We start from the raw sequence: 251,788 nt of genomic DNA on the forward strand, positions 1-251,788 counted from the left end.
CCAGGCTCACTGTCATCTGTTTCCTTACTCTTTGATAGCTGTGTTGTTGAGTGTGCATTTGTTAGAGTCAGGATAGTCAATCCAAAGCAAAAACTTGTAAATTAAGGGAGGGTACTAAGAGCTTCCTCAACAAAGTCCTCCTGGGATGAGTTGATCGATGTATGCAGTTAACTATTTGTTTTCAGGGAGGTTATTAAGCTCCTTATCTTTGTGCCTCTAGCCTGGGGCAAAGTCTTAGAGCTGAGTGGATGGGATCATCACCTTCCTTAAAATCTTAAAGTCTAGTATACAGACCTCTGCCAGGGTGTCTCTTTTAACAGCTACACAAGCTCCTTCTTCTGTTTCGCTTTCATAGCCACAATCCTCCTTAGGACTCTCTCTGAGCAGCAATATTTATAAAACAGGGCCAAGAGGCAACCAAAGTACTGTTTGCACATGCAACACTGAAGTTCTCCACCCAATCACCTGGACTATTCATTACTTCTTGCCTGCCACCTACTTGCCTGCCTGCCTGCCTGCCTGCCTTCCTTCCTTCCTTCCTCCCTTCCTCCCTTCCTTCCTTCCTTCCTTCCTTCCTTCCTTCCTTCCTTCCTTCCTTCCTTCCTTCCTTTCTTTTTCAGAGTACTGCTTAGCTCTGGCTTATTGTGCACAGGAGAGTAAACCTGGGACTTGGGCCTCAGGCATGAGAATCTCTCTGTATAAATATTATGCTATCTACTCCCATTTCACTCATTATTCACTCATGACTTATGCCTCTGATATCATTTACAATTCAGCAAAGATGTTCTCCTAGGCTCAGTCTGAACATAAGTTATATTGAATATAAGTGCTACTTTCTTTTTCTTTTCTTCTCTCTTCTTTTGCCTCCTTTTTCTTAAATGAAAATTAATCTTTCATTCAATCTTTAAAACTATTCATACTTTCTTAAAGTAGCATAATACATTTTTAATATAGAATGTAAATCCCTTTATTGCAACTTCCTTCTAAGGCTGGAGTAACCAGAACTAAAAGAGTGTCCTCCTCAGATGTAAGGCAAAGGTGGTGATTTTCACTGTGTACAGCAGCTGCTGCTAATATGGGAGAGACAAATGAAGCTTCTGGCTACTGAGTAGCTCAGATAGATGGCATGTATTTCAATTCAAATGTTTAAATTCACTCAAGCCTTTTCACAATGAAGGTTAAGTAACCATTAAAATGGGAAAGTTCCATATGTTACTTTAGTGTACAGACCAAATAAAATGCTTCTACTACAAAACATAATCCATTAGGTTAATGATGGACGCTGAGGTGGCAAAAAATATATCAGGGAAGTGATTCATGGATCTTGTCACTTTCTTCTGCATCAACTGGCATTTTCAGAGAGATGCTGTGTTCATTGCTCTGTGGATCACTCCACAGTAATGACTTAATTTCTCTGTCAAAACAGCATTCTCAAAGGCAAGCCTAGAAAAACTACACCAAAAAAGCATCTCTAAGCAATATTTCCCAATCCTAGTGCATCTCAGCTCTTTCTCCGGTACATTTTTTTTTTTTGGCAATGACAGCTCCCATAAAACAATATTTCTTCATCTGGCATCTAACCCAAACAAGAAAAAGGGCAACTAAACTGTGTTCTTCAACAGTTGCCATGGATGCAATGTTAGGAAATATTTTTTAATCTTAAAATAAAAAATCTTCTTCAAACAAGTCACAGTTGATCTTGGAGATTAATCGTTTGTACAGGAAATATGATCTAAACCAAACACAACCCAGCTCTCTCAGGCACGGTGAATTTCAAAGATGTACACAAACTGGTGTATTTCTAGTTGACTGGATGTGGATGAGAGGTGCAAGGAGAGAGATACTCTATGAACCACTAGAAGAATCTAATGTAAGAATGAACCTTTAAAGTAATACCTCCCTGACTCTGCTGAACATTTTGGAGTTTTAAAAAAATATTTAGTCATTAAAATTTATAAACTAAATGTCTATAGAGTTGAAATAAATTTTACTATAGTTATATATATATATATATATATATATATATATATATATATATATATATGTAGCTAGAAGACAAAGAAAATATGGAGCTGTCAAAACCAGTCAGACTAAAATCTGTAAGCCCCCCTGTGGTCTATTACCATATTTCCAGCAGTTTAAGAATTATTTTTAATTTGCATTTTGCATAGCTGGGTTTCATATCTGCATGATTCTACAACTCTTTAAGACACCCCCCCATTTAAGACAGAGAGAGGAAAGAGAAAGAGATACAGGCAGAAAAGGAAAATACCACAGCACCTGCTATCCATGGGACTCTCCCAGGACAGCAGGGGTTGTGACCAGATCCTCACACATGCTAAACTGTGTATCCCACAGGGTGAGCTATCTCTTGCCCCCAGTCTAAAGACTTTCTTTTTTTAGCAGCACATTTATAAGTTAGTATTGTAGTAGCTAAGTAAATTCTTACAGAAATTTTTTATGCATAAGGAATAATCAAAGATAGAAATCAAATTCTATTTACTTGAGGTACAACAGTAAAGAATGAGGTTGCAGAGGCAGTGAAGGATTCGACTGTGTGAAGCCCTGAGTCTTGTGCCTAGAGTTGTAAATGCCTAAGTTGTGCTCAGATATGTCTGTCCATCTGTCTCTCACTCTTTCATCAAGTATGTAAATACTCAAAACTGAATATATAAATGAAAGTCAGGTATGCCAGTGGAAGTCAGAATATTCATTTTGTGCTCTTTTTAAAGATGTTTAACAATGGCACAAAGTGCAAGGACAGGTGCAAGGATCCTGGTTTGAGCTCCCCGGCTCCCCACCTGCAGGGAAGTTGCTTCACAAGTGGTGAAACAGATCTGCAGGTGTCTTTCTCTGCCCCCTCTCTGTCTTCCCCATCTCTTTCCATTTCTCTGTCCTATCCAACAACAATGACAGCAATAAGAACAACAATAACAATAGCAACAACAATGATAAACAACAAAGGCAACAAAAGGGGAAAACTAGCCTCCAGGAGCAGTGAATTCATAGCAGTGGATTCATACCATAACCCAAATGGCTTATGGTAGTGTGGGGGATTAAACCTGGGACTTCGAAGCCTCAGGCACGAGAGTCTCTTTGCATAACCGTTATGCTATCTCCCCTGCCCATGATGAATTCTTTAGTAACAGACTTTATTTGGGAGCATAGCATCCCTTGTACTTAGCTGAAACAGCATGGCCAGTTTTGCCCCAATGAACACTGAGCAAAAAGTATTGTTGTCAATTCTATACTACTACCTGAAAAAGAAATCACATCCTTGATTATGCTTAGTGAAATAAGTAGAAGACACCTAACTATTATATGGTTTCCCTCACATGTGAAATCTAGAGAACTGAAATATATAAATTTTCATAAAGAAAAAACAGAAATAAATAAACCATCTGTAATACTTTGTGTAAACTACGGTGATTACTTTGGGAGCGTAGGACACAGACATTAGGCAGTGGGTGTGGTAAGAAACTGTGCCCTGTGATTTTATATCCCTGTAAACAACTACTAGTCACAAATTAAAAAAACAGATTGAATATAAAAATACATATATACATACTTTATCTGAGTGTGCATTCCAAAGATGATGAGGAAAAATTGGGGGGTGAGGTGTACTATAAACTAAGTAACTGAATAAAGGGACTTGAGGTTTCAAGGACAAAAGATAAAGAGTCACACGATGAGGATATAGGACTAAGATCAGACACTGAATAGTTAAATGTTCACTCTGGCATGTAGGTAGGTTTCTCCTGTACAAAAGCTCTTTCTAAAAAATTTTTAAATACTTACTTATTTATTTCCTTTTGTTGCCCTTGTTGTTTTATCGTTGTATTTATTATTGATGTCATTGTTGTTGGATAGGGCAGAGAGAAATGGAGAAGGGAGGGAAAGACAGAGAGGGGGAGAGAAAGATAGACACCTGCAGACCTGCTTCACCTGCAGGTGGGGACCCGGGGGCTCGAACCGGGATCCTTCCGCTGGTCCTTGCACTTTGCGCCACATGCGCTTAAACCACTGCGTTACAGCCTGAATCCCCCCCCCCTTTTTTTATCTCAACTTAGGTCATGCCACCTTCGAGACACCAAGTTACAGATGCTACCATGACTCCAACGTCTCTGGGCAGACGACGTCACCAATGTGTCCTGGACCCTCACATCTCCAGAGCTCTGGTCCACTAGGGAAGATAGAAACAGGCTGGGGGTATGGATTGACATGTCAAGGCTCAGTGGAAAAGCAGCTACAGAAGCCAGAACTCCTACCTTCTGCTCCCCATAAACAATCTTGATCCATACTCCCAGCGGGGGAGAAGAGATAGGATGAAGATAAGAGGACTCTGCACTCCAGCTCCATCAGCACCCAGAGAGAGAGAAGGAAAAGGAGAGGGCCATATGGAGGTAGTTATGATGTCATGAGTGGCTTAGAGGGGAAGAGAGGAGTGAATCAGAAAAAGAAGGGGCAGCTACATATAAATGTGGACAGATAGTTGTAGAGAAGATGGTTGGCCCATGTCTACAACTTTAGGGGAACTGTGGTGGATTGCAGTGGAGACAGTGAAGATCCAGAACTTTAGTGGTGGGAATGGTGTGAATTCAAACCCCTGTCAACATGTAACTTTGTAAAATAAAAATATAAAAAAAAAATTTTAAAGTTTAGATTCTGTGCTGAAGACCTGAGGGTGAGTTATTATCTTTACAAAAAAAAAGAAAAAGAAAGGAAAGGAAAGGAAAGGAAAGGAAAGGGAAGGGAAGGGAAGGGAAGGGAAGGGAAGGGAAGGGAAGGGAAGGGAAGGGAAGGGAAGGGAAGGGAAGGGAAGGGAAGGGAAGGGAAGGGAAGGGAAGGGAAGGGAAGGGAAGGGAAGGGAAGGAAGGAAGGAAGGAAGGAAGGAAGGAAGGAAGGAAGGAAAGAAGGGAGAAACGAACGCTATTTTGGATAATGATCCCCATTCTTGGTAAAAGCCTCAATTTTTCACTGTTCTAGACAGCTAGGGGAGTGGCAAAAGTTTCTTGTGTGCCTACAGGATCTCAGGTAAACACAGTTTGAAAACAATCCACATGTTAAAGTAGATTTGGAAGGCCTGTTCTGTACGTCTTGAGACAATCTTAGCTTCAATCTCATGGAATAGGGAGACAGGCAGACTTTTCATCACCAACATTTTATGTGACAGAAATAATCTCTCTTTTAATAAGCAGCTCAGTTTTAGACCAGACTAATCATATTAATATGACATTTTAAGTCAATCAAAATTAAAATCAAGTAAAGAGAAATTCTAATAAAGTTAAAATCTCCCGAGATTGGGTATGTTCAGGGTGGTATGGTATGGACATAAAGTTAAAATCTGAAAGCTTGTCAGTCAAAACGGTCACATTCTACAATCTAACAGCCTCTTGTCTTTTGACCACTGTACTGCTCAATGCAAAATAGATTTTTTATTTTGTTTTTTCTTTGTTTTCTCTTTTGTTGCCCTTGTTTTTTATTGTTGTAGTCATTATTGTTGTTGTTGTTGATATCATCATTGTTGGATAGGACAAAGAGAAATGGAGAGAGGAGGGAAAGACAGAGATGGGGAGAGAAAGATAGACACCTGAAGACCTCCTTCACCGCCTGTGAAGTGACTCCCCTGCAGGTGGGGAGCCGGGGGCTTGAAGCAGAATCCTTACACCAGTCCTTGTGCTTAGCCCACTGCGCTACCGCCTGACTCCCGATTTTTTATTTTTTAACCAAAGTACTGCTCAGCTCTGAGCAGTAAGTTTGTGCTTAGGATTGAACCTGGGACCTCTGGTGCCACAGGCATGAAAGGCTATTATTTAATTTACTATGCTATTTGCTTGGCCCTGCAAAATAGAACAGTAATGCCATGACACTGTAGGTTTATATATGTGATTAAAGTACTCTAAAAACTGTTTTGAGATTATTTTTTATGCCACCCGGGTTATCACTGGAGGAATTGTATAATCGATTCTTCCAGATATTCCAATTCAAATAAATTTTCAAGTTGATTTTAATCCACTTCAAAAATCAGTTAATTATTGATACATCAAAAATGAACTTCATCCTACCATTCAAGTGTTCTTAATGTGAAATTAGTTTGTATTTAGGTGCCATGGAAATTGGAATACCCCCAGTCAAGTTCTGTCATTGATCATTGGTTCTCCTATCTTTCTATCCTGTTTGCATGTTTAAGCCCTACTCCAGTGTTACTTCCTCATGGATACACATATGAGCCATGAAACTTCATTTGACATACAGAATACTATTTCATGCCTGACTTTCAGTGCATACCCTTCTTATAGCTTTCAACAAATATGTGAATGTTTACTATATTGTAGAGCATATCCTCAATGATGGCAACTGGAAAACATGGACACATTTTCAGGCATGAAGATATTCAAAATATAGTTGGCAAAAGTAAGCCAAGTAGACAAATAAATGTAAGTTTAGTATTACTAACCTCTGCTAGTCATAGTAAAAACACTTCTACTTTGTAATATTGGGTATTCCTAAAAAATGTCTCATGTGTTATTAACATGATTCTTCATATGCACACAAGAAAATAAAATTACGCCAGGATAGTAAGGTATAGATATTGTTAAGTGTCAAGGCTGGTATGAAAATCAAGTAAATTTGAATTTATAACTCAAGTATTTAATTAATGTAATGTAATGTATTAGATACATTTCTGTGAACACAGATTCATTAACAATTAAATCTTCATAGAATGAAATGACAGATTAGTTAGGGTTCTCCAGAGAAAGACAACCGTAACTGTATGAAAATTAGGCCATGCAACTATGTAGGTTAAGAAATAGCATAGTATGCCCTCTGTATGTCACAGGAAAGATGGTGGCATAATTTAGTCTCCATCCAAAAATATCTCTCAGTACTGACATTATAACTCAATAGTCAGGCAGAAAATTAAAAAAAAAAAAAAAGATGAAGTGTTCCTTACTTCATATTTTGTTTTATTTAGGCCCTTAAGAGACTAAATGATACTCAATCGTAATGAAGAGAGTCTTCTGTTTTCCCAAGTCCAATTTAAATATTTACCTCACATTTAGAAGTGATGTTTACCTAAACATATGCATACCCCTAGTCCACTCAAGATGATAAATAACATTAAAATTCACAGATGGCTTAATAACAATGGTAAGACTTAAGCAAAGATTTATAGTAAAATAAAAAGCTAGAGGTATTATCCCCAGCAACGGTACTCCCTGAACTGTGAAAGTTTGGGAACTTTTGGTAGTATAGCAATGTGAGGCTGGGAGGAAGACTAAAGCATAAAACAAATGTAAAAGAATAAAAATGAGACACAGGCTGGAATCGGGTTTAGTTTGAAGGTCTACATGCCATGTCTACTAGAATTTATTTCCTTTTGGAGTCTATGAGACATTGACAGGGGATTACAAGGAGAAAGGAGTGTATATCATTCTTGAAATAGTCTGATGATAAAGAAGACAGAAAATTGGTTTATGGTCAACTGAGACCCTATAATCAACAAGGATCAGATAGATACTTCTGATCAGGTCAGCCATGACATCATCTCCCCAGCCAATAACTTGGGTCTACCTGCATTTCAGATTTCAAGCTCAGGGAAAAAAAACAAAGAAAAAAAAACTAGTATAGCCAGAGGCCCTTTGGGATATAACTAAAATATGCCTATTAGCTATCTACAAAACGAAGACACCCCCCCCCCAACTCTTCATCTGCACTATTCCCGCCTTTAGATTCATGATTAGTCAACAATTTGTTTGGCTTTATATGTTAACTCTCTTCAGCCACCAGGTTCCAGATGCTACCATGATGCCAACTAGACTTCCCTGGACAGACAACCCCACCAATGTGTCCTGGAGCTCCGTTTCCCCAGAGGCCCACCCTACTAGGGAAAGAGAGAGACAGGCTGGGAGTATGGATCGACCTGCCAACGCCCAAGTTCAGTGGGGAAGTAGTTACAGAAGTCAGACCTTCCACCTTTTGCACCCCACAATGACCTTGGGTTCATACTCCCAGAGGATTAGAGAATAGGAAAGCTATAGGGGGGGAGAGGTTCGATACAGAATTCTGGTGGTGGGAATTGTGTGGAGTTGTACCGCTCTTATCCTATGATTTTGTCATTGTTACCTTTTTATAGATAAAATTAAAAAAAGAAGAAGAAAAAAAGAAAGAAAAGATACCAAAGAAGAAAAAAAAAGTTTTCATTCGAATTTGGCAGACAAAGAAGGTGAGGGAGCAAAAGAATTCTGGAATAATTCTTGGTTTTTTTTTTTTTTTTTGCGAAAGTCAGAATATATTGAGATATAATTAACCATGGACAAAATTATTGTGAAGAAGAGAGAAATAAAGCATTTTCATACAATATACATGCGATCTTTGAAGAATATAATGAGAAAGCATGTTAATTCTAAGTCACAATCAAGCAGCTTTCCCTCTCTGAATCTCTACAGTGTATATATTTGTCTTTCTTCTCTTCCACTGGCTTAGTCTAATAAAATGGATGCTCTAGCAATATACTATAAATAAGTAAATAGGGTGGTCAGGTGGTAGCTGCACATGGCGCAAAGCACAAAGACCTGTGTAAGGATCCCGGTTGAGCCCCCGGCTCCCCACCTGCAGGGGAGTCACTTAACAAGCAGTGAAGCAAGTCTGCAGATGTCTATCTTTCTTTCTCCCTCTCTGTCTTCCACTCCTCTCTCCATTTCTCTCTGTCCTATCCAACAATTACAACAATAACAATAATAATAACAACAAGAGCAACGAGGGCATCAAAAATGGGGGTGAAAGTAGCCTCCAGAAGCAGTGGATTCGCAGTGCCAGCACCAAGCCCTAGTTATAACCCTGGAGGCAAAAAAAAGATGAGTAAATAGGATATACAAGAAACACTAAGCTAGGAGTTTGGTTTGTGAAAGTTTAATAATCTGCATTTTGAAATATATTGGAAAGTAGTTCCAGCACCTTAGCATTGTGAAAGAACCTTAAACATTCAGCTGAATGGCAAAGGTCAAACCCATATTTCCATGAGCCACAGAATCTCAGAATTATAGTCCTGGAAAAGATCATATGGATCATTTACTTCAACCTCTGAAATAGTCTTTGAATACATTCTTTGAAGTACTTTCTCAAAAAAAAAAAATATATATATATACATAAATCTGTAATCAGGGCTGGGTGATGACAAACCTGGGTGAGTGCACATTGCAGTGCAGAAGGACAGGGGTCCAAGCTTCTGGTCCCTGCCTGCAGGGGGAAGCTTTGTGAGTGATGAGGCAGTGCTGCAGGTATCTTTCTCTCTATCCCCCTCCCCTCTCAATCATTCTTTTCCCAATAAAATTATATTTAATTTAAAAAATAAACCAGTATCTTCCTAAATTCTCTTATATGTACAAATCTACATATATATACATATGGATATATTCTATATAAATAAAACAGACTATGAGGAAGAGAAGGAGGATGCGAAAAAGAGCAAAGGGTAGCATCATTATAACTGATGATACAAAAAAAAAAAAGAAAGAAAGAAACTTAGAAGAAAAAAATAAGGTTGAGATGCTGGAAAACATGCCAATCCTTTTTCTAGTGGTCTGACAGTTTCAGCTTATTATATCCCAAAGAGCTGGTTGACTTGTTCTGATTATATTCACTACTATAATTAATAGGAATTTCTTCCTTCTATAGAAATAAATTTTGCTCTGTTCAATGAACTCTGAGACCAGGGGATATAAAATGTGACTAGTATTGTTATTTTAATCATAGTATTATAAATTAGAAATACAAATGTGGTTTATATAAAATTGTGATCATTTCTAGAAACTAATTGCATCCATCTCACTGCCACAAATAGTCTTAGAAACCAGATAAAAATATTTGTAGTTGTATTTTATTTTACTTACTTTATTTATTTTGTTGTTTTTTGTTGTTGTTGTTGTTGTTATAGAAATGTGCTAAATATTGGGAGTGAAAATCACTTAAGTCTACGGGAAACAACTCTCTGTAAAGGTACTATCCCCTTTTAATTCCAATCTTTATAATCACTGGAGACTGGCAAACCTACATGTGCATGCCTTGTTTTTATTCAGGCCCCTTTTTCCTGATACTCTCCTAGGAGACATTCCCTTTCTTCTCCTCAAGATGCTCTACATTCTGGAATATATTTAAAGAGGATAGTTAAGACTACCTGGAATACTACTCATATTTATGCAGCGAAAAGGGGGCATGCCTAAATTAGTTTAATATGTTCTGTTTTTTATATATATTAAATATTTCCTTTTGCTGCCCTTGTTTTTTATTGTTGTTGTAGTTATTATTGTTGTTGTTATTTATGTCATTGTTAGATAGGACAGAGAGAAATGGAGAGAAGGGGAAGACAGAGGAGGGAGAGAAAGACAGACACCTGCAGACCTGCTTCACCACCTATGAAGCTACTCCCCTGCAGGTGGGGAGCCGGGGCTCAAACCAGGATCCTTACGCCAGTCCTTGCGCTTTGCTTTTACACCACCTCTCTTGCATCACCAGCATGAAGGCCATGGTATACTACCATGCCACGTAATTTATCTTTATTGCTGTGGCTCCAAGATAACCAAGCTTTCATCCATCCATGCCCTGTGTATCCTTCTCCCACACTGACGTAAGGATGGACCATACAACTAAAACTTGGAATGCATATATGGAGACCAGCTTATCCCATATTTTCTCCATTTTAAGACTACATATTTATGTTCCAAAGATTCCCCCAGTCCTGGTTAATGTTCACTGCACATGTTATTTACTTTTAAATGAATAATTGGCATAGCCATAGTCAACTAAAATCTTCTCCCAGGGTAAGACCATGTTTTACTCAGTTTTGTATACCTGGAAATCCTTCTAGTTGCCATTAGGTAAGAACTGTTCTGTGATTTTTTTTTAACGTAAGATTTTTTTTTATACTATTAGTGATTTTCCCCGGAAGTGTGTGGATATGTGAATTCATTAAATCCTCACATTATCTTGTGATGTATACAATGTCAGTCTCATTTTATTGATGAGTAAGATTAGTATTAGTGAATTTAAATAATGAGACACATGGAAGACCAAGATGAGTTGTGGGTGATTATACTTAAAACAAGCAATTGTTGAAGAAATAGGTACAGTGTATGATAAGAATGTGAAAAACAGTTAATTGCATATATATTTTTTTCAAGTCTGCAAGTAACTCTTACCCTCATCCAGCTTCCTAGTTCTATTCCCAACTCTGACACCATCTTCCCACACAATATTTCTAGTCCACCCCATGTTTTTAATTCATTTAATTTTGGTAACTGAAAATAGAAGTTTAAATATTTTGAGAAAATTATCTAGTGCTTCAGATATTAATTGTAATTATTTAAACAGTATATAAATATACACTCAAAAAGCCTATATATTGAAGAATATTAATCTTTAAATACAATTATTTTATATTCCATGATGAAAATTTACTAAAATCTCACATTTCATAGACACAGACTCACTGTAACTTCCAATTTAACTTCTTTTTAATTTATGATATTAGTTTATACTCATTTATGATATTAGTTTATACTCATTCCTCTCCCCCTCCTATGGCTCTCTTATCTCCATGGGAGCATAATCATTGTTCCATTAGCTTTTGACTCCATAGGACATTTGAGTGGATCAGTGGAGTATTAGCAGACCAGAAGTGAGAGGAGATTGTAAACTGTGTGGTTCAGTTTCTCCTCAGATGACAGCTAGTCTAAGGCAAATGAAAAGACAAGTCCAATAGAGCTGAACTCAACCTGAAGTCTGAAGCAAAAGAACCTTACCCAACCCACAGACAGGTAATAACTAACACTTGATAATATTTGCAGTGAAGGTACACATTTAAAAGCACTATTATCACAATCCTAGCTGATTAATATACCCTGCACAATGCTCACTGAAAGTGTTATTTCAACCACAAGTACCAACTTTCATAAAACTAGATATTTTTCAATTTGTCATTTGTTTTTATAGTTACAGATTCCAAAATGTAACAAATAAATAGAAAAAAAAAAAAAAACCTCAAATGACTTTTAAAGAGTTAGATGGCATGACATTTTTATTTTTATTTTTTTTTCCCTCCCTCCTCCTCCTTGAATCTGGACTAGACTCATACTTTACTTTAACCAACAGAATGTAGCAGAAGCAGCACTGTCCCAGTTCCAGATCTAGACTTTAAGACTGGCTGCTTCCATTTCCTCCCTCTTGGATACCAGTTACCATGTAGGAGTCACACTGTGAGGAAGTGAGATGCTAGCTACTGTAACCTTCCTGCTGTGACAAAGTAAAAGCTAACCCTGTGGAGATACCATACTGAGGAAGAGAGATGCCCAAACAGCTCCTAGGTGTTCCATTCACCCCAGCTGATGCACTGTTTATGTAACTGAGAAAGATATTTTGGGCATTTCACCTGTGAACACCACAGGATGCAAATGAACACCCAATCAAACCCAATCCAGATCACAGTTAGGAGGCATAATAAATTGCTGTTGTTTTAAAAATCTTAATTTTTTGAGTTGTTTTACTATTCATCAACAGATCGGTGGACTATATGGTCTTAATAGTTTATAAGGATGGTCCTTGAAAGCAGAGTAAGGGCCTATAATGAATGAGGTCAAGATGCTAGGTCCTTCATGGTAAAGAATTTAAGGAGAGGTCAGAAAGTTCAGGGAGGCAGGAATGTAAGATTCAGGAACTTAGAATCTGACTATGTCCTCCAGGAAGGCCCTGTCTAGGGAGGAGATTCTCTTCACTGAGGTAACAAGACACCCACAGAGGAGACACCAGCTTCTCTGAGTTACTCAGTCCTGTCTTTATTTAGGAGCTGGGATTAAGAGTAAGAAATATATATCTGCAATCCTAAACTCTCATGCCTGGATATAAAAATCTCTGCTAAAACTATTTGCTTCTTTTTCTAGGTTTTCTGTCACATGCTTTTCTCTCTTTCTCCATGCCCAAGTTAGCACTGAGTGACTTAGTTTCTTAAGTTTTATTTCTTCTTAAATAATATGCTACTCTGAAAAAAAAGATCATTCATTTTAGGGATTTAAATATCAGTGATACTTTATTATTTTTTTCAAATGGTACATTTCATTTCATCTTTTGCAAAGCAAGATATTGTTTAACAATAGCCTATTTTAGACATTACACTAGGGGGCTGGAAATGAAAAATATCCTGATCTCAAAGATATTTAAGATTCATTAGGCAAGCAAGTCTTTCTGGGTATTCTGAGATATAAGCTAGTTCACTTGCTCTTTCTCCATTTTCTTTCTCTTATGCTCAATGTAGTAAAAGGGCAAGGTATAGGAACCACAAAAAAAAGATCATCTTGACCAGATAAAGTGCACTTCTTCCTTCCCAAGCACATACAATACACTGCATGCATGAGTCTCTTCTCATCTAGACAGCAAAGAGCAAGTGTGGTGGCTTCAGCAGAAAGATCCTAACATGAGGAGGAAGCATGTATGTGGAGGTGACCCCATAGGCATTATGACTAAAACTCCAGGTCCCCATATGGTAGGATGTCTGCTGCCTAGAAGGACAAGTAGTGCTTAGTCAACAGATAGCAAGGGGTCAATAACCTCAGAGGCTGCAGGCTCCTTACATACTGTCTGAAGGATTCAGGGGAACTAAAGAAAGAAATTATTTGGGAGTCGGGCTGTAGCGCAGCAGGTTAAGCGCACGTGGCGCAAAGCACAAGGACTGGCAGAAGGATCCCAGTTGGAGCCCTGGCTCCCCACCTGCAGGGGAGTCGCTTCACAGGTGGTGAAGCAGGTCTGTAGGTGTCTATCTTTCTCTTCCCCTCCTCTCTCCATTTCTCTCTGTCCTATCTAACAATGGCAACAACAATAATAACTACAACAATAAAACAAGGGCAACAAAAGGGAATAAATAAATATAAAAAAGGTTATAAAATTTTTTAAAAAGAAAGAAATTATTTTTGCAACATCTGTTTTTGGCATTCTTTGGTTTGTGCCTGAACAATACATCTGTTACGCAAATCTTCACAGACCATATCACAGACACTGCACATTGACTGATCCATTGTATGATAGCCACAATAGGTGAAATGGAGACTCAGAGAATATCTTTCCCAAAAAAGAGGAATTTGAGAAGAAACTGCATTAAATTCATATAAGTATCAACTAAACAATCTTGCTTGAAAGTTATGCTCTCCTTGATGAGAAACCCAAAAGAAGTTCATTTGTAAACTCCCAGGACACATATGAAGGTTAATGGATATATGAATTCTCATTATCTATCTACTATCTCTATCTCTCTCCTTCTCTCTGTCTTGGCCTCCAGGGTTATTGCTGAGACTTGGTACCAGCATTTCAAATCCACTACTCCTGGTGGCCACCCCCCCCCTTTTTTTTATTGAATAGGACAGAGAGAAATTACGAGAGGAAGGAGAGAGAGGGGGAAAAAGATAGACACCTGCAGGTGGGGAGAGGGGTATCCAACCTACATCCTTGAGCTGGTCCTTGACTTGGCACTCTGTGCGCTTAACCAGGTGTGCCACTGCCCAGCCCCCTATATGAATTCTCTGTAAGATCATACTATATGAATATGTCTTTACTCAGCTCTATGTAGGTTTATCTTAAGAGATAGTGATACTAATCCTTGTGGGATAACCAATGTTTTCCAGACATGATAATTATCTTTTTTTTTTCCAAATCAGTTTATTGGGGACAAGGTGTTAATGGTTTACAGGGCAGTCCTTGACACATGGCTACACCTATGTTCACAGCAGTAAAATTTGTAATACCCCAACTTGAAAACAACTCAGATGCCCGAGAACATATAAGTAGCTAGGAAAGTTGGGAGATATGTGCATAATGGGATAGATACTACTCAGCTAGTAAAAAAATTTTATCTTGTCCTACCTGTTCCAAAACATTCTGGCTATTTATGTTATTTTTACAAAGCAGGATATCATGCTCTTAATATTTTAATTTTCTTATGCAAGAAGAGGTTCAAAAACATAATTCAATAATGTTTCATGTAAAACAAACTTTATTGCATCGGACCTGCCAAATATATAAAACAAGTTCCTTAGTCTTGGATTTTTTAATTTAGATCATTAATATATTTGTCTGAATTTCTCTGTCAATTTACTTTTCACTTATTTTCCTGTTGATTACACTTATGATTTTAAACAGATTTGAGTTCAAAAATGTATCAGTAAGTGTTTGATAACTAGCAGCTATTGTTATTTCTGACATCAAAGTGAATTTGCAATAAGGAAATTCCTGCAAATGTCACCATATATGCTCTTTATATACATTAGTAATTCACTCACAATTTTAACTTTTATTTTTAGACTTTTTTGTTACAACATGTTCCATCTTTTTAACCTCATATTTATAATTATAAATTCCTAACTACAAATGCCTGAATTCAAATAACATATCATAATTTAATATATCCCTTCATTCTTCAAATTCAAGTATCACTATAGTCTGCCTAGTCGAGTCACTCCTCTTCACACCCATTACCTTAGTTCCTACCCTTTGCAATCACCACTGTAATTGTGTTTAGCCTAGTAGTTCTTATCTATAAATAAACCAGTTTCTACAGTACTGATAAAGGTCTTGTACTTAAAAAAAAAAAAAATCCAGCTTATCTAAAACTGAAAATAGCACCTAGTGGTCTTGAGATAACTCATCCAAAAGAAAGCAAATTTTACCAACAGGGAAGCCCTGACCACCACATAATGGGGGAAGATTTACCACAGGTGAGGTAGTGTTCAGGTGTCTCTACTTTTTATCTCTCTTCTCTCTGTCTCTCCTTTTCTAGTTCTCACCCACTATATCAAAAAATGAATGAAAGGATGAATGAATGAATAGAGTTTCCCCTTGTAGTCATGGAATTAAGAAGGACACAAAGCCCCAGGAAATCCTGAGGGGAGCGGGACACCTCACACATTAAATATGCATAATGGCCCCTTGACTGGCCCGAAGACCCCTCTTTAGATTTACTACTTATCTCATCATCTATTTTTCATCCACCTTCTACATATGGTTATTTTATCTATAAATAACATGCAATCCAATCTGATGCTATAATTGACTGTGGGCCACTTGATTTACACGTCTATAGGGAAATGCAAATGAAAGGTAGACATCTGTTAAAAACTCAAATACAAAATAGCATGCAGAATCCAAGCTAATGAGATATGCCAAAACAGGGAAGGATGAATACTGGCTAGTCTCACTTATTGGTGAAATTTAAAAACCAGGACAGAAAGGAAAAGCACAAAGTGAAACTTGCATTAGGTCTGTGCATCGCACCAAAGCAAAGGACTCTAGGCAGGCAGATAAGCAAGGGGTTGCAGGGCTTTGGGTTTTGATGCTGATGGTGGGAAAAAGACTTAAATTGAGGGTGAGATTATCTTGCAGATAACCTCTCACAGGGAGGTAAGAAATAGTATCCATGTGTCAAAAACAGGATAGTCACATATGAAAACAAATTAGATCTAAAGAGAAAAACTAAAAACAAACAACAAAACAAAACCAAAAAACTAACATTACTTGAGTGACTTGGGCTCTCAGCCATCTTTACTAATTATAAACTATTTCCTCATAAAAGAGGGCAAGGCTCCTAACTGAAGGATGAATAAAATCCCTGACTTTGCTAAGATGTCACATTCTAGATACAGTTTATCTAACACTGCGATTAAAAATATGTATCATTAGGGATGTCCACAGTTACTTATCCTTCCACTGGGGAAAACTGACATTATATTCTATCGTGTCTCTTTACATTTAAAGCCCTTTTTATGTTATCTTCTAAATGCTGCTTCAGGAATACTACACCACCACCACCACCACCACCACCACCACACACTTTCAGTAGCAAGAACAATAGTTACCAGTTATCACATACTGCCTTCAGTATGTGAATTTAATGTAGATTTAAACTATTTTTGGATTTAAATTCAATGTACTTGGATTGTAAAAGCCAATTTTGGCTCCAACGAATAAAATCTGATTCAAGTTGGAACCACATATGGAAAAAAATGAACTTCATTTTAAAAATGAAAAATGAGACCAAATGTATTTACTACGTAAGAAATTTCTACTCTGCAGATAATCTCACCTCATTTAGAAATACCAGCATACATCTCACCTACCAGCTGACTGAATATTACCAATGAAAGAGCTGACACTGACAGTTATAAAGCATAGGGAACATAGTAACAATTAAATTCCCCTACCCACCTCCCCATCAAGACTTCCAAGACTTCCATGCCACAGAGTTGGCAAGACATCTCACCACAATACTGTGCCTGCTTTGCCAGGCTCATGATCCAGTTTCAAGTCCCCTCCTCACTATATGAGAGGAAATTTTAGTGCTATGGTATCTTTTCTCCTCTCCCTCTGTCTTGCTGTCTCTGTCTGTCTGTACCAATTTGAAAAAAAAAAAAAGTCTTGGAACAACACACACAGATAGAAGACTGACATTGTTTTAATGCTCGCATGTACATTGCATGTTCACTCAGTGAACTGACTGGTATGCTTCACAGGAAAAAATTCTGGGGCTGGTGTGCTACGACTCCATATAATTCTTTTTTATTTTTCTTCCTTTTTGGTGATAATCTTGGAATTTGTTTGTTTGCTTCTATTTTTTTCCTATCAGGGTTATTACTTGATAACTCCAGTGCTCCTAATGGTCATTCCTTTCTTTTAAAAATGGTTTATTTTATTTTTATTTATTTTAATGATAGCTAGAGTGCAAGTGAGGCAGAGAAGGAGAGAATGTGTTAAGAGCACTGCTTAACTCTGGTTTATGGTGTTGCTAGAGACTGAACCCTGGGACCTCAGAGCCTCAGGCCTGAAAGGTTTTTTTTTGTATAACAATTATGTTGTCTCCGGAGACCTATTTACTTATTTGTTTCCTTCCTTCTTTCCTTCTTCCTTTGTTCCTTTCTCTTCTTTATCCCTTCTTTTCTTTATCTTTCTTTAAATTGATAACAGGGTGAGGGACAGAGAGAAACAGAGATAGACAGAGAGGAGAGATAGGGAGAAGAAGCAGCTGCAGTGCTGAGCGACCATTCATGAACCTTCCCACCTTCAGGTAACATGTGTGCTCTACCTGTGCGCCACAGATCCCCCTGGAATTTACTTTTGACGGCTCCTAAAACTTAATTTTGGCATCAGTTAAGAGTTTTGTTTGTGGAAGTACCTAAAGACACTTAATCGCCTTCATTTAACCTGAGACAGTGTTTGCTTTAAAGAAGTTTCCTTTCTTGGGACAATTTCTTAAACTAGACTATAAAAGGGAAGAAATAGGAATGTGACTAAATGCCACCTCTATTCATGTCCCTTTGTTTTGACAACTCAGGGTATAACTAATTAAGGAATACAATTATGTTTGCAATTATTTAATTTGATAAGAAAGAATTATGGCGAGAAAACAACATATAAAATTCTAGTTTATTTACCTGGATAGGTGGACCAATCTACTGATGTAAACTAATTTCATTTAAATTCTGAGCATTGCTATTAAGTTTAAAAAAATAAATAAAAGGGCTCCACTTGATTTGGAAACTTTTATAGGGGAAATATCATGGCATTTTTTTTTTCATCTCAAATGGCTAGATCGGCATTAAGAGACATTTAAAACTAACTTATAATTTTCACACTGTGCTTTCTCATAGTTATGGCTGTGTTTTTATGTAGCACCTTTACTCTGAGCAGCAGCACATGCTTCCTAGACTGTAAGTTACTAATCAAAAGGGTAAGTATGCTTTAAATTTGAATACATTTCACTTATCTTAAAGGTAAGTGCTATTTTGAGTACTCTGCACTTTCGGATTTTTTTCACCTTTAAAAAATAAGTCAAGTTCCCTTCTGGATACTTTAAACTGCCAACAACCCAAACATATTTTTTAAGTTAGTAACTGAATGAGAAAGATAAGAAAAGGGAGAGTATTTTAAGAGATCAAATCAGGCCTTTGATCTTTCTATGTCAAATTCTTGCCTCTAGGGGAAAAACTCTTACCTCTGGCAGTGACCACTATATGATGACTTACAAAGTGAATGAGATAGACTGTTCTCTGAAATCTGATGACCTTCTGGTATTCTGTATGGTAATGAGTGCTACAAAAATATTTGTGGAAGTATACTTACAGAAAACTAAGTAAGCATAACAGGCATACATGTATAAAGCGTTCTAATAGAACATGATTTTCAAAAATAACAAAACAGATCTGGGTATTCCCTGAAGAAAGAAGTCAAATAGCCCAGATTTAAGTCTCCATCCAGTTTCCCATTGTGTATGAAGTATGCCAGACCAATGCTCCTTTGAGAAGATAGCGCATGTGGTGAAGAAAAATATTTAACATGTTTAATCAACTCAGAGTTTTCAATTGACTTTTTTTTCCCTCAACATAGGATACTGATTTCTAATTTCTGATGTTGCACTCCCTCATGGAGTATAGCTAAAACATTTACCTGATGGAACATCAGCCCTTTTGATCATCTTCTACTAGGAAGACAGCTTGCCTCAATTATATGTCCTGGATTACCAAGGAGAAACTGCCCTGAAATTTCTTGGATTTTTTTTTTTTTTTGCCTCCAGGCTTTGTGCCTGCACTATGAATTCACTGCTCCTGGAGGCCATTTTTTCCCATTTTGTTGTCCTTGTTGTTGTTATCGTTATTGTTGCCAAGTGAGAGAGGAGGAGAAGACAGAGAGGGAGAGAGAAAGACACCTGCAGACCTGCTTCACCGCCTGTGAAGTGATTCCCCTGCAGGTGGGGAGCCAGGGGCTCGAACCAGCATCCTTACGGCGGTCCTTGCACTTTGCATCATGTGCACTTAACCCGCTGTGCTACCTACCTCCTGGCCCTGGATCTGTTTTATATTTCAGTTGAACAGTATGCTGTACTTAAAGAGATATATCAAAAGCATTCATTACCTACTTTTTCTTTTATAAAAGTATATTTTTTATTTATTTATATTATTTTAGCACTCAGACCTCACACAAGCATAATTTCATTGCTCATCAGCTGATATGAAAAAAAAAAAACCCAAGTCTTTTTAAGTATAACTTTAGGCAAAGAAAGAAAGAGAGAGAGGGGCATGTAAGAAAATGGGGTGACAGCACAACTCTATAAGGGTGAGTTATCTTGCTGCCATTTAAAAACTAACGTCTACTAAAGCAGTGTGTGTGAAACTATTTAACTCAACTGCTGTTTACTGTGCTAGTTTTACCTTCATTCATTCATTTATATATACATTTTAAGCCACACATAAAACAGCAAGATATAAAAACCAAGTTGTAGTGAGTAAAATATGCAACATATATTTTTAAATACAAATTTCTTAAGAGTCCAGCTGCTGCAAACAAAACTTCACAAATTAAGAAGGACCAACGGGTAAGGAATTCTGATGTGTTGTCTGTCTCAGAATATTTGTTACAATGATCGTAGGGGGTGGAGTTTGATATATCTGTGTGAGAGTGCTAATGTCCTAATGCAGAGATTACCTGATGAGGAAGAGAAAATCAATTGCTGAGTCTAAAAGCAGAAGATTAAAAGGAAAAAAAAAAAGTAGCTCAACTAGATCCTCTGAGGATAGAGATCCTCTGAGAGGATGGATACCAAAAGGGACCTGTTTCAGTGACCTGCTATGTACTAGGTTGGTGTCATTGCCTGAGGGCTCTGCCAATTATGTGCCTCCGGATTAGGAGCTAGTCTTCAGTGAAAGAAGATGAGAGAGTGTGAAAACACTTCTCAAACTGAAGTGATAATGAGGTGTCCTCCAAAACGATGGATAGAATACTAAGAAAGTCTAAATGAAAGAAACCTGATATTTAAAGGATGGAAGAACAAAACTAGGGGCTATAGACTGATGAGTTACAGAATATGCTGGAGCAACAGAAGAAAGTGAACTTCACATTACCTGTAATGTATAATTAGAAACATCTTTCTGGAGGTAACTTTTTGGTGGACTCCAAACTTCTCCAAATACTTAATCCTACCAAAAAAAAAAAAAGCATGCTTCCTCGGAACAGAAAAATTACTTATCAAAAATTATGTTCACACGATTGTACTAACATTTTAAACACAGTTAAAGATATACAGAATGCAATTCTTTAAGAATGAGAGAAATGTTTTAATAATGTTTTGGCTAGGACTGGGGAGACAACTAGTGGTTGCTCAGGGAATTGCATGCCTGAGACCCCAGGTTCTTATCCCCACATTGTATAGACCAGAGCTGAGCTATGCTCTGGCCACTCATTCTCCTCTCTCTCATAAAAATAAATAAAAATTTAGCAAAGAGTGATTTTTTTGATGAGTGAAAAAATGTTTTCCTTTTCGTTACAGAGTCCAAATTTCCCAAGTAGAACATATTTGGTATTTGTCTAATGGCAAGCATTATTTTAGCTAAATAAAATACCTTGAAAACAAAAATACTGTTATATAAGAAGAAATTAAAACCTTTTTAGGTTTTTGAGACTGGCTTGATAATCAAATAAGCATGAAGTAGATTAATAAGAGAAAAATTAAAGAGAAATTTATTAAGAACATATGTAATTGCTGTGCACATAATAGAGTTGGGGGGGGCCTTTGTAGCAGTATGGAGATTAAGTTAGAGGGTATAGGACTTGCATGCCTGTGACAACATGTACAGTCCCTGACAATACATACATATGCTATATCCCATACTCTATCAAAGCTCTGGTCTCTCTCATCAGGAGGAAGAGGGAGGAGAGGGGAGAGGAGGAGGAGGAGAAAGGAGTTGTTTTCCCTTCCCCTAAGTTAAGAAGAGGGCTTGTGAAATGTAAGGTGGTATCCCACCGGCCATGGTCTGCTTCTTGGATGTCTCTGAGGTTACTCTGGAGAGTGGAGATGCTCTGTTCTCTCCACACTCCAGCTTCTTCCTAAAAGCTATTATTTCAAAGTGTTCTACATTTGTTTTTTCCTTCAAGGGTGCCTCTTATGAAAGTAATCCTTTTGTCAGTGACATATTTTGGCAGGGGCAGGGGTGTGTGTGCGTGTGTGTGTGTGTGTGTGTGTGTGTGTGTAGGGGGTGGGAAAGATTTCTGCACCCCCTGCAAGACAAATGGGACAAAATGTGTTATTGGCTGAATTAATAATCAAAGTACATTTTCAGATTGATTTTTATCAAATTTTAGTTTGGTGCTGAATTTCTGTATTCATTGAGCTAGCTGTTTTAGCAAACCTGTCGGCAATATTTTCCATATTCTTTTTAAAATGAAGAACAGGGTGCTGGGTGGTAGCACACTAGGTTGAGCCCACATGTTAACATGCAGAAGGATCTGGGTTCGAGCCCCTGTTCCCCACCTGCAGACCTGCAGGGCGGCCATTTCAGTAGTGATGAAGCAGGTCTGCAGGCATGTCACTTTCTCTATCTTCCCCTTCCCTCTCAATGTCTGGATTATCCAATAAACAATGGGGAAAAAATAGGCCACCCGAAATGGTGGAGTCATAGTCCCAGCAATAACCCTGATGGAAGATAAATAAATAAATAAGAAGAACAATGGAAGCTTTTGTGGATTCACAACTGCAACAAAATATTCCCATAAATCCATCCAAGCAGAAGTTTCTTGAGGGGTGTAGGGCTAATGACATTTATTCCATTTTTGAAAATTGTTCATTTAAAACATTAAAAAATATTTTAATATGTATTAGCAGACTGAGATGGTAGGAGGAGGTGACAAAAGAAAGGAGAAAGAACAATAATCTTTTTATGGGTCAGGTTTTTCACTTACAATCATTGGGGTAGCTCTTTCAATGACTAGAGACTTGAACCTCAGAGGTATCAAATGACTTCATGGAGCTGCACAGTTATTAAATCCTTGGGCATCTGCTTTTGGGGGGAGTCATTCTTATTAGTTACTTTCTGTTAAAAGAATGATAAGGGGGTGGAGGGTAGACAGCATAATGGTTATGCAAACAGAATCTCATGCCTGAGGCTCCAGAGTCCCAGGTTCAATCCCCCACACCACCATAAGCCAGAGCTGAGCAGTGCTCTGGTAATATATATATATATATATATATATATATATATATATATATATATATATATATATATATATTAGGGATATATATATTAGGGATTTCTGAATGCACAACTGATATAAATAAAGAAGCATCTTTCTTGAGGTTAAGTGAAAACATTGGATAGTGAGAATTGAAAATTCTTTTTTTAATATTTATTTATTCCCTTTTGTTACCTTTGTTGTTTTATTGTTGTAGTTACTGTTGATGTTACTGACATCATTGTTGTTGGATAGGATAGACAGAAATGGAGAGAGGAGGGGAAGACAGAGAGAGGGAGAGAGAGACAGACACCTGCAGACCTGCTTCACCGCTTATAAAGCGACTCCCCTGCAGGTGGGGAGCCGGGGGCTCCAACCAGGATCCGTACACTGGTCCTTGTGCTTTGTGCTACCTACGCTTAACCTGCTGCACTACCTCCAGACCCCCAATAATTGAAATTTTCTGAACAAAATCCTGATTAGAGTTATTTGAACAGAGAATCTTTAAGTTTAACAAGCCAAATATCTCATTACCAATCCAACAATCACAATGCAACTGAATGTTCCTAGTATAAATTATCTACCAGAAACTATAAGGGTGATTTACTCAATAATTTTTTGCTTGAAATAGTTCTAAGTGTCAGGCACCAAACAAATGATACAGCAAAAATGGACATAATAGCTGATATTCTATGACTGTTTTTAAAAGCAGCCATTGCTTGGGAGATAGTGCAGTGGTTTTACACTAGACTTTTATGTTGAAGGCACTGACGTCGGAGGCTCAGAGGTTCAACTTCTGAAACTATCAGAAGCCAAAACTGACCTGTACTCTGTTTAAAAAAGGATTGTGTAGGGATCAGGTGGTAGCACAGCAGGTTAAGCGCACATGGCGCAAAGCGCAAGGACTGCCACAACAATCTGAGTTCGAGCCCCCGAATCCCTAACTGCAGGGAGGTCACTTCACAGGCAGTGAAGCAGGTCTGCAGATGTCTATCTTGCTCTCCCCCTCTCTGTCTTCTCCTCCTCTCTCGATTTCTCTCCGTCCTATCCAACAACAATGACAATAATAATAATAACAATGACAGACAACAAGGGCAACAAAAGGTAAAAATAGCCTCCAGGAGCTGTGGATTTGAGTACAGGCACCAAGCCCCAGCAATAACCCTGGGGGAAAAAATAAAATAAAATAAAATAAAATAAAATAAAATAAAATAAAATGGACTGTGTAATTGTACCCCTCTTATCCAATGGACTTGCCAATCATAATTAAATAAATAAGAAAGGAAGAAAAAAGCAGGTAAGATGAAACCAAATAACTAATCTACTATAACAAAAACTATGGCAGAAGACTTGTGTGGTAGATTAACAATAAGGAAAACTGGTGGTCAAAAGCAAAGGGGACAAGGAACTTCTCTAAGATCAGTAAAGCATCACTATTCTTTTCTTTCTTTCTTTCTTTTTCCTTCTCTCTTTTAACCGGAGGCTGCTTCGGCTTCAATTTATGGAAATACTTGGGACTGAATCGGAGACACTGGAGCCTCAGGCATGAAAGTCTTTATGAGTAGCCATTATGCCATCTCCCCCAGATGAAGGATGATGTGGTTTTCAATCCAAGAGTGGTAGCCAACCTGCCAGGCTGTGGGGAGCATGTATTCAGGGTTTATTGATGGAGGGAGTATGGCATGGTCCAGGAACTGATAGGGAACTGTGTTGGAGCTCAACGGGTGAACAGAAATGTGGTATTTTGTACGTAAGATGTATCAGAATGGCATGCAATCCAAACCATGCAGGGTTCTTAGAATATTGACTTCATTTTGTTCCTTGTTACAAGAAAGTGAAACTGGTCTAGAGTATGCAGGAACTGACACAATGAAAACTCATTTAAGAAATACCATGATGGCAGAATGAGCAGAGCTGTAGGAGGACAGGTTGGCAGTGTTTAATGAAACCACCAAAGTCTGATGTTGTACTAGAATAACTAATGAAAAGTCAAATGCTATGATTTTATAAGTACATGTTTTGGTCATTCAGATGACCAGAATGTGTATTCCTCATACACAGTAGGTCTTCACTCTCTGTTCTTGACTTACGACTTCCCCAAAGCTTTACAATTTCTCAGATGTTGAAATTTATCAGGGATTCACCCCTCCCCAGACCCTATAAATTTTTATTTCTTTTTTTAAATTTTTACTAGTGATGTAATAATAATTAACAAGACTATAAGATAACAGGGGTATAATTCCATACATTTCCCACCACCAGAGTTCCCTATCCCATCTCCTCCACTGGAAACTTCCCTATTCTTTATCCTTCTGGGAGTGTTGACCAAAATTCTTTTTTGAGGTTCAGAAGGTGGAAGGTCTGGCTTCTGTAACTGTTTCTCCATTGGACATGGATATTGGCAGGTTGATCCATACCCCCAGCCTGTTTCTATCTTTCCCTAGTGGGGCAGGGCTCTGGAGAGGGGAGGTTCAAGGACACATTGGTGAGGTCATCTGCCCAAGGAAGTCAGGATGGAATCATAGTAGCATCTCCAACTTGGTGTTATCAGGGATCTCTTATTATGCTAGTGCAGTGATTTCTAAGAGTTACTTTAGGGTGGGGGACTAGATACCAGGGAAAGCAACAAGAATAGAGGATGGTCCCACAACTTAATTTCTGGGCATTAAAGAAGGACCAAAGATTGAATTTATGTGGCAGTGCTCAATGATTTCATCAGTCGGGCCTATGTAATGAAACCTCTATAAAAACTCAACTAGACCAAGTAGATTAGAAGCTTCCAATAGCACAGCTATATACAAGATACTGGGTACTGTCCAGGAAACCATAACAAAGGGACTTTTCAAAGTTAACCCAATTAACAAATAATGTGATGATAATATTAACTATCGATTGTCTTTTTGAACCCTAAGACAGCAGGAACCTCACATCTTCACTATAGAGCCCCTACTTCCCCCAGTCCTGGAACCCTTGGATAGGGCCCACTTTCCCGTATGCATCTCCCAATCCAAACCAAATAACATTGCATCTGCCGATCACAAACTAACCAAAGCAACGATTGCTACCTCAACATGCTTCACCCCAGAATGTATCCAGAGACTTCACGTGTGGAATGACAACCCTTCAGCTTCATTACTCGGGTGAGACCTTTCCTTTAATAGTACACTCTAATTTCATCTCAGGTAGTTCACTTTCCAACAAAGTCCCATAACCTAGATATACACCAGTTTCTGTGAGAGAGAGCTTATGTGCACACGTATCCATAAACTACTGCAAAATACATACCTGAAAGCAGGACTACACTAGAGTTTGCAGTGAGTACCTCCCTAACACTTCCTCTCCACTATTCCAAGCTTGGGATCCATGATTGCTCAACAAATTGTTTGGCTTCATATGTTAACTCTCTTTTCAATCACCAGGTTCCAGATGCCACCAGAATGCTGGCTAGGCTTCCCTGGATTGAAGACCCCACCAATGTGTCCTGGAGCTCAGCTTCCCCAGAGACACACCTTACTAGGGAAAGAGAGAGGCAGACTGGGGGTATGGACCGACCAGTCAACGCCCATGTTCAGCGGGGAAGCAATTACAGAAGCCAGACCTTCTACCTTCTGCATCCCTCAACGACCCTGAGTCCATGCTCCCAGAGGGATAGAGAATGGGAAAGCTATCAGGGGAGGGGGTGGGTTATGGGGATTGGGTGTTGGGAATTGTGTGGAGTTGTACCCCTCCTACCTTATGCTTTTGTTCACTAATCCTTTCTTAAATAAAAAATTTAAAAAAAAAATAATAAAAAAAAAAAAAAAAAAAAAACTCAACAAGAGTGGTCCGGGGGTGGCACAGTGATAAGGCTTTGGACTCTCAAGCATGGGGTCCCGAGTTCGACCCCTGGCAGCACATGTGCCAGAGTGATGTCTCATTCTTTCTCTCTCCTCCTATCTTTCCCATAAATAAATAAAACCTTAAAAAAAAAAAACTCAACAAGAAAGGCTTATTGCAGTTCATGTCAAACTATACAGCCATATCTAAACAAAACTAAAATAATACAATCAGGTAGTCAGAGGAGCATCAGTGAAAACAGGAAATGAATGGCTTGCATGTTTTTATTAAAAAGGTAGTAAAAATACCAATTGTCTAACTTTACAGAAGCAGGTAACTAGAAGAAAACTGTTCCGGAATTCTAAACACTCTGGGAAATGGTTTGACTCAGGTATGTTTAATTGCTATTGTTATTGTTAATCACATGCCAATTTTAAATAACATTAACTATAGTATGAAATATTTCACTTGTGAATTTTTATCCTACTCTTTGTTTACCCTATCTCATAAATGAAGATTTTCAATTTGAGAAGTGTCCAGCCTATAAGGGAAGAGTTGATACTAGTTAAGTTAATATGAATAGCTACAGCTCAATCAAGAAGTTTGGAAATCAGAGCATTTTTATTGTAATCTTTATTATTTTATTATTTAGTATTTTAAAGTGCTCTTGCCAATTATATTACTTTTCTGTTATCTAAAAGTAAATTCAACAGCATACAAAACTATAGACAGGTCAGTCAATGGCAAAGATGCCATTGGCTAATCATCCACTAGTCAGTACATGTCATGTACTAAAATATTTTCTTCTGATGGGCAACAGAATACCAAAGCAAAAGAAAATGACATTTTAAAGGTTAGTATTATATCACACAAAAGGACACTTTTGGAAGACTGTTTTTTATGTGACAGACATAACCAGAGGTTATGGCAAGCGTAGACTCTCTTTTGCCATTTATTCTATTTTGTTACTTGATATAATTAGAGGGAAAAAAATGGTGAGAGTAAATCATGTCAATTGCCATTTTTCTCTATAGCAAGTCTTAGTGGAAAACTCAAGCACAGCCACCTAGGACAAAATTGTCCTGAAATGTCTTCGTAAACTTGATAAACTCCGTGAGTAGATACATTTGGTATAATTCCACAAAGTTGACTTTATATAAGTTGGCAACTTTTCTTTAAACATCACCTCATATGCCAAAAATAAATGCAGATTTTTGTCCATATATTTTTTGCACAAAAGTTTATTTTGAAATTACTCTGTATCAAGAATTTTACCAGACAAAATTGAAAGTATCTTTAATGTATTCATAATTTAGTTGGTAAAATGGTTACGAAATTCCTCTACTGGGAGTCAGGTGGTAGTGCAGCAGTTTAAGCACATGTGGCACGAAGTGCAAGGACCAGTGTAAGGATCCTGGTTCGAGCCCCCGGCTCCCCACCTGTAGGGGCGTCGCTTCACAGGAGGTGAAGCAGGTCTGTCTTTCTCTCCCCCTCTTTGTTTTCCCTCCTCTCTCCACTTTATTCTGTCCTATCTAACGACGACGATACCAATAACAACAATAACTACAACAACAATAAAAAACAAGGACAACAGAAGGGAAGATAAATAAATTAAAAATAAATAAATAAATAAATAAGAAAAAAGAAATCCCTCTACTGTCCTCTAGTCTAATTATTTGTCTTTAGTAAATAACACTTCTTGTTAATTACACCAGTAATAACACCAAAGAGAGGTTAAACTACTTCCCAGACTGTGCAATTAACAACTTCAAAAGGAGCAAAGGATATTTCTTTTTAACTCATTGAACAACAACAACAACAACAAATCATGATCATAAATCCCTGGAGATAGCAGTTAGGAGGTTTCATAATTTAAACAGCAAAGCACACCAACATAAACTAACTCAAACTATAAAAAATGTTGTAATATCATTTCATGTAATAAAAGGTCAAGAAGTAGGATGGAGGATGTGAGGGAAATCTGGCTGCGACATCTGTCACCCCAGTGATCCCCAGGGTTGATCCTGCTGATCTGGCTGGCTGGGTGGGTGTCCCCTTCCTCCCTCACTGCTCCATGTGTGCCCCATAAATCTGGCTGGCTGGGCGGGTGTCCCCTTCCTCCCTCACTGCTCCATGTGTGCCCCTAAATAGAGAAGGACTGGTCTTTGGTCAAGGATGTAGGAGTAGCTGCACTCCCCTGCTAGAACCTCCAAACAAGCTCTCAAGAAGTAGGATGGGATCCAGATCATAACTGGTTTCTTTCAGTATTCTTTGAAACTGCTATCTCCCCAGGACAGACTGAGGAATAACTGGTAGCAAGACACTACTTCCAAAACAAGCAATTCCAGAAAAAAAATAAATAAAATTATATATACCTTTCTTAGAAATACCTTCTTTGCAGTGTCTCAGATATTCATTCACTTGTAAACCAATCACTGGCAAGGATATTGATATTACTACAACTAATTTAAAGTTTCTTAAGATCTAATTCTAGGGGGGAGGGTGGGATGGGACACATTCTTTTGGTGGTGGGAATGGTGTTTATGTACAATCCTACTTATTTGTTGTCATATAAATCACTATTTAACTAATATTAGAGCAGAAAAATTGATTGAATGCCTCAAGCTTTTTAATGCACAGATCATAGGCTGAGTCTTTGATATGTTGGCTCTCTTAAAAGCTTAGATCAGGGAGAACAGAAGCAACCGGTGGCACAGCTATATACAAATGATGTCAAAGGACATAAATTATGGTGATGCTGTGTATGATACAACAAATACTTACAAAGGTATATTTCAAAGTTAACCCAATTCCCAAATAATATGATTATAGCAATAACTATCTATTGCCTTCTTAAACCCTAAGACAGCAGGAACCCCCTGCTTCCTCTATAGAGCCTATATCTCCCCCAGTCCTGGAACCTCTAGCGTGGGACTCACTTTCCTGCATGCTTCTCTCAATTCATACCAAATAATATTGCATCCGCCTATCCCAGCCTAATCAGTGCAATGAATACCACCTCAGCATGCTTCACTTCAGACTGTGTGTCAGGCATGGATTGTCAACCTTTCAGCCTCATTACTTGAGGGAGACTTTTCCTTTCATAGGAATCTCTAATTTTATTCCAGGTGGTTCACTTCCTAATAAAGTCCCAAAAGCTACATATAGACCAGGTTCCATGAGATAGAGCATATGTTCACATGTATTTATAAATTACGGCAAAATACATACCTGAAAGCAAAAGTACACAGTAGTCTGCAGAGAGTCAGTATAAAGTTCATAATGAAATAGAGTCTACTTAGACTTAGATACCCTCCTCACCTACTTCCTATTACACTTCCCTCACTCAAAACAAAACAAAAAAAGATCTAACTCTAAAACTAAGGAAGGGGTTACTTTTGTTTGTTTTGGAAGGTGTGGAAATTAAAAACAGTACAGGGACAGAGAGATAGCATAGCTGGCAGCACACCAATCTGCCAGACCTGGGGTTCCAGAAGTCCCAGATTTAATCCCCCCACCACCAGAAACCAGGGTTGAGCAGTGTTTTGGTTTCTCTTTGTCCCTCTTCTTGCAATATAAATGTTTTTATTTTTAAGTACAAACCAGGGTTCTTTTGGGAAGAAAAAAGGATTAGTTAGGTTAACTGATTGTATCTACTACAGTAATTCTCTTGATTAATATAAAATCTTATTGCAGTTTAGTATAATAAATTAAATCCCACTAAATACAAGCATTAATTTTATGCTAAGCATGTGAATATATAAGACTATAGTTAGTGTCTGTCCAAAATAACAGAAGCGCTAACCTCTTGATTAAGTTTGTGTCACTTCTTGGGGAGGTTATACTACCACTTTCTTGCTCCCGTTGCTGAAGGAGCAAGTCATGGGACACATGACTTGAGCTGTAATGGCTATTACTACTAGGAAGTAATCTTAACATTGACACTAGTGACTCCAGGACAGTTAGACCAATAGTTTAGCATACAGACTTGCAGAACTGAAATATATTAGCATACAGACTTTCAGACTCTTGTCCAAACCTGATGAATCAGAGCTCTTGGGTTGAGACCAGACAATTTATGTTTTAAGTACCATAGGTGGTTTTGGTCACGTTAATAAGTCAGAACCAATGAAAATAAATTGTCAATTTTTGGTCATCTTCATTTCAATGTATTTGATCATGCTATTATTTTGTTTTCTTTTTCACTTTTCTGCATGTTCTAGTCATCAAAGCCACTATTCTCACCAACTGCAAGGGCTCTTTATATGTAAATTTTCAGAGTTGGTATAGTAAATATGGTAGCTATAAAGTAAATATGACTATTAGAATTAAAATTACCTTAAAAATCGGGCCCAGCAGCAGTGCATGTGGTTGAGTACACTAGCTTCAAGGCACAAGGCCGTAGGTTCAAGCCGTCAGCCCCTACCTGCAGGGATAACACTTCACAGGTAGTGAAGCAGTGCTGTAAGTGTCGCTTTCTTTTCTACTCTTATCTCCCTTTACCCTCTCTCAATTACTCTGTCTCCATCCAATAAATAAGTAAATAAAATATCTGAAAAATTAAGGTACACTGACCACATGAAAAAAAATTTAAAGTCATAGATTGCAAACTGCTAGCATCCTATAAAACACAGATTTTGAAGTCTTTTGTCATTATAGAAAATTCCATTGGGTAGTGTTAAACTATAGCATCACAGTTCATGTGTAGAAGTAAAAACTTTTAAGTAACATGGATTGTAAGTTATTGCTTATATAAAAAGTAGAATACTTCCAGAATATATTCTATTGCAGAAGAACAGTTATTCACCCTAGCCCCTTCATATTAAAAAAAAAAGTAATTTTAAATTTTGTAAACGTAGAAGATGTGATATTCTGAAGAAGTGCAAATGCTAAGACCTTCTTTTCCAAAATATGTTAGGTTCTGGTCAAATATAGTACATATATTTATAATGGGCAACTAGGATTGCAACAAAGATTTGAGAATGGGGACCTCCAAAAAACCAAAATATTCTCCAGTTTTACAAACCTGGAAGCTAGAATTTGCACAGAACAGTTCTGAGCAATACACTAAGATTTAGGTGGGATATAAACCAAGAAGTGGTGTTGTTGGATCATAATGTATTGCCATTTTATTTGTTTAAGGATTTCCATACTGTTTTTCATAGAGATTACCATCAGTTTTTATTCCCACCAACAGTGTAACAAAGTTTATTTTTCTCCAAATTCTCACCAACACTTACCATTTCCTGTTTAGTTAACGTAGGCTGTCTTCACAGGTATGACGTAGAATCTCAATGGACTCGGAGGTGATTATGTTAATGAAGAAAGTGAGGAGGTGAAAGACAACTACAGATGATTTCACTTCTATGTGGGTTATAGAGAACTGAAACAAATGAATTTCCCCACCACCGCCACTAACCCCCCCCCCCAAAGAAAAGAAAGAAAAAAAATCTGTTGCTAAAATTTTGTGGTAGTTATTGTCCAGGGACATAGAACGGCGATAGTGAGTTAATATAGACCATAATCCCCATAGTTTCATAGTCCTGAAAAATCATTATCAAATCACTGATAAAAAAGTTAAGACAATAGTAAAGAATGTACAGAAAGTACTTTCCTCTATGAATATATAAAAGTTATTCCTCTAAACTCTAATTTGGTATGGAATACACGCCTGCCTATTTTATGTTTGTTTATTATCTTTAACTTATAAAATTCAAGAATTAAACCAACCCTAAATTATAAAAAAAAATAAATGACTTGACTGCTGAAAATTTACTCACCAATATTTTAAAGACCAACATCCAAGTGTTTAGACTTGTAAATGTTCACATTACTTTACATTCAAATAGGAGTAGTTTGTTAAATTCTAATTTCTGAAAAGTTCAGGAGGTTATTATTGGGTTTGATTTTACAAATTGTATGCACTGTTGTTAATGATATACTATAAAGAGCAAAAGGCAAATTTATATCTACATAAATTTGGAATAATTGAAGTCAACCTATTTGGTAAACAGATGAACAAAGAGAAGCGAAACAAAACATTGAATCAGGAAAAGGAAACAATTAAATGGTCTGGATAGAAATAGAAGTTTCCTAAAGATTTTAGCCACAAATCTGTAAGGTGTCTTGACCTTATACAACAAAATTTGTTAAGGATATTTCAGGCTATCTGGAAGATGCAAATGCAAATTCAAATCATGTTTCTTAAAATATTCATACAAAGCCATATCAAAACTCAAAAGGAAATGCTTGAAGGTCATGACGACTAGATTCTGAGATGAGAGAAGTACAGTGAGAGAGTAGAGAAGAAAAGGACTGATCTCAGAAGACCAGCCTAAAGGGTTTTGTTCCCCAATCACCCCCAAAATGAAGAAATGTTGAAAAGTAGTCAACTGGTCTGCAATGTGGTCAGGTTTCATTTCAGAAAACTTTATCTGAACATAAGAAATCATTCTGACCTTTGCTGCTACCTTGCAGAGGGACTTAAAATTTTCATGTCCTCCTAGCAGGTGTTCTGACTGAAATTCAAATAAATGAGATGGGTGGCCATGGGGTTGGGGGATGTGTGTAAAGTCCACCTAGAAAACCCCACTGGCAACTTAAAACACTGTTGCATAGCTGATCATTATTCATGCTTCAAAAAAGATTAAAGTGAGTACATTATAGTTTATGGTTTCAACTTCTATAGAACATGTTTGTAATTTTGAGTAGAATCTTAAGACAGAATGCTTTCAAATTAATTGCTATTTCTACTAATTAATCACCAAATGGTCTAGTTTTTCAATAAACTTTATCTGAATCTGCTAACGGGACAATAATATAGCAAGATATTTTAGTATAGTGTTCTATGTAGAAGAAAAATAAATAAACACCCCCCCCCAGACCCTGTGAATTAGCCTTTGATCTCTTTCTGCAAGAAGAAACTTTGACTTTTTCCTTACAATGTATCATGGAATATTTATTTTTTCCTTTCCCTACTCATGGCCAAGCAGAAAAAATAAATAAAAAGTACTGCATCTGCCAATTTGACTTTTGTGAAAACTTTTTTTTTCAAACAATTATTTCCCTTTTACTCAAACATCACATTTAAATTTAATTTCTTTTCTTGTTGGAAAGAATATGTAATCCACAACTTTCTTCCTTGCTTGCCATCACTATCACCATCTGTAGTCATTTCCTTTCTCCACTACTAGTTTTAACTCTTCTGTCCCAAGCATACACTTTTTCTTCAAAATCAATATTCTTTTTTAATTTTTTATTTATTTGTTCATTTATTGGACAGAGACAGAGAGAAACTGATGTAGAAGAGTGAGAGAGTGAGGGTGAGAGAAAGCTATTTATAAAACTGCTTCATCAATCATGAAGTTTTCCCTTGTAGTAGAGACCAGGGACTTGAACCTGGGTCCTTATGCATGGTATTGTGTTTGTTCAACCAAGTGCACACCACCAGTTTCTAAAGTCAACATTCTTTCATGTTCCTCAACACCAGCAGAATGTCTCACTGCTGATCTGCTGTTTTCTTCTGAAGGATCCACAACTTACTAACATTATAAGCACTTGTAATAATAAAACATTCAAACTAAATTATTTCTACTCCATTCTAACCCTTTATTATTAAAATTGTTATAATTTAAATTAAAATAGGTGACCATAGATTATCATGTTGCTTAATTATAGTGTCATCTTGACAAGATAGAGTTACCTCTATGTTTGCTCAGGCTTTATTCTGCGAAAATATTTTCTGGATTTAAATCAGTGGGCCTTGAATAAAGCAGTTTACCCTCCATACTATGAATGTGCCTTCACCAATAAGCTGAGGACTTTAACAGATCAAAGACCAACATCAATGTGTTCTAGAGCCCTGCTTCCCCAAACCCCTCCCCTAGTAGGGAAAGAGAGAGATGGGCTGGGAGTATGAATCGAGCTGTCAATGCCCATGTTCAGCAGGGAAGCAATTAAAGAAGCCAGACCTTCCACCTTTTGCACCCCATAATAACCCTGAGTCCATACTCCCAGAGGGGTAAAGAATAGGAAAGCTATCAGGGGAGGAATGGGATACCCTCTTATCCTATGGTCTTGGAATTGTACCCCTCTTATCCTATGGTCTTGTTAGTGTTTCCATTTTATAAATTAAATAAATAAATAAGAAAGAGGAAATTCTAGCAGTAAACTGTCTGTGGACTTGAACTGTGATTTTTTCCTGAGTCTTCACCTGCTTGCTCAGATTTTATAATCACAGGAACCAATAATTATCTATGTATATATCTATCATCTATGTACTATCTATTTATCTATCTGCTGATAACTATCATCTTTCTATCTATTTATCTATCTATCTATCTATCTAATGTTGGCTCTGTTTCTGTGGAGAGCCATGATCAAGTCACTAGTTACAGTAACAGATTTTGTATTTGGCATTTAGTATTGAAGTTTTACTTTCTCTATTTCTTAATATTTCATGGAATTGTTTAGTCATAAAAATTAAATTTTTATAGTTTGATATACAAGTATACTGTAGCACTAAAAAAAAAAGACAACTATGAGCTCCAGTAACAGCATAATGGTTATGTAAAAGACTTTCATGCCCAAGACTCCAAGTCTCAGGTTCAGTCCCCAGCACCACCATAAGCCAGAGTTGACTAGTGCTCTGATCTTTCACTGTGTGTTTCTCTTAAAGGAAAGAAGAAGGGGATTGAATTGGAGGATTCCCAAGAAGATGGAAAGATGCCCCAAGAACTAGAAGAAATTCCAAAAATAACAAAGGTATGCAGAGGAGAAACATTGTTTCAAATTCACAGTAGGCTGGAGAAGCAGAAGGCTGAGAGATGGAGTTAGCCTCTTGAATACATCTAGAAAGACAATGGGAAAAGCAAGGCTCACAGTCTCAGCAAAGAACCCTGGCATGAGAACTTGGTGGGGTCAGGTCACAGAGACCTGGCAGACTTGACGCTAGGTATCACGATGCAAGCCAGTGACTGCTTAGCTGTAAAAAATGATATCATTGGGGGCTGGGTGGTAGCACAGCTGGTTAAGCACACATGGCACAAAGCGCAAGGACCTGCATAATGATCCCAAGTTTGAGCCCCCGGCTCCCCACCTGCAGGGGCGTCGCTTCACAAGCAGTGAAGCAGGTCTGTAGGAGTCTGTCTTCCTCTCCTCTCTCGATTTATCTCTGTCCTAAAATAAAAAATAAAAAAGAATTTGGGTGCACTTAGTCAATCGAGCCAATCAGTTTACATGGGAATGGTCATGTGACTGTTAACTCAATGGAAGCCTTTATTTAATATTTTTTTTAAAAAATGATGCCATTACTTCCTTTAACTTATCCTGGATGAAATTTGAAAGAGTTATGTGAAGTGAGAAAATCCTGAAGGAAAAAGACACACAAGGGATGATTTCGAATATAGGTAGAACATAAGGGACAAGGAACGAAATGAAAATGAAAACACATGGTGTGACTTGGGCCAGGCATGGTGCATTCCAGCAAAACAAAAGACTCTGGGGAAGGAAGAGAGGGAATTGGAGATCCAGTGCATGATGGCAGAGAAAGAGTTGAGTTGGTAGGAATTGTGTGCAGACACCTATCAAGGGAAGAAAAGAAATTGTACCCACAGGATTAGGTAGGAGCACATATGTTACCATGCACAAGGACCCAGATTCAAGTCTCCATACCCACCAGCAGGGAGAAAGCTGCATGAGCTGTGAGGCAGGTCCCTCTCTCCCTCTCTCCCTCTCTCCCTCTCTCCCTCTCTCCTCCCTCTCCTCTACCTCTATATCAGAAAAATAAAAAATAAAATAAAAGGAAAAAATAGCCACCAGAAGCAGTGGAGTTGTCATGGCAGGCACCAAGTCCCAGGAATAGTCCTGCTAGAAAAGAAAAGAGAAAAGAAAATAAAAGAAAAGAAAAAGAAAAAGAATAGGACGGGAGAGGGGTGAGAAGAGAGAAGAGGGGAGGGGAGGGGAGGAGAAGGAAAAAGAAAGAAATTGGGAGGCTGGGCAGGTTAAGTACACATAATACAAAGCACGAGGACCTGTGCAAGGATCCTGTTTTGAACCCTTGGTTCCCCACCTGGCGGTGGGGGGGGGGGGGAGGGTTGCTTCATAAGTGGCGAAGCAGGTTTGCAGGTGTCTCTCCCTATCTGTCTGTCTGTCTGTCTGTCTGTCTGTCTTCCCCTCCTCTCTCAATTTCTCTCTGTCCTATCAAAAAAAAAAAAAAAAAACGAAAGAAATAGTCACAGGACCAGTGAATTTGTAGTGCAGGCACTGAGGCCCAAAGACAACCCTGGAGGCAAAAAAAGAAAAAGAAAGAAATTGTATCCAGGTGTCAACAACAATCCTGTAATCCATTATTTCCTCACTAAAATTATTTTTTTTAAAAAATCATTAGAGATTTTCCAATTTTAGATTCCCTAACTTCTCTGTGCTAAGTGTGCGGAATGTAGATTGAAAACATAAAAAGTGAATGGGAGTAAAGTGTTCAATAGCTTAGCTGCTGGACATACAACTAAGTACAATTAATTTAAGGAGAATGAGCAATGTAATGGCTATGCCACCACTGGATTGGAATCAGGATCTGTATTCACTAGCCTGGCTGCTATTGTCCATTTTTACAGGTGGACTTTTGTGAAGTTAACAGGGTTTCTACAGATACAGTGAAAGAGCACTTGCTCTTCACACCTTTACCTCTAAGTGTAAATTCAGATTCCTTGTCACCTTGCTCCACTGTTTATAGCAAAACTGTGTTTTTTTTCTTTAAATTACTGTTCCAAGGCTGAAAATAAAGTTGTATCTGAAGCCCCGAGAAAAAGTGTATTAAAAAAAAAAATTCCCCAGTAATTTGGGAAGACAGATTCTTACATTCTTAAAGACAATTCTATGAAACATACAAATGATACATTATTAATATATTGAATAGTTACTTTTCAACCTGACTTAAAGACCTATTGCAGAACCAACATTATTGTCATAGGTAAATCTGCATATTTTGTGTATAATTTTCCATGCTCATGTTCCCTCTTTTTGAACCTTGATTATTTGTAATATTTTTGAAATGAAACTTATTTCTAAAAGCATACCCTGGGCCAGGCTGTGGCACACCTGCCTAAGTGCACACATGGTAGTTCACAAGGACCCAGGTTCAAACCCCCAGGCCCCACTTGAAGGAGAAAACTTCAGGAGTGGTGAGGCAGGGCTGCAGGGTGTCTCTCTGTCTCTCTCCCTCTCTATCTCCCCGCTGTCCCTCTCAATTTCTCTGTCTCTATCCAATAATAAATGAATAATAAACAAATAAATAAATAAAATAGAAGCATACTCTTAAAGGCAAGAGCTATTTTTATTATAAATACATTTGTCTGCATCAAATGCTACATTATTACACTTTATTGCTATTTCCAGTGCTATATAATATGTACTTCAGCTGATTAAAGAGTTCTTATTGACCAATTTTCATTCTCAAAACCCAAGATACCAATCATAAAACTGTAAACATTTATAAAGTTTAAAAATATTTTTTAAATAATGTTAAAAATATGTTGTCAGTTCTGACTATCCATGAATGTTCTATGTATTGATCTCTGGATCTATTGTAGAAGTAATAATAAATTTATAGCTTAAGAGGCCAGGAAATAGCTGTTCGACAATATGCCAGCTCAAGTTAGAGTACAAAGCAAACTAGAAATCAGAAATTAGTTCACCTAATTTTTTGTTTTGTTCATCACTAATTTTTGAATTATGTTTACTTTTAAGATATTGCATTGAAATAGTATCTTGATTAGTGAAGTGTGTGTGTTTGTGTGTGTGTGTTTGTGTGTGTGTGTATGTGTCCTTATATCTACACCTGACACTTCACTCATTTCCATCTAGCATCAATCTTGCTTTACTCCTACACTGCTTAATTTCTAGAATATTAATCACATTGTCTCAAGACACTATGCAAGGAGGTAAATATCTCTTTGGCTATCAAAGTCTATAAGATGTTTCTAGGAGTGTGCAAACTAGTAGTAATACAATCAATTATATATGATTTAGGGCATTTGGTTCACCCTGATTCAGTACCCTTCATCCTGAAAACAGCATCCTTCCTTTACAAACGTACACAAAATATACAAACTTATTAACTTCTTTTAGAGTTAGTATTAAGATAAAATGAATCTTGAAATGTTTTGACAGATTTTTAAGCTTCTCCATTATTCCCCACTTAGGATTTCAAGAGTCTCTCAACAATAGTTTACTGAACTACTGATTGCAAGATCTGAATATTCATTATTTTTATTTTAATAATTCATTAAAAGTCCAATTAGCATCCATATTTGGCTTTTTTTTTTTACTTAGGTAGCAGATGTAAAGTATACCACATGGAATTTTGGCATTTTTAAATTTCTACATTTTGTTTTAATGATAATGCAAATACTCATCAAATAGTAAGTTTGCAAGATAGGATTGGGGAAGTAATACCATATATATATATATATATATATATATATATATATATATATATATATATATATTCCCGTCCTCAGTAATAACCTGGAATAAAAGAGTGAAACTCTACAAAATAAAGCAAACAGAAGTTATATAAGAAAAAGAAGGATGGTAGCACTTTCACTTAACACTGTATTCTGATTGTATTTGACTACAATGCCATTTTGTTTTATACCATTCTAATAACCACACATCACACACAACTCTATAAAAACCACATGACAACTTTAGGATAGAAATGATATAGTTCTTAAGACTTTTATTTATGAAGAAGTGGGTATGGCATTTCCAAAAATCATATCAAAGACATGCTGTATTGTGGCTGCAAAATGTGATCCAATATTTCTGTAACATGCATATAATGTCAAATTGATACATTTAGTGAGTTTAGTATTTATAATATCCTAGCCTAAGAAGAAGTATATACTATTTGGCAAACAAGAGAGAGATAAGTAGTTAAAATGTCAAGGTTGAGGTGTTTCAAAAACTACTACCAAAAATTGCTCCTTTGTATTTCATCATTTCTAAACCACCATAATGGAATTCTTATGATGAAGTAAGAATAATACAGAATTGCACACTAAAAATGCCTCTGTATAGATAAAATTCTTCTGTGGAAGGAAGAAATTCCTCAACCAATCTTCCATTAATATGATGAACACAAGTTGGTTTGTGTGGCTTTATCTTGTTTCTTCTTGAAATACTGAAATAGTGGACCTGAGTCACTGATATGGGAAAACCGGAAACTCAACAGCACGGAGGATAATGAATGAGTGCAAACAGATGCAGACAAGTTCTCCAATATGAAGCTCATACTAGCTAATTTGTTCAAAATGGGGGGGGGGGGCAGTAACTTCACTGTGATATAAAGACAAAGACATCTTCTGCCTATTTTGCAGTTTGTTAAGGACTAATCTCATATTCTGGGAAACTGAATTGTCTAAGATATTTGCTATATTAAAGTAAATTATAAAGGCTGGTAAGTTAGCTCACCTGGTTGTACACCTACCTGTCTTATATACAAGACCCAGATTTGACGCCACATTACACCACATAGGAGAACAGCAGCACTGGGGGTGGGGCTGGAGGTTGATGCTGTGGAATCTCTGTTTCAGCCTTTCTATCTATCTTTTGTCCTTCTATTGTCATCTATCATATGAACATATCAGGCTAGAACAACTGAATTACCAGTCTACTTTCTTTTAGACTCTATGTCTATGAATGTACTAGTGCTATATACCCAAGAAAAATATATTTTATTATTTTTCTTAAAATTCAATTTGTCATAGTCTATATTAGATTTTACTTTATTCCAGTGGATCTTGTTCTTAAAAAAAGAAAATCAGTTTTCTTGCAGTCTAGGAAATGGCATAGTGGCTGAAGCACTGGCCTCTGAAGCACGAAATCCAAGTTAGCTCTCTAAAACTGCACGTACCAGAGGAATGCTCTAGTTCTTTATGTTCTCTCTCCCATTAAGAAGTAAATACATCTCTTTTTAAATATAGCAATATAACAAGGTATCAGACTACAATATCAATGTACAAAAATCAGTGGCATTTCTTTATGCAAACACTAAATCTGAAGAAGAAGACATTCAGAAATCATTCCCATTTACTGATTCACCAAAATCAATCAAATACCTAGGAATAAAGTTGACCAAAGAAGTGAAAGACTTGTATACTGAAAACTATGAGTCGCTATTCAAGGAAATAGAAACTGATACCAAGAAATGGAAAGATATGCTCATGGACTGGAAGAATAAATATCATCAAAATGAATATTCTCCCCAGAGCCATATACAAATTTAATGCAATACCCATCAAAGTTCCACCAAGCTTCTTTAAGAGAATAGAACAAACACTACAATAATTTATCTGGAACCTGAAAACACCTAGAATTGCCAAAACCATCTTGAGGAAAAGAAACAGAAATGGAGGCATCACACTCCCAGACCTTAAACTATATTATAAAGCCATCATCATCAAAACAGCATGGTACTGGAACAAAAATAGGCACACAGACCAGTGGAACAGAATTGAAAGCCCAGAAATAAATCCCAACACCTACGGACATCTAATCTTTGATAAGGGGGCCCAAAGGATTAAGTGGAAAAAGGAGGCTCTCTTCAATAAATGGTGCTGGGAAAACTGGGTTGTAACATGCAGAAGAATGAAACTGAACCACTTTATCTCACCAGAAACAAAAATCAACTCCAAATGGATCAAAGACCTAGATGTCAGACCAGAAACAATCAAATACTTAGAGGAAAACATTGGTAAAACACTTTCCCACATACGCCTCAAGGACATCTTTGATGAATCAAACCCAATTGCAAGGAAGACTAAAGCAGAAACAAACCAATGGGACTACATCAAATTGAAAAGCTTCTGCACATCCAAAGAAACTATTAAACAAACAAAGAGACCCCTCACAGAATGGGAGAAGATCTTCACATGCCATACATCAGACAAGAAACTAATCACCAAAATATATAAAGAGTTCAGCAAACTTAGCACCAAAAAAACAAATGACCCCATCCAAAAATGGGCAGAGGATATGAACAAAACATTCACTACAGAGGAGATCCAAAAGGCTAACAAACACATGAAGAACTGCTCTAGGTCACTGATTGTCAGAGAAATGCAAATTAAGACAACACTAAGATACCACCTCATTCCTGTAAGAATGGCATACATCAAAAAGGACAGCAGCAACAAATGCTGGAGAGGTTGTGGGGACAGAGGAACCCTTTTACATTGCTGGTGGGAATGTAAATTGGTACAGCCTCTGTGGAGAGCAGTCTGGAAAACTCTCAGAAGGCTAGACATGGACCTTCCATATGATCCAGTAATTCCTCTCCTGGGATTATACCCCAAGGACTCCATAACACCCAACCAAAAAGAGGTGTGTACTCCTATGTTCATAGCAGCACAATTCATAATAGCTAAAACCTGGAAGCAACCCAGGTGCCCAACAATAGATGAGTGGCTAAGAAAGCTGTGGTATATATACATAATAGAGTACTATGCAGCTGTCAAGAACCATGAACCCACCTTCTCTGACCCATCTTGGACAGAGCTAGAAGGAATTATGTTAAGTGAGCTAAGTTAGAAAGATAAAGATGAGTATGGGATGATCCCACTCATCAACAGTTGAGTAAGAAGATCTGAAAGGGAAACTAAAAGCAGGACCTGACCAAATTGTAAGTAGGACACCAAAATAAAAACCCTGTGGTGAGGGGTAGACATGCAGCTTCCTGGGCCAGTGGGGGGTGGGAGTGGGTGGGAGGGATGGGTCACAGTCTTTTGGGGTGGGAATGATGTTTATGTAAACTCCTAGTAAAATGTAGTCATATAAATCACTAGTTAATTAATTAGAGGGGAAAATTAATTGTATGTCTCAAAGTTTTTTAAAACACAGACTTAGTCTTCTTAATATAATAGGCTGTGTATTTGATATGCGGACTCTCTCAAAAGCCTAGACCAAGTAGATCAGAAGCAACCAATAGCACAGATATATACAAGATACTGGATACTGTACAGCAAACCCTAACAAAAGCACTTTTCAAGTTAACCCAATTACCAAACAATGTGATGATAACATTAACTATCAGTTGTCTTTTGGAACCCTAAGACAGCAGGAACCTCACATCTCCACTATAGAGCCTATATTTCCCCCAGTCCTGGAACCCTTGGATAGGGCCCACTTTCCCGTATGCCTCTCCCAATACTTATCAAATAATGTTGCATCTGCCGATCGCAACCTAATCAACACAACGATTGCCACCTCAGCATGCTTCACTTCAGACTGTGTCCAGAGACTTCACGTGTGGAATGACAACCCTTCAGCTTCATTACTCGGATGAGACCTTTCCTTTCATAGACTTCTCTAATTCCATCCCAGGTGGTTCACTTTCTAACAAAGTCCCATAACCTAGATATACACCAGTTTCTATGAGAGAGAGCATATGTTCACACGTATCTGCAAACTACTGCAAAATATATACCTGAAAGCAGAAGTACACTAGAGTTTGCAGTGAGTACCCCCTTAACACTTCCTCTCCACTATTCCAAGCGTTGGGTCCATGATTGCTCAACAATTTTTTTGGCTTTGTATGTTAACTCTCTTTTCAGTCACCAGGTTCCAGATGTCATCAGGATGCCGGCCAGGCTTCCCTGGACTGAAGACCCCACCAATGTGTCCTGGAGCTCCGCTTTCCCAGAGACACACCCTACTAGGGAAAGAGAGAGGCAGACTGGGAGTATGGACCGACCAGTCAACGCCCATGTTCAGCGGGGAAGCAATTACAGAAGCCAGACCTTCTACCTTCTGCAACCCACAATGACCCTGGGTTCATGCTCCCAGAGGGATAGAGAATGGGAAAGCTATCAGGGGAGGGGGTGGGATGTGGAGATTGGGTGGTGGGAATTGTGTGGAGTTGTACCCCTCCTACCCTATGGTTTTGTTAATTAATACTTTCTTAAATAAAAATAAAAAAAGAGAGAGAGGCAGACTGGGAGTATGGACCGACCAGTCAACGTCCATGTTCAGCGGGGAAGCAATTACAGAAGCCAGACTTTCTACCTTCTGCAACCCACAATGACCCTGGGTCCATGCTCCCAGAGGGATAGAGAATAGGAAAGCTATCAGGGGAGGGGATGGGATATGGAGATTGGGTGGTGGGAATTGTGTGGAGTTGCACCCCTTCTACCCTATGGTTTTGTTAATTTATCCTTTCTTAAATTAAATAAAAAATTAATGTTCCCATAAAAATTTAATCTTTAATCCATGCCTATGTCATATATGTATATGTATATGTATGTATATGTATGTATATGTATTCACCCAGTTCCCCATCACAAAGCTGCACCTAACTGCAAAGATAACTGGGAGATTTTTATTAAAGGTAAGAACGGAACAATGGTTACTACATATGGCAACATGAATGTTCTGCCACACAAACTGACTTAAAAGAGAGAGAGAGAGAGAGACCTTAGTTAAAGATACCGAAAGGTACTTTAAGTAGTAAAAAAAAAATACAGTAGGAACTTGAAAGAAACAATCTAAATAATAGCTATGATTATAATCACCAAAACTACGATTTTTTTTTTCTTCTTACTGGAAAGAAAGAAGTAGAAGTCATTTTAAAGTACTCTCTGAATGTTATCAGTGGTGTGTACACTCTTCTGGCTACAAAGATTTGTAATACCAGGAGCAATGAGAAATTGAATTTAACTTTAGCCTTAAAAGAAAATATTTTAAACTGAACAAGGACCAGAAGTAGTGATACGCCTAAAAATATAGGAAGTAGAAAAGATAAATACTTTGCATGAAGACAAGAAAGCTGATAGTTTATGATACTTCACAAATGAAAAGGATTTAGAGTATAACCATCTACAAGGTAGTGAATGGTACGCCTGCAGCAGTCCACATTAAAGGAAAATTAAGATATTTGAGAGAATTGCACTTTGAGACTGTCATGAATGACTTCCACAGGAGGAACACTGACTTTCAAAATTATTCCCTTAGTACTAGTGCCAGAGACAAATATGGGGTTTAATGAACCAACAATATAACTATTTTTAAAAGATAGTGCTCAAGACTATGCATCTGTGAATCAATCCCCTTAAGTAACCACCTGTATCTGTAACACCGTGACACTCAGTTTTATAGGTAAAATGGGTGTAAGCTAAAGAATTAATTAGAAATTCAAATTTTTCTTTTTCGGTTTTATAATAGTCTATTAAAGCCTTAGTCTATTAGGAAGATACTATCTCTACCAGTAATATCAGTTAGACAATAATATCAAATCAGCCCAATTAATATTATCTGGAAATTCACTAGCCTTCAAAGGGAAGAAACTGTACATAAAGATTAAATAATACAAGTTTCAATTGAAGTAATAACTGAAATTCAAGGCAAAAGTTTTACCTTGAACTCATATTTTTGCTGGTGATGTTAAAAGGTATGTGGCCTCTTTAAAACACTATGTAGGAACACTACCACTGTGAAATAATGCTAGATCATCCACTTCACTGTCCATCAGTGCTATGTCCACAGAAGATAAGAGGTTTCCTCTGAAAAGTTCTTAGCCATGATTTCTTTTTGAATAATGATATACATTTCCAATTAGCTATGTGGTACTGGGGTAAAAATCCAGAAATGTAGAACCATTTTTTTTTCCAAAAAACTATCTTGCATTGTTGTCATTATCTCCCTCAAATAATCTGTCTTATTATTATATCTGACCTCTTAATTTGCTTTTATAATAAACTAACCAGCATTTGTAAAAATAATAATAATAATAACAAAGTTGAAGAACAATGTTAGGGTTTTTCTTTTTTTTTTTTTTAATGTCAGAGATACTTTAACTTTCACTTAATCTTGCCCATACAAGTGTTCTTCAACTGCCAAGTAAACCAAAGCTCAGCTCGAATAAGTTTACACAAGAATTGAATGATGGAGCTGCAATTCTGACATGCGTTCATGCAGATGAAATAAATGATAAATGCATAAAGCTAAGCTCTGTTTCTGAAATGTGCATAGACTGCCTCTCTAGATGGCGAGTACTTCAGGAGCAGATTACAGTTAGTGTCAGAGACTGTTATTCATATTGCAACTATTAGGACACCCATTTGAATACAGAAAACACCTGTGAATTTAATTTAAAATAGGTGATATTTTAATATATTTAAAAAGATGGTATTTTTAGCAACTGTAAAGTAACATTCAGAATTTTTTTCCCCCAGCTTTACTAATTTGTAAACCAAAGTTCAGAAACAGCTGTCCTCTTTACCTTCAGCCCAAAGTGCATGGCTGAAGATTTACGTATTTTAACTCTAAGTCTAGTGAAATTTCCACTACGTTATCTTTTGCTATCCACAACAGTCTACATAAAGGCAGTGCTTTAAGCTGAATGTTGTTTTTCTAGCTTCTGTCTATACTGGCTTTCTGTCTCTTGCACTTGCGTCTTTGCGCTGTCATAGCCAGGAAGAATCTCTCCAACTGAAAAGGCAGAGTGTTACAAAGCATACTTTCTACGACAGGGTCTTGACCATAAAATTACTTCCACTTTTCTTCTGACAAAACTCAGCTTTATTAAGTTTTAGAATGTTGCCCAAGGCCTATTGCTAAATATAAGAGAAAGATTTATGCTTATAAACAGTTGCGTTTCCTTTATTCTGTAAGAAACCTCAAAAAAAAAAAAACCCACATAAACCTAGAGAACAAGAAAATGAAAATTTGAAATAAAGGATAGGCTTTTCTAGTAACTCTCCTTAGTTCAGTAAATAAGTATGTAAATGTACAGAGATTCATAAATTACACACATATAGTTTATGTACATACATATGTGTCTGTTCCCTTTATGTCCTAAGGATTCTCCTAAGATTTCACTCTTCTTTTTTCTACTTAATAAAAATTTGGAAATCATTTTTGCTTAATTCCACAAATACTTACAGATTATCTCTATTTTTGTATGACAAGTACATATAATAATAATAATGAATAATTGATTCTTATATCTCATTTATTGGCTAGAGACAGAGAGAAATCAAGTTGGAAAGATGAGAAAGGGCGAACACCCCCAATACCGCCTCACTGTTCATGAAGCTTCCCCACTGTTAGTGGGGTCTGGAGGTGTGACCTGCTCAGAAGCTTCCCCACTGTTAGTGGGGTCTGGAGGTGTGACCTGCTCAAAATCCCGTACTGTTACACATTCCTTTCTATTCTGTCCCACCTCAGGGTGATGTCATTCGTCGGCTAATATTCCTAAACTTATCTCATAATTCTGTAAATCAATATTAAATCACTAATAAAATTTAAAAAATAATAAAGAAATTTACCTCCTTACCCCTCATTGGTCAATGGATTCTTTTAATAAAGTCTGAGTTGTTTCCCTTACAAACAATGTGACTGATTTTTGAGAATATAATTTTGGGTTTTTTTTTTTTTTCCAAAGACACTTATTTATACCTCCATAGAGTCCCTTGACTATTGCTATTATTTATATAAACATGATTAGATTGTACATATAATTGTGTGCCTTGTTTCTCTCACTCAATATATTTGTAAGATCCATTTTGGTAAATATACTCACAGTTCATTCCTTTTGTTGTTACAGGTTATTTCTGTACTTATTCTTTCTATTTGAATGAACATCTGGGTGATTTCTAGTGTGGAATTTTATTTTATTTCTAGTGTGGTTATTTATAGTGATGTCATTGTTGTTGGATAGGACAGAGAGAAATCGAGAGAGGAAGAGAAGACAGAGGGGGGAGAATGATAAACACCTGCAGACCTGCCTCACCGCCTGTGAAGCAACCCCCCTGCAGGTGGGAAGCTGAGGGTTCACCCAGGATTCTTACACTAGTCTTTGAACATATATTTATCTTTAAATGATAATTCCAAACAGTTGTCCAAAATGGTTCTAACACCTTTCGCTCCCATCAGAGCTGTGGAGGAATTTGCAATGTTACATTTGATAATGCTATTAAACAATAGATAATAGTGAATGAGTAATAGTTTTATGTTTTCTCTAATGGCTAATTTTTTTTCTTTTCCTCTCTTATTTTTTTGGGGTGATTAATGTTTTATATTCAACAGTAAATACAATAGTTTGTAATAACATTTCTCAGTTTTCCACATAACAATACAACCCCCACTAGGTCCTAGGCCATCCTTCTTGGACCTGTATTCTCCCCCTCACCCACCCCAGAGTCTTTTACTTTGGTGCAATACGCCAACTCCAGTTCAGGTTCTACTTGTGTTTTGTCTTCTGCCTGAGAGTGAGATCATCCCATATTCATCCTTCTGTTTCTGACTTATTTCACTTAACATGATTTCTTCAAGCTCCATCCAAGATGGGCTGAAAACGGTGAAGTAATATTGATGTTCATCTTTTTATAGGCTTTAAGCCATTCAGATGTTCTGTTATGGAGTATGCTTGCTTAACTATTTAACTCATTTAAAAAAATTGGGATAAATACGTTTTTCTTAATTTATAAAAATTCCTTACGCATTCTGTATATACACACACATGATCTGTATGTCAGACTATATGTTGGAAACATTTCTCCTAACCTCTGGCTTGTGTTTATTTAATGTAATGTTAGTAATGTGTTCAAACACATAATTATTTTATACTTAGAAAAAAGAGCAAAGAACTTTTCCACATGACATTATCCAGTCATAGGGAAGAAATCACCTTAACATGTAATATAGTATTATTATGCTACATATTATATAGCATAGGTTATACATTTACATATAATTTATATTACATAAATTATACTGAGAGTAATGTTATGGCATTTCAGTACTGTTTGATGAAATCCTTATCAAAATATTACCTCAATATTTTCTTCAGCATTTCCATGACAGTTTTCTGGGAAAAATGTCACAATTCAGACAAAATTTGAAGTATTTCTGGGGTTTATCCATTTCCCTCTAAGCAAAGAAGTGAAGTACTAGTCACCAGTCTCAATGCTTTGAAGAAATTTTAGTATTTTTTAATTGGGGGATTAATGATTTTTAGTAAATACAGTTTTTGATTAATGTGTAAAAAAATTCTTAATCTTCTGCAGAACATCCTCACCTCAACATAGATCCTCCTCTAACATCATGCAGGAAACCCCAGAAGCCACCACCTCCACCCCCAGGGAAAATATTTTTTAAGCCATTAATAGTGGTCAATATCCCATACCCTATTTCTAGCTCAAGAAGACATGTTTGAGGAAAAATAGGGGGGGGGGGAATAGTAAATAGATAAAGAAATGGAAAGAGTACATCTCACTGGAAGTATTTACTACTTAATTCAAGATTATTTTGTGTCAAATGTATAGGGATACAGGGAAAAATTTCTCCCACCCCTCTGGGTTACTCTCAGACTGGTGGAGCAAACACAACACAACAGACTAATAGCTTATAAAGAACAGATTAATAAATGCATGAAGTATTTGCTAGACTGTATTCTTCAATAAATAGGAAACCACAGTGGGTTTTATTATTATTATTATTATTGTCATTTTCTGAGCTTGTCCAATTTAGACTGACTTTTTTCACATGATGACAGAGAAATAAAAAGGCAGACAGTGAGTGGGGAAGAAACCACAACACCACAACTTTCAACAATGCTGTGGAGGTCAGCCTAGAAGCTATATGGTACAAATAGCAAAAAAGCACACTGTGCAAGTGAACTATCTTGTCTGTCTTCCTCCTTTCATGCAGGGTTTTTATCCTTTCAAACAAAGGGACAGGATAGGGGTCTGGGACTTCAAGTATAAAGGAAGATAGACTCACCTGAACAGATATATATATAGATATAGATATATAATTTTTTTGCCTCCAGGGTTATTGCTGGGGCTCAGTGCCTGCACTATGAATCCACTGCTCCTGGAGGCTATTCTTCCCCTTCTGTTGCCTTTGTTGTTTATTGTTATTATTGTTGTTGCTGTCACTGTTGTCATTGGATAGGACAGAAAGAAATGGAGAGAGAAGGGGGAGATTCAGAGGGGGAGAGAAAGATAGACACCTGCAGATCTGCTTCACTGCCTGTGAAGTGATCACCCTGCAAGTGGGGAGCCATGGGCTCGAACTAGGATCTTTACACCTGCCCCTGTGCTTTGTGCCACTTGTGCTTAACCAGCTGCGCTACCGCCCAGCCCCTGAAAGAGATTATTTTATATGGCCAAACAGGTATTCAGTCATGGTGCCTGCCCTACCTTGGGGGTGGAACTTTGGAGGCAGTTTTGGGGGTGGAACTTTGGAGGCAGTTTCTGGAGATAACCCTAAATCTAGGTAATCTTTATTCCTGAAGATAACATTTTTCTCTAGAGATCCACAGGGAGTCAGCTAACTGTTACTCCATATGCCAAGGCGACCTGTAATGGAAGAAGCCTGCTCTGGATATGTTGGGAAAAATGTTTTTTGAAGGAGGGTAATCTGGCAATTGTGCTGTACACTGTTTAACACACTGATGACTGCCCAGTTACCATGTAGTTGTTTGTAATGGAAAGTAAATTTAATTTACAAACTTCCTCAGACAGTTTTTCTACTTAGCTAAGTCAAAAATATGTTGCTTGAAACTTCTGTAAAATTTTTCAAAGTAGAATGAAAATAAATAAAACATGATACATATGATGTTAAGTTTCTCTAAACAAAACAAGCATTTTAAAAAGTCTTTTTTTATTTTGTGAATACTTCCTATAGCTCCTAAATATTTCAATGATTGCAGTCAATTAGGGAATTCATTAACATCTGCTGTTGTTAACACATGTCATATATATTACTTCTCTAGGTGAAAAACTAAAAAGGATAATGTAAGAATGATACATTCCTTTAAAGACTAGTCTTTTAACAGTGGCACAAAATAAGTATATGTATAATAATTTCACTAATATGGTTCACCACTGACATCTATTGGCAAAAATAAGCAGACAGGTTTGGCTAATTTATAAATGTAGATATGCCCCCCCACACACACAGCATTATTTAGAAACCCGTATTTACCCACAGAAAATTATGTAAGGATGTATATATTTATAATAGATACCCTCTCATACTGAAGTAAAGAGTTAGATGTAAACTAAATAATCATTTTTCTCTCGTAAAATATAAATTAGACAGATAATATGTTTTCTTTAAAAACAAACAAACAAACAAACAAAAAACCTGGAAAAGTAGTTTTCTAAATTTCAAGTTCAAGGAAATTTATTTTCTTACTTTCCAAAAGTTTAGCAGCTTAGCTACACTTAGCAAATGAGTCGCTGGATTTTTTGTTTGTTTGTTTGTTTGCTTGCTTGCTTTTAACTAGAGTTCTGCTCAGCTGCAAAGATTGACCTGGGATCAGAGCCTCAGGCATGAGAGTCTTTCTGCATAACCACTGTGCTATCTAGCCCAGTGAGTGATATCCTTTTTATTTGTTTTTCAGTGTTATGTTCATGGTAGATATTCAAGAAACAAAAGAAAAGCTAAACTATAGAAAGAGGATGAGATAAAGCATACACAACATTCTTAATCCAAAAAAGAAAAGAAGGAAAGGAAGAAAGCCAACGCATAAATATGAATGTCTCTACATATTAAAGAATGTTTATATTTCTGTAACTCAAGAGTAAACAAACCAAAAATCCCAGTTTACTGAGTTTTTTTTTTTCTTCCAGTTCATCACTCTCCTGGAGGTCATCTTTTCCCCAATGTTGTTACTGTTATTATTGTTGTGTTGCTGCTGTTGTTGGATAGGACAGACAGAAATTGAGAAAGGAGGGGAAGATAGAGAGGGGGAGAGATAGACACTGGCAGGCTTGCTTCACCGCTTGTTAAATGACCCCTCCTGTAGGGGGGGAGCTGGGGGCTCCAACCAGGATCACTGTGCCTGTACTTGCACTTCACACTATGTGTGCTTAACCCAGTGTGCCAAGCTCAGGAACCAAACACACCAATCCACAAAAGATCTCTGTGTGCCTATGTTCATAGCAGCACAATTTCTAATAGCCAAATCTTGGAAGCAACCCAGGTGTCCAACAACAAATGAGAGGCTGAGAAAGTTGTGGTCTATATACACAATGGAATGCTACTCAGCTGTTTAGAATGATGAATTCACCTTCTTCACCTCATCTTGGATGAAGCTTGAAGGAATCCTGTTAAGTGAGATGAGCCAGATAGCGAAGGATGAATATGGGATGATCTCACTCAGAAGTTCAGAAATAAGAACACAAGGGGAAAGTCACAGCAGAACTTGGACTGGGTTTGGTGTATTGCACCAAAGTAAAGAACTCAGGGGTGGGGAGGGGAGGAGTCAGGTCCTGGTGCAGGATGGTGGAGGAAGATCTAAGTGGGGGATTAGAGTGTTTTGTAGAAAACAGAAATTTTGGGAGTCGGGCTGTAGCGCAGCGGGTTAAGCGCAGGTGGCGCAAAGCACAAGGACCGGCATAAGGATCCCGGTTCGAACCCCGGCTCCCCACCTGCAGGGGAGTCGCTTCACAGGCGGTGAAGCAGGTCTGCAGGTGTCTTTCTCTCCTCCTCTCTGTCTTCCCCTCCTCTCTCCATTTCTCTCTGTCTTATCCAACAACGACAACAACAATAATAACTACAACAATAAAAACAACAAGGGCAACAAAAGGGAATAAATAAATTAAATAAATATTAAAAAAAAGAAAACAGAAATTTTACACATGTACTACTGACTTTAAAGCATTAATCCCCTCAATTTAAAAAAAATAGAGAAAGGGAGTCGGGCGGTGGCGCAGTGGGTTAAGCGCACGTGGCGCAAAGCGCAGGGACCTGCATAAGGATCCCGGTTCGAGCCCCCGGCTCCCCACCTGCAGGGGAGTCGCTTCACGGGCGGTGAAGCAGGTCTGCAGGTGTCTATCTATCTCTCCCCTCTCTCTCTGTCTTCCCCTCCTCTCTCCATTTCTCTCTGTCCTATCCAACAACAAAGCAACGTCAACAATGGCAATAATAACCGCAACGAGGCTGCAACAACTAGGGCAACAAAAAGGGGGAAAAATGGCCTCCAGGAGCGGTGGATTCATGGTGCAGGCACCAAGCCCAGCAATAACCCTGGAGGAAAAAAAAAATAGAGAAAATGTGCTTGGGAAAAAGAAAAAGAAAAAGAAACAGGTGGGGTAGAATGAGAAAAGATTTTGTAACAGGAGGCAATGCTAATGAGGTGTCACGTGGACAACTTCTGTCAGTATATTTGCTCATTGTAGGGTGTGTCTTTAATTCTGAGTGCAATGGGAAAGTTACAGGAGAGAAGTATAGAGGCAGAAGAAATTTCTCCCACACCTCCAGCTGAGCAATCAAATGAACATCAAATATATGAATAGGAAAAATATTTATACTGGAGATTCCACATGGCGGTAAAGTATAAGTAGAACAAGCTGGAAAATGTTTACCTTAAGTTAAGAAAATGGGTAGAGTGGGCGGGTCTCAGAGAAAGGAGAGGGACTCACATGAAATGGCATACATGACAAAATGCCAGACTTTCTGTAACTCAGCATTTGCCTGAAACATAACAGCTTCTATCTTTCAGGAGATAAATCTTAAATCCAGGTAATCCTACCAGTCTACTAATCTCCCTTCCTTCCTTCCTTCCTTCCTTTCTTCCTTTCTTTCTTTTCCTTCTCAGTATAAGTCCTCACACATGAATAATTACACCATTCCTAGGCTGAGATTTCACTTTTTTGAATTTCAGTCAGAGAGCATGAGAGGTAGAGGCACTACAGCACTGATCGTCACCCCATGGTTGTGGTGCTCTCGTGTGATGCCAGGGCTTGAGCTCAGTCCCCTTGCATGACAAGGCACTGACCCTATGAAGCTAGCTATCTCCTGACCCCTCCAATTTTATTCTTTCAATTAATGAAGAGACCAATTTTTCTTCAAGTTAACTGAATTTCAATAGAACTGGTGACTGACCTTAAAATTATTCTCTACATGCCGAGGTACACCCTTCTCAGAAGGTCTGATGAGGACACCTTGGGGAAGCCTGTCTTTCCTGTAATGTGATCAATCTCATTTACATTTTAAGCAGATAACATCACTGTCCAGATTAAAAATAAAGAGGGCAGCAGAGGGAAGAGACAGTGTAGAGCTAACTGCAATAATTTGGTGAGGGGACAATCACTGCATCTCAAATTACAACAGAGATGAGAGTGAGTGAGTTAAAAAAAAACAAAGGGGGATGGGATGCAGAACTCTGATGGTGGGAATTGTATAGAATGGTACCCCTCTTATCTGTTGTCTTGTTAATATTTTTTATTTTATAAATAAATTAATATAAACAACCACCAAAAACAAAAAAAAAAGGTTGTGGAAGTAACTTGAAGCAATCAACAGGATTTGTTAACTAGAAGGGGTAAAAACATAAACTAAACAGAAACAGAGTTAAAGGAAAAGTATACAAAATCAAAATTTCTCTTTTTGAAAATATCAGAAAATTTGAGAGACTTTCCTTATTTGCACTTAAATATATGATGGGTTGGTATAATAAAAAAAAAAAAGGGAAACATTCTTAAATCAAGGACACTGAATTACTTTTTTCATAAGATTTCCATGGTAGTAGCAAATGATACGTCTGTTATTATCTTTGCAAGTATATATCAAAACACATGATTTCAACTTATGATAATACTATAGCATTAAAGTGCTCCCTGTGAACGTTTACTGAATCTGTTTCCTAAAAGCCCCTTTCTCAAATTAGAAGATATTCAGTAATAGAATTCCAGTTCTGGTTAACTAGTGAATTCCAATTAACAATTCGCAGTAAAAGCCTAAAATGATTGCCTAATTATTTTGAACATCAGCCCTATACTCCGATTTAGATTATGAAGGGAATATAGACAGTCGATGCTCACACATTTCATTTCAATAGTGTTTGTAATTTGGACACTTGATTAGTTTCAAAGGCATTCTGTTGGCCAAGCTACCTGGTAGCCACCTCTGCATCAATTATGTGATCCGGATATGTAATCAGCAGCTCCACATGAGGCACTCTGGGTGGCCCACTCTAATTTCCTCGTCTTTCTTCCAACTCATTCTGTATATCTAAAAGCTATCATAAATCCCCTTGCAAGCTATTATTTCCCCCATCCATTACATGTAGGTCTTTTTTTAGGGTTGTTATATAAAAAGTTCCATCCTTCAAAACATATTCCTGAAGTTTTGGGTACGATAATGTTTATTTGAACACCAACTTCTTTGCTATTTCTAGTATATATTTTCCTTTTACAACATTGTTTTTCCTTAGACATTTATTCCAAGCTCACTGACTGTTCTTTGTGATAACTGTATCCATTTTGATTTTGTGCATGTAAATTATACAATTCTAAATGAATTTATCTTGGAAATAGAAATCATTTTAAAAATCTACTATTTTACAGTGTAACTCAAAATGAGGAAGTTCTATTGAAGACTGTCTTTTGTGTGAGCATGTGCATGTGTGTGTTCTTATCAGAAGTTTAAAATCTTTCTTCTCTTCTTGATTCTGACCTTCCATTTTCAATATCCTCTGCTTCTTATTGGATTGTGAATGTGCCCTGTCCTTACATCTGAAAATCTTTCAACCTTCACCATTCATTCTAAGAGTCAGCAATATGTTATGTTTTTATAGAACCTTTCTTCCAGGGAACAGAGAGTGTTTCATATATATTACCACATTCATCCTTAAAATTTCTCTCACAACACCCATAGCCCTCGCTAAACTAAGTCTCAGTTGAAAACTCAATCCATATCTTTAGTTCTTCCTTCTTTGAATGCCTTCCCTATAAATTCTGTAAATCACATTTTTCAGAATCTTACATCTGTAGGAAATGAGCATAATTCTATCACTCAAATGATTTTTTTTTCTAACCTTGTTCTTAGGATTCACCATCCCTATTTCAAAACTACCTTGGAAGAGGTCTTCCTTTATTCTCTCTTCAAACTTCTTTCTCACAAATATGAAATGACCTGACTTAGTAACTTATCTCTGCTATTTCTTTTTTTTTCTTAATGTCACAATTATATCCAAAATTATAGTTGTGTTTCTTTAAAATTTACTTTCTTTTTTATTCATTGTTGAAAGTAACTTTGCTTTTAAAAAATATTTTCTGGAGTCGGGCGGTAGAGCAGCGGGTTAAGCGCATGTGGCGCAAAGAGCAAGGCCCGCCATAATGATCTCGGTTCGAGCCCCCGGTTCCCCACCTGCAGGGGAGTCGTTTCACAGGCGGTGAAGCAGGTCTGCAGGTGTCTTTCTCTCTCTTTCTCTGTCTTCCCTTCCTCTCTCCATTTCTCTCTGTCCTATCCAACAATGACGACATCAATAACAGCAACAATAATAACCACAAAAGAAAAAACAAGGACAATTAAAAGGAAAATAAATATTTACAATATTTTCTCTATGTATATTTGGATAGAGGCAGAGAAAATCAAAGGGAAAGTGGAGGAAGGGAAAGAAGAAAAGAGGGGAGGTGGAAGAGAGTGAGAGAGGAAAGAGAGAAGCCTATAGTACTGCTTCACCACTCATGAAGCTTCACCCCTGCAGGGAGCCAGGGTCCTTTTACACTGTGTTTTGTGCACTTAACCAGGTGTCATCAACCCAGCCTCTATGACTGAAAATAATTTTGTTAGTTCATTTGAAATTTATCCTAGCAAATGAAGGCTTTAAAATGCCATTCCCCTAGTAGCAGCCAGATTTTATGAATGTTTATCATATAGCAGCCACTTTGATAAAAGTTCAAGTAACTTTCTCACAAATTCTTATTAGAAGTATTAGAACACAATCTTATTTTCTACACATTAAAGATAGAAAAATCAAGATTTTTCAAAGGTTGAGTAATATGCTCAAGGAAACACTTGAACATTGACTGAAGTAGACAATTATTTAACACAATTACCTCAGACTGAAAGTTTAGAAAATGAAACAACAACAACAAAAGCATTACTTTTTCCTTAGAATTTTTCATCTTCAGAAAGCACAGTATTCAGGGTTTAAGTTCAGGCTTGACCAGGTTTATATAATGAATGTAATGTGAGTAAATAATTCAGTTACTAATATTCAAATGTAAGAGGCTGTTCCGACTTACAATTGGTCACTATCAGACTGTGATATCGCTCACCTAGACAGAGCAACTGCTTTGGTATGCATGCAAGTCTGCTTTGGACCTTGTCCCCACTGCACTGGAGGAAACTCAGGTGCTCTGGCCTTTCTCTCTTTTTAAACAATGTTTTACATATTTATTAATGAGAAAGACAGGAGGGGCAAGAGAAAGAACCAGAATCACATGTGGTGCCAGGGATTGAGCTCAGGATTTCAGAGTCCAATGTTCTATTATTATTATTATTATTATTATTATTTACTTATTTATTTTCCCTTTTGTTGCCCTTGTTTTTTACTGTTGTTGTAGTTATTATTGTTATTGTTCATGTCTTTGTTATTGGATAGGACAGAGAGAAATGGAGAGAGGATGGGAAGACAGAGAAGGGAAGAGAAAGATAGACACCCGCAGACCTGCTTCACCACCTGTGAAGTGACTCCCCTGCAGATGGGGAGCCGGGGCTCAAACCGGGATCCTTAGACCAGTCCTTGAGCTTTGTACCACATGTGCTTAACCCGCTGCTCTACCACCAGACTCCTGAGAGTCCAATGTTCTATCTGCTGCACCACCTTCTGGATCACATGGCCTTTCTCTCTATCTATCTATCTCTGTTTCTGCCACTATCTATCTGAAAAAAAATCATTTTCTTTAATCAGATTTAAAACATTTTATCATCTTCAACATACATTGAAAATTAAAATAAATCCTTAAAATTACTTAAGAGGAAAAACATACCTGAACAAGATATGTTTCCTTTTTCTTATTTTATGTTTACTTTAACTTTTCTAATAACATAGCTTAGCCACAGTAGTTAGACTGTTACAAATGGCCCACTTCACCACATGTTGCTTTTCCCTTTGACCTCATAATTCTGAAGTTTTGGTTAGCATTTTCATGTGATCTGACTTCTTCTCACCAAGCTCATTTCTCTTAGGTCACCTTATTATGTAGCATCACAGGGCTATAGCACCAAGTTCCCTATCTAGACACTGAGCCAAAAGTAAAAATTATTAATCTAAAAACTGGGTAACATAGATATATGTATATGTAAACCTACATATTACAGATAAAACAGAATAATGTAAAATGCCTTGTGAATTTCCAGATAAGAATTTCCAATCTATTCCCATACACCATATAATGATATTACTTAATTTGAGGGTATGTGAGAGAGGAAAGGAATAGGTACTTGAATTAAAATTGTAAAAAGGTTGAGGATTACAAAGTTATAAAATAATCTATTTGGCTTTTTGATAACGAGAGCAGTATCGACATGGACAATGAACTATATTATGTAAATTAATAATTGATGGGTCCAACATTATAGATGATCTCACAGCAGCAACTGATATTTTATTGATACAGCAAAAAATCAAATGATTGGAGGCATAAGAAGTGGTTCAGCTTCCTCTTTCACCATTGCAAGTGTTATGTCCCCAATTTTAAACTCATTCCCTTAAAAAATGTAGTTATAGTGTGACAATTTCCCTTCACTTAACTTGACAGAGACAATAGTTTTAATGCTTATGCATTAAAAATCATTTCATCATTAGTCAAAATCCTAAAAATAGTGTGACATTTTTTTAGCATTTTACATATCTTTCAGACAAGCATTGAATCATGGAAACTAAAGGCTGCAACCCATACAGATGTAAAATACAATATAAATGTCTTATGCAAATACTTACACCATATGAAAGCCAGGCAAATACTGCTTTTAGACAGAAGGGAAAAAAGGTGGGGTTTGTTTTTTCTCTCAAATTAAGACCTTTCCTCAGGGTAAAATTGCAAAGTAAAGATTTGCATGTTTTTGACTGAGAAAATAAGCTACATATCACAAGGTATGTGACTTCACAGTGTGAAGATTTTAGGACACTGGCACATCCAGGTATCAGATCATTAAAAAAGAAAAAGAAAAAAAAAAGGAGTCTCAGATAGTCAAAGTGACTATTGAAATTGATTTATTCTACACTTAGTAGAAACACCATGAAAATCCTTCCAATTAAAACTGACTGAACTCTAAATATCTTGAGTATGGAATGGATTCGATGGTGTTTGCATAGGAAGCTAGGTCACAAAAATAACGCAGTTATACGAAGACTGTGTAAAAATAAACTATAAATAATAGAGAATATGTCCACATAGAGAAGCTAATACTTGGAAAATATTCGTCTAAAAGGAAGACAGATTCTCACATCCATCCTGTCAAAAAAGAAGGACTCACAGAAAAGAAGAAAGTCATTTCTGCAGCATTTCACTTGTGTGAGTATAAAAAGATTTAGTTTCTTATATAAATGAACTTGCTACAAAGATTAAAGTGATGACATTTGAAGATAAAAATGCCAAATATTAGCTACAATTCATCAAATTCAGCAAGTTTAGAATTGTAAAAGGAATAACTTTTACCAGCTATTCACTTGGTAACATTTGCACAAAATAATATATTGTCACAGACTGCCACAGAACTGACATTCTGCCAAGTGGTCTTTGATTCAAATTTGTAAAAAGAGTAAGATTAACAAAGAATATCAGAATCCACAGAGAGGAGGAAATAAAGGGACTTGAAATAGGATCATAGAACCCATAGAATTTTAGAGCTAGAAGGAATGTTAAAAAAAAATGTTCTCAACTTTTTGCCTATAGCTTTTTAGAAAAGCAACTAGAACAAATAATGAGACTTTCCTCAAGGGCACACAGTTAGTAGGCGGCTGATTATCATACTCTAAACTAATGAATCACGTACAGAAAATGTAACAAAGGTGTCATATATAGCACACAAAAGCATGCTAAATATAACATGATCTATAAATCGAATGGCTTAGAACTTAAAAGGAGATAATCACCGATTTACAGTGTTTAAAGCTTTAAAGCTTTAAAGGTAAATATGTAAATAAAATTTTTCTATTCAAGTAATTTCGTTCTTAAATGATTCTGAAAAATGCATACTCATACTATACTAAATACAAGTTGAAATATTATAAGACATTATATTACTTAAGAATAATTAATGCATATAAAATTGTGAAATTTAGTGTAATTTTCGTAGTGTGCATATTACAAATTTGAGAAAAAAATGACACCATTCTATTGGCACAATTATAAATACATTCAGCCTTCATCTGAACATTTATATAACATTACACTTATTAGTAGATTGTTCAATGCTCTGAATCAAGAGTAATTCTGGCCCTGCCAAGACAAGAGTTTTTATCATAGCGATGTTATTTTTCAAGTTGATACTTTTGAATGGCCCACAAATAATGATAATTGTGTATATATATATATACACAATATATATATATACATATATACATACATATATATATATATATATATATATATATATGTATGTATGTATCTCCAAATGGCCCTTGGAGGAACAAAGGTCCCCACTCACTCTTACTCCAAAACTTCTCACATTGAATACTGACACCCTTTTCCTGTGTCTAATATTTATGCATTATAAAATATTGACGAGGAGGCCCAGAAGTAGTGCACTGGGTTAAGTGCACATAGTACAAAGCGCAAGGACTCGCACAAGGATCCCAGTTTCAGCCCTGGGGCTCCTCAACTAGAGGCGGGTCACTTCACAAGCAGGTCTACAGGTGTGTGTCTTTCTCTCTTCCCCCTCCTCTCTCTCAATATTTCTCTGTCCTATCCAATAAAATGGGGGGGGGGGTGGCCACCAGGAGCAGTGGATACATAGTGCAGGCACTGAGCCCCGGCAATAACCACGGAGGTAAAAACAAATACATACATACATATGAATGATAATAGGTAATCACATACCCATATTTGTTGTTTTGCAACTGGGTCTTCAACACACTAGCACAATTCTTTATTTTAGGGAGAGAGGTAGGAAGGGAGAGAGGAAGGGAGAAGGAAGGGTGAGGGAAACAGACCATGGTAGCAAAGCTTCCTTCAGCACTGTACTGACAGAGGGCTTGAAACCAAGTCGTATCTTTGGCAAAGCAGGCACCTTCCAAGTGAATTAACTGACTGTCTCATTAACTACTTTTAAAATGAATACCTTGTTATTTATAGACACTTTCAAATACTACATTATGAAAATATATATTTATTACAATTAAAAATAATAACCCTTATGATTTTGCATTTGTTAAGGAGACACTACAACTTTCCATTTGACTTGAAAATAAATCAAGCAGCCAAGCATCCTCCAAGCAATACTATTAGTCCATTGATAACCTCTGGGTCAAAGGAACACTCTGTGGGTTGAGAATATAGTCTCCTCAGATTTCAGAGATAATGCAACTTCCCCCTCCTCTCCATCAGCCTGTCTTTCAACTTTCCTAATCCTTGGCTCTGGAATCTGCCCTTCCCAGAACAGCTAAAACCTGTCATCAGAATCTTAGTGCTGACCTTTGTCTCTGGTCTTTCCACAACACTATTCTCTCTCAAGGCTGATAATCTAGTAGAAATAGTAGAGTAAGATGTTCATAAAGAAAGAGATATTTCTGTACCAACTAACTTCCCAAATTTATTTGTCCTTTTCATCATTAGTGGACTTTATCAATCAGTAGATATATGAGCATCTGAACTGATATTGATCACGATTATACCCATCACTGATCAAAAGAGAAAAAGATCTACTGAACGAGTAAATTTGGGTTCAACATTTGCTTTTTAATTTATTTTTGATTTACCAGAGCACTGGTCTGCTCTGGTTTATGGTTTGCAGGGGATTGAACCTGGGACTATGGAGCCTCAGGCATGAGAGTCTCTTTGTATAACCATTACGCTATCTAACCCCACCCTGGGTTCATCTTTTTTTTAATATTTATTTACTTATTCTCTTGTAGTTGTTATTGATGTCATCGCTGTTAGATAGGACAGAGAGAAATGGGGGGGGGGGGAGACAGACTGCGAGAGAGAAAGATAGACACCTGCAGACCTGCTTCACCACCTGTGAAGCTACTCCCCTGCAGGTGGGGAGCCAGGGGCTTGAACCGCGATCCTTACTCTGCTCCTTGTGCTTTGCGCCACATGCGCTTAACCCGCTGCACTACTCCCTGGTTCAACATTTTTTAAATTCCCTCAAGAACTACACAGATCCTTAGTAATCCCTTTCATAAGTGCCCTAAAAACAAACAAACAAAAAAATCATTTCCACTTAGAAGTTAAGAGAGTCGGGTGGTAGCCAGCGGGTTCAGTTTGTCTCTGTTCAGGAAAGACTGTCCTCTTCAACCCAGCGGGCAGCTTCAGGAGGGACACACATGGAACAGTGGGGGAGGAAGGGGACACCCGCCTAGCCAGCCAGATCAGCGGAATCAACCCTGGAGATCAGTGGGGTGACAGATGTGGCAGCCAGATCGCCCTCACATCCCTGTTAGTGATTTTGAAATACTTCTCTTCAAGAAAAGTATTCTCTAAGATGCAAAACATGTATTTTTCTATTTTGCTACATCTCTTAGATTATTTTAAAATAATTTAAAGCAGGAAAGATTGTAGAATTTAGCATTTGGAAGGAATTTCAAACAAAACTATGTGAAGGTGGCCCACACATGTAATTTGTCAAAATGAGATAAACAACAGGATCATTAAAAAAAATTGTATCCATCCTTTTATCTTTGAAGGATTGACTCAGGGCCTGAAAACAGTGCAGTAGTAATGCATTGAACGTGCAGGTGGGGTCCCAGGTTCAATCCCTGACACTGCTAATAATAGCCAGAGCCTAAACTGTGTTCATCTGGAAAATAAAAAAGAATTCACTCATTCTATGAGACGGTGTCAATTAATAAGAAAGTATGAACATGGGGGCTAACCAAATTAAGTGACCTTCTCATTCTGCCATGATCAATTATGAGAATTAAGGTTACTTTTGTGATTTGGTAGAAGAGAGTTATTTTAGCTACTGTATAGAGTGTCTATTTGGACGAAGTAAACTACTGAACAGAAAATTCTGCTATAATGTCTGACACGCTTTAGATACTTTAATTTTAGCTAGAGCTTTATAAAATTAGCCTTGTTTTCTCATTACACTATGTGCCTCTTATTATTATGCGAACAGAATCTAGTCTCTTGTATCAGTCACTGAACTAGTCTACTTAAATCATGTACTAATGTCAAGACTGAGGCTGGTGTACTACTTATGGAACAACCATTCAGAATATAATAAAGTGCAGTGCACTGCTCCCATGAGTACAGTATCAGAGCACTGATTTGTTCAAACTAACAGTGTCTGCAAATATCACATAGACTTAAAAGTTCTAATACCAGTTCTCAGTTTCCTCATCTGAAAAATGGGAGAAAAGAGAACTGGAGGGATAAAGACTAGGGACCCTTCCAATAGAGGACAAGGTATGGAACTGTATCTCTCAATTCCACGATCTTGTCAAACACTATTAAATCACTAATAAAATAAAATAATAAGAGAAGTATAAGGAAAATGTATAGCAAGCACACAACGTATTTAAAGTAAATGCATACAATAACAGAACACACATTTTGAAAAGACATGCTGACATAGATGTTTCACATTACAATGGTTACATGAAAGGCTGAGAATCAAAAAACATTAATAGTGGAAATTCAGTAAATGCTAATTTTCTAGCTCAGATCATAAAAATATAAAGGAATTTGAGTCTGTGAAAATATATTGTAGGTTTTCTGGCAAAAGAACTGCTTGCAAAATCAGGGCTGCCAACAATGAGCTTAAAATTTCATCAGAAAATTATATTTATAATTCATTGTATTGTTAATTTCCTGATGTCACACTAGTAGTTTCAGGGGGAAAAAGTGAGGATAGGAAAAACATGACAGGAAACAAAGCAAAATTAGAATTAGCTATGTGACTAAAATATTGAAAAAATCTTTTTCAGCTTGACTGATCTTAATCATTAGTATGTTTTTAAATCTGGCTAGCAAAAATAAGTAAATAAATGACGAAAGCTAATTGCAATGCTTAAGAATTTACAAAGATTTTAATCTTCATGTCATTTACAAACCCTATAATTATCATATTTTCAAAGAATACACTGTACAACAGGTAATATCATGACTCTATCCTTAATTCATCTAAATATCTCTTCAAATTAAAGTCTCATGTAGAAAACAAAATTCCTAAATTTAAATTCCAAGCTGACTGCACATCTTTGAAATAAGTAAAGTCTACTAATCAAATCAAGTCAATACTCATAATAAAATTAACTTGTTCTGTTAGATCTACATTTTATTCAACTCCATTTTTTTCAAAGCACTTATTTATAAGATGAAAGAATAATACACCATGATTTTCTAAAAGAAATGCTCTTTCAGACTGTTCATCAACTAATGAAACACCAATTTAATTACTTTTACTGTTCTTAAGAATAGAAAATGATCTAATTTATAATTAATATTGTTATGACAAGTGCCTAATAAACTCAAATTGATTTGACAACAGGACAGAATTTTCTGTGAACCTATTGGACTGCTTCATGACTTGGGCTTTTCTAATCCCCAGGCATATTGATGAAATCTAATTCTAATAAGGAAAAAAAAAAGTCTTGATCCTTGCTGTTTTCTAATTACAACTTTAGCTACAAACACTAAAAGTATGAATAATTAAGAGAAAGCTACTGACATTTTATATTGAAAAGGAACATCCTTACTGGTCTTATTTTTATGTCTCTACTGCTTTCTAACAGTTATTGTATTGTATACACCTACCCAAAGTAAACTTGATAGTAAACTAAAACAGATGCTACAGGACACAGTAATTGGCAAAAATTAAAAAAAAAAAAACTTACTAACTTCACCTATATTCACTGATATAATAACAACAGGAACTGCAATATTAGGATAACTTACTTTTAATGTGTGCTTCCAATTTACTTGGGAAAAAAAAACCTTCACTTTAAAATGGCACATTATACTAGAGTGGGGGATTTGATTCAAAACAAACAAAAAACTCTCGCACCCACAAACATTCGACATATATACAAATTAAAAGAAAAAGGGGTTGGGCATGGCACACCGGGTTAAGCACACATAGGACAAAATGCAAGGGCACGCAGAAGGATCCCTCATGGTTTGAAACCAACCCCCCACCCCACCCCCCAGCTTCACACTTCACACCTTCTGGAGGGGGGTTTGCTTCACTAGCAGTAAAGGTGTTCTATGGGTGTCTGTCTTTCTCTCTCCCTCTCTATGCCCCACTCCTCTCTTAATTTCTCTGTCCTATCCAAGACAAAAAAAAAAAAAAAAAAAAAGAAAGAAAGAAAGAAAGAAAGAAAGAAAGAAAAGAAAAGAAAAGAAAAAGGCCGCCAGGAACAATGGATTCACAGTGTTGGATTCACAGTGCAGGATTCACAGTGCAGGCACTGAGCCCTAGCAAAAATTCTGGAGGCAAAAAGAAAAAGAAAAAAATTATAAGAAAAAAATGTTTCACTATGTTTCATCTGTTTAAGGGAATTTATTTATAGAATCTTCTTCTAATGTCCCTGTAACCACACAATATTTTCCCAGGGAAATAGAAAGTGAAAGCGTTCATTTAACACCCTGGCCCTTGCAAGGGATAATAGTTGACACTTCCAGGGAAGCGGACAAGGACACTGATTCCCTCAGCAGCAGCAGCTTCTCCTCTTCCTCCTTCTCCTCTTCCTCTTCTGAATATTTATTTATTTATTTATTCCTTTTGTTGCCCTTGCTGTTTTATTGTTGTAGTTATTATTGTTCTTGTTATTGATGTCATCGTTGTTGGATAGGACAGAGAGAAATGGAGAGCGGAAGGGAAGACAGAGAGGGGGAGAGAAAGATAAGACACCTGCAGACCTGCTTCACTGTTATAACTTTGCTAGAAAGTTATATTTGCCCCGTTTAGGACTTGAGGACACTTACTTGAAAACTGAAATACGACATTCAACTGTCTGTGGTCCACCATAAATTTCATATTAGTCAAAAAAAATACTATCATTGCAAGGCAGTAGCCAAATACTTTTTTTTTTTTTATAAATCTGAGATGCCTTTTCCCAGCCCCAGACCAATGCCAAATGCCACATGAAGAGTATCTATAAAAATCTGCAGATATGAGCAGTGCTACTCATATCTTTAATGGTACACCATTTTGGATTTACACATTGTAACTCCATCACTATCTATGCAATCAATAGCCATTCTTAAAATAAAATGCATGTTTGTGTCTACCTAAAGTCAACCCCCTCCCAGCCTATAATCTCACACCCCAATATGCTTGCTTCCACTTCCATTGTCAATTGTTTTACTTATTTACCCTTCTAGTATTGCTTTCCCTCTGTTTCCTAAGAGTATATTGCTTGAGTAGTTCAACCAAATAAATTGTCTTAAACTAAGTTTTTAATAACTAACAGCAACTCATTTGCTTAACAATAAGAGTGTTAAGAATAGCACTGTTGTGACAGTATAGGTTGTAGTACATGGCAGAGAAAAGAATCCAGTGTGAAAACAGATGAAATATAAATAAATTCTAGAATTTAACAAACAAAAGAATACCAGTGTTGACTGTTAGATTTTAGAGAAAGCATGGCAGTGCAATAAGTCAAGGAAGAAGGGAATATAGAATAGGGGTCTGTATTAGCTTTGTATTAGTTTTTCAACTTTTCTATAAGTCTAAAACTATTTCAAAATAACTAGCTTATAACAAATGCCCTTAAAAATTGGGAATAAGGGGGAAATTCCTTAGCATAATAAAGGCCATATATAGCAAGCCCATTGACAACAACATATTCAGTGGGGAAAAGCTGAATGCTTTCCCCTAAAATCTGGAACTAGACAGGTTGTTCACTATCATCAATACTATTCAACATAGCCCTCACCAGACCGGCACAGTAAGTCAAGAAAGAAATGTCAAAGAATACAGATTGGAAATGAATAAATAAAACCATTATTATTTGCTGATGACATGAGATTATATCTGGATAAATAAAAAATATATATGTATATATCCTAGGTAAAACACTACCACAAAACAACTGGAAATAATTAATAAATTAAGTAAAGTGGAAAGATACAAAATCAATACACATGAATTTGTGGTATTTCTACATACAAATGATGAGTTAGAAGAAAGAAAATTGAGGGAATCAATCCCATTTACAACCAATCCCCAAATAAGATGCTCTTGGAGTGATTCTAACAAATGAGGTAAAGGGTCTTTACATTAAAAAAAGTATAAAAAATTGCTAAAAAGAAATCGATGATAACACAGAGAAATAGAAGAATATCCTGTGTTCATGGGTTGGAAGAATAAATATTATTAAAATGGTTTTCCTACCAAAAAGTCATCTACAGATATAATGCAATGTCTGTTAAAGTTGTAATTATGTATTTCAAGGAAATTGAGAGTAACTTATTCAAAAAAATTGTATAAAATTACAAGAAACCAGGAAGAGCCAAAGCAATTCTGAGGAAAAAGAAAAAAATAAGGAGGGTATCATACTCCCCAAATTCAGTTTATACCACAAAACAAAAGTAATTAAAGCAGTGTGGTACTGGAATAAAAAATGGACACGTGAACCAAGAGAACAGAATCAAGAGTCTAGAAATAAACTTACACATATGTGACAACCTAATATATGACAAAGAGGCCAAAATTATTCAAGTGGGCAAAGAAGCTCTATTCAAGATATGGTGCTGGGAAAACTGACTACTAGACCACCATTGGAACAAATTTAACTCAAAATAGACCAATGACCTAGATAATCGACCTGAAAAAAACATCAGTAAAAGAATACAGGACCTTAACATTAAATATATATTTGGAGACCCCACTTGATGGGCATGTGAAAGAAAAACATAATTAAATACACAGGGCTACATCAAACTAAAAATCTTCTGCACATTGAAAGTAAAGTATGCAATGATAAACATGCAACCCAGTAAAGGGGAGAGGATATTGCCGATCATACATTTGACAAGTGACTAACATTTATAAAGAACTGGTACAGCACAACAACAACAAAACAAAAAAACAATAAAAAGTGGGCCAAAGAATTAGACAGTTTTCTAAAGAAGAGACAGACATGACCCATTTCTAAAGAAATGCTCCACTTCAGTTATCATAAGAGAAATGCAAGTTAAAACTACAATGAGATTCCACCTTGCATCTGTTAAAATGATCTACATCAACAAAACAGGAATTGTCAGTGTTGGTGAGATTGTGAAGAAAAAAAAGGGGGGAGAACTCTGTTACAATGTAGGTGGGAATGCAAACTGGTGCAACCCCTGTGGAAGACTGGGGAGTCTTTAAACAAGCAAAATGGAAATGCCTTATGATCCAGCACCATCACTCTTAGACATTTATTCAAAGCACATGAAAACACTAAATTGAAGGGACATACACATTCCTATGTTCACAGCTACATTGTTTATAACAGCCAAAGAGTGGAAGCAGCCTAGATGCCCATCAACAGATGACTGGTTCATGAGGCTATGAAATATATATTCCATGGAATACTACTCTGTAATAAAAAGATATTGTGTCCTTTGGGATAGAATAGATGGAATTAGATGTGGTTATGCTTAGTGAAGTAAAGAGATGAAAAACAACTACTAGATAGTTTTTACTCATTTGAAGACTCAATTAAATACACAAACTTGTAAAAATAAACAAAAAAAAACTGCCTTAAAGACTTTGTAAGAACAGCCATGTAGCTATGGTAGTTATGGATCATTGGGAGGGTGTGAACACAGAATTTCAGTGGTGCATGCGGTGTGGAAATATATCCTGGAATCTTGCAATCTTAAACCTTTTTAAAAAAATAATATTAAACTTTTAATAATCACTAGTAAAAATAAGCCTAAAATCTACTTTATTTAAACATAAACAAGTGTGTTATTTAAAAATGAGTCTTTTTCATAGATGAGATAGTGGGAAATTCAGACACAATCATGGTATCTCAAAGTTTCAGTCGAAACTTCATTTCTTCACTTCTTAGAGTTGGTTGCATCTTTTTGCCTTTCTCTGCCAAGTGGTTGGTTATGAAGTCAGTTTCTTCAATTTGCATAACATGTGGTCAGGAAAGGACATAATGTCAGATTTACATCTGAGAAAGGTGACTGTTGTCACATCATGGAATGTGGCCTTTAGAAAGGCAAGAGAGAATTCCAGGTGAATAGTAATGGTTGTTACAGAACTGCCAGACCAAGTTTGAATTGGAGTGGTGAAGACAAGAAAGTAAAATGAATGAGTCAAGAAATATTACGAAAATATTTCAGATGTGGTGAAAGAGAAGGAAAATTCAAAAAATGGCTCTCGGAATTTTTGCACAGGGCACTGAATGGATGGCAGAGAAACACTAAAAAGAAATCAAGAAGGGGCCAGGCACCAAGCCCCAGCCACAACCTTGGTGGCAATAACAGCCCCAAACAAGACCTCAGGTGGCCGGGCTGGTAGCTCAGAGGTATAGCATGGACCCAGGGAGTATGAGGACCTAGGTTCAAGCCCAGTACAGGGTCTATGAGTTTTGGTGCCTGCATGACCCCACCGTTCCTAGTGGCCATCCACCCCCTTCCTTTGAAAGAGGGGGAGAGACAGGGAGAGGAGCAGAGACACCTGAGCCCTACTGCACAACCTGTGAAGCTTCTTGCTGCAGGTGGGGACTGGGAGTCTGAACTCAGATCCTCAAGGACGTGAACATGTGCACTCTACTGTGTGCACCACCAGCCAGTGTCCCCCCAAAAAAATCATCTTTAAAATGAGGGCCAATAGCTTAACACCAGAGTGCAGGACTTGACCGCTCTGACCTGAGAGGGTCCGAATCCCCTATGCATGCCTGGCGCCTGCAGGGGCCAGAGCCAAGTTGAGCTCCATGTCTCTCTTTCCCCTTCCCTGTCTCCCTGTCTCTCTCTCAGTAATAAATAAATCTTCAAAGAAAGAGGGGGGAGCATGTGGTAGTGCAGCTGGTTAAGCGCAAATGACACAAAGTGCAAGGACTGGCATAAGGATCCCGGTTGAGCCCTGGGTCTTCCCACCTGCAGAGGGGCGGGGGCGCCTCAGAAGCAGTAAAGCAGGTGTCTATCTTTCTCTCCCCCTCTCTGTCTTTCCCTCCTCTCTCTATTTCTCTCTGTCCTATCCAACAATGATGACAGCAATAAAAACAATAATAGCAACAATAACAATGATAACAAGGGCAACAAAAGGCAAAAAATGGCCTCCAGGAGCAGTGGATTCGTAGTGTAAGCACTGACCTCCAGCAATAACCCTGGAGGCAAAAAAAAAAAAAAAGACAAAGAAAACAGAGGGCAAAGATGATGAATATTTATATACTTACACAGTTTGGTAAATTTGAAGTACAGAATTTTGGGAAGACTTTAAAGAACAAGGGATTTAGAAGAAAGAGAGGCTGGAGGCCCGTGAAGATCTGAAAGTTGCCAACCGTAAGGTCATATGAATGGTGTATAATATAAATCATCATAGCATGTGCTTATTGGCCACATTTTTCTCCTTTGGTAAGCTCTCTGCTAAAATATTTGGCCCATTTGCTAGTAAGGTTTTTTTCTCATTCTCATTTTTGGAATTTTGACTGTAAATTTTTGACATTGTATAGCATCGTAATAATTGTAAATCAGTAAGATAAGTTTCTGAGATATTTTATATTTTGAATAGCAATTATTTATCATATGTGTCTCTTGCAGGTATTTCCCCCTCAGTTTGTAATTTATCTTCACACACGTCTTTTAGAAAGTAGTTTTCATTGTTTATGGACTCACACACTGTCTACTTACATTAACATCAGTTTCCTATTATTTTAATTCAGCTTCAGAATAATTTGTCCCTGAGACATTTTTTAATGTGGTACAGATTTTTTATTGTTATTAATTTATTTATAAAATAAAAGAATATTGACAAGACCACAGGATAAGAGAGGTACAAGTCCATACAATTTCCACCACCAGAGTTCTGTATCCTATCGCCTCTCTTGAAAGCTTTCCTATACTTTATCCCTGTGGGAGCATGGGCCTCGGGTCGTTATGGGGTGCAGAAGGTCTGGCTTCTCTAATTGCTTCCCCACTGAACATGGATGTTGGCGGGTTGATCCATACTCCCAGCCTGTCCCTAACTTTCCCTACTGGAGTAGGGCTCTGGAGAGGTGGGGGTCAAAGTTACATTGGTGTGGTCCTCTGTCTGGGAAAGTCAGGTTGGCATCATAGTAGCATCTGCAATGTGGTGGCTGAAAAAGCATTGTTTGATAGTCAGGAACCTACAGGCAAGAATATAGCGTATGCTTTTGGGGATCTCCATTTTGCAAAAAGCTAGTAGGTCTATTTTAGGTATATTCCAAGGGGCGTATGACTTTACTAACTTTCGCCTGCCCTTGACAGTGAACATGCAGATGAACCAAAGGTATCGTCTGGGGGGATGATATCAAAGTTGGAAATAAGACTAGAAAGCAGCATTTTATGGTGCTTTTTCTTTTTCTTTCTTTTTTTAAAAAATTTTTTTTTAGGTCTTTCTACTTGCTTGCTGTTTTGGGTCACAGCAAACTACAGTGCATTTTTGCTTTACGGTGTATATTTTCCACTAACTTATGGGTACATGTGCACATATGTTCAGTCTCATGGGCCCGTGGTACACTTTTTGAGGCTAGTTTTCATTACATTAAATATACCTTACAGTTCAGAGTTATATTACAAGTTATGTAGTTTATAAGATGATGTATCATTTTCTGGGGGTTGAGAGTCTTTAAAGATTTATTTATTGTGTATGAAACAGACTTTCACATCAGATCAAAACAGAGAGAGTGGGTGGTAGGGTGCATGGGAAGCAAGAATAGCACATGCGGTACAGATGGCACATGCAGCTCTGGGGTTCAACCCAGGAAACTTAAGCAGCAAAAGTCAGGCGCTCTTCCAGAAGAGCCATTTTCCCAAGTGACTGAATGGGATCAGTAATGCTAAAATGTTACGTATAGTAGACACACACACACATACTGCACACACATCTTTGTGAATACTTCAGATTTTTATGTGTAAGTTTTCAAGTGTGTCATAATCATTGTTCTTATTTTACAGTGTGGAATTCATATTGAGATGAAATACTTTTCTAAAGGGAACAGAAATCATGTTCTTTAACTTTTAGTTTAATATCATAGCCAGTATATGAAATCTCTCTTAAATACAACTATGACCTATGACGGCCATACGCCACTCTGTGAAATAGCTCTTTCACTGAGCAAGAAGGAAATTAGACCAACTGTAGACCAATAATTAGACTGAAATGAAAACTCTTCTAATAAGAAAAATAAGTAGAATTAATTTTTAGAATTTGTCACCATTCTATCATTTTGCTAATTTCATTTTAAAGGAAATATTGTTGGTTACAAGACTCATGAAACTTTAATATTAAAACATAAACTGCTTGGGGCTCGGGTTAAGCGCACGCGATTCAAAGTGCAAGGACCAGAGTAAGGATGCCAGTTCAAGCCTCAGGCTTCCCACCTGCAGGGGGTCGCTTCACAGGCGGTGAAGCAGGTCTACAGGTGTCTTTCTCTCCCCCTCTGTCTCCTCCTCCTCTCTCCATTTCTCTCTGTCCTATATAACAACGACGACATCAATTACAACAACAATGGAAAACAACAGGGGCAACAAAAGGGAAAATAAATAAATATAAAAAAACTTAAAACTGCTTTTTTGATGTAAGTACATAAAAATTTACACATGGCTACTAAAAGGTTAGTTTGCAGATATCATTTTAGTCTGTACATAGCTATTTATCAGGACTGAACCTGGGAATTCCTGCAAAACTACTATTCTATTTCCCAGTTCTGTTTGAGATGTATAAAATATTTTGATGTAGGTCTATCTTTTTAATATTCCTTTTAGAACTTTTATTGTATCCTGCATGTTCTGATAGTTCATGTCCTCATTTTCTGCTTGTTCTAGGAATTTTTTTTATCTTCTCCTTTAATTTCTTGTTGGCCCTATGGTTATTTAGTACCGTTCTGTTTAGTTATCACATATGTGAACTATATTTGATGCTTTTTTTTCCCCTGATGCTATATTGATCTTCAGGGATCAGTTGGGTCTTCTGTAAACAGCAGAAAGTTGAATTTTACTTTCTGACCTGGATTTTGTTTGTTGCTATTTGATTTTTAATTTTTGTCTTTTTAGTTATGCATTGTCTTAATGTGTATATGCATATATTTATTTTGCTTGGAACTTTTTGAGCATAGTGAATTATGATATATTTTCAGTGCTAGCTGGAGAAGTTTTGAGTTACTATTTCTTCACTTAAAATTTCAGCCTATTCTCTCTTCTCCTTACAGAACTCCTGTGATCATTTAGAACATCCTCTAGATATTGTCTCAAATATTTTAAGTTATCTTCATTTTCATAAATACCCCCCCCCCACACACACACACACACACACACACACTGGCCTAGCTGAGTGACTCTCACTACCCTATCTTCATGGACTCCACCATTATCTTCCGTTTTTCTACCAAACAGCTCTATCATCCCATTCTTTAAGCCAAATTACTGTATTCTTTACTCTCTCAGTAACTCAGGTTATTCTCATATTTTCTGTTTTGTATACGTCTCACTTTAGCAAGCATTATCATGACCATTACTTAGTTTGTTGTATTAGGATGCACTGACTTTGCATTTGCAACATAGCTCTGAACTCAGGGGATTTGTTGTTGTTGTTGTTGTTGTTGTTATTGTTTTGGTTTGTTTTTTTAAAAAAGAACTTCCTTTGAGGTCAGGCTCAAGAGAGCGAACAGCACAGTTTAAGTAACTCCCAAAACTTCTGGTTCTTTTTCTTTTTTTTCTTTTTTTTTTTTAATGAGAGCTAAAGAAAGACACATAGCTGCGGTGGTGCAGCGGGTTAAGTGCACACGGCGCAAAGCACATGGACAGGTGTAAGGATCCCAGTTGGAGCCACCCAGTTCCCCACCTACAGGCTAGGGTCGCTTCACAAGCAGTGAAGCAGGTCTGCAGGTGTCTGTCTTTCTCTCCCCCTCTCTGGTTTTCCCTCCTCTCTCCATTTCTCTGCCCTATACAACAACAACAATAAAAACAAGAACGATAAACAACAAGGGCAACAAAAGGGAAAAGATAGCCTCCAAGAGCAGTGGATTCGTAGTGCAGGCACCGAGCCCCAGAGATAACCCTGGAGGAAAAAAAAGAAAGGAAGGAAGGAAGGAAGGAAGGAAGGAAGGAAGGAAGGAAGGAAGGAAGGAAGGAAGGAAGGAGGGGAGGAAGGAAGGAAGGAAGGAAGGAAGGAAGGAAGGAAGGAAGGAAGGAAGGAAGGAGAGAGAAAACACAGAAACCAGAACACTGCACACCTCTGGCTTATGGTGGTACCAGGGTCTGAACCTACAATTTTGGAACCTCAAGCACGAAAGTCATTTTGCAAAACTACTATGCTGTCTCCCTGGTGTCAAAGGACATCCATGGAAAGTCCCATTTTATTCAGCTTACAAATTCTATCCTTTTGATTTCTTTTTCTCTTTGATATTTTAATAGGGCTATTATTGTTTACATTTTGGGTCATTCTTTGAGGCTTAGCTGATTGCACACTGCAACTCAGAGTTTGCCTCAGCCTGCTCTTACCTGTTATCCTGCCCCTAAGATGCACTCTGCCCATGCTGTGAGAAGAGGTAAATGTTGCCAGTAGGAACAGAGCCCTTGGTTAGTAAACTCCCAAAGTCCCACAGACCATTTAGTCATTGTTTCTGTTTTCTCCCTGTGTCTGCAGGAGCCAGTAGGCCCTATTTGGAGAAACTTTGGTGCTATAGTGTCTCCTCTCTCTCTCCAAAAAAGAATTTTTCAATCCCTAGTGACAAAAAAAAATTCAAAACGAAAGCATATATTTGTATATGTATGTATATATATGTACATACATATATGTACTCTTTTCAAATAATAGAAATTTGTACACAGTTGTATATCTGTAATAGATAAATAGTTCAAAACTTCCAAATTGGCGGGTGGAGACATATCTCATCCTGATAAAATACCACCTTGAATTCCTCAATCCCCCAAGACTATAAGTGAATTCCCTAAAAGCACCTAATACCAGAGCTGAACAGTTGGATATCTATCTCTCTCATTTTCTCTGTCCTACCCTCTCGTTCACTTTCATAAAAAGTAAATAAAATCATTTAAAAATAAAAACAAAAGTCCCTCAAAAGGCACATGGTTAAGCAAATACTGAGGCGTGTGTTCAAGCAATGAAATATTACTAGGCGATAAAGGCATAGAGTAATCAGACACACAATTTGATAGGTGCCAAGAACATTAAATCAAGCAGGGACAGTCAGTCTCAAGAAGTAATATACGAATAGTTTCATTCGTGTAACATTATCAAAATGAAACCAATAGAGAGTAACATATTTGTGGTTTCCAGGTGATGTAGAGGAATCTATAAAGGAACGCATGAGGGAAATCACTGATATGATAAGATAGTTCGATATCTTGCTTGAAATGGTGATCACACAAACATGCATTTATGACAAAATGACAGAACTAACCATACATGTGCAAATGTCAGTCTGGTGGTCCTGATATTGTACTATGATTATATAAGAGACAACCCTGGGGAAGAAAGACCAAACTAGAGTTATTTGGGGCCTCTGTTCTGTCCTATCTGTATAATTCTCTGTGAGTCTATAATTACGATAAGACAAAAAGATTAAAAATACAAAATAAAACATACTGTATGACTTAAAATATAATTCAAAATTATATCATTAATCCTTTGGGAGGAAGTGAACTAGTTCACCATATGGTTTCCTATATATAAAGAGCTGGACTTCCTGCATTTACAGAAATACCTTTGGGCCTGCATATCCTTGCTAATCTAGGCTATATTTTAAGACCTGGACAGAGAAAAGTCTGTTTGCATATAAAGAGATCTAAGTTTCAACTCAACATCCAGTTGTTTAAGAAGTTTACCAGTTGTTTAATTGTAATTAAAAATTTAATGCATATTGTCAACTTCAGTTTATCATCTTTAAAGTGGAGACAAGAAATAATTTTGTCTACTAATGTGATGAAGATAAAATAAAATGCATGTGCTTATTTTGCCAACATTATTCTGTTTCAGTTTTAGAATTAAATTTGTGTATGCTTGGAAAAACTGTAATCTTTCCATAGAATGATGATTATAGTCTACCTTTACAATTAGTTATGTCAAGAAAGACCTCTAAATACTTGTTTATTTCTAATTCAGAAATTGTATTAAATGAGTGAACAAATATCACCAAAATTGTGCTGGAACGTAAGTCGGTAACTGTGTATATTCCTTCCCAAAATCAGTTAAAACAGATATTAAAGAAAAAGAGATGCTGTAATAAAGAACGAATTGCAAAATTTTAGGCACTTGTGTGGGATTTATGTATGTGCATATTTAGAGAACTAAGAGATGTCATGCAGTAAAGAATGCACAGTACATGAAATCATATCGTTAAGTTTCCGAATCAGTACTCTACGTCCTCCTTTTATTTGCCTTTTCCTTCTTCCAAGATTGAGCTGAAAAAGAGTGGCTTTTTTTCTCTCTTTCTTTCTTCCTTCCTTTTTCTAAAACCAGGATTTTATGTCCAAAGAGTTTCATTTCTCCCTGCAGAGTCTTTCTTTCTTTTTTTTCTTTTTATTTAATCTAGAAACATAGAGGGAGAGAGAGGTACAGAGAAATAAAGAGAAAAAAGGCACAGTGTGGAAGAGTCCAAAAGAAATAGAGAAGCAGAAAGACACGGAGAAGGAGAGACAAAGAGATATCACAATATCACTCCACCACTCACTTGTTGAATCTACAGGGGAACCATCTCTCACTACTCCTGGGTAGTATTCCTATCAAAATAAATCATAATATATATTGCACGTGTCATTAAAAAAACCTAATAAATTTGCATAAATAAACCATAGCTAATAAATTTGCATAAATTCTGTTTTGGAGCTATTTTCATATACTGTTCTTCAAATTAAACATGTGCAATCTATACCCAAATCTAACAGCATAACGAAGGGACCCTTAACAAATATTTTTGTTATAATATACCAACAGATATGCCACTTATATAAAAAGTCAATTTTACAAAGCACAAGAACTGTTGTAAAGATTCCAGTTCGAGACCCGGGTTCCCCAACTGCATGGGGGCCGCTTCACAAGCAGTGAAGCAGGTCTGCAGGTGTCTTTTCTCTCTCCCTCCCTATCTTCCCCTTCTCTCTCAATTTCTCTCTGTTCTATCCAACAACAACGACAGCAATACAACAAGAAGGGCAACAAGGGCAACAAGAGCAGATCCTTGTGCTTTGCTAGACGTGTGCTTAACCCGCTGTGCTACCACCCAACTCCCCCAAGCAACTTTTAAAGGAGGGTTTGGCGGTATATCAAAACATGGCCATTAGTCTCTTTGCACAGCCATTATGCTATCTGCCCCACCCCAGGCAACTTTGAAGCTATAGTCTGAGAACTCTGGTAGTGGGAATTGCATGGAATTGTACTCCTGTTACCTTTTTTTTTTAATCTTTATTTATTGGATAGAGACAGCCAGAAATCAGGAGGGAGGGGGGTGATGGAGAGGGACAGAGAGACACTTGCAGCCCTGCTTCACCACTCATAAAGCTTTCCCCATGCAGGTGGGGACTGGGGGCTCGAACCTGGGTCCTTATGCATTATAATACATGTGCTCAACCAGGTGCGCCACCACCTGGCCCCCACTCTTGTTATCTTATAATCTTGTTATTCATTATCAAATCACAAACTTAAAAAAAATACAAAAGGAGGTCGGGCAGTAGCGCAGCAAGTTGTACCAGCATAAGGATCCTGGTTTGAGCTCCCAGCTCCCCACCTGCTGGGGAGTTGCTTCACAAGTGAAGCAGGTCTGCAGGTGTCTATCTTTCTTTCCCTCTCTCTGTCTTCCCCTTCTCTCTCATATTCTCTCTGTCCTATCCAACAACAGTGACATCAACAATAACAATAATAATAATAACTATAACAATAAAACAAGGGGAACAAAAGGGAAAATAAATAATAAAAAAATTTTAAAAAGAATACAAAAAGTAGATAGAGAATTCCAAGTAGAAATATTCATGAAACAGCAGAAGCACCTTCAGGGAATACACAGCAGTCAGTCTATTTGTGAAAAAAATCTGTTTTAGAAAAATTATTTACATGCTTCCATGCCAAGGATCATGAGCTTAATTAGTTAAATAATGCAGAAGACATGAAGATTTCTGTTGTTCAGAATGTACTGCAATAGCAAGTAGGTTAATGCCTTGTGTAACATCCTACTGTAGAAGGTAGATTGTCTTAAAAAATCAATTGATTGAAAATTAATGTATGTATGACATTTCTGGATTTCCTGTAGCCAGTCTATAAGTCAAGCCTAAGCACCACTGATCAGAAGATTAAATGGCTCAAGTGATCAAAGAATGATGGATTCAGTGGCAGATGTTCCTACTGTCTACTTCCCGGCAGCACACGTTTGATGACTTTCTGCCTTCTCTATAATGATGAGAAGAGAGTTCTTCCAGCAATAATCTACAAATTAAGAAAAACTCATTCAACTTGTCAAAAAATTAAATGGTTGAACATCCTTAAGTATCTAGCCAGATATTTTATGAATACTCTCCAAAGAGTGAGTGATTTTTCATTGCCTTTTTCCTTTCTCCATTCTAGAAAAAAATAATAATCTCACAAGTTAAATGTGTTTGCATGTGTATATATATATATAATACGCCTTACATACATATATAAAGTCAAAATTATTATGCAAAGGGAGATACCTGATTATGAAGAAGTGAAAACAATCTTATGGATTGAGGAAGAAAGGTTTTTGACTTGGTGAAAACTTTGTCTTTTACTTCTTCCTGGATAACTAATAAGTAGGTAAGTTACACCTTAAATCTGAGCCTGACTGAAATAGGAGTATAAAATAAGCTTTAAGCTTAAACATGGTTAATTGAATCTAGTGTATAAAAAGAAAGGAAATGGAGCCTCTGCTTTATAAAATATTGGTTGTCAGGAAACTCATGATGCATTTTTGCATAGAAAAATACATGACTTGTGAGTCAGGGGGTAGCAGAGCGGGTTAAGCACACGTGGCACAAAGTGCAAGGACCAGTGTAAGGATCCCGGTTGGAGCCTCCGGCTCCCCACCTGCAGGGGAGTCGTTTCACAAGCGGTGAAGCAGGTCTGCAAGTGTCTTTCTCTCCCCATCTCTGTCTTCCCCTCCTCTCTCCATTTCTCTCTGTCCTATACAACAACAATTATAGCAATAACAACAATAAAACAAGGGCAACAAAAGGGAATAAATAATATTAAAAAAGAAAAATACATGACTTTTCTGACAGCCCAATATTAAAGGATATTGCATCCTATGCTTGAAGTACATATGGATATTATAATTTCAGTTTAGATATTTATAGGCTGATTAGTGATACTCCTTTACTTTTAAGAAATAGTGTCCTTCAATACAGGAGAACTTGGACATCTTTTGTCCATTGTATATACTGAAATTTTACAAAGAACAGCAGCAATAACAAAAAATCATCGTTCTGAGTCTATCAAAATTTCAACACACAAACTACAGTATTCCTTATTAAAAGACCTTGGATATTCTATTAGGTGTCAACAAGTGAGCAAAGTATGTTTAGCCCAATTTGTATGTAGATTTCAGTTGAAAGACTCCTTTAATGATCTTATTTAATCTTTATTATATCTCTCTTAACTGCTGCCCTTATTTATATGTTTACACAATGACTTCTGAACACTATCAGGAAGTTTAAAAAGGGAAAGTTAGTTCAGCATAAATGTTAAGTAAATGCTGGGGCTGGGAGATGGCTTATCCAGTAGGTCACACATGTGAGCTCCTGGCCACCACATGAGACATATGCAGAGGGGCAGGCGGCTTCACATGTGGTGAAGTGATATTGTGGTATCTTCTCTCTCTCTCTCTCTCTCCTTCTCTATGTCTCTCACCTTTTGACCTTTTGACTAAAAATAAAAAAGGAAACAAACAATCTGCAAGGGGAGGAGAAACTATGCAGTTGTGCAAATCAAGCAATAACCCTAGTAGCAAAAATAAACAAAATGATATTAGTGAACATTTATAAACAGTCAGATATTGTCAGGAAAACAATAGCAAGACAAAGGCTTTAAATGTGAGAGAAACTGATAATTTAATTATTTAATGTTTATTTATCTCTATGTTGTTAAATACTTGGCTACAGTCTCTGTAAGAAAAAATATCTCACTGCTATAGCTAGTTATGTTGTGGTATATATACACAATGGAATACTATTCAGCTATTAAAATGGTAAATTCACCTTCTTTACCTCATCCTGGATGGAGCTTGAAGGAATCATATTAAGTGAGGTAAGCCAGAAAGGGAAAGATGAATATGGGATGATCTCACTCATTGACAGTAGTTGAAAAATAAGAATGGAAGGGAAAACATAAAGCAGAACTTGGACTGGGTTTGGTGTATTGCACCAAAGTAAAAGAATCTGTGGCAGGAGTGGGGGCGGTGTTCAGGTCCTGGAACATAATGGCAGAGGAGGACCTAGGTGGGGGATTCGAGTGTTATGAGGAAAACTGAGAAATGTTACACATGTACCAACGACTGTATTCTACTGTTGACTATAAACCATTAATACCAAATAAAGAAAATTTAAAAAAAAACTTAGCTTCAGCAAAGAAAATCTGCAAAGCCTCATTTAACTGATGCTAAGAAGGCTATATGTTCTTATACTGTAGTGTTAAATACTCTTTATCACAAAAAAGAAAGAAAATGATCTTTCAATTTAGGTAATACATTTAGCTTATTCATGTTTATTATACTATTCAAAATAATTCTAGCTAATATAAGTACATGAAACAATGAATTTCAAACTGGTATTAACTTTTCAGACAAAAAAAATTATCTTACTTGTAAAGACTTGCTAAACTCTTAATATATAGAAACCATTACTTAGGCAGATGTTCCTTGGACTATTAGTCACTTAGTATTCTAAGGCAACAGAAGAAATTGCATTTATGACATAAGATCATGAGATGTGACTAGCAAGTAATATGACTGATTCGTTAACAAGCCTACTAAAAACTAACTATTCAAATGAGCATTGTATTTCTAAGATGCCACTCTGGGAGATCAGGAACATTTCAGTGGTGTTGCTATTCCTCAAAACATTTCAAAGTTCTCTTCAAGAATGCTCTCAGGAATAATTTATGAACCATACAAAACTCAGGCTCATTGCTTTATAAATTGCACCTCATATAGCAGTAACTGGAGACAAAGCAGAATTGAAAAATACAAAGTTCTCTTTTCTTTATAAAAAGAAACTTAAATTACAAAGTACTTATTTTGAAAATAAACTACTTTTCTAAGTCTATTATAAAAATATAGAAAGTTGTAAAAGTAGTAATAATAGTTACCCTTCCTTTCCTATTGTATGTGAATAGGAGTATAATTGGAGTGATAATCAGAACAGTAAATGAATGAACTGTCTCCCTCAACTAATCACACACTCTTGTTGCTGCTATTCATTTTCCTTAACCTCTGCTAGTCCTTGGACACCCCTGATCAATCTCATTTTTATCCCAAAAAGGCACAGTACTCTTAAAAGATATTCCATATTGCTCTCTTCTGTTGACTTGCTTTATCTTCTTCCCCAGTTAAAATGAGTGTTATTCTACTAAACATGCAAGTTACTAAAATATTTAAATATATACTAAGATAATAAATAGGTAAACCCTTAGTTTTTTGCTGTTTTCCTGGGCAAGTTTCCTTGCTAGGCTAAATCCCACACATTCAACTACCATTGCTACCCAAATACCAAGGCTCCTTCCTCACTATTGATTCATACTCACCACTTCAGAGGCATGTAAGCAAGCTACTAAACCTGAGTCTTAGTTTCCTCTTGGGCAATTTGAGATAACAACACAGCAATCTCATAGAATAGGCAGATTGTTCAAAGAGCTTCTAATACATGCTAAGAGTCATACTGTTTTAACTACTATTGTCTATCCCCTAAATTCTTCAAGCTACCCTTACTGGGAATCATACAGTCAATTCAACATACAGAACAATCATTCAAACAAGCAAACAAACAAAAATCTGTGAACACTGTGTAGCAGTGCAACACAATGAAACAGTATGTTTATTCTTAAAATTACACAACTGTGTCCAAATTAAATTAGTGTTTGTTTTTCTTCTGCCTTTTATAGTAAAGTGTAGACAGTAATAGTTTTCTTAGGTCAACAGAGGCTCCCTATGGATTTAAAAACTCTGCTAGTCTTTGATGAGGAGGTGAAAGGCTGTGAATTTATCTCATTAAAAAGTTAATAAAACTGTGTCTAGCAAACACTCCCCATATTTGTCAATTTTCTTTTGCATATTAACTTCCACAAACTTGCTTTTCTTTTGTTATTACCAAGACCACTAGTGGAAATACCATTCTCTGACTGGTCAGTTTGGATCTATTCCTTTAGTCTTTTCTGTCCTATCTCTTCTGCATAGGCACTTTACAACTGCTATTTGCTTTCCCATCTCTTGTACTTGCATTTGTCCAACCTTATGTCACCTCCTTCTTGAACCACCACAGTTTCTAACCCGCCTATCTGACTTTATGCTCACACAGATTCAATTCATTACACACACACTCTCATCACATTCACTTTTCAAAATTACAAATTTCTTATCATATGATTAAGATAGTACATTCCAATATCACCCATCATATCTTACATAATGTAAGCACTTAAAAAATGTCCACTCAACCTATCTTGCAAACTCTATTGATTATGTGAATGCAACACTCTGTATAAGAGTCGAAAACTTTATCTTTACTGTATCTCTGTTAGATGTCAAATAAAGAGAAATAAAGTAAAATAAACCTAGAGATAGCACTACCTATCTTTTCTTGTATAGCTTCATTTAGTTTTACACAATGAGCTTGTAAGAAAGACACCATCTCCATTCTAGAGCCAAGAAACTTTGAGAAATCAAGGTTAATGTCCTACAGGAAGATACAACTGGAATAGGAATTCACTTCTCTGGCCCTGAAGTATCTGTCTGTTTTATTCCAGCAGAAGTTCCTTGAGTGAATTAGTTTCTTCTTGATACTATAACAAATTGCCACACAGAGAGTGGATTATCTCTTATTATTTTTTAAAGGCTGGTTGACTATATGAGAAGTCAGAGCATTGCTCTTCTCTGGCCTATGTGGTTCAGAGGCTCAAATTCAGGGCCTCACACTTGCAAGTCCTACTTTGTCCACTGAGTCACCTCCACAGTCACTCAAACTTAGTGGTTTAGTGAAAACAGAGACACTGTCCAGAAGTCCGAATCAGTCTCTTTGTCCCAAAGTCAAGAGAGACTTTGTGAGCCTGACTGATTTTTGGAAGCTGTGAAGAGAGCTTGTCCTATTTATTCAGCTACGTTCACTACTTAAGTGTTGGCTCCTTTCTCTCATTACCCCAGCCTCTTGTTTCTATCATTGTCTATCCTACTACTGACTTAACCCTGCTACCTCATTTCACACAAACACCCTTGCAATTACAATGAACCCAACTATAATGATCTAAGATAATTAACACCCTTTTGCCATACAGGGTAATCTAGTCACAGGTTCTATCAACAGAAATTAAAGCAAGAAAATTTTGGGGATAGTTATTTATTACATTAGGTATGAACTCTGATGATAAGATCTGGATTTCCTGAGACTAAAAGCTGGTGATACTTAGATGTCCCAAAAATGCTTATATGGGGTCTGGGTGGTGACGCACCTAGCTGAGTGCACATGTCACAATGCACAAGGACCGAGGTTCGAGACTCCAGTACCATCTGCATGGGAAAAGATTTGCGAGTGGTAAAGTGTCTCTCTATGTTTGTTCTTTTCTATCTTCCCTATTCCTCTTGATTTCTCTCTGTTTCTATCCAATAAATAAACAAAATATAAAAAATAAAAATAAAATAAAAATAGAAAAGAAACATCTCTGAAGAATGCTTATATGTGACAATCATTTTTTTTCAAACTGTATTGTTCACACGACAGAAACATTCAGAGTAAGATGACTATTTACATGCTTATCTTGTCAATTATTCTAAACTTTAATTTGAGAACTAAAATTTAATTCTCAGATTTTCCTTAATAATTAATTTTTGAATTAATGCATGTTGTGAAAAGGTTTATGGGGAAAACATCCTTGCAAATGTACTGAACTCAAAGCAGAAATTTCAATTTTTGCTTAAGTGTTTTAATGTGAAACAAGGCTGCTTCTAGAACATACTTTATAATTTATAGAGTACATGTGTCTTGTTTTGTTTTTACCAAAAGGGTCTTTACATTTTGGCAGTTGATGTTTTCATATTGTATACTATGTTCAAGTGCACAGGATAAAGTTAGTGCTTCATTATCCTCCTCAACAAAACAAAAAGTCTAAATATGTCTAACATGCAGTTTTTCATGTCATGAGAACATTAGTTAATGGTGCTTGAATTAACCAAATGAAATGAGTTAATTGATGATATCCCTTCTTAATGATACACTGACTTTTTAGGCCATCTCTTCTATTTCTGTCAGTCTCATTAGCCCAAGGCCACTTGCATAGTAGGTTCCCTCTGGCTTGTCAATAGATCAACTAAATGGGGAATCATCAACACCAAGTCTGAGTAAAGGAGGCTTTCTGACACCTTTCTTTACTTCCACCCTGAAAATAACCTGTTTGCAGGGATGTTTAATTTACATGGAGGGTCATAAATTATATACTAGTAGAACTTTACTACCATAGAAATTTAGTCTATTGAGAGAAAAGTTTGATGAACTACAGGGTTACATGTACCAGGAACTGATTACTAATACAGAGTACCAATAGGTGACTTCTATTTATCTAAATATATTCAAGCACCATTACCTAAAACCTTGGCAATGCATAAAGAAACACTGGTATCAAATGTCATAAGGTTTGCGGTCAAGATAAAGAGAAATACATATCACTGCTCTTTAGAGAGTGTACATTTTTTTAAAAAGAAGATTCAAACTTTGTAAACATTTTAGTCCATGAATAAAACTGTAAAAAATACATCAACATATATAGTTGTTGAAGGTGAATCTATTAAAGGTATGCTTCCTGAAAAATGAAGAAAACAAAATGATCTTTCAAACAGATTAAAGATCTAAGGTAAAAAATATATATATATATGTGTGTGTGTGTGTGTGTGTGTGTGTGTGTGTGTACATATATATACATATATATATGGATAGCTCTGTTTATTGTACCTCATGTAAACAATGAATCTCTTGAAAACAGGTATATATGAACTTTAGTAATCACATTTTCAAATGGAATTTATTTCAGTTATACCAGACTCTGAAAAATGTCACATTTATTCAGAGCTATTTGTTACTTAGAAGTTTAAGTGTTTTGACCAGTGAAAAGTTAACAGGAAAATGAGAAGAAGAAAAAAAAAAGCTGAGAATAGCATGATTTAAAGAATGCCAATATTTATAACCCGGGGAGCGGTATTTGCATACTAATTGTAATGTTCCTGCTGTCACATTACCTTCAGCTTGAAGATCAGTCAGAAAGAGAAATTCGGCATCATCTGTGACAGTCAGACAGTGGAACGAAAAATGCCAGTGAAGTGAGTTGCTGTTTAAAGCTATTTTTATCTCAGAAGATGTATAAATGAAACACTTGAGTCTTCATTAGTCTGGATGTTTTGTTTCCTTCATTTATGATAAATATGCTAATTGTTGTCTCTCTTCCTGATTTATTTTCTTCTCCTTTCTCTATTCATTTCTTCTGCTTCTATAAAACATGTCGGCAATTTATGACTTGCTTTTGCAGTTAATTCTCTATAGTTGCCATGATGAAGTTTGCAAAGTGGAGAAAAACTACTGAGCTCTATTTTCAAAATGATTGAATGATATATTTAGAGATAAAAATAACATATATAAATCTTGCAAAAAATATTTATTATCTCATTACTTGTTGAGAAATATGAAAATATATATTAAATGTTGGGTAAGGAAGCAGCTGTCGCTTCCCCAGCACATGGACTCCTTGCTTGAATTTCTCATTCTCCAGCACACTGCTAATTGAGTGTGAACAGCTAAGTTGTTGGATTCCACATTTTTAAATGCAATACAACTGGTTCTAGCTGGCACAATTAGCAAGATAACTGGTAGCTTTCATGCAGTTCCCATCTGGCCTGGCTCTTCTCTGGACACATAATATGGGGACTGCTGGCCTTGATGGCACTTGCTTAATGAAGGAAACAGAAAGGAAATTATCCAAAACCCCATGAAATACCAAGAGCAATTTTGGCTTCAGACACGTGGTGAGTTTTCATGACAAATCATACACATAAAAAGTTATTCTGATTGTGCATCCCAATTTTATAGGAAATATACACAAATGCTCTGTTAAGGTTACAACTATAATTCAGACAGAAGAGGAAAATAGAGAAAGAATGAATTGACCATTCAATTAGCTAAAACGCCAAGCACAACTGAACCACATCATTACATTTTAAAGTATATTCCTCTTTCTACTACGACTAGTGTTTCTTTCTCAATAGTTACATTGTTGGTTGTTTTTGTTGGGGTTGCTCTTTTTATTGTTGTTGTTATTGCTCTTATTGTTGTTGGATAGGACAGAGAAAATCTAGAGAGGAGGGGAAGACAGAGAGGAGGAGAGAAAGATAGACACCTGCAAACCTGCTTCACCGCTTGTGAAGCAACTCCCCTGCAGGTGGGGAGTCGGGGGCTTGAACCAGGATCCTTAAGCTGGTCCTTGAGCTTCATGCCATGTGCACTTAACCCAAAGAGCTACTGCCTGGCCCCTTCCCTGATGGATGTTTTATAACACAAAATGTATTTCTTATGCCTAATAAAATATCTAATTTTCACTTAATAATGTACAAATTTGAAGAATCTCTATATTCTTGAAATGGACAATTGCCATGATTTGACTATTATTCAAAGAGAATATCTGTACAAGTTTCAATAAGAGTTTATTGCAGAAAAATCAGCTTTAAAATATTTAATGAAAGTATCCCAAAACATGCAGAAGCATATATGCTTTGACTCATCCATTCTAGGAAGAGCTGTGCCAATAAAGAGAGTTTAAGTTAAAAGCAATTATACCTATACTTATATTCTGGCAACCCACTAACACATAAACTACTGTACCAGTAGTTAGCTTCATGGTCTGTTATTTATTTATTTATTTATTTATTGGTAGCAGGGGATTTAAAACACACTTTATTTATTTATTTATTGGTAGCAGGGGATTTAAAACACACTTTGCCAAATTCAAGGTTAAATGAGGTCAATGGCATGGCATGTTTAGCACATGCAGTAGAGATTAAAAATTCAACACACTGCTGTGGATTTGGTACTTACAAATATTGTCATACAGTTTCTTTCTATATGGCAATGAGTTATTCCTCCAAAGCATTAAAAATATATATTCAGTACTAAATTTAACTTGCAAATTAATGTTATTTCTTCAAGTAGTAGCATTTCATGTTAACTTCTGAAAAGTAGGTACTGCCAACCTATAGATGCTAGCAGAGTCAAAAATCAAATCTTTAAGTCAATAGTTGAGAACATAGTGTGCTGGGAGCTGGGCATGAGGATCCCAATTCCAGCCCCTGGTTCCCCACCTGCAGGGGAGTCGCTTCACAGGTGGTGAAGCAGGTCTGCAGGTGTCTAACTTTCTCTCCCCCTCTCTGTCTTCCCCTCCTCTCTCCATTTCTCTCTGTCCCATCCAACAATGATGGCATCAATAACAACAATAATAACTACAATAAAAAAACAAGGGCAACAAAAAGGGAAAATAAATAAATATTTTTTAAAAATTAAACAAAAAAGAAAATAGTGTGCTGACAGCATTCCAGAGATTATCACATGTCAGTGAGGGATGATTTCTGAGTTGAATCTCCTATACAGCAGCGCTAGTATTTGGTGGTCTTGAAGAATGCTAGAATATTCGAGAGCCTCTAATTGACTGATCTCTTGTACTCCATCTACAGTGTATCTATAATAGTCTAATGAATCCTACACACTGAGAACAACGAGATTTTCCTTCTGTCCTAGGATCTATACCATCTCCCAGACTTTGGTTTGCTCTTTCTGTTTTCATTGTTTTCCTTTATTAGTGATGGTAAGAATAACTACAATGTATTTTAACACTTGCATTTCCAAAAGACTCCATTATATCCAATAAATTCTTTGCTGAATAGTCCCCTTGGTCTAATCCAGTGTTGGCCCTACCTGAAGATCATGCATGCCTGGCACTGAGACTTTCCAGAATAGGTGTTGCCACGTCCCTCTGACAATACTTCCAGACTTGAGAGTGAGATTACTGTATTTTACTCCCCATAGATACGTTTCCATTATCACTCTGAAAACCACTGTCTAGTCTTGGAAGTTTTTTCCTTACTTCCTTTGTTTCACTGTTTTTGTTTGATCCTCCATCACAATGGTAAAACTCCATGGTCACAGTTAAGACTCAAAAGTACTCTCTGTCTTATTTATTGACATTCATTTCACAGGTTAGTAACTTTTAATTACTCAGGTTAGTAGCTTTTAATTTGAATCCTGAACAGCCACCACGTTTCCAGCTATATAGATAGACAAAATGCTCAAACACATACACTAGGCCTGACCATATACCTTAACACTATATGACAGATTTTTATGACTTATGTGAAATATAATGCAAGCTTATCTAAGTGGCAAGCTTGAAAGTCCAGGAAATTTCTTTAATGAAAATTAAAACTAGGATTTCATTCTCCTTGCATGAAAGATGGAAGTTTAACAGCCCAATTCTCTCAAAACACCCCATGGAGTTACAGAAAAGTTGGTATTGCCAAGATTTAGTTAATCAAGAGATGAAGGGAAACCAATTGCCTGCCCCTGAGAAAGAATACTTAAGGCAGGGAATGTAGATAACAGAAGACCTCAAAGGGAATCTTTTGTGAGGGCAACTAATATTTACCAAACAACTGCACCAGCAGAAGATAATGCCATCAACTCTAACGCAGATGAGGAAAAAAAAAGTGTAGCAAATTATAGGGAGTGGTAGAATATAAAGTAAAAATGAAGAGACTACTTCAAATGAACAACTTTAAGGTTAGTCATCTTGATATGTAAATGTAAGATTTTATAAGAATGCCTTGATATAAGTCTCTGTTTTATGATCCATCACTTTAATAGAAAGTTTTTAATTAGACCATCCTTTTCTAGAACCAAAGTCATTTGCTCATCACAGCTATAGAATCATAAGAATTTTTTTTAACTTGGGTAGCAGATGTGTTTTGTGGATGGAGGACTGCTTCATCATGCTCTTTGCTTATTAAAGGCAATAATACAAGACATATTTGCATGTTCTAAAATTTATATCTTAAGCCTGATTTATTATTTCTACATCACATCCCCAAAAGTATACCTTCTTCAGAAGACTTAAGTCCATAAATTTGTTTACTCCTTTGGAAAAGATATTATTCTGTGATGACAGATTCCTAGATTTACATAAATCAGCACAGAGCTGGAAGCATACCAGTCCAAAAAGAAATAGAGGCTGCCTCAGAGTGGAGCAAAGACTTCTTAAAATGCCATAAATAAACATTTTCAAGATCACCACATGTTAGAAATCCTTAATCAAAACTTTCAACAGCATTTTTTAAGATGCATAATTATGAAATGAACATTTCATAGGGACTGTAAAGTTAGAAAATAGTTCATTCATCACTACTGCTATAATGCTAAGTTTTTCAGGAACAGAGTATGCCACATAAATTATCAATTTAAATATTTATAGTTGAGAAGAGATTCACAATTACTCCACAGAACCATGAGTGATAGCTCTCTTGTGCCTTTATTAGAATTCAAGAACCTGTGTATATTATTTAAGCTGTCAGCTAGATTAATAATAATTTGCAAGTCTCAAATTATATCCCACTTTGTGTTTCTATAGCTACCCACTGTGGAAAAAAACATTATGTAATATCTTTCAACTTTTGTAGTTTGATTAATGATGTGAAATTCACCTACCTGGTATAATTCAACAAATACACATAATGAATATGACTATCTCTTATCAGAGAAAAAGATCACAATGCTATTGTCAAGGGTAGATGTTGTTTCTACAGGTCAACAAGCACAGAAACAATGGCATGGTTTGAAAATATGGACACACTTTTAACTAATCAAGGTAAGAGCCAGATAAGAATAGACGTAAAAATGCAATTCCTTAAAGAATATCTTGAAATGGGTGGGGTGACAGTATAACAGTTATGCAAAGAGACTCTCATGCCTGAGACTCCAAAGTCCTAGGTTCAATCCACCGCACCACAATAAGCCAGAGCTGTGCAGTGCTCTGACGTTTCTCTCTGTGTCTCTCGCTCTGCATCTCTCTCAAAAATAAAGTAAATAAAATACTTTTTAAAAAGAGTTAAAAAGGGAGTCGGGCGGTAGCGCAGCGGGTTAAGCGCAGATGGTGCAAAGCACAAGGACCAGCGTAAGGATCCCGGTTCGAAGCCAGCTCCCCACCTGCAGGGGAGTCGCTTCACAGGTGGTGAAGCAGGTCTGCAGGTGTCTATCTTTCTCTCCCCCTCTCTCTCTGTCTTCCCCTCCTCTCTCCATTTCTCTCTGTCCTATCTAACAACGACAACAACAATAATAACTACAACAATAAAACAACAAGGGCAAGAAAAGGGAATAAATAAATAAAATAAATATTTTTTAAAAATTTTTTTAAAAGAATTAAAAAAAGAAAATCTTGAATTATGGACGTTATGGAAATACAAAAAGATGAGTACAATCAATATTTCAAGTACAGATTTCCAACGGTCTCACAAACTTATATAAACCCAAAATCTAAATGACATTAGGTGGGCATAAAGTAAGATAATATTATAGAAGTCCACAGCATGAAACGGGTAGAAAAGTCTAAGGAAACAAAATATCTAACTTTTCCACAGAGTCATTATCATTTGGCACTATATCCTTTGCAATAACTGAATGAAGCACAGAAACTATTACAGAACTAAAACTTTAAATAAGTTATTTATATTCCATACCCACTAGACCAAAATGAAGTTTTCAAAGTATTTATTTCAATTGAGATATTCTTATATGTAGTGAATTCAAAAATGTGTGTATGTAGGTGGATATTAATATATTCAGATGTGTGGGTATGTAACTATGGAGAATATGACAGCTAGGATCAGAAAGATAACTCACCAGGTCGGGTGTGTCTTGTCACGCACACAGCTCCAGCACAGCTCAGGTTCCACGCATGGGAAGAAGCACAGCACCGGAGAAAGCTCTATTGCTGTGGTGTCTCTCCATCTCTCTCTTTCTGAAACAACCCAGAAGTTGTTTATATAACCCAGCTCCAGAATATAAGTATGTTCAAGACATTTAATTTTAGACTGTCATAAATGAAATAACCCAGAATTTAATATAAAATAGTTATTACCAAAGGTAACAAGGGGGTTGGCAAAATAGCTCAGCTGGGAAAGGGCTGCTTTCCCATGAACATAACACAGGTTCAACCCTCGCCGCCTCATCACAGGGGGCAAGATTTAGTGCTGTGTTTCTCTCTCTCTCTCTCTCTCTCTCTCTCTCTCTCTCTCTCTCTTTCTCTCTCTCTCTCCCTTTCTCCCTTTCTCCCTCTCTCTTCCTTCCTCCCTCCCTCGATCCCTTCCTCCCTCTCCTTCTCCTTCTGTCTCTCTATATCTAAAAAAAGTCAATTTGGAGTGACAGCAACACCAACACCAACAAAAAATGGTAACTAGAATTTATGTTTGCACTTTAAAAATAAGTCTGCTTTGCGGGAACTTACCCTATGGGGAGAAGGGTCTATACAAATGAGGAATATGTATAGCTGATTGAATTTTTTATAGTGATAACATATTAATGGTATCCACACTGGCCAAAATGTCTACTGATATTTTTAATTGGTACCTAAAAACTTTTTGCAATGACTTATAATTTCAACTCTATAATGAATATAAAAAATTATTAGGGGCTGGGTGGTGGCGCACCTGTTTGAGCGCACATATTACTATGCGCAAAAAATCGAGCTTCCAGGGGGAAAGCTTTGCAAGTGGTGAAGCAGTGCTGCAGGTGTCTCTCTGTCTCTCTCTATCATCCCCTTCCCTCTTGATTTCTGGCTGTCTCTCTCTTATAAATAAAGATAATAAAAAAGATTTTAAAAAGATTAAAAAATATTTTATATATATATATATATATTGCCACCTAGGTTATCTCTGGAGCTTGAAGCCAGGACTATGACTCCACCACTCCTTGCAACCATTTTATCTTTTTTATTTTATTAGTTTTAAAACATATTTTTGTTTATTATTGGATAATGACAGAATGAAATCAAGAGAGGAGGGGAGTAGGGGATAGAGAGGGAGTGGATAGAGAGACACCTGCAGCCCTGCTTCACCACTTGTGAAGTTTTCCCCTTGCATGTGGGGACCAGGGGCTTGAACCTGGGTCCTTGCACACTGTAATGTGAATGCTTAGCCAGGTGCATCATCACCTGGCCCCTTAAATCCATATTCAACCCATTGTTTTTAGACATTTTAATTTTGCTCAATGAATGTCCCATTCTTTTTTCTCTCAGTATACTTCACTTTTATTCTTGGCTACAGAAAACCACCAACAACTGTCTCATACCTCTGTTTCTTAAATCACTTTCTTTTTCTTGGGTCAATCTTTCCTTTGTCCTGATTTTTCATAGATTTACTGCTCCTAATTCTGGGGCCTGAGGAATCTCCAGGCAGGGAAGAACTGCTTTGGGAAGCACATGTAAAGGGGGAACTTGTGGCAGGTGGAAGAGAAAAACATGGTATTTCTGAAGGCAAACCCCTCCAAGTGGCACAAATAGTGATGTGCATTTTTTTTCTTTTTTTGCCTCCAGAGTTATTACCGGAGCTCAAGCTCGGTGCCTGCACCATGAATCCACTGCTCCTGGAGACCATTTTTTCCCCTTTTGTTGGCCTTGTTGTTTTTATCATTATTGAGATTATTATTGTTGTTGTTGCTGCTGTCGTTGGATAGGGCAGAGAGAAATCAAGAGAGGAAAGGAGACAGAGATGGGGAGAGAAAAATAGACACCTGCAGACATGCCTCACTGCCTGTGAAGCGACTCCCCTGCAGGTGGGGAGCCAGGGGCTCGAACCGGGATCCTACATTTTTTTTTCCCTAAGAACTTCCCTTGCATCTAGATACTGCCAGCAGGAAGATGAAAACTATGAAACTGGATAACACAAATTTTGAAGAAGTGATTTAGCTAGTTCAGTTGTGGGAATCTGATAATGATCTGTCTAACTTGCTATCTATCTAGAAGCACAATCTCAACTATACTCAGCCCTAAAATGTTTAGCAAGGGTTATCTTCTCAAATGAGCTGTAGGCATACCAAAGAAGAATGGTTCAGGGCACATTTTGATACGGTTAGTAGAGAAAGAAAGGCTCTGAACAGGTGGCCATGAATAAAAACATCAATGGAAGCAAGCAATGTGTGTGTGTAAAAGTGGCTAAAAGTAAGAAAAAGTGAAAAGAGAAACCTCAGGAAACTGAAGACATAATTTGAAGCTGTTTCTGCTCCTATTACAGTTTTTAGAAAATGTACAAAACGGTCAAGACAAAGTAAACACACTTGCAAGTAAGAAGACTCATTTTTAATTCCTGGTCTAAGGTTTCTGAAAAAAAAATAATAAATGGCAGACCTGTTTCACTACCTGTGAAGCATCCCTGCTACAGGCAGGGAACAGGGGCTCAAAACTGGCTCTTTGAGCAGGTCCTTCCTCATAATACTATGTGCGCTTAACTGGGTGCACCACCTGCTGGCCCCTGCTTCAACTTATATTTCCTCACCAATTTATAGCAACAATAATGCACTTACTCTGACTTTAATCTAATTTCATTAACTTAGCAATGGAGCAGTGGAGCAGGCTACAGATTTCTCTCTCTCTCTCTCTCTCTCTCTCTCTCTCTCCCACACATTTCTCTCTGTTTCTATCACAATTAAAAATGATACATAAACAAATGATAAACAAAAACCAAAGCTAAAGGAGTTTCTTGTGAAGTAAGTGCCATTGTGAGTTTCTCTTAAATATAACTCCTAGATTTTTCATATAAAGAAAGAAAAAGTACTGGGTATTTTTGTTAGTGGAAATGCTTATAGACCTATAGATGTAAATATTTAGTGTTTGCAATCAATTGTCTAAGATAAATTTTTTTTAGAGTCAAAGGTCCAAATACATAAATATTGCATTTTAGAGGGGGTGATGAACAGTAGTTACTAAATACCTAGAAGATTGAACTATGCAATGACTATTATTCTTCATATTACTATGCAGTTTGATATACAAATGTTTTTATTATACATTTTATAGCTGGCCTAGATGCTTTTCGAACATTTCTAAAATCAGAGTTTAGTGAAGAAAATGTTGAATTCTGGCTGGCCTGTGAAGACTTCAAGAAAACTGAAAGTGCAGAAATCGCTTCTAAAGCCAAAATGATTTATTCTGAATTCATTGAAGCTGATGCCCCTAGAGAGGTGAGTGAAATGTTCCAGTCTTGAATACCCACCCCTTCCAAATTGTTTCTAATAAAATATACTAAACCCACATAAAGGAAAATAAAATAGAAATAGTCTGTATTCAGATAGAGGTTGTCTGTAAATCTCATTAGACGTTATTTACAATGATCATTTTCCCACCAGTCCAGCAAACATCTGAACACCTGTGAAGCATTGTATACATCTGACATCTCTCTTTTCTTCACACAACCAGCACTTGAAAAAAAATGACTTTTCAAGATCAGGAGGTGACATACCCAGTACAGCACCCATGGTAATATTCACAAGGACCTCTGTTCCAGGTCCCAGTCCTCACCTGCAGGGGTGGAAGCTTCACAAGTAGTGGAGCAGTGCTGCTGGGTCTCTTTTCCTCTCTGATTCCCTCTCCCTCTCTGTGTCTATCCAAAAAAAAAAAAAAGGGCTACTCTAAGCAGTAAAGTCATGATAAACCTGACAGCAAGGAAAAAGAAAACTCATGTATATTCAGCTTAAATAATTTGGAGGATTATGTAAGGATATATCTTACTCCCATGAAGCTAGGCTTGAATGTCCTAATTTCTTTTTCTTTGTGAAGCAGAAATCTCGCACATGCATAATTTGGTCACTTTTTCAGAAAGGGAGAGGGAGAGGGAGAGAGAGAGAGAGGAAGAAGGAGAGAGAGAGAGGGTGAGGGAGAAGGTGAGGGAGAGGGAGAGGGTGAGGGAGAAGGAGAGGGAAAGAGAAAGAGAAGACATGCTATAGTACTTACCAGGTAGTACTGAGGTCAAAACTTGGGTCACAAGTATAATCCACCATGTGCCCTAGCTAGTTAGCTATCTTTCTATGTTTGCCTTCTTTATTAATGGATGAAAATGAGTCAAAACTGTGAACAATTATATCAGGACAATAGAAGGTCTTAAAGGGAAGCCTGGAGTGGCACTGCTAGCAGTCTCTTAATGTATTGTATTTTTTAAATATTTTTTGTTGCCCTTGTTGTAGCCTCATTGTGGTAATTGCCATTGTTGATGTTGTTCGTTATTGGACAGGACAGAAATGGAGACAGGAGGGGGAGACATAGAGGAGGAAGAGAAAGATAGACACCTGCAGACCTGCTTCACTGCCTGTGAAGCAACTCCCCTGCAGGGCTCGAACCGGGATCCTTAAGCTGGTCCCTGTGCTTTGCGCCACATGCGCTTATCCCACTGCGCCACCGCCCGACCCCTGTATTGCATTTTTAACATCTCACATATTTGATCTAATTTTCAGAACAACAATCATAGTCATAACCACATATGCCTTTCTGTTTAGCTTAAGAGTTTCAGAAATTTGTATTCTAAGATGATTTTGCAGGCTAACAAAATAGCTTTATCTTGATATTGTGCCTTCTTAGTCATGGGCATGACCCAGGTTCAAGTCCAGCCCCTACTGCGCTAGAAGGAGTGTAGGTTCTGTGTATCTTTCCCTCGGTCCTTTTGTCTCTCTGTTTCTAGCTTTAAAAGTCTGCTGGAGGAGTTAAGTTTTTTTTTTTTTTAATTTCTTCATTGGGGAACTAATGTTTTACATTCGACAGTAAATACTATAGTTTGTACATGCATGAAGGAGTTAAGTTTTGGTGATAACAAATAACATCGTTTTGGGGAGTCAGGTAGCAGCGCAGTGGGTTAAGTGCACGTGGTGCAAAGCACAACGACCAGCATAAGATTGGAGCCTCAGGCTCTCCACCTGCAGGGGAGTCGTTTCACAGGTGGTGAAGGTCTGCTGGTGTCTATCTTTCTCCCCCTCTCTGTCTTCCCCTCCTCACTCCATTTCTCTCTGTCCTATCCAACAATGACAACATCAATAACAACAATAACTACAACAATAACAAAAAACAAGGGCAACAAAAGGGAAAATAAATAAATATTTTAAAAAGTAAAGAAAAAAATAACATCGATTTGATGCATCAAGGAAGGTATCATATAAGGGAAGTGTTTTAATACATAAGTCGGAAATAGTAAACTACATTCATCAACAAGTATTCAATATATGTCACTGGTACTGTATAGTTTTTCTATAGAGATAATATGCTGATATCATTGTAGGTAACAGTCACTGTATTTTCTACTTCCAAACTAGGAATCAAGGTATAAAAAGGGTTATTGTCTTCATAGGGACAAAGAACAGACTAGATGAAATGCACTTTCAGAAAGTCCAGGACATGAAGTTTACCTTTCTATGTCCATTTTAGATGAATATTAATTATTGTATCATATATTTGCCTAGTATAATATCACACACAAATACAAAACAGGGAAGCATAACCAAGAATTCACAGAGGAAAATGAAAATAGCTTTCACTTCTGTAGAGCTATTTCAACATTCATTTCCAGTCCCTTCTAAGAGTCAATAAATAATTCTGGAAAATAATTGAAAAATGGAGTATGTAAGATTTGTCAAGTTGATTAATGTGCTATTCCCTGAAAAGGTTTTGAAATTTGCTCTTAAGTATATCCTATTCAATATAGTATTAGTTTTCTTCCTTATAAATCCATTTAGCTAATAATTACTACCTTAAGATGATATTCTCAAACATAGTATATAAAATTCTAAGAATAAATGTAATATTTTAACTAAAGCTAAATTCAAGTTTATACAATAAATTATCAATTTTGACAAAATGGTTTTCTTTAAATTTCTAAGAAACCTTTACTTGCTAAAATTTCTTGCCAAAATAAATCTATACAGTACTGCTTTAAGTAAAATATATTGTATTGTTTTAGCTTTAGACAATCTGTCCACTTAATTTTGACTAACTGAATTTATGACTCCCCATCAAGTAATAGATTCTATTGTCTCAAATTATTGGAAAATATTATTGGATATGAAAATACTTATTGACAACAAAGAAATATCTAAATATGTATATATTTGAAGTAGCCATTACTTTTCCTGTTATTTGTCACAAATTGTCTCTGCTTCATATTACACTAAGAGATGTTTCTCTCTCACAGTGTAAACCAATCGCAGACTGCTAGATATTTCTCTAAAGTCTAACAGATGTGTGTTGACAATAGTAAAACTATTAGTATTTTGATCATTTTTTAAAATTTGATAGACAAAAAGAGAAATAGGGAGGGAGAAAGAAAAACACCTGAAGCACTGTTCCACCATTCCTGAACACCCACCGCCACCCCCACCTCCCTCAGGTGTGGAACAGGGGCTTGAACCTGGGTCCTTAAGCCAGGTAATGTGTACACTCTACTGGGTGCACCGCTGCCCCATGCTGATTCATTAAAACTAACTTTTCAGTGCCTGTTCCAACAATGAGATCACAAAGTGAATGGAAGAATTACATGTAATAAAATTAATTAAATGCATGATATGCAATATAGTAATAAAGCCACAAAACTTTTCATTAGCATGGAGGAAAAGAATAATTAAATCTAGAACACTCAGGTACAGATTGCAGAAAGGCTGCGAAAACAATCATCCTTATGAAAAGAGCAAGTGAATAAAAAGTATTTCAGACTGATGGCACAGTGTTAGAGGATGAAGGGATGGACGCTCCGTAATGTGTCCAGGATATTATAAACATTTTAATATTTCTAAAGAGATTTGGAGGAATGAAGTCAGAAAGGCAGGGGAGAATAGAGATTAATAAGAACAGGAACATTTGTAGATTTATCCAGTAGGCAAACTTTAAGATAAGGTGATATATTTGATGAGGGCTGCGTTGGGGAATATGTTGTTTTTTTTTTATGAGTATAAAATTAACTCAGGAATGAGATTCACTTGACAACATTTTTCCACTTTTCTATAGTTAATTATAATTGTACAGCTGACTCTTAAAACAAATCAAATTACAGTCAACTTCCTTGGTAGATTCCTAAAATAAAAAATTAAAATTAAAAGGTCACACTATCCAGATGTATATTAAATCCCATTTACTTTATTTTCAACTTCTGTCTTGAACTCTTCATCTATAAACTTCTAACATTACTTATAATATCTAATTAATGCAGTTAGATCTACAGTTAAGCCAAGTTAAACTTTATGAACAAACCCTATCTATAAGAGAGCATTACTAATGGTTATCCATTTTCTGCTCTAATGGGCAACTACTGAATGCAAAAATTAATCTTTCAAGTCATTATGAAAGATGATGTCATTACAGCTTTCTGCCTGTTCTCTTCAGATTTAACTTCTCTGGAGTGTCTACTCTAGACAGAGTACTATCTACAGTTTTAAGATAACTAGGCCTAACCTCAAATCTGACCCCCTTGGCTGTATAATACCCAAGCTAATTCACCTCTATGACAGTCTATTTCCTCTCAAAAATGCACCCACAGTAAAAATGCAACTGCACAGGACAGACAAGAATGACGAATGATATCATCTGTCTAAAGATAATAACATACACAAGTTTTTAAGAAAACTTTCTCCTTTTCTTTTAAATATTGGTTTGATATCACTATTGGAGAATTGTGGGTTTTTATTCAGCAAAGATATTGTCATTTTTTGAACATTTGTTTTTATCTCATAGATACATGTACAACATTGTTCCCTTATGTCAAAAGCATAGTTGGTCAAGATGCAGATGTGAATAAAGAGAAAATTTGTTTATGCTGATTATTGTTCAGTGAGACTAGAAAAGACAACAAAGCATTATACCACAGTAGCCTGCTTAAAAATAAATGCTGTAACAACAATAACAATAACAACCATAACAAGGGCAACAAAATGGGAAAAATGGCCTCCAGGAGCAGTGGATTTCCTAGTGCTGGCACCAAGCCCCAGCGATAACCCTGGAGGAAGTGAAAAAAAAATTATATTTTATTTTTTGTTCTTATCTGTTTTTTAATAAGACAAGAGAGAAATTGAGAGGGGAGGGGAGGTGGGGAGAGACAGAGAGAAGGAGAGGGAGACAGAGAGAGAGAGAGAGAGAGAGAGAGAACCTGCAGCACTGCTCCACCATTTATGAAGTATCTCTCCTGCAAGTGGGGTCCTGGTGCTCAAACCTAGACCCTTCTGCCTGACAACCTGTGTACTTTACTAGCTGCACCATCCCCCAACTCCTGCTTTTATCTTTAATGCAGCCCAGCACCACATATGGATTTAAATCTTATTCCCCATCAATAAATAATTATCCTGGAATCTACTTTCTTACCAGATAAAGTTCCTCAGTCCTAGTAAGAGAAAGAGAATAGCATAACAATGCAGCATAATGTGTTCAGTGAATTAGCCAGCCTTGAATATGTGAGGAAACAAAACTGAATGACACTTGGTTTACTTCAAAAGGAACTTTCAGGGTGCTGGGTGGAGGTGGATGCGGCTGCGTGAGGCTGTTACCGTGAGCAGTGAGCAATGAGCTGGCTTCAAGCCACCAGTCCCCACCTGCAAGGGAGAAGCTTCATGAGTGGCGAAGCTGTGTCCCAGCTGTCTGTCTCCCCTTCCTTCTCAATTTCTCTCTGTCCTATCATATTAAAAATAATAAATAAATATTGAAAAAAGAAACTTTCAATTGGAATTAAAATAAAAACTTTCAGTTGGAAGTAAAATTAAAATTACTGATCCAGCAAAAGATTGCACAGCATTAAATGCAGAAGGATACAATGGATAGTACTGAGAGAGGTGGACACATCTTTTATTTGTGATTACAGTGGGTTACAGGATTTTAGGATTACAGGTATAGTTCCACCATGCCCACTATCTGTGTCCCCACCCCCATATATATATATATATATATATATATATATATATACACAGGGTTATTGCTGGGGCTCAGTGCCTGCACCACGAATCCACTGCTCCTGGAGGCTATTTTTTCCCTTTTGTTGCCCTTGTTGTTTATCATTGTTGTTGTTATTATTATTGTTGTTATTGCTGTCATTGTTGCTGGATAGGACAGAGAGAAATGGAGAGAGGAGGGGAAGACAGAAGGGGAAGAGAAAGATACATACCTGCAGACCTGTTTCACTGTCTGTGAAGTGACCCCCTTGCAGGTGGGGTGCCCGGGGCTCAAACTGGGATCCTTACACCGGTGCATGCACTTTGCATAATGTGTGCTTAACCCACTGCGCTACCACCCAGACCCCTGGTGAATATTTTTAATAAAGTTTCTTTTCAGAAACACACACACACAGTCATATATATGAATTCATTCATATATTCATATATATATATATACATATTAATATATGAATAACCAGTAGAAAGAAACCTGTGTTATAGACATTTAGAGAAATCTCATATTACTGTAATATGAATTTTTATCCTATTTTTTAAAAGATTTAAAAAAATAAAAAACTTAGAGACACCTGCAGCACTATTTTACCACTCATGAAGCTTCCCCCTGCAGGTGGGGACCTGGAGCTTGAACTTGAATCCTTACACAGTGTAATGTGTGTGCTCAACCAGGTGTGCCACCACCAAGCCCCTGGATTTTTTATTATCCAGTTTAGATTTTACTGCATTTTACTTGAATTTTGGTGCCACTTCCCTAATGTTAATGTCTTTTGAATAGTCCTGCCCCACAAGTTGATGTTGCCAACAGTGCCCTCACAGAGTATGGAATTATCTTGAGGTGTGATGACTGCTTATTTATAAAATCCTAAGTTTTTGTTCACTGATCAATATACTTGAGTGACTAGTGTATGTCAAGTACAGTGCTAATGTAACTAAAAACAAACAAAACCCAGGGTCCCTGGCAAAGCTTGCCACATTGGTGGAAAATTCCGTTTAAAAAAGTAACCTTTCGGGGGCCAGGCTACTGTAGTGCAGCGGGTTAAGCGAACATGGTGCAAAGCGCAATGACCGGTTGAAACATCCCTGTTCAAGCCCCCGGCTTCTCACCTGCAAGGAGGTCACTTCGCAAGCGGTGAAGCAGGTCTGTAGATGTCTTTCTTCCCCCCTCTATGTCTTCCCTCTCTCGATTTCTCTGTTCTATCCAACAACAACAATAACAGTAACAACAAGGACAACAAAAAAGGGGGGAATGGCCTCCAGGAACAGTTGATTTGTAGTGCAAGCCCCAGCAATAGTCCTACAGGTAGTAATAATAATACTATAAAAATAAAATAGGGAGTCGGGCAGTAGCACAACAGGTTAAGTGCTGGTGGTGCAAAGCACAAGGACCAGCGTAAAGATCCCGGTTCGAGCCCCTGAGTCCCCACCTGCAGGGGCATAGCTTCACAGGTAGTGAAGGTCTGCAGGTGTCTATCTTTCTCTCCCCCTCTCTTTCTTCCCCTCCTTTCTCCATTTCTCTCTGTCCTATCCAACAACAACAATGACTACCACAATGAAACAACAAGGGCAACTAAAGGGAATAAATAAATATTAAAATAAAATAAAAGTAACCTTTCATGAATGTCATAATATTGGGCTACTTAAAAAGTCATGACACATTTTTGCATAGTAAAACAGAAAAGAAAATCAGTCATGACTTTTCTGACAACCTAATAGATGAATACTGGAGACATGGTAGCATAAGAAAGAAAAATACAAGTTTATGGAATGTGGAAGTGTAGTTCAGAAGAATTAATTAGTACTCTTTGAGCGTAGATTTAAACAAGAGGATGTGGGAGGAGGTTAGGAGAGAAAAAAATCCAGAGTCCAGTCAGTCATTTATGTCTAAGTCTCATTTCATTCCTAGAAGGCTAGTACAGTAGTGAAGACAGACTATCATTACATCTCTTAGACTATAAAATGAGGCAATTATAGTGATTTATACATCATATTTATATCATCTTTAAGGGCTTTCTTTAAAAAGGAAGATAGATGATAGATACATAAGATAGTGGTGGAAAAGGAAGGAAGGGGTGAGAAAAGCAGAGATTCCTAGTTTAAAAAATGAAGTAAAATCATGGTGCTTTTACATGGACTGTCTCATTTGATCATTACATTCATTAGCTTAGGGAGCTATTATAATCATCTACATTGTACAGGTATAAAATGCACATAGGCAGAAAATGATGACCCCTGCAGTCATAAAATACATATTGTTATGAGGGAGGCCTACTGCCCATGCTTTTAGATTTCAAGTGTTCTCTAGGCCTACACCTGATTTTCAAATGCTCCTGACACAGTCTGGAAACCATAGTTGTTTATGCTAAAGGCAAAAGCATAAAATCACCTTGTCACACTAAGCCTATCTTCCTTTCTATCAAAACCTTTATTTCTTTCTTCATTTTTTTCTACCTTGTCTAACTTCTTTAACTATGAAGTCCAGGTTCAAATATGGCATTAGGGGAGTCAGGCAGTAGCACAGTGGGTTAAGCGCACATGGCGCAAAGCGCAAGGACCAGCGTAAGAATCCCAGTTCAAGCTCCCCACCTGCAGGGGAGTCGCTTCACAAGCAGTGAAGCAGGTCTGCAGGTGTCTATCTTTCTCTCCCCCTCTCTGTCTTCCCCTCCTCTCTCCATTTCTCTCTGTCCTATATAACAACAATGGCATCAATAATAACTACTACAACAATGAAAAACAACAAGGGCAACAAAAGGGAAAATAAATAAATAAATGTAAGGAAAAAAGAAAAAAACAAATATGGCATTAGGAGGGTGGAAAATGTGACAGAAACATTTTTTAACTGTACTTTGTAGTATTATATTGGTCATCTAAAAATTAATTTCTATACTCAACTCAAAAACAAAATGTTTGAGTATTTATTTTCTTAATCAACACACATCTCTGCACCACGTAAATTAACCTTTGATTCAATATGGGGGGGGGTTTGATGAGAGAATTCAATCTGACTGCCTTTCTGCTTGCACTTTTGCATGACTGTTGTTAGGTATCTTTATACACTAGCATTTTATATGCTATTGCTCCATGAATTATGGTTGATGTCATTTCTCTTGTCCACTTTAAGCGGTTAGTCCTGCCTCAGAACTCCTTTCATTTCTGTCTCCAAAGCCAACAATACCAACAGAGCTTCATCTCGCACAAAAATGTGTTTCGTCTAGTTGCAAACTTTGCCATTCCCAATTTAAACAGTGAATCTTGGGAATACTTTCTAGGATATTAATTTGCGAATAATGCTGATGCAAAAAAAAAAAAGAAATAATAACAGAGGTGTTAGAGGTGACTAAGCAAAATTATGTAACTGAAGACATGAATATAGTCAGCTCTAATTTCAACAATAATCATTAACCTCTGTTGTGACTGCGGTGTAAAACGCAGTCTTCCCCATTTTAGCAAGGCTTTTTACATATGCGTGCACATACCCCTTTGCATAGTGACAATCTCCAGTTACACTATACAATCCAAATGAAGAAAGGCCATCTAATTTGAGTGTGAGAGCACAATGGAAAACGTTTCATTTAAAGCATGTGAAAATATAGGAAGTACGGTTTAGGATCATAAGAAAGTCGAAAGGTAGATTTAAAATGTATTCTTCCTGCTAAAAATACATTGGAAGTCAAAAGCATTTAAAACTACTACTCATGCAGAAAAGAGGCTTGCTTAAGTTGCAGTTAACAAAATCATAGGAGTATCAAAATATCCTTACAATAGAATTGGTTTTAAACAAGCACCACAAGACATCATTCAGAAGGCAATCACTTTAATGCACTGTGTTGTTGTCACTGTCAGTTGTGTCAAGACCTTTTCAAAATTGACAGGATTTAAAGGTCTCTAAATGGCCATGATGACATCTCTCCTGTCATTCCTTAAGACTTACAATCCTGAAGCTTGTTTTCTGAGCCTGGCACTGCAGTGGTCTCAAATGCTACGATAATTCATAACCTTTTGAAAAATAAATAACTAAAACACAGATTATATTTCTCAGGGCTCTTGAACCAAAAAGGCTGTACAAACTAAATGTGCGATCAGTGAAAAATACTTAAGTAACTGTTCATTTCCTCTATCAATACACTCTTCTGTCCATGTTCTCAAATTCCTATGAATTTGAGATACTTAGCAGGGTTCAAGCTTCCCTGAAGCTCCCACTCTACTCACTGGTACCTCAAAAGCCTGGGCTAAAAATTATGCATCTCTAAAGGCACATTTCAAGAGAGGGCCTCAAATCCAACCTGCTGGAAGATCCGTATCTCCTCTCTTACTTCTTGAGATAGAAATTTACCAAAGGGAGAACTACATCCCAAAACCATTTTGAAATGAGAAGAATGCAGTTTGCAGGCATACCATTAAAACAGAATTTGTGTGTGAAAAATATGTATATTTGACCAAGTATTTTCACTATTTTCTCATTACTGGTATTTCAGTGGAGGCAAGAATAAAAAAACAAAACAGGTGATTCCCAAGCCTAACACAAATTAATGTCTTAGCAGTACTAACAAAATCAATCCTTTCATCTTAATAGAAACACCATCCTTCACTGGTTTCTGCTACTCAACTTCCTCATCTCTTACTGTTAATAAGTTGCACCTGCTGATACTACTCACAACATAATATACACTGAAAGGAATAAAGCCAATCTTCATTTATTTTCTCTTTACACTCACTCTCCAGAGCTCTCTTCCATTTCTGTGGTTTTAAAAAAGCATCTGAAACTCAACAAATTCAAATCAATGTACTGGTTTTCTGCATCACCTTCTTCTACCTGTCTTTCTATCTTTATAAGTAGCAACTCTGTGCTTCTATTTGCTTTGGATAAAAACTTTGAAGCACCTCCCCCTTCTGCCCCCCAATTCTTTTCTTCCAGTTATATCTCAGACTAACTGACCAGCACTCCATTTTCTCATTCTTCAGATTAGTCCTAAATCTAGTTACTCATGAGGTTTTTTATTTCTCATCCAAATATATAATGCCATCATTGCCCACAGGAACTTGAAGCTCTTGAAGCTATCTTCCTTCCATTCACACCTATGTATTATGCCATCTGAGGACTCTTCTTCAAATGAGTTTCTATCAGCCCCTTGAAATTCTCCAGATTGCTTTCAGGTTATGTAAAACAAACAAACAAACAAACAAAAAACCATACTAAGACCTACAAGATCTGGTACTTTCTGTGTTTCTCTTGGCTATTTCTTATCATCTCTTTAAAACTCGCTGCTGGGAATTGGGCGGTAGCGCAACAGGTTAAGTGCACGTGGCACAAAGCACAAGGACCAGTGTAAGGATCCCGTTCAAGCCCTTGGCTAACCACCTGCAGGGGAGTCGCTTCACAAGCAGTGAAGCAGGTCTGCAGATGTCTACCTTTCTCTCCCCCTCTCTGTCTTCCCCTCCTCTTTCCATTTCTCTCTGTCCTACCCAACAATGAAGACAGACAACAATAATAACTACAACAATAAAACATCAAGGGCAACAAAAAGGGAATAAATAAATAAATAAATAAATAAATATTTTTTAAAAACTCACTGGTTTTCTTTAAAATTTCCCTCTTATATGCAAGTTCCTTCCTTAATCAACTATAATTGCAACACTACTTACACGATCAGCTTAAAACCTCATTTCTTTTAAAAAGCTTCTCTCTTAAAAAGATATTCTGGGTGGAGGAGAGAGCATTATGGGTATGCAATAAGACTCTCATACCTGAGGTTTCAAAGTCCCATGTTCAATCCCCCTGCTATCATAAGCCAGAGCTGAGCAGTGCTCTAGTAAAAAATAAGTAAGTGAGGGAAAAAAGATATTCTGTCCTTTGTATTGTTTTGTCAAAGCCTGCTCTAAAAAAAAAGTAAATTTATTTTTATGACAGAAAGAGTGACATAGACAAAAAAAAAAGTGAGAATAGCACTCAGCACTGAGAGGTACATCGCTGGGAATTGAAAGTGGGGGCTTCAGGCTTGCAAGTCCTACATAACTACCACCGACTTCTCTCTCAGCCTCAAAAAATGTTCTTCTTGATTAACTTTTCATTTTAATCACCTTTACACCTTCAGATTCTAGCACAATTCCTGCGAACTCACTTAACAAATTACTTTAAATGAATGGGTCTAGGAATGACTGTAAATCAAAGAATCACTTTTTCCAGATTTATGTTTTTCTGTAAAAATCAGTTAAGTAATATTGTGAGCTTTATAATTATGTATCTGATTTAAACTATGTAAAGATTTAACATACAATACTAATGTTTTTAAAAGTCAGAGACCATTCTCATCACTTCCATTGCACATTTATTATGCATTCAAGAAAGACCAAAAAAATAAAAAGTACCCATGCTGGATCTTAACAAGTGAACTCTAAGGACTTGGAGGTGACACTCTTGTTGACCATACCCTTTACCATGTGCAAGGACCCCAGTTCAAGCCCCTGGTCCCCATCTGTAGGGAGCAAGCTTTAACAGTGGTGAAGCAGTGCTTCAGATGTTTCTCTTTCTCTCTCTATTTATATCCCCCTTACTTACCTCTGTCCTATGAAATATAAGAAAAATAAAATAAAAATAGTTAAAAACATTAACAATATCATATTCAATTAAAAATAATACTTTTAAATATCATTCTGATTATTTAAGAAATAATGTCATGGCTTAAATAGGAAATAGACTTACCTAGAAAAAAAATGGAGAAAAAAAATTAGTGCATAATTTGAAGAATGTATAATAGCAAAGTTCATATTTGGAGGAAATGACAGCCTACAAAAGATAGGTTAATTTCATCTTGTGAACTACTGAATTCCCTTTGCAGTACCAATTTTTGTAGCTGATAGTCAATTAAATACTTAATGTTAACAGAAACTTTCGTGTCTAATCTGTTTAAGCAAGCAATCAAAATTTCTTAAGATTTTTAAATTAAAATAATATGTAATTATAAAGAAAATATAGAGACTTTACTTTTGTAGTCAAGGAAGGCTTCTCAGTGAACACTGAATTTAACTAAATCTGAAAGCATGAAGATTATTTGCACAGGACAAAATTGAGGAATGAAAGGGATTTTGGATGGTGGAAGAACTTAAACAAGAGCTTTTGGTACAAGGTTTACCACAGGAGCAGAGTATAGACCAGCTTGGTGGGTACCACTAATGACAAAGAGAAGACAATTTTGAAACAACATATTGAAGTTTAGGTGTGAGGGAGCTTCTAATACTAGAATAAGATGGCTAAATTTATGGTATAGGAAACAATAGGGTTTCAGCAAAGTAGTCACACATTGAAATCGATTAGTGAAACATACTATAACGCCATTCAGTTGTTCAAAAGACAAAGATAATGTAAGAAGAGGTATTGGGTAAGAGAAAAATTCTCCAGCTTAAGGAAGAAGTTAGGTTATAAAAGAAATTGGAAAATCTAGAAAGACCATGAAAAAGACTATTGTGAAATAATAAAATAAAAGGTAAATAATATGTAAAAATAAATAAATGTATATTTATACATAGTTTTGTAATGCATATATATTATAGTAATATATATAAGAAATACATAAGATCGGAGAAAAAAGAGGTGCCAGAAATGATTTCTATGTTTCAAGCTTGAACAACTTGGAGAAAAATAATGACATTTATACAAACATGTGGGTGTGATATTTTGTCACTGGCATTAAGCTGAATTGCCAAGACATCTTCATAAGAGTACTGATTATCTCCTGGGAACATTCTATCTGCTCATCACTCAGCTATCAAGTTGCTGATGTTGGCAGTTCGTTGGTAAGAAAATAGACAAATCAGAAAAATGAAAGGGATAAGTCATAAAGTAAAAGCTTACTATATTTCAATAAATAATATAAATGATCTGTTTCATGCTGAATTGAAATCATTCTCTTTAAAATTTAAACATGGTCTTTAACAAATATAGAAACAGTTTCTCACTTGATTCAGACAGCAGACATTTATTGAGTCCTTGCACTGTAGGCATAGGGAGGGAGGTGTCAGATCTAGATGCAGTTGAAGCTGCACAAAGTCCTTTGAGAGGTCAAAAAAGGGGGAAAAAAAGTCAGCTTCACAGAGGGGATGTTATTTAAATTTAGCCTGAAAGATATCAAAGTCTGTGAAATGCTGAAGTAAAAGGAGAATCTTTCCATGAGCATGGGATGGTTTGAAAAATATTCAGAGGTGACAACATAAAAGGAATTCAAGGGGAAGGGTCTGTCTTAGTGAGACTACATGACATGCAGTGAAGAGTAACATTTGTAACAGTGGGTACTGTATTGTAAAGTTCATGAATGTCAAAGTTAGGGCTTTAGACTTTGTAAAACAGGAAATGGTGAGTTGTTGATGTTCAGTACTGTTTAAAATAATAATGAGCCAATACTGTGTACTAGGTACACAGAGACGGTTGTCAATGTGAAAGTCCTCCAAGGAATTCTGCCTGTATGAGAGAAATTATCTTTACCATTATGGGAGACTGAAAGTTAAACAAATTACAAATGATGCCATCAAAGAATTAACAGTATACTAAAAGAAGAAAGCACTTAACATAATTTTTATATCCCCACAACATAAGATAAAATTTATGAAACTGACTATTTAAAAACCATAAGATCTTGACAATGGTCAGTATTCAGTGATTCCCACTAGAGGCAGAATTTATACTACTTTTCTCCTCAAAAGTCTTCAACATCTTCCTGTTTCTTCTAGAAAAGTAAGAAGTCTTTACCAGAGAGCATAAATCCTTCAAGACTTCCCATATGTCTCCTCTTAAAATCATTAAGGAGTTTGCTTGACCACACCCTAATTTTCAGTCATCTAGAGATAGTGACTCTTCAAAATATATGAAACTCTTTCATGTCTTGTGGTTTCTGCATTGCTGTTTTTTCTGCATTTCTTTTTGCTTTTCGTAAATATTTTTTGTTTAAAAAATTTGGATCTGATATGAGTTCTAGAACATACAGTGAAATATTTGTAGAACTGGAAAGTATCTCCCCAAGAATGTTACTCGGGGCATTTTGCATATTTTCACGTAAATGGTATGTCCAGTATTCCGTGCTTACCTTGCTGGGAAAAACAGAGTCAAGGAAATACAGCGCATGCACACGTGTGTGCACGTGTGGTGTGTGTGTCAGAGGTGACAGGAACAGATCATTTCAGCAAACAAAAATAAAATAAAATTGGAATAGAAGCCAGTGTTGTGGGGAATAGCAGAGGGAAGCATAGACTATGCGAATTAGTTAGAAGTCAATCTAGTCAAGTAATTGTTTTGCCTATGAAAATATTTTTTAAGTGCTGAAGCCAAAGAGGTAGAAAAAAAAAAAAGGTGGTGAAAGAGATTTAAAATGATGATGTAACTTCTTTACTTTTTTCAACTAGTACTTTTGTGTAGTCTCAAATTAAGATTTTACCTTTATTCCTTGTTGACATAGGAAAAATAAATCAACCATGTGTTCTGCATTCCAAAACAGTGAATGCATGATCTTTCTGCTGTTTTGCATCAGATTAACTTTGTGTTTAGAAAAAAAAAAAAAATCAAATGATAATGTGCATCCACCATCTGTATAAACATGTTTTCTTCAATTAAACTAAATGAATAACATGCAAAATTATTCCTACAGATTAACATTGACTTCAGTACCAGAGACCTCATCTCAAAGAACATTGCAGAACCAACTCTCAAATGTTTTGATGAGGCTCAGAAGCTCATCTATAGTCTCATGGCCAAGGATTCTTTCCCTCGATTTCTAAAGTCAGAGATTTATAAGACACTGGTAAACAGCAAACAGGTTGGAAATCATAAAAAGTGGTTTCCTTTCTTGTAAAGGTAGATGATAAAACAGTACTTGGGAAATAATCTGAAGAAAGCAAACAATCAGTTCTTAATCACTGTATTTCAAGGCTAAATGTCTCAAATAACAAGTACACATTTTTTTAAGAGTGAGAAAACACTTTCTTATTCCAAGAGAATATATTTTTAGATATGCAGTCTGAATTTTTAAATCATTTGCTTAGAATTAATTCTCCTTATCAGGCACTTAAAAATCCCCTGCTGAGAGATCACAAAGGGAATTTATAGTGATACTATAATCCTTATACCATAAGTGGGTATCCTTACAACAATATGGATTCAAGGAATATCTTCATGCTGTTCAAAAGGGAGATTGTTTTAGCATCATATACATGGTTTTAAATACCATTTGAATTACTAAAACTCTCACTTTGATGGAAGTAGAAATTCTAATACAAAACACAAACCTTTATTTAATGTATTCAACTTTTATTTTTTAACCAGGATATTATTTTTTCATCAGCTTAACTAAACAGAAAAATATGCACATATGTGCACACACTCATATATATATATATATATATATATATATATATATATCACAATATGAATCAATTTTTGTAAAAAAAAAGTCATTTGGCTCAATTCAACGGAATCATACAGTTTTGTATATAGAAACCTTGATAATGGGGAAGACTGATTTTCTCAAATTAAACAAATACAAGGAAAAGATAAGGACTCAAGAGAAGGTATCCAGTTAATACTTTTTTTTGCCTCCAGGGTTATTGCTGGGGGTCAGTGCCTGCACTGCGAATCCACTGCTCCTGGAGGCCTTTTTTTTTCTTCCCTCATTTTGTTGTCCTTGTTGATGCCCTTGTTGTTGTCCTTATTGTTATTGTTGTCACGACTGCTGTTGTTAGGACAGAGTGAAATGGAGAGAGGCGGGGAAGACAGAGGGGTAGAGAAAGACACCTGCAGACTTGCTTCACTGCTTGTGAAGCAATAACCTCCCTCCCCCCCCCCCCCCCCCGCAGGTGGGGAGCTGGGGGCTTGAACCGGGATCCTGTATAAGTACCGCGCGCTAACCAATTGCGCCACTGGAGCTCCTTGAACCGGGATCCTAACGCCAGTCCTTGTGCTTCGAGTCATATGCACTTAACCCACCGTGCTACTGCCCGACCTCACCCCCCGCCCAGTTAATTCTTTACATAACAGACTGTACAGCAAGAATTGGTCGATAAAATAAATTTGTTGTGATATTATCTACTCAAATGGTCTAGTTAAGTATTCACTTATTCATCATTGAAATTTGCTTGTAAAACTCAGACATTTTTAAATGCATTTATTTTGTGTTTCTACTACTTTTTATGTCTATATATGTGTTTTGTGATAAATGAATTTCTGTTAATATAAGAAGCTAAAAATTTCAACTGATCTTCATATTTCTATTTATTTGCACAGATTTATCTTCATGACTTCTAAATGTTACATTATCTTAACATTAAAAGATGAAGGAAAAATAGCACAACCTATGTCTCCACAGACTGCTCATTTGATAAACAAAATTTTGACTCCCATTTGAAATGAAAAATAAACATTTAAACTTTCAAATTCTCTAAAGGAAGCTGTAATAGAAACTGACTGTGAAGCATTCAGTGCATCTTAAGGTGCACTTAGTAGAAAATAAAATAGTTAGCAATGTGTATTTTGAAGTTTCCTATCTAAATTTGGTTTCTAATTAAACAGAAGATTGTTTATTAGTTTCAGAGAAGAAAAAGCTCTAGAAGACATAAAGAGGCCAGCAACATAGCTCATCTTTGCCACGCCTGTGATCCAGCTTGTGGCCTAGATCCCACCACACTGGAGGAGGTTTTGGTGCTATGGTATCTTTTCACTATTTATCTCTCCATCTGGGAACGCTGACTATTATCTTTTCCATCTGGGAACTTCTTTTTCAAGAAAAAAAAAAAAACAGCAATGACAAAAGAAAAAATAAAAAACGGTGGAAGGAATCTAGGAAAATAAAATTACATTTCTTCTTTAGACAAGAACAAAGCAAAATCTTAGTTCTGTTGAAGGTCGCAGGTCTAATAAGTAGCACTATTAGTGACCAGAGAATCTAACTTTCTAATGAATCTCAAATACCCAGTCACTACCCAGTCACTGTTCCTCTAAGTTAAGTTCCTCTAAAATATTCATATTGTCCATTTGGAATCAGACTGCAACTTCCTTCTCATAATTGACTTCATATTCCATGATTGCTCCTTTGCGCCTCCTGTATTCTCAAATGTTGGCAAAGGAACCAAGTTCTCCCCCAGCAAAGACTATGGATAAGCAGTGTTCTGGTTTCAGTTTTTGTCTGTCTGTCTGTCTGTATGTCTGCCTCTCTCTCTTCTCTCTCTCTCTCCCCCTCCCTCCCTCTCCTCCTGCACCTCCCCCCTCCCTCTCCCCTCTCCCCCCTTCTCCCCTTCCCCCTCTCCCTCTGTCTTCCACCTTCCTTCCCACCCTCCCTCCCTCTCTTCCTGCTACTTATGAAAAGAATAATTTAAAATAACAAATAATTTAAAACAAATAACAATTATTAACAACAATTAATAATTATTAACAACAATTAATAATCAATAACAATTATTAACAAATAATTTAAAATAAAATAAAAACAGTATGTATCAAAATTATTTGTGAAAAAACTGAACTTTTAATAAACTTTTCTTACTTTTAAGACTTTAATAAACTTTTGGAGAAGGAGGAGGAGGAGGAGGAGGAGGGCAATGCTGAAATTAATAGGAATTGCTTCTTAGTAAGTGAGTGAGTTAAGCAAAAGGATGGCTTTGATCCACCTCAAAGTTACTTAGTTGTGTGCAAGTGTGTTTGGAGGGATACTCCTCAAGTAACGATATTCTCTTTCAGCTTCAACAAGCAGATAAAATTCTTCCCCTGTAACTAAGAAAACTTTCCTTCATGCTTTGTGATGGCCTTGTTTCCACCATTACTTATACTTTTCACAACCAAGGGTCATGAATGCTTTCTCAGCACTTTGCCCTCACCTTCTTACATTAGAATAAACAAGCATTTGTCTGTGACCCTAACTTTCCACTGAAGTGCAGTGACTTTTGGAAGACAGAATGGAGCAACCAATTTTCAGTGTTTCTATTATGACTTCTCCCAGCTATTGAACACTGCTAAGCACTTCCTTCTTAAAACTCAAATCACTTTGTTTCTACAAGGTCTTTAACCCCCAACTGCTTTTTCTTTTTTTTTTTTTTTTATTTAAGAAAGGATTAATTAACAAAACCATAGGGTAGGAGGGGTACAACTCCACACAATTCCCACCACCCAATCTTCATATCCCACCCCTTCCCCCGATAGTTTTCCCATTCTCTATCCCTCTGGGAGCATGGACCCAGGGTCATTGTGGGTTGCAGAAGGTAGAAGGTCTGGCTTCTGTAATTGCTTCCCCGCTGAACATGGGCGTTGACTGGTCGGTCCATACTCCCAGTCTGCCTCTCTCTTTCCCTAGTAGGGTGAGTCTCTGGGGAAGCTGAGCTCCAGGACATATTGGTGGGGTCTTCAATCCAGGGAAGTCTGGCCGGCATCCTGATGACACCTGGAACCTGGTGACTGAAAAGAGAGTTAACATACAAAGCCAAACAAATTGTTGAGCAATCATGGACCCAAAGCTTGGAAAAGTGGAGAGGAAGTATTAGGGAGGTACTCACTGCAAACTCTAGTGTACTTCTACTTTCTTACTTTGGTGCCATACTCCAAACTCAGTCAATTTCTGCTTTGCGTTTCTACTTCTTCTTCCTTTTTTTTTTTTTTACATGCATAACATTCCCCAGATTCCCATTTAACAATACAACCCCCACTATTTCATTCATCATTTTTCATGGACCTGTATTCTCCCCACCCACCCACCCACCCCAGAGTCTTTTACTTTGGTGTAATACTCCAATTCCATTTCAGGTTCGACTTGTGTTTTCTTTTCTAATCTTGTTTTTCAACTTCGGCCTGAGAGTGAGATCATCCCGTATTCATCCTTCTGTTCCTGACTTATTTCACTCAACATGATTTTCTCAAGGTCCATCCAAGATCGGCTGAAAACGGTGAAGTCACCATTTTTTACAGCTGAGTAGTATTCCATTGTGTATATATACCACAACTTGCTCGGCCACTCATCTGTTGTTGGACACCTGGGTTGCTTCCAGGTTTTGGCTATTACAAATTGTGCTGCCAAGAACATATGTGTACACAGATCTTTTTGGATGGATGTGTTGGGTTCCTTAGGATATATCCCCAGGAGGGGAATTGATTATTGCTTTTTCTTTTGTTACTTCAAGGGCTCTTTCTCTGACTGCTTCAGAGTTTTCCAAGTTCAGGCTTTTATTTTTGTACTGCTTCCCCTGGACCTCACTATACTTTCCACAAGGCTCCCCCACACACACTCTGATACTGTTATTCTTGGAGAAACTAGGTTTATAGGAGGAGGATGCTCTGCAGCTTATACTGTATGGAAGTTTACTTTGTTATAGTTGCTTCACTTGAATTTTCTTTGCATACCAGATAAAAACCATACTTTCTAAAAGGCTGACTAAGAACACATCACACAGTATTAAAAAACTGGCAATTCCCTAGTTTACTATATATTCATCAGCTATTCTTTAACATAATAGAAAGAGAATAGAAAGATAAAACCATCTTTAATATACCATGGTTAATTAAATCTTGTGTAGTATGGATATTTGGAATGCCAAAACTATATTGACTTCTCACACAAATGCACTTCCTGTGTTACATTTAATATTGCTATAGATTTGTGTCCTTTAAACAGAGGTATTCATAATCATTAATTCCATTCAATAAAATGCAATTCATATGGTGAATTAATAATTATGTGTTCCATTATCAAATATATTTGTGAAGGAAGCAAACTTATTTTGACCAAGCATTAAAAAGAGCCAGATAACCCCACCTGCAGGGGAGAAGCAACACACTAGCCATGAAACACCTCATCACAGACCCCTGCAAGCGTCAACCCGGCTTTGACCTAGCACGTTAGGATTGGGCCCTCCTCAATCGCTATCGAACAGGCCATGGCCGGTGCGCCGCTATGTTCCATCGCTGGGGAGCCAGAGACGACCCGAACTGCCCCTGCGGCTCCAGACAGACTATGACCCACATAGTCAACGACTGCCACCTCTCCAGATTCAAAGGAGGTCTCGAAACTTTACATCAGGCTCAACCTGATGCTGTTGAGTGGCTACGGAAGAAGGGCAAACGCTAGAAGAAGAAGAAGCCATGAAGCAGGGCTGCAGGCGTCTCTCTTTCCCTCCTTCTCTAGCTCTCCCTCGATTCTTCATTTCTCTCTGTCCTATCAAGTAAAGATGAAAGAGGGGGCCAGTTTATGTGATCAGTGGGTTCACAGTGCAGACACCTAACCCCAGTGATGACACTGGTATCAGAAAAACAAAATAAACAAACAAAAAAAAAATGGGAGGAAGGCAGTGCTAGAGCTCTTCAATTTCACACTTTAGTTAAAGTCCTCTGGGCTTTTGAAACTCCTTTACATCTTTGGCCACTGACATTGTTTTTTGTTTTTATCTTTTTTTTTTTTTTATTGCCACCAGGGTTACTGCTGGGACTCAGTGCTAGCACTAAAAATACACCATTCCTGGTGACCATTTTTTTTCATTTTTTTTCTCGTGTTTTTTTTTTCTTGTTTTATTTGACAGAGAGAACTTGAGAGGGGAGGAGAAAAAGAGAGGAAGAGAGAGAGACCTGTAGCCCTGCTTCACTGCTTGTGAAGCATCCCCCTGCAGGTGGGGAGCAGAGGCTAGAACACTGGTCCTTGCACATGGCAGTATATTCTCCTGGCCCCCAACACTGTTTCTTACCCTCTAATCTGAGTTGAAACCATCCTGTGCCGTTATTAGAGTATGGCTCATGTATTACACCATATCCACATTCATATTAAAATGCATTCATTTGATGGAAAAAGCTCTGATATTTAGACAGAACTGTGGTTGTTTTAGGGGTGCTATATTTGGGCTCATGACAATTTACTGATAACTTGCGAAGTGTTCTAGAGGAGTTAACAATAATAAAATCTTCCACCAAGGGAGAAATTAAGTAGCTGTCATACAAGCTGAGGATTTTAAATCTCAGGGTCATTAGAATAGCTGGCTGACTTTGGTGGTGGGAATGGTGTTTATGTACACTCCTAGCAAAATGTAGACATATAAATCAGTAGTTAATTAATATGAGAGGGGGAAATCAATTGTATGTCTCAAAGTTTCTCAAAAGACAAACTGAATCTTTTTAATATATAGGCTGTGTATTTGATATTCGGACTCTCTCAAAAGCCTAGACCAAGTAGATTAGAAGCATCCAATAGCACAGCTATATACAAGATACTGGGTACTGTACAGCAAACCATAACAAAGGGACTTTTCAAAGTTAACCCAATTAACAAATAAAGTGATGATAATATTAACTATCGATTGTCTTTTAGAACCCTAAGACAGCAGGAACCTCACATCTTTACTATAGAGCCCCTACTTCCCCCAGTCCTGGAACCCTTGGATAGGGCCCACTTTCCTGTATGCATCTCCCAATCCGAACCAAATAATATTGCATCCGCCGATCACAACCTAACCAAAGCAACGATTGCCACCTCAATATGCTTCACCTCAGACTGTATCCAGAGACTTCACGTGTGGAATGACAACCCTTCAACTTCATTACTCGGGTGAGACCTTTCCTTTTATAGTACACTCTAATTTCATCTCAGGTAGTTCACTTTCTAACAAAGTCCCATAATCTAGATATACACCAGTTTCTGTGAGAGAGAGATTATGTGCACACGTATCCATAAACTACTGCAAAATATATACCTGAAAGCAGAAGTACACTAGAGTTTGCAGTGAGTACCTCCCTAACACTTCCTCTCCACTATTCCAAGCTTGGGATCCATGATTGCTCAACAAATTGTTTGGCCTCATATGTTAACTCTCTTTTCAATCACCAGGTTCCAGATGCCACCAGGATGCTGGCTAGGCTTCCCTGGATTGAAGTCCCCACCAATGTGTCCTGGAGCTCAGCTTCCCCAGAGACACACCTTACTAGGGAAAGAGAGAGGCAGACTGGGAGTATGGACCGACCAGTCAACGCCCATGTTCAGCGGGGAAGCAATTACAGAAGCCAGACCTTCTACCTTCTGCAACCCTCAACGACCCTGGGTCAATGCTCCCAGAGGGCCAGAGAATGGGAAAGCTACCATGGGAGGGGGGGGGATTATGGGGATTGGGTGGTGGGAATTGTGTGGAGTTGTACCCCTTCTACCTTATGTTTTTGTTCACTAATCCTTTCTTAAATAAAAAATTTAAAAAAAGAAAAAGAATAGCTGGCTGATAGCTCTGCTGCTTTAAGTAGCTCCTTATCTTAATGCAAGTCATCTTGTTCAACATGGTCAAGTGCAGTAAAATGGAAACTATAAATATAAGACAGTATAGAAGTAAATAGTATTGTCTAAAATAGTGTTTCTCTGCAATATGAGTTCATTATTTGGTTACAACTTTATCACTTTTGTCCTTTGAATTCATTGTTTACTAGGGGGTACGAAAATGTATAACCAGTTTCTTTAAAATGAATAAAAATTTAAATCAAATGCAGGAGTCACTCCAGATTTTTATTTTTCAACTGTGGGAGCCCAGTCTTGTGGGAGAAGTGCTCAGACTACTGACAGTAGTTCCCTGCATTTTCCTAACTTGGGTGAGAAAAGAATTCAGCTATTTGGAACAGAATATCTTCCTGTTTCCCCGCGCCTTGCAAATGTCTAAGAAGATACATGTTGGGTCTGTGGGCTGCTAGGTTATAAGAAGGCTTCCCTGTGACTGGATTTTTGTTTTTATTTTTTAATAAAAATGTCATATATATATATTTCTAGCTTATTTGAGATATCGTTGACAAGTTACATTACGTAAATTGAAGGTGTAGAGAATCATGATTTAACGAGATCGGGCTGGTCTAGTGGCTCTTTCTGTGGAGAATCATGATTTGATGCACAAATGCATTTGTTAAGTGATCACCACAATAAGGCTACTTAGCACAGCAATCATCTCACATAGTTACCTTTTCCGTAGTGAAAATATTAAAGCTCTCCTTATAAATGGTAACCTTTAACTATATACCATAGTATTCTCAACTGTAGTCACCACTCTGTGCACTATAACTTGAGACCTTAATCCAACTTGTAACTGTTAATTTGTACTCTTTGACCAATAGCTACCTAGAACTCCCTACCCTCCAACTCCTAGCAACCTTCAGCCTAGTCTTTTTTTTTTTTAATTAAATCATTGTCCTGGAAGAAATGATTATTTATACCATTTCGTTACATAAGGCTGTTGTCACATGGATATTTCTGATTTTCTTATTTCTCCATGATTCTGGATCTTTAAACACAAGTCCCAGACCTAAGAAGAAATGTAGTTACCCAGTTGTTACCAGATTACACAAAATTTAAAAAGTTTCTTACTGTTATGGAGCCACAAGGCATACGGATGTTCAGGTGTAACAGAGGGGATCCCCAGGCAGCACAGCTGCTCAAAACAACAGGCTTTTCCAAATCATAGTCTGCACAAAACCAAGCCACCTGCACAAAAACACACCAACCTTTAGTCCCTGCTTCACCCACACTTAATTGCATGACACTTATTTAATAATTCACCTGTGTGGAGTCTACTCAAAGTATGCAATTCGTCTTAAAATCAACTCTTCCAACACTGACTTGACTTGTGTATTTAATCAAGTTGTGCAATCGCAGTATTACGTAAAAATTTCAGAGAAAAAAAGAGGGAAAGCCACTTTGTTCATGAACATACAGATCTACTGGTCTAAGGAGAAGATCGACTGATTACAACAATTCTGTGCTGCAGAGATCAAACAGTATGTTTAAAAATTGGACAAAGTAGTGATCCAGAAGGTGGGACAGTGGATAAAGCATTAGACTCTCAAACTTGGGGCCCAAAGTTCAATCCCCAATAGCACATGTACCAGCATAATATTTGGTTCTCTCTCTCTCACTCCTCCTTTCTCATTAATAAATAAATAAAATCTTTAAAAAAATAAAAAGTACCTAGTTGGTGGCACACCTGGTTGAGCACACCATTACAATGCCCAGGACTGGGGTTCGAGTCGAGTTCCACATCCCCAGTTGCAGGGGGAAAGCTTTGCGAGTGGTGAAGCAGGGTGGCAAATCTCTCTCTCTCTCTCTCTCTCTCTCTCTCTCTCTCTCTCTCTTCTTTCTTTCCTTATTTTTTTGGCTCCAGGGTTATTGCTGGGGCTTGGTGCCTATACTACAAAATCCACTGTTCCTGGAGACCACCTTTTTTCCATTTTTGTTGCTGTTCTTTTTTTTTTTAATTTTTTTAATTTTTTTTTTTTTTTCCCTCCTCCAGGGTTATTGCTGGGCTCGGTGCCTGCACCATGAATCCACCGCTCCTGGAGGCCATTTTTCCCCCTTTTTGTTGCCCTAGTTGTTGCAGCCTCGTTGCGGTTATTATTGCCGTTGTTGACGTTGCTTTTGTTGTTGGATAGGACAGAGAGAAATGGAGAGAGGAGGGGAAGACAGAGAGGAGGAGAGAAAGACAGACACCTGCAGACCTGCTTCACCGCCTGTGAAGTGACTCCCCTGCAGGTGGGGAGCCGGGGACTCGAACCGGGATCCTTACGCCGGTCTCTGCGCTTTAAATTTTTTTTATATTTATTTTATTTATTTATTCCCTGTTGTTGCCCTTGTTGTTTTATTGTTGTAGTTATTATTGTTGTTGTCGTTGTTGGATAGGACAGAGAGAAATGGAGAGAGGAGGGGAAGACAGAGAGGAGGAGAGAAAGACAGACGCCTGCAGACCTGCTTTACCGCCTGTGAAGCGACTCCCCTGCAGGTGGGGAGCCGGGGTTCGAACCGGAATCCTTATGCCAGTTCTTGTGCTTTGCGCCACTGCACTACAGCCCGACTCCCGATGCTGTTCCTATTGTCGCTGCTACTGTTGTTGGATAGGACAGAGAGAAATTGAGAGAGGAGGGGGAATCCAAGGGGTAAGGGTGGGGGGAGAAAGACAGACACCTGAAGATCTGCTTCACTGCTTGAAAATTACACCCCCACCCCGCCCTTGGGAATGAGGAGCCAGGGGCTGGAGCAAGGTCCTTGAGCAGGCACTAGCACTTCTCAGTGTGTGTGCTTTAACCAGATGCACTACCACTAGCCCCCTCCCTCTCCCTCTCCATCACCCCCTCCCTCTCAATGTCTGTCTCTATCCAATAAATTAAGAAAGATAATTTTTCTAATTGGAGAAAGTGAAATAGCTCAGAGGCTCTTAATGGAAATTCTCTTAAGACACCATCTAGACTGACTTTTAAGGTGATCAAGGCAGTAAATTCACATTTACTTGCTGACACAACATTGGACTGAGCTTTAAAGAACGGATAGCAAAGTAGTAAAGAAAGAGGTTATCTATGGACTATCAAAATTTTAATTTGTTTGTCTTTTTTGTTTTATTTTTATTGCCATCAGGGTTATTTCTAGGGCTCTGTGCTGACACTACAAATCCACTGGTCCTTGCAGTCATTTTTTCCTTTTCTCTTTCTATTTTTTTAATTGAATGTAACAGACAGACATTGAGAAGGGGAGAGAGAGAGGGAGAAAGAAAGACACATGCAGATTAGCTTCACCTCTTGTGAACTATCCTCCATACAGGTGAGGAGTAGGGGCTTGAACTCAGGTCCTTGAGTATGGTAACATATGCTCTTAATCAGGTGTGCCACTGCCCAATCCCCAAAATTTGAATTTCTAAGAGTTAAAATTAGGATTCAAAATACAAATATAAGGGCTGAGGGGACTGGGCACACCTGGTAGAACAGACACATTATCATGTGCACTGACCCAGTTCAAGCCCCTAGTCCCCATTTCTGGGGGGCAGGTTCATGAGCAATGAAGCAGAACTGCATGTCTCAGTCACTCTGTCTCTGTCTCTCTCTGTCTCTGTCTCAGTCACTCTGTCTCTGTCTCTCTCTGTCTCTGTCTCAGTCACTCTGTCTCTGTCTCTCTCTGTCTCTGTCTCAGTCACTCTGTCTCTGTCTCTCTCTGTCTCTGTCTCAGTTACTGTCTCTCTCTGTCTCTGTCTCAGTCACTCTGTCTCAGTCTCAGTCACTCTGTCTCTCTGTCTCTCTCTGTCTCTGTCTCAGTCACTGTCTCTCTGTCTCTCTGTGTCTCTTTGTCTCTCTGTCTCTCTGTCCCTCTCTCTCTCTATCTCCTCACAATTTCTGTCTGTCTCTACCCAAAATAAACGAAGCGGTAAGGAATTCAGCATGTAGGAACCAAGTCCAAGTCCACAGATAACTAGGTGGCAATTAAAAAATATATAACTAAATAAAAACAAATATAAGGGCTGGAATTGTTCAACCAGTCACAGCATTTATTTGCATATCTCAAGTCTCTGCACCAGTTTATGTCAGAACTGAGCAGTGGTTTGAGCTCTCTCTCTCCCTCTCTCTCTACTCCTCACATTCTCTGTTATAATAAATAAATCAAATCTTTCAAAAATGCAAATATAAGATAAATACATGTAATCAATTATTTTAGTTGGCAATAAGAGAACAGCAACATAGTAAAGCTGTTTCAAAAGATGGTGGGCAAGTAAATCTCTTGCAGTCAATTAAAACTGTTAGCACTGGGCTGGCAAAATGCTGGGACAGTGCACTTCTTTGCCACGTGTGTCATCCAGGTTCAGGCCTGGCCTTCACTGCACTGAGGCAAGTTCCAGTGCTGTAGCCTCTGTCACTCTCCTCCTCTCTGCCTCTACCAAAAAAAAAAAAAAAAAAAAATAGCCAGCATATAGTAGTAAGATTAGACATGAAGCTGTTTAACATTCTGGAGAGTAGTAGAACTTTAAGCTTTAGGATTACATTTCTGCCAGGAAGAAATCTGTGTTTCCAATAGACAAAAACATTTAGAATTAATCCATTTATACGTTAGCATCTCCCTTTGCTGAATCCGGAGTCCTGATCAATACTAAATAGCAATTCAAACAATAAATCATTCCCCTAGGGCAGCTATTGACAAATGGTTTCTGTAAAGTGCCAGATGGTTAAGTATTTTTATATTTGTGAAACATATAAAGTCTCTGTCACATTTCAATCTCGGGATTTTTTTTTCTCTCTTTCACAATTCTTTGAAAATGTAAAACCCATATGTAGCTAAAAGGATGAACAAATCCAGACCCAGGACCAAGTTTTATCAGGTAAAAATTTCCAAGTCTTAGTCATAGACAATGATTTCTGTGTGGATCAGCTTGCTGCAAAGTCATCTATCTTGAGTATTTATTTTACGTATCTATTCCTTTCTGTTGAGATATTTAAGAATTCAATGTAAATTGATGCTATTATCTGTATTGCTATGCTGAGTAGTTGTAATCATAGGCTATTCTATCTGTAAAAAGGAAAAAAAAAGAAATTGGAGAAGCAGAAATGTAAAATAAAATGAGGTTGGAAAATGAAGTAAGGAGAAAAAGGAAATAAATAAATTCTGAGTAATATGGTTTTATCACCTCAGAAGAGTTGCCAGATGCCAACAGGAAACAAATAATTCTTTATGCTAAAGCGAGAGAATTTAATGCACAGGATTATTGCCAAATGTGCTGGATAATCTGGTTAGTATCAGTAGGAAACCACTATTGCTTAGGGATAAAGGTACAGCTTGGGGTTAACAGTGACTGGTAGGACCTTAGCATGAGTGTTAACTGGTAGAGCCTGGACCCACAGAAGGACAGTATGTTTGGAGATGTGGAGCAGAAGACAGTTACTGTTGGAGACATTAACTACCCAGGACATAAATGGGGGAACTCTTTTTTTATTTCCTCTTTATATGTCAATATCTATAGCTTTCATAATCTAACACTCCAGTGTATCAAAAGGGTAAAAAAAAAAAAGGAATAAAGAAAGAAAAAAAGAAAACTAGTTTTATTTATTATTGGATAGAGACAGAGAAAAGAGACAGGAGGGGGGATAAAGAGGGAAAGAGACAGAGAGGCACCTGCAGACCTGCTTCAACACTCATGAAGCTTTCTCCTGCAGATGGGGGCCAGGGACTTAAACCAGGGTCCTTGTACACTGTAATGTTTGCACTTAACCAGGGGCGTCACCGCCTGGCCCCAGAAGGGAGGCAATTTAAAAAGTAAGGTAAGCGGGAGTCCGGCAGTGCTGTGGGTTAAACGCATATGGTGCGGAGCGCAAGAACCTGCGTAAGGATCCTGGTTCGAGCCCCCAGCTCCCACCTGCAGGGGAATCACTTCACAGGCAGTGAAGCAGGTCTGCAGATGTCTTTCTCTCCCCCTCTCTGTCGTCCCCTCCTCTCTCCATTTCTCTCTGACCTATCTAACAATGGTGACATCAATAACAACAACAATAATAACTAAAACAAGGGCAATAAAAGAGAAAATAAATAAATATTCAAAAAGTAAGGTAAACATGAAAATAAAAGCTGGTAGAAAACAAGGACCAGGGAAGACAAGAAAGCAGTGAGTAGAATGCACAAAACAGCACACTGCTTTCTAAAGTAAACTTTCATCTTTGCACACAAAAGTTCTTGGTGCCTGATTAACTAAAGTTAATTTGTGAGAGATACAATATTTTTAAAAAGGAACCAGAAATTAGTAAGTATATGCACTAAACTCTAGTCACTCACTAACCCTCTACTATGAAATCTATTTATTACTAGTAACATTATAGCTATCAGAGAGTAAAAAAGTTTCTAAATTTGCACAATGTAAAAGAACACTAAAGTAATTTTTTTTATTTCTAAAATGGAAATATTGGCAAGACTATAGGATAAGAGGGGTACATTGGCTCACAATGCCCACCCCCAGGGCTCAATATCCAATCCCCTCCCTTAGGATAGCTTCCCTATTCTTTATCCCTCTGGGGGTATGGACCCAGCATCATTGTGGGGTGCAGAAGGTGGACGGTGTGGCTTCTGTAATTGCTTCTCCGCTGAACAATAATTAAAACTTTTTAAATCTATATCACTAAGCTTGCATTCTTCAAGTAATTCCTATTTTTCTTTTTGCATTTGACAAAGGAAGAGAGACAGAGAAAGAGAGGAACAAAGAGGAAGAGATAAAGAGGAAAGACGCCTGCTACCTACTTCACTGCTTCACTGCTCATGAAGCTCCCCCACTGCGAGTGAGGACCAGGGACTTGAACTAGATTTGCTTCGCATGGAATATGGATGCCTTACCAGGTGTGCCACTCCCCAGAACCTTTTAAGTAATTCGAAATCCTAAATATAATAATACAATGTTCATCTTTAATCAATCATTAAATCTACATAATGAGTGAAACATAGTTAAATTCTCACAAAAAGTACTTAAAGAGAAAGTTTTACTTCTACTTCATCAAGTGCATAGGTTGCAAAACTATATTTATGCTATTTGAAAACATTTAAAGTAGGCTTCTTCAAGAGTTTAACAGAATGCTACCAAATTTATAAATAAGTATAAAATTCCATGAATTTAAAATGACATTCAGTGGTAATTAAAATCTACAATTTAAAAAATCTAATCAAATCTCAATGTGAATACAGTTTTTATTAAGCACGAATATTTCAGAAAGATTAGTGTTTATGAAAAGTATTATTTCTTGGGAACATAAAATACAATAAAATAAGTGGGAAAAGTTTTTAACTATAGAACTGTTTTAATTTAAGACTACTTTTTTTTCAAGATTAAAATGTTAAGCTTAGAAAAGCAGCAGTATCTCAACAAAACATTCAGTGTCCCGATTGTCAAGAGCTTAGCAGCACATTTGCAAATGTAATGTTACCCTCACTAAGACACTGAATAAATGCACATAATGCATCGCAATGAAGCATTTCTTCTTACTACTACTCTCAATTTGCCATGCAACTCAGAATCAGAGTGAGCTGATATATGCAAGAAGTATTTGTTAAAAACCAAAATATTAAATAATTATATATCAAGACACCTACTTTCATTAGTATGAATGATAGTTATCTTATTTTCAAGCTAGCAAATCAAACCACAGCAGTTCATTCAAAGACATAAGACTCCAGATCAAAGACAAAAGATATTACTATTCAGTAATAGCAGTTGTCGAAAGATCAGGATCTTAGAGCTCCAATTCCCAAGTAGTAATGTTTGAGAAGTATGTAGATAACACCTTATTTTGTGCTAGCCTCATCCTATTAGTAACCAGGATTGTGTCTGGACTAGTCCTTCTAGTTCTTCTTATGATTTCAAGAAGCCATTTTTTCAATAATCACCATGCTGCTTAAAAAAAAAAAAAGAGCCTTATTATTTACAAGACCTGGAAATGACGCAGCACACTTGGAGCACAATGAAGTCACTGTGTGAAAGAGAGTGTGTTTGCACTCCAGGGCCTGCTTTCACTGGGGTTAAGGATGGGGTTTGTAGTGCTTCAGGAACTCTTTAATAGTTTATTTAAAATGTAAGAGAGAGAAAGGAAGGAGAAAAAAACACCCAGATCAGTAGATTCCAATTGATCATTTAATTAATGTGTAAAGAGGAAGGAGGTATCCTGACCCTTCAGCCATTATGGCTGGCATTCATTCAAGTTAGCTCTCTTTGAAGTGTATGTCTTGGCATTAAAGTTTAAGTGAAGCACTTGCATTGCAAAAAGAAAAGTCAACAGGCAGGGTTTACAATATATTCTTGCGCACTTAGTGGTTTACATCCCAAGGTGTTAAAAAAAACTTTTTTTTTCAGATTTATATATTAACTTGTTATAAGAGAGAGGGAAAGAAAATGAGAGAGGAGGGAGTGATTTGAGCACCGTTCAGCTCTGATAAAAATTGGTATAGTGGATTCAATCTGAGGCCTTAGACATGCGAGTTGGAGGGATGAGCTATCTCCTGACCCAGAAGGCTGGATCATTTTTAATGGCTAGTAAGCATGCCCCATCCATTGCTCTAGAGAGAAGCTCTGATTTCCAAGGTAGCTACATAAAAATGCTTAAAAAATTAGACCAAAAAAAAAAAAAGCATTCAGAGTCCTTATGCTTATACAATAGTCAGAAATGTGAGAGACCTAAGGAGAACTGTTGCCTACAAGCATCCCAAACTAGATAGTAACTAATCTAGTTTCAGCAAACATGGGAGAAATGTTCAAACATCTTTACTCTTTGGGTTATGAACAAAGAACTACATTTGAACTTGCAAGAAAAAATTCCCAAGAGCAAAAGGTGATATAATCAATCAAAAAAAAAAAAAAATCACAGTCACCTTCTGTTACAGAAAATGCTCTTGGGGGCTGGGTGGTGGCGCACTGGGTTAAGTGCACATGGTGCAAAGTGCAAGGACCCACACAAGGATGTCAGTTCGAGCCCGGGTAGTGGAGCAGGTATGCAGGTGTCTTTCTTTCTCGCTCCCTTTCTGGCTTCCCCTCCTCTCTCAATTTCCCTATGTCCTATCCAGCAACAATAACAACAGCAATGACAACAAAATGGAAAAAATGGCCTCCAGTAGCAATGGATTCCTAGTGCAGGCACTGAGCCCCAGTGATAACCCTGGAGGCAAAAAAAAAAAAAAAAGAATGCTCTCAGTCAAAGAATGTTATAAACTGTGGTCCTGGAGATGGTACAGTGGATAAAGCATTGGACTCTCAAGCACGAAGTCCTGAGTTCAATCCCCACAGCACATGTACCAGAGTGATGTCTGGTTCTTTCTCTCTCTTCCTATCTTTCTCATTAATTAATAAATAAAATCTTTTTTTAAAAAAAAAATGTTATAAACTGATGTTGTTTAATTAAAAAATATCAAATTACATTACTTTGGGTAGTACAAATAATAGGATATAGAGATGACTTTTCTCTTTGGAAAATCCTCCTAAGTCTGCCTACAACACAGACAGAAAATTCACTAAGGAAGAGACACATTAGAAAGTGCTCAAAGTCACTGGTTAGGATAGAAAGGCAAATAAAGATAACAAAGAGATACCACTTCACCATACACCCATGGGAATGTCACGCATTACAAAGGACAATAACAACAAACATTGGAGAGGATGTGGGGGAAAGTGGGTACTTCTACACTGCTGATGGGAATATAAATTGGTCTTACTCTTGTGGGAAACAGTCTGAAGATTTCTCAGAACACTAGAAATGGACCTGCCCTATGAAACAGCAATTTCTCTCCTGGGGTCTTGTCCAACAGAAACAAAACACCTATCCGAAAAGATCTCTGTACACCTATGTTCACAGCAGCACGATTCACAATAGCCAAAACTTGGAGGCAACCCAGATGTTCAATAACAGATAAATGATTTTTAAAATGTGGTATATAGACATAATAATGAAATAATACTCTGCTGTTAAAAATGATGAAATCATCTCCTTTGCCTCATCTTGGTTGGCATTTGAAAACATCTGTTAAGTGAGATAAGTCAAAAAGATCCTTATCTTTTATCCAAATGTCAAATGATTTCACTTATATGTGGGAACTTACGAATTAAGCAGGGACACCACAAAGAGAAACTTGGACTGGGCATGGTGTACTGTGTATGACTCTGGGCAAAGAAAGGGAGGCAGGAGGGTTAAGAGAATTTTGGGATCCTGTTGCATAATGATGTAAAAGGATTTAAGTTTTACGTGAGAGTGTTCTGCAGAGAACTTTCACATGGAGATAAAAAAAATTGTGCCTATATATCAACAACTGTTCTGTAAACCATTAACCCTCCAATAAAACAATAAAGAAATGGAAAAAAAATGCCTAAACACAGATAGAAATGCCCCTCCAAAAAGACCTATATTTTCTATAGTTGGTGATAGTTTGAGTTAAACAGATTGCATTTAAAAGTGTCACATGTGAAATGACTCAACTGAAACTTTACTGCTCCTAGACCTTCTGTTGGCTGTTGTCAAAAAAAGTTATCACAAACCCTAAATTTATCAGATAGAGTCTTAGCTGTGTTATAGCACGTGTGAGTCCATATTGTGGTTATGCAATATTTCAGTTGAACAAAGATGCCCATTTGAAAGTCAGCTTCATTTACTGTGCTGTGATAGTCCCGAGAGTCCTACACAGTTAGTTTGGAGCAATTTTGCTATTGCTGTTTATCACTTTATATGCATTGAGAGCAATACTAGATTCTGAAAGCTGACATTTTTTTAAATTTTTTTTCTTTTATTTTTAAATTTTTTATTATGTTTATTTATTGGGTAGGCAGCCAGAAATCAAGAGGAAAGAGGGAGATCAAGAGGGAGAGATAGAGAGACACCTGCAGCTCTGCTTCACCACTTGCAAAGCTTTCCCCCTGCAGGTGGGGACCAGGGGCTCGAACCCGGGTCCTTGTGCACTGTAACATGTGCGCTCAACCAGGAACGCCACCACCTGGCCCCAAGTTGACATTTTTAATAATGTAATTAAGTAATGTTTCCACTCCAAGCGCCTCAAACTATATCTCCATACATATATCAATGCATCAAGTACACAGATATAATTGACCTAGACAATTAATGAACTACAATAGCAAGTTTTAGGAAAAATCATGGTCAAGACACTGCAAAATAATCAAAAGAGTTTCCCTTTTTAGTTGTTGTTCTAATTTAAAAAGGAATGCTATTGTTATTCCAGCCCTAACAAAATTCTCCACAAAGTGGGGAAATTATATGATGTAACAGGAAGTAGTGTTGTATAATACAAATCTCTAAAAGGTCCTGCAATATATATTTTTGGGGCTGTCTCTCTTTCTCCCTCTTTATCTCCCCTTCCCCTCTCAGTGTCTCTCTGTCTCTATCCAATAGTAAATAAATATTTAAAAGAAGAAGAACAGAAAGGGAAACACAAACAGAATTTGACTGAGTTTGGAACACTGCACCAAAGTAAAAATAAAAATTTTATGTCATTTTTATTAGTTTACTATTTCATCCTGCTAAGATTTTACTCTCATTAGCCTAATCTATTGTTTAACTTAAAAATAATTTAAATCAGTAATATGATGAAACAAAGCAGAACTACTTCGTTCAGCCTCCTATGTATAGATACATAGATGCACAATACATATCTTACCCAGTCACCAGTGTGGCTCTTCACACCACTAATTCAGCAAATGGTTGTAGAGTTGCTTCATAGCTGTAGCTGATGGAAAAGGGAATCACAGGAGGCGCTTCTCTCAAAGGATTAGATAATGATCTGATGACTGAATAAACTAGAGGGATACTGAAACAAGAATGAAATTCGAGAAGCACCTCTATGTGAGTCAGATAAAGAGGAACCTAAGGGAGTATGAGAGTATCCGTGTGTACACATGCATGTGCATCTGTCTGTCTCCAGGAAGAACCTCCCAAGGAATCAGAGGAATAAATGAAACTAATATCAACCCCCGAAACTGCCAAAGTGACAAATATGAAATGACATAAGGATAAAGGAAGAGAGGGAGAAAGTCAAAGAAGGAAGCAGGGAAGGGAGAGAAAAAGGAAAGTGGGGGGAGGGGAGCTAAATGTGGTCTGGGAGGTGGCACAGTGTCTAAAGTATCCGGGCTCTCTAGCGTGAGGTCCCGAGTTCAGTCCCCGGCAGCACATGTACCAGAGTGATGTCCGGTTCTTTCTCTCTCCTCCTGCCTTTCTCATTAATAAATAAATTCTTTAAAAAAATGTTTAGGAAACCTCAATGCCCTGGGTCAACTCCATACTTGACTGAATATCTTAAAATCAGCTTAACTGGTATTCACTGCTTTCCCCATGTCTCATGTATCTACATGTGGAGACATATGTATAGTTCTCTGAAAATTCTCTCACTTCTCTACACCAAGATTGTAGGGGTCCACCCAAAAGAATGAAAGAACTTCTGATTTTGCTTTGTTGCCTGTGGACACGTCACCACTTAGAGGTGTTAATATTCACACATTCCTGAGGTTCCTTCTATTAGCTATGCAGGAAATAACTTCCAAGAGTACAGAACTGAAGAAGGTATTTAAATGGACACCTGCATTGTAGGAAAGTACAAAAGAAAATTAGATAAGCCCAAGAGATATTTTCTATTAATGGGCACCATTGTTTAAGAAAGGAGGGGTCAGGCGGTGGCACAGCAGGTTAAGCACACATGGCACAAAGTGCAAGGACCGGCGTAAGGATTCCGGTTTGAGCCCCCAGCTCCCCACCTGCAGGGGAGTCACTTCACGGGCAGTGAAGCAGGTCTGCAGGTGTCTGTCTTTCTCTGCTCCTCTCTGTCTTCCCCTCCTCTCTCCATTTCTCTCTGTCCTATCCAACAATGAACGACATCAACAATAACAATAATAACCACAACAAGGCTACAACAATAAGGGCAACAAAAGGGGGAAAAATGGCCTCCAGGAGCAGTGGATTCATTTTGTTATTCTTTTATTAAAAATTAATAAAAAGTCAGGTACCTCCACAGAATCTGAATGCCCGTGTTTAGTTGTGCTCTTGAACTGGAATCCATTCTTGCCCTGCTTTAGTTCTTGGAGGCTAATAAGAGAAAACTATCCAGAAAAAGGTTACAAACCTGAGAGACTCATTTTTGCCTTGAAGACAATAAGATGATGCTAACATGTATTTTCAGAACACAAGCTTTCATTATTTTTTTTTCAAATGGAGAAGCCCAGGAGAGAAGAATGTAATCACAGCAAACTGCTTAGCATGAACTGAGCATGATCATATCAGAAGAACCAGGCTCAGAGTACTGTTTCTCCAACACTGGAAATTCCACAGCCAGCTGGTGGCACACCCCAGACTGCACACATTAACACATATAAAGGCTTGAGTTCAAGTCCCTGGTCCTCTTGTCATAAGGGGTGAAACTTCACAAGCAGTGAAGCAGTGCTCTTGTCGTGAGGGGTGAAACTTCACAAGCAGTGAAGCAGTGCTGCAGGTGTCTCTCTTTCTCTCTAACTTTCTCCCTCCCTATTTCTCTCTGTTGCTATAAAAAAAAAAAAAAAGAAAATGAAAAAGCCACCAGCAGCTGTGGAATCATCAATATTGAGGCACCAAGCCCCGATGACTTGGGGCAACCGCTCCAGTTTGCAACCTGCTAGTAAAACACACACACGCACACACACACACACACACACACACACACCTGGCAGTGTCTAGATTTCTTTATATTTCACTCATAAGTCTGGTTGGTTTCATAAAGAGTTCTAAGTATATGTGGGTAGCTATATTTGTTTGTATGTATTTGTGGAATGCTGGAAGGAAGGATGGGAGGGAGGAAGGAAGGGAGGCAGGGAGGAAGGAAGAGAGGGAGGGAGGAAAGAAGGGAGGGAGGAAGGAGAGGAGGGAGAGAGGAAGGAAGGGAGGAAGGAAGGGAGGGAGGAAGGGAGGAAAGAAGGGAGAGAGGAAGGGAGGGAGAGAGGAAGGTTGAGGGGGGCATCTTTGTTAGCACCTACTAGGTTTGGTTTTGTGAAATCAAAGGCTGAATGCTATCTCAAAGACAAGTTGGTAGAGTCTTGGAAAGGGGTGTGTGTGTAGATAGGAAATGAAGCTGGACTGTTCTTAGAGGAGGCGATGGAAGGAGGACAGCGGAAGAGCCAGGCAGTTACGCTCCTTTAAAAGTAGAGTCTTGGGGGTCCGCGGTAGCACAGAGGGTTAAGAGGGTGGGTTTACACTATTGCCTAATAAAGGGCCTTTGCTCCCTTTTCTGTTTTCTTCAGTTGTTTTTTAAATTATCTATTTATTTATTGGATAGAGACAGTCAGAAATAGAGAGGGAATGGGAAGACAGGGAGAGAGAAATAGAGAGACCTGCAGCACTGCTTTTACCATCTGCAAAGGTTTCCACCTGCAGGTGGGGACTGGAGGCTCAAACCCAAGTCCTTGTACATTGTAACAGATGAGCCACTGCCCAGCCCCACGGCTTTTCCTAACAAATTTTCTTTTAACACACTGACAGGACCTGTAGTCCTGACACTTCTTGTACTTGCTAAGTCTTTCCATAACATAAGTAAGAAGTTAGAAGAGCCTAAAGGAAGTCCTAAATTCCCAGGTAGCAGAGTCACAAGGTTTCTACCTTGTAAAAAGTTCACTTTTTAGGTAAAAGTTCACTTTTACTAATCTTTTAAGCAGGATGTTCTCATTCTTGTTGATGTCTTTGCTATGATCTATCCTCCTCCAGGGGTGTGACTCAAAAGAGTAAAGCAGTTTTTTTTTTTTTTTGTCCAGTAGCTACTTCAGTCTTTTTTAAAAATATCTCTGTGTTAATTTTCACAGTGTGATACCTAAAATATGACATGAAACTAGATCAGGATATTTTCTGTATTAAAAGAATTCAAAGATCTATTGCATTCATTACAGTTCTAATTAGTACAGTACCCACAAAATGTGCTTTTCTCTTTTAATCTCTTTTTTCCTCCTTCCTTCTCTTTTTCACCTCCTCTTCCTTATTTTCATTCATATATATGTATGTATGTGTATACACACACACACACACACACACTCTTATCCCAATTTATATAAAATGGTTTTCTTGAAAGATAGTAATTCTTTAATTATTCTGTCTATCATAGAACCAATGAGAAATTGAAGTGAGCGAGGAAATCAGTAGTAATCTAAAAAGAACAAAAACATAGGTTCCAGACTCAGTCATTTCTTCTTGTAAGCCAACTTTGCTTGTTCCTGTGACTAATGAATGCAGTATGGAAATCACAATCTGACTGCAACCTGGATGCAAACCCATTTGCAGAGGGCCTTGAATAAGAGTGTAATTCAGCAGTCATTCATTTTAAATGCAAATACTGGAATCTGACTAGGACAGGGATGTCAGAGGGAAAAAGGAGGGTTTTCAGGCATTGCAGAAAGCTGTCAGTGTGACTGGGAGACATCTCAGCTTCCTTATTTAAAAAATAAATCTGAAAAGGCAGCGAGTCAGGCACGGGCTTGATTGAGACTTCACTCATGTCAACGTAAGAGGAAGAAAGTACCCAGAAAAATCTTAGTTATCAGAATCTGGGGGGGGGGGGCATTGAGATAAGAAGAATAATAAAAGAAAACATCCCTTCATAAAGATGGAGACAGAAAATGTACTCATCTAGAGGTTGAAATTCATATCACTAGTAATTTCCAGAATATATTCTAAATTAGAGGAAAAACTGAATGCTGATGATGTTCTATGACATCTAAGTACAAGGGTATGCATGCAAATATAAGGGTATGTAATATAGAGTGGGTTTTGATATCCATCTGACTATGTTGAGTTTTATAATCGTTATTTTCTCTCTTATCTTGCCCCAAAGCTGTGTTTTCCTGGAGACCTTGTATTGACTGTCATAAACTAAATGAGTAGCAAAGACTAGGAAAATATTGAAAATTCAGAAGAGATTAATTATAAATCACTCCTAAGTAATAGGGAACCATTCTACATTCGGAATATGCCCCCTCAGGTTCTTCATGTCTTAGGGTACAGTATCACTGGCATTAGTGTGGGAAGCCTGGCATTGAAACCGTGCTCTGTGCTAGACAGTCCCTGCAGGCACAGCTGTGAGAGCTGTTGGGGCCAGAAGCCAGGACCCTAGGGCTCAGAAATTAAGCTTAATTGGCTAGCAGGTCTTCTTTGGGGGATTGTGAAAGAATCTCATTAGTTGCATGCAGTTGGTTTTCCACCAAGGTGCTCCTTCTGAGTCCTCCCAAATTTACACTTTGAACTGGATGAAAGTTTAGAGGTGGATCACCACCACCACCACCACCACCACCACCACCCCATCCCGACGGAATGAATTTTGATGTGTGCCCAGGGAGGTGCATGCTTTCATCAGAATAGAGGTATTTACTGCCTTCCTCTAATGTAGTCCTGGGCTACACAGTGACTAATCCATGTGCGCCATTTTTAGTCATTTAAAGTGTATTAAAAAAAAAAAAGTAGGACATTTTATTGTTGCTAGACATGCAGATAAAAAAAAAAACTGTTAAAGAAAGCCCTATAGGAAGAAATACAAAGAAAGTAAAGAAGGGGCCAGGCAGTGGCACACATGTTACAGCAAACAAGGACCCGGGTTGGAGCCCTTGGCCTGCACCCCCAGGGGAAAAGTTTTGCAAGTGGTGAACAGGGCTGCAGATTTCTCTCTTTCTCTCTCCCTCTCTGTCTCCTCTGTAATAATAATAATAATAATAATAATAATAATAAAATCTGTAATATAGCTCAAATGTAACCAAAGAACGAGACCTGAGGCCACATGGAGGGCAGGGAGTTAAGTTTATTTTACGTTAACAGGTTACAGGCAGATTCTTACCAGACCCGCACAGCTTGTCCCGCAGCACCAAGTTTTTATCAGTTTCAAACTGGGTGCAGCACAAGCTGATAGGTCAGAAACAGAGTCTATCAAGGTGCTGACATTAAAGGTGAGAGCAGGTTGGCTACCTTCAGAGCCAGATGCTGAGGAATTGAACCCAGGACCTGATGTATGCACAAATGCCATTCATCTGCTTCTCTGGCCCAGATTTTATTCTATGCCTTTTGAGTGAGAAAGAGAGGAGGAGAGAGATGCAAATACTAAAGCACCGTGGAGTTTCCTAGGTGTTGTCTGTGTATTTAATTATCTTTTAAAGTAGTTAAAAGTTGGGGGTGAGGGTGAGGAGGTGGAGACTAAACAATGGTTATGCAAAGATACTCTCATGCCTGAGGCTCCAAAGTCCCAGCTTCAGTCTCCCTCCCTCACCACCATAAACCAGAGCTGAACAGTGCTCTGGGAAAGAAAGAAAGAAAGAAAGAAAGAAAGAAAGAAAGAAAGAAAGAAAGAAAGAAAGAAAGAAAGAAAGAAAGAAAGGGAAAGAGAGAGAGAGAGAAATTAAGAAAGGAAGAGGGAGAAGGGAGGGGGGAGGGAAGAAGGAAGGAAGAAAGAGAAGTTAAAAGTCCTGGGAAATTTTATTTCATATTTACCACTTCTGGATGTCCTCACTTCTGGTTTCTTCCATCTTTCTTTATTTTCTTTTTTCAACTTTTTAAATTAAACTCACTACATGATCCAGTTACTTTTTTTCTTTTTTTCACTCTCAACTAATGTTCTTCCTTTTCATTTATGTCCATACTTGTCCACATTTAGAAGGGAACTTGTGTTGGATGTCTGTGCTAAATTGCAGAAAGCAGAGCTCTTTTAGAAAAAGTCCTTCCTTAGTCTACTCCCATCAGAGAAGGTAAGATTCCCCAAACAATAAAGACGTGTGTGTGTGTGTGTGTGTGTGTGTGTGTGTGTGTGTGTGTGTACACTCAACTATAAATTTCAGGAAGTACTTTTTTTTTGCCTCCAGAATTATCGCTGGGGCTCAGTGCCTGCACTACAAATCCACAGCTCCTGGAGGCCATTTCCTCCATTTTGCTGTCACTATTATTGCTGCCATTGCTGCTGTTGTTGTTGGACAGGACAGAGAAATCAAGAGAGGAGGGGAAGACAGGGGGGAGAGAAAGATAGACACCTGCAGACCTGTTTCACCGCCTGTGAAACGATGCCCCCTTGCAAGTGGGGAGCCAGGGGCTCGAACTGGGATCCTTGTGCTGGTCCTTGCACTTTGTGCCATGTGTGCTTAACCCGCTGCGGGATCGCCCGACTCCCAAGTTATTACCTTTTAACTCAAAACCACTGTCCACAAACCAAGCCATTCTGTGCAGGGAGAAGTAGATTTTAGGGTATTCTCCAAATGAAAGGAAATATACAACGGCCCCTCATGCAGCTTCTAATTCAATCCTATGGAAACAGACGATTGTCTGCTCAGAAGAATTGCCCTCTTTCATTCACTCCCCAGGCAGCACCAGCCTGTATAGAGGCCATCATCATTTTTATGGTACCATTTTGGACCCTGCCAATCCTATTAGATAGTGTTTATCTGATATCACAAGACAACAAGGGCATTTCAGATCTCCGTGTTACTTTAGGTCTTTCAGTAAGTGTGATGGTTTCAATTAATGTCTGGTAGCAAGCCATTATTTGGCCTTAAGATGGAAGTTCTTGGTAATTCTCTAGCTGAAAAATCATAAAAATACTTTGAGTAGTTCATTCCATACTGTTGCATAGACATTTTATTCCTAGCTACACCTCAACACCTGTTCTACAAGGCAAGGTGTGGGTTTGAGCAATCTTGATGGTTCCCTTTTCTAGTCTCTAATCAGTTATCTCCTGAAGTGGGAATTTATATTTCTTTTGTTTTACAACTCTTAACATTAAGCCTGTTTAGACACTCTGACTTTTATCCAGACTTTCACTGTAGTCTTACAAACTCTTTTATTTTTATATTCTCTCAGTCTGTTTGTAGCTTACATCTCTGCTTCAGTGAACCTGGGTACCATAGCACATGGGGCCTCTTTTACTATCAGTCTGCTTTTCACTGTACATCTAGAAAGCTAGCACGGAGATGACTCACCAGAGCTACTCTGTTACAAAGACTCCCAAGATGGCTCCAGAGGAAAGCTGCTGACTGCCAAGAAATACCAGAGCCAGGCACTGGAGAAGTATACACCTTCTAGTGGCAAAGTTTCACTGCAGTTGGCAAAGGAAGGATACTTAAGGGGTGAATTTAGAACTTAGAGGGAATAAGTCACTAAGCATAACACAGTGAACCATCACCTCCATTATGGTGAGCACAGGTCATGATATATTGAATTCACTTACTCTGTACTTACTTGCCAGTGTAAAGAAAGACTACTGATTTTCCATCTGTTGCCCTCGCCCCACTCTTAAAAAATCAGATGATTAAAAGCAAACAAACAAAAAAACCAAATGATTTTCATAACTCCTGTGATAATAAAATCTGGCCTGATCTGAAAGGAGAATATTTATAATCTTTGTCTTCTACCTAGTAGAATATACCTGTCTATTATGCTAGCGTATATTTCAAGGCTCTACCCATGCTCCCTAGGGAAATAATTATTCAGTATATGTACTACACTATATTTCTCATATCTAAACTTATGAAAAAACTGTGGCCAGGAAAGTATCTTAGCGGTTCCAGTGCAGGACTTGCATGCATTAGGCCCAAAGTTCAATCACTAGCACACCATAGGCCTGAGTGGAGCTCTCTCACTCTCTCCCTCATGTTTATTAAACAAACAAACATTTGAAGTAAATGAAGAAGGTCTGGTTTCTGTTGTCATTCAGTTTACCTGTTATTCCAGAGTTGTGGAGTTTAAGTTTCAACAGAGAATATGCACTACCATAAAAAGACACCAGGGGGAGGAAGACAACTCAAGACCCTGACTAAAAGGCCAGCAAAACTTTGAGGAGTTACACACAAATCCAGAGTAGAATCATCTCCATATAAACATTTGGAAATGCCCAGGATCTCTAGTCAGACTGAGTAAAGGCCTTTGTTTATATGAAGGCAGTTGCTAAGAGCAGAAGTGTGTGTGTGTGTGTGTGTGTGTGTGGGGGGGGGTGTGTGTGTGTGGGGGGTGTGTATGTTATAAAAACAAAAGCAAGGCAATCAAAGAAACATGATCTAACCGAAGAAGAAGCCAGATAACTCTCAGAAATCGACACGAAAGAAATGGAATCTATAAATTCTGTGACAAAGATGTCAAAATAATCATCTTAAAGGAGCTCAGTATGTTACAAGATGACAGGGACAGACAACTAAACAAGGTTCAGGAAAACAAAGCGTAAATAAAAGGAGAATGTCAACACAGAGGGAAAGTGTCTAAAAGAACCAAACAGGGGCTTGCATGGTGGCTTACTCAGTAGAGCACACGTATCACCATGTACCAGGATCCGGGTTCAAGTCCCGGATCCCAACCTGCAGGTGGTGGCTTCGTGCTCCATAGAGCAGTGTGGCCAAGTATCTCCCATTCTCCTCTTCTCCCTAATTCTCTAATTCTCAATCTCTACTAGGAGAGAGAGAGAGAGAGAGAGAGAGAGAGAGAGAGAGAGAAAAGAAGAAGGAGAAGGAGAAGGAGGAGGAGAAGGAGAAGGACAGACAAATGAGGGGAAGGAAGGAAAGAAGGAAAAGAGAGAGGGAAAAATAGAAAAAAAGAGAGACCGAAACACCTAGAAGAGCAGCGCTGTGCAAGTTCAAGACATAAACCATGGTGGGGGGATGGGTGGAGAAAAAAAAAGGAATTCTAGGGTGGAAAATATCAGATACTGAGGATACAGCAACATATGAAAAAGATTGTTCATCAAGACCAAGTGGGATTCATCCCAGGAATGCAAGGCTGGTTCAACATCCTTAAGTCAAACAATGTCATTCACCACATCAATGACAGCAAAGCCAAAAACCACATGATTATCTCAATAGATGCAGAGAAAGCCTTTGACAAGATCCAACACCCATTCATGCTCAAAACTCTACAAAAAATGGGAATAGATGGGAAATTCCTCAAGATAGTGGAGTCTATATATAGCAAACCTACAGCCAACATCATACTCAATGGACAGAAGCTGAAAGCATTCCCCCTCAGATCCGGGACTAGACAGGGCTGTCCACTGTCACCGTTACTCTTCAACATAGTATTGGAAGTTCTTGCCATAGCAATCAGGCAAGAGAAAGAAATCAAAGGAATACAGATTGGAAGGGAAGATTCAAGTTCTCACTATTAGCAGATGATATGATAGTATACATAGAAAAAACCTAAAGAATCCAGCAGAAAATTACTGGAAGTTATTAGGCAATATAGCAAGGTATCAGGCTACAAAATCAATGTACAAAAATCAGTGGCATTTCTTTATGCAAACACTAAATCTGAAGAAGAAGACATCTAGAAATCACTCCCATTTACTGTTTCAGCAAAATCAATCAAATACCTAGGAATAAAGTTGACCAAAGAAGTGAAAGACTTGTATGCTGAAAACTATGAGTCGCTACTCAAGGAAATAGAAACTGATACCAAGAAATGGAAAGATATCCCACGCTCATGGATTGGAAGAATAAATATCATCAAAATGAATATTCTCCCCAGAGCCATATACAAATTTAATGCAATACCCATCAAAGTTCCACCAAGCTTCTTTAAGAGAATAGAACAAACACTACAATCATTTATCTGGAACCTGAAAACACCTAGAATTGCCAAAACCATCTTGAAGAAAAGAAACAGAAATGGAGGCATCACACTCCAAGACCTTAAACTATATTATAAAGCCATCATCATCAAAACAGCATGGTACTGGAACAAAAATAGGCACACAGACCAGTGGAACAGAATAGAAAGCCCAGAAATAAATCCCCACACCTATGGACATCTCATCTTTGATAAGGGGGCCCAAAGCATTAAATGGAAAAAGGAGGCTCTCTTCAATAAATGGTGCTGGGAAAACTGGGTTGTAACATGCAGAAGAATGAAATTGAACCACCTTATCTCACCAGAAACAAAAATCAACTCCAAATGGATCAAAGACCTAGATGTCAGACCAGAAATAATCAAATACTTAGAGGAAAACATTGATAAAACACTTTCGCACCTACACCTCAAGGACATCTTTGATGAATCAAACCCAATTGCAAGGAAGACTAAAGCAGAAACAAACCAATGGGACTACATCAACTTGAAAAGCTTCTGCACATCCAAAGAAACTATTAAACAAACAGAGAGACCCCTCACAGAATGGGAGAAGATCTTCACATGCCAGACATCAGACAAGAAACTAATCACCAAAATATATAAAGAGCTCAACAAACTTAGCACCAAAAAAGCAAATGACCCCATCCAAAAATGGGCAGAGGATATGAACAAAACATTCACTACAGAGGAGATCCAAAAGGCTAACAAACATATGAAAAACTGCTCTAGGTCACTGATTGTCAGAGAAATGCAAATTAAGACAACACTAAGATACCACCTCACTCCTGTAAGAATGGCATACATCAAAAAGGACAGCAGCAACAAATGCTGGAGAGGATGTGGGGACAGAGGAACCCTCTTACATTGCTGGTGGGAATGTAAATTGGTACAGCCTCTGTGGAGAGCAGTCTGGAAAACTCTCAGAAGGCTAGACATGGACCTTCCATATGATCCAGTAATTCCTCTCCTGGGGTTATACCCCAAGGACTCCATAACACCCAACCAAAAAGAGGTGTGTACTCCTATGTTCATAGCAGCACAATTCATAATAGCTAAAACCTGGAAGCAACCCAGGTGGCCAACAACAGATGAGTGGCTGAGAAAGCTGTGGTATATATACACAATGGAATACTATGCAGCTATCAAGAACAATGAACCCACCTTCTCTGACCCATCTTGGACAGAGCTAGAAGGAATTATGTTAAGTGAGCTAAATCAGAAAGATAAAGATGAGTATGGGATGATCCCACTCATCAACAGAAGTTAACTAAGAAGATCTGAAAGGGGGGGTCGGGCGGTGGCGCAGTGGGTTAAGCGCACGTGGCGCAAAGCGCAGGGACCGGCGTTAGGATCCCGGTTCGAGCCCCCAGCTCCCCACCTGCAGGGTAGTCGCTTCACAGGCGGTGAAGCAGGTCTGCAGGTGTCTATCTTTCTCTCCCCTCTCTCTCTGTCTTCCCCTCCTCTCTCCATTTCTCTCTGTCCTATCCAACAACAAAGCAACATCAACAATGGCAATAATAACCGCAAAGAGGCTGCAACAACTAGGGCAACAAAAAAGGGGGAAAATGGCCTCAAGGAGCGGTGGATTCATGGTGCAGGCACCGAGCCCAGCAATAACCCTGGAGGGGGAAAAAAAAAAAAAGAAGAAGATCTGAAAGGGAAATTAAAAGCACGACCTGACCAAATTGTAAGTAGGGCACCAAAGTAAAAGCCCTGTGGTGAGGGGTAGACATGCAGCTTCCTGGGCCAGTGGGGGGTGGGAGTGAGTGGGAGGGATGGGTCACAGTCTTTTGGTGGTGGGAATGGTGTTTATGTACACTCCTAGCAAAATGTAGACATATAAATCAGTAGTTAATTAATATGAGAGGGAGAAAATCAATTGTATGTCTCAAAGTTTTTCAAAACACAAACTGAATCTTTTTAATATATAGGCTATGTATTTGATATGTGGACTCTCTCAAAAGCCTAGACCAAGTAGACTAGAAGCATCCAATAGCACAGCTATATACAAGATACTGGATACTGTACAGCAAACCATAACAAAAGGACTTTTCAAAGTTAACCCAATTACCAAATAATGTGATGATAACATTAACTATCGATTGTCTTTTTGAACCCTAAGACAGCAGGAACCTCACATCTCCACTATCTTCCCCCAGTCCTGGAACCCTTGGATAGGGCCCACTTTCCCGTATGCCTCTTGCAATCCATACCAAATAATATTGCATCCGCCGATCACAACCTAACCAAAGCAACGATTCCCACCTCAACATGCTTCACCTCAGACTGTGTCCAGAGACTTCACGTGTGGAATGACAACCCTTCAGCTTCATTACTCGGGTGAGACCTTTCCTTTTATAGTACACTCTAATTTCATCTCAGGTGGTTCACTTTCTAACAAAGTCCCATAACCTAGATATACACCAGTTTCTGGGAGAGAGAGCTTATGTTCACAAGTATCCATAAACTACTGCAAAATATATATCTGAAAGCAGAAGTACACTAGAGTTTGCAGAGAGTACCTTCCTAACGCTTCCTCTCCACTATTCCAAGCTTTGAGTCCATGATTGCTCAACAATTTGTTTGGCTTTGTATGTTAACTCTCTTTTCAATCACCAGGTTCCAGATGCCACCAGGATGCTGGCCAGGCTTCCCTGGATTGAAGACCCCACCAATATGTCCTGGAGCTCAGCTTCCCCAGAGGCACACCCTACTAGGGAAAGAGAGAGGCAGACTGGGAGTATGAACCGACCAGTCAATGCCCATGTTCAGCGGGGAAGCAATTATAGAAGCCAGACCTTCCACCTTCTGCAACCCACAATGACCCTGGGTCCATGCTCCCAGAGGGATAGAGAATGGGAAAGCTATCCGGGGAGGGGGTGGGTTATGGAGATTGGGTGGTGGGAACTGTGTGGAGTTGTACCCCTCCTACCCTATGGTTTTGTTAATTAATCCTTTCTTAAATAAATTAAAAAAAGAGAAAATATCAGATACTGAATGGAAAAATTTTACAAGAAGCATCAACAACAAACCTGTTCAAGCAAAAAAAAATAATAAATTATTGAACTTGAAGACATACTGCAGTATGGTAGAAATTTAAAGAGGTAATTCTCAGTAAAATAAGTGGAGTCATGAAAAGACAAATACAGCACAAATACACTGATATGAAGTCTTGAAAAAAGGAAAACTTTCAAGAATAGAAGTTAAAATTGTGGCTGCCAAGAGCTGTGACTGGGCAAAACGACATTTAAAAGCTATAGTAAGAGTTTACTTTGGAAAAACAAACAAAACATTTAAAACTTTGTTGCATAAAAATGTGCATGTAAGAGGCACCTGGGTGGTGGCACATTTGGTTGAGCACACACATTACAGTGTGCAAGAATCCAGGTTCAAGACCCCAGTCTCCACTTGCAGGGGCGAAGCTTCATGGGCACAGAAACAGTGTTTGCAGGTGTGTGTGTGTGTCTCTCTCTCTCCCTCTTTCTCTCTCTCTCTCTCTCCCTCTCCCTCTCCCTCTCCCTCTCCCTCTCCCTCTCCCTCTCTCTTTCCCATTACATCTCCCCACTCAATTTCTTTGTATCAATCCAAAATGAATAAATGAAAATAAATAAATAAAATGTTAAAAAAGTAATGTGTGTGTAGTGAATACCTGTATTGTGTACTTAAAAACAGTCAAAATAGTAAATTATTTTATGTATCTTTGATCTCAATAAAAATAAACAAGTAGGGGGCCTGGTGGTGTTGCACCCGGTTAAGAGCACATATTACCAAGCTCAAGGACACAGGTTCAAGCCCGCATTCCTCATTTACAAGGGGTCTATCTTTATCTCCCTCTATCTACCCTCCCCTCTCAATTTCTCTCTGTCTTATCTAATAAAAATTAGAAAAGAAAAAAGAGGAAACTGGCCACTGGGAGCGGTGGATTTGTAGTGCCCACACCAAGCCCCATGGTATAACCAGGGCAGCAAATTAAAAAAATACAAATAAATAAACATAAATAATATATCCTTGAAATAGCCTAACTGTAATCAACTAGATCATGATTTTTCAGGGTACTAAAAAATATATACATATATGTATGATCTTTTGTTGCACAAATATATACATAAATAACATAACTTGTGAAGGTTAGTTCATTGATTAATTAAAGAGAGGGAGAATCAGGGGAGGAAGAGAGAACACCAAAATACTCTCTGGCATACTGGCATACTTGAAGTTGTGGAGTGAATTTGGGACTTGCTTGAAGGCCAAATGCTTATTCAACTCCCAGACCACTATGTGATTTTTCCCCCCACAAGTTTATTGCTGGGGCTCTGCAGCTATATTATGAATCCACCATTTCTGGTGTGTTCATTGCTTACTTGCTTCCTTCTTTCCTTCTCCTCCCCCCCCCCTTTAAAATTTTTATTCTTTTGATAGAGAAAGAAATAGAGTTGGAAGCATAAAGAGAGAGAGCACTCTCCTGTAAGCCATGAATCTCCCCCCGCCCCCCTGCAAATAAGTGGCGAACAGGAACTTGAATTTGTGTCTGTACATGGTAACACATGCATCCTAGCTGGTGCACCAAAGCCTGGCCCTATTTAAATAATCTGAAAAAATAAAATATTTGTAGCCCAGATAGCATAGAGGATACATCAGCTTTGGATTCTCAAACATAAGGTCTCAAAGCTTGATTCTCAGTACTGCATGTGCTGGAATGATGCCATGGTTGTCACTCACTCCTGTCCTTTCTCTCACAATTAAATACATAAATCTTAAGAACAACAACAAAAAAAGTGTCCTCATGGAATAAATGTGGAAAAGAAAAGTGTAGAAAGGTAATACAGAAAGCAGACAGGGTGCTTTCAGACCTCAATTTGAGAAGCCCAGAGGATGTGAAGAATTCATCTCTCATGAATGGAAAAATGAAATTTTAGATAATGTTTCATTATTTTTTTCTATGACAGATCACTTGGAAGAACTAATTACGATTTCCAGAGTCCATCGTTAACCTACTCTGACTTTTTTGTTTAGCTTCAGTGATTCTTACAAATTTTTTTGAAACATTTTAAAATGATAACTTTGTTGTAAATGTAAACAGTGATGCATGCAGCCATTAATTTTTCTTTTCTTTTTAATTAATTAACCAATTTACCAAAGCACTGCTTAGCTCTGGTTCATGGTGGTACAGGAGATTGAACCTGGAATGCTGGAGCCTCAGGCATGACAGTCCCTTTGCATAACCATTATACTACCTACCTCCTCTCCCCACTGCAGTCACTTCTTAAAGTAAGAAACTTGAACACTCTCAGATTCCGTCTCTATCACAAGCTAATGAAGTTCTGAGCTACAACCAATCTGATAATTGCCTCTCTGCCTCATTTCTCTGGATTTTTAAAAATATACTATATGCTAACACTTATTCTATATATCCCACAAATTCTAGCTGAAATTTAAAATGTTAATATGATTATTATTGAAAAGAAACTTTTTTGCAGGGGCTATGTTGAGAAGTTTAAAGCACTACTATTTTGTCACCAAAATAGTACAGTTCACTGTTCATTAACTTGACATAGTTTATCAAGTGCATGACTCAAATTCTATATTGTGAGTCAGGTTACAGAAAAGTATAGTACCAAGTGAAACCTCTTATACTCAGGCTATCTGACTGATGAATTAAACAGCACTACCACACACACACACAAAAAAAATCAGATGATGGCTAACATTCATTAAATATTATGCATGCTACATCAGACCTCATAAGTGCAATTCAGTAATTTAATTGAAGTAACATATGAAGGTAACAGTCATAGAAGTGTAAATAACAGACCACTGAAGAAAAGAACCAACTACCATCTACAGGCTGTATGTCTTTATTACACAATTGTTGGGTAAATGAAGACAGTAATGTCCCAACTAATGCTTAAATACCAGCATTATTAGTACACTGATGCTTGCAAAAATGGCTCAGACAATTATTAAGAATGGAGGATACACATTGTGGTGAATCCAAGTACTTGACCCTCAGCAATTAAAAAGATGCTCTGCTCTTTGAAAATGTAACGGGTTAGGATTGTGACCACCTGTAACAAAAGGAGTATGTTGTTTGAAGATAAAAAGTCAGGTTCATAGGGGCTGGGTGGGTTAGAGCTCCCGGCTCCCCACCTGCAGGGGGGTCACTTCACAAGTGGTGAAGCAGGTCTGCAGGTAACTATCTTTCTCTCCCTCTTCCCCTCCTCTCATGATTTCTCTCTGTCCTATCCAACAGTAACAATAACAAGGGCAACAAAGTGGGGGAAAAAAATAAAAGGCCTCCAGGAGCAGTAGATTCATAGTGCAGACACTGAGGTCCAGCAATAATCATGGAGAAAAAAAAATACAGGTTTACATTTCACTCTAGATTAATAATGCTAAAGTATCTGGTGCAAACATCTGTAGTAATTGAAAGCAAATGACTCTAAGAAGAAGTGGAAGAGATGAGCTGGAGAGGGTGCTGGGGTCCGGGTGTATAACATTAGTAACAGACCTAGGTTGGATATGAGAATATATATATATTTGCCTCCAGGATTATCTCTGGGCTTTGGTGCCTACCCTAGGAATCCACTGCTCCTGTGGCCATTTTTTAGAATTTTTGGATAGCACAGAGAGAAATGGAGAGGAGGAAGTGAGATAGACAACAGTGCTTCACACTGCTTGTGAGCAAACCCCCTGCAGGTGGGGAGCCTGGGGTTTGAACCGGGATCCTTGTGTGGGTCCTTATACTTCATACTATGTGTGTTTCACCTGGTGCATCATCCAATCCCAATATAAGAGATTTTTGCAGAAAGCTACCACAAGGAGATGCTATCTCCACTACACTGTAAACCATTATCCCTTAATAAAATAGTAAAAAAGCAAACCTCTAATAACTTTAAAAGTTCAGTTAATAATGGCAAAATTATACAGGTGATAGAACAAATAAGCTATAAAAAGCCTCCTTTAGTCTGGTACTTTTTCTTGGTAAATATGAATACCCACTTTTAAATTTTTACTGTATAATTATGGTTCAAGCTGCTGTGTATACACAAAGAGACTTCTACAAAATGAAGCATAAAATAGCACAAAGCATTAAAAATACCTTCCAATAATATCATGCTAGCAGTCATCAAGTGACAGTGGTAGTGGCTAACATCAGTAACTTTGGAAAGCAAGTTAGCATAGCACAAAAAACAACAACACTGAAGACAGCCAAAGAGCCAGCACGATTCATCCTGCTGTTAATTTGGGAAAGTGCACTCTGTGATATTTTAGAAATAAAACTGAGAAAATAAACATTCCATTAAGCCAGGCACACCTTCAATCTAGCCAAAGTTATCACATTCTGGGCAAGACATTCAGAGAAAATGCAAACAACTTGTTGGCAACACGGCAGCAAGATAAGCCACTCATTGTAAAGGGTTCTTCAACTAACTTTAAGGAAGAAGTTAAAACATATTTGTTGTCAGAGACCAAGTGGGCCTCGGCATTCCCAACTTGTGCTAACTTCATACTCTTGACTCCTAATCTCCATTTATTTTGAGCTTGTTCCTAAGGAAAACTGTATATGAACACTTTCTTTGTCTCTGTGAAGAATAAGTATTTTCTCTTGTCTATTTTACAACCCAGGAGTCATTCTATTTTTCTGTTGGGGCTGAGAGATCTTATGCATGCATGATTTCATTGCTCCTGGGCCAAATATTTTCTTTTTATTTCAGATAATGATAAGAAACAGGGAGGGGGAGTGGCACTGGAAGTTCTCCCCCCCCCCGCCCCCACCACCCCTCCCCCCGGTTTTGTGACACCCCTATGTGGTGCCTGGGCCTGAATGTGGGTCATGTGCATGGCAAGTTCTGCTAGTGAGCTATTTCTCCAATGACAGGAATGCCAGTCAACAAAAGCATGGAAGCCATTCCATTGGTATGTCATAATCATATATATCATCTCCTTTTCCTCTTATGTCCCCATTTGAATTCAGTAGACACCTTGCTCCAGGTTGTGAAATGTCCTGCTTGGCATGATGAGATGGGAGAAGTTCAGTGAAGGCAGAAGGCTTTTCTTCCTCCAACTTAGCTCTTAACTGAACTGCCCCTGCGGCTACAGACAGACTATGACCCAACGACTGCCACCTCTCCAGATTCAAAGAAGGTCTCGAAACTTTACATCAGGCTCAACCTGACGCTGTTGACTGGCTACGGAAGAAGGGCAAACGCTAGAAGAAGAAGCTCTTAACAGTCCCTACCTCTAGTGTCAGCGGAGCTGGGTATTTATCAAGTGGCCCTTGTTTTCCCCTTCACTACATTTGTCTCAGAAGAAATAGAACTCTTATCGACTCATCTGATAAATATATATATATTTAATTTTTTGTATATTTATTTTCCCCTTTTTGTTGCCCTTGATTTTTATTGTTGTTGTAGTTATTATTGTTGTTATTGATGACGTTACTGATAGATAGGACAGAGAGAAATAGAGAGAGGAGAGGAAAACAGAGAGTGGGAGAGAAAGACAGACACCTGCAGACCTGCTTCACTGCCTGTGAAGCAACTCCCCTGCAGGTGGGGAACCTGGGGTTCAAACCGGGATTCTTAAGCCGGTCCTTGCGCTTTGTGCCAGGTGTGCTTAACCAGCTGCGCTACAACCCAACTCCCTGATATATATATTTTTAACTTTTTGCTTTAGCAGAAGAGTTTTGAGGAATGCCTTCCCATGGCATGTGGCCTTTCTGTGCTACAGTGATGGAAAGTGAGAACTGAGCAGTACATGGAGGAAATGGGCCTAAATTGGGGGTGAGAGTGTTCTGCAGACACCTATCATGGGGAGATGAGAAATTGTACCCAGGTGTCAACAACTGTACTGTAAATCCATTAACCTCCCAATAAAATGATAAAAGGGAAAAAAATATATATGGTGAGAAAATACTTTTGAACAGGGTGAAGAGAGTAGAATGTCTCTGTTTAACTGTCAACGTCAGAATGGGAGTAGCAAGTAGAAAGTAAAGGGGAAAGATTTTAGCTGAAATGGTTCAATTCTATTATTCAAACAGCTATCATTCAGACTCTGTGCTCCACAGAGAAAGAAGCACTTAAAGATAGCAATTTAAATTTCAGTCAAAGAGCTGGAAAGCAGGAGAGGAAGTCTCATCCATCCACTGAGAGAAAAGCCTTGAAGATGTGGAGGCCAAGAGCAGGGTGGAAAGAGTCAGGGTGATCTCAGGACAAGCTGCTAACGTGTCAACTCTCCAATTATATTTAAGGGGGTGAGTAGAGAAGACAATGCTTTGTCTCCTTGGTCAGAACATACACTTCTTCAGTTATGTTCAATATGAGAAACTGACATATGATTATCTGAGTCAGATATTCTTACAAGACAAAGGGTTTAAAATTTAGAAAGTCAAATAAAGCACTTGTTTCAGGTGGAAAACTCTCTTCAAATCTAGTCAGAAAGAGAAACAAGAGTATTTATTCCCATGGCCACACACAGGTGGATCTCAGTCAGCACACATGGCATCTGCCCAGGGCATTTCTGTGGGCAGCAGCTTCCATGGGCACTTTGCAAAAAAAAAAAAAAAAAAAAAAAAAGGCCATCAAAAGTCTGATAGAGATTGTTTTCCTTTCTAATTTAATAGTATTCTCAATAGACATATATTGGTGGGAATATGGCCAAGTTTGTTCTCCACATGTTCAAAGGTTCATCACACATAAACTCAACAAAGAATTGAAGAGAAAGCATGATTTTCAGAAATTTTAAACTTCATTCAGGAAAACTGAGAACACCCACATATTGGAGTATGCATGGGCCATGAGAGGAGAAAAATTAACAGAGAAAGAGTGAGGACACATGGTCTATGAGAGAGAGAGAGACAGAGAGAAAGAGAGAGATCGAGAGTCCTTACATCATGACAGGCCCGCCTAGGCAGAGAAAGCTAGCCCTGTCCATAGGTGTAGCTTATAAACATCCACGCCCTACCTTCATCTCCTTTCTTAGTCACATCCACACCGGTTACCACTTCTATTTCTTGTGCAGTAATTTCCTTTCCTAGGTGTGCCTAGGGGAATATGTGTTCCTGCATGGTGCAGCAGTGTCTGTGTCCCCCCAAGTACTTCCTGTCATTTCTGACCTCAACAGACATAAGCTGATTTATAAGTTCAAGAATTCTGCAAATGCCCACACAAGAAAGTGAATTCACAAAGGATTTTGTATTGACTAGAACTTCAAGCTATTTGAAGTCTATGCTGGTTCTGTGTGGGGTAATCTTAAATTGGGCTTTCTGACACACAACGGCAAATCTGTGTAGAAGAGGAGCTGGCTGAAGAGAAGGGGGAAGAGAAAAGAAGAAAAGAAAAAAGGAAGAAGAACTAAAAAGATAGGAGAAGGAGGAAGAGATGGGAGCAATAGAGAAGCCGTAATTAGCATTCAACTGTTGATTAAAAAAGAAAGAAATGATTGCACCAGTCTCCATACCCACCAGCAATGTAGTAGAGATTCTCTCTCTCCACACTGTCTCCCAGTGGAGGTGGTAAGAGATGGATGCCTACACAGGGGAGGGGCCATCCTCCCCACATTTAGACAATCAAATGCAACCTCACAGAGAAGTTCTGTTCTCCACCCAACAAATTCTTATTGAGTACCTACCTATTTCCCCTCAGCACCTGGTCAGGGAGAGGAGATTCAAATGAGTTTTAACCAAGTTCTGCTCTCAAGGAGTTTACCTTCAGGAGGATGGAAAAAGAAACAGTCATTCAATCAATTCAACAAGGAATAAATATGAGGCAGTGATTGTTGCTTAAGGAAAATTAAAACTGAGTGGTTTGGTAGTAGATATTTTTATTGGGTCCAGAACCATCACAGCAGCAAAGCAAAAGACTTGCATGCCTGGGACACCAGGTTTAATCCTTGGCATAGCGTATGTCACAGTTGTGTAGTGCTTTGTTGTCTCTCTCATATAAGCAAAGAAAAGAGAAAAAAAAATTGTAATTAGCTAGGATGATCAGGGAAGGCCTAACCAAGGGAGAGATATTTAAACTGGGATCACTAGAAGAGGTTACCCTTTTGAATACAAGAGCACAACTAATACAGCAACATCGCCCCGCCAGATATTCGTCATCTAAGTTCATTTCCCACGTCTACGCTCGACCGGACCTGCCAATATACACGGATATCTTCGCCCACCCTGTCCAACGCTTGACGTCTCGTCACCCAATCTGGTCCCCTCCGCCTACACTGAACTTCTCTGTTCCAGACTCTTGGAAACAGAGCTGGCAGTCAGCTGAGGTAAAGAACAAACACCTCATCACAGACCCCTGCAGGCGTCAACCCGGGCTTTGACCTAGCACGTTATGATTGGGCCCTCCTCCATCGCTATCGAACAGGCCATGGCCGGTGCGCCTATGTTCCATCGCTGGGGAGCCAGAGACGACCCAAACTGCCCCTGCGGCTACAGACAGACTGACCCACATAGTCAACGACTGCCACCTCTCCAGATTCAAAGGAGGTCTCGAAACTTTACATCAGGCTCAACCTGACGCTGTTGACTGGCTAAGGAAGAAGGGCAAACGCTAGAAGAAGAAGATGTGATCCTTAAACAAAGGACTTTATCCTGGGAAGAAAGGAAAGAACCTCGGTGGGTGGGATAACATGCTGGGAACGAGATAGGAGGCATTACTGGAATGTGACTAAATCTTTGTCTTCTGTGGGGAGACTAGGGAGCCAGTACTCACAGTACACCTTCCTTGGGAGACTCAGCTGGTCAACTATTTATTAGTGGAGTATCTTCTGCCCACTATTTCATAAAAGCTAATGTAAATTTTTCAATTATTCATCTAGTTACTCTTAACCTCATTTTATATCTTGAAAACCAAAGCATAGAGAGATTATGGGATTTCACCAAAGCTTCCTAGCAAGTTACTGGCAGAATCTGAATTTTCATACTTATGTATTCACTGGATTTGATAAGCTGGTGAAACTATGGAGACTTATCAGGGCTTAGAAGTTAGTTTCTGTGTCTTTTGTTTCTCTCCTTTTTTTTTCCTCTCTGACCTCAGAAATGAGGTCTACCCTGAGGCTTCTCTTCATTCTCTTCCTGACTTAGCTCTGTCTCTTGTTTTAACAATTCATATGCTGAGCTATAATTCACAGGAAGGCATCTGCTCTTCCCTCCTATTGTTAAAATAAAGATTCTATCCCATGGAATTGTTCTTGAAAGGTCCTTCTAGATGAGTTAATTCTTTAACATTTGCTCTAAGGATTGAGTATTGAGGTTAGAGTTCAAATCAGGGCACAATATGGGAGAGCCAAAAAAATGTAGAGGAAGCTGCAGTAAGTCTCTCTCTCTCTCTCTCTCTCTCTCTCTGTGTGTGTGTGTGTGTGTGTGTGTGTGTGTGTGTGTGCGCGCGTCAGAACAAAAAAGCTGGTCTGGGATTGATGAAATCATGCATATGCAAGACTGGCAACAAGGAGAAAAAAAACCCTCTAAAACAATTAATACACTTCTATCAGAGGAAGTGGAAATTTTGAAAGGCTGGGTGGTGGCACACCTGGTTGAGCGCACATGTTACAATGCACAAAGACCCAGAGGTTTGAGCCTCTGGTCCTCATCTGCAGCTTTGAGAGTGGTTAAACAATAATGCAGATGTCTCTCTCCCTCTCTGTCACTCCTTTCCTGCTCAATTTCTGGCTGTCTCCATCCAATAAATAAATAAATAAATAAATAGATACAATTTTTATTTTTTATATTTATTTCCCTTTTGTTGTGCTTGTTGGGCTTTTTATTGTTATTGTAGTTATTATTGTTATTGATGTTGTCGTTGTGAGATGGGACAGAGAGAAATGGAGAGAGGAGGGGAAGACAGAGAAGGGGAGAGAAAGACCCCTGCAGACCAGCTTTACCTCTTGTGAAGTGAATTCCTTGAATGTGGGGAGTCGAGTCGGGGGCTCAAAGCACTTTGTGCCATGTATGCTTAACCCACTATGCTACCGCTCAACTCCCAAAGATAATAAATTTTTAAAAAGAAAAAAAGGAAATGGAAATTTTGTATATAACTATTCTAACATAAATCTATGATGTTTAATATTTATATATAAACATAGTAAGAACATTAGCCAAGATATTCTGTTAATTTGAATGTTGAGGGAGAAGTTACCACCCAGAAATAGGAGTGGTTACAGGTGTGACTTGGAAGTTGTAGGCAGGACTTTAGGTTTAAAACCTGGAGTCTGAGAGAGTGCAGGCTCTTTGGCCCAGACCACAATCACATGTAAGTCTCTCCCCTGGTTCTCTCATTCTTTTTCCCAGATTACCATGTGAGCACAATGCTGTCTGTCTCTCTCTCTCTGTCTCTCTCTGTCTCTCTCTCTCTCTCATGCCACAATGCTGTCTGTCTCTCTCTGTCTCTCTCTCTCTTTGTCTCTCTCTCTCTCTGTCTCTCTCTCTCATGCCCTAGCATGTTGTGTTTCTCAATAAAGTTTAAAGGACCTGAAAATTATGCTTTTCCACCAATTCTTTGCTGAGAAAATGCATGACAAACGTTTGGAATGGGGGAAACAAGCGTCAGCCTTCCCTTCCCCCCTTCTCCTAGAACAAGAAAATCTCAGCTCCCCAGGTTACTAGAGGCCCTTTTAGTAGCATCAACTATTATGCCCATTGGTTCACTTATTCTGGTCACTACTCCCTTTCATCTTCAATACAGAAAGTGTAGCTTAATAAATGCCACAGCATATGCTAAAGGCAAGCTTGCACGGTTAGCCATTAGAGCAGGGGAGGAAATGTGCTGATCCACAGGCCATATAAGGTTCATGAAATCATCTGGCCTGACCTTGCCAAGGCCACTACACGCAGGATTCAAAATTCAGTAAGTCTAGGAGCTTTTTCATAGCAACATTAAGCACTCATTTTTAAAACTGATCATTTTTATGGCCCATGAACGATGTTCTAAATATCTTAGTGGCTTCTGGGGGGGGGGGGGTGAGTATCCCACTCCTGCATTAGAATTTGAGAGCATTACAAAGTTACTTTAAAACTGCAAAAGTTTCCTTATAAACCAAAGCTAGTTTATTAAAGAAAATTTCAATGAGCTGGTATAAGAAGAAAAAAAAATGCTCTTCTTTTCCTTCTGAATAGGAATAGCTCATCTTATATAAGGAACATTCCATGGAGTTTTTATTTAACCACATGCGTTTGACTGAGTGTGTCTGAAGTACTTCAGCACCTCTTGGTATGTCATCATTCTGAACTCATTTAGAATTCAGTGAAACATCACAGAGCATAATATATTCATTTGGTAACCATTTGGATGTCACATTTCTTTCTATAGGTATTAAATTGTAATTCAACGTTACTGGGCACTCAGAAAGAGCGTTAGCCTTAATTTCTATAGTTGCCCTACTGTTAGAACTCAAGCTCTGCATATAAATCAGCACATTTGCATGTACAATGTAGATTTTTAAAGAATCTCTTTTTTTCTTGATTAACACGCCTAAATGGAAATTGTTCCATATACTGCTTGTCTGTTACAGTTGTGAAGAAATCCTACAAAGCTAGACTCTGCTGATTAGGCAGAGCCACAAAATTTATATGTGCCTGTTTTACTTCCTTATTAAAAGTATATTTTTCAGGGGCTGATGGTAGCACAGCGGGTTAAGCACACATCGTGCAAAGCACAAGGACCCTCATAATGATCCGGTTGGAGCCCCCAGCTTCCCACCTGCAAGGGGGTCGCTTCACAAGAGGTGAAGCAGATCTGCAGGTGTCTATCTTTCTCTCCCCCTCTGTCTTTCTCTCCTCTCTCCATTTCTCTCTGTCTTATCTAACAACAACAACAGTAACAACAATAATAATAACAAGGGCAGCAAAATGGAAAATATGGCCTCCAGGAGCAGTGAATTTGTGGTGCAGGCACCAAGCCCCAGCGATAACCCTGGAGGCAAAAAAAAAAAAAAAAAAAAAGCATATTTTTTCTCTCTTACATAACATACGCAACTTTCTGTCACTTTGCCCCAGCTAAACCAACTATAATGTGTTAAAATATAAAAATGTTATGAGAAATCAGTCTTAAATCGTGAGTGTTCTTAATATTGTCATGGAGAGGCTGAGCAAAAGGGTTAGAAGATGGTTCTGGAAGTAGGAAGAGAGAATCTGCTCTTTGTGAAATTTCAGAGACTTGATTGCCAGTAGAAGTAAAAAGTGAGAGTGAAAAAGACAAAGAATGAAAAGATTGCAATTACAGAATTAGACGTAGGGATAAAACTCAAAATTACAATCGCAACCAATTGAACTAACATTACAGGGCCATGGTACAGAAAATTTATATGTGATATAAATTTTCCATTATTCCTTAGGTAAACAAAAATCATAAAAATTATAGTAACATATGTCAAGCCTAAGTATCTACATAAATGTATTCGAATATATGTGTGCATTTTACAAAACTAGATGAAAATCACTTACTGTTTATTATGTAGCAATATTATTTTATTTTAAGATATCACCTGTTAATAAAATCTAAAATACTTTGAAAACAAGATCTGTAGAGGGTATTATGCTAAGCAAAATATTCCAGACAGAAAAACAAGCACTGTATAATTTCTCTCTTTTGTGGTATAGATAGAAAACAAGAGAAACAGATTTAAAAAAAAAAAAAAGCTTTTGGAATGTAAATCCAATCAATGATTACCACAGGGAGTTGTGGTCAAGGTAAGGAAAGGAATTACACATGCTGACTTTCAATGATACATATCAGAATCTTGTAATGCAGCAATTTTAAATTAGAGTAAAATTAAAAAAAAAAAATCAAAATCACATACAGCTAGTACAACAATTCATAAAAGACAGCAGAACAAGTTTACACCCACTCTGAAGAGGATCAAATAAAGCAGAGGTAGATTTGTAATATAATGAAACTGTCATGACTGAAAAGGGCTCTTTAATTCTCAAAGCCAATAGAGTTCCTACTGGGAAAATAAAGCAAAATTATTACCAAATTAATTAAGATTAGTTCATTATGACTTCTTATTGGCTTCGTAAAAGCCAAACAGTAAAGAAACTGTGAGCAATTAGATGTCATGACAATCCCTTAGGTCTAGTTTCAGGTGCTAGTTAGAGTCACCAGTACATATTTATATTTGCTCACAGTGTCCTGGGAGACACCTGGTTGCCAAATGCCTCCTTTCTTTGGCTGATCCCCAATTACACAGAGATGCTCTGCTTCCTGACAACACCAAAAAGATTTTCACTGGAAGTAACTGAAGTGGCCTACTGTCCTTTTAAAATAGCATATCACTCAAGAAATATGGAAAGAAAATTTGGGGTCTTTCAGCATGTGTAATGACACCAACTGAAATTCCTATATAAAAAGAAAGTTTGCTTTAGGAAGAGTGGGAAGAGTAGACTTTTAAAGAATCATGGTTTCATTTTTACACCTACTATTCCTCCCCAACATGTCTCTATTGCCATATGTTTGCAGATCTAATTTTCAATTCTTTAAGATTGCAATCCCACCAAATGGTATATAGTTACCACAAGTTTGCATCATTTAGCACATGGAAGGAAAAGTTTGTTTTAAAGAAAGCATGTTCTGTTTCATTTTTTTTCCAATTCAAGATACTCAAGGTTCTGCAATTTGGCATTTTGTTTGACAAAGCCTATCACTCAGTACAGAAGAATGATGAAGCAGGGCTGCAGGTGTCTCTCTGTCTCATCTCTCTTCCTCTCTGTTTCCCCCTCCCCTCTCAATTTCTATCTCTCTCTCCAATAATAAATAAGTTAAAATTAATAAAAAAGACATTTCAGTGGATTTTTCATGTCATTAGAAACCTCAGAGTTTGTTATAACAGTTATCTAAATAACAAGTCAACCATATAAAGTAAAACATTCTCTCATATCTTTCAAGCACGATCTCTTTCTTTGACCTTGAGGTGATGACCATACCAAAAGGATATTTCTAACTTTAATGACTAAGATGCTATTAGCCTACTTAGATGGTATTTAATTTCTAAAATTCTTCCCAGGCCATCAGGGAAAGGGCATTTCCAACAAACAGATATTAACCCCATAGATAATGAGACTGATGTTTCCCCATAGGGTGGTGATGTCTATGTAAACTGGTTTCTTTTCATAGGATTTCTGCTGACAGACAAGCATTTAGTTACCACCTCATCTCCTCTCCTTTTGCCTGACCTGTTTCCTAAGAGGGGAGGGCTGGTTGCTGAGCAACAGACTCCTCTGTAAAGCCTGCAGCTCTGAGGTAGGAAAAGGTGCTGAAAGCTAACCTGGAGACCTGAAAGCCAGGAGGGAGCTTTGGCTGAGCCACCAGCATTGCAATCAATTGCAGGTTTTGGCAGCCTTCTAACTGCACAGCTGCAGAATATCAAATGCTTTTCTAATAACAGTTACTAAATTAAAGTGAACTTAGTGTTTAAGAAGAACTGAGAATAACCAGCCTGACTTTCAGAACATTGAACAAATCAAGAAAGAACAACAGCAACAAAAAAAGTATCCTTTAGTTCCAAGACAGTAACTTTTATGTTCTCATGAAGGTAGGCTAGAAAACATAGAGGCATCTAATCTGTGTGTGTTTTACCTATGTAATGATCTATGTGCCTATTTACAATGATTCAAATAAACATTTTTGTTGTTGTTTATTTATTTCATCTTTTCTTTTTTTTTTTTTTAGCTAGAGGCAGAGAGAGGGAGTGAAAGAGACCACAACATGGAAGCTTCCTGCAATGAGGTGGGGGGTGGGCTAGAACCTGGGTCACATGTATGACAAAGCACACAGTCCTCCGAGCGAGCTCTTTGGCTGGCCCTTGGCTTAATTGTTTGTTTGTTTCTACTAGGTAATTGTGTGAAAACAATAGACTTTCAAAAGAAACAACACACTGCATTTTGAATTTCAACCTTTTCCTAGATTAAAGATATGTTGAATGATACTCAGAATCCTGGACAGCTATACCCAATACTCAAACACCAGCACGCTGCAGTTGTGTGGCCAGCAGCCTTTGAATATTGTCTTTTGTGCTTTCATGTTTCATCATTTCCAGTTTCCACTGTCAGTACAAAATTCAATAAATTGCATAAGATAGACAATACTTTATCATAAATAAAATTTACACTGCTATTGTCATTGCTTTTCTCAACATTTGTTTAATCTTTTTTTGTTGTTCTTTTTTTTTTTTTTCTTTTTCCCTCCTACCTCACATTCAGGCACCAGATAACAGATAAGCAAGTCCAGTGCTACTGAACTCTTCTTCACTAAAGTTTAACAGGAAATTAAATTTCTTCCTGGGAAACTCCTCTCACCTACTGTTGAATAACAATAAAATCAAAGTCCTTGTGTCTCCCTTCTCTCTTTCCCCAGAAGCCATACTTGTGTGAAGAACACACCTTTTCATAACCTAAAAGTATCAGTCCTGATAAGGTGACCAGTTTGGGGTATGGAGGTTGGTCCCAAATTCCATTCATTAGGACAACATAGAGAAGCAACTACACTTTTTTTTTTTTTTTTAAATCAGAACACCGCTCAGCTCTGGCTTATGGTGGTGTGAGGGATTGAACCTGGGATATGAGAGCCTCAGGCATGGAAGTCTCTTTGCATAACCATTATGTTATACCCTCACCCTATACTTTTTGTTTTCAATTAGTTGTAGGGATGCATAATATTTAGAGAAATCAATTTCAATTATTAAGTAATCAATTCAATTGCTGAATTAAATTATTAAGTACTTAGTAATTACTAATAAGGACATTTAATGATTATCAAAATTTAACATTAAACAGAGAAGACAGACATAGGAAGGTCTAGAATTTCATCTAAGCATAGGAAGCACTACCTTTGTAGTGCTTTGTCGTACTAATTTCTTTTAATCTAGTTTAGTTCTCATGAAATGAGCTTAAGCAAATAAATAACTAGAATGGCTTATTCAAACAAAACATCTGCACAGGCTGGGAATATGGATCGACCTGTCAACACCCATGTTCAGTGGGGAAGCAATTACAGAAGCCAGACCTTCCACCTTCTGTATCCCACAATGATCTTGGGTCCATACTCCCAGAGGGATAAAGGATAGGAAAGCTATGAAGGGAGGGGATGGGACATAGAGTTCTGATGGTGGGAACTGTGTGGAGTTGTACCCTTCTTATTCTATGGTTTTGTCAGTGTTTCTTTTTTATAAATAGAGAATAGGATAGGACAGGATAGGACAGGACAGGACAGGGTAGGGTAGGGTAGGGTAGGGTAGGATAGGATAAAAACCTCTGCACAAAACACTAACTCCACCTCCTATTAGAGGTGCCTGAAAGAGATCAAAATGAAACATTTATTCCAGATACAATACATTTCAAATAAGTGTCTACTTTTCCTATTTTACTTCTCTCTCCAAAGTTTTCTTTTGCATTTTAATCCTTCAGATTACAGAAAAAGGAAAAAACTCCAAATGTAGGTGTTAATATATCTTTGGCATAACTCTATGAAGTGTTCGACTTTCTATGTTCAGGAAAAGACACACCTCTGAAACCACTTTCAAGTCAAGAACAGATGAGAATAGGCATTTCTGGAAGATGGGAAATGGGGGTGGGGAGGTGAGTATGAGACACAAACTATTTGTGGCTCCAGGAAGAGGTGACAGTTTAATCTAACAGGCACTCTTACGCAAACAGCAAATATTTGAAACTGTGATTCCCGAGTCTAAAATCAAGGATATTCCCAGCATACTATCACTATATGAAACAAGTTGACCTCTTAAACCACAGAGGCTGTAAATTGTAGCAATTTCACCAGAAGATGCTTGAGGTGAGATAGTTTGCCCTGATGTAGGCATTTCATGCATTAAAACAAACAAAAAAAAAACACTAAAATCAAAGTTTTCAAATAAGAACTGACTAGGAGGAGATACATGGAGCAAAGCCACTGGGAACTTCTCACGATCCCTCATGTAACTGAACAACATCAATACAAAACCAAGAGCATATTTGCTGTCCTGGCTCCTTTCAAAACAAAATGAATATTCCCTATTATTATTTCACCCTTTTCATCTAGTTTTGCACTAATTTAATAGTCTGCAACATGTTTTTTTGTCTTACTTAGAGTTTTTATAAAAAACTCATTATAATGTTACTGCTTCAAAGCAAGCAGTAACATTATAATGTTCTAAAGATATCTTAATATTGAAAAGAATTATGCCCTAACCATCATTACTTAATGTATGATCATTGTAAAAATAGGAATTGTCAATTAAAACCATGTTGTCTTGCTTGACTTCATAAGATAAAAGCTGAAATTATTCATTTCCCTCATTCTTATGAGAAGAATGTAACTCCAACGTATATCAATTCCAATTATGTCTTAAAGCAGGAGGAGGAAAAGCAGATTTGGATTTCAGTTTACTTATGTCTCCTGAATGTAAGAAAAATGATTATGCTAAGAACTCAAAATTTCTCACCTGAACCAAGATACTATGCTTTTACACTACTTAAAAGTACACTCACTCTGTTGTTTTTCTATTTTTTATATGACAGGAAAAAATGACAGAATGCAATTTAAAACATAAAGTTATACCTAGGGAGCAATATGAGTTCTTCCCCTCTCTTTTATCCAACTTGCTCAGGAAACTGGAAGTACATGACAATTAAAATCTAAACAGGGATGTTGACATAAGAGAAAATTAATCTCTTTCTCCATCCAGAAGCAATTAAGATGCTTTGTCCTATCATTTTTTTTCATTTTGAAAATCCTCATGTATCCTCTTGCTTTTCACAATGCCGTTTTCACTGAATGCTACTGAGCCTTTCAAAGAAATAATTAGAATTTTGTGTAAAAACTTTAATAACCCACTGTTATTTTGACCTCAAGGAATAATAATACGTATATCATTTCTTCATTTAATTGTATAGTCTGATTCTCAAATGAAATAATTCCAATTAATTCAGGAGGAAATTTTCTCTTTAATTTTAGAGAAATAAAAATATGACAGAGAAAACTAAAGCAGGCAAACTAATTTCAGAACTGTGTGAATAATCAGTATTACATGGTAGCCTTAAATGCTCTCTGTTACTTCTGAGCCCCTGACTCATCAATAAGCAGTGAATCAATTATTATGTTGTAATTATTCATACCTATGAAATAACACATATAATAGGGAGCACAGAATTTTGTTTATGGGTACAGTATGGAACTATATCCCTGTAATTATGTAGGCTACTATCAAATAACTAATAGAAAGTATAAAAAGTAAAAAATGATGAAGAATTCTAAAAGCAAATAAAGTCTATGAAATATAAATACAAAAAGGTCTAGATTATTATGACTTCCAAATAGAAGTCTCCCATGATATCTATACAATATAAATATCCCTCAACTAAGAGAGTGTCTTTTTCAGTAAGTGTCACTAGCAGTTCTAATACACATTAAATTATGATAGCTACATGAAAGATCATTGCAAACAACACATATACACACAAAGTATAACACCATGGGACACTCATATGTAGGTTAGTATCATTCTGTAAATAGGACCTAGTTTATGACAATCACAATCAACTAATGAAACCTAGGAGATTTAGTCAATGTGAATTTTTGCCACTAGATTCTACTTTCTTTATCACTTATGTGCTGAATGTCCATAAATTTCTTCATATTTCTTTCAAAAGCATTTTAAAAGTAATGCAACATCATTAAATAAGACTGTGATACTTGTTAGGTAATTAAACATTCTGAGACAAAATCAGGGATGACTACACTGGTTAACTAAGTACAGCGTAGCATAGTATAACAATAACCTGTAAAAATAATAATACAGATATTTCCTAAAAGGCCAAATATCTCTCAAGTAAATACTTAGAATGGTACTTTTAAAAATTATGTCTCTCTTTTATTACACTAATGAATCACAGCAATAACAGTACATCTGTATTGGAAAAAAATTACTTTTTCACTAGCAGTGTGAAAATTAATGCAAAAATTGTAGTGGTATGTGGGTACCAGACAAGCCAGATAAAAAGTACTTTTCTTTCAGGCCTGATCCCATTAAATAGTCAACATATATTAAACGATGATTTAAACTGATTTTGGAAATTAAAGTAGAATGAGAGCATCCCAAGTCATCTTATCTCTCATTCTAATACCTTTCTCACTTTAAACACTATATAGCTGCCCCTTTAGTCCCTTATACTTGAGCTATAATTAATTTCTTGATTTAAATTTTATACATGAGAGAAATGTGCCATCTATTAATGTCTTCAACTGTAATAAATCATACTGATTTACCATAAAACACATCAAAACTTTTCATGCTTGCATATTAACAAAAGAAGTGAGACATCTCTAGCTGAATATCTATCACACATTCTTCCCCCCTCCTTATGGGGGGGAATTAATGGTTTACAGTCAACAGTAAAATATAGTAGTTTGCACATGGGTAACATTTCTCAGTTTTCCACATAACCATTCAACTCCCTCTAGGTCCTCCTCTGCCATCATGTTCCAGGACCTGAACCCTCCCCCACACCCCAGTGTCTTTTACTCTGTTGCAATACACCAAAGCCTGTCCAAGTTCTGCATCGTGTTTTCTTATTTTTCAACTCCTTTATTTATTTATTTATTTATTTATTTATTTATTTATTTTAGTGATTTAATAATGATCGACGAGATTGTGGGATAAGAAGGGTACAATTTCAATCACCAGAGTGTCCTATCCCATGCCTTCCATTTCTATCACCCATTCATTCTGACACACACACACACACACACACACACACACACACACACACACACACACTCAAATGTCAGGCTATAAAAACAATGTTTTTTAAAATACTTATTTATTTATTCACTTTTGTTGTCCTTGTTGTTGTAGTTATTATTATTGTCATCATTGCTGGATAGGACAGAGAGAAATGGAGAGAGGAGGGGAAGACAGAGAGGGGAGAGAAAGATAGACACCTGCAGACCTGCTTCACTGCCTGTGAAGCGACTCCCCTGCAGGTGGGGAGCCAGGGCTCGAACTGGGATCCTTCTGCAGGTCCTTGCGCTTTGTGCCACGTGCGCTTAACCCGATTCACTACCGCCCAACTCCCGAAAATAATGGTTTTTAATTTGAAAACCTGGCAGCTTGTTAATACCAAACCATTTCCAGGAACTTCTAGAATTCCTTTAAGACGATTTTGACAGAGACTTAATCTTAGAGACATAAACGAAGTTGTTACTCAGTAATTCATTTTGTAAAACAGGAGAAGAGACAGAGTGGCTGTCCCACTTAGACTAAATAACTCCTTGATTCTTCAGAACTCCTCATAGTCACCAATATGACTATTCTTTATGAGCCTGGAGTTTCCTTGAATAGCTACAGATTTTAAGTTTACCAGTTTAGTCTTGACAGTCAAATAGGGATATAAGGATCAGATATATCTTTTTTTTCCTCCTCCAGGGTTATTGCTGGGCTCGGTGCCTGCACCATGAATCCACCGCTCCTGGAGGCCATTTTTTCCCCCTTTTGTTGCCCTTGTTGTAGCTTCATTGTGGTTATTATTATTGCCCTTGTTGACGCAATTCGTTGTTGGATAGGACAGAGAGATATGGAGAGAGGAGGGGAAGACAGAGAAGGGGAGAGAAAGATAGACACCTGCAGACCTGCTTCACCGCCTTTGAAGCGACTCCCCTGCAGGTGGGGAGCCGGGGGCTCGAACCGGGATCCTTAACGCCGGTTCCTGCGCTTTGCGCCACATGCGCTTAACCCACTGCGCCACCGCCCGACCCCCAGATATATCTCTTAATTGGTCTCATATTCTGCCCCTATGAATTGACTGATCTTTGACCCACCAATCAGCACATAATGTTTTGTTGTGCTTTTTTGTAGCAGTGCAGATTAACTACATGCATAATTTTAAGTCACATGCTGTCATATTATATTTAACCAGTTCTTCTGATGCTAATATCGATGTTAACCTTCATTATATCAGCCTTAATCTTTATTCAGCATTTAATTTTTCTAGTCTGGCTTTTTATATTTCTCAACATGGGGGGGGGGAGAAGACAACTTAAGAGCTGGTAAGTAAGAACTAAGGGGGACAGTACAACTAATTCAGAGATGAGCAATATTCTGAGTTTAAAAAAAAAAGGCTGGTAGGTAATAATCTCCCTTGTTGAATTCTAGTCTACTAATCAAGCCTGATGGTACTGTTAAGGGACAGGAGGGTTACCGTCCAGAAAATGGGAGTGGTGGCAGGTGTGGCTTGCAAAGGTAGAGGCAGGGCTTGGGTGTTTAAAGCTAGACCTGTGTGCTTGACTCTCTCTCTGTCCAGGTCACTATGTGATTATGAGCTCTCAAGGGCTTCTCACACTTTCTCTCTTTCTCTACCTGCGTGGGCCTCCTGTCAAGATGTGAGTAGTGGGCTTTTTTTCTTTCTCATGCTCTCTCTGCTTAAATCACCATGTGAGCTCAACATGTGAGTAAGCTGCCCTTTGGTCTCTGTCTCTGTCTCTGTCTCTGTCTCTCTCTCTCTTTCTCCATTGAGCACTTGGCCCTAGGATATTGTCCCATGAACATGTGAGTAGGAGAGCTCTGGAGCTCCTCTCTCTCTCTCTCTTTCTCTCTCTCTCTGTCTCCCTCCCTCCATCCATCCCTTCTTCCCTCTCAGCCTAACATGAATGTTCTCAATTTTCCTGAATAAAGTTTAAAATTCCTGAAAATCATGCTCTCTCCTCAATTCTTTGTTGAGATAATGTGTGGCAAACTTTTTAAATGCTAATGCTGGGGAAACAAGTGCCCTCCCTCTTCTCCCCAATTCAGTGCTGCTGAAATATGCAATTTCTGTTTACATTTTGATGAAGATATTGAATAGGGTTGTTGTTGTCCATTTCAGACATGTATGATTTCATTGTCCCAATCAGATACAGAGGGCTGGAGATACATTACAGCACCTGAGAATCTCCAAAAAACTAAATTAGCAAAATAAAAATAAGTAAATAAAACTTGGGAACCAATTACTCTAGTTATAATTCAAGAAAAGATACTGGAGTAAGTTTCAATCCATTGTGCATGACAAATACAGATTAGTTCCAATGGCTGTGGATGTAAATCTGTCTTCCATAAGGTTAAGTTTATCTTGCTTTTTAATCTCATCTTTATGTCAATTATTGACTTATAATGATTCCTTCTCTTCTGGAATTCTGAAGGAAAGATTAATAAAAACTAGTTTTTAAGGATTATTCTTGTTCAATGTGGCTGACTCAATGTCTGCAACAATATAAAGTCTGGAATGACTTTAAACTAGTATACAATCATCTCCCAATTGGTTTAATTTAAAATTCCACTATTTCCTTAGATGAAAATGCTTCTTCCAATCTTTTTAAGAGCTTTGGATTTTTTTTCATTTAGGCATTTCAGGTTCTTCCAAACACAGCCTCTGTAATTAGTGGCTCCAGGCCAGTGAATTCATCCTGCATGTCAGTTCTTCTGTTTCTGTAAATTTCAGCAAATGGATGTAAAAACAAAGCATTTACAATTGGCTTCTCTGACTTGAAATTTAATTTGACAAACATTATTCAGGAGTTACATTGGATAAGAATATGAACTACCGGTAGCATTGACACCTGTTATAAAGTCCATATTTCAACCCCATTTCACATATTTAGTTCCCACTGACTTTAAGTAAAATCATGAACATGTTAGAAAGGACAACATTTATCACTGCCTTCCTAATACATTTCTGTTGGCATAAAGAAAACTTCACGCTTGTCCCAAAATACTTGCACTTCCTAGTGACTTTTTTTAAAGAAACCTTTTTTGGTATATTATTCCAAACAGATATTATTTCAGTCAAGAATGCCTCTGTGATGAAAATAGAGCCAAGGGTAAAATTGAGTTGACTTTGTGAAAGAAGTGAAAATAAGAACAAAGTGTTCCCTTGCAGGGAGGGGAAGCTTTGTGAATGGTGAAGCAGGGCTGCAGGTGTCTCTCTCTGTCTCTCTCCTCTTCCTCTTGATTTCTGGCTGTCTCGATCCAATAAATAAAGATAATAATTGTTTTAAAAATAACCACATGTTCTAGGTTTCATTTTGAAATGTTTCTTTTTATTTAAGAAAATATATATTTGGGGAGTTGGACAGTGGGTTAAGCGCACGTGGTGCAAAGCACAAGGATGGGCGAAAGGATACTGGTTCGAGACAGACCCCAGCTCCCCACCTGCAGGGGGTTGCTTCACAAATGGTGAAGCAGGTCTGCAGGTGTCTTCCTTTCTCTCCCCCTCTCTGTATTCCTCTCCTCTCTCCATTTCTCTCTGTCCTATCCAACAACAAAAACAACTATGACAACAATAACAACAAGAACAACAACAAAGGCAACAAAAAAATGGGAAAAATGGCCTCTGGGAGCAGTGGATCATAGTGCAGGCACTAAGCCCCAGTGATAACCCTGGGGGCAATATATAATTGTATTTATTTATTTTGCACAGAGACAGAAAGAAGTTGAGAGGGAAGGAATGAAGAGATAGAAAGAGGCAGAGAGAGACCATTTTTCCATCTCAAATCAGTAAATTTCAAAGGAAATAAAAGCATAAACCATGTTATCCACACTTTATTATAAGCAAGGACCTAAATTAGAGGTTCCACTCCCCACCTGCAGAGCAGATACATCCCAACTGGTGAAGCAGGTCTACAGGTGTCTATCTCCTCTTTTCAATTTTTCTCTGTCAAATAAGGAAGGAAGGAAGGAAGGAAGGAAGGAAGGAAGGAAGGAAGGAAGGAAGGAAGGAAGGAAGGAAGGAAGGAAGGGAGGGAGGGAGGGAGGGAGGGAGGATGGGAGGAAAAACTAGCCACTGGAAGCAGTGGATTTGTTATACAGGCACAGAGCCCCAGTGGTAACTGTGGTGGCAACACACACACACACACACACACACACACATTTGGGTGTTAGCAGACAGCTCACCCAGTAGAGAATACATATTATTATGCATAAGGAAATGTTCAGTGCTTCAGTGCCTCTCTGCTCTCTGTTTTTCATTCTCTATCTAATAATAATAATAATAAAAGGCCAACAGGAGCAGTGGAATCATGCAGGCATGAACCCCCAGTGATAACCTTCATGGCAGAGAGAGAGAGAGAGACTGAGACTGACTGACTTATTTTAATGAGAGGTGGGTGGTCGGACAGTGGTGCAGCGAGTTAAATGCACATCATACAAAGCGCAAGGACACGTGCAAGGATCCCAGTTTGAGACCCTGGCTCCCCACTTGCAGGGGGCTGGGGGGAGGTCACTTCACAGGCAGTGAAGCAGGTCTGAAGGTTATCTGTCTTCCTCTCCCCTTCTCTGTCTTCTCCATCTCTCTCCATTTCTATCTGTCCTATCCAGCAACAATGACAGCAATAACAACAATAAGAAGAAGAACAATGATAACAAGAGCAACAAAAGGGAAAAAAATAGCCTCCAGGAACAGTAAATTCGTAGTGCAGGCATGGAGCCCCAGCAATAACCCAGGAGACAAAAAAAAAAAAAAATTGGTTATTATCCAAAAGATGACAAATAAGAAGTGTTGACAGGGACATAAAAGATAAAGAAAAATCTATACACTGTTGATAGGAGTATAAATCAGTTACGTCACTGTGGAAAATAGTATGGAGTCCACTCAAAAAATGAGAAATAAAAGTAACGTTCCTGAAGATATATATCTGAAGAAAACAAAACACTAACTTGGAAATAAATACAAGCCCACATGTTCAGGGCAACATTATTTACAGTAGCCTAGATATGGAAACATGGAAACCACATGAGTGCTCATACATAAATGGATAAAGAAGAGATGATATACATACATATAACATACATATAGTTTGCCAGGAACTGGGCAGTGGAGCTCGTGATAGGGCACACACAGCACAGTGCTTAGTAAGAACCCGGCTTCAAGCCCCTAGTCCCCATCTGCAGGGGGGAAATTAACCAGTGATGAAACCTTGATTCAGGTGCCTCCTCTCTCCGTCTTTCTCTCTCACTCTCCTTCCTCTCTCGCCCCCCTCCCATTGCAATTTCTCTCTGTCTCTATCTAAATAAATAAATATCATACACTCTGTGGTAAGTTTTATGACTAGGATATGTATATGTGTATGTATACGTATGTTGCAGATCAAGGTAACACAGCAAGTAAGAACTGCCTTCCTAAATCTTATTTATTTTACTATTATCATTGCCAACACCAGGGTCATCTCTGGGGGGGGGGTGCACAATGAATCTATAGTTCCCAGTAGCATCCCCCCTTTCCCCAATATTCTTTCTGATAGAGATAGAGAAATTGAGAGGGAAGGTAGAGAAAAAGAGAAAGAGGAAGAGGAAGAGGAAGAGGAAGAGAATATGCCTGCAACACTACTTAGCTACTCATGAAGCTTCTCCCTGCAGGTGGGGACTGGAGGATTGAACCTGGGTCCTTGTTCATGGTCATATGTGTGCTCTACCTTATTTCCTTATATATTTTTGAGAGAGAGAGAGAGGAAGAGAGAGAGAGAGAGGAAGAGAGGAGCACTGGCATATCGTGGTGCTAGGGATTGAATTTAGGATCTTGAGGATGTGAGTCCTCCGCTCCAATGATGAATTTTCTCCCCAGTTCTAGAGCTACTTTCTTACAGTTTCCCTCTATTATTTACTTGTTCTTTATCAAAGGCAATAAACCATGTTTGAAGTTCTACTGTCCCAAATTAAAACTTTGAAAAAATTAACTAATATTGCTATGTTCTTTAACAAAGCCATACATTTTGACCCACTGTATATATTTTCACTAAAACAATAGACCTTGGCAGTTCACTGTGCACATGCTTTCTAAAATAAAATTGGATCCAATCAAGTTCTCTTTTTCTCCCTCTCCTCTCCCTGAGTGAAATGAGTTCTGAGTATATTTAGATTTCTTCCTGGAACTGAGCAACGGAGATCTTGTCCATCTGATGTGCCACTCTGGTCTCTGCTGCGGTCAGTTGCTCCTCTGAGTCTCCATGTGATCTTCAATCTCTATTGAATTTGATGTCTACTTCTCTAATCTACTGTAAGACTCAGCTCAGAAGCCTCTGTTTTCCATGTTCTTTTTCTTCTTTTAAGCCCTTGATCTTTGCAGCTCTTTCCACGTATTTCTTAAAGAAATACTTTTTAAATTCCTCCTTTGATGTGTTTAGCCTGCCTGTGCAAAGCTATACTGATATTGCCCATGCTCAGACATTCCATAAGAACTTCACTCTGATAACCTTCAACTCTGATATCAAAACAAACAAACAAACAAAAACACTATCAGTCTCGATTGAGTGCACTAAGACACAGAAATCATGATATTCCAAACTTTTCTTGTGTCTCCAGAGTCATATTTTCTCTCTGGAAATACAGCAGAGACTAAATCTCTTCCCAGCATCCCCATGGCCATTATAGTGAACATACTCTTCTGTCAAGTCTCTTACTGTCCTGTGATTGAAACTATCTTCTTTAACTACGGCTCCTAGGAACAAATGCATGAAGCAGAATTGAATTTGTCATACCCTTTACAGCAAGGGGGAAAACTCCTGAGAAATAAGCCTAGCTAAGTCTTGCAATCATGCTACTTATGGTTACCTAACACACAAACTAATGCTATTCTCCTCAAAAGAAGTATCCTCTGTAAAAATATTTTAGCAGAATACACTGTTTCTCTTTTCTTTTTTTAAAATGTCTTTTTAAAAAGATTTTTTAAATTTATTCATGAGAAAGATAGAGGAGAGAGGAAGAGCCAGGTATCACTCTGGTACATGTGCTGCTGGGTACTGAACTCAAGACTTCATGCTTGAGAGTCCACTGCTTTATGCACCGCACCACCTCTTAGTTTTTCTAAGTTTATCTACCTGGTAACTTGAACCAGAGAACATCCTGATTGTTAAGAGACAGACCTAGTCCATGATGGTGGAAGAGGACCTGGGGGGGGGGGTCTAGAGTGTTTTGCAGAAAACAGAGAAATTTTATACATGTACCAACAACTGTATTGCTGTTTACTGTAAGCCATTAACTTCCAAGAAAAAAGAAATAGTTCACATAACTACACAGAAGGACCCAGATCTTTTCATCTTTGAAAACTCTGCCTCATGATTGCTCGAAATTATTTTTTTTAAAAAAAATTCTTTATGGGTAAATTTCCCCATTCAATTGAGTATCATTCGACAGTGTAATCTTTCGTTATCTGACCCCATCGCTGCGTCTCTTTTACCAGTTCTTCTTCTTCTAGCGTTTGCCCTTCTTCCGTAGCCAGTCAACAGCGTCAGGTTGAGCCTGATGTAAAGTTTCGAGACCTCCTTTGAATCTGGAGAGGTGGCAGTCGTTGACTATGTGGGTCATAGTCTGTCTGGAGCCGCAGGGGCAGTTCGGGTCGTCTCTGGCTCCCCAGCGATGGAACATAGCGGCGCACCGGCCATGGCCTGTTCGATAGCGATTGAGGAGGGCCCAATCATAACGTGCTAGGTCAAAGCCGGGTTGACGCTTGCAGGGGTCTGTGATGAGGTGTTTGTTCTTTACCTCAGCTGACTACCAGCTCTGTTTCCAAGAGACTGGAACAGAGAAGTTCAGTGTAGGCGTAGGGGACCAGATTGGGTGACGAGACGTCAAGCGTTGGACAGGGTGGGCGAAGATATCCGCGTATATTGGCAGGTCCGGTCGAGCGTAGACGTGGGGAATGAACTTAGATGATGCCGCATCCCAAGGAATATCTGGCGGGGCGATGTTGCTAAGAACTGGCAGCCATGGAACCGGGGTGGAACGGATGGTTCCAGAAATGATCCTCATGGAGGAATATAATTTGGAATCGACCAAGTGGACATGGGGGCTACGGAACCATACTGGGGCACAGTATTCTGCAGTAAAACTCCATTATTCTGAGTCACCTAGGTTTAGGTCATCAATACTTTCAAACAAAAGTATAAAATTCACTAAACTATTTTCTCTTCAAAGCACCTTACTCTGAGAACTAAAAGTAAGGATATTTTTGTATTGTTGTTGGTTGTTGTATTCTTGAGATAATGACATAAAAGACCCTTACTGCAGTGTGAGTAGCAAGGAGAACAGGAAGGTGAGGAGATTAAATAGAAGCCTCAGTGTTAAAATGTAAGCCACTGATTTTTATTCCATATATATTATTATTTTTCATCTTCAAAATACGAAAGTCACACTTTTATTATCCAGATATCCTTGAGATTTAAACTAAGTATGTATTTGGCTATTTTAGCTAGATGACAAATAATGCAACTTTTTCTAATTTTTTTTAATATAGAGATAAATATCTATGTTATCATATATGTTCAAGTACTGTTTAAAGCAAATATGAGTTAGTAGGAATCTCTGCAAGCTTGAATACAGCATATTCAGAATTCAGTGGAATATTCAACTACAACAATAATTAAATTATGAGAAATACTGTTGATTCTTTACAAAGAAATTTCTTAGCAATTTCATCAGACATAATTTGAATACCAGAAAATTCACTTGCACAAGTAAATTGCTAAATATAAAATGAAATGATTATTCTAAGCAAAGCTTAATCAGAGATCAAGACTCAACAAACATAAAGTTTTAAGCTTCAGTAGAAAGAAATTAACACAAAAATTCCTTAAGTTATCTATCCAAATCAAGTATTTGCTTGATTATATGAATGCATTCTATCTTTAAAAAAAATTTTTCCCCTTTTGTTGCCCTTGTTGTTTAACATTGTTGTGGTTATTGATGTCATTGTTATTGGATAGGACAGAGAGAAATGGAGAGAGGAGGGGAAAACAGAGGAGGAGAGAAAGACAGACACCTGCAGACCTGCTTCACCACTTGTGAAGCGATTCCCCTGCAGGTGGGGAGCTGGGGGCTCTAACTGGGATCCTTCCGCCGGTCCTTGTACTTAACCTGCCTTACCACCACCGCCCTACTCCCAAATACACTCTATCTTAATTGAATAAAATAAATGAATTAAAGACATTAGATTATAAATAATAAAAACATTCTGAGTTTCTGAAATGAATTTACCATCATAGAACAAACTCTATGCTATAAATATGAGAGTTAAATTATTGACCTATTCAACCACCAGGTTCCAGATGCTTAGCATGATGCCGACGAGACCTCCCTAGACAGACGACCCCACCAATGTGTCCTAGAGCTCTGCTTCCCCAGAGTCTCACCCTACTAGGGAAAGAGAAGCAGGCTTGGAAGTATGGATCGACCAGTCAATGCCCATGTTCAGCGGGGAAGCAATTACAGAAGCCAGACCTTCCACCTTCTGCACCCCATAATGACCTTGGGTCCATACTCCCAGAGGGTTAAAGAATAGGAAAGCTTTCAGGGCAGGGGAGGGGATGGGATACTGAGTTCTGGTGGTGGGAATTGTGCAAAGCTGTACCCCTCTTATCCTATGGTTTTGTCAATGTTTCCTTTTTATAAGTAAAAAAATTAAAAAATATATTGACTTATTAAAATTAAGTGTATTTAAATTGATATCTATTAAATAATCTATTTTAATGATTATGTTTCTCATTTATCTTTTCCAGTAATGTGCAAGAGTAAACAATGTGTTATGAATGAAAAAAGCAGTAAGAAAAATTCTTAACAAAGAAAATGCAAAATGTATTAAGGCTGTTTACTAATTAAGAAGGAAAGAATATAACCAGTGTTTTGTAAGATGTGAGAATTAAGATGGCCACGGGGGGATGGTGGGAAATACACAGAACTTTGGTGGTGGGCGTGTGTGGTGACTTATATGCACCAAGTATGGCCATGACAGTAATCCTGAAACCAGAAAGTTCTGTAAAGCAATGTTAAATCCCAAACAAAACAGAAGTAATAAGTCAACTAGTCCATAAATTGGAAAAGAAGAATGTATGAAAATTACTACGAAAGTTTTCCAATCGTTAGCATATTTAAAAAATATTTTATTTATTACTGGACAGAGACAGAGAGAAGTTGAAAGAAGAGGGGGAGAGAAAAAGATGGAGATAGAGAAATGCCTGCATCACTGCTATACCACTTGTGAAACAGTCCCCTTGCAGGTGGGTATCATGGACTTGAACCTGGGTCTTTGTGAACTATATAACTGAGTGCTCAACTAGGTGTGCCACTGCCTGTCCCCTTTTGACAAAGTTTTTCAACTTCAAAATTATTCTTCTTACGAGGTTCAGTAGAAGTGGGTTCTTTATGAGAATCTGTTTTTTTTTTTTTTTACTAGAAGGAAATGTCAGAACACAAAAAATGTAAATCCAGAGCTTTCTAGAAATTTTTTGGTTCAGTATGGGAATCCTTTCTGAAGGCAACAGGTGTCAGTAAATAGATTGTGGCAATGTGACTCTTGGAAAAATTTATACATTAAAATAAAAAAGTACAAACGTGAACTAAAACACACTGCTATGCGAAAAGTAGTATGGCATTATACAGTGTCAAATTTACCTCAACTAATATGGGTCTACATCGTTCAGAATTAAATATAATAAAGCAAACCAGCATAGTTTAGGAGTAAACGGTTTTCAATCTGAAAACCTGGGCTAGGTTTAGCCTAATAAAGGCTCTAAAATAACAGTCATACTGTTGATTTTAAGAATGACAGAACAATATAGAAATTAAAGAAGCATTTCATATGTACCTTTGTCTCGGGTACTGTTCCATAAACTTTATATGCAATAAGTACTGAATTCTTACAGTAAAGTTATGAGATTTTAGCATTTTTTTCTGAGAAAATATGAATACGTAGCGAGATTAGTGTGCTTTTTCCAAAGTCAATCAGTTAGTAACTCTGTGGGTTAAGATTTAAACTCAAACTGTCTAATTTATTTTAGTCACCATGCACTGCACCTTTCAATATAGCCATGAGAAGCCTGTGAGCTATTTCTAATTCTTAAAGACATTGTGTGTTGAACTATTTTGGATAAACTATTTTGGATAAAGTAAAACGCTGCTTCTTTGACTTTGATCAAGACTCTGTTGATGCAGAATAGTAACCTTAACATGATTATAAATTACGACCAGAAGTCAGTAGGCACCCTCATATGCAAGAGACAGTAGGAAAGATAAAACAAAGAAGACCCAACTTTCTTGGCTTCTTTCCAAATATGTTCCTCAACTATTAATTTCTTTAATAAAGCAGAATTTCCTTCACACACAATGTTTTATATTTTCACTGCACTTTCTAATTTTAGCACATTTCAAGTATCTGGAACTAATGTTTTAAAGATTTACAAGCTGCTCAAGTGGGTTCAATGCTAAAAAAGAAAGAGAGAAAGAAAGAAAGAAAGAAAGAAGAAAGAAAGAAAGAAAGAAAGAAAGAAAGAAAGAAAGAAAGAAAGAAAGAAAGAAGGTACAATCTACATTTATTTCATCCAGTCAACACAGCCTTTGGTAACGAATTCAGTTTCTTCCATCTAATTTTAAGGTGCTCAGTTGCTAGTGTATAACAACCTGATATGGTCTTACTGCTGAATTCAGTCACAGGGTAGGCCAGTTTGGAATATATATATATTCACATAAATCCAACCTGGATCAATTTTTTTATTGAAGACATGAAAGTAAGCCAGGGTTGGGGTAGAAATGAAAGAGCTACAGAAATGTAACAATGTAACCCACTCATAATCTTTCATTCTGCCCTGGAAAGGTTTGAAACATTGAAGCTGGGAAGTAGAACATGAACAAATAGCTTGGCTTGAATGAGACTAAATCGATAAAAAGCCATGAAAACCAAGATCTAAATTGTAAAGCACATTTATGAAGTTCTATCAAACGGAATAGTTATCTTTAGGTATTTTAAAGAGACATTCCAATCACTGGATAATAGGCCAATAAATGCTTGATGATGGGAATGAAAATTTGGTTCTATCAATCCACATTTTATCATCTCATATACTTTCTTTCACAGATTTAAAGACCACATGGAGTCAAGATTCACAACCTACTCTCAGTAGTTTGTGGGAGAAGGGAAAGGTGCTGTGGCACAGAAGAAATCTTACATATTTTGAAAACTGGTAGTTCATTAAAATGTGAATTGAACTGCAACATGTGTCCTAGAGGGTCTTTTTTCTTTCTTTCTTTTTTGTTTTGTTTTATAGTAATGAATTGTCACAACATCCCCAAATTATCCACAAGCATAAATTTTATAATAGTGGCAAACTTGACATGTAAGGCACTTAACAACTGTATAAGAAATGTAAATTTAATAGCTTAATTTGAGAAAGAGTGCATAGTTCAGAAAATACACAATAATTCAACATTTGAGAAGTTAGAAATTATATAACATATAGAGGAGAACAAGAGAAAGAACAAAATCTAATTTCACATACTTAAAATTTCTTATCTGGTGTCATTCTAAAGACTGAACATGCTGGAAATACATCCACAGAAGCAATTCAGGTGTGTGTGATAGTCTGCAAATGCCCACAGGTTCAGAAATCAGTTCCTCAATTCTCCTTTAAATAACCTAGATAACGAAATGGGGCACTTTTGCATGCATTTATCATGATCACATCATAACATTACTGATTTTATGTTTCTTTTAAAAGCATTTATGTATTTATTTATTTAAATGAGAAGAGAGAAAGAGAGGGAAAGAGAGAGAAAGAGAGACTAGAACACTAATCAGATCTAGCTTCCAGTGGTGCTGGGAATTGAACCTGGAACCTCACAGCCTCAAGCATAAAGGTCTTTCTCATAACCATTATGCTGTCTCCTCAGCCCTAATGCTGTTTCCACGAAGACAAAAAAAAATCAATGGGGAAAACACTCACATGCATTCTACAAAAGTCTTTCCTGCTATTACTTTTGGGTACCAAGAGTAAAAAACTTATCACCCAGTAAGTGTGCATCATAGAAAGACATTTACAGTAGAGTCCTTTCTACTTGCTAGACAAACTGATTCTGCAGGGTGCCTGCACTGCCATAAGTGCAAGCACATCTGAACTCCAGCATGCCCTGAGGGTGCCATAGCACCAGGGGGAGATATGGTGCTTTGCTATTTCTCCTTATTTATGTCTTTGTCTTTTTATACAAATGACAAAGCAGCTCCTAGGAGTAATGAAAGTGTGCACCACAAGGCCCAGCTAAGGAAAAAAAAAAAAAAAAGGAAGAGATAACTAAACAAAGGAGAGACTCAACATGTGTTGTCCCTAAAGACAAATACAACATGAATATTTTTTTAAATTAAGGATTTGACGAGAAAGAATGGATATCCATGTGCTAAAAAGATAGATCTTGGAAGCTCGGTGGTAGCACAGAGGGTAAAGCCTACATGGCACAAAGGGCATGGACCAGTGTAAGGATTCGGGTTTGAGCCCTTGGCTCCCCACCTGAAGGGAGGCCTTTTCACAGGCGGTGAAGCAGGTCTGCAGATGTCTCTCTTTCTCTCCCCCACTCTGTCTTCCCCTCCTCTCTGGATTTCTCTCTGTCCTGTCCAGAGCAGCGATGGCATCAATAACAACAAGGACAACAAAATGGAGAAAATGGGGCCTCCAGGAGCGGGGGACTGGTAGTGCAGGCACCAAGCCCCAGCGATAACCCTGGAGGCAGAAGAGAAAGAAAGAAAGAAAGAAAGAAAGAAAGAAAGAAAGAAAGAAAGAAAGAAAGAAAGAAAGAAAGAAAAAGGTCCTCCACAGCTGCCGGAAAAGTAAATGATACTTAAAACAACTCCAGTGTTTTGCTTTACAATTGAGGGGTATAAATATTATGGACTGTAAACCCCACTAATTTGATGTGATCTGAGGCCTGTATTCAGCTTAGGAGCCTATGTGACCTCTGCATCCCTGTAGATCGGAGCTCACATTCTGTGGTCATGAGTAGGACCAGTCCAGGCTGCCCCAATATCAGGACCCATCTTCCTCAGGTGTAGCATAGAGTATGCTGTCCAGCCTCCCTTGGGAGGATGGGGAACATTCTCTACCGTTGTTGATCCAAGTTGAGGGCAAGGTCCTATGGGGGGCCCACAAAAGGGTCTATTTTGTTGTTCTTGATAGAGATGACTGGTAACAATGGATAGAGGGATTTATTTATATGAACAATTAGATATTCCTAGGGAAATTGTGATGATTGTTTAGGTTTAACCTGAACAGTAGTCAATCTGGAATGTTAAAGACGATGGAGAATTTCTATTCCCTGTTCAGAGAGTGATGAATGAATGAACTGTACACCTGAAAGTTATTTTCATTCCTTTTTAGAAAGACAGAAATTCTTCCCAGACTAATCTGGAGGGAATCTCTTTTTTAATTAAAAGATCAGGTTATGCCTTAGATATACAAAACTGAATTAGAGAAAAGTCCCATTTACAAAGAAATAATGAAAATGAATAAACCAATGCCACTTTGTCCTCATTTATATAAATATGTATGTATGAACTATTTTTACTTCCCCAGTCATATTAGAAGATGTGGTTTTCTCTATACTATCTACCTAAAAGCTAGAGGATACCATGAGAGAAGTTTATTAAAACTTACATTTAATTTGGGGGTATACAGTCTTTATGCACATAAATAGTTATATAAATACAAGCAGAAAAGCAAAAAGAGTAAATAAATAAATAAAAAGAAAAGCAAAAAAAAAGAACTTCAAATCTTGAATACTAAATATACATTTAAAAAAACTTTGATATGATTTAATACATACAGAAGAATATCTGACTATGTCAAATGAATACAAATGTGCTTCTGGCATCTGGTGAAAGTTTAAACAATCTGAATAATTTCACTGTATCTCTAGAAGTGACTTTCAAAAGATCTAGACCAAGGCAACTATAGCAATGATGGATGCAGTGTGTAAGATACGTCTATGTTCAATTGCTTTCCAGTATAACATCCATAACAAGCAGAACTTGAAATGAAACTTAAAATACAATTTACATTAGAATGAACATTAAATATTAAGGTAACATTTGACAAAAGATCTATGAGATCTATGCAAGAAAAGCTTCAAAACTGATAACACTCAAAGAGATACAGAAATAATATATTCTGGGGGCTGGGTGAGTGCAGATATTACAATGCACAAGGACCTGGGTTTTCCCCACCTGCAGGGGGAAAGTTTTGCGAGTGCCGAAGCAGTGCTGCAGGTGTCTCTCTGTCTCTCACCCTATCTCCCCTCCTCCTCTCAATTTCTGGCTGCCTCTATCCAATAAATAAAGATAATAAAAAAATTTTAAAAATAAAAAATAAATAATATGCTCTACGTCAATAAAAATATGAAAACTTGGAGGTCAGGTGGTAGCACAGTGGGCAAAGCACACATGGCATCAAGTGCAAGGTCTGGCATAAGGATCCCGGTTCAAGCCCCTGGCTCCCCACCTGCAGGGAAGTTGTTTCACAGGCAGTGAAGCAGGTCTGCAGGTGCCTGTCTTTCTCTCCTCCTCTCTGTCTTCCCCTCCTCTCTCCATTTCTCTCTGTCTTATCCAACAACAACAACAGCAATGACAACAATAACAACAACAACAAGGGTAACAACAAGGACAACAAAATGGGAAATAGCCTCCAGGAGCAGTGGATTCACAATGCAGGCACTGAGCCCCAGAAGTAACTCTGGAGGCCAAAAAAAGAAAGATGAAAACTCGATATTATCAAGAGGTCACTTTTTTCCCTCAACTTGCTCTCTAGATTCAGTGCAGTCCCAACTAATCGTCAGCAAGTAATTTTGGGGGGGTATGAAAAAAACAAATTCTAAAGTTTACACAAGTATGCAACAATTCAAGAACAATCGGTGCATTTTTAAAAGGGAAGAACAAAGTTAGAGTTTTGATGACCTGACATATATATTATAAAGCTACAGTAACTAAGAAAGTGTGGCATTGGCAAAAAAAAAAAAAAAAAAAAACAATCAATAAGGCAGAATAGAAAACCAAGAAACAGATCCATACAACCATAGACAATACAAAAATAAACTCAAAATGGATCACAGATTAAGTGTAAAATGCATATCAGAGGCAAGGAAGGTAAGTCAGTCACTAAAGCATAGGACTTAACATGCATGAGGCCCTAGTTTTGAGTCCTATCACCACATGTGCTAGAATACATTTTACCATCTCTCTCACAAAACAAATTCATAAATAGCAAAGGAAGTAATATACAAAACTAAAAGAAAACCTAGATAACAGAGAAGAAAAGCTATGTAACCTTCGGTTTTGCAATTAATTTTTAGAAACTGTAGCACACTTACTGTTCATGAAGAGATAAGTGATGAACTTGTCTTCAGTAATAATATGACAAGGCACAGACTGGGAGAAAATATTGTCAAAAGAATTGCTGCCCAAATTACAAAAAGTTGCTAAAAGTACCATGCACAAAAAGAAATCCAAATAACTTGACTATGCCCATTATAACATGGGCAGATTTGAAGAGACATCACCAAAGAAGATACACACATGGCAAAGAAGCACATGACAAGGTGTTCCACCTCCTCTATCTTCAGGGAATACAGCTTAAAACCATGAGGTAATACTGCCTATCTCCTAAAATTGCCAAAATTCAGAACTCTGATGTCAACAAATATTCACAAAAATGTAGACCATTCTTCAAAACAGAAACTCTCGCTCATTTCTGGTAATAATGCAGGTTGATACAGTTACTTTGGGAGGTACGTTGACAGTTCCTTACAAAGCTAAAGATACCAGTAATAATGACCCTTGATATTTACCTAAAGGAGTTGAAAGTTTTATACTCCCCCCAAACAAACTGCTTATGAGTGTTTACAAGAGCTTTACACATAACTGCTGAAAACTGATAGCAACCAAATTATTTTTAGTAGGTTAATGGATTTATAAACATAGTATATCCAAACAATGCAATATTGCTCCTTGGTAGAAAGAAAAGAACCATCAATCCATGAAAGGTCAGAAAAGAAACTTAAATATATGTTACTAATAAAAGCAACTATGATTTCTACTACATTTACATTCTTGAAAAAAGAAAAAAAATATTAAGATAGTAAAAGGATCAGTAGTTACCAAGGAAATATTAGAAAGGCAAAAAAGTAAGCTGACTACAGATTTTTTTTAAGCCAGTTACACTATTCAATCTGATGCTATGGTATCATATACATATCATTATCTATTTGTCCCTACCCACAGATGGAACACCACCAGGAGGTAAATGAAATGTAAACTCTGAACTTCAGATGATAACAATGTGTCAATCTAGGTCCAATGGCTATAACAAATGTAGCACTCAGAGAACTTTTGACAAAGGGAAAACTTTGCATAGGTAGACACGGGAAGCTTGTGAAGAATCTCTGTACCTTCCACTTGATTTTGCCGTGAACCTAAAACATTTTTTTTCCCTCCAGGGTTATTGCTGGGCTCGGTGCCTGCACCATGAATCCACCGCTCCTGGAGGCCATTTTTTCCCTCTTTTGTTGCCCTTGTTGTTGTAGCCTCGTAGTGGTTATTATTATTATTGCCATTGTTGATGTTGTTCGTTGTTGGATAGGACAGAGAGAAATGGAGAGAGGAGGGGAGAGAGAAAGATGGACACCTGCAGACCTGCTTCACCGCCTGTGAAGCAACTCCCCTGCAGGTGGGGAGCTGGGGGCTCGAACCTGGATCCTTATGCTGGTCCCTGCGCTTTGCACCACGTGCATTTAACTCACTGTGCCACCGCCCAACCCCTGAACCTAGAACTTTTTTTAAAGAAGTAACCTAATCAAACTGTGTACATCACAAGAGACCGTAAGCTATCGTTATGAAATAAAAATGCATTTATGGGTTAATGACCTTATCTTTCATATCACCAGAGAAGTGTTCAGAGGCTGCTATGACTCAGTAATAAATTAAAATTGAAAAATGACTTTCTGTGCTTGATGGCTTACTTTCTAATATTAGGGGTGACCACTGTGTCATCAGGAGAAACCACTGTGCACTCACACAACATGAAACAAATGACAAGCAGTGAAGTCTACTGGGAAGTCTCAGGCCATGAAAATATCACTACATCCATATCCCATCTCACCTTTCAACACACTCTCTTCCAGATGGCTGAATAAGCAAGTATGACAAAAATAAACAAGCCAGGCTATTAGGGTATGGATCAATTGGCCAACATCCATTTTTACTGGAGAAGCAACTACAGAAGTCACGACTCCTTCCTTCTGTACCCCCAAAAGAAATTTGGTCCATTCTCCTAGAGGGGGAAATGTTAGGGGAAGATGACCAGAGGGCCTTGGACCTCTAGAACTTTTGGACAACAACTTTGTTTTTGTCCCATCACTGTGAGGGAAGAGAATTTAGAGAATATTTGCAGAACTTGGATCCAGTTTCCTTTTTCTGAGAGGGAAGAGGATAAAGGAAGGACACCCAGAAATTGTTAATAGGTGTTGAGTGGCTCAGAAAGAAGTGATGGTGGGGTTTTAGAAATGAGTTTAAATGCGCATCGGCTACCACATGGGATCAACCATCTTTGCCTGAATGACCCACATGCTTCTCTGGCATGTACCTTTTCATTTTCCTGAAAAAGTTTAATGTATCTTGGAAATTAAAAACCTTATGAGCAATACTTTGATAATGTAAGGGATAAAAAAAAGGGGTTTTAACAATGGAATAAAAATCAGTTATTTGAGTCTTGTAAATACAAAAAGGAAGAAAGAATGAAGGGAGGGAGTGAGGGAGGCGAGGAGGGAGGGTGGGAAGGAGACTGGAGAAAGGGAAAGAAAGAAAGAAAGAAAGAAAGAAAGAAAGAAAGAAAGAAAGAAAGAAAGAAAGAAAGAAAGGCAAGTGTTCACGGAACATCCATGAAGTACTACTCAGCATTAAAAAAAAAAAAAAGACTGCACCATGTCCTTTAGTACAAAACGGATGAAACTGGAAGTGATTATGCATAGTGACGTAAGGAAGGAAGAGAGCTGCTGCCAGATGGCTTCATTCATATGTGGGACACAGACAACTGAAAGATATGCATTTGGAAAAAATATATATATACATACATATAGTCAGCCTCTATCTAAGACCTTGGGAGAACTATGGAGTTTATCACTGGGGGAAAGGGGCTCAGAACTTTGGTGGTGGGAGTGGTGTAGAACTGTACCCCTGTCATTTCATGATCCTCTACATCACTTTTAAATCACTGATTTTAAGAAATCAGCCTGCAGGGCCAGTGAAATAGCTAGCCTGGAGAGTGTAACTGTGTCTCTAGACATGTGACCCCAGTTCATTCTGGAAGACATTTTGGTTCTAAGGTGGCTTTCCCTCTCTTTGTCTCTTTTGGTCTGTCTGAAAAGTTGACGTGGAGAAATAAAAACTCTTGCTGGCTATATCTATAACTCTGTATTATATGCATGCATGCAGCAAATGGACCTGAAGGATGGGAGCAGTGTACTTAAACGGAAGATATCTGGGGCATATTCAGGAGTGAAAATAATGATTTGTGCTCATTCTTATTCACTCACATCAGGAAATATATAAGCTTAAATGTTAGCATTTTCTGTCCATTAAATAAAAATGGGAAAACATTGTAGAACTTGCACTGTTTGATTTTTATTTTGTTCCTTGTGTTTCTTCATGCTGTTGTAAATTTTTCTGATTTTTGACAAACACTACTGCAATTAGATTACTATAAAAAAAGGTTTCAATCCATAACTGCTATTGAATGGAGGCTTATTCACCCTTTATCACAAACCTAACTCATACCCAGTCATAACTTCAAACAACTTAATTTATTTAATTGGCCGAACATTGAGATTGGAACAACAACATTATATATATGCAGTAATTAACTCATGACTTCATCTCACTTAAATCAGATTTGCTGTGGAGTATTCAACTTCACAGAGGAGTTTTAAGAGTGATTTAAAGACATCTCCTATGTCATTATTAAGAGAATAAAATAACTCCATATATCAAACTAGGTATGCCAACAAGTAGACCAAAATCCAGTGGCTTTGTCCCTGAGAAAAAAATGGTGGTTTTCGGGGGTCGGGCGGTGGCGCAGTGGGTTAAGCGCATGTGGCGCAAAGCGCAGGGACCGGCGTAAGGATCCCGGTTCAAGCCCCCGGCTCCCCACCTGCAGGGGAGTCGCTTCACAGGCGGTGAAGCAGGTCTGCAGGTGTCTATCTTTCTCTCCCCTTCTCTGTCTTCCCCTCCTCTCTCCATTTCTCTCTGTCCTATCCAACAACGAATTGCGTCAACAAGGGCAATAATAATAACCACAATGAAGCTACAACAAGGGCAACAAAAGGGGGAAAAAAATGGCCTCCAGGAGCGGTGGATTCATGGTGCAGGCACCGAGCCCAGCAATAACCCTGGAGGAGGAAAAAAAAAAATGATGGTTTTTAAGTTTCTTTGAAAACTAGTGACTTTTGGGTTTTCATGTAAAATAGCAGGATGGCACCGTGCAGTCAGGAGCAGCCTTAGGCAGGCCTGCAGAGCTTTGGGCCCTAGGCGGGGGACAGGATTTGACTTTTTTTTTTTTTTTTTTTTGCCTCCAGGGTTACTGCTGGGGCTAGGTGCCTGCACCATGAATCCACTGCTCCTGGAGGCCACATTTTCCCCCTTTTGTTTCCCTTGTTTTATCGTTGCTGTAGTTATTGTTGTTTTTATTGATGTCATCGTCATTGGATAGAACAGAGAGAAATGGAGAGAGGAGGGCAAGACAGAGGGGGAGAGAAAGATAGACACCTGCAGCCCTGCTTCACCCCCTGCAGGTGGGGAGCCGGAGCCCGGGGTTTGAACCAGGATCCTTATGCTGGTCCTTGTGCTTCGCATCGTGTGTGCTTAACCCGCTGCGCTACCACCCGACCCCCAGGATTTGACTTTTAAAGTGCTGCTCAAAGTCCCAGCATGGCTATTTCAGTGTCCCCCTGATCGATTACTGATTATCAGGAGGGGTTAAGAAAATAGCAACATATGCATCCTGGAAACTGGTCTGTGACATTTCTGATTGAGCCATGTGGTTGAGTGGACAAGAGTGTCTCCACAGACTTTGGGCAGAAAAGACTGTACCCAACCCATGCTAGGCAGACCCAAACCTGAGTACATAACCCAACAAAGAGCACAGCTTGCTCAGACTCAGACAGATTTCCTACACAGGTGTGACCCTGCTCATTAAACCAAAGGAAAGATACCCCAGTTTCTCCCACCACCTAAGTATAACAATAATAATAAGAAGATAGGAGTTTTTAAAATTAAGTGAAGAAGTTTCTGACTTTAGGAAACGTATAGACGTTAACAGAGAATCATAATGCATAATGGTTTGACTTACGGTTTCCTTTCAGTTTGACGATAGTGTGCAGTGAGAGGCATTGGGCAGAAAGCAGCACCGTGCTCTGGGGGAGCTGGGAAGCAGCAGCAGGAAGCAGTCAGCTTTTGACTTAAGAGCTTTCAATTTTACAGCAGTTTTCAGATGAAGAAGGTCTGTACATGAAAACAAAAACAGCACTTAACATGTACTCTAACATCCTTAGCACTAAAATTAAACCAACACAGGCACAACAGAACTGGGATTTGAAAGATAAGCAATAGGGAAGTGTGGTCCCAGCACTGGCCAAACTCATAGCTACTTCTTTTTTTGTTTTTAAATCATGTTTGTTTTTAAAAAACATATTGCTTATTTATTATTGGGTAGAAACAGAAATTGAGAGGGGAGGGCTAGATAGAGAAGGAAAGAGACAGAAAGACACACACTTGCAGCTATTCCCCCCTGTAATGGAGGAACAGGGGCTTGAACCTGGGTTCTTGCATTCTATAATGTGTGTGCTTGACCACACCTGGCCCCCTCCCATAGCTACCTTTTCTTCCTTTCTTTACTGGTATTTTTTCCGCTACATTTTATAGGTGATTTAATAATGATTAACAAAATTGTGGGATCAGAGGGGTACAATTCCATGCAGTTCCCACCACCAGAGTTCCATATCCCACCCATCCCCTTGATTAGAAGGTTCCTTATTCTTTATCCCTCTGGGAGTATGGACCAAAGATCTTTATAGGGTATAGAAGGTGGGAGGTCTGGCTTCTGTAATTGTTTCTCTGCTGGACATGGGTGTTGGCAGGTTGATCCACATACCTAGCTTGTTTCTATCTTTCCCTAGTGGGGTAGGGCTCTGGGGAGGTGGGGTTCCAGGACACATTGGTGAGGTCATCTGCCTAGGGAAGTCAGGTTGGTGTCATGGGAGCAACTGCAACTTGTTGGCTGAAAAGCATTAAGATATAAAAAAGAACAATTTGTTTAATTACCAGGAAACTAAAGGTAAGAATATAGCAGATATATTTTGGGGTCTTCATACTAGAGTAGCTAGGAAGTCTATTTCAGGTATATCCTAAGAGGCCCATGACTGAGCCCAACTGCTAACATGGTGGCTAAAAGTATTGTCTGGAAAGGCGGAAGTGGAAAATCAAGATCAGAAAAGAAAACACAAGTAGAACCTGAACTGGAATTGGCATATTGCACCAAAGTAAAAGACTCTGGGGTGGACTGTGGGGGAGGGGAGAGTACAGGTCCAAAACGGATGACAGAAGACCTAGTGTGGGTTGTACTGTTATGTGGAAAACTGAGAAATGTAATGTACAAATTATTGTATTTACTCTCGAATGTAAAACATTAATCCCCCAATAAAGAGATTTAAAAAATTTTAAAAGGAAATATTCTGCAATAAAAAGACAAGACTGTAATATTTGGAACACAAATACATAGAACTAGAGGTGATTATGTAAAGTGAAATAAGAGATGAAAGATAACTACTGGGTGGTTTCATTTATATCTGAGATACAGATGAGTAGAACAAATGAACTTCAAAAAAAATTTAAAAAAAAAGAATAGTCTGGAAAGATGATATCAATGTTGGGAATAGGAATAGAAAGCTGGATCAGAGCAGAGAGTAGCTCCCAAATATGGAAAAAGTATATAAGCACCATTAACTGCAAACCCCATCGATCATACCTAGGGCCCATGTCTATTCATATTTAGCACAGGAGCCTGTGTAACCTCTGCATCCCTGTCAGTCGGAGCAATATTTCACCTATGTTACCTAGTTCCCATTGCCAGAGTGGAAGCAACAAAATAAAACAGCAATAAAAGTTCTAATGTATGTATTGTTTTATGTATATGCATCAATGGATAAAAGTAAAACCTGAAGACACATACTACATCAATAATGGGGATTCCCGGTGACAGAAACAGAGACAGAAAAGGAAACAAAGAAAAACATTTCATATTCATTCATATAACTCAACACTGATCTACAAACTCAGAACAAAAAGACAAAGCAATACAATTGTCTTCATGTGGCTTCCACTGTGGCAATGGGAACTAGCTAACGTAGGTGGAATATTGTATGGATCTAAGAACTAAACAGAAATGGAGTGATACGATAGGGATGATTCAGCTTATCGGTTAGATTCTTTCTTCTTGGGGTCACCTGAGGCATTCACTGAGGCATCATTCATTATAGTCCAACTTCTCCCAGTGCCCAGTCTTCCCCTCCTGCATAATGTGTTGCTGCTGAGAACATTCCCTAATAAACTCTCTCCATCCCAATTGCATCCTAATTTCCACCTCAGAGTTTGTCTCCTGGGAAACTGAATCTCAACACTAGTTTATGGTTTTATGACAGTAATGGCCAGTCCAAGAAAGAAGAGGAAGCTATCAATGCTAAGATTTTTCAAGTAGGATGGACAAGGAAAAGAAAAAAGACAAAGAAAGAAAAAAATATATAACTGAGGTTTGAATTTAAGTGGTCAAAATAATGGCTCAAGCTGAAGTCACAATATTAGGTCAGAGGAGAGACTTGTGTTAAATCAACTCATGCTGTAAAAGCAAGGGTGTGGAGGCTTGATTTTTTTTTTTAAGTGTTATAGAATATCATTTATATTCTCTTTGTAGATTAAAATGTTTCAGTCAGTATAAATCAATCTGTTATCAAGGATAAAAACATAAACAAAGGAGAAGATAACAGACATGATAACAGAGCAAATAAGGAATAAGAAGCCCCTTGTTCATATCAAATCAATGGAGTTTACACTTAATGGTATTTATACACTTTTCCCAGATTTGGGAGCTATTCTCTCCCCTGAACCAGCTTTCTAGTTATTCCAACTCTTCCACCATCTCCCCAGGTAATACTTTTGGCCCACCTGCATGTTAAGGATTATCAAAGAGATATTAAATATACTATAATACATTCACTACTATACAAAGCTCTGCAGTAACCAGACAGAATAAGCTGATATGAAATGACATAAAAATATTCTTAAAATGTGTTAAATAGAAAAGGTAAGTCAGAATGAGATACAAAATAAAGCAGTGAAAGTTCTAATGTATGCATTGTTTCATGTATATACATCAATGAATAAAAGTAAAACCAGATTCAGGCAAACATTAGTAAAGTAAAGGGCTCCTTAGAATATACCTAAAATAGACCTACTAACTTTTTCCAAAATGGAAACTTCAAATCTCATCTGCTCTATTCTTGCCTATGGGTTCCAGATTATTAAGCAATTTGTTCTTCTATATATCTAAACGCTTTTTCAGACACCAATTTACAGATGCCATCATGATGCCAACCTGACCCGGGCAGATGATCTCACCAGTGTACACTGGAGCCCCCTCTCTCCAGAGCGTGCCCCACTAGGGAAAGACATAAACAGGCTGGAGGTGTGGATCAATCTGCCAACACACATGTGTCCAGCAGAGAAGCAATTACAGAAGCCAGACCTTCCACCTTCTGCACCCTATAATGATCCTGGCTCCATGTTCCCAGAGATAAAGAATAGGAAAGCTTCCAGTAGAGGGGATGGGATATGGAACTCTGGTGGTGGAAAATGTGTGGAATTTTTACCCCTCTTATCTTATGGTTTTGTTGATATTTTCTATTTTTCATTTTATAGATAAATTAAATTTAAAAAAGAAGCCCATTATCCTTGGAAAGTTTCTCCTGTTGATCCCTAGAAAAAAAAAAGGCAAGAGTTAAGTTATCTGTTACCTATTATTCAGTTCTGATTAGGCTTAATGAGATAATAATATAAGCAATGACTGCTAAGCCTGTATTTGGAAAAAAGAAAATCTTATTGCTGTCTCCATATACTTTTAAATTGAAGAGACACAACCTTTACAAATAATACCAGGACTGTTGACCCACTAAATATGGCACCCCAGCAGGAAATACTAGCTAAGTAGACCTCAACATCTTTAACTGTCAATCCTCTCAAGCTGTGCAATGCATATTGGGAAAGAATCAATCTTTTCTCTGCCCCATTCAAGATGAAGAAAGCTACGCAACTGAAAACTCAAGAGACGTGGCCAATGACGGGCTCCATTCAAAAGCAGGAGAATCTGATAGAAAAGATACTGGATAAATGGGATTAGAAGAATTTCAGAAGTTTCCCTTGTATCTCTTTCCACTTAAAGACAATTCAAATAACTTGCTTCTACACTATAAGACAAGATAGTACCGAGCTTTTAACCTAACAAAGAGAGAAAATGCAATCTCTGTGTGGGAGGCTTCCAGCTGAATGCCAACAGCAACTTAAAATCCTTTCTCAAGTGGAAAGATGAACATTCTCAGTAAATTTCATCATAAAGAGTCACACATTCGATTTATGGGACTTCAAGACAGAAGTATATTAAAATTTCAATAAATTCCAGACATGCACTGCTAATATTAAGATTTCAGTCATTCGAGTGATGCAAAAATGTAATTCAAATGGATACTAATTACTTTCAACTCATGTACCTAATGAACTGCAGACTATAAACAGATAGTTGAAACATACCTTACCTCATTTCTTCATCAACTAAGCATTAGAGTTTTGGTAAAAATGAGTTAACTATAGATACACTTGCTCTTTATGTGTGGGGAATGAACCTGAGTATAGAATTTTTAATTTACAAGGTGATTTTATAGGCATTTCCTTTATCACTATAATAACCTTACAATGCAATAGTGTTACTCTCACTTATGAATGAGGAAAAAAAAGTAACATCAAACAACACTTCCAGATTCATAAGTCAGTGAATCTTGAAGATGAAGATAAACCCACTTCTTTCCATTTCACATGGCCTCAAAGCAATCCACCCCAGTACTAGTACTACTGATATTACATATCATTGGAAAAACTTAGACATTAGATTCTTATGGCCATAGTACTATGGAAACACTTTTTTTTTTTTTTTTTGCCTCCAGGGTGGGGCTTAGTGCCTGCACTACAAATCCACTTCTTCTGGAAGCCATCTTTTTCCCATTGCTATTGGTTAGGACAGAGAGAAATTGACAGAGGAGGGGAAGACACAGAGAGAAAGAGAGAGAGTGAGAGAGAGAGACAGACAGACAGACAGACAGACAGAGACACCTGCAGACCTGCTTCACTACTTGTGAAGCAACTCTACTGCGGGTGGGAAGCTGGGGGACTCAAACCAAGATCCTTGAGCTGGTCCTTGTACTTTTCACTATGTGTGCCTAACTTGGTGCACTACCGCCCGGCCCCAACACTTTTTAAAACTAAGTTTGGGGACAAGTAGTGGCACACCAGTTGAATGCACATACTTTACCATGCATAGAGAATCCAGGTTTGGGCACCCATTCCACACCTGGAGGGCGAAGGAATACTTCACAAGTGGTGACACAGGTCTGCAGGGGTCTGTCTTCCTCTTTCCCTCTCTATCTCTTACTCCCCTCTTAATTTCTCTCTGTCCTATCAATTAAAATAAAAAGAAAAAAATCTAAAAATAATAAATAAAAACAAGAAGTCACTATGCTCTCTTTTTTCAGTCTCCATAACAATGATTCATTCTCTTTTATATCTCCCCCTAAATACCTGAAATATTTTTTGGTGGAATTGCAATCTCACACACATTTGAATTCGCTGTTCTGGGCTGCCTTGTATTTTTAAGTTAGAGAAAGAGAGAGGGAGGGATAGATATCCCGGCACTAAATTTCCTCCAATGCCACAGTACTTCCCATGTGATCTTGCGATTCAATCTTAGGCCATGTGCAATATCTAAAACTTCAGGGGGAAAATCAAGATAGGTATAATTATCTGTGGAATATATATACATACACACACAAATACATACATATATATATATATATATATATATGGAAGGAGCTTAACTGTTAACAGGCACAACAGAATTGGGGGAGAAATAGGAATGGTTTTAAAACTGGATTTTTGATAAAGGTTAAAGACTATACATTCACTAAAATCTTTGAATTGTACACTTAATATGTGAACTTTCTGGCATATAAATATACTCAGTAAAACCCTATGTAAAGAGATTTTGTCAATTATTATTATCATATTTGCTACCTGCACAATGACACCACCATTTCAAGTGGTCATTTTTTCTTTCTTTCTTTCTTTCCTTCCTTTGTCTCTCTCTCTCTCTTTCTTTCTTTCTTGCCTCCAGGGTTATCACTGGAGCTCACTGCCTGCACTATGAACCCACTGCTCCTGGAAGCTATGTTTTCCTTTTTGTTGCCTTTATTGTTACTGTTATTGTTGTTGGATAGAACGGAGAGAAATAAAGAGAAGAGGGGAAGACAGAGAGGGGGAGACAAAGATAGAAACCTACAGACCTCCTTCACCACTTATGAAGCAACCCTTCCTGCAGGTGGGGAGCTGGGGGCTCGAACTGGGATCCTTGAGCCGGTCCTTGCAGTTTATGCCATGTGCACTTAACCTACTGTACACCACCCGGTCCCACTTTTTTTTCTCTTTCTTTTTTCCCCCTACGATAAACAGTAGTAGAGAGGGAAAAAGAAAGAGACGCTGGAGCCAGGCAGTGGCACACCTGGTTAAGCTCACACATTATAATGTGCAAGAACCTGGGTTCAAGCCCCTGGTCCCCACCTGTAGGGGAAAAGTTTCATGACTGGTGAAGCAGGGCTGCAGGGGTCTCTCTGTCTCTATCTCCTTCCCTTTTAATTTCTTTCTGTCTCTATCCAATAATAAATAAAAATTTTTAAAAAGAGAGACACTTGCTTACTGCTTCACAGTTCATAAAGCTACCATCCCCCACCACACACATACACACACACACACACACACACACAGGTGATGACAGGGATTTGAACCAGGGTCCTTGCTCAAAGTCATCTGTGTGCTCTACCAATTGTACTACTACCTGACCTACCAATACAGTTATTCAAAAAGAGAGGTAAAGTATCAGAAAGAAAATGATACTCGATTTGGAGGAAAAGAGAAAAGAAATTCTGAGTCCTTGAATTTAAGAGAATGAGCACTTGGGATGTAAAGGAGTAGAATAAAGGGGAAATTACAACAACTCAGAATTCTTCAGTTGTTTCTTGTTTGTTTTTTCATTTTCTCACTGTGGCAAAATTGCTCTTTCATCGCATGGCAAAATTAGTGAGTGGTTTGATTATCACAAACCCTTCACTTCTTATTCCTCTGAAGACAGGAAAGCACAGAGAGATGAGTGATTTGGCCTCGATCACAGAACTAATCTCTGAGCTAGATTTCACTCCTGGCCTAGTGAAAGCAGACTTTGTGCTCCAAAGACAGCAGATTTGTTCTAGATCACTCTGGTATCATCCTACTATATCCAAATAGACACTTTCTTAATAAAATTTTGTTGAACAACTATTATACCACAGACATGGCTGGTCATTTAATACTCTTTGATCTCCTCAGAGGTGCAAGGTATCATTAAGATGTGAGTGCAATGTGCACCATTCTGGACTCCACCCATCTCTGGGGACAGACAGGGTTACATGAACTACAGTAACCCCAGTTCTCCCATATTTGTTAATACTTACCTCAGAGGACCCCAGGAAGTTGCAAAGGCCACCTCTTCAGAATATTTTGAAGCATTCCATGGGCTAATCTCAGGGAGAAACTGAAAAGCTGCTGTGCCCTTTCTCACGGGACAGCATTGTCTCCATCTGCTTTCTCTGGGTGACACCAGATGAGAGTCTGCAGTGGTCTCGGGGCAGTCGGGCTCTCCTTCTCCTTGATTAAGGAACACCAAGGCAATGCTGCTTGTCCATCAACAGTTATAGTCAAACAAGTGGCTCCATTTTTGTTTGTCTTGATTCTAGTTGCAGCAAAGTCATTCAACTTGCATGAACCCTCATGCCAGTCCCCAGTCTGAATTCAGACCCGTTCTTCCCTGAGGTGACTGAAGCTCAGTCACTGAGAACAGTCAGTCTTTGTACTTGTTTATTAAGAATTGTTTCCTGGAGCCTCCAAGTTTCCCACACAAGTAGGTTCCTAGAGATCTAGCCATCGATCGGTTCCTCAACAACAAGGTCTGCCACTTGTAGCACAGTCAGCCAGACTGTGAGGAGCTTTCCGCTGAGGAAGAGTTTATTTTGGGAGGCACCTTTGTCCAAGGCAACAGTGTAGTTAAAACTCCCAAGTTACTACCTGCTCTTTCTTCTGAGGTCATATGAGTTGGGGGTTTTCAGGTTAGTATGGTGCTAGACTCTACCTGCCCTTTCCAAAGTGAAAGAGGAGCATGAGGATGGGGTTTCCAGCTGAAATCACTTCTGCTACACTTGCTGAAGATAAAAAATCAGGTATTTCTCATAAAGTGGTCTCCAGCAGGAGGGATAATTCTGCTTTGCTCCTTAGTGACAATCTGGATTTCTCCATGTTATCTTAAGTCATATCCTGTTGCAAGATCGTAAAGAAAAGGAAAGGAAAGAAGATTGTAAGGTGTACACTGTACTAAAGGGAGGGCAAGAAACAGAATTGTTAGTCATGTGCTTGTTAATAGTTCCACGAGAGGCTGAGAGGTTGATGAGAGGAAGGAATGTGGTACAATTAGCCTGAGGGCAAAAGAAGTGTATGTATTTTTTACATTCTATGGAGTCCTAGCTTAATTGTCCCTTATCACAAACACATCTCCACAAATCAGAGTGTGCTGGAGCTGGGCACATCAGGTATTCAGCCACAAGTCCATCAGCCTTTTTTTTTTTTTTCCCATTTGATGAACACAATTTTAATTATGGAACTGTCATCTGCAACTCACAAACTTATTTTATCTTTACATGTCCTATTTGCTAGTTTTCAAAAAAGAACAAGACCAACATATACATACAATTTATACTCTGTCTTATCACCAAATTTTATAAATTTAAGATGTGCTTATTAACAAAATTTAAATTACACATGTTATTTATTTTGAGTTATTATAACCATGACTTGCATCTCTGTCCTATCTATTTATTTATTTTTTTATTTAAGAAAGGATAAATTAACAAAATCATAGAGTAGGAGGGGTACAACTTCACACAATTCCCACCACCCAATCTCCATATTCCATCCCCTCCCTTGATAGCTTTCCCATTCTCTATCCCACTGGGAGCATGGACCCAGGGTCGTTGTGGGTTGCAGAAGCTGGAAGGTCTGACTTCTGTAATTACTTCCCCGTTGAACATGGGCGTTGACTGGTTGGTCCATACTCCCAGTCTGCCTCTCTCTTTCCCTAGTAGGGTGGGTCTCTGGGGAAGCTGAGCTCCAGGGCACATTGGTGGGGTCTTCAGTCCAGGGAAGCCTGGCCAAAGTCCATCAGCCTTTTTAAGGACCATACTCCACAGAGCAAAACTTCTGAATTATATTTTCTTACAGCTGTTAACTATTACCTAATCCTAAATATATTAAATTTAGTTTAACATATTAAGTATATGAATTAATTTCATAGTTAGGCAATTTTTTTCATGAGGTCACAGATGATTAGGGAAATGTAAATGAAAACAAGGAAAGAATGCTTTACACTGGTAAGTATGTCATATACTAGAAAAGAGAGAAACACCAACTGTTGGAGAGGTTGTGCAGGAAAATGAGCTCTCCTACAAGACTACTGGGAATATAAATTTGTCCAACCCCTGTGGAAAACAGTTGGAGACTCACAGAATGCTAGGAATGGAACCACGACTCAGCAATTCCTCAAAGATACCTACCCGAGGAGACCTATGTACATCTATGCTCATAGAAGCACACTTTGTACTAGTCCCAACTTGACAGCAACCCAGATGCCCAATGACAGATGAGTGGCTAAGACCGTTGTGGTTTATATACACAGTCTAATACTATTGCAGTCGTTATAAATGATAAGGTCACATCCTCTGTTATCCTGGATGGAACTTGAAGTTATCATGCTGAGTGAGATAAGCCAGAAAGAGAAGGACTAATATCAACTGATCTCATTCATAGGTAGAACTGAGGAAGCTAAGGGAAAACTGAAGGTGAAACTTGTACTGGGTGTCATATATTGCACTAATGCAAAGGACTCTGGGGAGGAAAGGAAGGGGATGAGATGCAGCAGCTCTGGGGGCCTGGAGTATGATGTGGTCAAGGACCTACATTGGGGGAGAGAGTGTCTTGCAAACACCTATCCTGGGGAGATGAGAAGTTGTAGTACCTACATGTCGACAACTATACTGTAAACCATTAATCTAATCATTTTTTTAAGTTAAGCAAAAGTGATAAAATCAAGTACTTGTCTCTAAAATATAGCAAAACAGTTTGCCTTTGAAATAAAATGTATGTTGTTTGTTTTTATCATGTTTTCTCTTAAAATAAATCTATAGAAGAATAGTGTCTCATTTGTAGCTCAGTAAACAACAGCAGTATTTATTTACGCTGTTTCCCATATAAACTTCGATAATCGAAAGCTCATGGCCAAATTACCCAACTCAATGTTACAATGCACATTAGTCACAGCTGAGTTTAGCCCAGATCTCCAAGATTGTTAAATCATATTCTTGATCTTCACTTTATTCAAGCAGAGTGAATTTATGCTTGGTCATGTATTTTATCAGTAAATATATTTGCAAGGCCAGAACACGTGTAATTTGATAACCTTGACTAAAACATCAATAAGAGTTGTCCTTACAACCACTGTTTTCCTGTGTTTATTTTAAAAATAACCTAAACAATATTTTTAAATGTAGTATGTCTCAAAATGATAATTTTTAAGCAACTATAACACTTTAAATGAAGATACATGCAAATTTAACCATATTTCCTAGGACCTGAAGTGACTCCTAATGTCTGTTATTTTCCAAGGACAAAGCATCAATCCATACAAACTAGTTAAAAAAAAAAAGAAGAAACTTAAAAAAATTTTTTAATTATATTTATTTATTTATTGGATAGAGACAGCCAGAATTCAAGAAGAAGGGGAAGACAGAAAGGTAGAGAGACAAAGAGACACCTGCAGCCCCACTTCACCACTTGCAAAGCTTTCCCCCTGCAGGTGGGGACTGGGGGCTTGAACCCTGGTCCTTGCACATTGTAACATGTGTGCTCAACCAGCTGCACCACCACCCAGCCCCTGAAGAAAAAACTTTTACCCAGGCTCTTAGAGAAGCCAAATAATCCAAACTAAAAGAACTAAATAAATAACACAAAATAAATTCAAGAAATTTGTCTTAAGAAAAGAAAGAAAAAAAACACATTTAACAAGTGCTTTTGATCAGCATTACTTTTTATAAATATCTTATGGAGAATAGATGTATTATTTTTTACCATGTTGTAATAGTATATGCCATTGATTTATTCATTGATTCAAAAGTATTTTCTAACTTCCTTAAGGAGATTCTGTGGTGGGGCCTGAGGGAAAATTAAGCAAGCCAAGCAGACAAATACCCTGCCCTCAGATTCCATAGTTCCATAGTTTTTCAGTAAAAGAGTGAGTTGTAGTTTAAAAAAAAAATCATTATATAATGTCTCAGATGATAAAAGAGTGTTGAGAGAGAAAATTAAAGCAGAGAAGTCTAATGGAGAGTGGTTTTAGTTTAAATAAAATGGTCATGGAGAGCTCTGTACAAAGACTGTAAGACTAATCTTGAAGGCATGGAAGAAAAATGCAGGACAAGGGACTGACAATTGCAAAACCACACAGGTTCTGAAGCAGGAGATTGTGTAAATAAGTAGAACAGAAGGAGAGAACAGAGGAGGGGGGGGGGGACTGATTGGGTTTTTGTCTCCAAGCATTCACCACACCAGGAAAGTTTGGTGTTTATTTATTTTTTTTTATTGTTTTTGTTTTCAGATAGAAGGACACAGAGCTAGAGAGAGGAGAGAGAGAGAGAGGAGAGAGAGAGAGAGAGGTCAGAGCTTTAAAGCTTTCCCCCAGTGCGACCACCCAGGTGGGCTATCTTGCCTGCGCATTGCTCTTTTCCTTCCTTTTTGGCCTCCAGGGTTACTGCTGGGGCTCCGTTATCATGAATCCACTGCTCTCAGAGGCCATTTTTTTCCATTTTGTTGCGGTTGTTATTGTTATTGTTGCCATTGATGTTGTTGGATAGGACAGAGAGAAATTGAGAGAGGGGAGACAGAAAAGGTTAGAGAAAGACAGACACCCGCAGACCTGCTTCACCACTCGTGAAGCAACCTCACTACAGGTGGGGAGCCAGGGGCTCGAACCCGGTGTCCTTATGCTGCCGGTCCTTGTGCTTTGCACCACGTGCCCTTAAACCACTGTGCTACCGCCCATCCCCTGTGTGTGTGTTCTTTAATATTGTTAGAAAGGCATTTGTTTGAATGAGACAGGGAGACTTTAAGTGAGATAGGGGTTTCAAACAAAGATGCTACTTGAACTAGCTGATATATATTTAAAATTATTCTGAATAGGATTGAGGCGATGTCTCACCTGGATTGTATATCTTTGCCATGTGAACAACCTAGGTTTAAACCCAAATCTCTCCACACTGGAGGAACCTTGGAGCTGTGCTATCTTTCCCTCTCTCCCTCTGTCTCTATCTGATAAAAAAAAAAAAAATTCAGCTCAATGTAGTAAAATCCCAGTGACTACAAGAAAAAAAATCACTCTAGGTCAGTTAGAAGACCCTGAGAATATAATGTAGGAGAGAGATGATTATGGACTGAATGAAATTCATAGTTCTACAGGAAAGAGAGACCAAGGTTCTTAGATGATGAACTCAGAGAATTTTCTCCCACTGGACCAGATGTCAAGAGAAAGAGAGGAAACAGAAGCTATGCAATACTTTTATACTGTGCAACTAAAAAATGGAGAAGACTGAATGGGAAATTTGGTTTCAGAGTACAAACGAGTAGATCAGAAGATTAATGAAGTGTGAGAAAGTCATTTTTAGATATGCAGTATTTGAAGTTGCTAAGAAGCATGTGGAGATGTAGAGCAGACAGGGCCAGAAGTTGTGAGTGTGTGAATGTTTTTGATGGACAGATGAATGGGTGGGCGAATAGATGAATTGTATAGATAAGTATGTACATACATACATACATACATACATACATTAATTCATACATACTGGGATGGGTTTTAGGATGGGATCACTGGATAAAATAAATCATTAAGGTAGAAGTTTATGTACTCTACAACCCCAGTGGGGAAAAAAAAAAACTGATTCCTGGATATTCCCAGTAGAAGTAGAGAAGATGAGGAACCAGTATATTAGACTGGGATACATGTGCATATGTGCCATATGTGTAGATTTAAAATCGTCTAAACAAGGGCATTTGATTCAGCCCAGTCCCAAGGGTCTAAAATATTTTTACAATGTCGCCATGAGAAATGAGGATCCACAGCCATTGTTAACTAGAGACTCAAAAATCTACTGATTCCAGTCTCCATGACTATACCCCGTTAACTGGTTCAGGTGCACTGGAGTTCAAGAAACACAGCAGAGAACTAGTTCAGTCACCAGATTATTCATATTAATCCAATAAATTCACAGTCAACTCTGTGGGTCTCTATTCAAGTGCCAAATCCATGGTGGCAACACTAGACACAGAGCCCACCATAATCCTGCAAATGTAAAAATACACACAAACATACATCACAAGGATAGAGAGAAACATGTCTGATGACTAGAAAAGGTCACACAACAGCTGAGCAGATTATATTAAGCCAAGATGACAACAGTAGCTTCCACCCCATGAGTTCTCTTGCAGTGTGACTGTGTCCGCTTCTAGGCAGAGTCGAATTCTCCTCCTCAGATTTAGTGACTAGTTTATAACTAAAGGAGCGTTCAAGAGTGACTCAGTGTAAGGCTAAGAAAAGCTAAGTATCTTCCATCTGATTCTGTGGAAACACTTATTTTCCAGACACTCCTCTTGGATCCCTTTTCCGGGAAACGGACTCACCATGCTGTAAGAAGCAGGTGTCACTTAGGAAGGCCACATATAGATGCTCTGTGAGAAATTCCAATTGCATCTCGCTTTTCAAAACATTATGGTAACATATGTGAGTACAGAACCCTCCATAGTATTCCAGTCTTAGCATTTCATGCCTCTCCAGTTATTAGAGTCTTTTAAGTTAGAATCCGAGAATCCAGTGTTTCAGAATTTCTGAATTTGAAAGATTTCTCACATTTTAAGCTACTATGTGTTAGAGGTGGTCTATTAAGAAACAATTAGCCAAACAGTAAATTAACTCAAGTGCATTACCTCATTTAATCTTCAGAAGAAATCAATTGCCTGAGTATTACTGTTCTCTGCATTTTACAGTGGGAACTGAGCCTTAAGATCCGATACCACAATTAACCAATAGTAGTGTCACAGTCCAAATGCAATTGCAGAACCAGAAATTACAATGACAGAATTATGGTGCATAATGTGGGTGAGAAACTCACATAGGCACTGGGCACATGTAAAATAAAGACATGGAGTGATAACTATCTCCGAAACTTCTCTAAGCAAAAAAAAAAAAAAAGGAGTCCTGACATGTTCTTATAGCATGTTATTAATCAGAGACCGAACCAATGGAGTAGGCCAAGTGAACAATAAGTAGTGAAGTGAAAGTGAAGGCACCTTTATAAATCACCCACTTTCACTCTAGTCCATATCTAAAACATTCGCACTAAAAGGAAAGCATCAGACTGAATTCGGGAGAGTAGTAGAAAACTTCCCCAGTCCACTGCTAATCCTACAAAGCAGCAAAAACACTCACAAATTTGCATCACAGTGCTAAAGCAAGTCCTACAGCAATAGCATAATGTTTTGGTCACTGGGAATTACCTTATTATCTAGACATTAGCTACACAGGGAGGAGAGAACATATATAAGCTTACTCTTGGAAAGAAAAAATGTGAAATTGATGGGAAATATATGACATTCAAAGTTTGATTGATGGGAAATATGTGACATTCAAAGTTTGATTGATGGGAAATATATGACATTCAAAGGTGTTTAAGATAATTTTTGGGCGGAGGCACACCGGGTTAAGCACACATAATACTAAGAGCAAGGACCCAGGTTCGAGCCCCGCTCCCCACTTGTACTGGGGAAGCTTCGCAAGTTGGGAAGCAGGTCTGCAAGTTTCTCTCTGTCTCTTTCCTCTTTACCTCCCCCTCCCCTCTCAATTTCTCTCTGTCCTATCGAATAAAATGTGGAAGAAAAAAAAAAAGGAAAAATGGCCACCAAGAGTGGCCTCTTGAGTTATAACTCAAGGCAATACATACATACATACATACATATGTACATAAAATAATGCTTACATGCATGTTTCTTAATATTCTGCTATATTTTAAAATATATGTTGTTTATAAACTCTACTAAGAGCTCTGAGGAATACTAAAGTAATTTGTCCACAGTGAAGGAGATAGGATAACTTTTGAAGAAAGGAAAAACTTTATATCTTCTAGATTCTCTTTTATTCATATACTTACATTTCCCCTACAAATCTAGAAAATATAAGAAAATTGTGGGGTCACAACACCAGTATCCAGATTCTCTGCAGCCTCTCATTTGCACAGTAAGCATCATCTACACTCTTATGTTTGGTCAGAAGCATTATCCTCATCCACTTGTTAACTTTTTATTAGTGATCTCATAGTGGTTCACAAGTGTGTATGATCATATAGTATCACTATTACAGTATCACACCATCCCCACCACCAGTCTCAAGTCAGTCAAAAGCATAATCAATGCATATAGAAACCCACATTTATGTAGCAAAAATGAGAAGATGGAAATTGAAATATTATATTTGTTACAATTATCATTATAGATAGAATTCCAATTTTATGATGAAAACCTGATAAACTTAAATTTTCCTTCAAAGAAACTAACCTACTGGGGCCAGGCAGTAGCATCCCTGTTTAAGTGCATGCATTATAGTGTGACCAGGTTCAAGCCCCTGGTCTCTGCCTTCAGGGGGAAAGTTTCACAAGAGGTGAAATAGGGCTGCAAGGTGTCTCTCTGTTCTCTTCCCCCTCTATCTTGCCCTCCTTTCTCAAATTCTCTCTCTGTCTCTATCCAAGAATTAAAAAAATAAAAATTAAGAAGTATATTTAAAAAAGAAGCTAAAGTACTCACAAAGGTATTCACCAATTCACATATCTCCAAAATATTGGCTTTATTATGTTGCAAACTTGATTTTTGAAAATTGCATTATAAAAAGACAGAAAATTAAGTTTATTAGCCTGGAATTTTAGCACTGCTACATTATTAGAAAATAAGCAGAAGGTTTGTAAACAGGGAGTTTTAAACACTTAGAATTCTAGACTTCTCATGGATGAAGTACCAACCAGCATATGGGAGGATCAACACTAAGTCCAGTTTAATTGATCTGATGTATACATGCAAGACAAGGAGAGTTTACAGCACAAGCTATATGCAAAATAACTAAGATTGATCTGAACTTCATGTATATTAAGGTTAGTTTCTTCCAATCCACTCCCCCAAGAGATAGGAAGAAGATATGACGAATACATTAGAAAAATAATGACAAATTTGTATGTTTGCTATTGATTAAATGTAACGGGGATGAACGTTTGCCAGAAAATGAGAAAACTCAGAATGCAGTTTAAACTATAGTCTCTTTTGTGTACTGTTTTCCCCCAAAGTATGCTTTCAGCATGGAGTTCCTGACGTTTATTCACAGTGTTTTCTAAGTTCCCATTGCGGGTCTGGTACTGGGAGTCAAAACCAAATAACTTATAGTTTCACTTTCAAAGGACTCACAATTAAATAAAATGTGGCAGGTGGGAAAGTCCTAAGTGTACTGAAGTAGTGTTGGTGTATACAGAAATATACTCATCTAAAGCTGTACAGAGAAACAATGCAGCATAGACAATAAAGTAATGTATTGTACCTGGGGCAGAAATCAGGAAGGACTTCACAAAAGAGACATTTCCGAGTGGAGACAGGAAGGGAAGTAGAGAGGAAGCCGACCCAGGAATGGCACAGATGTATGGAACAGTCTAGTGTGCTTGCTGTGAAGCAAACATTGTGCTAGAATGATAAGTAGATGACAGATGGATAAATCAGAAAGGTATCTAGTAAGTACATAGATAGATATATAGATGATAGATTGATAGATAGATAGATAGATAGATAGATAGATAGACAGACAGATAGATAATGGATGGCTGGATGGATGACAGAATAGATGGATAGAGGGGCGGTAGCATAGCCAGTTAAGCGCATGTGGTGCAAAGCGCAAGGACCAATATAAGGATTCCGATTCAAGCCCCCGGCTCCCCACCTGCAGGGGAGCCACTTCACAAGTGGTGAAGCAGGTCTGCAGGTGTCTCTTTCCCCTCTCTCTCTTCCCCTCCTCTATTTCTCTCTGTTCTATCCAACAACAACAATAATAACTACAAAATAAAAACAAGGGTGACAAAAGGGTGTAAATAATAATAAAAAAAGAATAGATAGATAGACGGGCGAAGAATATGCTTCATATATAGTGTATATTATATAACTATATAAAAATAAGTGTGAAATAGTTACAAAAGATGCATGAGAACATAGAATAAATTGGCATGTGAATATGCATATACATATTTGTATGCATATGTGTATATACACGGAGAGAGAGAGAGACGAATGTCTTTTGCATTTTTTAAAATAACCATCTGCCTACTTGTGGAATAGTTTTCACCACATACACATTCTTTGGCCCTTCATATCTGATTTGATTCACAGGTTTGGTTTTTAAATGTTTACTGGGAGTACTCCCACATTTGGGAACAAACTAGCACCCAGAAAAGCATTTAAAATTTAAGTTTTTAATCATATTTATTACATCATTTACATATAAATCTAAAATGGTTTTGTTTCTTAAAAATATTTTATTTATTCATTTATTGGATCGAGACAGAGAGAAACTGAGATGGTAGGGGAAGATGGAACGAGATAGAGGTAGGGCCAGGTGGTGGCACACCTGTTTGAGTGCACACATCACAGTGCACAAGGAACAGGGTTCAGGCCCCTGGTCCCCCACCTACGGGGAAAAGTTTTGCAAGTGGTGAAACAGTGCTATAGCGCTCTCTCTCTCTCTCTCTCTCTCTCTCTCTCTCTCTCTCTCCTTCTTTATTGCCTGTACCACTGCTTCACCATTTGTAAAGCTTCTCCCCTGTAGTTGAAGGGTAAGGGCTTGAACCCTTGTCTTTGTGCATAAGAACGTGTGCTTTCAACCAAGTATACCACCACTTGACCCCTAAAAATGTTTTTTTGAAAAAAAACTAACCCATCATTGCTTTGCTACCAGACTAGCTAAATGCACCTATTTCCAGTACTTTGGTGCCACCTTGTGGTTCGAATCTATATGACATCATACTAATAAATAGCTTTTTTATTTTGCTATAAAAAAATGGTAGGATAAAGGTTTTGGATACATCAAAAAAAAATGGTAGGTAGAGAGAAATGGTTCTTTGGTGGTAAGGAAAATGTGCTCAAACTAATTTTGGGGTGCTGAGAAATTAAAACTTGAGACAACAACAGTCTTATACATTATAAGAATAAACTGAAAATGTACGTAACTTCACTACACTTACGCAACAGTTCAACGACTGTTTACACGTGTTACACTGAGATCCAAAAATATGTTTGATCACTAAGCTAACAAAAACAAATCATAAATTGACATTTCCTCAAGGGGCTTAACTTCTGATCAATATTTTGGGAGAGGGAGAGTAAATGAGACAAACAGCAATACACTGTCAAAGCATCTTGAATACAGACATGGACACTATGTACAGACCTTTCCAGTCACTAGTATCAGGATGGACAAAGAAAACTCCTTGATCTGGTAGCAGCTGAGTTACTGCATCTGTTTGGCAAAGCAATAGGGGTTATCCTGAACAATAGGTTTGTATTACAATAGTTTGTTTTCCTAGCTGAACTTAAAATACAAATGTTTTGGAGTTCCCTACCAGAGGTATTTCCCTGTTGTGAGACAGACTACTGCTGCACTGCTGACCTCAGAAATCTCTGGTACTTAGAAGTGAACCACCAGTCTCCAGTTCCCACCTCTAAGGGAATAGCTCTCTCTTTCAGAAAGAGGACAAATAACAAGCTCCTTTGAAACAGGTTGCATTCTCTCACTGTGTATTTTTACTGAGTGACTTCTTTGTGAAGAGAGAGTTATCTTTAACTTGGGGAGAATCATAATGGGTGGGCAGGAAATTCTTCCATAGGCACACCACCTCCAACCACCATCACTAAATACTCAGGTCTGAGGGGATACTTGGTCAACTTTTTGAAAAGGGAAGAAACATACTGTGTGGCTGAATCATCTACCCAGCTTACAATTCCTAAAATGAAAAAAAAAAATTTTCTTTTCCTTTCTTTTTGGGATCACCTGACAATGGTTCAACTCACTTTTTACTGCAACAAAAATATATGTGAAATAATTATGTTCCAAAGGGAACAAAACCAACTTGACTGGAAAGCACTGCTTGGAAACACATCACCCTCCTGGGATATTAAAAGTAATACTACCTCTTCATAAAGCCATCCAGAGAAAAAATATAAATAATGATTCATTGTTTTAGAGAGATCTTATAAGGTGATATCCTGGGAATGTTTCATCAAGTGGCTCATTTTAAGGGAAGAAAACATAATTTGGTTTCATCTAATAAGTGATAATATCAGTGGCAGAGCTCAGCTCACTTGGAACTTCTCATTCCATGTCTCCATGTGTTTGTTTCTTGCCTCACAGTGTTTGAAAAATTACCTCAGAACTGAGCCTGCCTCCAAGATGGCCAGATGCTGCTGTCATCGGAGAAATACTACACTGACCTCAATAATACACTTGATAGTAGCAACCACTTGCCAAGCACTGTTTAGACCAGTATTTTCTTTTTAAAATATTATGATTTAATAGGACAGAGAAAAACTGAGAGGGGAGGGGAGAAAAGGGGGTAACTGCACCACTGCTTTACTGTTCACGAAACTTCCCCCAAGGATGGGGACTGGAGGCTTTATGCATGGTGACGTGTGTACTCCACTGGGTGCACCACCAACTAGCCACCTAAGCCAGCATTGTTAATGCTATCCTTTAACCACTTGAGAAAAATAATTGTAGACAGTACCCCAAATACAGCCATGTAGCTACCATTCCTGGGATTCAGGCATCAAATGTCAGCAATACTCACCAGCCATTGTTACAAAATGTGATTCTAAACATTTTCAGATATTCTCTAGAGGTTTATTTATAAATCAAATAACATCTTGTTAGGAGGATAAATAAAGCACATAATCTAATTCAAATTGAGTAGTTATATACAAGTTGCTAACAGAAAACAAAAGAAGGAAAAGACTGGGAGAGGTAAAGGCTATAAAGAGAGGGAAATAATTTTAGTTTGAAGGAAGCCGAAATGTAGCCCCGGAGCAGAGAAGTGGAAGACACTTCAGTTAGTAGAAATACTTGTGCAGAATCACGAGCACCTTAAAGAGAATGAGGAGCAGTCAGTAAAGTTCTAGCATGACTGAAACAAGGGGATTTAGAGAAACTCGGATGAAAGGAGGCAGGAGAGGAGGAGGAAAGGGAGTAAGAGAATGAAAACAGAGCTTCCAGGCCACACCAGGCTGTGGTGCAGTGGGTAAGCACACACATTACAGTGCACAAGGACCTGGGTTCAGGCCCCTGGTCCCCATCTGTAGAGGAAAAGCTTCGTAAATGGTGAAGCAGTGCTGTAAGTGTCTCTCTGACTCTTTCCCTCTCTCTCTCTTCTCCTCCCCCTCTCAATTTCTGTCTGTCTCTATTTAATAACAAATAAGTTCTAACCTTCTCTGTCCACTAAATGTGCAATACTGTGGAGTGCATTTTATCATTTCTTTTGTTATAAATATGTTGATGGAGCAAATATATTTTGTTATTATTTTGTGGACATCCAATACTCCCTACAAAGTTAATAATTTATCCCTTAGGAATATAATTTCTTACTCAAAACATCCTATGGAACAAACTAGGTTTAATTGTCATCACTTCACTCTCTGATGCTTTTTAAGGGGAGTTTAATCATCTGTAATTGTGATATGTTTATGTAACCAGAGAATACCCAGAAAATGAAAAATGAGGAAGGAAATCCAGGAGGTGGCATAGTGAGTCGGCTGTGAACTTGGAAGCATAGGCACTCTCAGTTAAATTGCTAGAATCTCATGTGCCAGAGGAATACTCTGGTTCTTTTTCTCCTCTGTTCTATTTTGTGTCCATAAGCAAATTCTTTAAAAAAGAAAAATAGAAAGAAAATGATAAATCATTTAAAATCTATGAAGAAGAAAGTCAATGAAATGAATGAATGAGTGGATCTGTAGACTATACACATAGTAGAAAAAAAAACATTTTAAAAAGAAATTAAAAAATAGAGAACAAGCTGCAGCGGAAAACCTGACTCACCTGTGTGGCACAAACAATCCTTGTACTTGGCATTCCTCCTGTGGAATCTTCTGTGAGGGTCACCCAGCTGCTTTCATTACATCTGAGTCCCCTCTCCATGCCTAAATTTGACACTTTCATCTCACTGCTCCCTATTTTTAAAACTTCCTTTCAACCTTTACTTCAGACTTGAAACCTATGATGACCTCACCATCATTTCTTCCAAATGAGGCATCAATTTCTCTTGTCACTATTTTAGTCACTTTGGTTCTCTTCTTTATTTTAGGTTTCCCTGCTACTTTGGAAGTCAAATCAGTTTCTAGTATTTTACTGAACAATATAACATTTAGGTTTGTTTTTTTTTTTTCTCATCTATTTAAACTTCTGTAGTCCAGGAACCTCACTTCTGGATGACTTGCACAAGCCCCAACTGGTCTCCTAAATCTCCAGTCTCCTTTCCTCACAGCACCCCCTGCCTATGTCATCACACATGCCCGAACATATTAACACACAGGCACACATACTTCACCAAACACTCGGTTGTTTTAGTCTCATACTCATAGTCTTAGGCTCCAATAACCGAGAAGAGAAAAAAAAAAGTCTGTTTACCCTGGCTTTCAAGACTTGCCACCTCCCAGTCCCAACATAATTCTCTGACTCCATCTAGTGACTGTCCTCAACTTTGAATAATATTAACCTGAAAATAGTGATTATGGCTCGAGCCACCAAATATTGAGAGCTCTTCTCTGCCCTAACGCAGAGTGCCATGAATATGAATGACAAGACTTTCCTCACTTAGCCTTTACTAAGCTCCATCAGCAGGGCCTTTTACTTCCCATTTTTCAGGTGAAAGTTACTTTGAGCAAAGTAATTTGGTCACATATCTCAGGCAGTCAGTGCTGTGGCCAGAATTTAATATTTGTTGTTATTTCTGAATCTTTCTGCCATGCAATCTCTCTTCCCACCGATCCCTCTTCTCTCTTATCTGAAATGGGGATGGCTATGCCATAAATGATTATCATTATATCACTGAAAATGTCTCTCTCTCTTTTTTTTTTCTTGTCAAAATTCGACTCCTCTGTCAAGACTTGCTCATAGTCAACACTCCCTCCCACCTGGCCAAATGGTTTCCAACTCGTGGCGACTTGTTCTCAGCTCTGGCTAGTCTCTGATGATAGCTGTTTGGCAATGAGATGCCCCCTCTTTCAAAGGGGGTCCCATGTGCAGCCTAGGTGGAGAAACAGCTCTTTAGCAATTAGCATCACAGACAAGCCTGAATTACAGATCAGCTTGCAAACCAACTATCTAATCTGTAAATGAATCTGTTAAGTATGACTATGGTAGTTAAGGAACTTTTGATAAAATACTTGGAAGTTGTCTGACTACACAGTTCGTAAAATGAGCCTCTTTTATGGCAACAGTGGAAGAAAATGTCTGATCCCAATGACTTTCCTCTTTGCCCTGACAAATTCCCTGAAAAATGTGAAGGAAACACAAGAAACCTCTAGGACACTGTAAGCAAATTCTAAATATTCTAAATATACTGTTTTAACAGCTTCCTCTGGCTGTGTTCACCGTTATTCTATGATGTTAAGGGTAAATTAAAGATAAATTATCTCTGGGGCTGGTGAAACAGCTCCCGTGAACAGTGTGCTGCTGCTTTGCTGGGTGCACGACCCAGGTCTGAGACTGGTCCCTTCACCTTGAAAGAAGCCTCGATGCTGTGTTCTCTCTGCTTTCTTCAAAAGAAAAACAGCTATCTCTGTTATTTCTAGTTTTGGACTATTTCTCTTCTAGTAATGCCCTACTGGCTAGTAGAGTTTCAACACCTTAATACATATTTCTAGTAAAAATAAGTGTTTTTACATATGGCATGATATTACTGTTAACATTTCAAACTCACATCTACCTCTGAGGGAAAGTCATACTTAAAGTTATACTTAACATTTTTGAGGACTGAGGGCTGAAGTGACTCATCTTGAGTTGAGATAAAATTTAGGACCACACTTCCAGTTCCTAATTCACTTTACTTTTTTTTTCAGTATTTATTTTTTTGTGGAGAAGGGAGCTTGCACAAGCCTGATTTCACTACCAAGGCAGATATTTTTTGTTCAGATAGAGAGAGACAAGGGATGGAAGGAGACATCACAGTACCAGAGTCTCCCACACTTCATGTGCTCTGGGAATTCAAACCTGGCTCACACACATGGCAAGGAAAACGCAGGTGAGCTAGTTTCAAGTCCAGTTCTGCATCTTATGAATGCTTTGTGAGCCTCTCCCTTCACCTTTTGCTATGGGTTTTAAAGCATTTCTACCACTGTCTAGCACAGTTATATCTCCACTACTCATTCAGAATCTGGTAACAACTGACAATTCTCCATACATTTCCAGGTATCAGCTGGGGGAAATAGAGTTGTACTTTCACAGAGTAGATAGAACAGAAATATACAGGAAATATCCTTTTATTTTAATGACAAATATAAAATTCTTTTGTAAGCAAAAACAGCACATTGAATTGAATTTCAACTGTCAAGATTCAAGAAGTAAGTCAATTTAGAAAACCTGTGATTTTCAGGCCCATCAGACTATACTAAAAATAGACTTCCTAGCTTCTTCCAACATGAAGACCCCAAATGTTATATTCTATACCCTTACTTTCAGGTTCTTGATATTAAACAAATTGTTCTGCTTTATATCTTAATGGTTTTCAGCCACCAAGTTGCAGATGCTGCTATGACACCAATCTGACTTCCCTGGGCAGACAACCTCATCAATGTGTCCTGGAACCCCACCTCTCCAGAGCCCTACCCTACTAGGGAAAGATAGAAAGAGGCTGGGGGGGGGGGTGCTGGGTGGTGGTGTACCTGGTTGAGTGCACATGTTATAGTGCAAAAGGACTCAGGTTTGAGTCCCCAGTCCCCATCTACAGAAGGAAAACTTTTTTGCAAGTGGTGAAGCAGTGCAGTAGGTGTCTCTCTTCCTATCATCCCCTTCCCTCTTAATTTCTGTCTGTCTCTAACCAATAAATAAAGGTAATTAAAAATCAAAAAAGAAGAGAAAGAAAGGAAGGAAGGAAGTGAAGAAGGGAGGGAGGGAAGGAGGGAGGAATGAAGGAATGAAGGGAGGGAGGGAGGGAGGGAGGGAGGGAGGGAGGGAGGAAAGAAGGGAAGGGCTGTGGGTCAACCTGTCGATATTCATGTCAAGCAGAGAAGCAGTTACAAAAGTCAGACCTCCTACCTTCTGCTCCCTATAAAGATCTTTGGTCTACACTCCCAGAGGGATCAAGAATAGGGAACCTTCCAATGGATGGGGTGGGATATGGAATGCTGGTGGTGGGAATTGTATGGAAGTATAGCCCTCTTATCCCACAATCCTGTCCATCATTATTAAAACACTAATAAAACAAAATAAAAATAATAAAACCTGTGATTTCAAAAGACATCAGACTTTAACAAAGGGAAGAAAAATTTTTAAAGATATTCTAACATAGATGTCTGCTTTCTGAGAAAGCTCACCACAAGTCATTTTTATTTCCATTTCCACTCCTCTCTTTCCCCCAACAGATCATTTTCCTAAGTATTTGAAATCACACAGCAGTCTTAACTGTCACCAGGATCCAGGGGATAAAAGATAACAGCCGGTGAGAAAAGCCAAGGTGAACAGAGGATCAGGAAGTGCCACTGAATAGCAAGCAGACCATTTGCCAGTGTTCATGCCACAGTCTTAAGATGTGAAAGGTATATGAGACCTTAGAATTACTGAGAAAGTTGACTGCTCTATTAGTAATCAAATAAAAAAAAACAATGTTACTGAAAGTGAATTATTAAAGCCTCATTTGAAAGAACTGACTTCAATATTAAATTTCTTGTTCTCCAGTGAAAGGCACATCTGCTCTCAATTCAAAGGTCTTCATAAGAAAAAAATATATGGGGCAGGGATTTAGGGGGAGGATGGAATCTTCTTCTTCTTCTAGCGTTTGCCCTTCTTCTGTAGCCAGTCAACAGCGTCAGGTTGAGCCTGATGTAAAGTTTCGAGATCTCCTTTGAATCTGGAGAGGTGGCAGTCGTTGACTATGTGGGTCATAGTCTGTCTGGAGCCGCAGGGGCAGTTCGGGTCGTCTCTGGCTCCCCAGCGATGGAACATAGCGGCGCACCGGCCATGGCCTGTTCGATAGCGATTGAGGAGGGCCCAATCATAACGTGCTAGGTCAAAGCCGGGTTGACGCTCGCAGGGGTCTGTGATGAGGTGTTTGTTCTTTACCTCAGCTGACTGCCAGCTCTGTTTCCAAGAGTCTGGAACAGAGAAGTTCAGTGTAGGCGGAGGGGACCAGATTGGGTGACGAGACGTCAAGCGTTGGACAGGGTGGGCGAAGATATCCGCGTATATTGGCAGGTCCGGTCGAGCATAGACGTGGGAAATGAACTTAGATGATGCCGCATCCCGACGAATATCTGGCGGGGCGATGTTGCTAAGAACTGGCAACCATGGAACCGGGGTGGAACGGATGGTTCCAGAAATGATCCTCATGGAGGAATATAATTTGGAATCGACCAAGTGGACATGGGGGCTACGGAACCATACTGGGGCACAGTATTCTGCAGTGGAATAGCATCATGCCAGAGATGATGATCGTAGTGTGGAAGCGCTCGCGCCCCATGAGGAGCCGGCCAGTCTTGCAATGATGTTATTCCTCGCGCCCACCTTTGCTGCAGTTTTTATGAGATGTTCGTGAAATGACAGGGTGCAATCGAGAGTAACGCCAAGATAGACTCGCTGGGCTTCATGCCGGATTCTCGTATCGCCAAGCTGCACATTAAGCTCACGCGAGGCAGAGGCATGGTGTAGATGGAAAACAGATGATACCGTTTTTGCAGTGCTAGGGATTAGTCGCCATTTTTTACAGTAATGAGATATCAGAGACATATCTTTCGTGTTTCCTCGAGGATGTCAAACTTGGATGCCTGAGTTGCACAGCAGATGTCATCGGCGTAGCTGAACTTCCTTGAAGAAGTTTCTGGAAGGTCATTGATGTAAATATTAAATAGTGTAGGAGCCAGAACAGAGCCCTGGGGGAGGCCACTTGATACAGGTCTCCATCTGCTAGACTTGTCACCCAGATGCACCCGGAATCTTCTGTTTTGGAGAAGAAACGATATAGTGTTGGCCACCCATGGAGGCAGGCATCTTGAGATCTTGACTAGGAGACCACGGTGCCAGACCGTGTCATAGGCTGCTGTGAGATCAACAAAGACAGCACCCGTCTTTAAATTCTTCTGGAATCCATTTTCAATGTAAGTTGAGAGGGCCAGGGCTTGTTCGCAGGTAGATCTTCCTGGGTGGAAACCAGCTTGGGCGGGTGATAGGAATTTCTCTGTAAGAGGAGAAATACTTGACAGAAGCAGCCTCTCAAGGAGTTTGTAACACACGGAGAGGAGAGAAATTGGTCTATAGCTGGCGGCCAGTGTTGGGTCTTTCTTTGGTTTCAAAACTGCTATTATCTTCGCACGACACCAAATTCTGGGCATAGATTCGGATTCCAAGATGTGGGACAGGAATGTAGTGAGCCACTTCTTTGGAGGATGGAATGGGACACAGTCTTTTGGTGGTGGGAATGGTGTTTATGTACACTCCTATTAATATTTAGTCATATAAATCACTATTTAATTAATATGAGGGGAAAAATTGATTTTACATAAAAAAGAAAGAAAAAATAATACAAAGACTTGGTTATTTGCACTTAAACTTATAGCTATTGCATAAAACATCTTCAAGTCTAGTGCTTAGGTAATAATTTGACCTGAATTATTTTTTAGGAGAGTTATTAAGCTTTAAACAGGAACTTATTGGCTGTAATTAGTAATGAGCTTAATTGGGGAAAATTGTAGACTGACTAGCATTCACATAATTCAGGGGGGCATATATAGAGGTGTGAACTAGACAGAATATGTTGAGTGTCTAAGTATTCTTAGTTTTCTCTGAGGAACTGGCTTGGAAATGCCTTCTGCATAAGTGGTTAACTTCAGGCATCGCTGTCTGGAGAAAGGCTAGATTCTGGCTTTCTAGGCCGTCACAGGATTCTGCCTGGAAAAACTAACAAACAAGAAAACTCAACTCTTTGGGTGGCTGGGCACAATTCAACCAAAACAACCTCTCTCTCAGGGAATCTGAATGGGAAACAAGTAAAGACAGAATCAGTTAGTAGCAGCAGAGGTGAAAACAGTCAGAACAAGGATGGACCAAGGCAAAGAATGCAAAGCTAATGAGGAGATGAAAAGCACACCTTCCTGGAGGCAGATCACAAGGGCCTAAGTATCTCCCAAACAATGAAGAAAGCTGAACAAAGTTCCCCTTCTCCCTAAGACATGGTTACACATCGACATTTTTACTCTGAGCCTAGAGCTTGAATATGCAACTTTATCCTATTATTTAAGCTTTTTCCTTTCCTTTTTTAAAAAAAATTTTAATCCAAGGCCTGATTGTACATCATAACCAAAGGCACTTCTGTTCCTTGCAGTATCAAAATACAGATACTGTATTTTTGCACATAGAGGCTGTGTGCATTAAGCAACTTTAATAGAGTATCATTAGTAAATAAACATTGATAGATTTCAGTGACTGCTGAAGAGTTTTCTGATTTCCCTGTACACTTCTATGTAATGCATCTGCAACATTAATGATCTGATTGTGCTATGAATCTCCAAGAGGTAGTGGAACAGAGTGGTGCCAAACATAAGTTCTGGAGCATTGGTTCAAATCTCAGCTCTACACCAGATAATTTGCGATCTGGACTGTTTCTGAACCTCTGTGGATTTCAGTTTCCCCACTTGTAAAGCAGAGATATTATATAATAGATACTAATAATTATATAATAGATACTAATAATTATAATATCTAATATATAATAGATACTAATACTTATAATATCTTATAATAGATACTAATAATTATAATACTAATAATTATATATCTATTATAGATATCTACTTGTAGATATATAATAGATATATAATAGGTATTATATATCTACCTGTAGCTTTTCATTGTAATAATTACGTAAGTTATCTTATGTAAAGGAGATAGATTTTTTAAGCTGGTAATTAACACTGTATAAGAACAAATTATTGGGGTCTGGTGGTGACGCACTTGGTTAAGTGCACATGTTACAATGAGCAAGGACCTATGTTTGAGTCCCTGGACCCCACCTGCAAGGCTTCATGAGAGGTGAAGCAGTGCTGCAAGTGTCTCTCTGGCTGTCCCTCTCTATCACCCCCTTCCCTCACGATTTCTGGCTGTTTCTATCCAATAAATAAATAAAGACAATAAAAGCAATTTTAAAAAAGAACAAATTATTATTGAGGCACAAATTATTGCTGGGGCCAGGTGGTGGCACACCTGGTTGAGTGCACATGTTGCAATGCGCAAGGACATGGGTTCAGGCACCCACACTCCACCTGCAGGGGAAAAGCTTTGAGAGTCATGAAGCAGTGTTGTAGGTGACTCTCTGTCTCTCTCCCTCTCTATCTCCCCTTCTCTCTCCATTTCTGGCTGTCTCTATCCAATAAACAAATAAAGACAAAATATTTTTTAAAAAAGAAAAATTATTATTATTACCACTGTTATGTAAAAGAGAGGATACTGGAAGATTGTGTTATAATTTTAAGATTTAGAATTATTTTACAGTTGCTGATGAATCTCCGAGACTGGTGGCATGCTCTACCACACTGTTTTCCTTGATATTGGTCAATGACATAAAAAAAAAAAAATGAAAGCAACTCCTAAAAGATACACACTAGGCAGATTCCTTCATTACACATAGCATGCACGTTTTGGCAAGGCGAATATGCTTAGCCCCAACATTCTCAATTCTTTTTATTACAGAGACAAGCACCCTAAAGTAGTCACAAAAAAATCCAGGCCCCAGGATACTCATTGTAACAATTCATCAAGTAATTCAAACAGCTGATGAAGAGTTGACTAAAACAGAAATGATTGAATTCCTCTCTAAGGAGCCAGAGTGAGTCTCTGGCAAAAAACAAGAAGCTGTTATGTCATGTCCAATTTACTTGGTCCAGTGATTCAAAGAACACTGTTGAATCCATTATCATCATTTCCATTTCTGAGGTTCTTATATTCATTAGGAAATGTCCTTAGCTACCCTAAAGATTTCATGTTCATTATCTCCGTTAGACTGAATAAACTGGACAAAGCTTAGCAGAGTGATAAAGTGATATTAGCAAACAGATGCTGGGCATTAGTGCCTTAAAGTGGCTTTTAGAAATGGTTTCCATAGCCCTGCACCCCTCCCTCCACTGAGGCCAACAGCAGTGGGCTCTGAAGCCCTCCCTGTTAGTCCTGCTTGTAGTCTGCATTGCAGAGTTTGTATAAGCAGCAAAATTAATAGGTCCAGGAGCAGATGCTCTTCTATTCTAAGTACTATTGCAGTCTCCAAGTGTGGTTTACATGCAGTTGATAGCCATCACTCCCAAAGAGAGGCTTCTTTTCCCCCCCCCCCCCTTTCTGTTCTTCTTCTTCTTTTTTTTAAATTTTTTATTTAAGAAAGGATTAATTAACAAAACCATAAGGTAGGAGGGGTACAACTCCACACAATTCCCACCACCCAATCTCCATAACCCACCCCCTCCCCTGATAGCTTTCCCATTCTCTAGCCCTCTGGGAGCATGGACCCAGGGTCATTGAGGGTTGCAGAAGGTAGAACGTCTGGCTTCTGTAATTGCTTCCCCGCTGAACATGGGCGTTGACTGGTCGGTCCATACTCCCAGTCTGCCAAAGAGAGGCTTCTTAAACACCTCTCTATTTAAGATCCACATTTTGGTAATTTTATTAAGTTAGAAATTAAACACTTAGTGGCTAAAGTGCAACAGTGACTGTGAATGGATCTGTGCATAGAGACACCCTTAAAGTATATCTTCTCCGTACTGTTCACCGTTTTCTTTGCTCATTTAAATACTGGTGAATATCTAGGGCAAGTCTGTTTGGTCTGGCCACAGAGATTATAAACCCAAAGCCTTATCAAGGGAATGTGAAGTACCTGTGGAGAAGATGAGGAACTCCAGTGTTCCATTTTAGACTCAAAACTGTGTGGAACTCATCAGTAAGTAAAGATTTCATGACAAAAGAGCTGGATTGGTGTTGCTGTTACCTTCTCACAGAGACTATAATCTCAATGTTTTCTCTGTGTTCTATTAGGGATACAAATCACTAAATCTAGTAATCACATTACATTTCTATTGCTTTAGCCTTGACCTAATCCAAAAGTAATATATGTGCCCCAAGTGAGTAGTGGCAGGACAATGATTAGACTAAATACTTATAGCTAGCTCAGTTACTGTCAAAAATGACATAAGAACTCACTAGCTCATTCACTGTCAAAAATGACATAAGAACTCACGGACACACATTCAGGAGAAAGCAAACTAAGAAGGAAATGAAAAGATTAATAAATATGAAGTTATTCTTTCATATATTTTGACTTTGGTGAAAACCACCTGTATATCAAAATATCAATTTTTCATTCCCCGAGTACATTGCCATCCTAATGACCCAACATAAACTTATTATGACCAATATACCCTCATAAGAAAATATTAAATATACTTAACAGCTTAACGTGTTAAAAACTTTGAAAAAAAAAACTGTTTCAAAATTTCCACAGTTTGTATGTTGAAAGGTATATGTGTACAAGTACATATTATAGTCATGTAAATGTATGTGGGTGTAGGTATTAGTACATATATACATGAATCAGCATACAGCTGACATATATGCATATACACATTGCATGCAACTAAAATGTCTAAATAAAGTGTTCCTGTGCACATATACAAAAATTAATGCTATCTGCAAGTCACACTTTTTTTCCAAAAACCTGGACTCAGCTTCAGACTTATCAACAAATATATTCAGTTTATAAAAATAATATTTTATATAGCAAATTATGCCATATAATTTCCCACAGTCTAAAAGGTCAAAAAATGGCATCTTTCTCTGGTTATTTTTTCAAATCAATTCACTGCCCCAAACAATATCATCAGGCCAACCTGTTGTTTTATTTTGTTTCCTCTCTGCCTCTTGAACATACAACACAATAAAGAGACAGACACCTGACTTTTTTTGAAGTTATTCTCCAGAGGAGTGGAAGAAAGGACAGATGGCCCTAGAGAATAGATGGGTCATATTATGAGAATATCTATTAGGAATATTGGAATAAATACAATGTTACTAATTGAACTGTAAACTACCCACTTGAATAAGAAGGCATTTTGTGGTTCCTCATGTTGCATTTTAATCTTTTTTTTTTCTCTAATGTCTACTACTTCAAAATTACTTCCTGGGAAAAAGTAGCTTTCCTGCCTCTGAGGTTTCTGATGATTCAGATGGTGAAAAAAAGTCTCAATAATAAAGATCTAGGTCTGAGAATCAAAACAGAGAAAATGATTTGTTTGTGGTCACATATACCTATCAACTCCACTATTTCTTTTGCTATAGTCATTATGGATTTTTTTGTGACAGGTGCAATTTTAAAAAGGAAGTAGATACCATGAGTGAGGAAATGTTAAAACATTTTATTGGCCACAGGGCATCCTCTGTGCCCTTAGAGCCCAGTAATATAACTTAACTCAGTGAGCACAGCTTCCATAAACTCTTATAAGTCAAACTAGTACACTGCGTTCTCCAGGGTGCTCCCAATCTTCAGCCCTTTCCATTTCCATGACAAAACAAAAGGAGGAAGTTTGACATATCCTCTAGAGTACTTTGCCTCCCACAATTGTCTATGCTTTATAGTACCCTCAATATATTCTATGTCATGCTCAGAACGTTCCAAGTCCCCTGAATAAGTAATGTTGAATCCATTCTGAAGATGGGGAATTGTAAGGATGTTATTTGTAAATTAAAGGAGAAAAGGAAGGGGAAAGATCTTCCCCGTTTCTGGCCTTTTACCATTATTACACATGGGAGAAATTAAGTCTGACTGCAGATAGAAGATGAAAAAGCAATTCAGTAAGTTCAAAAGTGCACAAGCGATTTAATTACTCTTAAATCATATTTCACATAAGGATTAACATTAGGCCTCCTCTGCAGCATCAGATCTATACTTTGTTAACTTTAAAAATTTATCACAGAAATTCTAACTGAGCTTTAAGGAAATGTGCAAGTCAACAAGTGGTCAAGACAATGGTTTTAAAATCTCTAATATTTTCAAGTTTTCCTGTTATTTTCCTTTAAGCTTTATCTGTTTGTTTTTACTCAGTTAGCAAGTGGTTATTAATGCCCACTATATCCCAAATGCTGTGCAGAGTATTGAAGGTGTGATTATAAAAAGATACATACAGGATCCTTCTCCTGAGAAAGCTAGTGATATTTTTTGAGGACATATACAAGCAAAGAGGCCATTTTAGCATGATATGTGCTTTGACAGAAAGGAGCACTGTGCTAAGGAAAGACAGGAGAAGACATCTCGACTAGTTTTTAAGTTAGTTCTTAAGTTCTCGACTAGTTTTTAAGAATTATTGAAGGATTTCTAGAAGTAACATCTAAGCTGAATCTGAAGTAGCAAAACTTAGCATTAGTGTGGGTGTTTTGAAGAAAAGAAACAAGATAGAATGATAATGAGAGCTGTGACGAATCTTACTTTTAATGTGGGAGAATCTGGGAGGACTGGTGGAAGGATCCCGGTTCGAGCCCCCAGCTCCCCATCTGCAGGGGAGTCGCTTCACAGGTGGTGAAGCAGGTCTGCAGGTGTCTATCTTTCTCTCCCCATCTGTCTTCCCCTCCTCTCTCCATTTCTCTCTGTCCTATCCAACAATGACAACAACATGAATAACTACAACAAGGGCGACAAAAGGGGATAAATAAATAAATAAATAAATTTAAATATGGGAGAATCCTTTCTAGGTTCAAAGGCTATCAGAAAGAATAGAGAAAAGAGAAATAATATTATGGTAGAGGAGACAGTGGGTGTATTTGCAGAACAAGGCCTCACAAAGGCATCATATAAGTAAAGAGGCACTATGGGTTGAGCAAGAATTAGTGACACTGTAATAAAAACATAAAATGGACAATAATATAAATATGTTTAACCAAGGAAATGGTGTAGCAATAGTACATAGCACTTATCAGTGCCCTTGATAAAAATAAATCAATTAATATCTTTAAAAATACAAAGTTAAAGGTAAAGGTATTACAGTGAGACATTTGAAGAACTGTCACATTTTCTATTTTATGCAAACACAATAATCGATATCACTTCATTATATGTTATGTCCCAAGTAATTATAGTTCAGCTCATTTCAGAATTTCTTATGACACAGAAAACATCTTCCCATTTTCTAGACTTGAAAAAAAATATCTCAGAGAAGAGATTTTTTTCCAACATCACACAACCAGATCATGAAGTTGTGAAACATAAGAATTCAGTCTCCTGGTGTATGTTTCTGTACATAAAACAGTCCCTTCCATAATTTTTTTTTTAAAAAAGGTAGATTTTTGTTACAAGATGAAAACAGAGACAGAATTTGAAAAGAGTATAAAAAAAGATTAAAATAGTCACTGATTTCTCTCACTCTAACTCTAATCGTCTCTAGGTAGTATTGAAATGATTAGAAATAGATTGATTACCAGGCCTTTGAAAACCTCAAAATTTGCAACAACAATCCAGTCAAGTGTGGGCACGGAAAAAAGTAGAGAGTTAAACTGACCTAGTATCCATTTATATATAGAAAGAGAGATAGATAGATAGATAGATAGATAGATAGATAGATAGATAGATAGATAGTTCTTAGCTCAGGGCAGGTGGAATATATAACTAGGACAGTGCACTGCTTAGCTAGGTATGCAACACAGGCTTGAGTCAAGCCCCCACTACGTAAAAAGGCAGTCAGTCTCTTTCTCTCACACTGTCTCTTTCTCTATCTCCCTCTCCCTAACCCACCCCACCATCAGTTTATTAAGCTACTATAATAAAACATAATGGGTTGGGTGACTTATCCAAAGAAACACATCTTCTCACAGTTCTGGAAGCTAGAAATCTAAGGCCAGGGTGCCAACATGATTTGTTTTGAGTGAGAACACTCTTGCTGTCTGTATGCACTCACCCTCCTCTCTATATTTGCATATGGTAAAAAGAGATCAAGAGCACCTCTGACAATTCTCCTTATATGGTACTCATCCCATCACAGGGACCTCATCTTTAGGACCTATGTGTCCTGTCTCTGAATATTATCACATATAGGTTTGGGGCATATTCGTACATCATAGATGAATTCTATATAGTAGGTGATTATACAATCAGCACATAGTAGGTGGAAACTGTAAGCTAATGAAGCTTGTGATTAAAAACAACTCCTAAGGGGTTGGACTAGGAAAAGCTATAATGACTAGGAAGAAAGATGCATACCAGTTGCACTGTAGCATGTGAGGAAGTTATGGAGCACTGACAGGAAATCACAAAGAACAGTTTATCTCAGATAAAAGGGCTGCATGATGGGATTTTAATTTTTAATTTCTCCTTTATTGATTTTCAATTAATATCTAAAAATAAAGGATGGTCTGTATGCTTATTTGAACATGTTCTGCAAATACCCTTGAGAGAAGAGAAAAGCTGAGATTAGAAAGAAGTTGGAAGTTTTTAAAAAATGAATTGCAAATAGAGTTTTCAGAACTAAAAAAAAAAAAAAGCTAAAAACTGAGCTAACCATCAAAAGGTCAAAAGAAGCATGCGCTATGCTTTATAAGAGAGACACAGGACCTGTTTAGAAAAAAATTCCTACTGTATACAAGATATATTCACTGGATGGAAATAAACCACTTCATGGTAAAGTTATGTTTAATAATATTTCAATAAATAATGGGATGATTTTAAATAGTCTATTAAATTAAAAATATTTTTAATTTTTTATTAGTGATTTAATATTGATTTATAAAACTACAAGACAACAGAGGTATAACTCCACACCATTCGCACCACCAGAGTTCTGAATCTCCAATCCCTCCATTGTAAGCTATAGCAGTTTTCCTAAGCTTGTAGATATGGGTTAACTATTATTTTTACAACTGTCTATATTGGCATATAATTCACAGGTCCCATCTTCTCTTCCTATCCAAGTCACAAACACCCATCACATCCAGCATCTCTCTCTCTCTCTCTCTCTCTCTCTCTCTATATATATATATATATATATATATGTATGTATATATATATATATATTTATATTTATCCCCTTTTGTTGCCCTTATTATTTTATTGTTGTAGTTGTTGTTGGATAGGACAGAGAGACAGAGAGGAGGGAAAGACAGAGAGGGGGAGAGAAAGACAGACACCTGCAGACCTGCTTCACCACCTGTGAAGGGACTCCCCTGCAGGTGGGGAACTGGGGGCTTGAACCGAGATCCTTACAGCAACCTTTGTGCTTTGCGTCATGTGCGCTTAACCCGCTGCACTACCGCCCAACTCCCTCCTATTTCTTTTTCTCTTTATGGGTCCTGATGGAGTTGGAGTTCAGAGCCCTCTGATCATCTTCCCTCTACCACTTCTCCCCCACTGGGAGTATGGCTAAAAATTATTTTTGGGGTAGAGAAGTGAGAGTTCTGTATAAAAGCCTTTTCTAATCCTATCATCTTTGTCCAAGATGCTCCACTCAAAAAAAAAAGGGTCCATTTTTCACCAGCTGCTTCATAAACTCTGTTTGCCAAGAAAATGGACTAGTGGAAAAGTAAACATATTCATGCATTTCAAAAACCAGCACACAGCTTTTAATTACCAAACAAAGCATTGCCTCATAAACTATTTGATTGAAAGTAAGATAGAAAATTATTGGGCCAGGGAGACAGCACAGCAGCAGGACACGGGACTTCCATGTGAGAGGCCTCTGTTTTGATCCTCAGGAGATGAACAGTGCTCTGGCCAGCTGAAATAATACACAATCCTTACTTTTCAAAGCATTAAAAATATGGCCACAGGGGCCAGACAGTGTCTCAGCTAGTCAAGCACACAAATTAGCATGCATGAGGATCTGAGTGTGAACTTCCAGTCCCCACCTGCAGGGTGAAATTTCACAAGTGGTGAAGCAAATGCTGCAGGTCAGGTGTCTATCTTCTCTCTCCCTTTATATCCCATCTTCTCTAAACTTCTCTCTGTCCTATCAAATAAAACTGAGTTTATATAGCAACCAAGCAAGATGAAGGAATCAAAGGAATGCAGATTGGAAGGGAAGAAGTCAAGCTCTCACTGTTTACAGATGATATGATAGTATACATACTATAGTATAGTATAGTACACACACATAGTATACATATACAGAAAGCTACTAGAAGTTATTAGGCAATATAGCAAGGTGTCAGGCTACAAAATCAATGTACAAAAATCAGTGTCATTTCTTTATTCAAACACTAAATCCGAAGAAGAGGATATCCAGAATTTACTCTCATTCACTGTTGCAGCAAAATCAATAAAATGTCTAGGAATAAACTGACCAAAGAAATGAAAGACTTGGGCCAGATGGTGGCGCACCTGGTTGAGCATACTTATTACAATTCGCAAGGACCCAGGTTCAAGCCCCCAGTCACCACCTGCAGGGGAAAAGCTTTGAGAGTGATGCAACAATGCTGCAGGTGTCTCTCTGTTTCTCTCCCTCTCAATCACCTTCTTCCACCTCGATTTCTGGCTTTCTCTATCCAATAAAGATTAAAATAATTTATAAAAAAATAAAAAAGAAGTAAAAGACTTGTATACTGAATACTATGAAATGCTATTCAAAGAAATAGAAAATGAGATTAGGCGGTGTCGAGAGGAAGATGGCGGACTGAGAAGCTGCTAACAGCGAGCGCTCTGATCGCATCGTCGGCAACGGTAGGATTTTCTGCCTTTAGCAGGCCAGTCAATAAGGGGTGACACCAAAGAGGTGATTATAATTTAATTTGGGTTAAGAATTAGAGTAAAGGTGACACGGACTAGCGGGGCTCCAGACTTCCCAGGCGGCGCCGGGCAAGGCGAGTGCGCCGGGCATTGTCCTCCACCCGGGAAGGCGGCTCCTCCACCGGTTGCAGAGGACCCGGAGAGAGCACTTTAGCTCGGGGGCTTTCTCTTGGGAGTCTCCAGGGTCCACCGCGACCCTGAGGGCGGATCCAAAGACTTCTTGAGTATAGCTCTCATTGGATCAAAGGACTTGGAGCTAGTTTTCATTTTTGAGAAATCCTTTAAAAAAGTCTGGAGGGGGGGGTTTCCCGGAAGATGGTGGACGGAGAAGCTGCTAGCCTCTGAGCTCCGAACACATTCCCCTGGAGACAATAGGATTTTCTGCCTTTAGCAGGCCAGCCAATAAGGAGTCCTTAGACACCAAGGAGGTGACTATAACTTAATTTGGGTTAAGAATTAGAGTAGGGAAAAAAATTCTTTTTTCTTCCTTTTAATTTTCAAGCATACATCCTTCCCACCGCCTCCCCCCCATAAGCAGTCCCTAGGACCAGCTCCTAGCAGGATACCCCATAGCACCAAACAGGGTGTTTTTTTTTTTTAATTCACTGATACACATTTGGGAAGTTCCTTGCACTGCTCTTTAATTACAACTCTTCTTCTTATCTTCTCCCTTTTCTCTCTCTTATCTCTCTCTCTCTCTCTTTTTTTTTTAATCTTGTCATACACTTCTTTCTTCTTTGCCTTGCTGAATTTGTGAATTACTTTGGGGAAGAAATCTGACTCAGAGTGGACTCTCTATGTGTGTATCTCTGCTCTAGTTCCCTTTCCCCTCTTGTTACCCCTAGAATATACACTGGATAGTAGATTTGCATAACTGTCTATTCTTGCTATCCTCTCTTTCTTTTCTCTTTCTTCACTGGGATTTGGTTACTATTTTTTCACGGACTGGAGAAATTGTTTGGCTAACTGGTAACGATTAAACTACTTCAATACTTACTTCAGTTGCTACTGTAATTCCGGAGGTTGGTGAGTGCAATTGTCATAAAGGCATTTAGTACAATGTTACTTGTACTCAAGACACAACAACTGAGGAACAACAGAGCATAAAAGAGAGAAACACATAAATAAAAAAAAATGGGTAGATTAAAAACAAATAAAACTGCTACCCCAATGAATGAAGACAAGAGCCCAGAAGAAACCACAAATCAGTCAGAAGTAACCATAGATAAGAAAAGTATGCAAGCAATAATAAACTTATTAATCACAGAAATGAAAACAACATTGGAGGAAAGGAATGGCAGTATTAGGGAAACAACAGTTGAGACCCCCAAGGAAAATACTGATTATCTTGAGGCAATTAGAGAACTGAAAGCTGAAATAGCTGTAATGAAGAAAGAATCTGAGGCAAGGGAAAGCAGACTAACAGAAGCAGAAAACAGAATTAGTCAGACAGAGGATGAGTTAGAGAAAACTAAGAAAGAGGTGAAAGAGCTTAAAAAGAGATTGAGAGACATTGAAAACAACAACAGAGACATATGGGATGATCTCAAAAGAAGTAACATTCGTATAATTGGCCTGCCAGAGGAAGAAAGAGAGCAAGGGGAAGCAAACATTCTAGAGGAAATAATACAAGAAAACTTCCCAGACCTGAATAACAGAAAGGATATCAAGGTTCAAGAGGCCCAGAGAGTACCAAACAGAATCAACCCAGACCTGAAGACACCAAGACACATCATAGTCACAATGAGAAGAAGTAAGGATAAAGAAAGGATCCTAAAGGCTGCAAGAGAGAAACAAAAAGTCACATACAGGGGAAAACCCATAAGATTATCTGCAGATTTTCTCCACTCAAACTCTAAAAGCCAGAAGGGAGTGGCAAGATATCTATCGAGCCCTGAATGAAAAAGGGTTTCAACCAAGGATAATATATCCTGCTAGACTTTCATTCAAGCTAGATGGAGGGATCAAAACCTTCTTAAACAAACAACAGTTAAAGGAGGCAACCATCACCAAGCCGACCCTGAAAGAGGTACTAAAAGACCTCTTATAAACAAGAACATTACTATAATACTTGCAATATATCAGAGTAAACAAATTGTTTTTTAGAACAATGTCACTACAATACATTAAATCCATAATATCAATAAATGTCAATGGCTTAAACTCACCCATCAAAAGGCACAGGGTGGGGGGATGGATCAGAAAACATAATCCTACCATATGATGCTTGCAAGAATCCCATCTGTCACAACAAGATAAACACAGACTAAAGTGAAAGGATGGAAAACTATCATACAGGCTAACGGTCCACAAAAAAGGGCAGGAACAGCCATTCTCATCTCAGACACGATAGATTTTAAATTAAATAAAGCAATAAAAGATAGGCAAGGACATTACATAATGATTAGAGGATCAATCAGCCAAGAAGACTTAACAATTATTAACATCTATGCACCCAACGAGGGACCATCTAAATACATTAAGCATCTACTGAAAGAATTTCAAAAATACATCAATAGTAATACAATAATAGTGGGAGACTTCAATACCCCACTCTCACACTTAGACAGATCAACAAAGCAGAAAACCAATAAAGATACAAGAGAATTGAATGAAGAGATTGACAGACTAGACCTCCTGGACATTTTCAGACTCCTCCACCCCAAAAAACTGGAATACACCTTCTTTTCAAATCCACATAACACATACTCAAGGATAGACCACATGTTAGGCCACAAAGACAGCATCAATAAATTCAAGAGCATTGAAATCATCCCAAGTATCTTCTCAGACCACAGTGGAGTAAAACTAACTTTTAACAACAAACGGAAAATTATTAAAAGACATAGAATTTGGAAACTAAACAACATGCTCCTTAAGAACCACTGGGTCAGAGACTCACTCAAACAGGAAATTCAAATGTTCCAGGAAACTAATGAAAATGAAGACACAACCTATCAAAATATTTGGGACACAGCTAAAGCAGTACTGAGAGGGAAACTTAGAGCCATAAAATCACATATTAAACACCAAGAAGAAGCCCAAATGAACGACCTTACTGCACACCTCAAGGACTTAGAGGAAGAGGAACAAAGGAACCCTAAAGCAACCAGAAGGACAGAAATCACTAAAGTTAGAGCAGAAATAAACAACATCGAAAATAAAAGAACCATACAAAAGATCAATGAAGCCAAATGTTGGTTATTTGAAAAATTAAACAAAATTGACAAACCCCTAGCCAGACTCACCAAACAAAAAAGAGACAAGACTCAAATTAATAGAATTGTAAACGATGCAGGAGATATCACAACTGACACCACAGAAATCCAGAGAATCCTGCGAAACTTCTATAAAGAACTCTATGCCACCAAGCTAGAGAATCTGGAAGAAATGGAATAATTCCTAGAAACCTATGCACTTCCAAAACTGAACCAAGAAGAACTACAAAATCTAAATGCACCAATCACAGACAAAGAAATTGAAACCGCTATTAAGAATCTCCCCAACAACAAAAGTCCTGGACCAGATGGCTTCACAAACGAATTCTACAAAACTTTCAGGAAACAGTTAATACCCATACTTCTTAAGCTATTCCATAAGATTGAAGAAACAGGAATACTCCCTTCCACCTTTTATGAAGCCAACATCACCCTGATACCAAAAGCTGATAGGGACAGAACAAAAAAGGAAAACTACAGACCAATATCTCTGATGAACATAGATGCCAAAATATTAAACAAGATCTTGGCCAACAGGATACAGCAACACATCAAAAAGATTGTTCATCATGACCAAGTGGGATTCATCCCAGGAATGGAAGGCTGGTTCAACATCCGTAAGTCAATCAATGTCATTCACCACATCAATAAAAGCAAAGCCAAAAACCACATGATTATCTCAATAGATGCAGAGAAAGCCTTTGACAAAATCCAACACCCATTCATGCTCAAAACTCTACAAAAAAATGGGAATAGATGGGAAATTCCTCAAGATAGTGGAGTCTATATATAGCAAACCTACAGCCAACATCATACTCAATGGACAGAAGCTGAAAGCATTCCCCCTCAGATCGGGGACTAGACAGGGCTGTCCACTGTCACCGTTACTCTTCAACATCGTATTGGAAGTTCTTGCCATAGCAATCAGGCAAGAGAAAGAAATCAAAGGGATACAGATTGGAAGGGAAGAAGTCAAGCTCTCATTATTTGCAGATGATATGATAGTATACATAGAAAGACCTAAAGAATCCAGTAGAAAATTACTGGAAGTTATTAGGCAATATAGCAAGGTATCAGGCTACAAAATCAATGTACAAAAATCAGTGGCATTTCTTTATGCAAACACTAAATCTGAAGAAGAAGACATTCAGAAATCACTCCCATTTACTGTTTCAGCAAAATCAATCAAATACCTAGGAATAAAGTTGACCAAAGAAGTGAAAGACTTGTATACTGAAAACTATGAGTCGCTACTCAAGGAAATAGAAACTGATACCAAGAAATGGAAAGATATCCCATGCTCATGGATTGGAAGAATAAATATCATCAAAATGAATATTCTCCCCAGAGCGATATACAAATTTAATGCAATATCCATCAAAGTTCCACCAAGCTTCTTTAAGAGAATAGAAAAAACACTACAATCATTTATCTGGAACCTGAAAACACCTAGAATTGCCAAAACCATCTTAAGGAAAAGAAACAGAAATGGAGGCATCACACTCCCAGACCTTAAACTATATTATAAAGCCATCATCATCAAAACAGCATGGTACTGGAACAAAAATAGGCACACAGACCAGTGGAACAGAATTGAAAGCCCAGAAGTAAATCCCAACACCTATGGGCATCTAATCTTTGATAAGGGGGCCCAAAGGATTAAATGGAAAAAGGAGGCTCTCTTCAATAAATGGTGCTGGGAAAACTGGGTTGAAACATGCAGAAGAATGAAATTGAACCACTTTATCTCACCAGAAATAAAAATCAACTCCAAATGGATCAAAGACCTAGATGTCAGACCAGAAACAATCAAATACTTAGAGGAAAACATTGGTAAAACACTTTCCCACATACGCCTCAAGGACATCTTTGATGAATCAAACCCAATTGCAAGGAAGACTAAAGCAGAAACAAACCAATGGGACTACATCAAATTGAAAAGCTTCTGCACATCCAAAGAAACTATTAAACAAACAGAGAGACCCCTCACAGAATGGGAGAAGATCTTCACATGCCAGACATCAGACAAGAAACTAATCACCAAAATATATAAAGAGCTCAGCAAACTTAGCCGCAAAAAAGCAACTGACCCCATCCAAAAATGGGCAGAGGAAATGAACAAAACATTCACCACAGAGGACATCCAAAAGGCTAACAAACATATGAAAAACTGCTCTAGGTCACTGATTGTCAGAGAAATGCAAATTAAGACAACACTAAGATACCACCTCACTCCTGTAAGAATGGCATACATCAAAAAGGACAGCAGCAACAAATGCTGGAGAGGATGTGGGGACAGAGGAACCCTTTTACATTGCTGGTGGGAATGTCAATTGGTACAGCCTCTGTGGAGAGCAGTCTGGAAAACTCTCAGAAGGCTAGACATGGACCTTCCATATGATCCAGTAATTCCTCTCCTGGGGTTATACCCCAAGGACTCCATAACACCCAACCAAAAAGAGGTATGTACTCCTATGTTCATAGCAGCACAATTCATAATAGCTAAAACCTGGAAGCAACCCAGGTGCCTAACAACAGATGAGTGGCTGAGAAAGCTGTGGTATATATACACAATGGAATACTATGCAGCTATCAAGAACAATGAACCCACCTTCTCTGACCCATCTTGGACAGAGCTAGAAGGAATTATGCTAAGTGAACTAAGTCAGAAAGATAAAGATGAGTATGGGATGATCCCACTCATCAACAGAAGCTAACTAAGAAGATCTGAAAGGGAAACTAAAGGCAGGACCTGATCAAATTGTAAGTAGGGCACCAAAGTAAAAACCCAGTGATGAGGGGTAGACATGTAGCTTCCTGGGCCTGTGGGGGGTGGGAGTGGGCGGGAGGGATGGGTCACAGTCCTTTGATGGTGTTTATGTACACTCCTAGCAAAATGTAGACATATAAATCAGTAGTTAATTAATATGAGAGGGGGAAATCAATTGTATGTCTCAAAGTTTCTCAAAACACAAACTGAATCTTTTTAATATATAGGCTATGTATTTGATATGCGGACTCTCTCAAAAGCCTAGACCAAGTAGATAAGAAGCATCCAATAGCACAGCTATATACAAGATACTGGGTACTGTCCAGCAAACCATAACAAAGGGACTTTTCAAAGTTAACCCAATTAACAAATAATGTGATGATAACATTAACTATCCATTGTCTTTTTGAACCCTAAGACAGCAGGAACCTCACATCTCCACTATAGAGCCCCTACTTCCCCCAGTCCTGGAACCCTTGGATAGGGCCCACTTTGCCGTATGCATCTCCCAATCCAAACCAAATAATATTGCATCTGCCGATCACAACCTAACCAAAGCAACGATTGCCACCTCAACATGCTTCACCTCAGACTGTATCCAGAGACTTCACGTGTGGAATGACAACCCTTCAGCTTCATTACTCGGGTGAGACCTTTCCTTTTATAGTACACTCTAATTTCATCTCAGGTAGTTCACTTTCTAACAAAGTCCCATAACCTAGATATACACCAGTTTCTGTGAGAGAGAGCTTATGTGCACACGTATCCATAAACTACTGCAAAATATATACCTGAAAGCAGAAGTACACTAGAGTTTGCAGTGAGTACCTCCCTAACACTTCCTCTCCACTATTCCAAGCTTGGGATCCATGATTGCTCAACAAATTGTTTGGCTTCATATGTTAACTCTCTTTTCAATCACCAGGTTCCAGATGCCACCAGGATGCTGGCTAGGCTTCCCTGGATTGAAGACCCCACCAATGTGTCCTGGAGCTCAGCTTCCCCAGAGACACACCTTACTAGGGAAAGAGAGAGGCAGACTGGGGGTATGGACCGACCAGTCAACGCCCATGTTCAGCGGGGAAGCAATTACAGAAGCCAGACCTTCTACCTTCTGCAACCCTCAACGGCCCTGGGTCTGTACTCCCAGAGGGATAGAGAATGGGAAAGCTACCATGGGAGGGGGTGGGTTATGGGGATTGGGTGGTGGGAATTGTGTGGAGTTGTACCCCTCCTACCTTATGTTTTTGTTCACTAATCCTTTCTTAAATAAAAAATTTTTTAAAAAAAGAAAAAAAATGCATTAGGCAAGAGATACTGAAATCAAAAAAGAAAGAAATAGAAAATGATACCAAGAAATGGAAAGAAATTCTATGCTCATAGATTGGAAGAATTAGTATCATCAAAATGAATATTCTACCCAGAGCCATATACAAACTAAATGTGATACCCATCAAAGTTCCACCAAGTTTCTTTAGGAGAATAGAACAAAAATTACAATCATTTATCTGGAACCATAAAACACCTAGAATTGACAAAACAAGCTTGAAGAAAAGAAACAGAAATGGAGGCATCACACTCCCAATTATAAAACTATATTATAAGGCCATCATTATCAAAACAGCTTGGTACTGGAGAAAAAATAGGTACACAGACCAGTGGAAAACAACTGAAAGTCCAGAACTAAACCCTCCATATCTGTGGACATCTAATCTTTGATAAGGGGACCTCAAGTATTAAATGAAGGAAGGAGGCTCACTTCAATAAATGGTGTTGGGAAAACTAGGTTGAAACATGTGGAAGAATGAAACTGAACCACTTTATCTCACTAGAAACAAAAGACAACTCTAAATGGATCAAGGACCTAATATTAGAACAAAAACTATCAAATACTTAGAGAAAAACATTGGTGTAACACTTTCCCACTTAAACCTCAACATCTTCGATGATACAAACCCAACTGCAAGGAAGATTAAAACAAAGAAAAATCAATGGGACTACATCAAATTGAAAAGCATCTGCACAGCAAAAGAAACCATCACACAAACAAAGAGACCCCTCACAGAATGGGAGAAGATCTTCACATGCCAGACATGAGACTAATAACCAAAATATACAAAGAGCTCAGCAAACTTAGCAACAAAGAAGCAAATGACCCCATCCAAAAATGGGCAGAGGATATGATCAGAATATTCACTACAGAAGAGATCCAAAAGGCTAACAAATATATGAAAAATTGCTTCAGGTCGCTGACTGTCAGAGAAATGCAAATAAAGACAACATTGAGATACCACCTCACCCCTGTGAGAATGGCATACATCAAAAATGACAGCAGCAACAAATGCTGGAGATGTTGTGGAGACAAAGGAACCCTTCTGCACTGGGAATGTAAATTAGTGGGAATGTAAATTGGTCCAACCTCTTTGGAGATCAGTCTGGAGAACCCTCACAAGGCTAGACATGGACTTTCCATATAACCCAGTAGTACTTCTCCTAGGGATATGCCCCAAGGACACCATAACAACCAATCAAAAAGATATGTGTACACCTATATTCATAGCAGCATAATTTGTAATAGCCAAAACTTGGAGGCAAACCAGGTGCCCAACAACAGATGATTGGCTGAGAAAGCTGTGGTATATTTACAAAATAGAATACTATGCAGCTATTAAGAACAATGAACCCACCTTCTCTGACCCATCTTGGACAGAGCTAGAAACAATTATGTTAATTGAGTTAACTCAGAATGACAAAGATGAATATGGGATGATCCCATTCATAAACAGAAGTTGAGAAAGAAGAACAGAAAGGGAAACTCAAAGCAAGATCTGACTGAGTTTGGAGTAGGGTACCAAAGTAAAAATCTCTGGGTGGAGGGTGAGAGTAGATGTTCAGCTTCACTGAGGGGGTGGGGGTGGGAGGGGGTATGTGGACACAGTCTTTTGGTGATGTGAATGGTTGTTATGTACACTCCTATTAACTTGTAGTCTCATAAGTCATTATTTAATTAATATGAGAGGGAGAAAACTGAATTTCTCAAACATTTTAATACAAAGACATAGGCTGAGTATATGTTCCTTCTATCTAAGCACTTAAGACTTTAAACATGTCATCAGACTGAATTTTAACAGTGGTCTCAAATTATTAATACATTTTTAATAATGACTGGTTCTTTGAAATGTTGACTCTCATAAAAGCTTTGACCAGGGAGAACAAAAGCAACCAGTGGCGTCATTTTATAAGGCATGGCTTGATATAAATAATGTCAAAGGGCATAAATTTTGGTGATGTCATGTATGATACAGCAAATCCTAACAATGGAATTTTCAAGGTCAACCCAATTGCCAAATAATTTGACTATAGCAATAACTATCTACTGCCTTCTTAAACCCTAAGACAGCAGGAGCCTCCCAGTTCCTCTATAAAGCCCATATATCCCCCCACTCCTGGAACCTCTAGGGTGGGGCTCACTTTCCTGCATACTTCTCTCAGTTCACACCAAATGATAATGCATCTGCTGATCCCAACCGAATCAATGCAATGAGAACCACCATGCTTCACTCAGACTGTGTCCAGAGATGTCAGGCATGGAATGTCAACCCTTCAGCCTCATTACTCAGGTGAGACCTCTCCTTTTCTCATAGGACTTCTTAATTCCATTTCAGGTAGTGCACTTCCTAACAAAGCCCCAAAACCTAGATAAAGACCAGGTCCCATGAGATAGGGCAGATGTACACATGTATCCATAAATTAGCACAAAATATATAACTGAAAGCAAAAGTGCACAATAGTCTGCTGTGAGTCCATAAATGAAGCAAGCAAGCAGAAAGACCTAAAAATACACCATAAAGTTCCTAATGAAATAGTTTCTACTTAGACCAAGATACCCTTCTTATCTACTTCCTGTTACACTTCCCTTAGTCACTCCAAAGCTAACCTCATCAAAGTAAGGACTACAAAAGCTGAATAACGGCAAGAGACTGGCATACTTTCATGATGACTTTTTAGTCACTACCAGGCCATCCCATCATGTGGGGCCGTAGTTGGGGAGTCCTGAGATTCCCACACAGACATGATGAGCCTAGACCTCAAAGAGATCCTTCTCTCCATTGTCACTGGTCATTTCCATTAGGAACAACACAATGGACACCTTTGTGGGCCTGCATAGAACCTTGCCCTCAATGTGGATCAACAACGGTAGAGAATGTTCCATCCTTTGAAGGGAGGCTGGATAACATACTCTGTCTTCCACTTGAGGAAGATGGGTCCTGAAATTGGGGGAGCTTGGAACGTTCCTACTCATGACCATGGAATGGGAATTCAGAGCTACAGGGATACAGAGTTTACATAGGCTCCTAAGCTGAATATGGGCCCCGGATCAAATTGATGGGGTTTATAGACAACAATATTTATACACGTTTCCCATATTTGGGAGCTACTCTCTTTTCTGATCCAGCTTTTTAGCCCTTTTTCCAGCCATGACATCATCTCTCCAGACAATAACTTGGGTCCACCTGCATATAAGATGTCAAGCTCAGGCAAAAACTTAGTAAGGTCATGGGCCTCTTCATATATACCTCAAATAGACCATTTTATTTCCAAAACAGAGACCCCAAATCTTTATTTGCAATATTCTTGGCTTTAGGCTCATTATTAGTCAACAATTGGTTTGGATTTTATGTTAACTCTTTTTTCAGCCACCAGGTTCCAGAGGCTACCAACAGATGCTAACATATTCTTGCCAGACACCCCCACCAATGTGTCCTGAACTCCACTTCCCCAGAGCCCCGCCCCACTAGGAAAAGAGAGAGGCAGGCTGGGAGTTTGGATCGACCTGTCAATGCCCATGTTCAGCGGGGAAGCAATTACAGAAGCCAGACCTTCCACCTTCTGCACCCATAATGACCCCAGGTCCATACTCCCAGAGGGTTAAAGAGTTGAAAGCTATCAGAGGAGGAGACTGGATACAGAGTTCTGGAGGTGGGAATTGTGTGGAATTTTACCCCCTCCTTTCCTATGGTCTTGTCAGTTTTTCCATTTTAAAAATTAAAATTAAAAAAATCAAATACTTATAGACAGAACTCTGTCCCATATAATTTTTTGCAACATTTTCACTGATTTGAATGCAATTTGAAGAAAAGTAAATTCAAAAATAGACCAGTAGTGGTGTTGGTGTTTTGCACCGAAGTAAAAGACTCCAGGTTGGTGGTGGGGAGTTCCGGTCCTAGAACAGGAAGGCAGAGGCCCTAGTGGGGTAGTATTATTGTGAGGAAAACTGAGAAATGTTAAGCATGTACAAACAAACAAACAAAAAATAGACCAATAGGGCTACACAAAACTGAAAAGCTTCTGCACACCAAAGGGAATCACTACCCTAACAAAGAGATCCCTCACAGAGTGGGAGAAAAATCTCTATGTGGCATATACCAAACAGAGGACTGATATGTAAAATACACAATGAACTCACCAACTCAACAATAAGAACACAAGCAAACCCATTGAAAATGGAGGGAAGACTACTTCCAACTATGTCAGATAAAGTAAGGACTATGTCAGATAAAGTAAGCCAGATAAATAAAGCCAACTACGTCAGATAAAGTAAGGACTACAAAAGCTGGATAAGGACAAGAGACTGGCACACTTTAATGGTGGCTCTTTTGATCACTACCAGGCCACCCCATCTTCCAGGTCCCTAGTCAAGAAATCCTTGGATTCCCACATAGATATGATGAGTGTAGACCTCTAACAGATCCCTCTCCTCCTGTTCATCTTTTCATGGCTTATTTCCACTGAAATGTATTTCAGAGTTTGGCCACTTGAGGGCGCTTTAACTCTTTTCTACCTGTTCCTCAAAGGCGGGGGGGGGGGGGGGATGCAAGGCATCTTCGAAGAAGGTAAGAATTAATTATTAATTTCCCGAAGAATATTACATCTTTGATTCTGACACTTTCAAATCTCAGATTAAATCCAGACAGTTTCTAGTCCAAGAGGAATCATGTCCGTTAAATCATGAGAAATAGTCTTATACAACTTGCTTCTTATAACTCTTGGGTCTTCTACCAGCTCTTGATAGAGAGATCACAGTAATACCTACCCACTTTAAGCTAATGATGCTCATCTAGGAAGAACATTAGAATCATGCTGAAGAATTTTCAAAATATACATTCTATTCAGGGACACAGAAACATGAGGGCTGCTATATTAGCTTATGATATTTTAACAGTTCCCCAACTACTAATATGCTATTAAGTGAGAATAAGAACCAGAGTTTTAAAACAGCCTTGGGTAGGGGAGAGAAAGAAAGAAAGAAAGAAAGAAAGAAAGAAAGAAAGAAAGAGGAAAAGAAAAATCATGACATAGTTTTTTGTTTGTTTTTTAATATTTATTTTCTTTTTGTTGCCCTAGTTTTTACTGTTTTTGTAGTTATTACTGTTGTTGTATAGGACAGAGAGAAATGGAGAGAGGAGGGGAAGACAGACAGGAGGAGAGAAAATAGGCACCTACAGACCTGCTTCATTGCTTGTGAAGCGATTCCCCTGCAGGGGGAGAGCTGGGGGCTCAAATCAGGATTCTCACCCAGGTCCTTGTGCTTCGCACCACCTGCGCTTAACCCACTGCACTACTGCCCAACTCCGACATAGTTTCTCTTGCAAAAATGCATCGTGACTTTTCCAGTTGTGCAACCATTTCCAGACAGCAGAATGAGTTGTGCACTGAAATAATTAAGGCATGCCTTGCTATCTAGATTCTTCAGTATATTGTTTCACCTGCTGGTGTTTCTATTTTCATGTTTTAAAAATGGATAAGTAACTACGTAAGTGTGTAAGGTAACTGAATAGCATGCAGTGCTGAAAGTGGTTGACAGCCCCAGCCTCCACCTCCACCCCTGTTTATGCTGCTTCCTAGTCCATGGCAATTAAAAAGTGAAACATCATTTGCAGTGAGGACTGTGCAGTGAGGACTGTGCATGGGTGTGTGTTCTGCCATTCAGAATCAGAAGTTGAACGAAAGCAAGATACCATATCCCTTTAGCCTTGGCTGCTCTGCAGGTGGTAAAAACAGATTTCTGTAGTAGAGTCAGAATTCACTTTCTAGACTTGTTTGTCTTATTAACTTGAGTGATGACCTCAGAGGCAGAAGCACCTGCAATTAAACTCTTGTGACTTTGGTCTCATAGAAGATCCAGTTAAGAAAAGATGTCCTTCGTCCTTCCACTGAGTGTAAGAATCTCTCTCCTTGTCCTAACCCACTTCTACTTTAAATCTCCAGAGAAGCTTCTGTTTCCCACTGAACCCTAAATTATACAGGCATTCAAAGTGCCTCAGAAAGTTTCTGTCATTTATGATTACTTTAAAACTATTGTCTATTATCACAATTTCTATTTGACCCTAATTAAGTGATTTGAATCTACTGAGAGTTTTATTATTTGTAAATTTTTTTCTGCTTCTGCATCAGCAATATTTCAACCCATAAAATAAAATACTTTGTAGAGGGGCTGGGGAGTAGGCTGAGCAGTGGCACAACCGGTTAAGTACACACAGTGCTAAGTGCAGGGACCTGTGCAAAGATCCCGGTCTGAGCCCCTGGCTCTCCACCTGCAGGGGCAATGCTTCACAAGCACTGAAGCAGGTCTGCAGGTGTTTGTTTATCTTTGTCTCTCCCTCTCTATCTCCCTTTCCTCTTTGTCCTATGAAGAAGGAGGAGGAGGATGGAAAGAGAAGGAAAAGGAGGGGAAGAAGGGTAGGAAGAAAAAGGAAGAGGAGGAGGAGGATAAAGAAAGAAAGAATGAATGAAAAGAAAAAAGGTTGCCAGGAGCATTGGATTCGTAGTGCAGGCACCAAACCCCAGTAAAAAATCCTGAAGAAGAAGAAGAAGAAGAAGAAGAAGAAGAAGAAGAAGAAGAAGAAGAAGAAGAAGAAGAAGAAGAAGGAGAAGAAGGAGTAGAAGAAGAAGAAGAAGAAGAAGGAGAAGAAGGAGAAGAAGAAGAAGAAGAAGAAGAAGAAGAAGAAGAAGAAGAAGAAGAAGAAGAAGAAGAAGAAGAAGAACAACAACAACAACAACAACAACAACAAAAAAAAAATAGAGGGTCTGGGTAGTGGCATAATCAATTGAGCCCACATGTTACCATGCAGAAGAACCTGGGGTCTAATCCCCAATCCCCACCTGCAGAAAGAACTTAGCATAATGAATAAATTAGCAACATGTAATTTCCATTTTATCTGTTAACAACACTATCTATAACAGGTTGATACAGTGAATGTCTGTGTCACCAAAACATAGTAGATTTTAAAGTTTAGGGATGCGTTAAAGTAAATTGCTATTGCCAGGGAGTTTTAGTTTTCTCTATAACCACTAGAGGACAGACATGTCCTAGAAAATCAGTACCAACAAACAGTAAGTGAAAATTGATTATGGGCAGAAGTCACATTCTCAAAATATGTTTCTATTGTTATAGCGACTAATAAAGAACATAGACTAGGGGCCAGCTGGTAGTGCATCTGGTTGACCGCACATTTTCCAATGCTCAAGGACCCAGGTTCAAGCCCTGGGTCCCCACCTGCAGGGGGAAAGCTTCACGAGTCCCCTTTCCTCTTGATTTCTGTCTCTTTCCAATAAGTAAATACAGAAAAAATATTTTAAAGACATAAAGATGCTTAATAATGAGAACTTGCATTTCAGTTCAAATATTATGCTTTAACTTTATAGTTTCATAAAGTGTGTGTACCATTTTCCATCATATCTGTATTTTAAAGAAAAGACATTTGATAACACATATGGATACTTTTATTTTATAATAGAATTAAGCACTCATGACTCATTAGAACTGAGGCAAAAATGCACAATCGTGTCATAGTGCAAATATCTCCAGGTTAGGAAGACTGAGCTCTGGAACTGACTGTGAAAAGGGGGCATTTTATTCACTGAATGCTCCAGACACAATGCTTGACAGCTGTCTTTCAAGATGGTAGGGAAAAAAATATATGAATCAGGGAGCTGGGCACTGATGCATTTGGTTGAGCACACACATAACCATGCACAAAGGCTTGTGTTCGAGTTCCCATTCCCAACTTGCAGAGAAAAAGCTTCACTAAGACAGAAGCTTCACGAGCAGCAGGGAAGCTTCATGAGAGGTGAAGCAGCGCTACAAGTGTCTCTCTCCCTTGCTATCTCTTACTCTCTTCTCGATTTCTCTCTCTTCTGTCAAATAACAGGAACAAAATACATGAGACTTGTAAATAACTGACATTCAGTTTGAAAGAAAAAGTGATTTTCAAGTCATATGTAAGTAAATAAATTAAAAAAAAAAAAAAGACTAGCAGCCCAAGACCCCAACACTCTGCAGGGATTTTTTCTGGATTTCATCAATCAATTATCAATTAGCATCACTACAAGGCTTTGGTGAAAATCAGCAACTAAATTCTATTTTAGAATTTTCTATAGAGAGTTCTTGCATGTATTTGGAGCTAGGTACTTGGAATTTTTTAAAACTTTCTGTGTCGTCAGGGTGTTTAGTTTGCTGAGGCTTCACATCTGTATTTCTGAGGTACTTACTTCACATTTTGAGATAGAAGGAGGAGAGACTCCACAGCACCTGTCTTCAAAAGATTTACTCAAGGGTTGAACTCAGAACCTTGCACACAGTGAAGTCTGCTCTCTACATGGTGAGCTATCTCTAAACCCTTAGACTGGCTAAAATGTGCACCCTGCAACTGACACATACTAGACTGAATAACCCCTACACAGAGTAGTTGACAAAATGCTTTTTTAATGAATCATATTAATAATGTGTAAAATGTCTTGAATTTTATGTCTATATTACATATTTTCAAGTAACATTAATTTTATATTACACTTTACTAACATTTTTTGTCTTTTTCTTACAGCATTGCCTAGGACTTTCAGCACAACAGAAAATAATAGTAACACACCTCCCTGACGTTGCTCCTGACACAGTAGAGATGGTGTCAGTCTTTCAGCATTACATATAGTATTGGCTTTGAACTTAGCAGTTTTAGCTATCTTTCAAATTCAGTAACTTTGATTCAATCCACCTAATTGTGCTCCTTTTGTTAGTAATGTATGCTATTGTTGGACAGAGACAGAGAGAAATTGAGAAGGGAGATAGAGAAAGAGACAGAGACACCTGCAGCCCTGCTTCAACACTCATGAAGCTTTCTCTCTGCAGGTGAGGACCAGGGACTTGAACCCTGGATTCTTGTGCAGAGTAATTAAAATCATTCTTCCGAGTCCTTAGATCCTGCCTTTCCTAACTGCGTATGTCTGTTCTCTTCTTTGACATGTGATTTTGCATCTCAAACACATTTAAAGCACTAACCACAACTTCAGCTGTAGAAACTATAGCATGGGCATACTGGACACCCACACCCTGCAGTAAACAGAACACCTGATCCACCTGTCCAGTCTGCTTCCAAAATCACATCCTATCTACGAAGTAATTTCTCATTTCTGTGTATTTTAAAATTTTGTCTGTACCTCTGTGTCCCTACTTTAGGGAAGATCAGTGTTTAGAATCTTTGAAAGAAATGAACTTCATTTCCACTTGCCAGTTGATTTTACTTGGCTACTACCAGGTTTATATTGTAAAGTATACCATTATTTGAATTGACAATGCCAATTTTGCTTTATTCTTGCGATTACATCATTAAAATCCTGTTGAATTTTCAACTGATATGAACTCCCCTCCATGGAAAGTAAAGCCAGATAAAACTGATTATTCTAATATAAAGTGTTGGCCTTGTCATTTAGAGTGTGACATTTTCACAGCCAAGGTTTTAGGTGACCAAACATATAAACTCATTTTGTTCCATGGCTATAGGCTGGGGATGGCCAGACCTCTTTAAAAAGCAAATTCATGATCACAATAGGGACAGGATGTGAGAAAGTGAGTCAGTGAACACCCACCAACTCCTTTAGGAAAAACAGCTAGTAGCTGTTTGAGCTGGTATTAATCATCTCAGTAGATGGAAAACTTATTTAAAAAATGACTCCTTCCAGATGCCAACAGCAGAGAGCAGAGCACCAAATAACTGGTATGGCCCACACCCTTCTGCTAGAATGATTAAAGGGGAAGACACTCAGTACAATTCTAAATAAGGAGAATTAATTATCCAATGCTGGTAAATTCTGGAAGCCACTGAAACAAGTCTTGACCTTACTGTAATTTATCAAAGTGCCCTTCTCCAACTCTCACTGGTACAAGCACAATGTTAGCAGCTTTTCATCATTTCCAAAGTAGATTGAAATCACTGTCCCATTATTACACAAAATTTTAGGAAACTGTCCAACCTTTCTACAGACGAAAACTGTGTTTGTCCAGGTGCATGTAAAATAATCTGTATTGAGTTGTATTCCTCATAGCAAACCAATCTACACTGCTTTAAGAATATAAAATATAAAGTAAAAATGTCTTTTTTAAATGCTGATCTTAGCATTTGAGAAAGCCACTGTGTTACATGAGGTGATAACTCAAAGTAAACAATTGACAGGTTATTACCCAAAGCTGTCATTTCAAGATAAAAATAAGACCACAATGCATTAATAAATCTGCCAATGATAACCACAAAACAAATACCTCCATAGAAAATAATCACCACAATCTGAAGTGACATAATCATGAAGTCATTTACTAACATTTCAAGGGATATCAAATGAGTGAAAGAAGTTGTGAGATAAAGATTGTTAGCATATTGAGGGTCAGGTTCTATAGAGACCCACAGGAGGGCCCACGATGTTTTATCTGATAGAGATGACCAGCTATGGTGGAAAGAGGGATCTGTTAGAGGTCTAGGCCCATTATATCTATGAGGGAATCCCAGAATTCCCTGACTAGGGTCCCAGATAATGGGGCAGGCTGGTAGTGACCAAAAGAGCCATCAGTAAAGCATGCCAGATTCTTGCCCTTATCCAGCTTTGGTAGTTCTTACTTTATTTGACAAGGTTAGCCACAGAGTAATTGAGGAAGGTGAAACAGAACATAGGTGGGGAGTATATATAGGTCTAAGTAGAAACTATTTGTTTAAGTACTTTATGGTGTCTTTTTTAGGTCTTTCTACTTGCTTGCTGCACTTATGCCCCATTCTCTGAAGGGAGGCTGGGTCAACATACTCTGCCACTCAAGGAAGATGGGTCCTGAAATGAGTGCAGCCTAGAATGTTCCTGGATATGGCCACAGAATGTGAGCTCAGACTGACAGAGACACAGAGGTTACACAGGCTCCTGTGCTACATATGAACAGACATGAGGTCAGATCAATGGGATTTACAGTTAGTGGTATTTATATAATTTTCCCATATAAGGGAGCTACTCTCTGCTCTGATCTAGTTTTCTAGTTCTATCCCCAACTCTGACAGAATATCCTCATACAAACCTTTGGTCCACATGCATGTTAGCTGTCAGGCTCAGGCAAAAATCAGTAAGGTCATGGGCCCCTTGGAATATACCTAAAATAGACTTCCTAGCTTTTTCCCCAAATTTCATTCTTTTTTTTTTTTGCCTCCAGGGTTATCACTGGGGCTCGGTACCTGCACTAGGAATCCACTGCTCCTGAAGGCCATTTCCCCCCCCCCCCATTTTGTTGCCCTTGCTGTTGTTATTATTGTTATTGTTGTTATTTCTATTGTTGGGCAGGACAGAGTGAAATCAAGAGAAGAGGGGAGGGGAAGACTGAGAGGGGGAGAGAAAGACATCTGCAGACCTGCTTCACCACTTGTGAAGTGAACACCCTCCCCCCGCAGGTGGGGAACTAGGGGATTGAACTGGGATCCTTACACCAGTCCCTGCACTTTGTGCCATGTGCATGTAACCCACTGTACTACCGCCCAGCCCCTCATCTGCTACATTCTTAGCTTTATGTGCCCAATTATTAAACTATTTGTTCTGCTTTACAGCCACCAAGTCACAGATGCTTTTCAGTCACCAAGTCATAGATGCTACTATGATGCCAACCCTACTTCCCTGTGCAGATGACCTCACCAATGTGTCCTAGAGCCCCACCTCTCCAGAGTCCTCCCCCACTAGGGAAAGATAGAAACATGCTGAGGGTATGGATCGACCTGCCAATGTCCATGTCCAGTGAAGAAGCAATTACAGAAGCCAGACCTTTCACCTTCTGGGCCCCATAATGACCTTGGGTCCATAATCCCAGAGGGATAAAGAATAGGAAAGCTTCCAGTGGGTAAGGGTTAGGGTTAGGGTTAGGGTTAGGGTTAGGGTTAGGGTTAGGGTTAGGGTTGGGTTAGGGTTAGGGTTAGGGTTAGGGTTAGGGTTAGGGTTAGGGTTAGGGTTAGGGTTAGGGTTAGGGTTAGGATGGGAAACATGATCAACAGAAAAATTAAGTACCCCTACTTTTTATTGTTACCACTTTGAATCTTGGAGCAATTTTGCAAAAGATGGAAAAGTTAACACCCATATGCTCTCTGCCTGGATTTCTCAATGTTAATCTCTCTCTCTCTCTCTGTCTCTCTCTCTCTCTTTCTCTCTGTGTCTGTGTGGCTATTTGAGAATTTCTTGATTGAATCATAACATTTCTTCCCTAGATACCCCTGTATCTGTCTCCCAAGGACAGAGGTATGTTTCCTATGTAACAATGCTGATATATTTCCTGGAAATTTCACAGTAATGCAATAGGATTATATAAGTGAGAGCATTTTCAAATTCGTCCAATTATGTAAGCTATGTCCTTTTAACTTATTTTTCTCCACCAGGATGTCACACTATCATGTCTCTAACCTAGCATAGTTTCCCAATCTTTGTTTCCCTTCTTTTTCATAATATTGTTATTTTGAAAAATCCAGATAAAAATGTATTTACAAAATGTTCAATTGTTTGGATGCTTCGGATGTTCAAGTGCAGTTTAAAGAGCACATATCCTACATAGAGAATGCCGTGTCCTTTTTAATACACAGACTACCACTGTCAGTCTCTCCTATTACTCTTTTCCACCGCATGCCTACACACAACGCTGTTACTCAGAGATTGAACCAATAGTGGGTGTATTTTCTGCTCTCCTCTGGCAATGCAGACTTCCCTTTATGGAAAGTTTTCTCTTCTCCAAAATCTCAAGATTGTTCACATCTCAAAAAACCTCTTGTCATAATAATTGTCTTTGCTGTACTCCTCCAGATATCTTATAATTCTGCCTTCAAACTTTGCTAAATTTCACTTGGTGCATCCTCATAATAGATCACTTGCTAACTTGCCTTATATGAATACTAATTTCATACTGTCATGTCATGTGCCATCCTGTTAACTTCTGAGGGCAAAGGCCTTAGAGGCTTTGATTCTCTACATCACATTTCATTTCCTACACAACGCATCAGAATCCAGAACACCTAGTAAACAGTAATTATGCGATTCTTGATGATAAGAGTGAATTACAATTGCCATAGGAGAAAAAAATCTATCCTGAAGTTAACTGCTCCATTATTTTTAAGAACTCATCCAAGAAAACAGTGTTTTTAGTTTATATCTTGGAGGGTCACACAAGTTCCTAGAGATTTTTTTTTTTTAATCTTTCTTTGTAGTAGCAGAACTTTTAATTTTTTTTCTAACTTTGCAGATTATTTCTTGTTAATTGATTTTTATTGAGGGAAAGTTGTCTTATAAGACTTATAATCTCACAGGCAGAACTGAACTTCTCTCCAAAATAGGTGCTAGCCCACCTCTCCCACCACAAATGTACCGTTTTCCTCTAGTGCAGAGCACTGGGCCCCTACCCCAGAGAGCCTCTTCCCTCCACCCTTTGCAGTGACTCCAGATCTGCAGACATAGGCCAAGCATCTCTCTCTCTCTCTCTCTCTCTCTCCATATATATTTCTCCCCCTCGATTCCCTTGTTTTACTTCCTAAATCTTCCACGAATAAGATCACTTGCTATTTGTCTTTCTCCTTCGGACATTTCACTTAACATGACGCCCTCCAGCTCCATCCATGTTGTAGTAAAGGGCAAAAAAGACTTCGTCATTTCTTACAGTGTGAAAATATTCCATTGTGCATATATACACATCCATTAAAAATTATTTATTGGGCTTTATTTTAATGAGTGGAAGAGATACAGAAAGACCACAGCACTGCTCAACTCTGGCTTATGGTGGTGCTGGCGATTGAGCCTCAGGAATGGAAGTCTTTTGCATAAACATTATGCTGTCTTCCCAGTCCAAGATATATATATATATATATATATATATATATATATATATATATATATATATATATAAAATTTTTTTAAATGTTTATTTATTTTTCCTTTTGCTGCCCTTGTTGTGCTTATTGATGTTGTTGTTGTTTGATAGGACAGAGAGAAATGGAGAGAGGAGGGGAAGACAGAGAGGGGGAGAGAAAGACAGACACCTGCAGACCTGCTGCACTGCCTGTGAAGCAACTCCCCTGCAGGTGGGGAGCCGGGGGCTTGAACCAGGATCCTTACACCGGTTCTTGTGCTTTGTGCCACATGCACTTAACCCGCTGCGCCACCGCCCAACTCCCACATATTGTTTTCTAAGGTTGAATTCTCAAGGAAAATGTTCAGAATTTAAGTAGAGAGAAAAAAAATCCAATTTTAAAAATCACTTTCTTCAATGGGCTGGGCAGAGGTGCACCTATTATAGTATACACAGTACTCAAGGACCCAGGTTCAAGACTTCATTCCTTACCTGAAGGACAGATGCTTCAGAAGTGGTGAAGCAGGACCACAGGTTTCTTTTTATTTATTTATTTATTTATTTTAAACTTTTTATTTAAGAAAGGATTAATGAAGGTAGGAGGGGTACAACTCCACACAATTCCCACCACCCAATCTCCATAACCCATCCCCTCCCATGATAGCTTTCGTATTCTCTATCCCTCTGGGAGCATGGATCCAGGGTCCTTGAGGGTTGCGGAAGGTAGAAGGTCTGGCTTCTGTAATTGCTTCCCCGCTGAACATGGGCGTTGACTGGTAGGTCCATACTCCCAGTCAGGACCACAGGTTTCTATCTTTTTCTCTTCCTCTTGATGTTTCCCTCTACTCTCTATTTCCTTCTTTGTATAAAATATAATAGAAAGGAAAAAAAAAGGAAAGAGGCCACTGGCAAAGGTGGATTTGTGGTGCTGGCACTGAGCCCCAGTAATAGCACTGCCAGGGAAAACGAAAACAAAAACAAAGAAAAAATGAACTTCTTTCTTCAATATAGTATCCCCTGTCTTCTCTTTTAAAATATCAGTTACTTGGAATAATCAGAATTTTTTCCTCTTTTTTTTTCTTTTGCCTCCAGGGTTATTGCTGGGGCTCGCTGTCTACACTATGAATCCACTGCACCTGGAGGCGATTTTTTCCCCTTTGTTGCTCTTGTATATCGTTATTATTGTTGCTAATATTGTTGTTATTGCTGTTGTTGTTGGATAGAACAGAGAGAAATTGAGAGAGGAGGGAAAGACAGAGAGGAGGAGAGAAAGATAGACACCTGCAGACCTGCTTCACCTCCTGTGAAGCGACTCCCCTGCAGGTGGGGAGCAGGGGGCTCAAACCGGGATCCTTCCGCTGGTCCCTGTGCTTCACACCATGTGCGCTTAACCCACTGCACTACCACTGGGCCCCCCAGAATAATCTGAATTTTTTTTTAAAAAGTGAGCTACTAAAGAATACCTGTGATCTTAGTAATTGTAGGACTTTTTTTTTTTTTTTCCAATTCCAGAAACTCAAGACTTTGTAGATCCACACATGGACTCTGACGTCATTTGCACTTACCTCTGCTTAGCATAGAGAAGATTTCCCAGTGGCAGGCAAGTAGAACTTTATATCTTCAGACTCACAAATCCCTAGCGTCAATGCACCTCATCACAGATGAGCAAACGCAGAAGGCTGCTGCTCCAGGCCGCGCTCTGCCATGGTTTCTCGTTGCTAGGAACACACAGAGGCACTGTGGTCTGCTGAAGATTCCCCTGTTAACTAAATAAGGTGAAATGAGGAAAATATTCCCAATAGTTTTCTTTTTTCCAGTTAGAGCTTGTGTGTTACATTTATGAAGGGTTGACTGAGTTAGATTATAACACAAATGAGCTTCTGACATGCCATAGATACCCAATGATACCAAATAAAATTCTCAAGCATGACTCATGGCAAGAAAATAACAGATACTGAAGCTACCCATTTTTTTAAAGAAAGGATTAATTAACAAAACCATAGGGTAGGAGGGGTACAACTCCACACAATTCCCACTACCCAATCTCCACATCCCACCCCCTCCCCTGATAGCTTTCCCATTGTCTATCCCTCTGGGAGCATGGACCCAGGGTCATTGTGGGTTGCAGAAGGTAGAAGGTCTGGCTTCTGTAATTGCTTCCCCGCTGAACATGGGCGTTGACTGGTCGGTCCATACTCCCAGTCTGCCTCTCTCTTTCCCTAGTAGGGTGTGTCTCTGGGGAAGCGGAGCTCCAGGACACATTGGTGGGGTCTTCAGTCTAGGGAAGCCTGGCCGGCATCCTGATGACATCTGGAACCTGCTACCCATGTTTTTATCACTAGATTTACAACTTTGACACCTTTCAGAATTGGCCCAGTGGTGGGGGTGTGTGTGTGTGCGCGTGTGCTATTTCTTAAAAAAACATAACATTAAACAGATTTCAAATAATAGAGACTTAATATAATTAATAAACAGATTTCAAATAATAGAGACTTCAAATACTTTTAGACTTAATTTTTTACTGTGAATATTTAAAAGGAGGATGGAGGAGCTCTTAGTATAAAAATTTCTTTGGAATAATTTATGGTGACTAGGAAAGACATGGTTCAAAGCACAAGAGTTCCATCTGCACTTGCAAGTAATTTGGAAGGAAGACTCACTACACTGTAAAGTTGGAGGCTAGCTACTTGAATATTCTCTTACTTCTATCAGTAATTATCTGTGCAAACTTAACACTTGTGTCGCATGCTTCTGCTTCTGCTTTCCAATATACAGATGCATTCATAAGGCTCTTGTGAAAATCCAGTTCATAGTGGCCATGCATGAGTGGAAAAGCAAGATGTAAACTAGCAGATAGGATACATTTTTATAACACTGCATATGCTTCCCCTAATACTAAGTTTTCTCTGGCAGAAGTTTCTGAGCCTTTAAGAGTACAAAATGGGGGGTCGGGCGGTGGCGCAGTGGGTTAAGCGCATGTGGCGCAAAGCGCAGGGACCGGCATAAGGATCCCGGTTCAAGCCCCCGGCTCCCCACCTGCAGGGGAGTCGCTTCACAGGCGGTGAAGCAGGTCTGCAGGTGTCTATCTTTCTCTCCCCTTCTCTGTCTTCCCCTCCTCTCTCCATTTCTCTCTGTCCTATCCAACAACGAATTGCGTCAACAAGGGCAATAATAATAACCACAACGAAGCTACAACAAGGGCAACAAAAGGGGGAAAAAAATGGCCTCCAGGAGCGGTGGATTCATGGTGCAGGCACCGAGCCCAGCAATAACCCTGGAGGAGGGAAAAAAAAAAAAAAGAGTACAAAATGGAGCATTTTTCTAACTGGTATATATGTCTAACTGAGACAGGTCATGCAGCTACATGGCCACAGTTCTCAAATTTACTAGAATGCTTTCAGACAGGCAACACACATATACACATACTTATATTTTAAAACAATAGAACATAAGCCAAAGATTGTTTAAATGGCAATTTATGGTGTGAATTTGTACCTTTAAAATGCATACAGTAGGGGGGGCAGCGGTAGTGCAGAGGGTTAAGCACACATGGTGCAAAGTGCAGGGACCATTTTAAGAATCTAGGATCGAGCCCCCGGCTCCCCACCTGCATGGGAGTTGCTTCACAAGTGGTGAAGCAGGTCTTCAGGTATCTATCTTTCTCTCCCCCATCTGTCTTCCCCTCCTCTCTCAATTTCTCTCTATCCTATCCAACAACAATGAAAGCAATAATAAGAAGAAGAACAATGATAAACAAGGGCAACAAAAGGGAGAAAATAGTCTCTAAGAGCAGTGGATTCATAGTGCAAGCAGCAAACCCCAGCAATAACCCTAGAGACAAAAAAAAAAAAAAAATACATACAGTCTGGAAAACCAATGCCTGCCAATAAAATGAATTAGTAAATCCTTACATATGTGGAAAGATATTAATAGAAATTAGCTAACTCTATATAGTGATGTGGAGCCCTGAAGTGTCTTACGTAAGAAAATTTTAATTATTTAAGAAATGAAAAATTGGAGGTTGGGTGGTAGGTAGCACTGTGGGTTAAGCACACATGGTGTGAAGCACAAGGACCCACACAAGGATCCCAGTCCCAGCCCCTAACTCCCCACCTGCAGGCGGGTCCCTTCATAGCGGTGAAGCCATGTCTTTGGGTTTCTTTCTTTCTTTTTAATTTATATGACTACAATTTAATAGAAATGTACATAAACACCATTTCCACAACAAAAGACTGTCTCCCATTCCATCCCTCCCCCCACCCTCACCTTCAACCCAGAGATTTTTACTTTGGTGCCCTACTCCAAACTCAGTCAAATCCTGCTTTGAGTTTTCCATTCTGCTCTTCTGTCTTAACTTCTGTTTATGAGTGGGGTTTTCAGGTTTCTATCTTTCTCTCTCCCTCTCTGTCTTTCCTTCCTCTCTTGATTTCTTTCTGTCCTATCGAACAATAGTAACAATAACGACAAGGGCAACAACATGGGAAAAATGGCAGGAATCCTCCAGAAGCAGTGGATTTGTAGTGCAGGCAATGAGCCCAGTGATAACCCTGGAGGCAAAAACAAAGAAAAAAGAAACAGAAAAGAAATGAAAAATCTAGATAATTTCTAAAAATGCAAAAAAGCAATTGTATCCCATAATATATTGTGGACATAGACACACAGAAAATAATTATTTCAAGTGACTTTCAAGTGCAATATTTCTTTTATTTACTACTAATGGGATATACCCTAAGAATTAAAATGGCCACAAATAAAATAAATCAGTAGATTTACTGTTAATGATAACATTGAAATTGTTTGCGTTAAATAATTATATGCAAGTGCTATAAGACAAATCAAGAAGCAATTGAGTGTACACATTTCATATCATATTAGGAAATATGATTTTCAATTTACAAAAAAAACAGCAAGGAAAGTATAAAACCAAATAACATTCTGTAAGCGAACACTTAAAATAGTTTGTTAAAATAGAAATATTGTTATGAACACGTAACATTTTACTCATTCTGCAAAATAGTACTACTTCTTACTATGGTCTGAAAGTTTGTTTCCTCCCCAAATTCTTGTTGAGTCCCTAATCCCCAATGGGTTTTGGATCTGGCAAGTGGATCAGGAGATTGGAGTCCTCATGGTCTACAGCTGTACTAGCCTGGACATAATCCATCTCCTCTGATCTAGGAAGCTAAGGAGGGTGAGGCCTGATTAGTATCTGTATGGGAGAGTAGGACCCTCATAAAATACAGGACAACATACTGTCCTTCCTGTGAGGACATAGCTAGCAGGCTCCATCCACAACCTGCAGGGGACCCTCATTAGATGCAAAACCTATTTGCACTTTGATCTTGGGTCTACTACCCTATGGAATATGAGAAATAAATGGTGGCGTTTAAGCCATCCAGTCTTCAGTCTTGCTTACACATATATGCCCTCCCCCCGTGTTTCCCTGCATGTGAACGGTCGATGCTTCTTCCCGCCCATGCGAGGGAAAGCAATTACAGAAGCCAGACCTTCCACCTTCTGCATCCCACAATGACCCTGGGTCCATGCTGCCAGAGGGATAAAAAAAAAAAAAAAAAAAACAGAAAAGCTACCAGGGGAGGGGATGGGATACAGAATTCTGGTGGTGGGAATTGTGTGGAGTTGCACCCCTCTTATCCCCCAGTCCTGGAACCCTTGGATAGGGCCCACTTTCCCGTATGCCTCGCCCAATCCCTATCAAATAATATTGCATCTGCCTATCACAACCTAACCAACACAACGACTGCCATCTCAACATGCTTCACTTCAGACTGTGTCCAGAGACTTCACGTGTGGAATGACAACCCTTCAGCTTCATTACTCGGGTGAGACCTTTCCTTTCATAGTATACTCTAATTCCATCTCAGGTGGTTCACTTTCTAACAAAGTCCCAAAACCTAGATATACACCAGTTTCTGTGAGAGAGAGAGCATATGTTCACACGTATCCATAAACTACTGCAAAATATATACCTGAAAGCAGAAGTACACTAGAGTTTGCAGTGAGTACCCCCCTAACACTTCCTCTCCACTATTCCAAGTTTTGGGTCCATGATTGCTCAACAATTTGTTTGGCTTCGTATGTTAACTCTTTTTTCAGTCACCAGGTTCCAGATGTCATCAGGATGCTGGCCAGGCTTCCCTGGACTGAAGACCCCACCAATGTGTCCTGGAGCTCAGCTTCCCCAGAGACCCACCCTACTAGGGAAAGAGAGAGGCAGACTGGGGGTATGGACTGACCAGTCAATGCCCATGTTCAGTGGGGAAGCAATTACAGAAGCCAGACCTTCTACCTTCTGCAACCCACAATGACCCTGGGTCCATGCTCCCAGAGGGATAGAGAGTGGGAAAGCTATTAGGGGAGGGGGTGGGTTATGGAGATTGGGTGGTGGGAATTGTGTGGAGCTGTACCCCTCCTACCCTATGGTTTTGTTAATTAATCCTTTCTTAAATAAAAAAGAAAAAAAAACTTCTTCATGGCAAAAGCTACCATCACCCAATCAGAAAGGCACCCTACAGATGGGAGATCTTTATACAACATATTTCAGATAAGGTACTAATAACCAAAATACAGAAAGAATTCACTAAGCGTAGCTACAAAAAAAAAAAAAAAAAACACCCTTGGAAAATGGAGCAAGGACATGGACAAAATTTCACCTAGGAAGAGGGCCTGAGAGCCAACAGACCCATGAAAAAGTTCTCAACATCACTGATTATCAGAGAAATACAAATAAAGAAAGAATCTGTGAGAATGCTATACTTTAGAAAGGACAAAAACAAGTGCTAGAGAGGATGTAGGAACAAAAGGAACACTTACGAACTGCTGATGGGCATGTAAATTGCTCCAACCCTTGTGGAAAACAGTGTGGAGATTTCTCAGAATACTAGAAATGGATTTATCATATGACTTATCAATTTCTCTCCTGGGAATTTAACCAAAGAGGGAAAGAATCCTATCAGAAGAGATCTATGTATACCTATGTTGAAAGCAGCACGATGTGTAATATCTAAAACTTGGAAGCAATCCAGATGTCCAAAGAGAGATGAGTGATTAAGAAAACTGTGATATATATATATATATATATATATATATGTATATATATATATTAGAATAATAATCTGTTGTTAAAAATAATGGCATCATCTCCTTTGCCTTACCTTGGATGGAAGTTGAAGACGCCATAGTAAGTGAGATAAGCCAAAAAGAGGAAAATATTGAATGATCTGACTTATATAAGGAATTTAAGAAATAAGGATTGGGATTTCTGTCCAGATCTAGCTTTCTAGTCCTATTGCCAACTCTGGCACCACCTTTCTAGACAACACTCCTAACCCACCTGCATGTTAGCTGTCGGGCTCAGGCAAAAATTAGTAAAGTCATGGGCCACTTGGAAATTACCTAAATTAGATTTCTTAGCTTCTTCCAACATGAAGACCCCAAATCTCACCTACTATACTCTTACCTTTGGAATTCTGATTACTAAAAAAATTATTCTGCCTTATATCTTAATGCTTTTCAGCCACAAATTTGCAGATGCTACCATGACATTAGCTTGACTTCCCTGGGCAGACAACCTTACCAGTGTGGCCTGGAACCCCACTTCCCCAGAGTCCTACTCCACTAGGGAAAAATAGAAACAGGCTGGGAGCATGGATATATCTGTCAAAGCCCATGTCCAGCAGAGAAGAAATTACAGAAGCTAGACCTCCCACCTTTTGTACCCCTTAAAGATTTTTGGTCCATAGTCCCAAAAGGATAAAGAATAGGAAACCTTCCAACGGAGGGGAGGGGATATGGAACTCTAGTGATGGCAATTTTATGGAACTGTACTCCTTTTTAAAAAAGACAGAAGAGAAAAGAAAAGAAAAGAAAAGAAAAGAAAAGAAAAGAAAAGAAGAGGAGGGGAGGGAAGGGGAGGGAGAGGAGAGGAGAGGAGAGGAGAGGAGAGGAGAGGAGAGGAGAGGAGAGGAGAGGAGAGGAGAGGAGAGGAGAGGAGAGGAGAGGAGAGGAGAGGAGAGGAGAGGAGAGGAGAGGAGAAGAGGGAAGTAAGGACAGGGAAGGAAACCACAGAAGGAAACTTAGACTGGGTGTGGTGCATTGCACCAAAGCAAAGGACTTTGAGAAGGAGTGGGAGGGAGGTCAGAGGGCGAAGAAAACCTGGAGGTCTTGTTGCAACTGGGAGATAAGACCCAATACAAATGGAGGGGGAATATATATTACATACCTACTATACTATCTCCTAGCTTCTACTATGGAGACAGAGAAAGAAATAGATCAATTTTCCTGCAGTCATGTAGATTTTTCTCTGAGAGAACAGCAGTTCACTGAAGACCGAGTAAAAGAAAAAAAAAAAAAGTGACGGCTCTTTGGGTCTCAAATAAGTGCAGATAATGCAGCTAAAAGTTGGTAGTGAGACAGGAGAGGAGGAAGAAATCTCACAAGGATAAGAAAGCTAACAGCACACACAGACAGCAAAGAGTACTTTGCATCACTTAAACTAGCAGTCAGGCCATGAAACAAAAAGAGAAGTCTCTAGGCACAGACAGTGACTTCGCTATAGAGAATAAAGAAATCTTTGAGATACTGCAAGAAGCCAGACCCAAGTTCTACCGAAGGGAAAGTTCTGACCCTTCCTTCAGAACATTTGAATTTAGTGACGATCTAACTCTTAATAAAGCTGTAACAAAGCACATAGCTGAATTCTAAAAAAATGATGAGACTAGCTCAGCCATTCATCCCTACAAGAACCTTGACAAAAAAGAGACTAACCTTTTTCAGACAGTAAATAGTAACTACTTCACAGTCTGTACTGTTCTTTTACTCACATTTTCCATAATAAGATTTTTTAAAAATGAAGACATTAAAAATGAGAAAAAGCGATCTATGTTTAAGAAAATAAATAATAGAAACAAGTCCACAGAAAACAGAGATGCTGGAATTATCATAGGTACTTTAAAATATTATAATAAGTATAATATGGGAGGACTGATATTCAAACAAGACTGTGTATGTGTGATGTTAGGAATAGTGGAAGGAATGTGAAGTTAGATATGGTAAAGTTTGATTTGTAAATTTCTATTTCTTATGTAAACTATACCTTTGAAAACAGTATTAAAAGTTATACATTACTTCAAACTTCAAATATATATATATGTCATATATTTAATACATCATATGTATGTTTTATATATATATAATGTATGCATATCTGACTTTCAAAGAAAAATTAAGACTTTGGATAAGAGTAGCTAGATAAACTCATGCCTGACTTAATTTCAGCTCTAACATCCAGGCCACTGTTTACATTTCTTTAATCAGAGCTGAATTACTCAGAGCCCCCAAGTCTCATGACTAGCTCTATACCAGTTTCTCTCCTAACAATGTAAATTCCATCGATTCCCTCCCTAAAATCCCACAAATCAAACTCACCATTCATGACTGTTCTTTCTTTTTTTTTTTTTTACTATTTTTTAAAGTCTTTTTATTATCTTTATTTATTTATTGGATAGAGACAGCCAGAAATTGAGAGGAGGAGGGGAGATAGGGAGAGAGACAGAGAGATACCTGCAGCACTGCTTCACCACTCGCAAAGCTTTCCCCCTGCAGGTGGGGACTGGGGGCTCGAACCTGGGTCCTTGTGCATTGTAATACATGCACTCAACCAGGTGCGCCACCACCCAGCCCCCGACTGTTGTTCTTTCTTAAAAGAAATTAAGACTTATTTATTTGTTAATGGTACAAAGTGAACCAGAGCATCACTCTCGCACATGGAATACCAGGGACTGAACTTGGGAAATCTTGTTTGAGATTCCAAGACTGTCTCCACTACACCACCTCCTAAGTCCCACCAGTGACTGGCTTTCAATTTCTAGTGGCTTTAACTAGCATAATAACCTCAAGTTGCTGCAAAAGTGAAGATATTATTTTTTGCAAATAGCTGAGTGGTATTCCACTGAAAAATATGTATTTCTTCCAACTACATCTTATATCTCCAGTCACCCATTAATGGGCATTTTGGTTAATTCCATGTTTTGACTACTATGAATTATGCTGCTATAAATATATTGGTGTAAAACCCTCAATGAATTAGTGCTTTCATATTTTTGATAAATATCTAGAAATGGAATTACTGGATTGTAAATTCTGACAAAAATAGAAGAGAAAGGGAAAGGGTGAGAAGAACAGATTAAGTGATGATGAATGATACTAGATTTTTTGGTTTGTGGGTACAGTGATACATACATTTATCAATGCATGAAGCTATGTTTG

The 251,788-nt window shown here is 38.2% G+C and overlaps 1 protein-coding gene and 1 long non-coding RNA gene across 2 annotated transcripts; one reads left to right on the forward strand and one right to left on the reverse strand.

Annotated features, from left to right (window-relative positions):
- The first annotated feature begins 59,055 nt into the window (after nt 1–59,055).
- On the forward strand, nt 59,056–109,988 carry RGS21 (regulator of G protein signaling 21). The gene is made up of 5 exons (XM_007539749.1): nt 59,056–59,162; nt 85,397–85,471; nt 89,975–90,051; nt 94,252–94,415; nt 109,772–109,988. Exons 2-5 carry the CDS (start codon nt 85,461–85,463, stop codon nt 109,973–109,975), a joined length of 456 nt encoding a protein of 151 aa, XP_007539811.1. The 5' UTR covers nt 59,056–59,162; nt 85,397–85,460; the 3' UTR covers nt 109,976–109,988.
- Nucleotides 91,089–243,352, reverse strand: LOC132534714 (uncharacterized). Its single transcript, XR_009546426.1, has 3 exons — nt 243,067–243,352; nt 183,117–183,268; nt 91,089–91,200 (listed from the first exon to the last, which is right to left on the reverse strand). It is a non-coding gene; the product is annotated as an uncharacterized LOC132534714 (long non-coding RNA).
- Between the last annotated feature and the right edge of the window lie 8,436 nt (nt 243,353–251,788).

This window comes from Erinaceus europaeus, chromosome 19, assembly GCF_950295315.1.
Source record: "Erinaceus europaeus chromosome 19, mEriEur2.1, whole genome shotgun sequence".
Lineage (NCBI taxonomy): Eukaryota > Metazoa > Chordata > Mammalia > Eulipotyphla > Erinaceidae > Erinaceus > Erinaceus europaeus.

Bases quoted from the DNA above. Each gene is read 5' to 3' on its own strand.
- RGS21 (XM_007539749.1), top strand. The intron at 90,052-94,251 runs GTAAGAGCCAGA...TACATTTTATAG, and splicing joins CACACTTTTAACTAATCAAG to CTGGCCTAGATGCTTTTCGA. The intron at 94,416-109,771 runs GTGAGTGAAATG...TTATTCCTACAG, and splicing joins AAGCTGATGCCCCTAGAGAG to ATTAACATTGACTTCAGTAC.